Source organism: Anthonomus grandis, chromosome 10 (genome assembly GCF_022605725.1).
Source record: "Anthonomus grandis grandis chromosome 10, icAntGran1.3, whole genome shotgun sequence".
Classification (NCBI taxonomy): Eukaryota; Metazoa; Arthropoda; class Insecta; order Coleoptera; family Curculionidae; genus Anthonomus; species Anthonomus grandis.
This window is the reverse complement of record NC_065555.1, coordinates 22,278,659-22,541,877: the sequence shown is the minus strand read 5'-3', so window position 1 is coordinate 22,541,877 and position 263,219 is coordinate 22,278,659. Positions and strand designations below refer to the sequence as shown.

General features: G+C 32.9%; 2 protein-coding genes and 3 long non-coding RNA genes across 9 annotated transcripts; 2 read left to right on the top strand and 3 right to left on the bottom strand.

Annotated features, from left to right (window-relative positions):
- Nucleotides 1–7,395: 7,395 nt before the first annotated feature.
- LOC126740944 (vesicle transport protein SEC20) lies at nt 7,396–22,309 on the top strand. The gene is made up of 4 exons (XM_050447143.1): nt 7,396–7,721; nt 14,383–14,555; nt 14,642–14,846; nt 22,035–22,309. Exons 1-4 carry the CDS (start codon nt 7,641–7,643, stop codon nt 22,245–22,247), a joined length of 672 nt encoding a protein of 223 aa, XP_050303100.1. The 5' UTR covers nt 7,396–7,640; the 3' UTR covers nt 22,248–22,309.
- Nucleotides 22,310–52,923: 30,614 nt separating this feature from the next.
- LOC126740946 (uncharacterized) lies at nt 52,924–54,571 on the bottom strand. Its single transcript, XR_007662070.1, has 4 exons — nt 54,423–54,571; nt 54,052–54,263; nt 53,881–53,911; nt 52,924–53,066 (listed from the first exon to the last, which is right to left on the bottom strand). It is a non-coding gene; the product is annotated as an uncharacterized LOC126740946 (long non-coding RNA).
- Nucleotides 54,572–106,862: 52,291 nt separating this feature from the next.
- LOC126740945 (uncharacterized) lies at nt 106,863–115,396 on the bottom strand. Its single transcript, XR_007662069.1, has 2 exons — nt 114,905–115,396; nt 106,863–107,138 (listed from the first exon to the last, which is right to left on the bottom strand). It is a non-coding gene; the product is annotated as an uncharacterized LOC126740945 (long non-coding RNA).
- Nucleotides 115,397–135,435: 20,039 nt separating this feature from the next.
- Nucleotides 135,436–242,251, bottom strand: LOC126740854 (leucine-rich repeat flightless-interacting protein 2). Of its 5 annotated transcripts, none has more exons than XM_050447021.1 (8): nt 241,922–242,251; nt 229,941–230,027; nt 176,258–176,521; nt 168,663–168,772; nt 164,000–164,268; nt 163,784–163,936; nt 155,607–155,791; nt 135,436–135,908 (listed from the first exon to the last, which is right to left on the bottom strand). In XM_050447021.1, the coding sequence occupies exons 2-8, from the start codon at nt 230,022–230,024 to the stop codon at nt 135,798–135,800; spliced, it is 1,176 nt and encodes a 391-aa protein (XP_050302978.1). In that variant the 5' UTR covers nt 230,025–230,027; nt 241,922–242,251; the 3' UTR covers nt 135,436–135,797. The 5 variants fall into 5 exon arrangements, with proteins under 5 accessions (XP_050302978.1, XP_050302977.1, XP_050302976.1 ...); XM_050447020.1 differs by lacking the exons at nt 229,941–230,027; nt 241,922–242,251 and adding exons at nt 155,265–155,341; nt 184,874–185,253; XM_050447019.1 differs by lacking the exons at nt 229,941–230,027; nt 241,922–242,251 and adding an exon at nt 200,401–200,685.
- Nucleotides 242,252–247,656: 5,405 nt separating this feature from the next.
- On the top strand, nt 247,657–249,064 carry LOC126741182 (uncharacterized). Its single transcript, XR_007662133.1, has 2 exons — nt 247,657–248,101; nt 248,161–249,064. It is a non-coding gene; the product is annotated as an uncharacterized LOC126741182 (long non-coding RNA).
- Nucleotides 249,065–263,219: the final 14,155 nt, after the last annotated feature.

Below are 263,219 nucleotides of genomic sequence, written 5' to 3'. Positions count from 1 at the left end.
TAGCAGACTAATAATTTCTAAAGGCGATGGTAAAGTTTCTAACCTAATATTGATTGGCAAAAATATCTACGCCATACGTTTTTTCTCACCTGGATGACGTAACAAATGGGTATAATTTCGACTTTACCATTAAACAGTTTTCACCTTTTCTACTTCAAAAAATGTCCTCGGGTAATATTGACAGACACATGTTATCTGGAAAGAAAAATATTTCTAAATAAAAGACAACTGTATGATTTTATGCAAACAAAAATATATTATTTAATCATCTGGAAAAAAAACATGGCACTTTAGATATAGAGCGGGACGTTAAATTTTATATTTGACAAAGTTCTCTCAATCACTCCTTCTTTCTTCCTCACTTCCAGCTAACCTCACCTTAATGTGTCAAATGGGAACCAAATAGGCAAACAATTTTCCATCTGACTCTCCAAAAAAATTGATGCAAATTGAAACGATTTACCAGTAAACATGTAATAAGCAGCTCATTGAGAATATATTTTTTTTAATATGCATCTATTCTTTGCGAGAAAATAACTAATGCTATTTTGAAATTCTTCTCAAAATATTTTGCAGTATAATATTTGGCGTACATACATACAAGAACGTAGGTCATTAATATGTACCAGAATTGGTAGAGAAGTTTGATGAACCGGGATCTGTTTGCAATAAATAGTGTACTGAAGAAAGAGTTGTCAATGAAGCATGCCAACTTGACTTGAACAATTCGCAATGGCTCCAACATTATTTATCCCCAAAGTCGCAGAGTTAACTAATATTACAACAGGTTCTGTACACGAAATTTTAAAAAAAATATTTTTTTTTCTCTACAAAATTCAAATCCTTCAACAACTAGGAGCAGACGATTTTGATAGGAGAATTGAATTTTGAAAGATGTCCCAGCAAATTGGCGAGGACTTCCATTTAGTAAAGAACATCTGCTTCAGTGAAGAGTTAACTTTTTTTCTAAATGCACTGGTAAACCGGCATAACTGTAGATACTGGGATAATGAAAATCCATACCTTTTTCGAGAGGATCGTACTCAGTATTTTTAAAAAACTTATGTATGGGCAGGAAATTATGGTAACGAAATCTTTAAACGAGTCTTTTTTTTTGGAAGAAAATTTTACAGGAAAAATTTATTTGGACCTCCTTGAAAATACTATATATACTTTAATTGTCCATTTTTTGGAAAACGAAGCAGATGAAAATGATGTTGGGATAATAAACAAAAAATAATTTGGATTTACAACAAGATGGAGCTTCCTCGCACTACGCTTTGACAGTTTGAGAGTGGCTTTATTACTGTCTCGTAAATAACAGAGCACATTTTGAGCACTTAATAAAATAAATTCCGTGAACTGATTAAATTGTTTATTTTTTTAACACCTTTTTACATCCTTATTGTTTATAAGTATATAAGCTTAAATTTTTTATACATCGTTGGGTGGTAGATTGTATTCGTTTAAAAATGATGTTTCACACTTAGGATAGCCATTTGAAATACAAAAGTTTGAGGTGGATAAAATATCCAATATTCCCAGACATTTTAGCTCGCTATTCGCTGGTATGTAAGCCAACCGATTTAATAACCTGCTTTATTGTCATAAGAAATTTTACAAATTTTGTATACCAAGCTATTACAAAATCTTATTACAAGAAAATATTTTAAAAAAATTAGTAAGAAAAGCAAAAAAGTAAAAAGTTTAAATAAATAAATATTTAAAACTTTCGGATATTAATTAATAAAAAAAAATGGTTCACTGCATATAATACTCTATCGAGCAAGTAATAAAGCTTCTAAAGCCTTGCGAAATGTGGAAAAATATGATATGGATTTGATTTCAAGTGGAAGGTGATTTTTTTGCATTATATAGGATATAGCTTTTAACTAACTCTGACCGTGAAGTTGAAAGATGAAGATCATGTTCCTTATTTTCAAGTGGAAAATTGTGAGATGAGCTTTCGGGATCTATTGATATATGCTTGCAAATTAAGCAAATGAAGAAGGAAGAGTTAATATTTTATATTTTTTAAAGAATTCTTTTCAGGCAGTTCTACTACTTGTCTCGGTTGCTCTCATTTTGTAGTTTAAAAAGCCGCTCAAATTGAGTTACACAATACGTACGCCAAAATGGAAGCGACTTAAAAAAGGCCTAATATACTCATCTAGACATTGTCAAGTTTAATTTCTTGGAAACCAATCTAAGTGCAAAACATGCAGAGCTTAATTTTTTGTATAAGGCATCAATATGTAAGTCTACAATAAGTTCCAAACACAGAATAAACGACGTCTAAGCTGGTGTTATGAAGTACAAAAAGTTCCAACATATTTTTGTAAGACAAGATTTTTATTTTAGAAACGTTAAGGAACAGAAGATTAGAATCGCTCTACTATTTAATGGTGACCAAGTCATTTGATACGATTCTCTGTAGTGTCTTAATATCTGGGTTGCTCCCAGTAAAACTTGTATCGTCCGCAAATAGACAGATTTTACCGCTGATGTCTAGACTAGCGATATGATTTATAAACAGTAGAAACAAAATGGGGCCAAGACTGATCCTTGAGGCACCCCTCATTCTATCGCCTTGCCAGAAGACGTCGTTATATTAACCGTAACAAGCTGACTTCTGTCAATAAGATAGAGAGGTATTCTTCTAAGTCCGTAGTGCTCCAATTTGTTAATTAAGATATTACGATTTACACTGTCGAAAGCTTTAGACAAATCGCAGAAAATTATTGCTGTTGAGTGATCGTTGTTTAGGCAGGGCTATACGCTACTAAAAAGGGAAAATATAGCTTCGTTGGTGCATTAACTACTCAAGAATCCAAATTGATTAAAGTATTAAGTATTTTATATTTAAACAGAAATGATAGAAGCCTTTTTTTAATCAATCGTTCAATGATCTTGGATAACGTGGGAAGGAGTGCAATTAGACGATAGTTGGAAACTTGTTCCTTATCACCTCCTTTATGTAGGGAAATAATAATTGCTGTCCTCAGGCAGCTTGGAAAAGCTTTATTTTGAAATGACTTATTAATTAAATTCGTGAGATGATTTAAGGTGAATTCTGGCAGACTTGAAAACATTTTTAGGGTAAGCCTATGTGTTCCAGATGATGTTTTGTTTCTAATATAATTTATTGTACTGCGAAGCTCTGCTAATACTATGGGCATAAAAAAGAATCTGTATACATTTTTATTACGGAGGTGGATCATGGTGTTATGGTATTATATATAATTTTCGCAACCAGGTCGCTAGGAAGTCCCTCTGCATTAATAAAAGTTCGTGTGGCCTTCAAAACATGTACTTGAAAGTTGATCATGGAGGAAGGAAAGAAAGAGCCTGAGAGATTTTAAAATGGAAGGATCCCTCAGTCTAGCCAACAAGTAGCGACTATTTTCTGCAATAGATCTTTGGGACAACTTCACTATTGGAGGTGTCATCGGGTCCATAAATTGTCCATCATCATCCTTCGCATGTTTTTGTGCAAATTTTACAATTTCCCACGTATGGGACTTACTTGCAGCTTTAACCTTTCCTTATTAGAACCTATCCGCACAAATTTGGCCTCACCAGAATTTGTCGCCGATACTGTAATCTGATTATGTGACATCGACGGTGTTGCTTTATAGGGCGTTATATAGGGCGATTTAATTTTTGGCACTTTTAAATAGACTTGCTTAATATAACATAAATGCTTACAATGATGTGTCATACGATGGGGGTTCCCATTGTTAACATATTAAAATAAGGCAGCTGAAGGTGAAGAGGTAATGACAGAACTTTGTCAAATAAAACGTCCTCTGTATATCTAAATTGACATTTTTTTTAAGAAATTATTAAGGGTCGTTTGTTTTGAGATGCATATGAAAAGCACTGCATATAAATTTATTGAAGTGAACACTAAACAAACTAACAAACACGGCGATATTTACGATAAATCTCAAGAGTTCGATTTTAACAGTCGTGGTGTTCGCAACGCGACTTGGTTAGCTCCCTTTTGGCGGGAAAAGGTGTGGAAATCCCGACTGTGGGAATCGATTTCCACTGTGGATTCTTATGAACTGTGGATTCTTATGAATCCACAGTTCTTGAGCTGACGGAAGATACGAGGGGAATGGTATATGATAGTTATATTTAATTAGTGAAGTTTGTCCGAAATCTTGAGACTTTAGAGCTAAAAGAGACCGGTTATTCATAAAACCAGTAGTAGTCTGGAGAAGTAACTTCAGTACGACTGTGTCTCGAGACAAAGAGCCTCTCTCCATCTTCTATAGCGAGGGTGTGAGTACACATGTAAAAAAGAAGTAGCAAGTCTTTTGGAAAACTCCTCACATGACGATTTGTCGTCGAAGCAGGCAATGAAAAGGAGTTTTACAATAAAAGAATTTCGCCTTGGTGTAATACAAATCCCAATGAAGGGCGAAGAAATGGTCAGAATAGACCATCGGCCGACCATTGGTTGGTTAGAAATAGAAGAAGAAAAGCTAAAGGTAGCCTTTTTATCGCCGCGGCCAGTGCGACCGATGCGATTGCTGCGGCAATACGACCTGTCGTATGGGCACCCCTTTAATCTATTTATATAGGTCTCTTTTCAAAGCATCCGACTGCGACAAATGCGACAGATACGATCAACGGGGCAGTACGACCCGACTGCTCTAGGAGCAGTCCGGTCTTATTGTTCGTAGAGGACGCACGCATTTTGAAAGAACAAAACTATTTTGTGTTTCGAAATGGCCCCGTTTTCGAACGAAGATGATGAAAAATTAATTGAATATGTCGCTAAGAATCCACCAATTTATGATTGCAGTCTCTCTGCATATCGAGATAATATTTGAAAGGAATTGCAGCAGAAATAAACAAAACAGGTAGGTGTCATTTATATTTATTATGAATCAAGTATACGAGTATAATACAGTTCACTTTACTTTTTTCGATTTATTCTTTCGTCCTGCCATGATACTTGTCCTTGAGTTATGAAATATTCGCTAAACTTGTTTCTCATAAGAAAACCAGCTGCATTCGCAAATCCGCCCGCACGTGCTAATGGAATTAAATTTTCAGTCGGTAAATCTGCTTCGATATTTTTAGTGTAGTAAGGTTGATTACTCTTTTCTAGATAAGCATCTCGTAAAATGTTGTGGAGGCAATAAGCAACCATGACAATATTATCACATGTTTCAGGAACAACAGCTATTGGCGTATAAAATATTCTGAAGATCTGGCTTAGTAACGCGAATGAATTTTCTGTAACTCTTCTAGCGCGGCATAATCTGTAGTTAAATATGGCTTTAGGTCTACTTTGTTTAGCGTCATTCTTGCAAAATGGTTTCATAAGATACGTATCCAGCCCAAATGCCTCATCCGCGACTAAAACATTTGGAAGTACAATATTACTTTTAGGAAGTTTGTTGGCGTCCGGTACATTAAAGTTGCTAGAAGCGATTTTTTTTCCTATCGCACTTTTGTTAGTTATTCCACTATCTCCTTCCTTTCCATAGAAACCCACGTCTACAGCAATAAAATTGTAGTTTGCATCCACGATTGCTAATAGGACCAAAGAGAAATATTCTTTATAATTATGATACAAAGATCCGGTGTTTGCTGGGCATCTCAAACGGATATGCTTCCCATCCATGGCACCAAAACAATTCGGGAAGTCCTATTTTGTAAAAAAATCCGCTATAATGCGATTAAAATCCGTCACATGCGGTACAGGCATAAATAAAGGAAGTAAAACCTTTCAATATTTCTAATGTTAGTTTTACGAGTTTTCCGATGTGGCATGCGGAAATGCGGTAAGCAAATGCTAATGATTCAAAAGATTCTCCCGTAGCCAGAAACCTAAAAATAAAAACAAAAGCCTATTCTTATTATAGAAATTTTTTAAATGGTAAGTTTATAATTTTGATTACACTTTTGTTTCAGATGAAGAGTGCAAAAAACGATGGCGCAATATTAGATATAGCTACTTTCGGTACAAGCGAAAAAATAAGTTGCCGACAGGGTCATCAGCAGAACAAAAGGTACCTAAATGGATACTATTTAATCGTCTTTTATTTCTTGACAAAGTTTCGCGTGAGAGATTAAGTACTACTAATATAAATGAAGGCGAGACAGAAATGACAGATAACGTGGATGAGGTTGAACAAACAAATTCTCAGTTGTCATCGCAAAATGCTGAAAATGTGGGCATTTAGCTGCAGCAGCAACGACTCGCACAAGTTCAGCCGATGCAGTTTCCCTCTCAACTACAGGTACGCGTCGACTCAATCGCAAAAAAAGAAAGCCGGACTCAAGTAACGACGAGATTATAGAGCTACTAAAGAAAAAAGAGGAATAAAGACAATAAACTTTCTGAGGAATATTTCAACAGTCGCAAGCATCAACCGACGGTCCCCTTCATTCATTTTGTGAGCACATTAAATCGGTGATTGATTCATTGTCGCCTTCTCTACAGGTAGAAGTCAAAAGGGATATTTATAATACCGTCAGTAAGTACGAATTACTAGCAGTCCAAAATAAGTTACAGTATAACAATCATTACGATTATCTTGGATCAAGTAGCACGCATTCATCTACTAGCACTCGCATCCGTTTCCACGAGAGAGTCCTCTAACAGTACATACAGATAATATGTCAAATTCTAATCATTTTAACTCTCCACCGATGCAGTCCCCAGAAAGTTTTTTACCGCCCCAAACGGGCACCGATTGTCCGCAAGTAGCTGAAGATAAAGCTGATGATGAAATAGAATTTAAATCAGTACTTTTAAGGTTGTAAATTACAATAGCGTTTCGACTTAAATTGTAAAAACTTACCTTAATGTGATGAAAAGTTTTTTTTCTGGAGTTATGGATTTTCTTACAGTGCGAGGTTTTAAGTCCTCAATGGCCAAACTAAGTACGAAATTAAATTGGTCATAATTTAGTCTGCAGTATTTTCGAAATATCTCCTCGTCATTTTTTAAATGCCTTTCAATGAGAATATTGAACGAACCTTCACGAGTACGTGATTTATACAGTTCCTTAACGGGTTTTCTTTTTTTTTCAACAACAAGTGATGTAGAATTAAATCGTCATCATCTTCTTGCTCTTCCAGTAATAACTTGCAATACTTTAACGTAGAATTCATTGTAATATATTTATATAAACACCAAAAAAGTCGCAAACAAACTGATGCTTTTAAACAACTTTATGAGGTCGTGGCTGCGCAAAGTCGCAGTCGTGGAAAAGGTGGTACAGACTACAGATGCGACAGATCGCATTGGTCACCAGTCGCAGCAGCACCCTGTCGCTGCCGCAATCATTGAAAGGTCACCTGAAGATGTCAGTTTTCAGTCTTGACAGTTTATGTCAGGCTATGTGATGACGCTTACGAAAAACTTCACTTTTTGTTTACAAAAAAATCAAAATAAATCCTAGTTATATTTGTTGTAATTTTATAAATTTCTGAAAGAAACTACAGGGATTTAAAAACATTTTAAGTTTGTTAGCAAAAGTGACTTCTAGAGATTGTATTTGAGGAGTTCATTCGTGAAATTTAGAATTAGTCTTTAAAGACATTTAAAAATTATATAAGAAAAAGGCACTGCCAGTTCTAATTTTTTCAATAGGAAAATTAAATCTGCAACTATGAATTCTCTACAGTTTTTAGTTAAAGGTGTTAGACAAGAAATTACGGAAAATCACTTGCAACTTAAAGCTATTATTCAGGTTTGTATCTAGTTTATACCCATTCATACCCTTGATATCAGATTTAATAAAACATTTTTCACTTAAATGTTTGAAAAGAAACAGAAACACTAAAAATGGCATCTTGACTATATAATAAAACTTTAAGAAAAATATAACATACACAATATATTACCTTTTCTAGAATGTAAATTACAAGTTTTGAACATTATGATGACGTCAGTAACATAAAGATGTTCTGCTTTGTACTCTTGAAAACTAGGAAATTATTTACCTTTGGAAATGTTCTATAATGAGAAACATTCCTTGGTACTCACCTACCTGATATCTTTAAAACAGTTTATTCGACCAAAAACTACCCAGTATCTGAATCTTTATGCATCAATAATATTAATATTAGTAATTTCCATATAAATATTTCTACAATGTAAGATAAAATTTGCAGGTTAAATACTAATAAGAGTCCAGAGCCAGGTGGCATACCACCCTTCATACTTAAATCACTCAGTTTTGTTCTGTCTCATTCACTTTTGCTTAATGTATCAATAGGATTGGGTATTTTTCCTTATTTTTGGACAGGCTACTTAACTTCACAAAGTTAAGTAGTTTTTTCAAATTCACACAGATTCTCAAAGCTAGAATAAGAGTGATGTAACTAACTATGAACCAGTACGGAACCTAAATGTTATTCCAAACTATTTAAGAAAATTGTAACAGAACATCTTACATCATTACTAGGTCCCTCCATCATATCAGAGCAAACCAGCAGGCTTTCAGATCAGAAGATATGTTGACTACCTGGTGGATGTCTAGAATGTTCTTTTTTATTTTATTTTTTATCTCATCTATTAGTGTTAATAAGAAAAAATTACTCCTACACAAGTCAAAAAAAAGAGAAACAATACAATAAAACTTATTATTAATATAATAAAAAACAAATATTCACATATAGTTCACAGTATCTACACTGACTTCTCTAAGACATTCGACTGGGTAAATCAGGGGATACTCTTAAACAAGCTATCCTATATATAGCTATATACCTGTATACCTATCAAACAGATCTCAAATTTTAAAGGTTAATAAAATAAAGTATATCTTATGAGTTAAGTGTAACTTTAATACACACATTGATACTATAAGTTGTCTAGGGTTCTTGGCTCTGTGGTTTGCAAGTGTAGGGATTTCTCATTGGAGACCTGCAAGAGAGTTTATATCTCAATTGTTGTTTCTCTGCTTAATTATGGTTCAATGGTTTGGTCACCATTTTAGATGAACAGCCGCTTAGCCTTGGAACGGGTTCAGAACAAGTTTGTTAGATTTTGTCTGTTTAAGCTAAATATGAGAATTGCTGATAATCATATATATAACTATTTATTGGAGATGGTAAATCTAAAATCTTTAAAACAAAAAAGTTTAAATTTAGATCTCATTTTTATATTCAAGTTGTTAAATGGTCATATAAATTGCCCTGAACTTCTGAGGATGATTTTCTTTAATGTGCCAACTAGAAACCTAAGACACAATCATTTGATTTCCTTGCCTTTGCGTGGTATTTCACTCTCCAATTGAGAGGACCTTAAGATTGGAGGAATTTAACTCAGGTGATATTTTGGGCATTACCTTGTCTCAGTTTAGACATCAAATTAGGGAAATTATTTGAATCTTTTTGTTGATTTTTTTCAATTTTTTTATTTTTGATTTTATATTTTTTTGATATTATTGGTATTTTAATTTTTAATATTTGTGATATTAGCTTTTAGCTATTGTTCTTTTTTATATTTATTTATGGGTTGTAGTTAAGTTATCAGAGCCAAATCAGTGTCAATGACAATTAAATGGTTAATATGGTTGTTAATTCTGTTCAAATTTAATAGTTTATTATTGTGGTTAGGTTAAATGAATTATTATGTTGTATTATTCTTTTGTAATGGGATTGATCTCGTATAACAATAATATTAAAATAAAATAAATCGTAAAATTCTATCATTAACTAGCTTGTCAATGTGTAGAGCAAAAGTATTTTTTTTCTCGATAACCGCTAGAGATAGGTATAGGAAAGCACAGAATAAACGATCTCACAGAAGCGAAGGCTTGCGTCGGCTCCTTTGATATCCGTGAACCAGTTTTTTATAAGCCCAACTGACAGATGCACCCGGCGCAAATACACTGAGATATCTCGTAAAGTTGTAGTAAACGCATACACCGAACGAAGTGCTTTTATTTTTAAAATCGAAATGGTTATATTCATATAATACGGGAGCAAACTACAAAATTTAGTTACATTTCAAATAGGATTTTTTTGTTAAGGCTTATATTGGTCCTTGCTTTTTAGAATAATTATAATAATTATTATTTTTATAAAAATTGTTATTTGACAGTTTTGATACACGATAGAGGTGTAGGTTAGTATACTTTTAATTTGTTTTGGAATGGAATTTTTGTGTTTTTTTGTGGAAATTTTGATTTTGTTTTATTTATTTATTTTATTTATTTATTCATAATACGGGAAAACCCCATTAACTGTAAATTTTACAAAGCAATAATATTTACATAAACAACTTTCATAATCTAAACCTACTTAAAAAATTAATACTAAAGTAAAAAACACCTATACTACATATACTAGAAACAACCTTAATAATTTATATGCAAGAATGTAAATACAAAACTTTATGCACAATTATGAAGTAAGTGACCTCTTTAGATGCATTAAGGAACTTATGTTAAACACATCAATATTCGAATTGTTTAACAAATTCATATACCTATCCATAGGATTGTTAATTCCATAGGATGTTCTGTGGATTGGAATGTTAAAGGTTACATTATGGCGCAACCCGTGATGAGGAACATTAAATCGTATGCGACCCAACAGATCATTATAATGGTAAATAATATTTGCCTTTAGTAAGGCATTAGCTGAGAAAAAGTCTGCTATTTGTGTGATGTTAATATGTTAACAATATATATATACATATGTACATAGGTAGGTATTTTTAAATTAAATTTTAGCTGGAAGGTTTATACGCAGGTATGTTTTCTCGTATGTTTTAAACACAACACATTTAAGAGTAGATATCTTCCGCTTTTATATATTTATATATAAAAAGATATATGTATGTATTATTATATATATATATGTAGGTGCCACACACACGTCCATATTTTATAAAGGTATTATACGTTGTATAGTCGCCGTCCATTATGATAGTCTGGAACAAAATATAAGATTTTTAAGGGTTTTACTACTACTATATTATGCACTTGCATGGGTAAACCAGTCCATAAAAAGACAGATAATTGAAAATTAGAGTCATTATTCTTTATCACATAAAAATACTGTATACCTAAATCAACCTTAATATTTTTTATCTATGTACAATGTTATGTACCTGCACGTATGTACACATACATAGATACATATGGTTTAGGCATATACATATATGTTTATTAAATTAAATAATTTTTATTCTGTATTTATTTGCATGGCACGACAAATTAATTAGGGAATATTCTGAACTTTTCAAAGCTTTTAAACAACCATAATAATAATGAATAATACATAATAATGTAACTTTTGTATACCTACTTTAATGAAAATAAAAAACGGCAAATTACAAAATATTGCAAATATACACACTAACGCTCGTACTAATACACTAATTATGACCCGATACACCACGTGGGCGACGACAGTTGTACCCGTTAGAATGGGGGTAAATGGGAGGAGCCTGAACGAAAAACCGGTTCGGTAAAAACGGCTAGCCTTCGCTTCTGTGAGATCGTTTATTCTGTGAGGAAAGTATGAATATGAAACAGGGAATCAAAATATCTACAAATATATAGGGTGTTTTATTTAAAAAATTAAAGGGATGGTCATTTTTCGATATAAGCTGAAAATATTTTAGACTGATAGAGCATTATCTGTTACCACTGCTACCATAAGTTTCAGAAAAATGCTATGTTCCATCGATCGGTCGTCAATCACCATGTATGTTATTAAATTGCATAAGACCATTGTGAGAAAAAATCTCCAATGGTTTGCAGTATTTGGGAGGTACATTCAAAGGTTTAAAGTGTGTCTTTCTTTGCAATCCACTGTTAAGTAATTGAAATCCCCACAACTTAGCACTGGGTGGTTCTTCATTTTATGCAGATTTAAACCTAGTTTTTTTTCTTTTCAATAGATATGAGCTTATTCACTTGAGGTTGGTCCTCAGATATAATGCTCAAGTTTTTTTATCAAAATCATCACCAACTATACTAAAATATTGATCAATTTACATTATTAGAGACCATGTTGCTCTTCCAGTAAAGTATTAGCAATACATTTATAAAACTAAATCATGGTTTAGTTGTTCTTTATAGTTACCTGTATCAGTTCATAATAAACTAATATACAGTGTGATTCTTAATTGCCTCCTCCCTCTTATCTTTTAAATGCGTTTATATAAAAATTTGCAATTTGGCACACATCATTAGCAACCTAAATTCTACTTTTTGGTCCCTAGCTCATTTTGCAAAACTTCAAAATGGCTTCCCGCCGCCAATAAAATTATATAGAAAGGAGGGTCATGCGATTCATTGTTTGAAAGCTCCCACTGAATGCTCTATGGTTTTAGAATATCATATATAATATTCTAATAAGTCATTACTTCTACCCATAGCAAAATGACAATTTTTCAAAATCTTATTTTTCGCATTTTTATTGTGTTGTTTTTTGTAGAATTTGTATTTTTTGTCAATGTCAAAAAAACATCAAAAAACTTTACAAACCACAACATACCTACAAACAAATTACACCAGAACAGGTGTAATAAAGAAAATAAATAAGATTTTGAAAAATTTCCATTTTGCTATGGGTAGAAGAAATGACTAAATATTCTAAGACTATAACGCATTCAGTGGGAGCTTTCAAATGATTTATCGTATGGACCCTCTTTCTACGTAATTTTATTTTTCAAAATGGCGTCCCGCCGCCATTATATACAGTATCAGACAAAAAAAAAGCGACGATACAGTTTTTTTCTTTTATTAAAAAAGCAAAAACGCAAGAAGAATTAAAACACAATAAAACAAATACACTCATTAATAAACATATATTTATTACATAACATACCAAAATTCTTCCGTATAAACAAGATCATAAAAAGAAAAAGAGAAGTTAAATATTTCTATACGACAAAAATTAAGCGACACTTACAATAAAAATAAAAGAAAACATTATCAGATTGCGCCCTTAATATTTAGTCCACAAGCCTTTATTTGCGATTACCTGGCGGCACCTTTGAGGCATGGAAGAAATAAATTATCAATTATATCTTGATCAATATTTTTCCATATATTTTTAATTTCTTCATAAATGTACTCTTTGTTTTTATAGGTTTTACTTCTAAGTTGACAATCCACAATTTCCCACAGGTTTTCGATCGGGTTAAGATCGGGTGATTGGGCTGGCCATTTAAGAGTGGGTATTTTATTTTCATTAAACCATTCTTTTGTACATTTTGCTGTATGTTTTGGATCATTGTCGTGTTGGAAAACAAAACGTAGTGGCATATTTCATTCCGCATAAGGTAGCATGACATTTTCAAGGATATATTTATACTTAAACCTATCCATAATGCCCTCAATTTGGTAAATTGGTCCCATTTCATAGCCAGAGAAACAACCCCACACTAACACGTTGCCACCTCCATGTTTTACAGTACCTTGGACATACATTGGGTCAAGTCTTTTACCTGCAATACGACGAACATATTGAACACCATCACTTTTATACAAATTAAACTTTGACTCATCACTAAAAAGTATTTTTTTTCCATTGCTCTGGTGTCCAGTGAGCATGTTGTTCTGCAAACAGAAGACGTGCTTTAATATTCTTCTTACTAAGAAGCATTTTTTTGGCAGGTTTGCTTGCTTTTAAGCCTACTTCAATTAGTCTGCGCTGTATCGTTCGAGAGGAAACATTAAAGCCTTCAGCTTCAGCCAGAATTTGCTTTGCTGACAGAAGAGGATTTGCCTGGGAGATCCTTTTAATTTTTCTATCCAGTTTCTTTGAAGTTTTTCTCGGTCTTTCCCGTCTGTTTTCGGTTAACTACTTTTCCTCTAATTCGATAGTTCTGAATAGCCCTTGACACAGCAGATTTTGAAACCCTTAGTTCTTGTTTTATTACGTATTGTGGTGTTCCCATCTTATATGATGCAATAATTCTTTCTTTACGATCAATAGAAAAACTTTTACCACGAGGCATTTTTAATCAAATTATAGATTTGATACCGACCAAAACCGATGTTTATCTACTAATGGTATGAAAAATATCGATCAAATCGCTTTATTTTTGTCCATGAAAAAATGCATAAAAACATACAACAATTTACTAATCTCTTGCTATTCATCACAAGAGGCAAAGAATGTTTAAATACGATTAACAAAGGTATGTACTGATACTACAAAATTCTTCCTAATTATACGAGGTACAGTCACAAAGTTTTTTAGGAATATTATAGCATCACTTAATTTTTGTCCGATACTGTATGTGCTAAATTTCAAATTTTTATTTAAATGCATTCAAAAGATAAGAGGGGGGGAACAATTAACAGCCGCACTGTATAATAATAATAAGATGAATTTGTAAATAAATTAATAATATACAATTTTCATTTTATACATTTTTAGGATATAAATGCTTGTACCGGACCTCTCTCTGAATTACAAAATCTAAATAGTGCAGGGCGTTGCAAAATTTCCATTCTTCGAAAGTTAATAGACAAATTTGGAGATACGGTTAAAGAACATAGGGATCAAGAACTCCTTAAGGAGGTCATTTTAGAAAGAGAGCAACTGGCAAGGTATTTGAATCATTTTTTAAATTATTACATACAAGGCATATTTATTGTGAATTCAAATTATGTTTATCTTTTAATAAATGTTTTAGCTCAATGGATGCATTTAAAAAGGCGAACTTAAAGTCCATGTTAGCAATAGAAAAAATCTCAAAAGAGGATTTGTTAAACCATAGCAAGGAAAAAGACCTAAAACAAAGACTGAAGAGAGATAAAGAAAGTATGGTGAAAATGAGTTCTAATGTTACTGATCAACTGCTTGGGATTAGTAAACAATTAGCTGATACTACTAAACAGGTACCTTTTATGCAAATGTTGGTGAAATAATAAAGTTATAGATATTTAAGAGAAAAAAACTGTTGAAATGCTTCATATATTCAGGTGAACTTTGGAACAGATTATTTTGTTATTTAGCGTTCCTTGCTTACTTTCTTATGATCATTTTTACTATTACTTTTTGATAATTTTTCACATTTTTTATATGGAAAGTCTGAATTCTTTCCTTACATTCGAGAAGGTTGAAGGGATTATAGCTGCATACACAATTTGTTTAGATAGAATTGCCAAATGAAAGAGTTTTTTAAATTCACCGCCAATCTAATTGTCTAATTTATTTTGACCGCGACCAATAACGATTTGTAACGCGTGCATGCGTCAATGATGGCTTCGACAGGTGCGCGTTTCTCCTCCTGGAGAAACCTTGAACTCATATGCATCAAAATGTACAATTAAAATTTACATTGGGAATAACCACATATATAAGGAAAGTAAATTTGATTTAAAAAGATAAAATTGATTTATGTCGAAGCAAGTGTAAAATTGTCAACCGTCCTGCATTTCGAAGGACGACTTTCATTTGACGAGTATCCTGTTTCCTGCAATCATCCCTTACCATTATTTTCTTTAAGGATTGTAAAGTAACTAGAGAAAAAATGAAAACTCTAAGTCTCAGTCTCAAAATATCTTTTTATGTATTAATCAGGTAACATGTTTCGCTAATAAAGCATCATCAGACTTACAATAAAACCTTACACTAAAGCAAAATCAAATATTAAAAATTAGTTAAAATTACCTTATAGCTAGATAACCTGCTAAGTACTGACAAATAAAATTTAAATCTGAGAATACCCACATATTTTATAATAAAAACAATAACACGGCACAAAAATTCAACAAAAAATATAAAAAGGAAAAATCGTGACAGGTGTAGTATTTGAACCCACGCTCTAAAGTTGATCTCGGTGAAACACCAGACCGTTAACCACTCAGCCAGCCCTGCTTATGAATATTAGAGTCAGAGGCATATATGCGTATCGTGAGCAGAAACAAGAGGTTAGATAAGATTATTAAAGATAAGTCCTGGCTCAAAGGTGAAAACATCATTAACGCATGTCAAAATTGTATTATTTTTGGCTTTGGTGATTTCCATTTTCTCCAAGAGATCCAACTTTCTACCCTTAGGGCACTCGTGAACAATGGAAACATTTTCAGGGACGGAAAAACTATGACCCGTTGATAATAAATGGTTAGCAAATGCTGACTTAGTTTCTGTGGTGTCGGTGTCCCTGAACTTATTAACGAGGCTTAGGTGTTCCTGTACCCTTATGGATACTCTCCTTCCTGATTGTCCCACATAAACAGCAGGGCAATCCTTACAATTAGGACAATATACACCCGATTTAGATAGAGGGTCACTTATATCCAAAAGGATGGATATCGCCTTTAATAGTTGGGAGGGGGGTCATGTGAGGTTATTATTATTTGATGGGTTTTGCCGGTTTTGATTTTTACACGTTTCTGAAAGTGGAGAATTTAGAATTTGGCCTGTATTCGTCTAAATTTTTTGCCGTTTTTACTGTGAGGAAGTGTGTTTTTTTTATTTGTGTTTGTGGATTTGTTTTGATATTATACTTAAAGACTTTATAAGGTTAAAAACTTATTTACAAATAATTATGTTATTTTTTAAAAATTTTGTCACTGGTTCTGTAATACATAATGTCGGGCAATGTATGCCAATATTATGACTGTAGGCGAACTAGAAGAGAGAATCCTACGTTAAAGATGTTTAAATTTCCTTATAAAAATCCAAGTATTGGCGAACGTTGGATTTTAAATTGCGGTAAGTCCTAGAGTTCTATAAACATACTCAACCTTAACTGTGCCTTAGTAAGTAAGTACAGGGTGTTCCATTTAAGAGGAAAAACGGCATATTTTTTGACTTTCCCGGTATATTTAAAAAAATTGAAGATAGCCAATCGACGTATTACTCGGAGAATTTGAAAATCGTAATAAGGAAACAATTCCATAAAAAACAAAAAAGACTGACGACATTGTTTTCTTATTACGATTTTCAAATTCTCCGAGTTAAAATACGTCGATTGGCTATCTTCAATTTTGTAAATATACGGAAAAAGTAAAAAATATGCCGTTTTTCCTCTTAAATGGAACACCTTGTACCTAAAGTTCGTTTCGTGGGTCTTTAACTGTAGCTCCTAGAAGAGCCAGATATAAATACGTGTATTTTTACGCAAAGTTACAACTGAATACCTGTGAAATGAACATCACCTACAATCTATATTTATCTCAAGTTTTAATTGGGAACTATTCGGCAATGAAAATTACAGTTAACCAAAAGCTATAATTTTCTGACTTTTAGGTAAATGAAAAATGTGTAAGGTGGTAAAACTATGAGGTGGTGTACAAAGCTAATTTTTGAATACTGAAAATTAAATTTAAAGAATAAAAATATATAATACCGGTTTAAATAGTCAAATTCCAAAACAATAATTACTTTGAGATAAAACCTTAAAAATAGTACCATAACAAATAATAAAAGTTATTTATTAGAGTAAAATAGCCGTTTTAAAATTACTGCCTTCGTTAAAGCTCGTGTAGTAAACTTCATCATTTTACTCCCTATTAATCATTTTACTGCCTCATCCGTAAAAGTCAATAAAGTGAACTTTTTGAGTGAAGGCGAAAAATATATTATTTTATTTTATTATACTGAATCTTCTGATCTTGACAAACTTTAAAGTATACAAACTCAAAAATTAGAAGGATAAATTGTAACCTTAAATTGTAAAGCGAATCGTCAAATTTAGATCATCAGGTTGACAAAAAATATAAGTTACGCTTTTCTTTTTAAATAGGTAGGTATTATATGATACCGATTTTGGGGAAGTTTGAGGATGGGATCGTTGATATAAATATTTTTGATAGAATTTCTCTTTTGCGCGCCATCGTTTTTTTGTGCTCATGCAGTTTTGTATACTTAGTGTTGCCATTGCTAAGTGGGACACAGGAAATCCCATGTTATTTTTGATAGGGATTGGCTTTCCTCTTTAACTTAGAGAAAAAAGTATTAAAATTTATTAAAGAGCACTAAAATCTACAGCCTATAAAATAGCACAGCAATAAAATAGCACGTCACGCACAGACATTTTTTACTTATTTAAATAGCTTAAATCTCTACCACTTGTTACTTTGATAGTCAAAATACCTTTGACATATATATCAATTAACGCCGATTCTGTGAGCTTTATTAAGCTTTATAGCCAAAAATCTATATAAAAAATTATCTTTTTTTATTGCAATGTATTTACAGGTAACAACCAACATTTTTTTTATCTTGACTAGTGGACCGTCAAATAAGTTTGTCATTTTATACATGACTACTGTATTGGTGGTAAATACAGTAGTCATTTGGCTTTTTACTTTGAGCAGTACCTGTAAGTACAGCGTGACAAAAAACTCATCAAGATTTTTGGACATAACCTCTAAACAGACCAATTAAAAAAAATAAAAGTTATTTTGTTAGTAGAAGATTTTATTATTCTTTAATTAACTTAAATATTTTTTCTCTCTACAAAGAGAGTCAATATTTTCCTAGGTCCCTCTTGGCGATGCAACACCCGAAATAAAAATTAATCATCAAAGGTATCTTTATTATTTACCGATTTCAGGAAACGCAACGTTACTTTGTATGGATCTGGAAATCCTGAAAAATAAACACTTGTGTGAGCGACATTTTGCGGACAGCGCTTTTCGGACGGAAAAATGGCGTTATTTAAAAACAAATGCAATACCCTACGTATATTTCCCAACAGATGGACATTTAAAAGTACTATCACCAGAAAGAACCTATTCGGGGAAAAAACGGGCTTTACCTACAGACAGTCCAACCACGAAAATGTAACAAAAAAATTACATTTAGACGAAGGCGATCATAATACAAAAAAACTAGAGGAAATAATTAAACTTCCAAATCATACAATGACGCCAAGAAAATTAATGTTAAAAAAACAAATAAAAATTCTCGGAAGTAAATTAAAAAAAAATAAATTCCTTATGCGACTTTTACAGTTAAAACAAAAAAATAATAAATCTTTAATTTCAAAAGTAATGCCATTGTTAACATCTCTATCAGTAGTACCAAAAACATTTATTTTGATGCAATTAAATGGACAGTCTAGAAAAAAATGGCACAACAGGGAAAAAGAAGTGTCTGTGTCAATTTTTTTAAAATTTCCTGCGGCATATATGTTTTTGAGGCGTAAAGGTTTTATTTTACCGTCCGTTTCAACAATACGAAGATGGATGAGCGAAAATTTATTTAAAACAGATATTGACAACGGTTTAAAGTATCATCTTAAAAAAAAATGTGAGGGTATGACCAAAAATGAAAAAAAATGTGTGTTAGCTTTTGACGAGGTTAGCATTAAAAAACTAATTGAATACAACAAAAAGCTCGATCTCATTGAAGGATTTGAAGATTTAGGTGTCTTAGGGCGATCCTCAAAAAAAGCAACACATGCTCTCGTATTTTCGATTAAAGGCCTATATAAGAATTGGAAACTTCCGATATCCTATTATTTTTTAAACCATAACTTTAAGTTTTTTCATAAAAATAACATAGGTACTAGTAATGTTTCTTTGATTTTGTTATTTAAAATGTTTGTGAGAATTATTTTCTATTAAAACATATTAAAACATATTCCTCCACTTTGTTCCTAATTATCTTCAAATGTCAACTTTAAAGATTAAGGCCTTATCAATAATAATTCTGCGATGCGGTACAAAGACAAATCAATGCAAAAAATGCCAAAAATTAAGTCTTATAGATTTGGAATCGTTTTATTTTTCTAGGTACGTACATTTTTTTTTTTAAATTTTAGCGTTTGAAATAATAATGGAGAAATTTTAATATTAATGCGAACAAAACCAAAATGATGACTCAACAATTTTTCGCGATTTTTACAAATTTTTTCAATGCAATAATATGGTAGGTGTAATATTTTATGTAGTTTTACAGATGCACATAATGCAGGCAACAAAACGTTACTATATATTAAGGCCCAAGCAATTTTATCTCAGTGTATCTAAATAAATAAAGCAAGAAAACATAGTCTAGAAACTTGTGACTAAGTTACATCAATATTACATCATCGTTATAATACGTTAAATCAATATGTTAAGAATAAACTAAAAATTAATTAAAACATCAATTTTCCCAAAACTTAATTTTTGCGAATACCTCATTCTGCCTTTATACGGCGCGGCGCGGCGCGAGAGAATTATTCACTAACAGATAAAATTTAAAATGTTATCAGTAATGGCAACGTCGCTTCGATTCTTACACGGTTAGCGCATAAAATATTCTTATTTAAGGAAGCATTGATGTCTCCTTTTCGGTTCACAGCTTGCCATTTACGTGGGTTATCTATTCGTTAGTATAATTATCTTTGATGCAGGACAATCAAAGGGATTTGACACGGATATTGCTAAATTGCTAATGGAAGTTGTATATTCTGAATACAAACACAATGAGGTTCCAACTATAGAGATGGTTAAGGACACCTTATCGGCAAGGGACAAACATTTCTCAGTCTCCTTGCGGAGATATCTGATACAACTTGTATTTAAGTTAAGGATGGTGATAAAGGGCTGCTGTCATGGAAACTACTGGAATTGTCAGAGGACGTATAGAATATTTGGAAAAAATTATAAATTTTGAGAGGAAGAAAGATCTATATATTATTTAGATGAAACACGGTATGATACACATGACATGGCAAAAAAGGTTGGATTAATAGTTCTAACAAATGTGTCCTAAAAGATGTTCCACCAAACAGGGGTTCTCGGACGATCATTATTCATTGTGGTTCAAAAGAAGGTTGGGTGAAAGATGAACTGAAATTGTGTGGCAAAAAAATAAAAGAGTGCAATGTGGACTATTGTAAAAACATGCATGCAGATATATTTAAAACCTGGTTTGAGAAAACATTAATTCCAAATTTAAAGGAAAAGAGTGTGATTGTTATGGATAATGCATCATACCATTCAATGCTTTCTGAAACAATCCGAAACACATCTTCCCACAAAATGGGAAATTGAGACCATTTTATTTAAACATGAGCTCTATTTTTATGAATCTTATACAAAGAAACAATTATTGGAAGTTATAAATACCAAATCATGGGAAAAGCAGTATGTAGTAGATATCATAGCTAAAAAGTATGGTCATACTGTCCTTAGACTTCCTCCGAATCATTGTATATCTTGCTATCAACTATCCTGAATTTCTAACTTAATAAAAGTAAACTCTGTTAATCCAATTCAATCCCGAATAATAAAACTCTAAATACAAATAAATTTTAAGGCCGGACCTGTGCAACTTTCACGCTTGAGTGGCTGTGACTGAGGTCAGACGTCTAACAAAATAGTACGTGGGCGTATGTAGTCAAATTTTATGAAGCAAATGTATAAATTATTACAAAAATGTTTAAAACATTTATTTATTTAATGGAATGATTAAATATCGCTTAGAATATTACTTTAAGACTCTTTCCACATAAAATTTTGCGGTTTAAACATGCATGCCATGTGACAATACAAGCAACAGCGTCACACCGACTATTCGCGGCACATCAAAGAATCTAATAGATCTCTGACCTGGACTTTACCTTTATGTTTGACAATACTGAAAATTGTTATAATGAGAAGTTGGTTAGAACTATAAACGATGTTCAAATATATCCAATTACATGCTGGCACTTAAAACATATTTTTCTACTACCGTGCGTAAAGTGCTCACTTTAGACACTTCCCAGGGATAAATTTATTTTGTCGTGGTTTGTATGTTTGGTGTTAGATACTAAAGTAACTATTATTTTTTGTCCTCTATTCTAAACGTTTTTATCTAAAAAATGATTATAATGAGTTAGCAAACATACTCAAATGCATTTTAATTTTTTTGTTATCACTGGTTATTTGACTATTTAAAAATCGAGTAGGTATCTACCGGTGTATTTTATCATTCTACATATATTAAGACCCAGATACGAGAATTAATAGGTTCAGCTGCAGAACCTATTATTTATTCTTGACTACTAAATTTATGACAGGTATAATATTCAGTATATACTTGATTCCCGATATATCAGGGTATTTGATTAACAATTGCAATTTTATTTTTTTTTTCAGAGCGCCCAAACATTGGAAACATTAGCCATATCATCTCAAGCAGTATTCGGCACACAGGAAGAACTGAAAAACACTTCTGGAATAATCGGACAATCGGGAAAATTGCTAAAAAAATACGGTAGGCGCGAACTGACTGATAAAATTTTGACGTCATTCGCATTTGCATTCTTTATAGGTTGCGTGGTTTATATTGTACAAAAAAGACTGTTCTAGATTATTTGTTTGGTAATCGATTTTTTGTCCTTTTGTGGTCCATTATATTAAGTATTTTATTATTGGGTGATTGTTTTGTTGGTGCTAATTTTTTTTGTCCTTTATGATTATCAGTTAAGCATTTTAAAAATTCCTTAAAGTATTTAATGTTGTATGCTCTAATGCTCATTCCTTTTAGGTGTTTAGGTGTATATTAGGCAAATTAAACCATACAGAGTGAGCCACCAAAAAGCCCAGGTTTTAAAAAAAAGATTATTGGCCCAAATTTTTGACCAAAAGCCATTTTCAAATCTTCAACCACTCAGGCATCCTCTAATATATGTTCGAAAAAATGCAAAGAAACAAAATTACCAAAAAAACTATTTTATTAATCAAGTAACTGCTGACATATACTACCCCCTGCGTCATTCTGTCCGTACATTCTGGAGTATTTTCGGTGTCATATCGCTATTATATTAATAATTTGCCCTTGTAGGACTTGTAATGGCTACGATATAGGATGGTTATTACTCCACAAAAAATCGAATAGGGTAAAGTCGAGGGACCGAGGAGGCTATTCAATCATATCTCTTCGTCCTAATTAGCCTTGAAATTCTGACCTTTAATTACAGTTTCTGTATAATGTAGAGGCCATTCTCTATTATATTACTTCAACCTAGCTCAATAAAATTTTTGAGTAAATCCATTCGATTTTAATCGAATACATTAAATTTCTAGGAAGAAAAGAACGACCCAGATATAGAATTTACAAAATTATCTGCCCATTCTTTTAACTTTTGTGTATCTCGAGAAAACTGCTTAGTAACATTCCAGAAAAAAAATGAGTTTCCTTGAAACAGACAATTTTTTTAGGGTCATTATAGGCCACAAAGATTCTCGATTTCTCCACTTGTCAGTTATTGCCACTATTTCTGGAATTGATGACGGATCGCCGATCATTTTGTCAGCTTTTTCAGAGCCTAGTCGTTCTGCAGCTGTATCACCTAAGTGGACATTGTATTTAACCCTCTTGTTCTACCATTCACGCTCAGCAAATTTTACGTAAGAGTGGCTCTTCATAGGAAGGGCACTGCCCCGCAAGTGCACGGCCCTTGCAACAAAGGAGGCGTGCAAGGTCCTTAACTTAACTGGATTCTTGCAGTAAGTGGGCCGTGCAGATGTTATGGCTTGTCTCCACACTTGATCTAGCGGGATTACCCCAGCGAGTTTTTAGGAGCGCTCCACGATCCCTCTACCACGATTTGTCTATAAAAATCTAATGGTGGTATACTCGGTATGGCTCAAGAGCGTAGCATATCGTTTCAATAGTGGTACCAATAATTGAACTCTTTTAATCAAAACTCAGTCAAAAATGTTGCCAAGTGTAGGTAGCAACCTTATCGGTCGTGCATTCACATCTTTTTTGGGTAGCCAGAATATTATTAATATCTTCCAGCATTTCGGGAATTTTCGTTGAGCCATACATCCATTATATAGGTCTCCTAGTTTATTTTTTAGTTCCTCCCATAGAATCGCTTCCGTCGGTATTCTGTTTTTATATCTAGATATGATTCATCGGAACATTAACCAATGTTCAGTTACGCTGTAAAGAATTGTAGTTTAAAATAATACGTTTTGATTTGCGTGGTGAGTTTTACCACCCAGCTCGCTCGATAGGGTAATCCCGTTTTGACACGAACTAAAATGTATTCAACTCTGTATTTGGCTTCTCAATCGCATGTTTTTGGTATAAAGCTGCTGTGCCCTCAAGTACTTATGAGCCCAGTAGCCCTAATCTTGCATTATAATTCGCCCTGGTGTACAAGAAGGGGTCAAAAAAAGTCTTAATTATCCAGAAAATTCCTATTTATTGGCTACCAGTTTCGTGACTTGTCACATCATCAGGCAAAGGACTAAAGTAAAAAAAAGACATTACAACTTTAAAATATAATAGAAAATACAACGGTTTTCTGGCGATACAAATTATGTTAGGTACTTACAATTATAAAACGAGATTTGTCAACATTATAAAATTAAAACACATAGAAACAGAATGGACATTTATATTAGTGTACGTGGACAACACAAATATTTTTTTAAATTTAATATATCAACGGGCTTTGGCCCAATATTACAAAAAAATATAAGAATAATAATTGGATGATTTAACTAACCTAACCCAACATACAATTAAAGTTTAGAATATAAAGATTACCTATAACTTGGAACAATCAGTTCAGAGAAAAAAAAAGACAATACTTATAGTTAACACAAAGGAACAATTACCATCACAATTCACAACACCTTATAGTTCTAGTTTAAGACAGCATTATCAATTAATAAGATTTAATTACTTAATGAACCCTGTGCGCCCCTCAAAGCAATCAATTACATCAGAATACTGATTAGCCAGCCTAACAGTCCTTGCCAGAAAAGAATTGTGACCATAATTTGTGCGGTGTGTTTGGCTGTAAAAAGAAGTAACTTGCCTTGTTGACCTAGGTGGAACAGGAACAGGTGGAATAGGTCTTTACTATTTTATTAAGAAGTGCAGGACAAAAGCTTTGAGAGTAAAGGATGTTGTAAAATACTTTCAAATCTTTATGTTTACGACGAGTTTCAAGACTTCTCAAATTCAATGAGGCTTCCATTTGCTGATAGTCCAACTCATCCTGATAATTTATAGGTACTCCATTTTGCTTAAAGGCAATATATCTTAAGAATTTATGTTGTACACTTTCAATCTTATGAATATGATTATTATAGTATGGAGACCAAACACAGGAACTGAATTCTAGATGAGGACGCACAAGTGCACAATAGAGCAAACAAATAGATGAAATATTATAAAAGTCCCTTGAGCACCTCTTGATAAATCCAAGCATCTGCAGAGACCTGGTAACCGCCCCCGAAATGTGCGGAATATAACTTAAAGGGCTATCCAGTGTCACACCTAAATCCTTAATATGAGAGACAGATTTCAATATGGTGTTACCAACAAAATAGGAGTGGTTTACGGGGTCTCTATTTCTTTTAAAGGACATTGAGTAACACTTTCCAGCATTTAGATCCATACCATTTGTTGTACACCAATCAACAAGCCCATCCAAATCCGATTGGAGTCTGAAACAGTCCTCCAGAGATGAGACTCTAAGGAAGAATTTTAAATCATCTGCAAAAAGAAAAAAGAAGCTGTACTGAAAGCATGTTGATATATCATTAATGTAGAGGTTAAATAACAAAGGCCCTAAGTGGGATCCTTGTGGGACACCAGACAGCACCATAATCTCCCGAGACTCAAAGCCCAGAACTCTAACGAGCTGCGTTCGACCCACCAGGTAGGACTCAAGTCATTTCAGCAGTGGATCCCCAATCCCTGATCTTTTCAACTTAAAGATCAAAAGCCTGTGATTAACCCTGTCGAAAGCCTTGGAGAAGTCGGTATACAAAGAGTGCACTTGATACCCCCTCTCCAAGGACTCAGACAGAAAATCAGTAAAGGATAGAATATTCAGTTCCGTAGAACGTCCTGCAATAAAACCAAATTGTTCATCTAATAATTGGCCATGAAGAAAAGATGTAAGGACAACACAAACAAACTTCTCAAACAATTTAGGAATCGTACTAAGAATACTGATTGGTCTATAATTCTGAACCTGCGAGCTGTCTCCAGCTTTAGGGATAGGTGTGATAAAACTGGTCTTCCAGTAGTCTGGAAAAATACCGGAAGTTAAAGACAAGTTGAAAATAATAAATAGAGGTCTCGCCAATAAAAAACTACACTGCCTTAGAAAAACCGGTGGTAAACCATCAGGTCCAGGACCCTTAGTCACATCCAGTCTGGACAGTTCGGTGTAGATATCTGAAATTGATATTTTAAGACTAGAGAGTTGAAAATGGTTAGAAGTCAAATCTTGAGGAATAATGCACTGTTTGTCAGTGTACATTTCTGAAAAATATTCTGCAAATAAGTTCGCAATGCCCTCACCTGAAGAGCAGGTAGTACCATTGTAAGAAATCACACTGGGAATTGCAGATCTGCCCTTTCTGGAGCGCACAAACTTCCAAAAGTTTCTCAAGCTGCTATTCAGGGAAAGCTCTGTAGCATAAATATAATCATCATAACACTGTCTTTTTAAGGATTTACATCTAGCCCTAATATTACAAAACTTAACATAATCAGAGTTCAATTTTGTGTTCATATATTGGTTATGCAATTTTTTCTTTTCAACAATCATAGTTTTAAGTTCTGTTAAAAACCAAATCGGAAATTTTTTAGTTAAATATTTTTTCAAAGGAACATAGAGATCAATGCACAAATAAATTATTTCATAAAAAATATTAATCATTTCATTAACAGATCTGTTAAAGAATAAAACGTCCCAATTAAAGCTTGAAAGAAAGGTTGAAACCAAATTAAAATTAAAATCCACTGAGCTAAAGTCTCTATAAAAACCCTTCCCAATAATCTCACCACTCCTAGCCCGAGTCACTGCAAGAGTAAAAGATAAGGGTGGGTGGTACCTGTCAGGTATTACGATAGCTGCCTCAGCCAAGGAAATGTCTAGATTCTGGTCCTCACTGAAGATCAGCTCGAGCACACAGTTGGTTACATTTCTAATAGTATTGACCTGGTATAAGTTGTGATAAGAGCACATAACTGAGACGGCTTCAATGGCTTCCACTTTGTTGGGTGATGCAGGTTGCACAGCAGTGCCAACAGAACTGAGTCCTTCGACAGACCAGGCAGCATGAGTCAAGTTAAAATCACCAAGAATGCATAGCCTACAATGGGGAAGATCATCACATAGCTTGTCCAGAGATTCACTAAATGCAACATAACACTCTAGAGCTGCCCTGGGAGGAAAATATCCAGTGCCCACAATAACTTGTTGCTCCCCTGAGCCAACCAAGACAAACAGATGTTCCATATGAGGGTCAGACTCAAGCAATGAACTCCTGATAGTTTTATGGACACCTATAAGTACGCCACCACCTCTTGAGTAAACACTAGTCTCAGTAGATCTGTCCTTTCTATAAATATTGTAATCATATAAATGCAACTCGTTGTCAGAGAAGTTGTTGGTTAACCAGGTCTCATTCAATACAATTATACCATATTGGGAGTAAGAAGCATTCATCACGAGAGAGTCCAATTTGGTTCTGAGGCCCCTAACATTTTGAAAATAAACCAGAAAATCATCGGAAGATCCAGCTAATTTTTTGATGTAATTTTGGGTACACCATTAACATATTTAATGGTCAGATTTTGTTCACCATTTTGTTGTCGGGTCTTTAATTCATTTTTTAAATTGTTTAGGTATTGACGCTGTTGAGAGGTTAAATCATTGTCAATAAAAACCCTCAGAGACCTGTCCACATTTCTTCTGCTTCTCAAAACTCTTCGAACATCCTCAGCACTGTGTAAAGTGACTCTTACTGATCTAAAACCGTTTTTGTTTCTCTTGCCTATACGACTGACACTTTTCACCTGGGTCTCAGAACCTACTAAATTTGAAATAAGAGAATTAACAGTATTCTGGTCTTCTTGTACACCTTTTTCAGGAAAATTAAAAATCATTATATTGCATGATCTTTTCTGTCGTTCTGTCATTTCATTCAAAACATCACTACAAGGCTGAGACTGTTAAGAAATTCCAGGATGGATAGTTGATTGACCTCCCGTACCATCCTTGAGCAAATTAAGATCTGTTTTGATATGATCAAGGGCCAAATCAAAGTTATGCTTCATCTCCTTTAGGCTATCCTTGAGTACTCTAAACTCGTTAACAAGTTCAAGTACTACATGGATTTTGGTTTTCACCTCAGCTACCTCACTCTCCAAGGCAGAAACACGGGTAGAAAGATTAAAAACTTCTTTAAGCTTAGGTGTACATTCCTTACACATATATGGCATTACCCGATTAGATAATGTCAATGTTCTAATCTCGGTTGAGGTAACCTCAGAGCATTTTTTGCACATAACATTTTTGCAATAGTCGCATGGAAAGCCAAAGATATCCTGAGAGTTTTTTGGTTCCTTAAAGATACAACTTGTTTTGCACTTGAAACATGTGCCAGACATTTTGAGGTTAGAATAAACACACTAATCACACTCCAGGAAACACAAGAAATGCACTCAAAAACCAACTCTACTCAATTAGATAATCTTATTATCAGTCCATTTGAGCAGTATATAGCAATACATTTGGAAATAATACACAAAAAAATCCAATTTAATTGGGAGCAAAATGTAAACAAACAACACAGGTTAGTAGGTTTTTACTTCAAATCCTCAAATCAAAAATCTTCAAATATAGCAAAAAATGTTTGATCTTTTCCACTCTTTTTATACCCTAAACCTTTTAAGTAATTAAACTACTTTATTACAGTATTATTTAGGTTAAAGGCATTAAGATTGTGTAATATTATTCGGTAGCTGTCACTTGTAAAATATAATAAAAACTTTTTAAAAATTACGTCCACATTAATATAAACAAATAAAAAACCCAAGATCAACACTGTACTATACGTGTATGTAGGTGTATATAATTTTCAATGTTAAAATCGTAAAAAAACGGACGCCACATTAATTTATTCAAACAAACAATATCATTAACGACATCTTTCTATTTACAAACCAATCATCAATTCGTGTATATAGGTTACTTACAGTACTATATATCTCATAAATATAAATTGCCTAGACGCGCGATAGATGACTCTACGGCTGTAGATCGTTTATAAATAATTATTAGTCAAATAAAGTTTTAATTAGGTTATTTTCTCCCATGTGAACTTGTATATTTAAGGAATTGTGATGGTCTTTCTTAAGTGATCTTTGAATTTCTAAGTACTCTAAGTTGTTCAAAAGGCGATTATCCTGAAAACGATGATTTATTTTAAAATTACTATTAAAATCTGTACAGTGTCCAGTTTCAATTATATGTTTAGCAAAAAGAGATTTCGAATTGTATTTTCTGATACATCTATTATGCTCTGCAAATCTGATCTTAAAATTTCGTTTTGTTCTTCCAATGTAATAATGTCCACACTCACAGGAAAATTTATATACACCCTTGCACACTAAAATATCATATTTATCTTTATTATTTAAAAAGAGATTACCCAATGTCTTCTGAGATTTAAAAGCAACTTTGATATTGTGTGAAGTTAAAAGTTTTTGTATTTTATAGGAAACAGGGCCATTAAATGTAAGAGCAACGAATTCATATTCTCCTTAATATGAACTCTATTCAATTTAAATAAACCCTATTTACAAGAGAATAGTGTTCACACCCACGCAGTCGATAACACTTTGCTGGTAAAAGAAGTAATCATGACGCGACGCTAAAAACTAACGTAACGTTTTGACCGACCCTCCTCAGGAAGCCTAGTCAAAGTCCTCGGCAAAGTTTAGCTCTCTTACTAGACTGCCGATATGAGTCAGTTGAGTCTTGAGAATCCAAGCTACTCGCTTCGGTTCGAACTTGACAGAAGCGCTACTGTATTGATTATTCTTGCCGCATCTGCCGAGGCCACTTGCTGACAGGGAGTGCCAGGTGGTGATCTTGGGTAACTGAGACGCTTGAGCAGCTAAGCTTTCCCAATAGGTTTTTGTCAAGCCTTTTCCCGTGTTTTTTCTGATACTAAATTCCATGCATCGGCCGCCATGTAGGCGCAACCTTTTAATCATTCGATCCATTATTAAAATTTCTTCGCTGTCATCATCGGCAAGCAGTATGTGCCTTAACAACTCCTTTTTCTTGAGTAACAAGTTGTACATGCTAAGGGCGAAATAATACAATACAAAACGTAGTGTTAATGTAATTTTTACAAATTTCACAAAATTTCGTACTTCTCAAAGAGTACACAGAAAAACACATTACATAAAAAGGAACGCAAAAGACGTAGACTTATTTTCAAATGTTTAAAACAACGGAAAACTGGCATACATATTTAAAAACTGAGAAAGACGTTAACAATTCACATGGTAGACAATATAAAAGTAAATGCTAAAATGCTACACACTCTTTTCTACAACCTTTTAACTATTTTTATAATACTGTAGTCCATGGGATAGGTGATAGAGGTGACGTTGGTCGAAGACAAAGTACCCTAAGATGAGAATGCCCGCATTAAAGATTAGTGTTGGGGAAGTTTGTATTTCTCAATATGTTCCGCTTTAGGATAGAACAACAATAAACTCAATTTACAGCACACAAATATATGCAGTTCCTCTAACTTCTCATCAACAATTGCAAACCGATCTGGACACTATTTGGAAGTGGTGCAGTGAATAGGTACTTCTTAACTTTACAAGTGTGTAGTGTTATATTTAAGGAAAAATAATCCCTAGTTACCCTACCAACTAAATAACATTGAACTTAAAAAAGTGGAATCTTATTGTGATCTCGAAATAATACTAAGGATCTCTCTTGGTCCTAGCATATTGCCTCAGTTCTGAAACGTGCAAACTCTATGATGCAGGTCCCGTCCGGTGCGCGACAAAAATTTACTTGAATTGTTGCAGCGACGCACTACACGATCTATAACTTATACGTATGGTTTGCGTCTGCCGAGACCTACCTACAGCGAGAGACTTTCAAATGCAAACTTGCTAACTTTTGAACAACTTCGTGGTGTTTTAATTTTTACATTCAGAATCCTTTATAGTTATTTGGGCTGTGATCTAAACGAACTATTTGAAAGAAATCGGGATATTAGACTTCGCGGTCACACTTTGAAATTAAAAAAACAGATGGATAAAATAAAAACACGTCAAATATTTTTGCCAAATAGAGTGTTCGATGTTTGGAATTCGTTACCCGTAGATGTGATAACTGTTCTTTCTGTAAACTGTTTTAAGAATGGTCTGGACAAATTGGACATGTTTAGTATTTAAATTTGGAAGCTGACATTTAAAGATTTATTAAAATATATTGTAATGCCTACTTAGTTCGTAGAGTTATACGGAATGTAAATTCTTGGCTGTCATCTATTAAAATAATAATAATAACAGAATAGTCCTAGGGTTGGAACCTTTGGTGTGATGTTCAAATTACGAGAGAGTTTTACCACTAACCAAAACTTTATTTTTACTCCCGAATAAAACTGTAGTTTAGATGTAGTAAAGATGCTAACATCGTTAGCGAAATACGTGTCGAGAGTAAAAATAAAGAGTATTGGTTAGTGGTAAAACTGTCTCGTAATTTAATTTATAACCGAGAATGTCAAATTAAAATTAAATAGCGTGGAGATGGCAATGGCAGTCAGAACAGAAAGCAAATCGGGAAAACCCAAGTTAAGAAATGAGTGCCTCTATCTATCGGAGAAAAGATAAAACAGCTTCTGTAATATATCGCAAACTAACTTACCGCGCCATCTTTCTATCAAGCGAACAATCCCAAAACAACTCGACACGTTCCTTCCATTTAACTTTCATTTCTAAACGGGAGTTTTCTGTGCAACTAATCTGCAAATGTAACTGACGCGAATTTTATTTCCTTCCTTCTCTAACCTAACTGTCATATTCAAATCACACAGTGATGCCAAGTTAACTTAATTTCGTTGATATACGTAGAATAATTTCACAACATTAGACTTCATCTTTTAATATTTCAAGAAACTTTCTATTTGATTTTTAAATTTCGGGATGCCTCCACTGGTTAGGGGAATGAAGATATTGTAACTAGTTTTTGGGTCAAAAGTCACTGCGACTAACGTTTTCTTTATTTTTTCAAGAAAAGAAATTGCCTGGTAGTTATGACTCGCAACACATTTTTGGTGCGCCTTCCTGTATAATTATTGTGATATGGACTGTTTTATACATTAGTAAATACACGTATATAATGACGCAAGCACTATTGTTGTTTTATTACATCATTTCACGATAAATAATATTGGTGCATTAACGTAATGTTTTTACAAGAAAGCATATAATATTCAGTGTTCACGCTTGGATTCAATTACTACAAGCCCTTCCTGTAATAGTACAAATAATTTTTTATATCCTTTAATAGAAAGTAAACAGGTTATTTAATGTTTAATATTGGCTATTTAATGACACAATTTTGTTTATTATTAAAATTTTAATACATTATTTTGCATGCTGTTTTTTTTTCTTACATTGTATAATAATACATTTTGTGAAACAGATAATCGATTTATTAAATTAAAAAAAAATATTGGAAAGCTACATCCCAAGTTATCACAGTAAAAGTAATAAACATTTTAGGCTACACCTAAATATGACACTAAATTATTATTTTTATAGATGAATATTGTATTTAGCAAACAGGATTGCCCACTCTTCCAGGATATGGATAACTACTTATAGCATGGACTCTGCATATTTGTAGGTATTTTTTTCCTCCATCATGCGGTTTTTGTTCTTGTTGCTCATAACCGTAGCTTCTGCCATATGACCTAAAAAAATTTAACATATTATAGTTTTTTAATATTTAGTAGACGAACCACGGAAACTATCAGAAACAAAAAAAGGTGAAATGGGCAAATGCAAATTAGAGAATTGTATTTCTTATTTAAAATTAATTATAATTAAAAAAAAATTATGCGGGGCTTTTTTTTCTATTCCTAGGTTCGTAAAGCTTAGTTTTAGATTTTTCTTCTGGTTTCGGCCTATGTTAGACCTTCTTCATGGCCAATAGAAAAAATCATGGCTTTTCGTTAGATAGTATAGAGTAGAACATTGGTGTATTTTTTGATGATTCCATTAAGTGTCTAGTTTTTGAGGATATTGAAGTACTGGTCTGCAAGCAACAACATTAAATGAATAATACGTTTATAATAATACTATTATTCATTTAATCTTGCTGCTTGCACACCGTCTAAAGGAAAGAGCTTCTTACAAAAAAAAATAAACTACCCAAAACGAAAAAGGAGCCATTACTCCATAAGCTTATATTCCACGTAGTTTGTGTGAGAGGCTCGTAATAAAGCTGACCGGAATAAATCTACCCATTGCAGTTATTTGCTCGAGAAAGGAATCTAAAGGGATATTGTCGACGTTACGTCGCAGTTTTTTACCAATGTTTATAATATACAGATCGTGTTTTCGTTCGTTACTTATAGGAAACGGCATAGAGGCGAAATTTTGCAACGTCGCGCATGTACGAGTGCCTACGACAGAGCACCGCCCCGGCCGGCCCGAGGACGGGATTAGTAAACATCTGACTTTCGTGTGAGTTGCGTCGTTTGGCGACAAAATGTCCCAGAATATTGAAATCACGAAAATCTAGGCATTTTTAAAATATTTATTCTAAAGCGGGTTTTACAGACATGACAATGTGTAAAACCCGCATAGAATTATAATCTTAAAATATTTAATATGCTGTATTTTGCATAATGAAAATTAAACAAAAACTTAACCTATCGTAAAAGCTATTTCCCACCTCCAAAAGAGTTTCAGGTAAAATGGAATTGGCACCTTCGACAATTTTATTTCGCAGCTCCTCTAAATTTGTTGGCCTACTAAATTCATGCTTGTAAATGGTCTGCTTAAGGTAACCCCACAGATAAAAGTCATTTGGAGACAAATCTGGAGATCTAGGAGGCCATTTAATATCGCCAGTCCCACTAATAAGGCGGTTAGGAAAAATCTTTGTTAAAAATTCTTTTACCCTAGCCGCGTTATGAGCAGGACAGCCATCTTGCTGAAAATAAACCGATCACAGGTCTACATCAGGTAGGATTTGAATGGCAGGAAGAACTTGGTTTTGCAGCAACTCGAGGTACTTTTGGGCGTTTAAAGTGCCATCAATAAAAAATGGCCCTATAACATTGGCGCCCAAAATACCTGCCCAAACATTCAATTTTTGAGGATACTGGGTACGAAACTGAAAACTTCTGTGCTCGTTTTCGTGAGACCAATAATAACGAACAATGGAAGGATTGTGTTTGCCATGTAATGGAAAACAAGATTCATCAGCAAACAAAATATTTTTTAAGAAATATTCGTTTTCATTTGCCTTTTCCATCATGGTTTCACAAAATTCCATTCTTCGCCACTGGTCTTCAGGAAATATTTCCTGAGTTTTTGAATACTTGAAACATTTGTACCCATATTTTTTCTAGATACGTGCAACAGTTTTATTGCTCATTCCCAGTTCCTCTCCAACACTTCTAGTGGACCGTGTCGAATCAAGTTCTAGGGTACTGCAAACCATTTCTTCCCGCCGTTCTATATCTTGGACCACTTCAACAGGTGGTTCTTGACGTTTTGTGTGGCATTTTTTACAATCTTGAAGACAAAAAGATCAAAATTTGTAACCACATTTAAAACCGTTTTTGCACAAGGAATCGGTCTATTCTCAAATGTCACTGAAAACAAATATCTACATTGTACTGCCGAATTGCCTCCATAAAACCATTAAATTAGTTGAACTCTTTCGGAAGGGGTATAAACAGCCATAGTGAAAAAAACACGAAAATAACGCTCAAAAATTATTAATGCAACGTGCAGTAACACAGCAAAGTGAGGTCTGCTGACTCCCGGTTCAAAAAATAAAAACGAAAAATTCCACCGCCTGCAAGCCGCAACCAAGCGGTGTTGCCATTATTTTGGGTAATACGTAGCTCACGATAACACGATCTGTATATTTCTTAAACAGATTTTTTGGGAATGTAATATTGGGCAATTTGCATAAGAACGTTTGCTGTAAGTCAGTCAGAGAATTGTTTTCTTGCTGTTAAGACTTGTACGTTAATAAGTTTACTTTTTTTTTAAATGATAAAGTAGTTTATAATAAATTGAAGTTTATTATTTCACATTTGTAATTAAACAAAAATATTATTTTACAATTACAATGTATAGACTTTAGCTTTAATCGTATACTTCGAAACATTTTTTTTGTTGGTATTATAAAAAAAATTAAACATTTTAATGTGAAGAACTCCTTATCAGCGCCTATTAAAATTGCCTGTTTTTATCAGTCTTAGTTAAAATTTTACAGTGAAAACGTGAATATTGATGTGCTAGGTAGAAGAATACGCCGTAAAGTGTACCTAAACAAGGTTGTAATCGCTAGGGCCCTAACGTTAATTAAGGAAGGTTATTCCAGAAAAAGAGTCGCAGAAATTCTGAATATGAGACGGGCCGCTAAAACAGAACATGGACTCAGCATTTAATTTATGACATTTTGGAAGAGGGCCCTATCCTCAACGTCAAAGGACCACATCAGCTCGAGAAGACCGTTTATTAAGTTTGTAGGCGATTAGGGCACGAACCACTACTGCACGCCGCACGAGCGCTTCAAAATCAGTTAGCAACTACAACGGGAACTAGAATTTCTGATCAAACAGTACGTAATAGACTTAATCAGTCTCAGTTGCTCGCTAGGAGGCCGGTTAGAGTGCCTCGTTTAATAACAGAGCATCGAAGATGTCGAAGAATTTTTGCCGAACTGCGTCGTCATTGCATAATACCACAATGGAGTAATGTTTCGATGGACGAATTCGAGTATGGCGACGAACAGGTGCGCGGTATTTGGACTCGACTCAGCTGTGCAAGAATTTGTTCAGTTTGGTGGAGGGTCTATTGTGGCTGGTATATGTTTAAAATGGGCGCACCGACTTAGTGGTTATTGCAAACGGTTCCTTAACCTCATTACATTACTTAGAAGAAATTTTTACACCACAAGTGATTCCTTGCGGATAATATGATAGCAGATTTCATTTTACAACACGATAATGCTGAGCCACACGTAGCTAGAATAACAACAACCTTTTTAAATGTCCATAATATTGACGTTATGGAATGGCCGGCTAACAGTCCAGATCTCAATCCCATCGAACATCTGTGGGATTCATTGGGACGAAGATTATTGAAGCGGCAGCCTATACAAACCATCCACCAACTTGAAGAACTTCTTATTTAAGAATGAGAACAACTACCCCAGGAGTTGATCAGAAACTTGATCGAGATTATGCCCAGTCGTTGTGCTGAAGTTATCAGAGCCAGAGGACGACATACTTATTACTAAGAATAGTTTTAAGATACTGCCTTATTAAAAGATGGAAAAACTAAAATCATTATTTATTGACTTATTGAAATTTGAATTTGTTATTCCTAAATAACAGAACCGAGAACACAACCGATAGATTTAAGACATTTACAATTTTAACAGTAGTCTTTCACAAATAAAGGTGAAAATTATAACTTTTTCAAAAAACTATTACACAAAAAATTATTTTAATTTTTTCAAGTGACTCCTTTTTCATTTGACAGTTACAGGAACAATACTACTGGTTTCGCGAAGGCGTCTCTCAATAGCAGCAAATGTTTGATGATGATGAACACCTTATTTATTTTCGAACTAGAAAATTCTCACTCAAACACTTATCGTACCAAATCAAACAATGATTTTTTCTTCCGTGCATATGAGTGATAACGAAAATTCTTTACAATAAAATTATTTATTTTTTATTACTTTTCCACACATGCATACCAGACTTAAAAAAAATGATTTGCCACTAATTACTGACTGAATTTCATTACTAAAAGTAATAATAGTTGAATAGAAGTCCATATTTTGTAGGAAAATGTGTATATAAAGATTACAAAATGGGGAAGTCTTTATCTCCAAGAAAAATGCATGTAGGTAAATATATTATGCATTTCGGCTGTGTAAACAGCCATCATCAAATACAGAATATTACAAAAAACATATACGTTCACCAAATAAAACAAACTCGTTATCAGGAATAAAAACAACAATCAATTATTGTTGACAGCTATGGGACCTTGATGGACAAAATTGCTTCTAACTCAAAAAGTCCTTAAGATACAAGAAACGTTTTGATATGGAATTGATGGAAAATAAACGCCCTATTATGCCATTTTTAATTATTTCTCAAACTATTCATAATATTAGTGGTAATTTATTACGAAAATTGGCAAAAAAATTATGCTCCAACTAAAACTGCTTTAACTTCCTTAACCTTAGCACCTAACCTTGATATAAATCTAAAAACTGAGAAAACACTTATTTAATTTTTATTTTTACATATATCTGTGCATATGTAAGTGTTTTTATGTTTAAATTGTCTTCCTCGGTCCTTTTATTTTTATTTCTTCACTTTTTAACACACTAGTTTTTTATTGTTAACTATGAGTTTGTAGTTTCTCGAATCTTGCCTTCGTACTATGTATGTATCAAATATGCTAAATAAACAAATTCTTATTATTATTATTGTTATTAATATAGCGAATTGAAAATTTAAAAAATATCTTATTATTTATCAATCAAAACAACAATCAATTGTTGTTTTTATTCCCGATAACGGGTAATTTTTGTTTTATTTGGTGAACGAATATGTTTTTTGTAATGTTCTGTATCTGAAGGTGGCTGTTTACACAGCCGAAATGCATAATACATTCACCTAAGTGACCTACATGCATTTTTCTTGGAGATAAAGACTTTCCCATTTTGTAATTTTTAAAAGTAATAACTTAAAAAAATATATGTTGTTTTAAATTCCGGTGCAGCATTAAACACTAAAACACGAAATATCTTGGTAACAGTTAATTTTAGCGGGTTCTAACAAGAGTACCTTTTTTACACAAAAAAGTTATGGCCATTTTACACCGTCAACAGTGCAGCATGGAGCGCCCTCTATCGGCCACAGTAAAAAGATGTCCATTTTCGAGTTTCTCATACCATAAAACCCATCGGTACCTATTTTCAAAGTGGTATGTCGCAAAATGTTACGGCTTATTTTGACCTCAGGAATATGTCCTAGGATTTTGTACAGACCTTTTAGAGACACCCTGTATATCACATGTTATTTTATAAACGTTGCTTTTTACGACTCCCCTTAAAAAATAACTGAAAGATTAGGGGATTTTGAGGGCCCTAACACAGATGCATTCCTTCCTATCTGAAAATTAGGAAAATGTTGGTTTTTGAAGGCATACTAGAATAATTGCCAGCATTTTTTTGAAATTGTATTTTTTTGTATATTGTACTAAAGGTAGGAAGTAAGAAGGTACCATTAGTATTCTTAGTCTGGCAAAAAAGGATCTGCAGGACGTACGTGGATAAAGACCAAAAATCAAAATTAATAATTTCATCAGGCTAAAAAACAAAAAAAAACTACAAATGTTTCGCATCAAAAAAATTGCTTTAAACCCCAACCTTTATTATTATCTGCCTGTTCTTATTGAATAAAAAGAATGAACGTTTTTCATTAATTTGATCTCTTGGTAAGGATCATTCTCACTCTAAACAGAAGATATCTAACGCCTCAAGCACTATTATAATTTTAAATAGACCTAAAAGTAGCTTGTTTTATGACGAAAATGGATATAATGAACTTCCAGGACTGAAAACAAGGATTCAAAATTCTGATAGGAAAAACAACAATTCAAATTAATGTGGAGCTGTTTGGAACAAAATTTACGATAGCGCAATTATTTTTACTTTTTGCTCAAAATTTTTTTTAGGATTAATTTGATTTTTACTTATGTTTTATACTGAGTTTTATAATTATTTCATCAAATCAATCGTTTTTAAGTTATAAACTGGGAAAATGTCCCTATTGAAAGGAGATTCCTGTCGATTAAAAGAATGAAATACCCACGAAAAGGGGAAGAAAGAAGACTTCAGTTTTAGGTTAAAATTATGATATCAGAAACTTGCCTAACATATGACTTTCCTGATGCCGAAATAGAAGTCTCGATGGATGTGACCATGAGTTAGGTACAAATACTTTCCAGGTGCGTGAGGTGGATTTCAGCTAAAAATCGCAAAAGCAGTTGTGTGCACATAAATTTATTATTCCCTCTGTTACAGCTGATAATTATCAAGTTTACTTGGCATTCAGTATCAAAAATCAATCTTTTATTCCTGATTGTGTTTATATACCATCTTCATTATTTTGTCATGTTTATGTAGCACATTGTAATTCTGTAGACATTGTATTAATGAATATTCAGATAGTTAATTTGTTTTGACTTATTCTAGATGTGGTAATGATGATCTTGGCCTGACTGTTGATTATGAACATAATGACTCAGTATTTTAGTTTTCAAATTAAAAAAAATAAAAATAAGATGTTTGAAAATAGTGGAGTTTTTTTGGATCTGCCATTTACTAATTGAAATTTTCTTGATGTGAGACCTGCAAAAGAAACAATTTTTGAAAATCACACAGCTATAAGCTTTAACGTTTATTCTGAGGACTTTGGTTTTATTGTAAAGACTGGGGTAATAAATTATGAGCAATATATTTATGATTTCAAATTGTGATTTTTTTTTTCAATTAATAATTATTTGGCCAGCATAGATTGGGAAGTTTTGTTTAGTAATAAATAATAACTTTATGTTATGATTTAATATACACATTTATAGAACAATTTATCCCTCTAAAGAAATATAAAACTTGTATTACTTTTATATGTTACTACTTTTCCATTTTGGTTTTTTTTCTAGAATGTCGCACATTGGGACAAGGTATATGGGACTCCTGCCCAAAACTCAAAATTTTAATCCTGTATATTAAGAAGAATGTTGTTAATATTTTTAATCAATACACTTTTTTTATTTATTCTTATCACTAAAATATATTTACATGTTATTGTCTGGCAAGAGTCGGATATCGAATCCGAGCGTTTTAAGTAAAGCGAAAGTGAAGTGAATTTTGTTGATATATAATTACGCTAATTTTTAAATTAAGCTGAAATATGGTGAATGATAACCAAGGTATGTTTACGTACGTTTTTACACGTATAAGAATATCTGGACTTTTTGTCTATATTTAGGTAATATTTAAATTTTTGCATATTCCCCTTTTTGGACCTTTGACTTTATAAATGTGGATCCAAAAGTAACAGCGAGTTGCGCAATTTGAAGAAATTTTTAATTTTTTTTGTTATAGATATGCCTTGCTAAATTCAAATTAAGAGGCGAACTTTATTAGAACTTTTTGGAAAAAGCAAGTACAAAGCATTTGATAGCAAATTTGGAGAGGTGGTGAACTTTGTTGCTGCTGACACTTCCTGCCCAATTAACCACTTAAGAACGGCACTAAGAAACTTTAAAACCCAGCTGCAAATCAAATGGCTAAAAAAAAAAAGAAAGAAACAGAGCGGATAATACTAAATGAAACTGCGTGGCTCAAAGGGTTTTGTGAATTTACCAAGTTTTTACCTCCAAAAGGTGGAAGGCCATTGTTGTCATTTGATTTGTGCTCGGATTAATCAAAGCGTCGTAAAACTGCTTATTTGAGAGCAGATGTTTTGAGTTATGCTAAGCAAATGAAATTAAGAACTACTGGAAGGTCAAATGAGGCTGCAGTAATAAAAGGTTTCTGAAAACCCAGATTAAGCAAAAGACAAAAGACAACAAAAATTTCACCGAGAGAGGCAATGTCATTAATTATTGAGGTTATTAATTATAGTAAACTCTCCAGAAAACAGTACGAGTTAGTTAGAAGTTATGCACTAAAATTTTTCCATTACATAAACTGGTACAGGAAGAAAAACGCTCTTCGTATCCAAAAGACGTTCAGGTCACGAAATCGGTTTTTAAGTTGTTTGGTTGATTTGGTTCCGTTGCGGCTTACTCTTGAATAAGAAAATAAACGAATTACTTTATGGCAGAATCCGAAACCCTCATCACCGCGTTTTTGCAGACCCATAAGTCTTCAGTATCAAAAGGAAACTAAAGAGTTAGTTTTGTTTTTGTTTTTGTTGTTTGTAGTCAGGCTAAGAAAGAAGAAATAGATGCCCAGATTGAGAATTTGGTAGCCACAGAAATTTCATTGGATGGCAAATTATATTTGGTAGAACATATTTACGATGCCAATATTTACGATGGTTGATGGAAAATTGTGTAATTTACTTTCGGACACGAATTTCTCAAGGAGGTGCTACTTGTGCAATGCAACTTCACCACAGTTTAATGATTTGGAAAAAAAATTACAAAAACCTGTCAAACGCATTTGTATCATTTGGAATATCTGTTTTACATGCATGGATTTGAATGTTTGAATCTCTGTTGCATTTTTCATGTAAATTACCCGTTTCTTCTTGGAAAATAAAAAACGAATACAACAGAAATTTAAATGTTGCTCAAAATTTTTTTCAAAATATGACATTTCTGCGAATATAACCCATCTCGACCATGAGTTAATAAAAAGAATTTATATAATACAGGGTGTCCATTTATAAACTGACACATTTTAACTGCTTATAAGTCGAGAACGAAAAATGACAACAATGTGCGGTTTTCACAGAACTTCATCAATATTTTTAAAGTTTTTTTTGACAATGTTGCCAAGTTTCAAAATTTACCTGAAATAGGAGAAAAAAAATGATGATTTTCAAAGGCCGATTTCTCAAAAACTTTAAATGTAACACCCTGTACTTTTTAATTTCACATGAAAGCCTGTTAAATCCGAAAATGTATAAATTGTCTTAAATTCACTATTTTTTTTACAGATCCAATTTTAGTAAATGACACCTTTTTGAAAATTTTCCTACAAAATATACCTATTAAAAAACATTCTCGGTATTAAGTGACAACCATAACAATTGTAGCTTGTCAAGGAGGCTGTGAGTTGCACAATTTGTTTTGTGGGCTTCAACTACTGTCAAATCTTTTTAACGTCATTCGTTGGGCAGTCCCAATAATTTGATTTCTATATGTATTTTTGCATTTTTTTAAAGATTTTGAAAGGTTTAAATATGTTTACCACCCGGGAAAAGGCACGTTGCATGTTATTATTTAGTGAGTGCAAATCAGTTACGCAGACGAGAAAAAGATTTAGGCTGATTTTTGAAAGGGCTTCACCTTCACGCAATTCTATACTTCATTGGGTACGCCAATTTTCCCAGGAGGAAACAGTTAAAAGAAAAGTTAGAACAAACACCTAAATGCACAAGATAATCTCTTGGATGAAATTTTGCTGGTAAAAGAAGTGTTGTCCTTAAACAATAACCAAATATCTATTAGGAAGATAGCTCAAACGACAAATATGTCAAAAAATAAAATACATAAAATTCTAAAAATAATTAAGTTTAAACCCTACAAAATTCAAACTTTCCAAAAAATAGAAAATCGCGCCCTCGAAAAAATGATTTTTAATGTGCGAAACACCATTAGATCTTTTTAGAAATGAGCCGGATACCAATTTAATAATGTCTGATGAGGCAACATTTCACATCAGTGGTCGAGTAAATAAGCATAACTGCCGAATATGGGGAGATGAAAATCCTCGAGTGTATAACGAATTTGAAAGAGATTCTCCTAAGCTAAATGTTTGGTGTGCAGTATCGAAATCTAAAATTTATGGGCCATTTTTTTTTCAAGAAGCACAACATGTGTGGAAACAATTACACCGATATGTTGGAAACATTTTTTTATCCTCAACTTCAGCAGGATGGAATTTTAGACACGGTCTACTTCCAGCAAGACGGTGCACCATCACACTTCTCCAGGCTCGCAAGGGATTCCTTGAATATTACTTTTGACTTTTGGAAACAGATGGATATGGCGAGCAGGTTCAATCGAGTGGGCACTTTATTCTCCCGATCTAACCATTCCAGATTTTTGTATATGGGGATATGTAAAAGACCGCTACTACAATCCAACGCCAAGAAATTTGGATTAACTGCGCAACAACATAGTAAACATTTTCAACCAAATTACACCGCGAATGCTATAAAACGCCTTCGGCAACTTATTTCTTCGTCTACATTTGTGTTCCGAGTAAAATAGGGGTCATATTAAGCAGCTAATTTATTAGTTATAAATTAAAATTAATTTCTTCAATTGTTTGTTGTTAAAATTGTTGTGAATAGTCGTAATTTAATACATAGAATAAATACTTTTTATAGACATGGCAATAGCGCAAATTATTTAATTCTGATCATGCTAAAGCGATACATAGGCAATTACAAGAAAATGTTCATCAATCACCGAATATGTAATCTAGAAAAATGTTCAAAAAGTTGTCATTTACTTAAGATGGCTTTATAAAAAAAAGTAATGAATTTAAGACAATTTATACATTTTCGGAAACGGGATTTAATAGGCTTTCATGTGAAATTAAAAAGTACAGGGTGTTACATTTAAAATTTTTGAGAAATCGGCTTTTGAAAATCATCAATTTTTTTCCTCTTATTTCAGGTAAATTTTGAAACTTGGCAACACTGTCAAAAAAAACTTTAAAAATATTGATGAAGTTCTATGAAAACCGCACATTGTTGTCATTTTTCGTTTTCGACTTATAAGCAATTAAAATGTGTCAGTTTATAAATGGACACCCTGTATTACAAATTATCTCAAGTGGGCTAAAAATTAATGTAGACAAATTTCAAGAGTTTTGTTTAAATACTGCGAAGCTTTACGTTTATCTGTACTCCTGGATGCCAACGACTCCAACATTGCATAAAATTCTGGTTTATTGTCCCCAAATAGTGAGTGAAGCTCTTTTGCCTATTGGGATGCTAAGCCCGAGGCCCGTAACAAAGATTTTAAATCATTCAGAAAAGACTGTAGTAGGAAAAGTTCAAGAACTGATAATCTTACTGATATGCTTAAAGGGCTTTTTTTATCATCAGACCCTTTAATAAATCTCCTACAGAAATTATCCTTTACCCAAAAAAAAATTCTACCCAGAAGTTTTTGATATTCTGGAGGAACCAGAAGTTTAGTATAGTTTTGTTTTTATGTTTAGCTTTGAAATTTTTAATACATTTCTTGGGACAACTTGTTTTGTGATTTTTCCAAACCATTTCTTTTTATATCTATGGCTTCAAAATGGCATGAAAAACAAAAAAAAGTATTGTTTAATTTACCAAAAAAATTATTCAAAAACTATTCATAAAACATAAAATAAAACAACAATTTTACACCATCAGTAAATTTTGAGCACGGGATTCATATACCTTGCCCCACTGTGCGTCTATTGTTTAACATTTTTCGGCTACGGGATGATTAAGACGTTTTTAATTTATCTCTTAATTCATGTTGTTTTCCTGCCCTCTAAAAAAATTAAAACCTATTTTTTAATTTGCCAATAAAAGTGATTTGATCAACTATCGCCCTGTATGTTATCAGGGTTTCCAAAATTGTATTGTCTAGCTAGTAGTAAAATAAGTTGGACTGTTAAACTGTTTTTAATCTGGAACAATTTGGTTTTGTAGAGGGCAGATCTGCTGATGTGAATTTGGTTTTGTATGTAACACAATGCATTAGTTTGGAGAGAAAATCTCAAGTTAACTCGATCTATACAGATTATTGTAAAGCTTTTGATCAGGTCAATTATGCAGTTCTCTTAGAAAAACTAAAGGGCTTAGATGCTGTTAATCCTCTTCTTCAGTGGATTTGAGGTTTGGAGGGAGAAGTCAAGTGGCCACGATCATTATCTGATAATGAATCTGAAATATGTATACCATTAGAGGTACCACATACAAGATTCCCATTGTGACCCTGATTTTTTTGCCTTTTCTTAATCGATTTGGTGAAAAATCTAGAAACTGCAGTGTTCTAATATTGCGGATTGAGTCCTTAAATGATGCTTTTCTACGAGTATATTCAATAATTTTTTAAGTGGTTTGATAATTGCTGCATTTAAAAGATCCACTTTAGACCATCATAGAAATGAACATAATATACCATTTCACCATAATAACTACGGTGTGAATGAACCAACTACACGACTGGAGAGCGCTAGTGATCTGTATTAAGAAAAACATTTTGTAAGTTATTCTGCAATTGTAGTCTTATTAGCAATTTGTGACTGTGTTAAATGATTTATTTTGTTTACTGTGATTTTGATTTATATTGAATATTATATTGATTTATGATACTTTTTACAAAATTTTCATATAACTTATATTTTTAAAACTAGAATGTAAATGGATTCTGTTAATAAGTAAATAAATAAATCTGGGGACCGAGGTGGACGATAAAGACACCCCCCTATTTGATTCACCAGATACGATAAGCCAATGAAAATATTCAATAAAAATAATTTATAAAAAGATCAAAAAAATTATTTTATAAGTAAAGCTTTAAGTAACCGTCAATTGAACATTGTAACAGGTGTTATTCGACGTAGCATTCAAAGAACTCTAAAAGTTTAGAACTTCCATCCGTACAAAATACATCTTGTACAAGAACTAAATGAAGGCAATTTCGATCGACATGTGGATAGATTGATGTTTCATCAGGATAGCCTCACCACATTATGTATTATTTGTTTGACAAAGGTTTGATCAAACGTGTCCAGGACGATGGATTGGAAGAAGAGGCTTTCATGAATGGCTTACTGGATTACCAAATTTATTGCCTCTAGACTTTACTTTGAGGCTATTTAAATAATAGTAAAATCTATGAGGCTAAATTAGAAGATTTACAGAAAAGATTCGTAAGTTAGTATCTTCAAATTACGCCGGTATATAGTATGTAGTATAAGTATCTGCATTATTGTATGGATAATGGCATTTCCATACATATAATGCAGCAATTTCGGAAATTTCCAGTATTTAATAAGCTAATTCATACCTAAATAATTTTTTTGTTGGTATGAAGGTGATTTTGTAATTATTAAGTATCCCCCTCGTAAATAAAATCGACGGATCTAAGCGTTTTTTAAAAAAGCTAATGGATTTCCGTGAATGTCCGACTCTGTTTCGTTTTAGATGCGCCACCCTATATAAATACAAATACAGCAACTGCAAATTCATTTAATTTGTAGTTAGTTGAAATCTCCACACCTATTATATAAAAATTCATGTATACTGTTAAAATACTTTGAATTAAGATACTGTTTGAAAAAGTTAATGTGGGGTGTCAATTTATTATAAAACATGGGCCCATAAAAAGGCTTAATTCACGTTTTCATGTATTCTATGAAAATCAATGTATATATTATTTATTATTGTTTGTAGTTAAATGATCATGAACATCCTAAAAAGTTTCATAATTACCAAAATGTGTTCTTACATATAACAAAACAGACAAAAATCAATAGGGAAAAAACTATCAAAATGTTTACTTTAAAGGAAGAAAATACGTAATTTAGTTTATAGAGCAAAGCTTGAAGAATTCGGACTGCCCTTCTCTGAATGGAGAAGATTTGGCTTGCGTCAGTGGCATATTCCCAGATTAGAATTCCGTAAGATATTTTAGAATGGACACATGCAAAGTAAATTGATGAAGTCAAAACTGGAGAAACTGTTATAATTGAATTTCGAAGTGCAAAGACTGCAGAAACAATGTTTGGATATAAGAACTCTATCTGGGCACATTATACTAGCCCCTAATTCAGCTTTATCTTCAAAAATATTACTGGTTCATTAAGAAAGAAAGAAAATGTGCTATATTACGTAAGAATAATCTTGTGTACAAGCATCCTACAAGCTAAAAAAAACAAAACAAAAATACAATTTCAAAAATTGACAAAACAATGAACAAATTTAAACACAAGAAGACAAAACTTTTTGAACATACTTGAATTAAAGATAACTAAATAAAACAATCAATTACTAAATAAAGGTAAACTTGTTGACAAAACTAGAGAAGAAAAAAGGAAAAAAAAACTTTCCAACATGTCCAAGGTTAAAACCTATCATTAAAAAAGTCATCCAGGTTATAATATGCCTTAGCCAATAAAAGCGACTTTAATTCTCTTTTAAATTTCTTAACATCCGATATATGTCTAACACATTTACTTATGAAAATTAATGAGTTTTTGGTAAGGGAAGACGTAGGAATAGGTAGGGGAACATCATTTACACGACGAGTCAAATGGCCAGTGTCAGAGGGTAGTTTGAGGAATTTTGTGAATAAGAGCAGCTGTTTCTAACATAAAGAGTGAAAAAAGAGTTAGGATTTTTTCAGAGATGAAGAGGGATTTGCAAGAATCTCTTAAGAGCAATCATCAGCACGTGACTATGCTCGAAATGGATTTAACGCGCTTCATCGGGAAGGCGAGCATTTGGCAACTACGCATCGATAAAGGAAGCAGAAGGCTGTTCGTCTCATAGCAGACGGGTCAATGATACCCGAGGTTCGTCGGGAGGAACCGATTCGTGCATTTTTTAGTTTGCAAGTGGTTGGACTTTTTTGCGTTTACCTACATACAAGTCGCACGGGTATTTCGGTATTTCACGACGTATGATTCAGTAAAGAAAATAACATGTTTGTATCAGTTCAATCAAAATATCCTCATGTTCTTCTGGTAATACAGTTTATTCACTATTCAAATTAACGGATTTAATTTATTTATAAAAAATGCTTTTATATAGGAAGGTATTAGAACCACAAATTTAGGGAGCGAAGGAATGAAATATACAATTTTTTATAATTTTGTATCACTTTCAAATAGATGTACCTAAAACAGTTTTTAGTAATCAAGATAAAATTCTAAATTAAAATTACAAAATAAAGAAACACACAAAGAAATAAATTAAATATAACAAAAATCAATTATGTGAGAAAAAACACACACACACAACATGTATCTAAAATTAGAATTATTAAAGATTAACAATGTGTGTATCAACCGTAGTAACGCAATAATAAAAATCTAATAAAAAGGACAACACAAGGTATATTATATATACATATATATACACATATATTATAGATAGAGTTCTTGTCAAAGAGTCTTAAAAAAAATCGTATATCGTAAAAAAAAATATAAAATGTTAATGAACTTTTAAATATAAATATGCCCAAAAAAAAGTTCTTAGCAATTAGAATACAAAAAATAAATTATAGATACACGCGTGAGCTTCATCAAAGGGGCATAAAATAAACCCCATAGTTCAATTATTTAAAAAAAAAAGTGTGTCTCACTTTCAAATACAACATGCTATAACAACTTCAAATACATGTGCTATGTAAAGAGAAAATAATTAACAAAATAATATGTCTCAGAGACACATGTTTTTCTAGAATGAGGGTATGCAAAATCACTCATATTCTCCACCATGTAGATAATAATAATTTTGAATTCGTTACGTTAGATTACTTATTTTTGCTTTGTTTTTATGGATTTACCTACTTATAATGACGTAGGTACATATTTTAGAACAACCTGTATAAAATATAAGACAATATTGAATTAGTTATGAAAGTAAATATACAAAAATAAATATTATAATATAATAAAGTGGAAAATGAAAAACCAAACAAATGTAATATAAAAATTGTCATTTATAGTTTAAAATGGGATCTAAGTTCTATATGGGTTTCGAATTTCCATGCCTCTTTTATGCCTAGGATCTATAATTTCAGGCAGTAGACATTTAAAATAAAAAATCTTTAATTTTTCTATCATTTTTTCTTTCCAAAATGAATCTTCTCGCCAAATCTAAAACAATTAAATGATTTAATTTTCCAATTAAAAAATTATTAAGTAAATATCACTTACTTGTTCTACCAACATCCCTTTGGGTATCCAAATTACAAGATAGCAAAAGTCTCTTTTCGTTATGTGAAGCTGGCCTTGAATTTGGTAATAATAGTCATGATTTCTTTCGACTTTCATGTTACTGTATTCATCCACGCTTGCAAATTTAATTTTTTTTTACCAATAGCTTCTTTTCGGCTTATATTAGAAGCAGTAGAGGGACGTTTAATTTCAGCTAGTCCTCTTAAAACTACTAACCCATTAGGGCTAGCTGCTGATGCATAATATTCCTTGTCGATAAAAAGGCCGCACTTTTCGACTTTCATTCCAAATTCTTCCTCAAATTGCTTTATTGCAAAAGGCTCCTTTTCAGTGCCATATTTGATATGTTCATTTCCACGAAAGTCTGAAAAAAGCAACTGCCGAACTTTATTTTGACTATTTGTTTTGGGAAGCATTTTACAAATATTGTCAAATTTAGACTCTGTCAGTCTAATGCTTCTCTCTTGGCTCCATAGTGGATTTCCTCCTTGTCTTCTTGTATTTATTTCTATTTCATGAATTTCTTTTTCAGTCTTATCAAGGTCCTTAAGGAAGGCCATTTTCTTTTGCTCAAATATATCTGACTCCATATCAGGCTGCCCTACTTCTTCATCTTGTAGCCCATAATCCTTATCAGGTAATGTAACATGTTTATTTCTTTTTTAAAAAATATTTCGTCTCTTATTTTTATAATACAGCCTTTTCATTCTTAACCTCTCAATAAATTTTTTTAAAATACCAGATGTATTTTTTTGAAAATACAATTTGTGAAGCTGTTCATAATATTTTCCGTTCCCAACATTAAATTGTAATGCAGCAGCTTCACATCTTATTTGGTAGGAACCTTTTTTCGAAAAATTTATCCGTTTACCTCCAACAAACTTAGATACTACGGAATTGTAATGTTCAGCAATGTTGGTATCCATATTTCGTAATAAACTTGCAGCGTAATGAATAAGTCGATTGAAGCACACTTCTAAATCTTGTAATATTCCACAGCCTTTCATCTCTGGAATTAAATTTGCTTCCTCATCTTTTTTTTCATATTTAAAAGAACCAAGAGATGCACAATCACGATGTTCCCCAAACACATGAGACGGAATGTTTTTCAGATCTTTTGTAATATTTTGTAACTTATCAATAAACTTATTATTTTCTTTATTCCTATATATCACAGCCATTGTAGTAGCAGTCCTTAACCTTCAAAGATTATTTTAAATAGTCTTTCGAAGTAACGGCGAAACAGGACTATTGGTACTGTTACTTCTTTTTTTGTCTAAAACATTTAGAAACACCCTTTTTTGGCCTCCTACTTTTCCGTTTAGCATAATAAACTTTTGACTTTCCGTCTGTTCTTTTTCCCATTTTTTAAAAATAAACGTAAAAAACTCAATAGTACAAAGAAAAACACGTACAAAATTGGAACACCTTCGCAATAAAATACTTCTAACTGAACTTCCGATCAATAACTCTCAATATAAAAATTCAAAATTTCAATTTTACATAATATTGAAATACTATTGACCAGTAGCCGATACCGCCGTTTGCGCCAATCGGGCCGAAAAAGCATCGCGCGTTTCTTGATTTGATTCATGCTAGCCCGGCCGTGCGTTGTTGCCATATGATACTAAACTTATCGGCGGCTCGAGAAATTATAAGAAAAATGCCTGAATTTTGTATTTGCATTCTCACAGGTTTATTATTAATTTTTTTGAAATGGTTTTTTAATATAATGTTTCTAAAATCGATGTATCTAGAGACGTATGGAAAGATTTTTTTATTTATCTTTTTGATTTTTAAATAAAAAATCAAAATTTTAGAAATCAAAAAAACTGGCACCTATTAGCTCTTGACAAAAATATGTACATTTTATTAGTGAAAACCGCATTAAAAAATATTGTAAAATAAAAAAGTTATCCAGGAAACAGAAATTTATGGGTGAATAATCCTCTTAACTTAGCAGAACACAGGTATCTAACTTTTTTTTTGAATAACAAAGACAATGTTAAGTACCCCTTATTGGTTAAACCCCAAAAAGGCAAGCCATACCGAATATGAGATTCAATAAGTGAAAAGTACACTGAACGTGCAACCACCCCTCCTAGCTCTTGTTTTGCCATTCTTACTGCAAAACATCCAGAAGATAATTTCCCAGCTAAATGTAAAATATGATCTTCAAACCGAAGGCGACCATCAATGGTAATTCCTAGGAACTTGCAGCACTCTTTATTCTGCAAGAGGGAATTTTCGTCAAACATCAGTCCCTGAACATCGCACTTAAAGCCCATAATAGACGTCTTTCTTACATTAAACACAAGCCTGTTGGAAGCACACCACCCTGATAAAATCGGAAGGTCTTCAAGGATACAAGTCTTAATATAATCAGAATTTTTATGGCTCCATAGTATGGTGGTATCATCAGCAAACTGAACCACCTTGCCCTGCAGTTTCAATGAACTCAAGTCATCCACACACAGTAAAAATAACAGTGGTCCCTCCCAACACTGAACCCTGGGGAACGCCGCATTTTAGGGATCTAGAAGCAGACGAACGCCCAGACACTGTAATCTTCTGAGTACGATTTGATAGATAGGACTCAAGCCATCGCAACGCTACGCCCCTAAAACCATATTTATCGAGCTTAGATAACAGTATTCCATGATCCACACAGTCAAATGCTTTGGATAGATCATAAAACACTGCCGCCGATGACTCTCCAGAATTCAAGGACACATAGACGCTCTCCAAAAAGCTAAAAACAGCATTATGAGTCCCTTTACCGGCTTGAAATCCAAACTGATTCGCAGACCAAATGCCATTATGATGTAAAAAGGACAAAATTCTGCTTTTTGGAAGTTTTTCAACTATCTTAGAGAGGGTAGACAAAATAGAAATGGGACGGAAATTACAAGGCTTATCCAAATCTCCACCCTTATGAAGAGGGATAACCACTGCCTCTTTTAAATATGAAGGAAAAATGCCAATATGTAAAGAATTGTTTATGGCAGAAACTAAAGCATTTAAGGCTGAATCAGGCAAAAAGAGTAACAACCTCGAAGATATCCCATCAGCTCCAGATGATTTATGGTTTCTTAGGCGTTTGATTTCATTTTTTACTTCGGTAAGATCGACAGGATGAAAGAAAAATGAATGCTTAACCGACACTTGTTGAAGATAGTGTAAAGGATCAATGTTACTACGAATACCCTTGAGCAAGATATTAGGTATATCACAATAATAGTCGTTTAAAATGTCAGGTCTTAACTCCGGTTCAGATACTTTTCTATGGCAATGTCTAAAATCATTAATAATCGACCAACACTCTCTTTGCATATTTGATGATATGTTTAAGCGATCCCTATAATAATTAGATTTTGCTGCTTTAATTGTCTTTCTGTACAGACTACGGTATTTCTGATGATATACAAGGATATTTTCATTTGTGGTATATTTGCACAATTTAGTCAAAAAACGGAGGTTTTTAGCTGAAATTCTAAGGCCTCTTGTAACCCATGGTTTTCGTTTCTTAGTTTTAAGCCTCATTTTAGGAAAGCACTGATTGATCTTATTACACAGAACTTGAAAAAATAAAGTAAGTCGGATTTCTCCTGCTGAAAATTCTTCCCATATAATGAGATGAAGATGATATAGTATTATATGGCATTTTAGCAATAATAGCTTCATGGTCGGAAATACCAGATGGGAGTACTGTGCATAAAACGTCATCAAAATTTGTACAGAAATAGTCAATTGTAGTTGCAGATGAAGAAGTTATTCGTGTGGGAGAAAGAACGTGCATTTTCAAGTCGTAAGAATTTAAAATACTTAAAAGAGAAGTACGTGGCAAGGTTTCATCAGTGTAGTTGATATTAAAGTCACCAGCCAATATAACCTTAGAGTGTAGGGACAACTGGGATAAAAGAGAATCAAGTTTGTCCAGAAACATAGCAATATCTCCTGTAGGTGGCCTATAAACACAAAGAATATATAAATTAAAACGCTTACAAAAAGAAAGAGAGAATTCAAAAACATTCTCTAACAGAAGATTATCATACTTATCAATATTACAAAAAATCGTTTCAATTGTTTGTCTAGCCAAGATCATGGTTCCTCCATGTATAGATTGTTGACGACAAAAATTTGATATAGGAACATAATCAGATATTAAAAAACATTCACTAGGCCTCAACCAGTGCTCAGTTAGAAGTACAATATCAGGAAAATTACATTAAGACAATGCAAATATATATTACGAATAGGTATGTACATACAGATTTTGATTTTTTGTTTGAATTTTTGACACTTAACTAATTTGCTGTAAACCAATCCGCAACAATTATCTGTGTCTCCTTCACCCTTTCCCACAACTTATCCACAACCAAGTCTTTCCTTCCAACAAAAGTTGTATCATCTGCAAAAATAATAATATTAGCACTAGGATCGCTGCGTTCGAAATCATTAATATAGACCAAAAAAGCAATGGACAGTACTGATCTGAGGTCCATTAGGTAGGTATTAGTTCCCTGCTAGAAATTAAAAATTTATAAAATTTTAGCTTCATTGCACGACTAGTAAAGGATACCCTAGGTATCAAAATGCCGTCTTGAAGACGTCGTTTTTCGTACTTTTTGGTCTATATGACGAGACATTTTGACGTCCTTATGATCTTAAAGTGACGTATATTTGTCAGATCGAAAATGACGTCTTAAGATACGTCGCTGAGACGTCTTAAATAAAGGCTAAACGACGTCGATGAGACGTACTAAATAAATGCTTAAAGACGTCTTCAACGGAAAAAAAATGAAAAAGACGCCTGGAAGACGTTAAACATTTACATAGGACGGCGTTTAAAATGACATTTGAGGACTTCTTGAGTATAAAAAAAAACCGTTTTACTTAAATTCCAAATATATATTTATTTATTCATTTGTAAGTATACCAAATTAAAACATTCTTTGGTTAATTTTCTTGAGGTAACATTCATTACAAAAATACTGATAACTTTTAATCTTTATATACTTCGAGCGAACATTACCTCCTGAGTAGTAAATATGACATCTTTTTATAAACAATGTAGTTTTTTATATACACTTATATAAAAAAGCGTAACATAAATATAATAATACTAATACAAATGAATGCTTTTATTTCTTAACTTAAAATTCCAAACTGGCAAAAATCTAATTAAATTAAACCAAATAACAAAACGTGAAAAGGATGATTACCTTTAACAAATGGAGCTTATGAAGACTGCTGCTGCAAAAAGCCATAAGAGGTAAATTACTTTTGTTGCACAATATAGCCGCCCACCATGTGCATGAATACATGGCAGAAGCAAGTAAAACAGAAAAAAAATCCTGTTGATATTTAAACCATTAAAATATAAAATAATGTACCTTGATTTGATCCAATTTGGCCATTTTCTAAGATGGTAAGCATTTTCAATATCCAAAATGTGAAACAAATACCGAACACAAAAGGAAATACAACACCAAACAATTACAAAACCGGGTTGCCCGTAATACTGGTCTTAGGTCGGTAGCGATGGTGGGGCCAGCGCCATCTGTACCACCAATTGCATATCTTATTTTAGTCACGTGATTGATTACTGAAAGTGAGCCATTTTCGGGTTTTAATACACTATTACACTAAGCTGCCTTAGTAAACCTGGGTTCAATTCTCAATATTTTTGTTTTCTTCTTATTTTTTATACTTAAAAATCTTATTTTTTTTAATGAATGTAATAAAAAGAAAACACAATATTTACCTGTGGTAAAAGAAAGTCATTTTAAAGACCACAAAAAAGACGCCATTGTGTATGAAAGATATGATATAACCTGAAATGACCAATCAGGACGACATAAAGACGTCTTCCACTGAAGTCAAAGTGACGTTCTTAAAATGACATCGCCCGGACGCGTAATTACTATCTATACTATTGAGCCAGTTAGCTCTGTAAAAGAGTAGACTTAGTAATAGGGAAGAACGCAGTTTTAAGTATTTCTAACCATACTAGAGTGCAGCGCGAGCCAGCTCTGGGCCGTAGTATAGGTAGTAATTATAATACGCATGGTGGTGTACCCCTAAGTATACTCGACTACAGATCACGATTTATTTTTTTACGCGCGAAGACTTGCTGTGATTTATATTATTCTTTAGGTGCATATTTGGTGGCAGGATTGTACACATATTGTTTATCGGGGAATTTTTGTTTTTTGTCAGGGGGCCTTACCACTAGGCCAGACGGACTTGTGATAACATTTGCTGAAGCGCGTTTCAAATCATAAACATGTGCGTGATGTAATGAGTGACGTGTGGAATAAAATATTTTTCTTTGTTGCCATAGAAACAAGGCATTTTCAATAGTAATTTTTGACGTGGCGTCAAGTAATTTTTTTTTTCAAATATTTCTTTAACAAAATTGCAGCATTAAAAATTCCGAAACCGTGCTTCCGAAAACATTTTATTGATAAATAAGATGAGTTAATTATTATTTCAGATCAAATATGACAAATGAAATAAAACAAATATTCTGGACATATTTCAACGAAGGCATGACACCATCTTGTGCAAAATCGTACCATGAATTAATACTTCAAGAAACTGAAAATGAGGAAAAATTTGTGAAGGTTATTTCAAACCCTCAAATCAATCCTAATGAACGGCAAATTTATAACTTGCATGAAGAATGGCGGAAAGTTGCTTCCTATATTATGAATTGGGTGTCCTACAATTATTAACATCACAGGTTATAACGTTTTTATTTTTGTAGAGATAAAAATTTAAAAAAATGGGTTTTTAATAGTCATAGGACTACTACCCAAAATTGTTTTTAAAAAACTACTCTTGACAAATTCATTCCCTAAAAACCACACAACTTTTTTCAAATTGTTTGTAAATAATGGACATGTAAAAAGTGAGATTTAAAAAGCAGAAAGTGAAAGAAAATACATAATATAATCAATTGCTTTTTTTCAATATGTTTCATTTTAGGAAAATAAATTTTGGTGGACGAGCTAACCAAAGTATATTGACAATTATAAAAAAAAATTAAAAGCCTATGAAGATTTGGGAATAAAAGTCTATATAAATGAAGAACCATTGATAATTGTGTTACTGACCCCTATAATGGCCAGACCTCATGAGAGAGAATTTACAAGTGAAATGGTTTTTATTGCTAGTAGCGGTTTTTGCGATCAAATGAATTCCTGCGTGACCTTTGTCTTCGCTGCACATAAAATTGGGTCCATACCTTTAGCGTGCATAATACACACAGAACAAAGCGAAGCAAATTATACCATGATCTTTTCGTTACTGCAGAAAAATTTGGGTAATGCAGGCTTTGGTAAAAAAGGTTTTCCTGCCATAATCATGACTGATGATTCGTCTGCGAAGAGAAATGCTCTTCGCGCTGTATTTCCCAATTCCATACTGCTACTTTGCACTTTTCATTTTTGCCAAGCGTTCTGGCGTTGGTTTTGGGATAGCAATCATAAAATTGACAAAAATTATAGAAAAGAAATTATGAAATGTTTTAAAAAACTAATTTGCATCGAAGAATTTGAGTATGAGTATCACAGTTTCATAAACAATGACTTTATGAGAAAATACGAAAATCTTAAAAAGCACATAGATGATTTATATAAAAGGAAACATGAATGGGCATATGCTTTTAGAACGGATAAAATCACAAGCGGTAATAACACTAATAACTATTGTGAGGCGTCTATAAGGATCTTCAAGGATTTAGTATTACAAAGATGCAAAGCATTTAACGCTTGCGCATTAGTCGATTTTGTTTGTAAAGTTTTTGAAACTTATCACAGGAAACGACTTTTATCTTTTGCAAATTATAGGAAAAATAAAAATGATTTGGTTTACTCCAAATTGAAGCAGAAAGCGAAAGATCTTCTGGTCAAAAACATATCAAATAGTCAATATTTAGTTTCTTCAAGCTGCGATGATAAATTATTGGATACTGTCAGCGTTCATGAATGTTTTGGGATGTGTGATTGTCCGTCAGGCGTAGGCGGAAAATTTTGTAAACACATTTGCGCTGTGGCAGAAGTTTTTCATGTCTTAAGTTACTATAATATTCCAAAACTATCATCAGATGACCGGAAAGACTTAGCTAAATTGGCTATGGGAGAGGATATTGATACAACTTTTTTTGAGAACATGATGGAAACCTCTTTTACTGACAATGAAATATCATGTTTCACTCAAAGTAACAGTTTACATCATGAAATAGACGACCTTCCATCAAGTGCTATTGCTTTACAAACATCTTTAGTGATTGAATCTCAGAGTATCGATATGAAACGTGAAATTGCTATGCAAACGTGGAGTGATAATCTCCTGAATATTATTCAAATAATGAAAAGCGAAAATACCCCTGAAGCAACAAATATGATAATACGTTTAAACAAGTCATTGGAGAGGATTAAAACACCTGCAGAGGTAATGACTTTATTTTCAAAAATGAAGAACATTCGTCGACCAAAAACAATTAAAGTGCAACCTACTTCAATAAGTCGAAGGACTCAAAGACCAGGACTGACATCTGGATCTAGAAGAATACAAGCTGGGAGACCTGCTAAAAATGAAATTACTGTAAGAAAACGCAAACATGTTCGATCATTAAAGGATGCTATATCTAAAAATAGACAAAATGCAAAATCACATTAATATAAATATAGTTTAATGTAAAATACGGCCATAGGATGTCACGAAAGTATACCGATAAACTTTAAAATATGTTAAAGGATATACGTACTTAATATGTTTACTAAAAAAAAGTTTGCTTTAATTTCTTCCAACACACTTTCATTATTCAGAACTAGTGTGACATAAATATCATGCAATAAGTGTTAAATGTAAAGGCACCTTTAAAGTTTGTCGGTATGTTTTCGAGACACCCTGTACTTATATATTATATATATGATGTACAAATATAAATAAAGATTTTAAAATGTTTTAAGAATTGTTATTAAGTACATACACACAAAGACAGACCTATTATAAAAAACATTTATGTTTTTTATACATATTATGTTTAAATTTTTTTATATGCTTTTTATAATTATGTCTTTAAGTACACATGCCGCGTCTTGTCGCCTTGCAATAATTGGAAAAATAATAATCGGGATCTGTGATCGAGTATATTTAGGAGTATGAAAATAATACATAATTACACATTTACTATCTGTACTACAGCTCAGAGCTGGCTCGCGCTGCACTCTAGTATGGTTAGAAATCCTTAAAACTGCGTTCTTCGCTATTACTAAGTCTACTCTTTTACAGAGCTGACAGGCTCTGCACAATAGTATAGATAGTAATTACGCCGCCCGGACGTCATTTTACATTACAAAAAGTCTGTGGCCCTAATGCGACCTAAAAATGACGTCGCATAAGGTCATTTGACGTTATCTTGCTACCTGGGATACAGTAAGGCATTAGTGCTCAAATCACAAAAAGTGGCAGCTTTATATTTTCCATTTTTTAATCCATCATTAATTAGATCAATATACTAGTTCATAGCCATTTCTGTTACTTTTGAATCCAAAAATCCTTGTTTGCTAAAAAGATTATGTATTATACTCAAAATAGTTGGTGATTCTAACTTTTAATGCTTTTTCAGATATTTTCGAGAAAAAAAAGGATTAATAACTATAGACCTGTAGTTGGGGAAAATGGAATCTCTTAGACATATATTTAAAATTTTTGCTAGAGAATAAACAATGATGTTAATTACGTTTGTCTAGTTAAAACATTTACTCTAAAACAATCCCTATTTTTTTATTTTTAAATGAATTGATTATGTCACGCAATTCTATAAAAGTTATGTAACTGAAATACTAATAGATAGTTATAGATTTGATCGACTCTGTTGACTGGAGAGTCGGGTCAATACCCCCAATTCTTAATGTGTTGCTACTTTTAATAAAAACAGAGAATTTTTTTAAATAATTTCGGCGACTTTTTGAATGTTTAAATGTAGAGATATTTGAGATTATCCTAAAATTAAGACTCTTTATATCAATAGTATACTTTGGCTATATAATCAATACAGCAGACTTTCACTATGCTGTTTACTGACACACCGAGTTCTATCCTGTAGGATTTACAACTCAGGCAAGAATAATATTAATAATATCCCAATTGCGTCAAGTGGTGCTAAGAAATATATCTATATTGCTTTCTCTTCTTCTGGTTTGTTTCCCAACAATAAATTTTGCATTTTTTACGGTTACAAATGTAACATGTTGTTTATTAATCTTAATACTTTTCGGTGCGGCTCGGAAATAACACGGATAACAACATTTTGTTTCACTTTCTTAGATACGCTTAAACTTTATTGGTTTATGTAAGTGTAATAATAATAATGTCATGTTTTCACTTATTTCAAAGAAAACAACATAAAGAATAAATGGAAAAATAATAAATGAACGAAGAAAGACCTAATTTTGAATAGCGTTTTGAGTGTCCTCGTTCAACTGGCCAAAAACGCTACGGTATATACAGGAACCATAGAAAATTAGTTTATTCAAGCCATTTTCAAAATACAAGGTGTTGAAATCTATTTTTTTAAAAGTTCTTTCCTCTGTAATAAAAACGTTTTTAGCGATTTAATGACATTTTTAGGTTTTAATTGATTTTATTAGTTGGTAAGGCTCTTTGTGAACATGTGTGAAGCGCATATGTGTTAATTTTTATGTTATTTTAATTTTGTGGAAAAAAAGGGTACCTTACTGTTTTTTTTCAATTTTTTTTCGAAATATTCTATTAATTTTCAACAGAAAAGGGATGTTAAATTTTGGGCTCCGACGCACCATTTTCGTGTAAAGAATTAAAATCCATACAAGGGCCTGATTTTATTCCTCGAAATTTTTAGTTTCAGCCAAATTTTCACTGGTCCATAAATCACATTCCTATCCGTAAAATTAAAAAAGAAGAAAAAAAGGATGTGCACACTATCGTATTTTTACGATATGGCAAGAAATCATTTTTAGAAGATACCATACCCAAATGCAAATAATGGTGCCAAGGCGGTAACATAAGCAAAACAAAGTTGAGTGACAGTAATCGACCCAAACTCAAAAATAATTACCTGCCTTTAACTATTTGAAAATAATAAAATTCACACATTCAATCCTCGCAATAACCACGAGTGGAGCGATCAAAACTCCCATGATAAGCACATCAATAACGGTCATCAGCAGAAGTTTAACATTAAGGTTTGGGCATGTATTCTTAGCGACCAATGACTGTCCATCGCATTTTGCTTGTACTGTAAGGACTTTCTTAGACCAGTCCCCAATAACAGATAGATTAGTAGAGGTGGTTCAGTCCCTTGGCCAGCAAAATCCCCTGATTTGACAAGTCTAGATTTTTTTGTCTAGGGCGCCATGGAACAGCTGACATACCCACCATAGAGAACGTAGTTTCTATAGTTGTGGTGGCTACGAAATTTCTTTACTCGCGTGCAAGCATCTTGGGTCAACAGGTGCAGAAAATATGTAGAGATGCATGGAGAATACTTTGAGTATTTGGTTTAAAGTGTTAACAAATTGTTTATTGCTTTAAGGACCGGTATATGGATTTAATTTTTTTATACGAAAAGAGTGCGTTAGAGCGCAAAAATTCAAGGGCTCATTTTTATTGAAAATTAATAGTATTTCGAAACAAAATTCTTTTCCAAAAAAACAGTGGCGTACTTTATTCTTTCCAAAAAAATGTAACACACATGTGCTGCAAGTCCGTCCCTAGATAAGTAAAATCACCTGCACTTCCTCAAAAAGGGATCTTACCACTTATAATTTAAGACCTAAAAATGTCATTAAAATCGCTAAAAGCGTGTTTAATACTGAGGAAAAATTCAATTTTTGAAAGCGACGTACTTCTGACGATCAGTGTCCTATCTCAAACTACTTCTTTATGGTTCTTGTATATACTCTAGTATTTTTGATCACTTCAACGGGGACGCCCTATTATCAGTGAGATAAACTATTTTTAGAAATTGCACTGATTCTAGAGATTCTCCAGGTAGGTCGATAAGACAGAGATTGTATACATAGAAGCGTGAGAGGTTTTTATAATCTAAAGGCGTAGTCTTTTATTAGAAATGAAGAAATGGAATAAAAAGCAGGGAGTGGCGATATCATTGTATGAGATTACGGGGGTGTTATTAAAAGCCACGGTTTCAGGAAGGGTCTTGCAGATAATTTAGAATATAGATACGACCAGAATATATTCGGTTTGTTTTTTATAGTACCCAGCTTGCAGTGTCAATATCTTTCCTCCTTCTATTTTTGTTTATAAGTTGATTTGTCAAGACATTTTAAATAGATCTAAATAGCTGGATGACGTGTCATTAAAGGTTAAGGTCAATGGCCTTTTCTATTCTGCATAGAACCAAATCTAAAATTCAATTATTTTCATTCTTTATCAATTCATACTGCTTATTATTTAAAAATAATCTACTAGGAGATTACCTAGATACTAACAAAAATGAATTTCGTGAGAGGCTTTTGAAAAGCTTAGTTATAAACGTCTCCTAATATCCAATCTTTATGGGATAAATATAATCAAAAACTTGTTCCAGATCTTCGATGGTAATAGGCGAGGGAATATGCACTATAAAAATTAAAGTGATTTGTGTTGCAATAACATTTTACCAGCAGTAATGTCAATATGGCGTCACATTAAATTTATAACTTTGAGAGGAAAGATATAACTGCGTTTGAGTAATGAACGCCTCTCTATCGGAGATTTGTAACAATGCAAAACCCTATCACAACGAAAAACCTCAAAGTTATGTATAAATTCTCTGTTAATTACAGTGGGAATAAGGTAAGCCTGTATAATCGCACTATCCTTGCTTTACTTATGAGTACTGTAGTAAAAAACGTGATTTAATTTTGTTAAAATCCCACCCGCATTTTGATAAGCATTATTCCAATAAATTATGGGCATTTTATTTGAGATAGATGGACATTTTTCGATGAAGGGATTATTTTCAAATAATTGATATTCACACAAAATATAGGATCTGCATATCGTAAGAACATTTTTGTAGCCAAGACAGCTTAATTTCTCCCATGCAGCATGGCTGGTCTGCACAGTTCTGTTTCAGAAGTTTTGAGTATTAAGCTGTTTGCGCATAAAAAATATGTTACTTTTCATAGGACATATTTTAGAACATAAAGCTTTATTACAGAATTTTGAATCAGTGATGAAATACTTTCGAATTCAGAGCAGCTGTCAAAATCAACCAAACATTACCTACATGCATAGCAATTAGTATAAGTTTGTTTATCAACCTCTTGCTTGGCCCCAATTTAACGATATTATAAGGTTACATTTTTAAAAAGTAAACGTTTGCGTTCAAGCGGAAATGAAGAAAAATGTGTTGACTACTAAATTTGATAAGGCATGTAAAATCGTTAAAAGAAAATCAAATTTTTTCCACCTTATTTAATTGTTGATCGTTTATTATTGATATTATATTAATTTTTGATATTAAAATTTTTGCAAACAAAATTCATTAAAAAATTGTTTTTTTTAGTAAAAAAATTTATTTTGTTCTATATACTGTCCCAAAATGCATTTATCAGATACAACTTTGCTCAAAACAATATTCTTATTTCAAGAAGAATATTGTCTTCTTAAAATAACTAATTTTTTGTTTTAAATGAAATTTTATTAAAATTTATAAATTATATTTCAAATTTTATTTTTTTTATTTATTCATTTTATTGGTTTAATGTTTATTATAATGATTAAGTTCTTAAATATAAAATAAAAAACATATACTTATTTATTTAAAAATAATTAAGATCATAATACTTGGATAAAAAGTAAAAAAAAAGAATGAAGTACCTAAACATTTCACAAATATACCTTAACAATATACAGGGTGTTTTCAAGCTTGGATCATTTAATTTAACTGCTTGTTGGCCTCGTCAAAAGGAGTTGATATACCAAAAATCACCTATATAAAAGTTGCACAATATAAGAGATGGTAAAAGGTTGAAAATGTGAGAAATAAGAATATTGCTAAACAATTTTCTTTTATATTCTTGGCGAATACCGTGGAAATTCTTACCAAATAATGAACTAGTCGACATAATACTTACACAGCATGCAGGTTGTATGCGGAAAGATTTCCTTGAAGAATTTATCCGGCCCCACGTATGTTTGTAAATTTAGTTATTAGACTTCGTAACACAGGGTAAAAAAACAACAAAGCGGCCACGCTAGAAGAGCTGCCCAACCTAAAATTTACAAATTGAGGAAGACATTTTTTAACAGACGACCGAAAGTGAGTACTAGAGCCATGGCAGCTCAAGTTAAGGTTTCCTTTAACAAAGGGTGAAAGATAATACAAGAAGAACAGTATTATCCTTATCATTTGCAAGCATTACAACCTGAAGATCATCCTAGAAGAGTTGTATTTTGCCTGTAGCTTTTGAAACAGTTCGACAAAAAATTCGAAAAAGATTTTACAAAACTAATTTTGTGTACAGACGAGGCCACATTTACACGAGATGGAGTGCAAAATTTACACAACAATCATGTTTGGGCAGTACAAAATCCGCATGCTGCAAAAAGATCTAATTTTCAACATAGATTTTTATTAAATGTTTGTACTGCCCTGGTAAATGGCATGATTGTTGAATTCTACTTTTTTCCACCTTGACTGAAATTTATTTAGATTTTCTTTGACACAATCTGCCACAATGTTCTACATGATGGGGCTCTACTGCGTTACTTAGACAAAAAGCTTATAAACATCTAAATAATGAGTTTCCAAATAGATAAAAAGCGCAATGGACCAATTTCTTGGTCTCCTCGCTGCCCAGATTTAACGCCTTGCGATTTTCTTCTGTGGGGCTATTTGAAATTGTTGGTGTAACATGATGGAGAAGGAAATACTTCGGAAGAACTTCAAGAGCGCATTAAAAATGTTTGCGATTTATTCCGTGGACAACAGGAACATTTTATTTTCGTGAACACAAGTAACTTGCTCTTTCTGTAAACGGTACCGCCAGCTTGAACGAGCTGCAGTATTTTTCTTTTCTTGTTTTTTGAAATTTGAAATTTTTTTAATTTTCTTGAAATTATTGCCCAAATTGCAGGATTTAAGGAACTCTGTTTTCGGAAGGTTTGTCTCAGGAGATAATCTCGTAAGAAATAAAAATATAGAAATAAAAAGAAATACTTAGATCTAATGTTTTTTAAATGATTGATAATAGAAGTTATAAATTTTGCAGTACCAAAATTTGAACTTATCTATTATAAGTGTTGCTGTTGCTGAGTAACAGGATGAAAGATGGCAACGCCAACCAGTAGTTTTTCTGGTAGGCACACACTTCTATTTTTTTATAATACATGCATAGGCACTTTATGTGTACATATTTGATATAATAAATCAGATGCATCGTAACTCATGATTCTAAGCCCCCGGATAATAATTTTTAGTTCAATATTTACATTATCACAGATTTTATTTGAAAAATAAAAAAATTAAATAAGAACTTCAACACCCTGTATTTTGAAAACAAAGGCCTTGCGGACCGATATTCGTGTAGAATTTTATGTTTCTTTTTGGATCCTGAATTCGTACTTGAAATATTGACATTTCCTCATGAATCAGCTTGTACCGGGTGATTCAATAAGAATGTTCCTCGGCTATATCTCGGGAACCGTTCGTTGTATGACTTAAAGCTAGAAAGATTATCGGGTAAGTCGGCCATAAAGAATCGATGGAAAATATTTTCAAGTTCTAAACATGATCATCAGAGAGCGTAACTGCCATCTTAAATTTTAAAATAGCATTTTCTTTAAATTTTGCATAATAACTTAAATATTTTTTGTAAGAAAAAAATACAGTTATTTCAAAAATAAAGATGGTGGTGGGCGTTCAATTGTTTTTAAATTACCTGCTTTAACTTCTTAACGATTTGACCAGTTTTAACAAATATCGTTGAAAAGAGCATTCCTTGGGCAATAATAATCGGCCAAAATAAAATATAGTTAATTTAGTTAAAACCTTCTCCGCCAAAGACTAGTTTTAACACCATGACCCAAAATCTTAAAAAAATCGAATGGAATGATATGAGTTTTTCTTTATGAAAAAGTAGCCAAATCCTATCCAAAGAAGCCAGTGAAAACCGTTTTTCAAAATCCGGTTCCTAACCTCAAATATTAGAAAAATGAGATTAATGGATCTTTAAAGGCCAAGGATCGCTCAGTTAAGTTCCTAAAATTACTAAAAATGTAGCTGCAAAATAAATAAGAAGAGGAAATTGTGAGTCTAAAAAATATAAATCATTAAAAAATTTCATCAGATCATTCATGAGTCATTTATCCAATCGGAACATTCATGTTGCTCCAAAGGGATTAAACGCATCCTGAACTTATTAAGTCACTTCAATATGATAGGTATGATCGAGGGTGTATTATAGTTATGCTTACTGAAATCCCTTATTACTGAATTGTTTTTATGATATGGTCTGCGGCTCTACTTTTAAAATAGCTCCGTATCTTCATAAAGCCGATGAAAGGAAAAAGAAAGCTCCGTTATTTTGGATGCACATTTGCAGACGCTAATGACTTGAAAGAACAGTAGTCTCAATTTCAGCTCTTGTGATGTTGGGCTTGATGCAAAGACTATATCTTTAATATTTCTCCAGAAATAGAAATCAAGGAAGGTTAAATCGGGAGACCTAGCAATATTCATTAAGTTTTAATATGTGCGCAATTATAAATATAATTATTCCAAAAAGCTTAAACATTTAAAAGATTCTTGTGTTATTAAATATTTGCCCTGAAGGCCAAAGGGAATAGGCTGAGCCAATTGTTTGCATAGTGGTTTCAGAATTGATTAATATTAGGACAAAGTAGCAGTAGCTACTAATGATTTTATTTACCAGGAAAATGTGATTTTATTTAAAATTTTTTTTAAGGTTATTGATATGAGTGAGCTATTCTTACGTCACAAAGAAAAGTTTTATTGGTTTTTAAGATCAGAGGATGGTTGAGTAGGGATGATTTTGTGAGCTTATGTTTTACTGACTTTTTTTTGTCATTAGTGTGATTTAATTGAAACTTGGTTTTTAGGGTTTATTTAAGATAGAATTAATGATTTTTGACATAATCAGATTTTCTGAGGTTGTGTTTCTAGTAAATGTTATTAGTTAAATTGGTTGTCAATTGTTATCCTTGCTATTGAGATAATTTAACTATAACTCGTATTTAAAATAAATATAAGATACAACTTAATCATTTTTATCTAATTTTGATTTTAAAGTTGTATTTTGATTGAATTTGGATATAGTATACCTATTTGGGTTTTTAGACTTACTTTTAAACTAAAGATAAGAATTCCTAGATAGTAACTTAATGATAAATTTAGGATGCGTTCAATCCCTTTGTTCTGATGATATATATTATTTAATGATTTATTTTTTTTAGAGAGACAATTGCCTCTTTAACATCTTAAGGTGCATTCACAATCAATTCGTGGGTGGAGTAACACTTGGACACGTACGCTAAGTAGGTTGTAAGTAATAGGACCATTCACAATAAAATTCAACTTTAGCATGTGTGCTGAAGTAGGAAAAATTATTTGCAAGCTGCAAGCTTTTTATGTCGTGCCGAGTGCGTAATTATTACCTTTTTATTATTTTATATTTGTTTTCATGTAGTTTTGAGAATTATTCTGTTGTTTTGTTTCGTGAATAGTGAACTAAGTTTGACGCTAACAAAAAAAATTATGGATAAAGGATTAAATGCGTTATATTTGCTGCATATTACCTTGGCACTTTTGCTGTTAAAAGAAGAATAAATTTTCATGGATGCGGTGGTGAAAGTGCCAAAGCCACCTAATCGCCAGATCAGTCTTACTTATAAATAAAGGTACATGATTATAATCTAGGTAAAGATATTAATTTAATATTAAATTCAAAAATAACTTAAAAACATAATGAAACTCAACATACTTATAACGAAGAATAGATGATGACTGAAGATGAAATCCTAAAATGTAACAAAAAAGTTATCAAGGATATTTAGTATACTCGTAATAAATATAATAAAGTAGTCCATTTGCCTGAGAAATCTTTTAAATTTATGACATTTGTTTATAGTTCCTCCATTAAGACACCAGTATTTGGTGGATATCTATGTTTGCTCTAATATTTTTTATGTCAATTGAAACATCTAGCAGGACATTATCAATCTGCTCAATTGACTCTTTTGAAGAAACTTCCAGTTTTTGCTGTTTTTTTAGTAGTTAATTTTGGTTTCTCGCTTCTCTTTATATTATTTTCTTGATGAGGATTGACGATCTGAGTATCTGTCCTTAGACCTGGTACAAATTATGAAGGTATTATCAAGTTGTAAGTACAAATTCACTTGTAGTAAGCAAAGACCCTGCAACAGAAGCCCCACAGTTTTTTTTCTATTGGTATAAGGGACCTATATCCTATATCTGCCTCATCATAAAGAGGCCTACAATTCAAAACATATTGGAGCAAAAATTTTACATTAAATTCTACCTGCTGATTACGAAATTAAATTTTTATATTACGTAGACCGACAAATACAGGGTGTAACATAAGTGATGACTTTAATTTTAAGGGGTGATTCCTTGTCATATTTTAAGTAAAAAAGTTCGAGATGGCGGAATTAGTCCTACTCAGATTTTGTCCTACGGTCGATCGGAACGGTTCGGCTTTTCCTCGAAAATCCTGGGCTTGTATTTCGTTATAGAAGCAAGGATAGGAGGCATTTATATTTGACAACGTCGTATTTACGAATTTCGGCGGCTAAATAGCGACCGATGCGATGAATTGTCTGTGTCGCAACTGTTAATAGCTAGATGGCGCACGCGGGCGGCAACTCTATTATTAAGTTATATGGAAATATGGGGTATTCTGTATAGTGTATATGTTACGGTCAATGATGAAAATTCGTACATTAACGATAATGGCCGGGCAATAACGTAACGATCCAAGTAAAATAGGCAATATATGAGGTAAATTGAAGTTTTATGACCAATATTCTCGGTTTTCTTAAAATATTCAAAACCTGACCCAACCTTGGGCCAACCCAAGTCACCAGGACGTTGTGTAGCCAATTAATTTTGATAATGCTTAAATTGACGTCCAGTGGTTATCATTTGATAACACAAAGTTAGGGCGAGTTAGGTTGGCCCAAGGTTGAATCAGGTTTCGTATATTTAAAAAAAAAATAGAGCATATTGGTCATAAAACTTCGATTTTCCTCATATATTGTCTATTTTATTTGCGGCTATACGTTTTTGCCCGGCCATTATCGTTAATGTCCGAGTTTTCATCATTGACCGTAACATATATACACATAAATAAAGGGTGATTGACCTTTTGAACCTTTTTTTTCATTCCAAATAAAACGCATACAAATGGAATGGATGGCAAAATCCATTAAGATGACCTGCTTGACATTTACTTTTTATTTAAATGCTGGCCGTGACTACCTACTTTATACGCCAGTGTCCATTCGGAAGATCCATTTTTTGATCCCTTATTTTAGCATTATCTATCACAAGCATTGTTCTTTCTGGTCATAATAAAAGATTGCGCCCTCCACTTTATTTTTATGTGTGTATATTATAGTATACCTATATATTATTTAAAAATTATTTGATTCAGAGCAAAAAATTTTTACATTTTAATAAACGGTCACTAGACTTCCTCTACCTGTAATATACAGGGTGTTACTTAAAGGTATGTCATAATTTAAAAGGGACATTCCTGGACCGATTTTAAGTCGAAAAGTCCTAAAATGCTTAGTTTTTAAGATACAGGGTGTTAAAGTTTTTTTTTTTTCGTTTTTAATAAATTTTTTAAATACGGTTTAAAATATTGAACTGAATTTTGGCACAGGATATTATGGCATAAAAACACATTTTTTAGATGTTCACCTACTTTTTTTTTTAGCAACCAGTGGCGTAGCTAGGATGAATTTTTAATACAATTTTACAAAAAAAATACTACGCCATTGACTTACGAAAAAAATTATGATTTTATCTTAATTATCAATCAATTATAAACAAAAAATTTCTTCATGACTTTTGTCGTAAATCTTACCGTTTGGGTGTAATCATTAATTAAAAAAATGCATCTTTAAAAATTATGGAAATAAATCAAGTTAGCTTTGCTCTGTACCAAAATTCAGTTCAATATTTTAAACCGTATTTGAAAAATTTATTAAAAACGAAAAAAAAAAACTTTAACACCCTGTATCTTAAAAACTAATCATTTTAGGACCCATGTTGATATCAACTTTTTGACTTAAAATCAAGTGACCAAATCCTTCCATCTTTGCAACACACACACACACAACAATAAGTTCTAGGTTGAACGGGCCTTATTCGTTATTTCGTTGTAGTTGTTGTATGGTTGGTATCACATTCAATTTCACACAGTATCCCCCTCCCTGAACTGAATACTGAATTTCGGTCACATTGCTAAGAATATTTTAAAGTTCTGACAACACTGTTTTTAACCGTTCGGCCGGATTCGTAAACGTAGGACAAATTCCGAGTAGGACCAATTCCGATCCCCCAAAAGTTCATATAAACATATGTCCGAAAATGCTTCGTTTTCGAGATACAGGGTGTTAAACTTTTTTTTTAAATCGATTTTTTATTAATATCTCATAAACGCATTTACCGAATTTGTTGAAATCTTTACATTTTGTTAGTAACTTTATAAGGTACCTTTTGGAATTCTCACATCTGGCCTAGAAATGTCAGGGGCGTGCCCACGGGCTAAGTCGGATGATTTTTTTGTAAAAAAAATATCGCCCGGTACATTTTTTGTATGATATTTCTTTTAAATAAAGTATCTAAAAATGAAACTTTTTTGTCTCTTAAATTTTTTGCGTATAACATAGAATTTTTTGTTTCGTTTAGAAATAAATAATTAAAAATCATATCTCTTTGTAGAAAAAAATGCTTTAAAATTAACTGACAAATTACCAGCATATTTATTATTTAACAACTAAGAAAAAACCTTAAATAGTTTTTTTTGCAAAACGCATACTTGACCGAAAACAAAAATTAATAAGATGCTATTTTTGATGTTTAAATTTTAATGCAATGGCGTCGCAAATGGTTACCTATTTAAGATTTATTTGTTGTTTGTGTACGCCACCATTTTTTTGTGCGAGATATTTGTACAAATTTAAGCAATTAAAAATACGATCGCTTAATTTTTGTGAAAAAACTTTAGTTTCAAATATCATCAAAATCTTATTAAATCAAATGCTCAAAATGAGAACCACGACTGTCAATACAAGCACGCAATCTTTTTCCCATCGACTGGCACACACGTTCGAAAATTCCTGGTGTGTTGCGTATGACATTAGAAGAGTTTACAATCCGGTTTCTCAAATCGTTTTCATCCACAACTGGCGTCGCATAAACAAGCGATTTCAGATATCCCCAAAAGAAATAGTCCAGAGGATTCAGATCTGGAGATCGTGCTGGCCATAGCTGAGGTCCCCCCCCCGACCTATCCATTGCTGAGCAAAAGTATCATTTAGATAGTTTCGAGCGACAAGACTAAAATGAGCAGGTGCACCGTCATGCATAAACCACATGGTATTTCTTGTTGCTAGTGGTACGTCTTCTAATAAATTTGGCAATATTTCTTCTAAAAATTGTCTGTAAGTATCACCATTCAGCCTAGAAGGGGGAAAGTGCGATCCGATAAGATGATCACCGATAATTCCGGACCAAACATTCACGGAAAACTGCTGTTAAAATCCACCTTCTCCAATGGCATGGGGATTTTCAAAGTCCCAAAGATGGTTATTGTGGAAGTTTTTGATGGCTTCCCGTGAAAAACAGGCCTCATCTGTGAAAAGAATTTTAGCCGTAAAATTTGGATTCTGGGCAGCTTTTTGAAGAAACCACTGGCAAAACTCTAATCGTGCAGGAAAATCTGTTGGCAACAGTGCTTGCAGCTGAATGTGGAATGGATAAAGTAAATTTGTGTGCAAAACCCAACACTTTTTTGGCTGATGTTAAACTGTAACGATAATCTTCGCGTTCAATCCATCAACTATGACGGATCGTCTTCCACTGCTTGCAGAATTGCTTCCTCTAGTTGTGGCGTCATTATTACCCTCGGTCTACCAACGCGCTCAGCATGAGCATTGGCAGATCCAGTCTCACACAGACGGGAATGGAGTCTTATGAAAGTTCTTTCTGCTGGAATTGGTCTATCGGGAAAGCGTTCATGATAAATTCGACGGGCTTCTGCACCATTTCCATCTGCAAGGCCATAAATGAAATGCATTTGAGCTAATTCGGTCGATTCGGCGTTATTCATAGTTATCTGCACAGTAAAACACATTCAACTAACAGTACCCAGTACCTGGTAAATGTTAATGTAAGACATAGGAATGTTCTTATCAGAGAAATTTTTATACATACCTGCATAAATATGTAGTATTCCCAATAAAATCAATTTTGAAGCATTTTAGGTTTTTTTTTTTTTATAAAAGCCCGAGACGTGCTAAAATATGGTTTTTAAAATTTATTTCAAAACGAAGAAAAATTATACGAAAAAAAATTAAGAGACAAAAAAGTTTCATTTTTAGATGCTTTATTTTAAAAAAATATCATACTTCCAAAAAATGTACCGGGCAATATTTTTTTTACAAAAAAATCATCCGACTTAGCCCGTGGGCACGCCCCTAAAATTTCTAGGCCAGATGTGAGAATTCCAAAAGGTACCTTATAAAGTGACTAACAAAATGTAAAGATTTCAACAAATTCGGTAAATGCGTTTATGAGATATTAATAAAAAATCGACGTTTAAAAAAAGTTTAACAGCCTGTATCTCGAAAACGAAGCATTTCCGGACATATGTTTATATGAACTTTTTTACTTAAAAAATGACAAGGAATCACCCCTTAAAATTAAAGTCATCACTTATGTTACACCCTGTATATTAACAAAATAATAATAAAAATTAAAATCGGTGAACCATCGAAAAAATAACTATAGGTAATGTGCTATATGTTCAGACCTTAAATTAATAAATCTATTGTGAACGGCTGTTAGTATGCCGAATTTACACTTGACGTCGAACTTGGCTCGCGGATTGATTGTGAATGCACCTTTATTCATTTTGTAACTAAATTTTTAATAGTTTTCGAAAATTTAACGAGCAGTCCTTGGCTTCAAAGATCCATCTTGAGCTTCAAAGATCCATTAATCTCATTTTCCCAATATTTGAGGTTAGGAACGAGATTTTGAAAAACAGTTTCTACTGGCTTCTTGGGATGTTATTTGGCTACTTTTTCATAAAGAAAAAGTCATCATTTCATTTGAATTTTTTAGGATGTTGGGTCATGGTGTAAAAGCTAGCCTCCTGGTGGGGAAGGGCTCGATTAATTTAACTATATTTTGGTCGATTATTACTGCCCAAGGAATGCTCTTTTCAACGAAATCAAATTTCTTAAATTCGGTCCAATCGTTAAGAAGTTTAAAAAGGCTATTGGAAAAACAATTGAACGCCCACCATCTTTATTTTTATATATATATTATATTTTATTTTATATATTATTAATATATATATATATATATATATACATATATATATATATATATATATATATATATATATATATTATATTCGATATCAATTACAAATATTAACGTCATAATGTTTACAACAAAAAAACTGGAATAACGAGCACAGCTAACTTAATTTATTTGAAAAATTTGTCAAGAAGCAGTTTCTGTGAGCAAATAATTTAAATCACAGGCATATTATGTTTTTGATTAATTATATTGACAATCATCAACTACGCCATCGATTGGCGAATTAAAGTAATTAAACACCTACAATCTCAAACCGTGTATGTAAAATATATTAAAAATTAGAAAAAACTTTAACACTCTGGATTTTAAAAACCACGTATTTCAGATGTAAAGTTTATATGTTTATTAATTTTTGATTATATTAAAAGTGTTTATAAAAAATATATTATTAAATATAACGCCATTTACACGAGTTTATAGGCTTTATGTTCTCCAGAATTCTAAGCAGATAAAGCCAAAGAGTGCTTTAAAATAATATAACAAAAGATTAGGTAGCCATGAATGTAATATCACAAATATAACGGGACAAAAAAATGTGGTAATATACTCATTTCTCCGGATATAATAAAACATCATATAAGTGTAATAAAAACTCTAAAAATAACGTAACTAACCTTGGCCTATTATATGGTTGATAATTGTAACTGTAACCACCATAATAACCGCCAAACAGTTTGCCAAGAAACGGGGTAGGTTCAACACTTTCCATTAACACTACAAATATTAAAAATAAAACCGACAAGACTTTATAAGTCATATTTCGATATTGACAAAATTTATGAAATAGTACACTTCTTTTGACTATAATATTTAAAAGGCACTGCACTCATCTAGGTTTGCCACGCAAATAGTACTTCGGCTAGAGTGTCCTCCAATTTTATATGGCTTTTTTTAATATGTAAAAACGTCACACGGAATAATGAATGGATGAAAATAACGATATATACATTTAGATAGCCAATATTTAATATACAATTTACTTTTTTGTTTTTCTTGAACTAAGTTTAACTGCTTAAAATTCTTTACGGGATTTACGCAGCGCGCCGCGAAGTTAAGGTCAATATCATCGTTTAACGCACGGACGTGAGACAGTTGTTAAGCAAATTATACGCATGGCGAAGATATTAAACTAAAAATGAACTAAAACCTCCTCTGCTTTAAGTTTTGACTAGATTTTTTTTAAGGAGAATAGGATTGGTGCTATTTTGAATAAAATTATTAAATGGAAATACATACATCAAAATAGTCTAGGGGACCAAGATATTAAAAGACAATTAAATTAAAATTATTTTCCAAATTTTAATTTAATTGTCTTTTAATTGAAATTATTAAACTTGGAAACGCACACTGCGGGACATTAATCTGTCAAAAACATAAAAACACATCGTAGTATACTGGGGGATTTATAATGTACGACAATTTAAAGAGGTAAAAATTCGAAACAAAATTTAAAGAAACTATTTACTACTAATACTAACACAATAAAGAAGCCTAAAATCTTATTTTAGGGTCTGTGCCGTCGGCTTGACCCTAATGAGATTACCCTACTTCTTCTGATCGAGCACAAGTGTCATTTACCTCCCCTTTTTACCTATCCTACCCCTCTGCGGCATCCCCACCCCCTGCTAGTCCGCTCACCGGATCAACTGACTGAGTTCGCGTCTCTCTGATTAGTACGCTATTGATTTTGGTTGAGTACAAACGTGTCACAAAGTGTTTAACGGCATAGCCGTTCGAGATTTAATTTAAATCGTAGTGTCCTTTTTTTTTATAACCAAGGTAGGTTGATTAATTTTTTCCCTTTAGTTTAGTGATATATTTTTCTTTCCACCAAAACTTGCGGTATCAACCCTTTTTTGGTCAAGCCAAGAGGAGTCGTCGGCTCCAGCTTTTGGGACGACGGCTCCGGTTTTTTGGGACGACGGCTCCGGTTCTTGGGACGACGACTCTTGATTTTCTTGCGTCGGCTCGCCGAATCGGGCCGTAAGGCTCCGAGATTTGGGCTGTCGGCTCCGCAAATGGGGACCGTCGGCTCCTTAAGTTGGATGAATTATTTTTTTTTGAAATAATTCTTATTCTATTGCAGATGGTTTCGCAAACCTCGCTTCAATATATGTCAGATTTGTTTATGTTGGAAGACGAGGATCCGGAGGAAGATATGATCCTGCAGAGAATAAAGGATCTTGCTTCTACACATTTGCCCGAGGGATGGAAGAAATGGAAGGCTGCTAAGCTATCTAGGAAAGATATTTTGCCTGGCAAGACGGATCCCCAAGTTTTAAATAAGATAAGATTCGCTTTGCCAACCATTGGACTGGCAGAAGCTTTTGACCCTACAGCCGTAACCCTCTCAGAAAAAAGGTGTCGCGAGATAAAACTAAGGATGCTGGACTGGCCTTTCTGCATTGGCCTTATTGTTAGTCCCGCTGCGGTTGCAGCTAGAGTTCGTGGCTCTGCGGCTCATGCCGAATTAGTTTTAGCAGCTATAGCTGGTATTAGACCACTAATGCTTTCTCGGCGCGAGGCTTGTCTCCAAATGAAACCCAATTTGTCTGATGCTGAGAGTGATACCCAGTCCTTTAGTTCTCAAAAAAGAGGGCGGGAGTCGAGGTTGGACGCACTGGAAAGAAGCACTGGTGATATTCGCAATATGCTTGAAACTCTTTTGGAAAGGCGGGAGTTTTCGGATTCCCCTTTATCTATTCAAGGCCAGGTTTTTCCTTCAGATGAGGGGGAGGAGGAGGAGGAAGATGATGATTTGCCTTCATCAGTTATCTCCAAGTTGGATACATCGTCATGGAAAGCACCCCCTTTACAGTCAGTTGTAGGGGAAGACTGGAGTTTTGCTCCAAGCACAGTGGAGCAGGAGCCCTCGATACCGCCTCCAAAGCCAGAAATTGAAGCTCAGGGCATTCAATGCCAGCGCCTAGGATTACAGTCTTTTAATCGGATAAGATACTCTGAGGTTCAGAGAAAGCTCCAAGCTTTTCCTGTTTTCAGTGCGCTTAAGGTTAATTCTCAGATTAAACATTGGCGTATGGCCAGGACCATTTGGTTAGGGCGGATACCACTTTGGCTGCTATAACTCATGGCCTCCTTCTTCAAAGAGAGGCGTTTTCAGAAACGCTTAAAAGGCTAGTAGCAAAACATCCTTCCATAGCCCGGGATGTTCAGCAAGAATTTATGGAGCCTCAGTCTCAGTTTAGGTCTTTATCGGATGACCTTCTGCAATATACCTGTGGCAGACGTGCCGAGGTGATTAAACTGCGAAGAAGAGCCTTTAAGCCTCGCAGTGAAACTGCTTCTTCTTTATTGGTGGAGATCCCACCATCTTCAACCCATCTTTTTGAGGAGAATTCTCTGTCGGAACTAATAAAACGGCATGAGAATGTATTTCGGACTGTAAATCGTCCAGCACAACAAGTGAGGCATGCATCCTTTCCTGTCAGAAACTCGAGAATACAGTCCCACTCCACGGCAACGGGAAGTCAACATCAATATAATAGTGGCAGGTTTCAACCTGCAAGACGGACATTTCGAGGTTTCTCCGACCGCGACGGCTCATCACGTAAACGGGGTTTTACCTCCGACAGAGATGGTTCAAGAGGAAAGAACCCCGACAAAAAGCGACAGAGGAAGAAATGACTATTTAAAGGAGACTCTTTATGGGGGTCAGCTGAAGGATTTCTTTCCAAGGTGAATAGCCCAGGGCGCCCCGGAAAATATTCTTCAAATAATTTCCGGTCATTCAATACCGTTTATAAGAAGGCCTCCTTTGATCAGGTTATCAGCGACTTTGCCTTCGCGGGTCTGGAGCAAGAAATCAAGGACATGTTATATCAAAAGGTTCTGGAACCGTCAATGAACAAGTCCGGCTTTCTTTCCAAGATGTTTCCCGTCCTAAAAAGTAGCGGTGGTGTTCGTCCAGTTCTCAATCTCAAGCGGTTAAACGACTACTTATCGCCAAAGAAATTTCGACAAATAAGCCATCAAAAAGTTCCTCAGTTTATTCAAAAAAACGATTATCTGGCAAAGTTAGACCTAAGCCAGGCCTACTTCCATGTACCGGTGAAGCCGTCTCACAGGAGATTTCTGTCATTGGTGTACGGCCAAAAAGTTCTTCAAATGACCTGTCTCCCCTTTGGTCTGTCGACAGCCCCGCTAACATTTGCACGCATATCGAACTGGTTAGCAAGTCAGCTTCGAGAGCAGGGGTTAAGAATAATTGTCTACTTGGACGACTTTTTAATTGTTCATCAAAGCCGGGACGTTTTACGAACCCATGTCGACAAGGCAATTTTATTCATGCAAAACTTAGGTTGGGTGATAAATTTCGAAAAATCGGTTCTGGAGGTCGTCCCAGTATGCGAATTTCTGGGTTTGATCTGGGACACGAAAAACGGAAGTGTCTCATTACCGGAACGAAAGATACAATCGTTGAAGCAGGATCTCAGAAACATTTTAGCATCAAAAAAGTGGGATTGGAAAATTGCAAAGAGGACCTTGGGAAAAGTAAATTTTGCCAGAAATGCTATCCACCTAGGGAGGCTGGAACTCGAGAGGAATGCAGAGGGCGGTCCGTCTACTTCCTTATCAAAATCCAACAAAACAGTTCGCCATCCCTGCTACAGCGTTAATGGAAATTCAATGGTGGCTGCAGAGTCTTCATCAGTCCATTCCGATGTTCCCAAGAAATCCCGAAATTTTTATGACATCGGACGCGACATGGCTTGGGGCGCTCAAGTAGAAATTTTTATGGGGTCACTGGAACAGCCATCAGAAAGAATGGCATATAAATCTGAAAGAGCTTCACGCCGTGTTTCTGGCGATCAAAGCTTCCTCGCACAGTCTGTTGGGAAAGTCGCTCCTAATTCAGTCAGACAATCGATCTGTAGTTGCTTACATTCGCAACGAGCGGGGGGACGAAATCCGTATCGATGTTGAACGCCACCAGGAAACTTCTAGAGTTTGCCCACGAGCGACGGATAGTGATCACGACCTATTATCTCCCAGGTCCCTTGAACGATGTGGCCGACGCTCTCTCGAGAAATATGAGGTTAGCGGACTGGCATCTGTCTCACAGTGCCGTTCTAAAAATATTCAAAAGATTGGGCAAACCTCAGATCGACCTTTTTGCCTCGAGAAGCTCAAGGGTGGTAAAGAGATATGTCTCGAGGGATGTCAGAGATCGAGAGTATCACCTAGGATGGATATTTCCACCGCCGTCGTTGGTCCCACGAGTCCTCCATCATTTGAACACAGCGAAGGGATTTTACATAATGATAGTGCCGAGATGGGAGAAAGTATTTTGGAGATCAGACCTTCGGGCCCGCGCGGTGGCGCCTCCTTATCAAATCCGAAACCTGCATCATCACCTGTTGGATGCTCAGACGGGCCGACCGTTACCTCAGTCACGAAAAATTTCTTTGGAGGCCTGGAAGGCACGGGGTGGTTCGATATAACCAAAAACTGGGATCAAGATGATAGAAGACTTCTGGAGGGTTCATGGAGAGGATCGACTTTAAAAACTTACGCTTCCCCTTGGAAACAATGGCTTTTATGGTGCGATAAAAACGCTGTAACGCCTTCAAATCCTAATCCTGGGGAGTTAGCTAGATACCCGTCCTTTCTTCATAGGGTTAAAAAGCTCTCATCTGCCACAATTAAGGTGCATAAGTCGGTTATAGCTACGCTAGGAAACCCTTACGCCTCCATTTCACTTTCTTCTAGTCCTATTGTTAAACATATGGTCAAAGCAATAGAGCTCTCAAGACCACTTCTATCGAAGAAATCTATCTGGAACGTTGATTCCTTAATTTCCTGGATGAGACAGGAGAACACTAATAGTTTGAGCCTTTTTCGAGTTTCTCGCAGGCTGGCTCTTATTTTACTCCTGGCATCGGGTCGGCGTATCCATGACCTTACGTTACTTTCTATCGATCAGGAACATATGTCGATTGAAAATGAAGCTATATGTTTCTGGCCAAGGTTCGGTTCCAAGACGGACAGAGCTAATCATCGACAGTCTGGTTGGAAGCTTTTAAGAAATAAGGATTTAGAGTTTGACCCAATTTCCTGGACGGAAAGGTTATTATCTCTGGGAGCAGAGCGAAGAAGGGCTAGAACGAATCTTACTAGTCTATTTATGACAACAAGGGGTCGTGTAGGACCGGCTTCCAGATCGGTAATAGGTGGCTGGATTAGGACAGTTTTTAAAGCGGGAGGGATAAATTCATCTCCAGGAAGCTTTAGATCTGCTGTAGCTTCTGCAAGGCGAAGGAGGTGCATAGGAATGGTTCTTTCAAAAAGACTGAAATAATAAGTGATACCTTTGTGCCATTATAACTGCAGTTACCTGTTTATGTAGCTAGTTTTACTTTGTTTATTTAGCCTTTGTGCCATTACTGCCGTTACCTGTTTATGTAACTAGTTGTTTTTTTTGTATAACTTTGTGTTATATTTTTTCTTTTGTTCGCGTTCTTGACTTTTTTTTTAATTTCTAATAGAAATAAATTTCTGTTTAATGGTAAAAAGGAGAGTTGCCTCATTCCTTCCCCCAAATTTCACAGTACGCTATATATACAATAGTCGTCAGAAGCCAAATACTTCTCATTAGGGTCAAGCCGACGGCACAGACCCTAAAATATACAACGTTTTTCCCCCGAAGGGCAAAAAACGAATTATTTTAGGTCTTGCCTAGGCTTGACCCCCGTTAAGTTCTTGACGACTTAATCTTTACATGAGAAGGTACTAATCAGAGAGACGCGAACTCAGTCAGTTGATCCGGTGAGCGGACTAGCAGGGGGTGGGGATGCCGCAGAGGGGTAGGATAGGTAAAAAGGGGAGGTAAATGACACTTGTGCTCGATCAGAAGAAGTAGGGTAATCTCATTAGGGTCAAGCCTAGGCAAGACCTAAAATAATTCGTTTTTTACCCTTCGGGGGAAAAACGTTGTATATTTAAGACATTACAATTTTATTTTATGTGTTGTTTTAGTGACTTAGTTCAATTGTGTTAACTTTTAAGGGTTAATTTGGATGAGGGGTCAATTAAAATCCAAGCTCTTCAATACTTTTTTATTTTAATGCCATTGTTTCGGCCTTTTTCAGGGCGCTACAAAATTTGAAAAAAAAAACATTGTAAAAAATAATTATAGACAACTTAAAAACATTATTGTTATGTGACTATTTCAATTACTTAAATACGTCTTTAAAACACAAAGATGAAATCAACAATAAAATTCGAGAATTATATTTAAAATTAAAAATTAAATGGAAACATGCAAATATTCTTTCTATAATTAAAACCCATTTTATTAAAATCCAAGCTCTTCAAACCTTTTTTCTTTTAATGCCAACGTTTCGGTCTATATAAGGCATTTTTTAGCGCCCTGAGGATGCAAATATATTTTGCGAAACGTCGGCTATTTTGAGTTAATCTGGAATTTTATTTTACTTATCCCTAAACACAAAATCTTATCAGACAATTAAAAGTACCGGGCACTCATTTGGACGAATTTTTGACGTATGGAAATCTTTTTTGGTTAAAAAACAATTACTACCCAAATAGTTTGTTTTGGGTCATATAAACTCATTGATAACATTTATTTCTCCTTTACACCAAATCAGATGAAAAAAACCTGAAATGCACAAATGGTATTTTGTCCCAAAATGTACTTATTACCTAAAATATACAAAGAAAATATCCCACTTGGTCAGCTTTGGTAGTTCTGCGTTATATGTATCCTTTCAAAATATCTTTCTGTATTTGTTACAGTATGCATTTAATAAAGACCCATATTACACAAGGAACTCTTTTGAAATCGCCTCTGACCTCCAAAATGTTATTATTCCCTAAAGTTATATGCTAATTTCTTTACATTAGTTATTTCTCTATGTACAAACATTCCAATTGACCTTACCATATGAATTATTCAAAAAAAATAGTCAGACATTCAACCGCATTGTAATCTATTAAGAGAAAATTTTTTTCAACTTTGATGCAAAATTTAATAAACAGATTTTCGGTTTAGGTATGGGAGACTGTCTATCTTCAATATATGCAGATATAATCATGTCAGAACTACCAAAAAATATTTATTAGATCTTAATTTCGAAGTCTCATTTTTTAGAATACCTATACGTAGACGATATGATTAGTTGCGTTCCTATAAATGAAGGTCGAACAGTTATAAACAGTTGGTACTTAATTTAGTTGGTACCACAAAGTAAAGTTTTGTGAAGGATTACTCGTTGAATTAATAGGGGAAGTCTTTTCTCCACAAATAAAATGCTAATCCTCTAATTTAAGGAGTGATGCATTTCGGCAAGTGTTCTTGCCATCATCAGACTAGAGAGTTACTTAACACACAGACAAATCGTAAACAGTAACCCCTTATTTTCACAACAAAAATTTAAATAACATCAAAACCTTACTTCTAAAGAATAACTACCCTGTAAACTAATCAGTAGAATTTTAAAACAAGAAAAAACCAAAAAAGATTTTTTAAATTCCATACGTCAAAAAATTCTTCTGAAAGATTAGCCGTTTCGTTTAATAATCAACTTTTCAAAATTCGGATCACATGTGAAATTATAGTAAAACAAGTATACAGTAGACAAAAAACGGCAACACCCAAAGAACTACAAAATCTCTGACTGTCAAGATGTTCATATAAATAGAACAGGTCGTTATTTAAAAACTAGGATAACGGAATACGAACAAAGAAGCGTTAAACCTGAAATATTACTAAGGTCAAAAAACAAAACAGCTCTGTCAGAAGATGCTGACTTAGAACCACAGAAACTTAATTTTGAGAAGGTTAAGATAATTGGTATCTATATTACCTATGAGAAAAGATTAATTTCAGAAATGATAAACATCCGAAAAACCTAAGAACAATGTAAATAAAAAATAAGATACCGACAGCTTAAACACATCCTCCACAAATCTCATCAATCTAATAAGTTAGAAATTGTAATACAGAAATTCTTTAAATTAATAAAAGCATTCCAGAAATAGAACTTCTTTAATTTTTTTTTAAAACTCAAAATGTTTATATATTTTATTGAAAAACTTAATACTCCAATGTTCTGGACCACTTAACACCTCACCAAATTACCACTTACCAAAAAAGTGGTAAGTGAAAACTAATGTATGTTTGGACCTGGTATTATAATCGTGAACCTCTGCGTGAGTCGCATAACCCTGTCTATTTATGTGGACAAATTTTAAGTTTTAGTTTAAGAGAAGGGACAGTTAGTGTACTAAGAGTTCTTAAAGCTTCTCTATAGTTTAGAGCTGCCAAGATTCTGAGCAAAATAGCATAAGACAAGATAGGATGAAAAATTCCAAAGTATGCTGTTTTTATAGTGGGCTTGGAAGCACAGCTCGACAAGGACCGTAGAGCATATAAAGCATGTCCTGGCATGTCCTGGACATGTATGTCCCACCGCAGAACCCCATCCTGATGAACACCTAAGAATTTTACGCTTTGGTTCTAGTTAATAGTATCATCCATGTTAGTGAAAACATAATTTTATTCGACTTTCCCACGTTAAGAAGAACTTTCTTTACACAAAACCACTTCTCGACATTATTCTGCACTCGGTAGCTTCAGACAAAGTATTTTTTAGAGATTCTGTCGACACGGACACAGTGGTGTTATCTGCGAGCACTAGACTCGATATAGGGTAAGAAGAGAATAAGAAGAGAATAGGCCCCAAAACTGATCCTTAAGGAACACCGATGGTAAGCTCACAACATTCAGCGGACTCCCCAGCAACCTGACAACCTGCGTCCTATTCTCAAGGTATGACTGCAGAAATAACACACTACTATCAGAAAGGTTATACTTTTTACGTTTTTAAAGTAGTATGCAGTTAGTGACACAATAAAATACTTTGCTCAAATCTCAAAAAATAGCACCTGCATACTCCATATTGTTGAAAGAGTCTGATAGGTGGGATACAAGGTCCAGAATTGCCATTGTAGTGTTTTTGCCACTCCTAAACCCAAATTGAGAGTTGTTAAATAGGTTTTTACTTTCAAAGTAGTGAATTATCTTGCTAGATATACATTTCTCGAATAGAGATAATGGGCAATAGAGAGATGGACCTGTAGTTACCCGGTACATTGGAATCTCCCTTTTTTAAAGATGGGAAGAACTTACACAATTTTTAATTTATCTGGAAAAGCCTTTTATTTATTGATAAATGCACTTTATAATTTGAATACTGAGTCCAAAAATATCGGAGCTGTTTTTTTTTTTAATTTTTGGGGATTATATCTCGCGACCAACGACACCTTTACTAGTGTTGGACCTGGAAAATATACTTGCTAATTATTTAAATTCATTAATTTTCAAGTGTCCTGCTTCCTAATTGCTTAGTGTCCTAATTGCTCAGTGTTTGTCAGCTAGAAATGCTTCTATAAGGTCGACCTTGTTTTTAAGTGATTGGACATTAAGATGCCGGACCTTCAGTTTTTAAGACCCCCTCCTTGATTTTCTCGTTCACCATTGTTTGGCGCTGCAGGTTTAGAAAATGGTTGACCATTATTCCTGATGGCCACAATTCTGTGGCAAAGTATTTATCCAGAGCCAGACTGACAAGTTCTTTTTTTTTTAATTCATGCTCATCTCTCTGCCGCTTCAAAGAAAACTTTGTTGAAGCAGTTGAAGGGGTACTTGAAAGAGAAGAGGTCGGTCGGTTCGAATTGTTACAAGACCTTGGGGGTGGTGAACCAGCATGCTCATCGATTTGGCTGTTATCTTCCTGAAAATAATAAAAATAAGCTTGTTTATTATATTATTTTAGTTAACTTATCATACATATTTATTTTTGTAAATAAAAGTGTATCTAATTTATTTTATCTTTTTTCAGTTTCCATCTACAGAAGAAAGTTGGAAATCAGTTGCTCACGACTTTCAAACTTTATGGCAATTTAATAACTGCGTCGGAGCAATAGATGGGAAGCACATACACATAGTAAAACCTGCACATAGTGGATCATACTTTTACAACTATAAAGGAACATTCAGCATTGTGTTAATGGCAGTTGTAAATGCAAAGTATGAATTTATGATGGTTCACGCGGGGACCAACGGACGAGTTTCTGATGGAGGGGTTTTACACGACACAGCTTTTTACAAGAAACTTGTTAATAATATTGTATATATTGTTAATAACAATTTGAATCTACCAAATGCTACTGTATCCAGTAAAGCACATCATGTACTGCCTTATACATTTATTGGTGATCAAGCATTTCCTCTTATGGTAAATCTTATGAAGCCATATCCGGACGATCAGTGGCGCTACACAGCCATTCACAGTGAAACCAGTTGAGACTGTCGCATTGCAAGGCCCATGAAACCGTCGGAGTCGGTCTCAATGATACCGTCTCAACGATACATGATACTAGCTAGACCGCGACATTAAAAACGAGATTTGTCTCTGAGTCTTAGGTATCGCCTCAAGCGGCGAGGTAGGTCTCACCGTGTATGCCCCGCTTTAGGTTCTGGTCTTAAATTTCTGCTGATTCTTCCTCCATGGATTCTTCGATCCATCGTTTTTCCATTTGAGAATGGTGCGAGATATTGATATTTGGTAGATTTTTTGATTGTTTGCAGCGCCATCTGTTTGCAAATTTTCGAATTGTACAGAGTTTGGCTTCTAAGAGACTGCCTCTATAGTGTATGTAGCGCCATCCGTTCGGGATTGGCCAGACTATGCACATTTGACTTTCTGAGGAACCTTGGTGCTGCCATCTATTGGCAGTTTACTGCGGCTTCGATTGGAAGTGCCGCCTTCTTGGCGATGGTGTGAAACAGGTGATTTCACCTGTTTCACACCATCCTCTGACTCCTAGTGGGGGTGAGGGAGGGGTCAGGAGAGTTTGTTGTTGTGTACTCAATGTACTCAAAGTTGTGTGTTTCATAACCTTTAACTTTTTGCATGATTTTAGCTGATTTTCTAAAGCACTTACTTTAACCTTCCATACTAAGGTATTTTCCTGTAGGAGCCGATTTTTATCATCTAATTCCGCTACAAGCTTTTTGAAGTAAGATATTTCGATGTCTTTTGGAAATTCCGCGGCGTTGCCGCCACCGTTGTTGTGGATTGATGCACACATACACCTGTTTTTTTAATAGCTGCCTGCCTCAAACAGGAGGGATGAAATGCCTCACTGCACTTAAGATACTTTTTTGCAGTTTCTACCGTTTTTTACAATGAAAACACAATGATTTTATACTTTTTTCACTATTTTCGTTCTCAGACATAGAAAGCGACCGTCCAGATCTCGCCATCTTGGGCCTTGATCGTTGACTGAAAGAGTTTGAGAAGACGCGCAATCTTATGGGAACGATCGTGGCACGAAAAGTTCCCAACGAGAAGATGGCTGCACGGTCGAGGTTCCTATGAATTTTTAATGCAGCCCCTTGCCCATAACATTCTCTTAGTCAGGTGCAGTATTCGCAAGTAAATCGATACGAACTGAACAGAATCGACAATTTTCTTATAGTACGAACTTGCACGCGTGAGAGTGTGAAAGTTTTGTGGTTTTTTTATGCAGCATGATGTCGACAAAGGATAAAAAGTGTATTTGTGCTTATTTTGGATGTTTTAATAAAAGAAAAAACAAAAACAATGAACTAAGTTTTTTTTAATTCCCGGTTTCTAGGCCAGTGCTTTTAAACCAATGGGTAAATAACTGCGGAAATAAAGATATTTATTTATTGGACGCAGAATTCTTAAAAAATAGATTTATTTGTGAAAAGCATTTTGAAAAAAACTATATTTACGTGTCTGGTGGGCGAAGGAAGCTTCAAAAGGAGGCAGTTCCTACATTTTGGAAAGGTAAGAAATATAAATTTTTATCTATTTTAACTTGAGGTGACTACGTTATTGTGGAGCATAGCCAAATAATAACCGTTATTAGTACATATACCTATTATTTTACCTACAGCTCAACTTTACTAAAAGCTGTAAGTTTCTTACTTAATTTTAATCTACTTTTTCTTTCTCCCATTTTTATTAGTTAAAAAGCTTAACTAAAATATATTGTTATTTTAACGTAAAATTTTATTCATTTTTTAATATTTAGTAAGCATTAAAAAGTATTATATTAGTTTGGGTTGTAAATATAATAGAAAAAACATAAATTCTCGAAGTAAAAAAAAAAACAGAAATAGAAGAGGTCGTGTAAAAAAAAACAAATAGTTTTGTGTAAGGGGTTAAAAACGATTTTTATATAATATCAGATAAGGCTTATGGTTGATAAGAACTAAATATTTAAAAGTAATCAAAAATGAACTAGCGACTTGAGCACCGCTAGGGTAAGGATGGCAAAAGATTTTATTCAGAAGTTGTAAGATACTTTTGAAAAAGCAAAATTATATTGGATATTTTTTAAGAGCACCCTTTAAACTTTAAATTTTACCTACATAAAAAAAATTGTGCCGTTTTCTTTTTCCCTGAGACAGTAGTCTAAGTACTCGCATACCGCCATGGTGCAAATTTTTAAAAAAATTACGTTATTAAATTAATCTCTTAAAGTTATTAAAACTTTCTTGCATTTATTATCAGTTATACTCTATTTCAGAAGTGTATAGAGCAATAAACTGGGGAATTCCGTTCTGTTTGGCTACATTTCGTGGTAGTTCATAGGCGCAGGTACTTATAATATTTATGAATTTAATTTTCACGGATTAAATGCCTTTATTTTGAAAGAGATTAAATACTAAATAAATACTTTTAATCCTTTTGTATAGGTACCTATCTTTTAACGCTTTGTAACATGCAAAAATGGGGTCAGGTAATATATACAGACTATAAATACTTTTAAATCATATTTTAAACGTTAGTAGTCACTGCTACGCTGTAGTGTAATCACAATATTATTATCCCAATATTTAAAAAATGGAGGTATTCAGTCCAACGAAAAGATGTACTAAAAATTCTCCACTATCGCTGAGTGAAAAAGTTATTATTTTAAATGTACATGATTGCATAAAACACGATTACCCTAGTTTTACTGTGCAAGAAATTGTTGAAAAATGTTCTCGAATGAGTGGAATTGAAAAGTCCACCATTTTCAAATTGTTGCGGGAAAGAAAAGTAGCAGGTCAAGTGGAATCTCCCAAGCAAAAGCCAGGACGACCTACAAAAGTCCTTGATGAAAATGCTAAATGTATAATTCGAAGAAAAGTTCACTCTTTTTATTTTAAAAAGGAAATACCCACCCTAGACAAAATTTTAATGGAGCTTGGCCGAGATGACAGTATTCCGTTGATAAGTAGAAAACTTTTATGGAAAACTTTAAAAAATATGGATTTTGCCTGGGAAAAGCATAACCGCAAAGCACTTTTACTGGAGAGCGACGAAATTGTTTGTTGGAGACGACAATACTTGAGAAGTATCAAGCAGTACCGCAGGGAGCAAAAGAAAGTTTTTTATCTTGATGAGACGTGGATTAACGAAGGTTATATAGTCCAAAAAATGTGGTAAGACAAAAATATAACCAGTGCTCGCCAAGCTTTCATAGAAGGCCTGTCTACGGGTATTAAAGTACCTTCGGGAAAAGGAAAAAGACTTATAATCACACATATTGGAAGCGAAGAGGGATTTTTAAAAGAAGGTCTGCTAACCTTTGAGTCGACTCGCACAGGAGATTACCATGAAGACATGAACTCAGACGTTTTCGAGGACTATTTTGATGAAATGATAAAATTTCTTCCGGCTAATTCGGTGGTGGTTATGGATAACGCAAGCTATCATTCACGGCGAATAGAGAAGACGCCAACTTTAAGTTGGAGAAAGCAAGAAATTATCGATTGGCTGACTGCAAAAGGTATTGCGTTTGAAGCAAATTTGATAAAAAAAGAACTGCTGGCAATAGCAAACTTACACAAAACTCGTTTCATGAAATACGCCGTGGAAGATATAGCCGAAAAATATAATATAACTGTACTGCGCTTACCGCCATATCATTGCGAACTAAATCCTATAGAACTGATATGGGCGCAGGTAAAAGGATTTGTAGCAAGACAAAACACGACTTTTAAAATGAAAGATGTTAAGCTACTGTTTGATCAAGCCATTACGGTAGCGACACCAGAGAATTGGCGAAAAGCAGTTCAGCATGTAATTAAGCAAGAGGAAAAAATGTGGGATCTTGACAACCTCATCGATCAGACAGTCGATCCTTTAATTATAATGTCAAGAGGTGATGACAGTTCGTCAGATGACGAAGAAGACTACAATCTATTATAATTTAAAATTGTTATACACTGTTCAAAAAGTGCCAGATCCAAAAGTGACATTTTCAACTGTTTTACTCTACATATTATGTTCAATAAATTTGTGAAAAAAATATATTATTCAATATATATTTAAACAAAAGTAACTTTCTAAAATAAAATAGCATTTAAGTACATTAATTATAAGGTAAAAAACAAGTCCTAGTTGCACGCCTTTGGCGAACCGTTTTCAATGTTTATCAGTGGGTAACAATGGGCAAAACTCATAAATTGACCCAAAACCGGGTGGCACTACCTGCAATCAACGAAAAGAAAGAATTTTACATTGAAACTAATACCCAACTAAGGTAGTGGCATAAAATATTGGTGGATCACCAGGTAGCACTTTTGCATACCTAATGAGGTTTTATTGCTCTACACACTTCTGAAATAGAGTATATCACAGACTAAAGATCTACGATAAAGGATTTATCTAGTCTATGTTATTACTAACTAATTGAAATATAAAAATACCTACATTATATTGAATATTTTATTCACACGAATTCAAGTAAAAAAGGTGTAGGTAAATTTAATGTTTTAAAGGGTTAATTACTTACGTTGTGCGATTGTGGGCATTAATGTAAAAAAAGTTTAGTTATTTAATTTTTTTAATAATTTCCTTATTTCGAAATCCGTTAATATTTGTATTTATATGGTAAGGTTTTTTTTATTTAACCTGCTTAATTTTGTTTAAATTATTTTTTACATTAGTTACCCAAATGTGTGCCTACCTGGTTATTGGCCTGACGCCAGAAAAAGCCTCTCCTGTACTTCCCTTGTTCAATTCAATATCTATTATCTACAGAGGAAAAACAATAAAATATTTTGATATTCAAAATTTTATTTTAAATAACCCTAGAGGTTATTTTAAATAACCCTAGAGGTTATTTAAAATAACCCTAGAGGTTCCTTCAATGTCAAAGGCAATGAAGTTTTGCTGGCGCCTTATGGCTGTAGATACGCGACTACCTATTTAAAGTTTAAGTAATATATTATAGTAAATGATACTTATTTTATGCTAAATTAAAACATCCTTTATATATTTTTAGATTCAAATAAAGGCGATTATACCAAACTGAACCCGTCCACAAGTCAGTCTTCAGGCGATTGGTTTGATGAAGGCCCATCATGTTCAAAAATGGCTCAAAGAAGTATGAGCATCACTGGAGTTCACATTAAAGGTAAGGTTCTTGTAATTAATAGCTTATAGATCTACACTCATAAAGCTCATACCAATAAAGTTTTAGTGATTTTTTTACAATATTAAAATAATAGTATCATGATTCTAACGCATGAAACAAATGAAGCACCCTACCCTGATGATTTATGTTGATCTGAATAACTTTACTAAAACTTTATTTATTATAAATTAATTAATTTATTAAAGTAATATACCTACAAGAGTCCGTTCCAACACCCACTGCACATACTTAAGGGATTATTCAAATAAACACTGTATGTGTATATTTTTAATATTAACAAGATGCTTTTAATTTCAGAACCGAAACTAAAGACCTATACAAGAAAAAGAAATGTAGAGATGGATAACGAGGACGACAATATTAAAATCATTAACTATTCATGTGACAATTTATGGCCTCAGGAGCAATTAGGATTTATAGAAACTCCAATGGAAATAAACTGTGATACCCCATCATCCACTAAATCTGGTATCAAGAGGACATGCAGTCGTTTAAGGTTTAGGTTGCAAACCTATAGAAGGAATCTTAAGGCCATTAAAATGCAGAATTTGCGTCGAAAAAACAAAACGACCCATGCCTGTTTTACGAAATTATTTAACGATAAGCCTGCGAGTGTTAAAACTTATATAAAAATGCAACTTTTTAAAAAGGGTCATGTGTGGACAATTGCAGAGAAACATTTGACATTATCTCTATATTATAAATCACCCAGTTGTTATAAATTTATGAGAAACAATTTACACTTTTTTTTGCCATCAGTTCGGACAATTCAGTGTTCGTTAAAAGTTAATAATTTAAAAATAGGAATAGAAAATAGGTTACATAAAAAATTAGAAATTAAAGTCAAAAGTATGTCCAATCTAGAACGAGTGTGTGGCGTTCTTTTTGATGAAATAGTTTTAAGGTCAAAATTAGACTACAATAATTTTAATGATTTGATAGAATGAAATGAGGATCTGGGTCTTTTGGGTAGGAAAAATGAGTTTGCAACTACAGCGTTTTTTATATCAGGGGAATATGTCATAACTGGAAAATACCATTATGCTATTTTACTTCTAATGGATCAGTTAAAGGTGAGTTATTGGCCGAACTTATTAAATATGTTGTTCAGGGTTTAAACAAATTGTCACTTATTCCAGTATCATTAATATGTGATCACGGCAGCAATAATGCAAAGGCTTTAAAAACATTAGGTGCCTCAAAAAATTGCCCGTTTATTTACATTAATAATAAAAAACTGTTTACTATATTTGATGTTCCCCATCTTTTAAAGAGCCTTCGAAATAATTTTATGAACAAGAGAATATGTTTTTTGTTAATGGTCAAATGATATCATGGCTAGACATCTTAAAAACTTTTGAGATTGATCAAAAGAGTAATACTACCAGGACTCTAACAAAAATTACTTCAGCTCATTTGAATCCGAGTGCTTTTCAAAAAATGAGGGTTAAGTACGCAGCTCAAATTTTTTCACACTCAGTCGCCGCTTCAATCAAATCAGCTCATCAGTTAAAATTAATTAACAGTAAGTCAGCTATAAATACAGCAACTTTCATAGAAAATATAAATTTAATTTTTGATTCTTTAAATAGCAAAACCCTTCTAGATCCAAACTGCAATAGACGTCCGTTATCATATACTTCTCCTACTTCTTTAAACAACCTTAAAATGGCAATTAAATATTTTGAAACAATTAAAGTATATAACACAGATGGCATCAAAAAAAAAATATATTGCCTTAATGGATTTATTTGGTCCATAAAATCTATATTAGCCTTATTAGATTTTCTAAAAGATAATTTTAAATGTAAATTTCTGATAACTAACCACCTTAACCAAGATCCATTAGAAAATCTGTTCTCAGTCATAAGAAACAGGGGGGATATAATCCTAAGCCAAGCGTTAAGGAATTTAGAATTGCTTTACAATGTAACATCAACATTCGCTTGCAAAAAGCTCTTGAAACAGGAAGCTGTGAAGAGGATGAACAAGACAATTTTGGATATTGGTGAAATTAGCGAATTAGAGACCCCTGCCTGTTTAACACAGAATAATATTACTGGTCAGATATCTGCAGAAAGTAACTCTTCCCAAGAACCCTCCTTTCCTTAAAACTCATATATTAGAATGTGCAGAAAGTAATGTTACTCTAGAAATATGCTCAAATACATACGTTGCGGGATATTTTGCTAACACGCTTATTAAAAAAATTAGTTGTAATAATAATTGTGATGAGTTACTGCTAAAAGATCAAAGTGAACTCACAGATAAAAATGAGATATTTGTATTAAAGAAAAATTATTTAAATTCCGGTTCAATTATATTTTTAAAGAGACCATCAGATTTGTTTTTAGAACTCACTTGTATATTGATGAAAAAATTTACTAGTGTCTTTCATCAAATCAAAATTAATGCAGATATTTTCAAAACTATGTTTAAGCTGCTGTTAGACGAAATAGACATAAATAGGGTCAATCTATGTCCTGTTCATATTGAACATTTTATAAAACTTCTTATAAGAACGTTTTTATATAAGGAAATGAAATGGGACACAGAAAAGTTTTATAAAGAGATCGCCAGGAAAAAACAAGAAAAAGCATCTACGGAAAAGACAGCCAAGCCACACCGAAAAATTAGAATTTTGTCAAATACATAGGATAGCCCCTTGGTGCCTAGTTAAATAAATAAAAGCCAATATTTAAATGTAATTTGATTTAAATTACCATAAAGCTAATAAAATCTCTAGTCGATACCATTCCTTAAATGTTTATACATATTTATATTACGGCCACTCTGTAATATGTATTTTCTTTTTACGTGATCTTGTATGTAACTACTTTGGTACTAACTTTTTTTTCATGTTTATGTGCGTATATATATTATATTTGTATAGGTTTATGGCAATGTAACACTATTATAAATGGATTCTGTAAATAAATGGTGTTAAATATTTCGTATTTCGTTTTTTTTTTTCAATTCAAAAACTAGTTGATTAAAGTATAACATGTGATACAATAAATTACTTAGATTTTGGTAAAGAATTATATAAACTCAAATAATATAGAGGGTGTTCCGTTTAAAAAAAATATAAAATTTTTCTACCACGCCTTTTGTGAACACCCTGTATATGTCATAATAGTGTTAAAATGTAGCTTTTTGCACCCCCTGTACACACAAAAAAATTATATTTTTTTGCTTAAAAAATGTAACCTCAGGGGTGGAAGGGAGTACTAAATGGACACGATGTATATGTACGTGAACCATTAAACAAAAATTAATTTTGTAATTGCGAAATAAAAAAAAAATTCAGAAAATTTGTATTTTCTGCGTTAAAAAAAACTGGTAAAAAGCTAAAAAACATACTATTTATGTAATTAAATTAAGTCACATATTTAAAATTAACATTTGTAATTTCATTAATAAATAAACTCGAAATTCATTTTAACAAAAAGTAAGACTTCCCAAGACTCATGCCGCGCCGTAATATCCCTAAATTATTATAATATAACTCGACGATGTTAAACGCATCGATGTTATTTTTCTCCCTACTTAACTATTTCGCTATTTAGCCTTCAGAGAGGTCGGGGAGCCACCATGCAGTCTATGATATTGAGGGCAAGGGACAAGGCGACGTAAGGGGAACGAACATAACCCCGCGCCACGCATAAATGTATTCCTTTGCGTATCTTTCTGAACTCTTTCAATCAACGCCTTGATTTAATAGCATACACAAGTATTAACCCGGCCGCACATTGGGACGCAGGTGACCTAGGCGACGCAGGGCAGGGCGAGTTACACAGTTCAGGAAAAATACGTGTCAGGCAGTGTGAGCGCATATTTAAAAGCAGTTCTTCATTTCTTTTGATAAAATATTGGCGGGCGAGTGCGAATAGTAAACAATATTTGAAGATAGACAAAGCTTTTTTATCATGGCGTTGTTTTTGGATAGTTCCGAGTCAGAGTCGGACGCAGAATTTGAAGAAACAGTTCTATTGTACAACATGTCAAAAAGGAAAAAATCATTTTGGAAAAGCAACTATATGAAAAGAAGAAATACTCACGGAGAATTTGCACTATCATCCGAATTTTCGGAGCCTGTTTTTTCAAATTATTTCAGGTTAAACAGAGGTCAATTTGATGACGTACATAATATGATAGTAAACTATATTTATTCAGATAGTTGTAACGCCCAAAAACCAATAGGAACTAAAGAAAAACTAGCAATTTGCTTAAGGTAATATTTTTATTCATCTTAACGCATTGATAAGAAAATTAAAAATGTTCATTTAAATAATAATCAACATTCTATTCTCAAAAATTTTCATAAAAATGTCGAGCCTCACCGGTATTATTAATGGGTTGAAGAGGTGTTGTTGCAACAGGCAAATAAGAGGTGTGGGGTTGGGTGTGGCTGAGTGTAGTGGGTGAATGCACAGAACACAAATATATAAAATGTGAATGGCTGCTAGAAGTCGTAGGTATTCGAGGTTGAAGGAAGAGGTGTTGAAAGGGTCAAATAGGAGGTGGTCGTAAGAGAAGGTGGATGATTATTATAATTTTGATGTAAAAAAGTTTATTTTTTGAGTAGTTATTAGGCATCCTCAGCTATTAGAAGCGGCCTGCGCTTTCACGCAAAAAAATTACTATCAAATTTAACGAGATTTTGGGAACGGGTTATAATAATAATATATTTAATAAGAAATACTGGAAACTCATTTTATTTATTTTTTTATTTAAAAAGAAAATGCTGAAGATGCTTTTTAAGTGCCAAATTATTAGCAATTTTTTTTAAGTGGTCTGACAATTTAAAATGCTTTGTCAAGAAGTTATTGTGCAGCTCCTTAAATTTGAATGTTTTTTCTTAAAAGCGCTGGTCCTTTTTCAATGGCGATATTGAAGATGCCTCTTGTACTCAAAATGCTTGGATGTATATTTTTTTAAACATTACAGTTATAGAATGGGGGATCGAACAGTTGCTAAAATAGTAAATGAGGTATCTGATGCAATATGGACCAATCTCCAACCAGTGTATATGCCAAAACCAACTATTGATATGTGGCAAGCTATTTCATTGGATTTTGAGAAGAAGTGGCATTTTCCTCATTGCGTGGGAGCTGTGGACGGAAGACATATAGTGATTAAAAAACCACCAAGAACTGGCTCCTCATACTACAATTACAAACAAAATTGCTCCATTGTTTTGATGGCTACCGCTGATGCGAATTATAAATTTACTACGATTGATGTGAGGTCGATGGGGAGATTCAGTAATGGTAACATTTTCTCAAGCAGCCCACTTGGGAAGAAACTGATGAGACAAACTTTGGCTGAGACAAACTTTCCACAACCGACTTTATTTGGTACAGCTGAGGTGCCTTTAGCATACGTTTTTGTAAGTGATGAAGCTTTTCCGCTAGCAGAAAATATGATGCGCCCCTATCCGAGGCGGATTGTTACTGATAATCACGAAAATAAAATTTTTAACTACAGGCTGTCACGAGCCCGTCAATGTATTGAATATGCCTTCGGAATTCTCGCTTCTCGGTTTCGTGTGTTCAGAAGACCTTTTGAAATTAAAGTTGAAAGCGTTGTGAATATTACAAAAGCAGCTGACGCCCTGCACAATTATTTAAGAGGGTGTAAAGAAGCATGTAGCAACATGGACGGAACCGATGCTGAAATGCCTACAAATCAGCTACTTTCATTGCAAAACTGTAATACCCGAAGTTCATCAAATGCTTTTCTAATAAGACAAAAATTTACGCAATATTTTAATACTGAAGGACAAATACCTTGGCACGAAAAAAGTGTTTTACAAGGAAAATTTTAATATTAATCTGACGTAGCAATGTATTGTTTTGATATACCTACCTACTTATAATTTTGTAGCCAAACTTTGTCGACCCCTGTCTAACTTTAATTAATATACAGCTTTAATTAATATAACATATTTGTTTAACTTACCGCTTTTCAAATTAAGTTCTTTTTCTATATCTTTCCATAATTGATCCTTTAATTTTTCTTTTAAATAATTAGGATTGTTGGTATCATAAAGAATTGTATGCCTCCTCACCAATTCAATTAATTGTTCATTCATTTCGAATATAACCTCAAAAAAAGTACCGCTAACCAAAAACTATAAAGCACGTGGCACAGAAAACTGTGCCGGGAGACTGCGCTTAACACTTTAACAATTCAAACCCACAGTTTAAAATATTATTCATTTCATTTTGTTGCTTACACACCAACACTTCTATTTCCTTAAAAAACACGCCTCTATGTTCCACTCTATACTGTCTAACGAAAACCTTTAATTTTTCTATTGTAAGTACATTTAAATGTTCCCATTAATTTTAATTATAATTTTCAAATGTATTAGTTAATTATTATCTCTATGTTTTGAAAATGTATTTGAATAATTTAAATAGTTATTAAATGACGTAATAGTTTACTTACTTTGATTTATTTTAATATTGTTTTTGATAATTTTTTACCATGAATGTCTTTAACTTACTCTAATATTACTGTAATTATTATAATTATTATTATACTTACTGTAATTATAACTGTTTATAATTGTTTTAAACTATTTTTTTTCATTCGTAGTGCCCTGAAGAAGGCCTAATACAGGCTAAAACGTTGGCATTAAAGGAAAAAAATATTTAAACAGCTTGGAAAAGTAAACACAATTGAACTGGGTCACTAAAACAACATATTAAAGATTGTTGGTTTTTAGGAGTTAAAAGCATGTTTTAACATGTTTATTTTTCTTTTTTCTGGTGGTGAAGAGATGTGATAGAGGACTTATTTAAATTTTATTTTCTTCCGTTCATTAAAAAAGTAAATGAACATAACTGTCGTATGTTCATTAATTTTGTTTCCTTGTGAAGTAACTGACTTGAAAATAACCATTTTTTTTAAATAACTTTAATTATCCATTTTTGTATAGTATTTAGTTGTCTTAAAAGACAGTCCCATACCACACCTCAACCTACAAGGCCATAACTTAATTGAGACTGAAATATAAAATAGTACCACGTTTTAAATTGTTTATTGCTTCTGTGTTCTAGGTTGTGACTGTTCTAGGTTTCGCAATAACCAATTCTCTGATCTTTCTCCAAATTCCTTTATATGTGTATTCTCATTCCTATTCATTCTAAATACTGATTAATATGAATACCTAAATAATTTACGATGCTTGTCTCTGGAATATTCATTGATTGATTTACTTGTAAAAAGTCTAATTCTGGTAAGTTTTTTCGTATAAAGTTAAATTGACATATTTTGTTTTATCAACATTAAGTGATAATTTGTTTGCCTCAAAACCCTCCCTTTCTGCTGCAGTTTTTAGATTGTTCCTCCGAACGAACGTTCGAAGTTTTTCCTATAATAGATTATTACGGTGTCATCTGCGTAACTTATAATTTTTCCTATGATGGATAAATGTAAAAGACTGTTCATATAGATTATACAAAGGAGTGATTTCACCACTCTGTACTACTATTTGTACATCGGTTCTAATGTTTGTGATCTGTTTGAAAGGCAACTTTCAATCAATTTTTTTAGCAATACCGCGAATGCCACATTCTGCGATCGACAATGTCAAATGCTTTTGAAAAGTCTACAAAAATACTAAGTTAAATAAAAATCTTTGCTATTATTATGCTTCCTCTTATACTCGTTCTTCCTTTTTAATTAATTTATTTTTTTTTGCAGGGGGAGTTTTTTGATTCTAGCTGTTTTTTTTTAAGAATTCAATTGGTATCTTGTTCCTGAAGTGGATTCTGCGAACTTGTTTCCACTAAGTCGTTAAACACGAATGCCTCTGGTACCCTTCTCGTAGATATTTCGTTAACTAGCCTTATTGTTTTATTGGCTTAAAATCATTAAATTCATTGGGCTAAAATCAATAATCTTTTTTCTAAATTATTTCCGCGTATTTGTTCTTCTTCAAGATTAAATGAGACTAGTCGGGAAATTTTTTCTTTAAGGTCAGTATTTTCAGCTTTCAAATTGCTTATTTTTTTTCCAATTCTAAAGTCTTTAATTAAGTTTTGTCTTTTTAGTTCCGATTTTATGTGAATTATATCGGCTTGAAAAGTTTCGTTTTTTTGAGCAATCTTGGAATTTTGTGATTTTAAATTTTTCGACATTTCGAATAAATCATTATTTGTTCTTTGATTTTCCTATTCCCATAATAAATACAAACTCTGGCCGCGTTTGCCAATATAGTAGGTCTTCGTACCGTTCGTACCACAAGAGTCCCATTTAATGATAAAAATAACCGAATTTTCTCGACCGTTTTCATTGTTTTTCATGTTTAATACGTTTAGATAACTAAATGCATAAAACAATTTTTATTTCACTAGTTTTACTTTAAAAAGGCAATTTTAGAATGAGCGGTTGAATATCAGTATATACTCAATGACCACCATGCTACTGAATGATTACCATGCTATGGTCAATGTGGTTTTGCTGAATTTGTAGTCTGAAATTGCTCTTACATACAGTTCAGCAACATTTTCCATATCTGGAACACTATTTCCTGATTTAAAACTCACCTTTTTAACATATGCCAAACTTGCTCGATAGGATTTAGGTCAGACTTCTCAAATGAGTAAGACGCGTTGCGAGGGGTTCACAATACCCTCTGCCTTCTTGAATCAGGATGTAAAGGAAATGTTAATTCATGGGTAAAAAGAATGCATTCCCATTTATGCTCTTGCCAATTCTTATGTTCTTTGGCCCATGATCTTACGCGATTTCCACGACTTCTGGCATAAAGGTTCTTATCATGTTTTATGATTGTTTTACATTGATTGTTACTAGCAGTAAAATAAATTACATTACAAACAAAACATCATCTGGGACAGAAGGCTTACCCTGAAAATGTTTTCAAATCTGGCAGAATGAACCTTAAATCATCAAACGAATGTAATTAATAAGTCATTTCAAAATGGAGCTTTTCCTAGCTGCCTGGAAATGGTAAATATCATTTCGTTGTATAAAGAAGGTATAGACTAAATAGACCTTATTTTGAATTATCGTTCAATTGCACTCTTTACCACGTTATCCAATATCATTTAAAGACTGGTTAAAAGAAGGTTTCTTTCCTTTTTGTTAATATATAAAATATTTGCTTTTTATCAGTTAGGATTCTTGAGTAACAAACGCGACAACAATTATAGGTTTTCGCTTTTTAGTAGAGTATACTTCTGTCTAAATAAGGATCATTCGAGAGCAATAATTTTTTGTGATTCCTCTGAAGCTTCGACTGTGTCTATCATAATATCCTAACTTTTAAGTTGCAACACTATGGGTTTAGAGGAACACCCCTCGAATGGTTTAAGTCACACGCCTTCTTTTAAGCTAATAGAATATGGGGTATGTTATAAATGACATCGCTAGTCTGGGCATCAGCTGTAAAATTATTATCTGCAGACGATACTGGATTTCTTGTAGAATTAATAATAAACGGTTTTCTCCAGAGACGGCATTGGGAAGTCTAACAGCATACCAGAACTTGCACTGCCTTGCCTTTAAACTTGAAGATCACTACAACATACTGCGAATCATCCTTCAGTACAGATTATCGAGTCTGCATGCGATTTTGGAAATTGCCAGGCTTCTCAGATCCTCGGTAAGCAATTCTTTCTTTAGATAACACAAAGCGTCCCAAATGTCCTTATAGATTTGCTTCCGATGTGACACCTCTTTAGTAACCAAGTAGAAAATTTTTCTACCAGTCTCTTTATTGGTTAATGGTTTTATTCACTTGTTCCACAATGTCATCTGACTGCGCGTGTAATACAGTAGTTCTCGTTTTCTTGATTTTAAGCGTCTTACTAATGTTCTGGAACAAGGTGAATTCAAACTTTCGTCCTTTGTTTGAATGTAGCTCCAAAGGTACACCAAATCGGCAGAACCATTCTTTTATTAAGGCGCCGGCGATAGTAAAAGCTTCCTGATGGTAGAGAATATATGTCAACACATTTGCCGAAGTAGTCCATCACGATCATGATGTACTTATTCCCTGCTTCTGATTCGGGAAACGGGCCAGCAACTTCAATAGCAATCCTTTCAAAGAGATTTCCCACACTGTACTGACGCATCAAAGCCACACTTATAACGCATTTCCTGAACCAGCCCCTTACGTCTGCCTTGCTATTAACTGGAGCTAACCGGTACAGCTAAGCCACCCGTTGGCCAAAAAAAGTGATTAAACATCTACAAAGTTCTTCAATATCTCAAACCGTCTATGAAAAATAAAATAAAAATTAAAAATAAATTAAACTTAACTACTCTGAATCTTAAAAACCACGCATTTCGCGTGTAATTTATATGTTAAAATCTTTGATCTATTAATAATTTTGATATACAGTGCGGCTCTTAATTATCCCCCCCCCCTCTTATCTTTTAAATGCGTTTATATAAAAATTTGAAATTTGACAAACATCATTAAAAATCTAAATACTACTTTTTGGTCCCTAGGTCATTTTGCAAAACTTCAAAAAACGGAGTAGGTGTTGCAGTTCCCATTAACACTACGAATATTAAAGATAAAACCGACAAGACTTTGGAAGTCCTATTTCTGCATTAATAAATCCAATAAAATACTGCGTATGTTTTGTTATAAGTATTATATTAGTTAAAAGGCACTGCACTCCAGTGGCGAAGCGTGAACTTTTTTTTCGGGTAGACAAAAATAAAAATCGTTAATTAGAAAAAATGTGTATTCAATATTATTCACTTTAAAGAAATACAGAATGAAAGCGCATGAAATATTAACTCAAAGAGAAAAATTATGTAGTGATATAAAAAAGAAATAAATAATTACTACTAGCATAAAAAGATAGATAGATAAAAATAAATACTACTTACAAAAAAACACAACTAAAATACAATTGCCAATATCGAACAGTCGTTCATAAATAACCACTAAAAAAACCTTTTCTATACACCCAAAAATAAAAATACTAATTATTAAATTACTATAGCACGCGCCCCCACCAATTGCAGACAAAACTGAAGATGTATTGCGGCCGACCAGATCAAGCGTGTCCATAAACAATAACCCTCAACAGCATAATAAAATAGCTGGTCGACTTCGATAGACAAAAGCTCGAATGTCTTCCCCGCGAGTAAATTTTGCATACGAAATAGGTTGAATGCGGCCGGACCTCTGTAGCCTGCTTGATGCGTATTTGGTTCGATATGCTCCAAATTTCGGAAGACAAATATCAATGTGTCTTCCTGGGGCTCGTATATATTAATTATCAGTTAAAATTATAGCCCTGTATTTTTATCTTAACCGGTGCGGCAGGCGGGGCGCGCCTTCGGATCAATCATGCTTAGATACTATATAATAATAGTAAGGATGAAAACATCTTGTCGAACTTGCATTGTCTTATTTATTTAATGTAACACGACGTTTCGGTTGTGTCGTGTTATTTTTTTAAATTTAAATTTAACAATTACATGAAATAATTACGTCATAAATTAATGACAAATAACTGGATAATTTTGGGTAGACAGTGTCTACCTTGTCTACTCGTACGCTTCGCCACTGCTGCACTCATCTAGCGTCTACAGCGTCCCACAATTTTATATAATTTTTTTTCTTATATATAAAACCGTCGTAAAGAACAACAACACATTTAGATGGGCAGTTTTTAATATATAATTTACTTTTTTGTTTTTTTCGAACTTAGTTTCACTACTTAAAATTCTTCACGGGGTTAAGGCAGCGCGCGGACGTGAGACAGTTATTAAGTAAATTATACGCATGGCGAAGATAAACAAATTAAAATTAACTGAAACTTCCCCTCTTATAAATTTCGACTAGAAATATTATAATTTTTTGTTATATGATGTCAGAGAGGAATTAGCGGATTGGCGCCATCTTGAACAAATTTATGAAATGAAAACACATACTTACATTAAAATACACATACAGGTTGGTCGTAAAGTAAAGAATAATTACAATATCAGGCAATATACAATTATCAGGGCCTTAAATTTACAAAAAATATTAAGGCCTTAATTTTTCATTTTTTTAGATTCTGTGCTCAAGGCAAACACTTTTTTTCGTTTATTTTTTCAAACCTATAAAGGCTGATTTATATATTTGAAATTGTTGAAATGGCTGAATATATATATATATATATATATATATATAATAAATTCGAAAAAATAGTAAGTGGTTTGTTATAAAACGGGTATAAAATTATGTCGCGGCTGTGCTGCAATAGAATATTGTTATAATTGCCTCCGCTGATATTTGATTTTGATAAGTCCAAAAATTCCTACTGAACAATGAAATTTCATTATTAAGCGGAATTTTTTAGTCTATAAGTGAAGTTAACTATATATTCATAATTTTGCACCCAAATTTTTTTACGTCCAAAAATGCATACCTATTCAGCATCACTATCCATCTTTTCAGAACTGGATTCGGCATGAATTATAATTGGATTAATTCGCGGCAAGAAATTAATCCAATAAGTAAGTAATGTAGTATTCACCTTCTACACTTTTAATGTAAGATACACAGTTCTTCCGTTAATTGGTTTTGTCGATTTCAATGACCGTTCGTATATTGTTTAGCACAGGCGCGCTTAATTGCGGTGTTTGATTAATTTTGCGCAACTGTTTTTTAATTGTTCCCCAGATCATCTCAATAGGATTGAAAATACAATAGTATGGAGGGAATCGTAAAATGGAGTGGCCATACGATTCGAATAAGCTGTCTAGAAAATATTCGTTTTTGAACTTTTGCTCCTTTATTACTGCTAATAATATTTTTTTTGTGGCCTTTAAAGGGACTTGCATGTTTCTTCTCGCCATAAATTAAACTAAATTAACCTTTTTATTACTAATATTTATGCTCATTAATTCTTTTTGGAAATGGCCTACAGAAACCTGTAAAATTTATATTTTACAGTTTATCAAACTATCAATCAAACGTCAAATTATAAAAAAAGTATTGTGACTATTCGCGGATTAAGAACAAATTTTACACAGGGTGCAGACGAAAAATTAGAAAAGATAAGTATATTTTTTCATATTTTTAATTTAATTTAACTTACCTTGATAACAGTAGTAGATATAACTACCGAAACGGTGATTCAAATTAGTTATTTTTATTAAATAAGTAAGTTTTCTCATAGTTTTCAAGTTTAATTTTCATAATAAAGTTAGGTAGAATATTGAAAATAATACCCAAATAAGATTGACATAATACCCAATAAAATAAGTAACTCATTAATTTTAACGTCAATACTATTTAACCTTGAATTTTTATCTTAAAAAACAGTACTGTAATTTTTTTTTATTAAGCAAATATTAACGATATCTTTTAACGTATATTGTATTTAAAAATTGTAATTCAGGTTTAAAATATATTCAAGTCGAAAATGACACGTGTTAAGAAAATGCTCTCTTAAAATTTAGAAGAGGGAAGTGGCTATGTTGCTCGAAGGACAATACAAATCAATCATTACATTTATTGTAAACAAAACACAAAGGAGACCACCGTTCTCCCCTTTTTAAATACTGTTCGTCCTGTTTAGTGTTCTGTATAGTCTTAAGTGTGTCTAAATGTTAGGTGTAATTTTAATAATATCGAATGTGTTCCCACTATGGTGAACTTCTGGGCTTAACTGACAATTAGCACTGATGATGGCTCATACGCCGAAAGCGCTCTGCTAAGCTTTTAAAATAAAAATTGCTCTGAATACATATGGTTTGATTGATTTGTCTCTTAAAATTTTATCGGTAAAACGGTCATAAACTAACACGGTATAAAATTCCTAAAAATATTTACCACAACTATTCGATTTGTTATCACTAGTATCAAAAAACCGCCAAAATGACATTTTTATTCTTCAAAAGTTTAGACGAAAGTAAATAAAACAAAACAACAGTATATACCAAATAGATTAACAACAAGGACTACAGTAAATTATAAACGTGAAACCGATTTGAGGGTGAGCTAAGTCTGCACCATGCTAATTAAGACACACTGACAAAATTCAAAATTGTTATAATTGTTACCATTTACAGACCTATACATTATGGCACGCATCTTAAGAAAAGGTTGATTCTTCGAAACATTATTTCTAAGTACAAAAGGGGTGGTCCAATAGCGCCCTAACAAGAAATATAAATTTAAATATTTTTTATACACATTTTTAATCGGCACATTTTTAGGCTCAAAAATTCTTATCTCTTATATTTACCGAGATCCCAATAGTAAGCTAGGAATTTGTAACACGCCGTATAATATACAGTAGAGGAATAGGATGTTTTTGAAATAATCATAAAATCATTAGTGTTTGCTTTAGGGAAAATTAATTGGTAGACCAACATACACAAAGACATCGCATTTGATAATACCTGGATGGATTTTTAGTTGTAGATAAGAATATCAGGAATATGGTGACCGTTCCCATCGACGCATTTTTGAAGGCATTCTCGGAACCTATCTTTTTTTGTAACAAATCTCTATTGATTTCACTAATTTTTTGGCAGAATGCATCTTTCAATTCATCTAATGTACGAGGATTTTTCATAGACGCGGGAGGTACCCCCATAAAAAGAAATCACACATGGACATGTCCGGGGACCGAGTAGGCCATAAAACCTCACCGAATATTGAAATTAAATGGTTGGCAAACAAAGGACGAAGAACAGCCATGGAAGCCCTGATCACGGTCAATACGTCTTCTTTTTAACTCGGGGATAAAGGAGGTGTTTATCATATTAACGTAACGTTCAGACGTTACTGAAACGGTAACCCCATTTTCTTAAAAAAAATTAAAAAACCTATCGAGCCGAATCTCAATTGAATTGAAATGCTTTGAGCCAAGACACCGACAAGTTAATATTTTACTTATATTCCTTTATTTGAAGAAAAATGTAAAATAACAATAAGAAAACGTATAAAATAATTGCATTTCCTATTTTTAAGCGCGCGACTCTGTTTCACTGGCTAATCTTCCTGGCCCGTCCACAATTCAATCCCAGCAGCATCCAGAGAATCTCGTATATTCGTCTGTTTCACGTGATCCGCGCCGAGCTTGCCTATCTTTATCTGACAAATATTGTTTGTTGAATGCGCCAGGGTGCCGTGGAAAGACTCGAATCGACCGTAAATATATACGGGGATCGATCACTAAATATCGTAATATATTTTGCAGTTTATTTTAATGTGTATATTAGTATGTTGACTGTATTTTGTACATACTCATTTTTGGGGCTTGACCAAGAAACTTCACCTAAATTATAATATAGTTCCGTTATGAACCTAACATTGACAGATCATGACATTCAGGCTATACTGTTTCTTGTCTTTGATCAAATGATTAGAGACTACATGAAATCTATAGACATGAAGTTCTAAAGTCCGAAAGAAATACACAGGACAAATATCATGTCAGTGATTCATTTCCCAACAATATCCCACTTAAAAGTTAATGTCATATCAAAACCCAACATTTATAGGGTTCATATGATATTTCTCCTGGAGTCTTATAATATGTCATTTTATCAATATGGTAAATATAGGTTACTAACCTTGATCAAGATTATATTAAAACCAATCATGCGGAAGTAATTCATATTACTAACGCGCAGAACCTACTTTAAATTTCTGAATCATCATGCATGGCTATAATAGGAAAATGTGTTGTTATTGTTTTTCCTATACACAATATAGCAAAACAATAGTTTTTGGAATAATAAGGCTATATATTTATAGACATGTTTTAAAAAATGTCCTCATGTTAAGCGACCAAATAAACACAAGTCGATTGTAATTATATTCTAAGAACATTTCTTTATAGGACTAAGGATACTCTTCTTACATTTATAAAGGTTCTTAGATATCCTAGGCTAATTATAAAAATTCTAGGCTATCCTGTGGTGTATTTAAAAAGATTCCTAAACTTTTCCAGAAACATGCCTAAACATACATACAGTGCATTCCAAAAGTTATGTCTAAATTCATTTAAAATTCAGGGGCGTGTTCGGAAAAAAAACGCTTGGACCCGTCGATTTTTATTTCAAGTTGCGCATTTCTGTACGTAAATTTTGTATATACAGGGTTGCTCAAAATAAATTACGACCATCAACTTAATTTTTTAAAATGAAAACACCTTTTTTATTTCATTTTTGAATTTCGTGTGGAATTCTACGTATGTTTCATACGTATGCATCATGTCCTATACCTAACAGTTATCGAAAAGAAGACGACCAAACATTATTATTGAAGTTCACCTTATGAGTCACCTTATCTCTGAGAATTTTTATACGGAGCATAATTCCATTCGTTTGTGTTTTTTTATTGTTGGCTGGTGACCGTGTATTTTCATAGAAACTGTATGACAGTTGTCCGCCAAACAGATATTGTCAAGTGTGAAGTGAACGAGCAAAGTTGCGGTTTTCACAATGGTAAAGTTAATGGAACGAGAAAAAATAGAAATTCTGTGCATGGTTGGGTTTGGTGATAGGACATGTACTCAAAGAGAAGCTGCTCAATTATTCAATAAAATCCATCCTGATCCCTCTCCGATATGTCAAAAGGTGGTGAGTAGAATAGAGGCTAAATTTCGAGAATTCGGTCATTTAGAGATCCGCTGAGATGCCGAAATCTGGTCGTCCTACTCGAGATGAAAATGAACAACTTGACGTTTTGCTTTCTTTGGAAGAAAATCCATGCATTCCTCTGTCGCAGATTGGGGCAAATTTACACATGACGAAATTTTCCGGATAGTTAAATAGCACAAATATCACCCCTACAAAGTTTTCGAAATGAGTTTTGTGAACGCTTACAAAACATGTGCAATCTAAATAATAATTTAGTAACAAATATTATTTTTTCCGATGAAGCCACGTTTTGTTTGAATGGTAGTGTGAATAGACAAAATGGTCGATATTGGGAAACAGAAAATCCGCATTGGATGATGAAGGTAAACACCCAGTACCCTCAAAAACTAAATGTGTGGTGTGGAATAGTGCGCGGAAGAGTAATAGGTCCCTTTTTCTTTGAACAGACTTTAACAAGACAAATATATCTCGATTTTCTCCAATTTGAATTAGTTCCAGCATACTAGCTTTATTTCCAAATCCATTGGACCCAGACTGCTAGGTCGCCTGATCTAACACCAATGGACTTTTTTTTGTGGGGATACCTCAAGTCGAAGGTATTTGTTAATAGGCCAAATAATCTAGACGACTTGAAAGAGAAAATACGCAGAGAAGTGTGCGCCATAACTCCGCAAATGATTGAAAATGTGCAATGAGACTTTATTGATCGCCTTGGATATTTTCAAGCCGTGAATGGCAACCATTTTGAACATTTAACTTAATTTTTGTTCTTTTTTTATTTGTTACATGAATCGTCTTTTTTTCGATAACTGTTGACTTTAGGTATAGGACATGATGCATGAAACATACGTAGAATTCCATGCGAAATTCAAAGAAGAAATTTAAAAAAAAAGGTGCTTTCATTTGAAAAAATGAAGTTGATGGTCGTAATTTGTTTTTGAGCAACCCTGTATATACAAAATGCGCAACTTGAAATAAAAATCGACGGGTCCGAGCATTTTTTTTTCGAACACACCCCTGAATTTTAAATAAATTTAGATATAACTTTTGGGATGCACTGTATACATATAAAAGTAAAAATATATATATATATATATATATATATATATATATATATATATAAATATATTGAGGCTATTGTTGTTTTATTACATCTTTTCACGATAAATATTGGTGCATTAACGTCATGTTTACACAAGAAAGCATACCATATTCAGTGTTCACGCTTGGATTCAATTACCGCAAGTCCTTCCTGCGATTTTTTATGAGGTATACTACGTAATAGGACAATTTATTTCTTATCTCCTTTAATAGAAAGTAAACAGGTTATCTAATGTTTAATATTGACTATTTAAAGACACAATATTTCGCATGCTGGTTTTTTGTTTACCTATATTGTATAATAAGACGTTTTGTAGCACAGAGAAGCTCTTTAATAAATTTAGAAGATTTTATTCAAAAGCTACATTCTAAGTTATCACAGTAAAAGTAATAAACAATTAATTTTACACCTAAATATTATTTATAATTTGACACTAAATTATTATTTTTATAGATGAGTATTGTCTTTAACAAACAGGATTGCCAACTCTTCCGGGAAATGGCAAAGTACTAATAGCATGGATTCTGCATATTTGTCGGTATTTTTCGCCTCCATCATAAGGTTTTTGTTCTTGCTCATAGCCGTGGCTTCTGCCATATGACCTAAACAAATATCAAGTTATATTAAATTTCAGTTTAAGAATGCATATATTCAATGTGAGATTTTTTATGTTTAATATAGGGATATCGGAAACTACCAAATGAGAAAAGAAGTGGAGATTTTCTTATAGTTGCCTATGGATAAAAAAGCTAAAATATAAAATAGCGTCAAATAAGGAAATACAATTTTCAATTTAAAAACGATATGTAATATGCAGCAATAAAATCCTGTGAATCCTCTGAGAAATATTTCAACATATCGTCGTTTTGATCGTCGCCAGCCTTCACAAGTTGCCAAAATTCAAAAGACTATACGATTATTTGGAAATTTATGGTGTTTTTACCCAGATTAAAAATAACCCTAAAAGAGGAATAAATAAGCCGCAGTATAAATCGAAATTTCTGAATTTCTACAAGGGAAATAGCTGAAGAGTCTTCTTCTCAAATTACTGGGGTGAGGTGATTCGAACGATGTATCGGAAGTGTATAATAAAAACATTTTGAGGGAAAAATATATTTTATGTGTAAGAATTATATTCGTATTTCTCTCTCTTTGATGTGTCAATGTCATCATCAGATACAAGTGACTCTTTTAATTTGTTTAGCAGAGACACTTTAGCACTTGTAAAGTGCCGAAGTTGTCATGCTTAGTTACAAGCTGCATTTCTTTTCTTATTAGATTTAACGGGTCCCTTCCTACATCTGTGCATATCAAAAACGTTTCCATGCCTCCCATCCATCCCCGTCCATTCTTTTAGAGCTCTTTCATGCATATCCATTTCTCATCTTCCTCATTTGATCATTTTTAAATTTACACCATATAGGTATAAATTTTCGCAATTTACATTACAACTTTTAACAGTCGTTATTTTGCAATGGACCAATTTTCATTTCTAACCAAGCTACTGTTTGCAGGGAAAAAAGTCAGGTTGTATCTTTTATAAAAAACAAGGATTTATATTTATATAAAACGCATTTTTTTATTTTTTTTCCCTGTTCCTATTCCGAATTCAAAGAAGTAGATTACAGAGGTACTTACTCTGTAAGTATATATAGATATTTGATTGCGCAACTTGTTCCCTGTTTGTCCACCATGTATCATTAACGGTTTGCAATATCCCTGTGTACATTATTTCAAACTGAACATCCTGTATTTTAAAAAATTTTGATTACATTAAATTATTGAAATGCAAAAATCTCCAAGGCAGAAGCTCTTATATGTAGCTACTTTTATAATTTAATAATGGCTGAGAAATCATATTTATTGAAGTGATAACCTTTTAGTGTTTGAAGTTCTAAGGAAACTAGGATCAAATTTCTAATATCTATTTTTAATATTAAAAAAGTTCCCTAAATCATTTTTTTAAATATAACATAGTTCTTACAATTAGGGGGTAGAAGGGTGCCAGACTTAAAAGACTAAAAAATAAACAAGTGCATATTTTATTCTTAAAAGGCAAACTTTTGCAAAAATAAAGTGTGCCACTCTTGCTGCGCTCTTTGAAAAATTTCACCATCTATTTTATTTTGAAAAAACAGGAATTCTATTTAGAGAGCAATATTAAAAAAGAGGCTCTTAAATGAAATTAAATAAAGTACATAAATAAAAAACAGAACCTTGATAATCTAAGTATTGATTTTTCCAACTTAATTAGCAACATAAAAGAACTAAGAACACCTGCAGCATAAGATCCTATTTTCTCCTAGCAAGTGAGTGTCCAGGTATATTTATCCTATCAATTTATAACAACATCCAACTTATTAATGTTTTAGTGGAAGAATTTATAAGAAGATTAGTTGCTTGAAAGACAATTATCTGACAGTTATTGTGCCATTCATCCCCTAGATAATTAAAAAATTAAACACTCTAGACCACAAAAATCGACGACGATGTACGTTTCTCATATTATCAGTTGTAACCTTTTCGGTTTTAATTTGAAAAAGTTTAGAAGTTGTGTTAAATGATTTTTTTGTTTTTAGTTGTGATTTACACCTGAATAATCAAACTCGTCAAAAGAACTAATTTTGTGCAAATTACTTAAATTGGGCTTGAACTGATGGGCAGTTTGTTTGCTTGCAATATCTCTGCAATGATGCTATGATGCCAAGTACTTATGTAGAAGTGGCAAAAAAACAGTATTTAATATTATAAACTTTGTCACTTATTTTGAGAAGCACAAAAAAATACTACTGTTCCCCTTTAATTAAAATATGAAGTATTTTTTTAATAAAATATCATAAGATACTCTATAAAAAGTCAATATTCGAAGTTAAATGAATGTAGATAATGTATATTAGAGAAAAGGACAACAATATCGCAACGCCGCTCGATCGCATTGTTGATAACGACACAAGGCATCTTTACCAGTGACGTCGTCAAAACATATTGACATGATAAATATTTAATAATAATAAATTATGCTTTAAATATAAACAATATAATCGATTACGGTTAAGTCTTTATGCATTTTTTTAACGTATGTCATTAGAGTAAAGGTATCTATCTAATAACAAATATTTTCATGGAACTTAAATATGTTATAATTATTATAGATTTCTTAATAATTAATGTTTTAAAATACAAATTTTTAATAAGCCATTTTTCTGCCAAGACAAAAAAAAATATACTCAGTCCTGTTAATAAAACCATGGACAAACCTCCAGTTTTTTACATTTTATAGCTGATTAATAAATAAGTACATTCGAACAAGATTTTTTGTAAATTTAAAAATATGAAGATTCTTATATTTCACACACACTTCAGATTCAAGTATTTATTTCCCCTATTCTACGTTTATGATGACGGTTCTCCCTTGATATGATGTTATGACAGTATCGCCTTTTTTCCATGATGCGGTACAAACGGCACAAGTTTTTACTATCGTAGCAGTTCACAAAAACACTCAAATGAGACAAATGCCGAGTATAAACACAAGGCCAATTTGACAAGATGACATTTCGCGCAGCACTGAGCTTTTGCCTGCGGTGTTGCCATTAAAAATTTTTTTTAAGAACGGAAAAAATGTTTTTTTGTTATGAAGATGTTATTTTTATTCTTAGAATCTTAGAATACGTTATATCTACATCTATTTTATATATTTAATCCAAAATTCAACAGAAATAAATTAAATTAACATTATTATATCTTTTAGTATACAGTGCGAGTCTGTAACTTGGAATAAATTCAATAATAAATAAATGGGTGCATGTTCGGAAAAATGCTCGGACGCGTCAATTTAGATTGCAAGTTGCGCATTTTTTACAATAAAAAGTTTTTATACAGTGTGCCATCTAGGCGGGGCTAATACCAACTTTCTTATTTTAAATAGGATACCCTATATGTTATTATATTTTTGGATTTTCCACAAAGTTCTAAACATTTTGATGTATCATATGCCATACCTTTGTTCGAATGTTTTTAAGATACAGGGCGTTAAAGAAAACGTATTTCATAAACTTAAAGAGGGTTCTTTTAAATCTTTTTCTTTAATAGGTGTTCAAAATGTAAACCATTTACTATTTGGCAATGCCCTAAACGTACTACAAATTTATTTTGAACGTTTCATCCTTATTCTAGTTTTCAAATCTTCAATATTTGCCGGCTTTGGTCACATAAACTTTGAATTTCAAATATCCTTATAGGCAAAAATCCAGCGGAGTCAAATCGGGCGATCTTGGTGGTCATTCAAAAGGTCCTCTTCTGCCAATTCACCTGCCTGGAAAAATAGTATCCAGATAGTTTCGAACAGGTCTTGCAAAATAGGAAGGCGCACCATCATGCTGAAACTAGATGTTTCTATTCGGCATATCAGTTTCTATTGGATCAGGGAATAGAACAGCTAGCTTTGGAATTAGTTCTTCTTGTAAAAACTGTAAGTACCTTGCTCCATTTAAATTTTCTTCGAAGAAAAATGGGCCTATAACTTTCTGACCTAGAATTCCTGCCCAAACATTTACTTTTTCTCGGTGCTAAGTGGGGCCTTGCCTCATCCAACATGGATTTTCTTGTGCCCAATAAAATTATTATTCTGCATTAACTCCATAAATTGTTTACAAAATTAAATTCTGCATCCTCCTAATTGAGTTTCTGGAGAATTGTTAGTTTATAGGGATGAAATTTTTCTGCTTCAAAAACCCTTACTACTGAAGACTAGCTTACTTCCAATTCGCGCGCTACCTGCCTAGTAGAAACTTTAGGATTTTCTTCAATGGCTAATAACACATTAATTTTGGTGTCTTCATTAAGCGCAAATCGACGAGAACTAGTTATTGTACTTACGTGACAATTTTTCCGAAACTGTTTTCAATCTTGCTTATAGTACTTTGAGATATGGGTGGCAAAACTTCATTTTGGGTTCTTGTTCTATCTCCGTACCCAATCATCATTAAGATTTCAATCTTGTGCTTTTCACTTAGTATAGTAGTATGATTTTCACTTAATAGCCCATTTTGTAAAAAAATTAAAAGAAACTTAAATCTGATTATCCGACAGGAAAGCCATGTTTTGTAGCAATGTCAAAATATATAAAATGTCAAAATTATAAAAATGCCACATGTTTATAGGACATTTATAAAATACATTACGAAAAAAAAACTATTTACTGAAACGCATATTTTTTTTAATTTAAAACATTTTTAAAATAAAAAATCAAAACTTAAAAACAGGTTAATAAAGGTATGACATGTGATACATCAAAATGTTTGGAATTTTATGCAGAATCCAAAAATATAATAACATATAGGGTCTCCCATTTAAAATAAAAAAGTTGGTATTAGCCCCGCCTACATGGCACACCCTGAATAAAAAAAAATTATTGTAAAAAATGCGCAACTTACGTGTCCGAGCGTTTTTCCAAACACGCTCCCATTTAGTTATTATCGAATTTAATCCATGTTACAGACACACTGTATAGCTAAAAATTTCTTCTTTTGTGAAAATGTGTGTGACAACAGAAAATCGGTGAATATTTATAAAAAAAAAACACTCCCTTGGCCCTTGGCACATGTTGAACTCAAACAAAGTTGTTGTTTACCGATTCTAGTCTTTCAATATTCTAAGATGTAAAATGATGCTCTATCATACTCTAATGTTAAATATAAATCTACAACAGGTTTTCTGAAATGTTTGCATTCTATAAGGCGTAAACTAATCGACGCAAGTATAATAAACGATGTTATAATAGTAGTTGATGTTAGACCCAGATTTTTGCTTTCTCTGTAAATTATAGTTCTATTAAACCAATTTATAATTTAAGATTTTTCTAAACATATGGCAACTTTTTTGTCCAAAATACATAACAGAACACTTGGACGCATTAAGTTTTCAGTTATTTTGCTGCGCGTAGTGATATTAAAAGCCTTGTATTTTACAAATTATTACAACATATTCAATTCAATTCAATTTAATTCAAAACTTTTATTTGCCAATATCAAAAATTACAAAACAGTTGTACTTATGATGTAAGTGAAGTTAGCAAATAGGAATGCATCTCGATTATAAAAAACCGTTTCTCAAAAGTACCTCTGCAAGAGGCACTTTTAAGTGATACATCCTCAAAAAAAGCAACAAAAAAGGAAACAAAATAACAAGAATACTAAAAAAAAAAACCTTAAGTAAGAATATTTCTTCGATACTTTTTGATAGTGAGAGCTTGAAAAAAATTTAAAAAAATACAATTTATTTATATTTATGTAAACAGGGCAGGGGTAGGCAGCGACTGAATCAGGGAAGCGCAGGAGAGGAAACACATCCAATATATATGAATATAAATAATATGATAGAGGTATATCTTGTTAAATGCGAAACGAAAATGTAAGTGAAGACTTGACCCAGTACAGCTATATGAATATGACACAACCTGAATGAAAAGAGACTGGAAAAAGTCCTATTGACATTCATTTCAATACATATTTAATTATTAGGCATCATACTGTGACTGCATAAGCATATTTCTTATGTACTTCTTATACTTATAAAGAGAATAATCTTTAACACAATGAGGCAAATTGTTCCACAAATGATTTTGTTGATTTTTGAAAAGCTGCTGTTGTATGCTGAGGAACCCTAAATATATTAAACCGTCTGGTATTATGGTTGTGTTCATGCACATTGAAAAGTTTTCTTAGATATGGTGGGTTTCCCGACTTTAAAATTCTGTATATGAAAGAGTACATGTGATATTTGCGTCTATTTGACATTGAAAGAATAAAATGATTATTAAGATATGGGATATTAAGATATGACTTCTATAGCAAATATTAAAGGAGAAACGCATACAGGAATTTTGCACTTTTTGAATAGAAGATGACACTGCCGAAGTAATTGCATCATTGTAGATTACATCACCATAATCAAACAATGATAATATTAAAGAGTTGCACAAAAAATGCTTGGTTTGACTCGGTAAGTGACGCTTTAGATTATTTAAATATTTTAAGCGCATATAAGCAGTGGCAATTTTTTTGTTTATGTGGGCTGAAAAAGACAAAGTATTATCAAAAATAATACCCAAATTCTTTGCTTCATTAACCACCGGTACTACTGTAATATCAAAAACATATACCAGAAATATCCTTGATTATTTAATTTTAAATGGAATATCCCGTATAATTTTTGCTTATTCCGATAGAAAATGAAATTCTAACAACAATAATAGTCACAATGATTTTTATTGCATTTCTTTATAAAATTAGTTGCTATACATTTAGTTATACAGTGGAATGAAATATTTTCAAAAAGTGTTATATATCATTTTAAAGGGAAAAAAAGATGTGTTTAATTTAGCAAAAAAAACAAAATGGCCGCCATAAAAAAAGAAGAAGTTGAGGATGGAATCTCAGAACCGAAAAGTCGAAAATAAAAACTGAATTTAGTATGCGTTGTCCTTAAAAGTTGTCCTAATAATGTTTTTACAGATTTTAAAAATATGTTGAAATAAAAAAAAATACAGGCGTTTTTGAAAAATTTAACTTTTTGATTTTTTCCAAATATTTCAAAATCGGAAAAAGATAAAATTGTTCTAAAAGCGGCACTAAATTGGTAACTAAATGCCCTACAACTTTCCCTATTTAACCAATTTTCTATCTCTACACCCATATACATGTACACCCAATTTGGGCCACACTGTATATTTACATTAATTTGTTATAAAATTGTCATACCTGATTTACTTTTTTTTTCTGTGAAATTATTTTTTGACAGATTTTATTAAACTGGTGTTTCCATTAGGATGCCATTAAAAATTGATCAAAAACCAAAAATATATGTTTACTTATCTTTATTACTTAAAACACATAATCTAAATTATTTTTGATTCTTACATGATGCAAATCTAACAACTTTAAGTTATTTATAGCACTGTATTTTAAAATTAAAAAAAAACATTCTTTTTGACGTTGTATTCAAACGTTACAAGTTACCATTATTTCTAGAATATTATTTACTATCGAAATATATAAAAATTTATAGAATATTTCATTTAAAATTATATAATTATAGCAATTTCCCAATAGTTAGGCATCAACATTCTTATGATATTTAACTTATTGAATATTATTTTAATATATATATTTTAAGATATGTTTACTATTTTGATATTCGAAGAATATAAACCTTAGTACCCTAAGAGTGGATATCTTCAGAAATCTCCACATAATTTAAAAGTTTAGGTATCTAAATAATATATCCCGCCCTTCAGATATAAAGCACCAAAGCCGATAATAAAACACTTTGTATAGAATAACAAGAACTCAAAATTGACATAACTAACCTTGCCCTATTATATGGTTGATAATTGTAACCGTAACCACCATCATATCCGCCAAACAGTTTATCAAAAAACGGGGTAGGTGTTGCACTTCCTATTAACACTACGAATATTAAAAATACAATCGATAATACTTTGTAAGCCATATTTCGATATTGACAAATTATGAAATACTGCGTATCTTTTTTTGTAAAGATTATATTAGTTAAAAAACACTATACTCATCGAGATCTGCCACGCAAATAGTACTTCGGATACAGCGTCTTACAAATTTATATCGATTTTTTCTTATAATATACAAACGTCACAAAGAACAATGAGTGTATGAAAATAACCATATCTCCATTTAGATGACCAATTTTTAATATGTAATTTACTTTTTGTTTTTCTCGATCTTGGTTTATCTGCTTAAAATTCTTCACGGGGTTAAGACGGCGCGCGGCGAAGTTAAGGTCAATATCATCGTTTAGCGCGCGGACGTGATATAGTTATTAAGTAAATTATACGCGTGGCGAAGATATTAAACTGAAAATGTACTTCCCCTCTTTTAAGTTTTGACTAGAACATTTTTTAACAGAATAAGAGTGAACAAATAGGGGATTAAGACAATCTAGTACAAAATTATTAAATGGAAACTGGTGTTTTTTTGGAACAGCATTCCATGAAAATCAGAGCGGAAATTCCATGAAATTAAATTATTAATGGAAACAAATTATGTTCGTCTTTTTAAAAAACTACCAATCCATCATACAATAGAATGACCCAACTTCATACACTCAAGTTTGTTGGTTAAGAGTTTACTTTTACTCTTAGAATGCCTTGGAGGAGTCAGTATATACACTATCAACTTGTTGCTGAATCTTTAAAGCACGCACTTAACAGGTAAGCAAATAAAATCTCTTATAAATTAGGAATATTAGCTCTATGCAAAAAAGAAAGTAGAAAAGAAAGGACTTTGTTTTAAGTTTTTTTATCCTAACATTTATTTGATTGGGCCACGTTTCAATAGCCAATTTGTGACTTTTTCAAGCTAAAAAAGATAGCAGAATATGCATATCTAAGAAAATAACAAAAAAAAAAATTATACAGGTGGGAAATCAATAAATCGATAATTTTTTTTTTTTATGGTAAACACAAGCACAAGAGGAAAGTCCTATGTCACTCTTGGAGTGGTGCTTGCGCGAAGATATTTGTGGGCATTTATCTTGAATCGCTGTAGGTTGTATGCGTCGGGAAATATGTGAGGTGGAAGCCCGTTCCACAAAGAAGATGTTCTCCAGATGAATGATGAGTCCCGATACAGCGACGTCCTTGGGGTAGGCAGGTGGACTCGATGTTGATGAGCCGCAACTGCTAGGCGCGTCCTTCTTTCCCGAACAACCCTGGGTGGAATCAGGCCTGCCAGCTCAAAGGAGCACTTAACGTGATAATAATGGTAGAATAAACAGAGATCAGCCACCTTTCTCCTGTGCTCCAGACATTCCAGATTCTTTGTCAGATCTGGTTTGTCGAAAAGATGAATAGCTCTCTTCTGTATAGAATCCAGCAGGTTTAAACTATGCTTGGGTGCAGAGCTCCAGACATGCGAGCAATACTCGAGGGAAGGGCGTATTTGAGCCTTATAAAGAGTCAGCAGTTCTGGTGTATACAGTTTTTTCGGTTTGAAAAGCACTCCGAGTTTTTTTGGAAGCCGCCCTGGCGACCTCGGCAACATTAAGCATAGAGAGGGTCTTAAATGCAAAATATGCAAGGCACATGCATGCATTTCGTGGGTCCTGCTACTAGCCTCGTTGTTTTTCAGTACGTTAGTAATCGCATGTATGAAGCTTGTATGGTGAAAATCGGAATCGTATGTCGGCCATCTTGCTTGGCAAAATATCATTTGAGTTTGTTCTTGATTTCCCCCTTAAACTCCCCTTGGATTTTCTGTGACTGAAGGGGAATGTTCTGTGATTTCAGTGTATGCTGGAAGCGTGGGTTGGGATTGTTTTAAGGATGGTGTCTTTGTGTTCTATGGATCCTATTTTAAATCAATAACTTTTTTTCCTAAAAAGCTGTTATCAATTAATATTTGAATTGATTTGCAGCAATTCCAGGTGTCCGGTAAGAAAATTTGGTTTTATTTATTACCTTTATTTTTTTGTATCGTCAATTTTTAGTCTGTAATAAAATCAAATTCAGTTGGTTTCAATCAAGATGTTTCACCTTTCAGATATTTAATTTTTAACTTGATTGTTATAAATACATATTACAGAATATCTGGCCTCTTATTTACTTTCGACAATTAAAAAATTGATTAAAATTTTCATGTAAATATCCTTCATTTAAGATTATATAGCTATATTTTAAATGGTTCATATAAACATAGTAATAAAAGATTTTTCAATTTCGTTCAGTCTCCATTACAAGAAAAACATGGAGGGAGATATTCAATGTAAATGAAATTTCAATCTTTCCGCCCTAATTTGGCCACGCCTTTGGTCTATCATTTTGATTAGTCTAATTAGTTACATCAAACTGTCAAGTTAGTTACAATATTTTCCGTTGCAAAGCGAGAGGACGCTAGCAGATTTGTCAGAAGAATTTCGATCAGTTTGTATGCCACCACTTCTCTATATTCTTATTTGTGTTAGTAATCATCTGACCATCAGCTCTATTACTTGCGCTAAAATTTGGCAAAATATTAAGTGAAACTTTAGGCATTTCTAAAATAGTTTTCTTATGCAGGCTTTACATACATTATACATCCATTACATACAAAGTAGAACCTTTCATACACTATACAAAAATAAAATTAAAACTCAATAAAAATAAAAATAGTTAAAAATAAATTTTACAAAAAATAAATCTTTAAATAAAATGCTCGAACAATAACTTAACCTATCATAAAAGCTATTTCGTACTTCCAAAAGAGTATCTGGTGCAATAGAATTGGCACATTCAACAATTTTCTTTCAAAACTCTTCTAAATTTGATGGCCTACTAAATTTGTGCCTATAAATAGTCCCTTTAAGATAACCCTAAAAATTAAAGTCATTTGGGGACAAATCTGCCGATCTAGAAGGCCATTTAATACCGCCAGTCCTACTTCTAAAACGGTCAGAAAAAGTATTTGTTAAATAGCCTGATCCCAGGTCTAAATTAGGGAGGATTTGAATGAATTGAGGAAAAACTTGGTTTTGGCAATTTAAAGTATTTTTGGGCGTTTAAAGTACTATCAATAGTCGCCCAAAATACCAGCATAAACATCCAATTTTTGACGATACTAAGTACGGAATTGAAAACTTCTATACTGCTCATTTTTCCGACACCAATATCAAACAACGAAGGAATGTGTTTCTTCATATAATGGAAAAGAAGATTCATCTGAAAATAGAATATTTCGTAAAAAAAATTCATTTTCATTTGCTTTTTCCATCATGGTTCCACAAAATTCCATTCTTCGCCACTGGCCTTCGGAAAAAATCTCCCGAGTTTTGGAATATTTGTAACGTTTATATCCATATTTTTTTCGAATACTAGTAACAGCCTTATGGTTCATACCCTCTATTCCTCTCCAACAGTAGTACTTGATCGTGTTCAATCCACTTCTAGGCTACTATAAACTATTTCTTCCAGCGTGCTTGCTCCTGGTTGCTTCCGATAGAAGATTCTTGCACTTTATATGCTACAATAAAGTGTTATATGCTACAATTATGACAAACTCGATGACAAAGGGATGTGTCAAAATTCGAAACCTTATTTAAAATTATTTTTTCTCATCAGTCTATTTTTAAATGTAATTTGAAAAGAAATCTCTACAGTACTCTACTACAGAATTGCCTCTATAAAACCTTTTAATAATTTGAAGTCTCTCGGAAGAAGTAGAAACAGCCATAATGAGAAAAAGAAAACTACGCTTTAAAATTCAATAGAACATCGTGCAGTCGTATCAGTATTCCGTAAAAAATAAAAACAGCAAATACCTATCAGACGGCTGGTCATCAACGAGAGGAAGCGGTATTGCTATTATTTTGAATAATACGTAATCTTCAATTCCTCAACCTGTATACCCTAATAGTATTATCGTTATTATAAAATGTTCATTGAATTACTATCAAATGATGTCTAAGTCATTAAAATTAGTTCCACAAAGCACTTGTGAATCTTTATAATATAGTAGAATACTAAATTAATCTAGTTGACTTCCGCTCTACTTTCAGACCTGTGAAGAGGTGTTATAAATTTTTTCTCTAAAAATCTTTCAATATAAATTTATCAAAAGTTGAAAATATGATATGGCGGTGATCTCAATGAACAAATACAATATTTTAAGATTCGTGACGGTATTCCATCTAGACTAAAATAATATTAAGATAAAAATGCTTAAGTAGTAAATCATTATAAGGGTCTATGACTAAATGCTATTAAAACAAATTAACACCGGCATGGGACTTAGATTGATTCGTTTTTATACTTTTATGTGGAATAGAATAGAAGATGATTTTAAAATGAAGTTGAGGAGCATGAAAATGTGAGACATAATTATTATTTTGAGAATACTTCAGAATACCTCCATGGAGTGCCTAATATTATTTTAAATATACTGCTATTATAAATTACTAAATATAAATATACTATGCATCTAATGCATAAGTATATATTATACCCGAAGTCGCATGGAGCTGTAATGTGGAGCTTATAAAAACTGTACATCTTTTTTATAACGATTTAGATGAGCACGGATCTATAGACCTATATACAGGGTATTCCGTTGATCATGTTACAAACTTCTAGGGCAGATAGAAACCGTCAAAAGAAAAACAAAAGTTCATGTAAACATGGGTCCGGAAAAGCTTCCTCAGGGAGCTAGAGCTCTTTGAGAATAACCTTTAAAAACTAGTTTTTTTTAATAGCTCCACAACTACTTTAGCTACCGCAACCAATTTTGGGAGGTAAATTATTGTTAGTACGTTTATTCTTTTAAACCTACTAAATAGAAAAAATATTTACCAGGGGCTTTAGAATCAGGGGAGTATTTGGTAAATTTAGGCCCATTTCTTTAAGACTTTAATTTCTGCCCGTTTGGGCATTAGATTATGATGTTTCTATGTTTTTTACATAAAAAAGGTGCTCTTAGTAGAAAAAATTAGTAGAAAAGTAAAAGTCGGTAAATATCACCGTTTTTGTGGAAATTGACTAAAACCAAACTAAGATACAGCACCTGAATTAATTATTTTAATAATAATAATAATGCTTATTCATTGCCACTGTCAGTATTTTTTAAATTTGTCACTGTCAGTATTTTTTACATGATATTAATTCCCTTTTTATTACGGTTAAGTAATGGAAGATTACACTTTTGCTGAATACGCCGATATGCTTTTAATTTATGGGGAAGTTCGATGTAATGGTAGAGCTGCTTCTCGACTATATGAAGAGCGGTTTCCCGAAAGGCGAATCCCAGCTCACACGCTTTTTGAAAGGGTCAATCAACGGCTCAGGGAGACTGGCTCCGTTAAAATAAAACGCCAAGATAATGGCGCGCAAAGGAACATCCGAATCCCGGATTTTGAGGAAGAAGTGCTTCAGCGATTTGAAGATAACCCATCAGTAAGTACTCCAGCATTAGCTGATGCGATGCATGTAAATCATGTTAGGGTATGGAACGTTGTTAAGGAACAGCTTCTTCGGCCCTACCACCTGAAAAAGGTGCAATTATTAGGACCCAATGATTTTATGCCCCGCGTGAATTTTTGCCAGTGGTTTCTTGACCGGTGTACAGAAGAACCTCAATTCCAAAATATGTCCTTTTTACTGACGAGGCTTTATATATAAAAGAAGGCATTTTTAATTCTAAGAATAATCATGTGTGGAGTGAGGAAAATCCTTAAGGTATTCATTTTAGGAGCTATCAACATAAGTTTTCGGTCAATATGTGGGCCGGCATTGTTGGAGAATAAGCGTTCAATTGGTCCAATTATGTTGCCTCCTCGTTTAACGGGAAATATTTATTTAAATTTTTTAAGAAATGTACTGCCAGAACTATTAGATGATCTGCCTCTAAATATACGACAGAACTTATGGCTACAACACGATGGAGCGCCAGCTCATTTTTCACTTACTGTCCGCGAGTTTATAAATGAACATTTTGGAAGGCGCTGGATTGGCCACGGAGGCCCTGTCACCTGGCCAGCGCGCTCACCAGATTTGACACCCTTAGATTTTTTTCTTTGGGGGCATATGAAAAGTCTCGTATATGAAACTCCAGTCGAGTCAGAAGAAGACCTGGTGGCCAGAATTTCCGCAGCTGCTGAAGTATTTTTGTAATACCAATCTTTAATAAAATTTGTTTACGTTTCTAAAATTGTTAATTTGTTGGTTTTTTATTACACTTAATCATTTAAACATTTTATGCCTTAAGGTAATTAAAGTGACAGTTAATTAATTTGAGTACCAATTTAATAAAGTGGCTACCTTAACTTTTTTTAAACTTTTATTTTTGATTTACGTTTTTTTTCAATTGTTTATTAATAATAATAGGTAATTTATTTTTGTATGAAAACATCTTGTCGGACTTGCATTGTCTTATTTATTTAATGTAACACGACGTTTCGGTTGGTAAGTATCTCCAACCGTTATCAAGTGTAAACTGTTTACACTTGATAACGGTTGGAGATAAATTCGACCGACCAACCGAAACGTCGTGTTACATTAAATAAATAAGACAATGCAAGTCCGACAAGATGTTTTCACTGTACCATTGTCTACCACCTTCAATAACAGGTTATTTTTGTATCTCATAACTTGCTTTTCATCAATTTTCACAAAAACGGTGATATTTACCATTTACCGACTTTTACTAAGAGCACCTTTTTTATGTAAAAAGCATAGGAACATCATAAGCTAATGCCCAAACGGGCAGAAATTAAAGTCTTAAAGAAATGGGCCTAAATTTACCAAATACCCCCCTGATTCTGAAGCCCCTGGTAAATATTTTTCTTATTTAGTAGGTTCAAAAGAATAAACGTACTTACGTAACAATAATTTACCTCTCAAAATTGGTTGCGGTAGCTAAATTAGTTCCGGAGCTATTAAAAAAAAAACTAGTTTTTAAAGGTTATTTTCAAAGAGCTCTAGCTCCCTGAGGAAGCTTTTCCGGACCCATGTTTATATGAACTTTTGTTTTTCTTTTGACGTTTTCTATCTACCCTAGAAGTTTGTAACATGAACAACGGAACACCCTGTATATTAAGATATTAAATGCATAATTTGCAAGTCATAAGTCATCTGATCAAAACAACATAGGCTGGCATGACGTGAACTGCAAAAAAATTATAGTCTGGTTTTGAATTATGCACGAACTGGTATGATATGGCGGACAACCACCAGTGCCGCACACAGAAATTTGAAAATTAGGACTGCCATTGGGCGTTTTTAGACTTTTTGTGTGCCTGCTTTTGTATTTGACAGCTATATTATTTATCATCTTTTTTATTAAGACTGACTTTTTAGATGAGCAAATCTATAGTAATATTAAATGATCTTGGTGAGGTGCATAATTTACCAGTCATACATCATTTGATTTGTCCGGTTCAAATTTGTTGTTCAAAAATTATTACGCCTAAAATTTTACCTCCAATAAGCACCAACAAAAGTTACAAAAAAAATCTCTCTTGAAAATTGCCTGCTGTTAACTGTAAATATTCATGACAGCAGTATCTTTAATTATTTTAATAGAAATAATAAGTCTCAGTTTGTATGTATTATTAGTAGTTTGTCTCGTAGTCGTAGCTGCCCAAAATACTGGCTTTGTTTATTGGCTTTTTGGTGATCATGTTCATAAAGGTTTTGATGTAATGATCTTTGAGTGATTCCGATATTTACATTTTTATTATTTTATTCTCTCTGTACTGATCAAAAACTTAGGCCAGTTTCTGTAGCTACTTGTCTAATATATGCCTTAAAATCATGTTCTGCATAGACTAAACCATCAAGTTACCCTTTTACAATTACTGTATATAACAAATGTTTTGTTATCTTCATTCGGCTCATTACACATTTTCAGCTCCAATTTGGGAAAAAAAACCAGTAAAAACAAAAAAGAAATCTTTAATTCGATGTAATTTGGTTTGATACGCGTGATGTTAATCGTTAATGTTGTTAACTTCAAATAATGGCCGTAAGTTGTATCTACTGCAGTTTTGTATTTTTCATACCTTTTAATTTGTTACCCTCGCCATAAATAAAAATCAGAAGAACGAATATATGGAGACCGTTGACCAGGCTTGGATAATTTTCATTTAACTGGTTCCGAACCAGAACGAGATGGTGCTTCTACAAGTGAATCCACTGAATCTGGTTTCCACATTTTAATTATGTGCGATGAATATTTATTAAATAGCTTTTTAAAAATTGACGAAAATGACAACACATATTTTATCCAATAATATTATAAAATAGATTATTGCTCATTTTGCATTATTCTTGTTCAAACATATTAACATTTCAAATTCAATTTGAAAAGAGCGCCCTTAGTGTATAGAGAATTTCCGGCACCCTGATACTCTAGTACATACTCTAGTATAAATAAAATGGTAACTCAGCTCTAGTAAATGCATTTTTGTTTATTAACCAAGTTTTTATGTCAAAATTTTGATTATAGTATCCGAGTATTTGCAGACCATCAATTACAGAAAAGGGTCTTTTTACATTTTATCATTTGGTAATAATTTCAGATGACAATAGAGATGTAAACATAAAAATAATCCCTGCTACACTATTTCATACTAAAATTTAAGCTTATGAGTATGGCTATCCCGAAAGGAAGAGTAATATGTTTATATGATTATCTTGGAGACATAAGAGAAATACTTGAATTTGTGCCCTGATTGATATTCAGTTTTTGTTTCTAATAATTTTTTATATCTGATAAAATGTATAAAGACTACAGGAAACTCCAGAGAAATTAAATTCTAAAATCCAAAAGAAAGGTTTAGAACAAATATGTCAATGACTCTAATAATAAACATGCTCATATGTCGAGTATAGTGAATAACAACCAACTTATGTAATAAATACGTCGAGCGTATTAATCTATTTTTGCAGTGTGAGTTTGATTTTTGCCAAAATAAATCAGAAGAGTTTACCATCAAACTTTTCGCAGAAGAATTTGAGTGTCAGTTTTCCACTTAAAAGTTAATGTCCTAGCAAAAAATCCCTACTAACCACAGGGTTAGGGAAGCCCCAAGCCATGTAATAATTTTAAAAAAAGGTTAATACAGGTTACTAACCTTGACGAAAATTATATGTAACCAACCATGCGGAAGTAATTCATATTACAAACGCGCAGGACATTCTTTACATCTATGAATCATTTCTGGCTGAAGTAAGATTGTTAACTTTTATTGTCTTTTCTCTAATAAGAATGGTTTTAAAATGATAATGCTATATATATTATCTATAAATATGTCTAATATTATATATTATCTATAATAATGTCTAGAAAATCCATTAATAATGTAAAAAAATGTACCAGCGTTTTGGGTGTAATACTATTGCAAACGTTTTTAGAATAGATAGATAGATACATAGACATTTATTAAATCCAAAAAAATTATTACATAGTCCAAAAATAATATAATAATACATACAAATCCCACCTAGAATATGGATCCAGTCATAAATATATGAATAGAAAAAATTATAAAAAATATAGGCACATAATTATATAGGTACCCTTAGTGTCTTATTTATGTCCCCATCCTCAAAAAATTCATTGAGATTATAGTAAGCTCTTTCTCCTACATATGCTGTGAGTTTTCTAATAATTTTATGTGAAGGTAGTTTTATTAGGGTTAAAGGAAATCTATTCCATATTTTTAAAATATTATGCACACATGGGCATATTGCCGGTAAGTTACTTATTGGTATAAATTATTACATATAGGACTGGTAAGACAAGAAACCAAGGCATTAGGAGTAAATGGAGCAGGGAGGACTTAAAGTTAAAGCTGTGCAGGAAGGTCAAATGTCTCGCCAAGGTGCTTCAAAGGCATTTTCAATACCAAGAAGAAATCTGTCTCGGTATGTTGATTAAAACCAAATTAATAAAGCAGTAATGGGACGGAGAGTACTAACTGTAAATCAGGAAAGTGAACTGGTGTGTTTTTAATTTTTGTACCGTACATTGATGGATTTTTAAAACGAAATCCTGAAATAAGGCAAAGAAAAGCGCTTGTATGAATCCGGCCCGTTCCCAGAACTAAACAGATTCACCATTAAAGACCATTTTAAAAAATTGAAAAAAAAAAGCCTTTTCGAACTGGATCTTATAGAAAGCCCAGGAAAAAATGATTTGTCGAAATTTTTTCTTTGAAAATTTAATGTCGATGAAAAAGGCTGTAGGCCAAGCTTACATTATCAGCAAAGTGTGGTGGCAAAAAAAGGAGCGAAAAGTGTACACCTCGTAGCTCCAGAGCACGGCGAAAACGTTACAATTGTTTCTTGTGGTATTGCTTCCGGTAATTACATTCCGCCTACAATTCTGTTTAAGAATAGATACAATTCTGTTTAGAACGAAACCTGAATGGAAAGACACCTTACCCCCAGGATCACTAGTTCTTACAAAAGGTAGTATGAACATTAGCACATTTTGCACCTGGAATAAGCATTTAGCTAAGTATAAACCAACAAAATGTCTTTTAATTTTTGAAGGTGCTAAATGCCACTTGGCATTATTAAAAATGATATCAAGATGTTGCTTTACGATTCAGGCAGAGTGAGCAGGAGCTCCGTCGTGTTGCAGCCACATTTCTCGCCGTGTTGCTACAGATACGTCTTCAAGTATATCGTTCAAGTTATGCTGCAAGAAATGTAAATAATTTTTGCCGTTAAGTCTGCCTGGTAGCTCGAATGGTCCAATTAATTTGCCTTCAATGATCCCTGCCCATAGATTGACTGAAAACTGATGCTGAAAATGATCATTTCTCACTATATTAGGATTAGCATAGTCCTAATAATGCAAATTGAGTATATTAAATATCCCTGTTCTTTTAAAACTGCTTTCGTCACTCCACAAAATGTTTTTAAAAACTTAGAGTCTTCTCTATTACGCTGCAGCATTTCCCGACAAAACTGAATCCTTTTTTCATAATCAGTGGGCAGAAGTGCTTGAACACGTTGCACATGATAAGGATATAACAGATTTCTTTGTAAGACTCGATGAACTGTGGATTTGGGAAGTCCCGAACGTCTTGCTATGCGACGAACACTTGTTGTTGGATTCTCTGTTGCGAATTTCACAATATCATCTTCATCGTTATCAATTCTAGGTCTTCCTACTCTCCGTGGCTGACCAGGAATGATGCCTTCCAAGTAACTCTGATGCACATTTATGAAAACTCTATGGTCAGGATAGCGATTTCGACTGGGAAAGCGTCTTTCATATTTTCAGGCAGCAGCTCGAGCATTTCCATCACAAAGCCCATAAACATAGTGCATTTCTACATATTCGTGGGAACTATAAGCCATTTGTGAAGGTTTACTTGTAATAGTAGCAAAGGAGTTAAAACACGAAAAACTCCGAAAATAGAAACAGCAAACAGTCTGAGTATAAGAAATAAAGCCTAATTTGTTGAAAAACCAGAAAGAAACTAACTACATTCGCGACAGGGAAACGGTATGTTGATTTTAAAAATTATTTGAAAAAGAATGTTTAGTTTTCTTATCATAAATATTTGACCGTAAAGAATCTGCATAAATAAAGCAACTTTTTCTGATAGCTGTTAATTTTTGGTCGAACACGTGCTTTGTAGCAGCATCAACTCAAACGCAAAAATGTGTATGTAAAACTTAAACACATTGGGAAATTATCATTTTCTAAGTAGTGACAGAAGCAATTGTTTTGCATGCAATTATTAATTATGAAAAAGTACACTATTTAAGGCAACATTCATAACAAATACGTGAGGATATTCTTTTTATAAGTTCTTTACATAATCCATGACACTATTTTTATAAAAAACAGAAAAACGTTAATAACTTTTAAACCATCAACAATCGAATAATAGTATATGGGGTTTTTTTATTGCTACTGACCTCCTCTATCGCCTCCTTTCGTTTGGATGTCTACTTTTGGGACACCCTGTATAATTATAATTGGAGTTTAATTTATATATCTATTTAATTTAAGCCGGTCTCTTTATATTTTTTGAGTTTGAAAAAACAAGTAAATATCTGATGCAGGCGTTTTGAGTCAAATTATGTTTACCCTTCCAGGGACGATAGGGAAGCAACCTGTAAAATCTTAAATGGTGCGAGGGAGTAATATATATTTTAAAAATATATACAAATTAGTCAACAAAAATGGATTTATTATTTAAGATGTCAAGAGTTGCATAATAGTAAAATAAAAGTATCACTTAACAACCTTTTTAAGATTTGCTATTACCTGTTTTTTGCTATTTTTCAAATTTTTCGTACTAAACCGTACTAAGGGTGGGATATTTTTAAATAAACACTAAATTGTTGTGTTTCATTGCTTCTAATAATGACCTTTATTTAAAGTTGATTTATCGAAATATTGTTTTTGTTTGCATTCTAAATGAAAATACAAAATTAAGATAGTGATTGTAAAGCAAGGTCGACTATATTTTCAAAACATGACCTTAACATATCACACTAAAGTCTAGGACATTAGATTTGTTTTCTCAATATACAAAAAAACAAATCTGGTAAATTAGTAAATATTTATTTCTTCAAGTACCTTTTACCAATTGAGTAGTATACAAAACATCACATATTTTATATTATTTACAAAAAACCTACAGTAAACATTTCCTCACATTGGCATAAAATATAATTTATCAAAAGAATATGAGCAATTTCGTTTTATTTTTGAGGATTCTTTTATACCAATCTAAAAAAAGCTTACGGATTACATTCACTGTTTTTATCGCACCCATTCCGTTAAAACGTTATAAAACAAATTACTAAGTTTAAGTGGCACTATTATCTTCATTCAAATTTAAAATTAAACCTGCGAAACACTAAAAGTATATTTAGAAAATCCTGAAAAGGGTACGAAATAGTTGCAATTCCTTACAAATACTATATAAAAAAAACTCTAAAAAATTAGTGACTTTAATCATGTTTTTTTTTAATTGTAAATAGGAAATTTCAAAGCATTTTCAAATTTGCAAAACACAAGTTTTTGTTTCTAGAAGTTATTAAGTAAGCATATTACAATAATTGATTTAATATTTTTACCAGTTTTGCAATTTATGAGCACTTTATAACCAAAATAAATTCAATTTGCAATTCACTATGGTGTAAAATGCTTAACACGTTGATGGACAATACTGCTGTAACAGTAATTCATAATTGTCATAGTACACCCACTGTCATAGCCGTAATCTAAAACTTGTATATAAGCGCACATCTGCTATAGTAGTTATATTTTTGATCTAAATACAACAACTTCAACTACTGCTGAGTCACAGTTCGTGGAAATTGGTGAAAAATTGGTTCCTTTCTATTGAAAAAAGAATTCGACAGCTTCAAGATTTTTAAATCCGCTGAAAAATTCCAAGTCAAGATAACTTAGGGAATTATCGTTATGTAATATTGTGATTCAGAAGTTAGACCTATTAATTTTGAGGCATAGCAAAATAGTCAATTGGTTTGACTGTAGATGTATTTGGCGAGCACATTTTTATTGGTACGATTTCTTAGAGGGTAAAGGATTTTTTTAAATCGGTTTCTTCTTGCAAATAATTGTTCATAGCTTAAGTTTTTTTGTTTGAAGAGATTGTGTAATACAAAGAATAAAAATAAATATAACAGTTCATCAAAAGTCACTAAAAAGTTTTTACTTTTTTAAATCTGATTGGGCAATACTTTTGCGCCACATGAACAAAATACTGCTGTTCCATTGTCAAAATCATCTTGAAAACCTGCAAATATTTTTGGTAATCAATTTGACGACGGAAACAGAAATAGCATTGACTGTGCTTAGTCAGATTTCGGTAAGGTAAAACTAACTTTTTTAAGTATACAAAAAAATTGCAGAAATCTTCTAACATAATAAAAAAATACAACTGTGTCTTCTTGATTGTAGAAAACGTCCGATTCATACATTATCATTGTCCATGAATTGTTATGAATATTTTCCACCAACATTAAGAAATATCTGTTTTAGGCAATTGCAAACAATACAATCATGTTAATTATTGAATTTATAAATTTGCAATAAAATTACTTTTTTTTTTAAATTATTTCATAAAAGATTGTAAATAAATTTTAAGAAATTATCGAAAAATCATGCCACTATACCAGTAAATCCATTAAAACCGGAGGACCAGTTTAAGAATAAAGGGCTTTTGTGTAAAAAGCAATTAATAACTTTGGTGTAATTTTTTTTTGTCGAATTCATGGTGAAAAAAGAAAGCAATTCATTAATATCAAGATAAAAATAAGGATAACAAAACCTTTATGACCAAATGTCCAAGGAGCAGCAGATATTTTTTGCGGTGTTTTATAAGATCACGCAAATTAGTGTGCTGTACTTTGAATTTTATTTAATTGATCCTAATTATCAACCCAAATTTAGCGATATCAGCAGAAGTTCGGAGAGCAAATAATAAGTATAAACCAATGATGAATCTGTTTGCATACAAAAATAATAACTGTAGGCAACTTAACACTGAATGTTATTTCTAAGTCAGCTTTTCAGTCACGTGGTTTATTGCGAGCCATCTAAAGGGTAAGTATAGCATAAATCATTGTGACGAAAATGTTGACTAGAATATTCTGAATGTCTATTTCCATTATAAGATATAATATCGATAAATAATATAACTCGAAACTAAGACTTGCGTACAACAGTGGCATGTGATTGATTAAATGCCTTGATAAAGTAATCATCTAAGTGATAATTAGAACTTTATCAATGTGTGTAATTTGTAGTACAATCAATAGTGGTCTATGGAAAAATCCTAAAAACGAAAATGTGTATACCCCACTTGACGTTTTATGGAGAACTCTGAATATGATTTTCTGGCTAAACCGTAAGTTATTTAGAACAATTTACAGAATAAAAATTAAGATAATATACAATTTGTTTACGGTAGCTGTACAATCAACGGGGACAAAATTAGAAAAAACGACTTAAAAACTAATTATTTTGATAATCTTGAAGCCCTACAGCTTCACTCTCGAAATGTAAATTATAGAGATTTTAATAATCTTCAATGTTTTTTATACGACATTCGGTTAAGAAATCAAATTAAGAATTCCCCAAAAAACGTCAAGGGGTGTGATGTACCCGACAAAAAAAACTAACCGACTTTTTTGAATGCCAGATTGACAAGTATTGTCTTATATTGGTATGGTTATTCCAAAATTCTACGAATTTCACTCTTACACAATAATCCGTATTTTTTAGTATTTCCAATCGATTGGTAGATAAAGGAACGTACTCCCAATAATTAGCGTAATAAAAATCATACCTGATAAATACGCATGAGTCCTGAAAGGAACTAAATACCAGAGCTAGTTCGTTTTAATACTCAATTTTTAACAAACGCGCGAGGTTGCGTGTTTACCACATTTTGTTGCTATTCCAGTCTGATGCTCTAGATAATTTGTGTTTTTAATGAAGCGTAAAAAGCATCAGCGGCAGCCAGATAATTGGAAGTATAATGTCAGAAAGATTAAAGAGCGAAGAATATAAAACTGCAAAAGGAAATATAGTTTCAAAAAAGACAATTGTGTCGCCTATATCGTCCAATTAAAAATAATTAATTATTTTCAGATTTAAAATGGCTTGCTACAGTTTATATTGGCCAACAAACGAATTGTTAAAGGCCGTTATTAGCCTGGATTAAAAAAACTAACAGGGCCTTTATTTACAGCGGCTTCTATATGTTTCTAAATTAACATAGAAGAGGAAAAATAGAGAAACGTAAGGCCGGTTTTGATTTTTTTGCCTTCGCGGTAGCGATCGAGTTGCAATATGATGCGAAGCATTTATGAATTTGCATGTTATTACCCGAAAATGTGTTTATCGTATCACAACCTTACTTACGCAGGGGATAACTCCCAAAAGATAAAAGATGGTTTATTTTATATCTCATTCTATCTCTACAGATCATCTATATTGTGAGCAAAATAGAATTACATTGGTGCGAGATATCAGAATAATGTACAACCTGACCTAAGAACCCCTATTTTTTCTCAGTCTGTAAAGCTAACCGTAGAAGGTGACCTTCAAGTTCATAAAAGGCGAAGTGAAAAGAATCTTTTCAAGTCTAATGAGAGTATGCGGGCTTGTATTTGATTTTATGCAAAACTTGCCATTGCCCCATATTTCCCTTTAAGAAATTTTTTATATGAGGCAAATATGGCTGTGTACATGTATGCTTTTTATATCACAAATTTAAGACAACAATCTCACAATTCGGCAACAACAGCGCTTTCGATGATGAAGCCATATCTCTATTGTCATAACATTTTAAATGTAAATCAGCAACGGGTCACAACTAAAGCAATATGTTAATTCATTGAGCAAATGATAAATTTTCGATGAAAATAAAGGCAAAAACAGTTTTTGTTAAATTATTTTTTATATTGTTGTATTCTTTTATACATTGTATTTTGAATATTGTTGTGCTGAATTAATGATGCCACGAGATATGGCAATTTTAAAAGACGTAAAGCAGAGTTGTGAATGCTTTTACGGGAGTTAAAAAACAAGCCGAAATATCAAGACAGTTTGAGATGCCCAGATCCAGTATAGTTCGGCTAGTTTAGGGAATAAATAGACCAGCAAGGCTTGCATTTACACATAGCCATTTACACTGGAAAGTAGACGGGAAAAAATTCTTTTTAGTGACGAAACGCGATCGATATATGAATTTTCATGGAATGAAACATGTGCAAGCAATAAATAGCAGGTTTAATCTTAAATCGATTTATTTATAGGAATACAATGGAAAATGTCATGCTGCCTTATGCAGAGTGGGAAATGCCACTGCGTTTTACGTTCCAGCAGGATAATGAGCCAAAAAATTCTTCGCGAATTGTTTAAGTGGTTTCGGGAAAACAGCGTTCGAGTTTTAGATTGGCCGGCATCATTTCCCGATCTCAACCCAATTAAGACCTTGTGGTATGACGTAGAACGTTCGAATACAAATGTTTTTGAATAAATAATGATTGATAGATTTCAAGATTGGAAAAATCTTCCGGAAAATGTTATTCAAAAATTGCCTCAATTCCGCGACGTTGCTAGCAAGTAATAAATAATAATGGATATTCTATTAACTATTTAAATAATACGTTTAGTAAATATACATTTATTCGTCGAAACGAAAAAAAAAACTTTTTTGCCCTACTTTTCCGCTAAAAAGGGCGCAATAAGGTATACGAGGTCTGGCTATTAAATAACGAGACTGCGTGCCTAGAGGGCGCCCTAGACGGGTGGGAAAAAAAACGAGTAGTGCGTTGGGTATTTACATAGATATCTTGTCTATGCACGTACCAAAACACGTTTTTGTCACTTTGTCACTATTATAGTATTCGTGCAGTAGCGGTTTGAAACGAACGTTTTTTTCTCGTGCCGAAAACCATGTGTGACGAAAAACAACAGCAGCGCATCAATCTTAAATTTCTCGTTAAATTGAAAAAAACTCCGACTGAGTGCTATAAATTGTTGCAAGAGGCCTATGGGGAAAATTCTCTCTCTCGTGCGCGTATTTTTGAGTGGTGTAAGCGCTTTAGTGAGGGCCGAGAGAGCACTGAAGATGACCAGCGCTCAGGTCGCCCTGTCACTGTTTCAACTCCGGAAACAGTGACCAAAAGTAACCAAATTGTGCGTGCAGATCGTCGAATGAGCACTCGGATGATTGCCGAGGCTGAAAACGCCGATAAAGAAACGGTTAGAAAAAGTTTACACGGGGAATTACACATGACAAAAGTTTGTGCGAAGTTGGTGCCAAAAAAACCTGACTCCTGACCAAAAGTCGTCGTGCGTCAACAGGTCTGCTCAGATTTCCTTGAAAGGTTAGAAGAAGATCCCGGACTGATGAAAAACATTATTACTTGCGACGAAACGTGGATTTTTCAATACGATATTGAAACCAAGCGGCAATCGATGCATTGGAAGACGCCTGAATCGCCCAGAATAAAAAAAGCAAGGATGTCCAAATCAAAATTCAAGACAATGTTGATCGTTTTTTCCGACATTAACGGTATCGTGATGACTAAATGGGTTCCAGAGGGTCAGACTGTCAACCAGACTTACTGTTTGTAAGTTTTGGCAACACTGCGAGAACGAGGTCGTAAGAAACGGCCCGAGGAGACAACTCGTGGATTTTGCACCAGGACAACGCACCTGCCCATAACGCGCTATCTGTGAAGCAGTATTTGGCCGGTAAGCGCACTACAGTGCTCGAACACGCGCCGTATTCGCCAGATTTGGCCCCGTGCGACTATTTTTTGTTTCCGAAGATAAAATCTGCTTTGAAAGGGACCCGATTTTGGTCGATGGAAGCGGTAAAGCAAACAACGGCAGAGCTCCTAAAGGCCCTCACCAAAGAAGACTTCCAGCACTGCTTCGATCAATGGAAAAAACGTATGGAAAGATGTGTGGCGAGGGGAGGGGAGTATATTGAAGGGGAGCATTTGAATGTATAATAATTTTTATAATAAAACCCTTTTTCGTAACCAGTCTCGTTATTTAATAGCCAGACCTCGTACAGCTTCCTCTTAGACAGCTTCCTCTTAGACTTCATTAGAGTGTGTTTCAGAAGCAACAAAATATTGCTTTTATTTTCTCATACCTACAATGGTCAAAATAAAAATCACACCTTCATTCGTTTTTGCTTGGGTTTGGTTGAGTCAGGAGAATTTGAGAATATTATCCAAAGATATCCTTTTGATAATAAGAGATCATTCATTTCTAATTGTAAAAGTAATTCATACGGAAGATATCAAGGTATTTAATAAGTGCTGGCCAATGCTGTAGAAAAAATCGGTGCCTTAAAAAAATCATACGGCATAAACGTTTCCCGTCAATAAAAGCAAACTTTTGCACCAGCCTCATTCATGCAGTTCAAATATTTCCAAAATGGTGGAAGTTTATAAAGGTATTAAAAAGACACACGTTTCAGTTAAAACAACAAGGCATTTAACACATTTGATGATTTGCGGATACTGTAGGAAAAGTGCCAATTAATAAGCATGAAGTTGATGGTGTCAGAAATTTATTAAAATATATTCCCGAAAAAAATATAAGCATATTTATGAAGTATGGAAGAATATCTATGGAAACAAATTAGTTCAATAATATTAATGTAATATAGTATCAATAAAAGTTGATTAAAACTAATAATTTGTTTAGTGACAAAAAACTAAACATTTGATTTTAAAAGAATCTAATTCCAAGCACATTTTTTTAAAATATATCTTGTTTAAAAACAGAAATATTAATACTATGATTGTTAAAAGTACTGCGATATAAGTTGCTTTTAGTCCACCGTAACGTTTTTATTAAATTTACAAATTTAGTTTACGTCCAGTTTCTTAAATTTTTGGAGTTAATTCCTACTAATAATTACCGATTAAATTTTGATAGAACAATAAAAGGTTTATTATTTGTATCTACAATAACAGCAACATTGATAATAGAAATTTTAATGAAAAATTAAGAGGATCCTGTCAACTTAATCTTCTCCAATATTCTCTTTGTTCTGTTGTTCTTTGATGTTACACTAAATACTCCAAAGCGTCAGAAGTGATAATTTTAAGTTTAAGTTAGTATTATTAAATTCTAATTAAACTCAATAATAACGAAAAAACATAATAATTAATTATTATTTTATTGTACTGTAGTAGATTATTAAGTATTAAGAGAGCTATAGCTAACTTAGGAATTTTTAAAATTTTAAAGTTTCACACAATTTACCTTTTTTACTGTTTATATTATTAACCTAAATTTGTTTCTTTTTAAAATGAATCTAAAGATTTGAATATAATTTTCTCAGCATAGAATATTTGCATTTCATAAAATACTGTAATTCAGGATTCTACTAAATCTGGTGTGCCATATTACATTTAAAACTTAAAATATGGATGTTTTTGATAGATTATGCCAAATGTCTTAATGCTCTAGCAGTGCAGTATATCAAAATTTATACCACTAGCAATATACCTCAAGTGAAAGTATCGTTTCATAATTTTAAAAAATTAGACATAATTTTTTTAAGACTTATACTGTTCATCAACGTGTTAAAAAATTTCTTTGAAAACAATTTAGAGTAGATGTTTTTTAATTTTAAGTTAATATTTTTTTCCACTAATACCTGTTTTGTAACGCTACGGACATTTTCACCTTTCTCTCTTACAAAAGCATGAATTTGTAAATGTAAATATTTAAAGTTCTTTAAATATGGCCTAAGGGTAAGTGTGAAAATGTCGTTTTATTGATTAAATTATTATATGTATAGTTTACAATATGTACAAAATGATGATTGGAATAATAATTAGAGCCTAAAAACTAAATAAATACAAATTTATTTTATTGTTGGTAAACTTACATAACAAAACGATTACGGACAGCACAACTTCTTTCGTAAACAATATTATTTCGTGGTTAATTTATATGCTTTATAAAATGTTACTAAATTCAAGCCAATAAAGCCTTTAAGAAAAACGTTTTTTTTGTGCATTTTTGCCATAAAAATTTTAAGTTAAAATTTTACGCGCCCACATCTATAGGTTTCTAAATGTATAGCAGCAAAACATGTAGACCAAATATTAACAATACATAAGTAGAATAAGAACTTATGAATTCACATAGATCAATTAAAAAGTAAAAAAAAATAAGAATTTAAAAATGGGTTTTAAATTGTCTGTCATGTCAAAGTTCTTTAAGAAGCGTCGATTTGGCATTTTTTAATTTATCCAATCGTTTGAGCAGGTGGGTATTTGAGGTTTCAAGCTCGTCCGCTCTACTCTGTGCCTCCCTCGCCTGAAAAGAAACAATACTAATTAGTTTTTATTAATATTAATTGATTAATTAAATATTGTTTATAAAATATTAATAGGCTTAATCCATAGCGTTTTAAAAAGAACATAACATAAAAAAAATTAGTTTGGTCTATTTTCACTCAATAACTATTCAGCATACATGAATTAGTAGACAAAAGGGCAATGTTTTACAGAGGAATAATAAATATTCACGATTTGGGTTTGTATGGGGTTGTCGTTCTCCAAAATAAAAATGTATTTGGGTACAAATGAATAGTGGTTACATAAGTAATTTTAAACGAAAAATGATGATAAAATGTAAAATTAAAGAACAACCTATCTAAATATTTGTTCGAATTGAGCACCGTTAAGAACCTGACAATAACCAAGGTAATTTAAAAATTCTTTTTGAACGTTGTCAATTACATCTGGCGTAATATTTCGAATTTCCTGGCGTATTTGTTCGTCTAAACTCGCTGGTTTAGTGACATACACTTTACTTTTTAAGTATCCCCATAAAAAGTAATCAAGGTGAGTTAAATTGGCGATCTGTGTGGCCATTCAATGAACCTTCGTCTACCTATCCAACGATTCGGAAAAAAATTTGGAAAAATGAGGGTTTTCGGTCGCCCAGTATCGACAATGGGCTTGGAAAATTAAAAAATATATATATATATATTTTCCCAAAAATAAATACAACAGATGTTTATAAGAACAATGACGTTTATTTCAAGTTGTTAGGGTAAGTATTTGCAAAGTTATAAGGCTGCTAGTCTGGGGTTTTTTATACCTCCCGAGATTCCGTCCCAATTACGCGCTACGTCATAGACGCCGACGCGACGCGACGTTGTATTATAGAGCGCTCGCTAGCCAGCCAGCAACAGCCTAGTGCCCGGACGTTATTTTGACAGGGTGGTTTTGTTTGTTGGCATTTTGACTTTTAACTTTTATTATTGACGTATTTTGCTTGTTGACTAATTACAATGGAGCAGGGATTTGTTCGTGGTCAGTCAGACAACTTACCCATTATATATACGTAAATATTTTAAAACTATAAATTCTATTCAAAAATTATTAAAAATAAACTTTTACTTTGACACCCTGTGTTTCAAAAACTAAGCATTTTTCTTAGATAAGGAAAATGAGTGGACCTGTAATCACGCACCTGAAACGAGCTGCTTGCCACCAAATCTGCAAAAATGTCATCTGGCAATTATTTTTCCTACAAAATTTAAATCAAAACCCTGAACATCCCACTTTGATGTAATATCCAAAAAGTATAGATTTCACCAAAAATTTTACTTAAAAAAAACCAAGAATCTCTTAAAATACACTTCGTTAACATTGTAAATATAGGCTAATACCAGTCCAACCATCTTTCTTGTCTAAGGCGTTTTTCGACATAGAACATATGTACATATGAACTGATTAAAATATAATACAATATTTATAGCAGGTATGTGGAGCAGACATTTTGAAAAACACAAACAACAGCAAAAACAGGCATAATAATATTAACAAAGCAGCGTGCGCGGTCGACTTGCTAGCGTCGGTCGTCACGTCCACTTGGGCGCCTGTGACGTATCATCCCGGCCGCGCTGGTAAGGAAAAAATTAAACATGGCGTATTTATTCGAACTTTGAAAATTAATTGTGAAGTAACTATAAATGCTAGAGAACTGAAATAAATTGCTAAATTTAAGTTGGAACCTGCTCTTTTTTACTAAAAAATAATCGAATTGTCGTTTCCAAGCTCATTCCGTCTGTTCACATGGCCGTTTAGAGTAAACGTTGCTTCGTCAGAAAATATCCGTTTTACAAAATTATTGTTATCATTACATAACTTCTGCATTTGCTCACAAAATTCATTTCGGCAATCAAAATCATCTTCCGATAGGTCTTGAAGTAAGAATATTTTATAAGGGTGGAACTTTGCTTTTTTCAATACTTTATGCACAGTACATCGCGATAAATTATTGGATTGTGGCTTTGAGATTATCTTGGACCGTTAACAGAACGTTAAGCTTCTCTTCTTCAGTTATTGAACTCCGACCAGCTTTTTGAGTATCCGGAACATGCCCGAATTCATGAAACTTTGCTTCAACTCTGCTTACCATGCTTTGGCTAATAGGCGACCGAAGAATGTGTTGCGTTAAACAACTGAACCATCTCTTTATGAGTACACGACAAATTACTGAAACTAATCATGCACAACCATTTGATTCTTTCACGTTTTGGTTAATTTTCTGATATTTCATACAATAACAATAGGTAATAAAGTGTAGTTACTAATAAAACGCAGGATGACACTGCTTTCGCCTCTCAAAAATAATAAAAACCACTTGCAAATGTGAAAATACTTCAAATAGTTGCACCAAAATACATTCACTTTTTGACACTGACAACAACAACTAAAAAACCAAGATACCAACATTTAATTTTAATAGGTTTTTCTTTCATTTTACATTTTATCATCATTTTTCGTTCAAAATTGCTTTTGTAACCGCAATTCATTTGTATCATAGTTTTTGTAAAAAAATGCGTACTTTCTGATTCTGCATTAAAAAATGCTGGTTACAATTTAAAAAAAATATTGATGACGTCATATCTTTTTTTTAAGTCACCCTGTATATTTAATTTCCACGTAGAAGAACCTAATTAAAAAATAATATCTTCAAAGCAAACAAAAATTATTACCATCTTAAAACAGCTTTTAAAAAATTTGGAATGGCAACACCGCAAGCAACAACCGCCGATGTCATGTTGTCAAACGGCTTTGTGTTTATATACATTCGGCATTTGGTAAGTTCTGTGTTTTTTCTTTAGTTTTTAGTTGAAACAGGAAAAAAGGTCTAATTTGAGTGTTTTTGTTAACTTTTGCCGTTTGTGCCGCACCATAAGGAAAAGGCGATTTAAGCCGGTCTTTTCACAAGTAAATACCGATACTATCATAACATCATATCAAGGGAGAACCGTCATCATAAACGTAGAATAGGGGATCATAGGAAAAAACCTAAATAAAACTTATCAGGAAATCTATAATAATTATAAAATATTTAATTTCCATAAAAATGATTTTTATTAGAAAGGTACCTTTACTCTAATGAAGTACGTTAAAAAAACGCATAAAGAGTTCATTAACGGTAATATTGTTTATAATTTAAAGCATATTCTATTATTAATAAAAATTTACCATGTAAATATTTTTTGACGACGTCACTGGTAAAGATTCCTTTCCTTCACTGGGATTCTAAAATTACGATTCGACACGATTACTCGATATGACTGATTCTAAATAAAATTTTCAATCGTGAGTGTCTTGCGGATTGCCTAGCTTAACGATTTGTTGACGACACGCTTGGGTATATCGTATGCACCAGACGATATAGCATCTTCCTTATTTAATACGTGCATAATGTGTCAGCATCCTTTTTTAAACGTATTTGTTTCATTGATTGTTTACCAATCATTTACCAGTGATTTTCATTAGTATATCAAGAAACTTTCTTAAACACAACAAATAATAGATCTAATTCGACCCTATTTTCCACAACCTTCTGTTAATAATAGAGACAGAGGAAGTAGTTACCATTGAAATGGGCAGTTTTAGTATGTCAAGATTTTATGCCACAGATTGTTACCAAAGAAGCATCGGACAAGCTTTTAAATTTGGAATTAGCGAAACTACTGCAAGTCGTTGGATTCATAAAATTACTGAAATTATTGACAATCACCTTGCTGACCGATTCATTAATTTTCCAAATATAAGAGATGAGAGACAAATTATTAATAAATTAACATTTATGAAGATATAGAATTTCCTTGGTGTTATAGGTCCTATTGATTGCACCCATGTTGCCATATTAAAACCAAAAGTGGATAAACACAACAAGTTTTTGTGATTTTCCATGAATTCAATTATAAGTTCCCAATGGGTAGTGGTGGTTTTAAACAACATTGTTTTATTTTAAAGAAATTACATAGATATATATTTAAATAAAAAAAACACGGAGGCAAAAAAAATTAACATTCTTAGTGTTTATCAATAGAAAAAACAATTGACGTTTCCATCTATCAAATATTAGGGAAAATAACAAATATGTACCAAGAAATCTAAATCAAATCGAATAAAACGAGTTTAGTCGACGATTGAAATTTAGAATGGGGGATCGGAATTGGTCCTACTCGGAATTTGTCCTACGTTTCCGAATCCGGCCGAACGGTTAAAAACAGTGTTGTCAGAACTCTAAAATATTCTTAGCAATGTGACCGAAATTCAGTATTCAGTTCAGGGAGGGGGATACTGTGTGAAATTGAATGTGATACCAACCCATACAACAACTACAACGAATAAGGCCGTTCAACCTAGAACTTATTGTTGTGTGTGTGTGTGTTGCAAAGATGGAAGGATTTGGTAATCAAAGATTTTTTGATCAAGAATTTATTAATGAAGCCAGAAGGTATGAAACTTTTAATAAAATTTAAATTTAAAATTAAATCAGTTTTATACTTATACAAATTATTATAAAATAGACAATATAATTATGAGGAAAATCGAAGTTTTATGACCAATATACTCTTTTTTTTTTAAATATACGAAACCTGATCCAATCTAACTCGCCCTAACTTTGTCTAATCAAATGATAACGACTGGACATGAATTTAGGCATTATTAAAATTAATTGGCTACACAACGTTCTGGTGACTTGGGTTGGCCCAAGGTTGGGTTAGGTTTTGAATATTTTATGAAAATAGAGAATATTGGTCATGAAACTTCGATTTACCTCATATATTGGCTATTTTACTTGGATCGTTACGTTATTGCCCGGCCATTATCGTTAATGTGCGAATTTTTATCATTGACCGTAACATATACACTATACAGAATACCCCATATTTCCATATAACTTAATAATACAGTTGCCGCCCGCGTGCGCCATCTAGCTATTAACAGTTGCGACACAGACAATCCATCGCATCGGTCGCTATTTAGCTGCCGAAATTCGTAAATACGGCGTTGTCAAATATAAATACTCCTATCCTTGCTTCTATATCGAAATACAAACCCAGGATTTTTGAGGAAAAGCCGAACCGTTCCGATCGACCGTAGGACAAAATCTGAGTAGGACTAATTCCGCCTTCTCTTTAGAATCACCCTGCTCGTCACGACTGAGTCGCGATCGAATTCGAAGTCGTGATCGTACCGAGATCGAGTCGTGATTTTAGAATCCCAGCCCTTGTGTCGGTGGAATCAACAATGCGATCGAGCGGCGTTGCGATTGTTGTTTTTTTTTCTAATATACGTTATCTGAATTCATTTAACTTTGAATATTGACTTTTTATAGATTCATATTGTATTAAAGAGGTACAGTAAGACTGTTTTGTGCCTGTTAAATTTGTATGATATTATAAAGTGTTTTTTTGCCATTTTTTTTTGTTGCAAGCAAACTAACTGGCCCTAGTTTAGTTCCACGACATGCTAATTCTAGCCTTTGAATGTTCTAAGATTTCAGAAAGCTCGGCTGCGAGACAAAATGTTAATTTGAGACACAGTGTGCTCAAATTCAATTCAGTTATATGAATGACCAAAACATTATACATATAGTTCTAACAGTTTTTTTATCCCGCATTTTGTTCTTTTGATATCGTCCGTCACTCCGTCCCGATGGACCACGATGGTCGTGGGAGGTCTTTCCCTGTTTCTCTTATCAGCTCTTGGTCTCCACTCGAGCAGCCTTTTTGTCCATCGTTCATCTGCCAGGCAGGCCTCATGTATAGCCCAGTTCCACTTGAGCTTAGCCCCAGGTGCATCCGTCACTCCTGTTCTCCCCCATAAGTTCATTTCTAACGTACTCATGAAGTGGCATACTGAGCATCGATCTTTCTAACTTGGGTGTCTTATTCTAAGCAACTTAGCAAATGTAACTGTCAGAGTTAGTTTCGGCGCCATAGGTCATAAAATGCACGGATTAAAAACCTTTCGTTTTAGACAAATTGGAAGATTACTTTTAAACACATTACTGCCATATGCCCAAGAGAGCGAATATCTTCTTTTTAATTCTCATGATTGGTAGTCCCTCGAGATTCGTATTTCATGACCAAGATATGTGTACCTACCCGCCAACTCCACATCACACTCAGCAATAGCAATAATTCCACTAGGGATAAGATTCGTCATAAATTTAGTTTTGGATATATTAACTTGCACATATTTGCTAAAGATCTTCTAGCATTTTCCTGATATCTTGTAAGTTGTCAGACGACAAAGCTATAGCATCTGCGAAGCGCAGGTTTGTTAGGCTTAAGCCATCTATATTTAAACCTTTTCCGCTCCCTTAAAGCATCCCTAAGGTGTATTCTAGAACGGTGATAAACAGTTTGGGCGACATAGTCACCCTATCGCACTCTTCTACCGATTCTTATGGGGTTGGTTGGTTTGTTTCCAGTTTTACTATCATGGTAGCATTTTTATATATACAGGGTATGTCTCTACAAGGTGGGGTCAAAATAAGCCGATTTAAAGTAACTTACCTTAGTCCAAAGTTGCTTCGTTTCTTAGTTAAAGGGTGTTCAATTTAAAAAAGTAAAAAACGATTTTATTTAATTTTTTTAACATTTTGCGACATACCACTTTGAAAATTGGTACCTAGGGGTTTTTTGGTATGAGAAGCTCGAAAATTTGCATCTTTTTACTAAGGCCGATAGAGGGCGCTCCATACTGCACTGTTGATGGTGTAAAATGGCCATAACTTTTTTGCAAGGTACTATTATTATTATTAGAACCAGCTAAAATTAACCGTTACCAAGACATTTCGTGTTGTTTGTCTTAATGGTCCCTCCTCCTTCTCTTATCTTTTAAATACGTTTATGTAAAAATTTGAAATTTGGCAAACAACATTAGCAACCTAAATACTACTTTTTGGTTCCTAGCTCAATTTGGAAAACTTCAAAATGGCGGCGGGACATCATTTTGAAAAATAAAATTAAATAGAAAGGAGGGTCATGCGATACATCGTTTGAAAGTTCCCACTGAATGCTTTATGGTCCCAGAATATTAAGTCATACCATTTTGCTATGGGTAGAAGTAACCCATAGCAAAAAATAACAAAAAATACAAACTCTACAAACAATGGCGTCTCGCCACCATTTTGAAGTTTTGCAAAATGAGCTAGGGACCAAAAAGTAGTATTTGGGTCGCTAATAATGTGTGCGAAATTTCAAATTTTTATATAAATGCATTCAAAAGATAAGAGGAGGGACAATTAAGAGACGCACTGTATAATATAATTTTACCCTTTTATATCTATGAACGCTTATTATTTTTATATAAAACTCCATATATTTGTGCAATTTTGCAATCTCCATGCAATTTTAATTTATTTTTAATTAAGACCTTTGTTTTTGTTGTTTTCTTGTAGTGTAGTATTTTCATTTTAAAGGGAATCAGGCTGAATATTATTCGATAAGCCGACGATACTATGGTGATAGCAGATAGCTTGGAAGCACTGAAAGCCTAACGGACGATATGACACAGTACAGTCAACAATTTGGTCTTATTATCAACTTAAAGAAAATTAAACAAATGATCATCAGCAAAAGAGATATGAATGGCGATATATTTCGAAGGAACTCGAATTGAATGTGTTTAGCAATATTTCTATCTTAAATGTATCACAGATGAACAATGGAACAGTGCACAAGAAATAAAATGTCGTAGAGGAAAAGCAAGGACGGTATTTCACAAAATAAGTGCCATGTTCAAAAGTCACATAGTCATCTCTTAAAACGAAAGTAAGTCACTTAATAACTTTGCTATGACTTTTTTGTTTTATTGTATTGCTTAGAATCTTGGACATTCACAGTAGCCACCACTAAGAATCTGGAAGCATTTGAGATATGGCTGTATACAATACTGTATCTAGCTCACATTATAAACGTAGAAGTGCTAAGTAGAATGAAAAAAGATCTAGAAGTCATGTACAACATTAAAAAAAAACTAGAATGCCTTATGAGGAATTAAAATCGATACTCCCTACTGCAAGCTATAATACAAGGAAAGGTATTGGGTAAAAGAACGACTGGACGAAGAATATCATGGTTGCGGAACATTTTTGCGATCAACGTTATATTATTAATTGTTAAAATAAGAAGGTGTAGTAAAAAATGATTATATGACAATTACACATTTTTAATTATTCTTTAAATTATTCAAGCAAAACAAATGATTAGATAAAATTAAAAATAAAACTTATGCAAGAGAGAAATCAATAAAAGGGTTTTTTTATATATTTAATCTATTAAAAGGTGTTCACTTTGTAGGACTAGAAACTATGATTTTATTCATCAATTTATATCAAAGGGCAGATATACCTCCGACATGTGGAATTAAATATGTTAATCTCGGCACAAAAATCACGTAAGAACTAGAAAAAATTACGTTTAATCTTCCTAGAAATATTAAGTTTGCTGCTTTCAACGGTTTCTTCCATAAATTACTTAATATTGCACTTTCCATAAATAATCAGAAAAAAACATATATACACGCAATAACAGATATCCTGTAAGGAATAATAAAAAAGATATATGACGAACGTTCCAATAAAAAACGCAATAAATCATTACTTGTTTACAAAATTTATTGCTCCCGTCTGACTTGTAATGTTTTTTACGTGGGACAAAGCGGAAAAAGAATTGATGTAATAGTGAGAACACGTAAGATTAATTAATAAAAATACTTTGATGACTAATACCGGTTTTACTTTCGCTAATTATATACAGGGGTGTTTCCTAACTATGGTACGTTATGATTCAGTAGGTTAACAAAAAAAAGTTATTTCGTTTCTGAAATATAGGGGCTGAAATATAGAAGCTTAAAAAAACTATATTTGGAAGTATAATAAATTTCCTTAGTACGATTTGCTTGAAATTTGGTGAAGTTATTTAAACTACTAAGGCACTGTTTCGTCAATATTATGAAGCTGCTAATTTCGATAAGCAGGGTACTTTTCTTTTGGGACTAATTTAAGCTATAAACGTAGGTCGCCACGGCACGTATAATATGCCAGACAATGTCGTCGCCAAAGTATGATTACTTATACTGTTCCTAATGGTAGTGGACAACATGCTCAGGTTTGTCGAAAAACTTTTTCTGACATATTTGCACTGAGTCATAAAAGAGTGCAAGTACTTGTCGAAAAAAAGAAAATGGGACATACTACGTACACAAATCAACGTGGTAAGGGAACGAAAATTAGAAAGTATTTTCGTCAGCATGTCAGGGATCATATTCATAGCTTTCCTCGCGAGGAAAATTTCTACAGCCGAAATAAGTCAATCAAAGAATTTCTAAGTCCAGATTTAAATCTAAATCGTATGTTTTTGGCGTACAATGCAAAATATCCACTGACAATCAACCGTTACTTAAGTATTACTCAATGGTATTTAAGAAGGATTTTCAAAATCTTAGATTCGGAAGGCCTAGGTCAGATACATGTTCGAAGTGTGATCTTTATCAAAATAAGATTAAATCAATTTCATTTTCCGATCCAGAAAGAAAACAAGTTACGCAAAAACTGGAATTGCATCATCGTAAAGCGGAAAATGCAAGAGTCACAATGAACACCGACATTGCTAAATCACAAATAGAAAGTGATGACAATACTATTTCGATTGATTTTGAACAAGTGCTTTTTATTCCGACACTAACACATTCTGACATGTTTTACAGTCGGCAGTTGTCCTGTTTTAACCTCGGAATTCATTTGTCAGATACAGATGATGCATTTATGTGCCTCTGGGTTGAGTCACTTACTGGGAGAGGTGGAAATGAAATAGCGTCTGGTCTGCTAAAAGTAATTTTGCACTCAAATTTTCCTAAAAGAAAAAATTTGGTCATGTGGAGTGACAATTGCATAAGACAAAACAAAAACAAGATTATTTTAATGTTGATGATTTACCTAGTTTCTAAGGGTATCTACGAAAAGGTTGAGCAAAAATTTCTGATAAGTGGCCATTCATATCTCACTTGTGATACAGATTTTGCACAAATAGAAAAGAGAAAACGCGTTGTAAAAAACTACACTCTCGAAAATATAGAAAAGATGATAAGAGAGGCACGTCACCAAAGACCTTTTAATGTACTACGTATGGAAAAAAAAACGATTTTAAAGATTTTCAGAGCATGGCAGGCGAATATCTAAATACGACTAAACTACAAATTTCACAAATAGCCTGGATTAGAATTGAACAGGGGCAAGAAACGTTGGTTAAAACCAAAAAGACCTTCTCTCAGCTCGAGGAATGGACCACTTGTAATGTTCTAAAGAAGGGAAAAAGGTCGACTGAAATTCCGGTAGCATTGGTTCCAGACCTCTACTGCAGAAACCGTATTTCAGCCGAGAAGCTGAAAAACTTAAAAGATATGATGGACTATATTCCTGTTAAATATGTTCAGTTTTATGATAATATCATAGAAAAAAAAAATCGAATTAAAAGGCTCCTTTGGACATAGACCCTTTTGACAGTGTATTATAGTTGGCAATTAGAACCTTCTAGTGGATTTTGTGTTATATGATTAGTTTTTCTCAATGATAGTTTTTGTTTTGTGTATAACAATATAACACGTTTATTGATTCTTGTTTAATTTGCCTAATAAAACTATTTCAATACAAATTCAAAGTTTTTTTAATGTTATATATATTTTTTTATCAATATCTCAGTTTCATTTTTTTGGCACTTAGACCTTTTGAATTTCCACTCTTCAATTTGTCGCAGTCCTTATTTAGTAGCTTTACAAAATTTCGCTTTTTTAAAAAAAACCTTTCGTTTTTGAATTTTGTTTAACACGATATTATTGGCAGGAGGTCGTGCTTGGTTCAAGTTAAGTGAACTTGACATTTTTTGGATTTTTTACCCTTTGTATAGGGGATTTGATTGGAGCATTGCCAATTAAAATATCGGCCTTTAGTTTGGACTTGGTTTAGGAGTTGTATTTCGCCCCAAAGGGGATTTGAAAAAGCCTTATGCGAGTACAATGCACATCAAACCTAATCTCAAGTAGAATCTGAGTTACTTATTTTGTTGGGTATTACGTCACTTTTATAGTAAAAATCAGTTTAGAAAATACTAGCTCATACGGTCAAATATTGAGTTAAAAAAAGGCAAACAAGGGATTAAAAAAAGAGAAGTATATATTATTTTATATTTTTTAATTTAATTTAATTCTAGTTACCTTGATAACGGTAGTAGATATAACTACCGAAACGTTGGTTCAAATTAGGTATTTGTATTAAATAAGTAGGTTTTCATTCTTTTCAATTTCAATATTCAAAATAAAATTAGGTAGGATCTGGGAAAGAAGAAACGAGCTTAGAGATTGACAGATAAAACCTCAACTCCTTGGTATATAGTTCATATATTTTCTTCTAAATACATGAATAAGCCTATATTCTCCGTCTTTTCAATATTTGAGCATGTGAGATAGAATTTTCTAAATTGATTTTTACTATAAAAGTGACGTAATACCCAACAAAATAATTAGAAGAATAATTTAGTAAACCAAATTTTCCCTAAATAGCGCTGGAAACCTCTCGAGAGACTGTGGAATTTTGGAGGATTTGAACTTTTATCGTTTGATGACCGAAGCTTACCTAGAGGCGCTACCACATCTAGACAACAGTAAGTACTCAGTAGTATAATCAAAACAATTTGATTAAATATACTATTAATTCGACTTAACTTATTCTCCTACACCTTTTTTTACTTGCTCATTATAATAAATAGGATCAACCTTTCTATTCTAATAATAGTATTTATTAATTCGAGAAGGGGTTTTATGAGGTCTTCAATTCACAAGACGGCCGACTTTCCTAGAACTGCGAGAAATGTTTGGAAAATGGAGAATGGTGGAGACGCTACAAAAAAACTTGGTAACTACTATCAAACAAAGGATTATAAGTAACATCAAAACAATACTAACACCTGAAATTCCAGCATTGAGCTACTCTCAAGTTTTAAAAAATAAGACTCAGTCAGTAAGCCATTATAATTAAGCCAAACCGAGTTCAATCGGTGGATCAACCTAAATAAGATTTATTAGCTAACATAGACCCTAGCAAATCTGATTTATCTCTTGTCAAAGTACAGCCTGCTACTGATGGTGGCATTCTGATAGGTTGTAAGTATCTTGAGGACGATAACAAATTTTAGATCCTGAAGAAATAAAGAACTCAAGGTCCTTAGTCCTCAAATTCGTATGGTTGGTTTCTCTAAGAATTGGATGAAAATTCCCTTTTGATCTGTGGTGACGAAATTAAATTCTGATGTTGCAGCTTGTTTGATGGAGTCGACGTAAGAATATATGTTTTCAGTGTAGTGATTTTAACCACTCCTCTAGGTATTGTAATAAAAAATTTTCTTATCCTAAATGTGGCGGTAAACATGCCCTCGCTGACTGCAAATCTTCTACTTTTTCTTGTTTAACTTGTATAAAATTAAATAATGGGCAATATCGCAATAGGACAGATACCAACCATGCTTCTTGGTACGCTTACAAGTGTACAGCTTACAGAAACGTATACTCGTGCCTTCGCATAGGTATTTTGGAACAGTAGCAACTAATTTAATTTTTCGATTTTTAATTCCTCATCTACCGAGAATACACGTCTTCAAGATCTTCAATTAAATAACGAATCTAGATGTATATTAATTTACTATCAAAATGTGGGTCCTTTGCGCGCAAAAAGAGCCGGCTAAATGATACTAATGAGTTTATGGCTAGCAAATATGTTCTTTACAGAACTGATAGCATGGTGTCTCTAGGAGTGAGGGGATTCTTTTGGCTGTCAACAAAAACATAAGATCGCAAAAATGTGCAATAATTCGAAACCAAATCTTTATTTCAGCACATATTTACATTCTAGTTATTAAATAATTTTTTAAACATTTTTCTATATATTTCGCTATTGTTTACATTCCTCCTTCTATTAGTTCTCAAGATATAGAAAACATATTTAAAGTATTGCTTAGATTTTATTGAAGGTAAAAAAGTGTTTATTTTAGGGTACTTTAATATCCTTTTTTATTTACGCTATTTGGACTCTTATAAAGTTGACTTAACATAATCAGGTAAAAAACGAATATAATAATATTTTGAATTTGATTTTATTTGTAATTTGATAAATATGTATAATTGTAACTGTGAGAGGACTATTGTTTTTTTTTTAAAGATGAGGTTTCACATCACCCAGCTTTACCCAATACACTTAAAAAAATCGAGAAATATTGTGGATGATTCAATAAAGTTTGATCTGGAAAATAAATGTAACTTAATTTGCAGATATGAATTTATTATACAATCTAGTGGTTGTTACTGATTGGTCTTTAATGAATGCGCAATTGATTCTGTCTGTAATTGGTTTTATAGCAAACTGTATAAAACAAAAATGATTGTTCAGATTGTAAAGGCATCCCACCAGAACTATTCGTCTTATCTTCCGGGTGCTAGAATTAATACCATGACAACTTCTCCACTATACAAAAAATGTGTGATGCTTGCAACAATAAGAACGTTAATTATTTTTATATCTCGCTAAATACAATTAAAAAATATTTAAAATAAAACGGATTTTTTTTGTTTTGTTAGCTATGATTTATTAATTCATTTAGTTTTATTAAAACTTTATTAAATGTTTTCAAAAATATTTTAAATAATACCTTTTAATTTTTTCATGTTTCGTTAAATATAAGTTTATTTATTTATTTTGTTACAAATTTATAAGTGGGATTTAATTTAACTACAGAACCTAGATATTTAAAGAAAGGCTTGCTTACAGATATTTATTACCTACTGTTAATGTTATATTATCTGTACTTCAATACGAATTTTTTTGAATGTTTTTTCTATACTGGGCTTTAGCCTGTATAGATTGGATTAAAAGCAAATATTTAAATACTTTGATCAATTATCGCCTTTTTTCTCCCTACTCTAAATAAGTCTGCTATTTTAGTGAGAAATAAGGTACAAATTAATACTTAATACGATTTCTGCACTGTAGACTCAATACTTACACATTCCTTATTCCAAAGAAAATTCTTGTAACATAGTTAAGCACAATAATATGGCGATATCAATTGTATCAATGGTTTTCCTGGTATTTAGCAATATTTAACACTCCTGACAAATTTATTATTCATCCGTAATTACCTCGATGTTTAGGAGGAATGTGGGGCCTGGCCTCATCTTACAAAATCTTACGCAGGGAGGAGAGGAGGTGATTAAGAAAAAATCTTACGTAAGAAAAAAATTCCAATACTTAACTACAAAATTGTAAAAATCGAACAAATTTATATTTTTATTTTAACAAATTTTAATTAATTGTTAAAATAATTATTTGATTACATAGGTAAATTGTTCGTTTAACCAGCAAAAATTACCTCGGTTAAAAATATTTGATTTGATAAATAATATTTGATCTCCGATTTAAGCGCTCCTTGATGATGAAGATATACATATATATTGAATTTGTGGAGGAATATGAAAAAGCAGAAAGATTCTCTAAGTCAGAAGTACCTATTATTCCGTCCGTTGTTCAATGGATGGAAAGATGAAAAACTAAAAATGTTTGAATGTCAGTGACGAACGCTTTATCTTTTTTCAATTCATTGAAAGGTCCTTTCGTGAGATAAATTAATTTCTTCTATTTAAATAATTTTCGTATTATATTCGTATTTCGTTTTATATTATCTTATATTACGAAAGCTTTAATTGTTTTGACTGCAAAATTTTAATAACAAGTATAGCCTAGCTACATATGGATTATGTAACGTTAAAACGACATCGAAGTTGGTATTAGCATGAATGTTAGTGCAAATATTAGAACTATAATTTAAAATGTACACAGTTTTCTTTCTGCATTATGTCAATAATTAATTTATCGGGAAATATATTGATAATTTTTCTACATTTGTCATTTCGCTGAAAAATTTTCATGTTACATAGAGATAAATTGGTTAAAGAACGTCTTTTGTAATTTATGGCCCCTTAAATAGTACGAACGTGTTAAAAAGTTTCCATATATTTTCCAGCTTCTGTATATTATATACCTATCAGCTGATAGATAACATATTTTTTAAATTTTAGAATAGGCCTCTTTGATTTATACAAAAAAACTACTATACCTTAAGTAAATGATATGCATTTAAACATTTGCACTTGAACTTTAATAAAATAACGAAAAATATCGTTAAAAATTTGAGTAATTTTCTTAAAACCGTGAAAAAGTCCATTTTGTTCTTCTTGGCAATAAATGTGCGCAGGACTTGTGTTTTATTAAATTTATTTTCCTTTTTAAATTAGCTGCTGTTTAGTGACCTTATACTTAATAACATAGTGATGTGGAGAAGTGGCTTAAATAGCTTATTAGTGACTCTATACACTTCCTAGTACTATTATTTTTTTATTAAGTTGGTTTTCTTAAACCATATATTTGAGTTTTAAAGTGGCCTCCCGGACCGGATTACCAGATCTTAATTTGAATAAAAATTCTTAGATAATAAAATTCCATCAAAAAATACTAGGGCGATCCTCTAAGTACTTAGCCAGCCGCTCGATGGCGCCACATCAGAAAGAGAAATTTATTATCATGCAGTGCATGCTCGTAAACAACTACTGCCAAAATTTCAACCCCATTAGTATCGTAGTTTTGTTTTAACTGCGTGTAGAAATGGACGTGTCCGCGAATTTTATAAAAATTGAAAATAGGCAATATCAGATAATGTATACATTGGTATAGTTTATTTATTCTTACTTGAAGGAGCCAAATATTAAGCGACCGCAAAAAAATATATTGAACTCTGCCGCCGTCAGATGCGTGCCATGCCGTTGTCATAAAGCGGCTGGATAATATAATAAAAAAATCTTAATATTTTCAATTCAGTTTTTTTTTATAATAGTTTTACTCACAAAATTAACTTTGAATGCTTTGATCTGATTTAAAATTGATACTATTAAAATGTATTATTGTAAAGCTTACATGGATTATGGTTTTAACGTTACACAATATTTAAGGTTTTTTTTTGATGGTATGTGGCATTTAACCATGCAGAGCCAGTTACAATTTTTATATTTTATTTGATTTGCCATTATTACGTATCGCATATTTTTTACTACTCTGATTATTGATTTAAAAATATTCTCGATCCTTTATGCAAATTATGCTTTTTTTTTTTAATGTTATCTTATTTTTAATATCTAATTTATAAGACGGTACTTAGCTACATTATTATCCTATCCTAAAACATTTAAGACAGTGAGACACACTTCATGCCGCTGGGGTCTGTCAGGGCGACTTAATACAATATAAGGGATATTGACCACGGAAACATAAAGGCATGAGACTTTGAACTAGGATAACTATTCTAATTAAAAATCTAAACTAAACACTAAGTCTTACATTTCTAAGCAAGGTAATTAGATAATTAAATATTTTTGCATTTTCTAGTGCCAATAGATGCATAATATTATATGGACTAGCCACTTTACATTCCAGACGTAAATTGACCACTAGCATCTCGATTTCTTGAGTATATTTTTTGTAGGGAACACACTGTACATTATTAGTTATTCTAATATTTGTTGAATGTTTAGGCAATAGCTTAAGTGGAACATTGCTACCACAGCAATATTGAATGCATGTAACGATTATTATAAACAAACACGAATTAATTAATAGATGACAACCAAACTAAACAGTGTGTTTTAATAACCTACTTTACATGGTGACCCTGCCAGATTCATACATTCTGCTGCATTCAAAAAATATGTGATTTTGGTCACCTGTAACATTACAATTTGTGCACAGATCAGTAGGTAATACTTTAATTTTGTTGAGGTGTGCTGGGTAGCAAGCATGTCCTAATTTCATACGAATTATAGTTAATTTACAATAACTTGTTGGAGATTCTTTGCAAATATTTTCCCAAATATCATTCCACTTAACATTTGTATTTTTCCTAATTATTGCGTTTATATTAGTGAGACAAGGAAGATCAGGTATGTAGTTGTCAACAGCAATACTTTTTGGTTAACAAATCTACCAGCTCATTACCTTTAATACCAGTATGAGCGTTAATCCATAGAAATGTTACTTTTTTGTTAAAAAAGGATAAGCGACGTATAACTTTTTTATTTTCCCATATTATGGGGTTAACTTTATAAGACCAAACATACCTCCTTTCAATGCCTTGAAGAACAGACATGGAGTCCGATAGTAAACAGTCACATTCTATAAATAACATTGAAAATAAGCATGCGAAAAGTTTCAGTAGTTTTATTTTAAATATACAGTCTCTAAGAAATAAAATGGACGAGCTTCATCTTTTACTTGATTTATGTGATTTTCCTGATATTATATTACTAACTGAGCACTGGTTAAAGCCTAACGAATGTTTCTTAATATCTGATTATATTCCTATATCAATTTTTTGTCGGCAACACTCCATACATGGAGGAACAGCTATTTTAGTTAAACAAACAATTGAAGCTTTTTTCTGTAAAATTAATAAGTATGATAGTTTTCTGTTGGAGAAGGTTTTTGAATTCTCCCTCTGTTTTTGTAGCGATTTAATTTATATGTTCTTTGTGTTTATAGACCACCCACAGGAGATATTGGTATGTTCCTGGACAAACTTGATTCTCTATTATCCCAATTGCCTCTACACTCCATAGTTATATTGGCTGGTGACTTTAATATTAACTTCACTGATGTAAGGTTGCTATCATATTATACATCCCTTTTAAGTATATTGGAATCTTATGACTTAAAGATGCATGTTCTTTCACCCACACGTATAACATCCTCATCTGCAACTACTATTGATTATTTGTGTACAAATTTAAATGATGTGTCATGTAGAGTACTCTCATCTGGTATTTCTGACCATGAAGCCATTCTCGCTAGGATTCCATGCAACACTGTATTTCCTTCATCTCATTATATAGGAAGAATTTTCAATAGAGCAAATTTTAATGCTTTTTCTTCTACTACAGCTTTGGTTAATTGGGATGCAGTTGAAATGGCTCCTGACCCGTTTACTTTGTTATTTTATGTGCTATGTGACAAGATCAATCAGTGTTTTCCTAAAAAGAGGCTTAAAATGAAAAATAGAAAACCATGGGTCACAGCAGGCCTCAGAACTTCAGCTAAAAACCTCCGTTTTTTGGCTAAGTTGTGCAAGTTTACAACTAATGCAAACATTATTCTTTATCATCAGAAATATCGTAGTCTATACAGAAAGACGATAAAAACAGCAAAGGTTAAATATTATAGTGACCACTTGAATATGTCCTCAAATAGGCAGAGAGAATGTTGGTCAATTATAAATGACTTCAGGCATTCTCACAAGAAAGTTTCAGAACCAGAAGTAAGGCCAAATAGTTTAAATGATATTACTGTAATATTCCTCATTTATTGCTCAAGGATGTGAATACTAATATTGATCCTTTGCATTATATTCAACAAGTGTCAGTTCAAAATTCTTTTTTCTTTTATCCTGTTAGTTAGAGATAGACAGTTAGACGTTAGAGATGCAATTAAAAGCTTAAAAATCCATAAATCAGCTGGAGCTGTATCTCTAGTATACAGAGCTAAAAGGAAACTATGTTGTTAAATAAATCGCCACAAAATGTTCGTTTTTCTTTTTTAAGCTAAGTACTTATCGGATAACAACTGCTGTATAATTATACAAAATAGAAGTTTAAAAGCTTATTGATGTTTTTTTTTATTTATTAGTTTTAAATCTAACTAATCAAGCTTTGTCCCTTTTAAAATAAAATATTATGTTTAAGTTGATGTCCGATGCTCCGAAACTCAAGAAGTATAGATTTTTCCGAACAATTATATTTACTCCTCATATTTCGACGATTTTTTTTTTACGAATTCAGTGACAAGAACTTCGTCTTCGAAATTTTGCCTTGGGAATGTTATGTATGTGTAACACAGGAAATAAATGATACTAACGAACATTTATCGGTTATTAACTTTTGCCGAGGTAAATGGCTCTAATAAATAAGTGTAATAATTTATGTGTCCTTTCATAGCCTATTTTTTAATCCACATCCGAAAGAACTATCAGAACGTTGCATTATTTTATAATTTATTAAACTGACATTAACATAATTTTAAGTTTATTTTTAGGCTTTTGTAGATACCAGAAAACCATGAAAGGTTACATTTATAAAAACAAAAGTGACACAGACAAAAAAGCACTCAAACCACATTAATTGACCTTACTGAGTGTACATAAAAGACAGGACTTTAAAACAAAAAATCCAAACCAATAATTGTGTTAGTATTATTTACCATTATTGCATTATATAAAGCACAATTTAGTAACTACTGTACTCGGAAGAAATGTCGGTTAGAGAGTTTTCAGAATCCTGTAAAAAAAAACATGAAAGTCATCACGGCTGGCAACACTATTTTAGGTATTTTAGTTATTTTTTAATATAAAAGTCGAGTGTCTAAAGTAGATTTAAGAGGTTCCAAAAATTAAGGCTTTGAAAAGGCAACAAGCAAGTTATAAGGATGCAACTTATGAAACCTTATAAAAATATGATGACTCTATACATCATATTTTCACTTCCAGTGCAGTTGCATCGAAGTATTAGTAAATAATTATAGTGATATATGTCAATTGCTTACCTCTCGTTGCAGTTTCCTCTTTTCGGCTTTTAAGGCTTCCTCAGACTGCTCAGAGATCTCTGCGGCCGTTTTATACCGGATAACCTGCGTCTCCAGCCTAGCCACGGTCGCTTGTAGCGTCGCCACGTCTTGCTCAGCTTTTTGAGCGCGAAATTTGTAGTCTGCCAATTGTTTACTAGCTTCCCCTAAAAATAAATTGAACTTATGGATGTATTATTAAATTTGATTGTTTACGGTCCAAACCAATCGGTAGATTGTTATGTTTAGGGATTAAAAAAAATAATCTAAACACACAAAATCCTGCAACCAAAAAGTCGTGTTATTAATCTTGAAAAACTCTTGAACTATTATAAATGGATTAACTAAGCGGTTAAAAAATATTATAGTATCTTATAATACGCTAGACCAGTGTTACTCAAACTTTTTTCGTGTCGGAACCCTTTTAAAAAACTAAATTTTTAACGGAACCCTAAACTCTAAACTAAATGCAAAAGCAGTTATATGTGAATTATTTATTAATAATCATACAAAAAAAGATAGATACAGTAAGTAGTGAGTTAGTAAGCAAATGGTAACACTAAGTTCATTTAATGCGAGGCATGTAATTGTTTTTTATTCCTCATCAACTGGGTAATGTCAGGCTTGATAGAAGAAAGTTGAATTCTCATGTCTGGTTCGGCATCCAGTCTATTGCGGTATTTTGTTTTTGTAGCTGTATATGGTGAAAGTCCCGTTTCACACAAATACTTTGTTGGGAACGGCAGAAGAACATTCAAAGCTTTTATGGCAAGTTGTGGATATTCATCACGAACCCTGCACCAAAAATCATTTAGTGAAATTGTTTTGAAAAATGATTCCATGCTAGTATCCGATGTCATTTCTAGAAATGATTCATAGATCTGATTTGACATATTTTCAGGCTTCTGCAATTTAGATGAAAAAGGGTTTTGAATCCATGAGTTTATTTTCAGTTTTGTATTCTGTTCTTCTGGAAGATTCAAGAGTCCCTTGCAGATCATTGAGATATTGCACCAATTCAACAAATATTTCATTTTAAAATATTTTTGTATCACTAAGACTATGGTGACTAAGGAACTCACTTAGCAATGAAAAGCTTTCGATTTATCTCTTACCAAAACAAGTAATCCAAAAATCTAATTTTCTTTTAGAGGCAGTTATTTTGTTGTTAGCATTGAAAACTGTTGTCTGTTTTCCTTGTAGTGACAGGTTTAATTCGTTAAGTTTTCCAAACATTTCTGTTAAAAATGCTAGTCTAAATAACCAGCTTTTATCGGACAAACGGTCTTTTAAGTTAAAAGGAACATCTGTAAGAAAAGCTTCTAATTCTGTTCTTAGTTCAAAAAGCCTTGTCAAAGTTTTACCCCGAGACAACCATCTCACTTCAGTATGGAGCAATAGTGTTTTATGATCGCTACCATAATCTTCACATACTATTGAGAACAATCGGGATTGTAGTGGACGTGACTTGACAAAATTAATTATTTTTACTGACTCATCAAGAATCAGTTTTAGATTTGGTGGCATTTTCTTTCACCGCGAGTGATTGTCTATGCAGGATGCAGTGGCTGGAACTAGAATTTGGCGCTTTCATTTTTATTCGTGATATTGCTCCTGCTGTTCTACCTGTCATTGCCTTGGCTCCCTCGGTACAAATATCAATGCAATCATTCCAATCGAGTTGGTCTTCAAAAACTATGTTAATCGTGTTAAAAATTTCTTCTCCGGTTGTGTTAGTAGGCAGCGATGAGGACATAAGCAAGCCTTCTTCGAGTGAATGTTTATATGGATATCGCACAATTACTAGCAAGATGGCCAGTCCAGCAACATCAGTCGACTCATCCATTTGCAAGACGAATTTGTTATTTTAAAGCCGTGGAATCAGTTCTTGTTTTATGTTTGCTCCGATATCCCCAATTCGGCGCGTAACTGTATCGTTCAAAAGCGGCACTGTAGAAAGATGCTTTACAGATTTTTCGTCGAGCATACATTTTGTTATGTCTACCACACATGGTTTTATTAGCTTTTCAGCGATAGTGTGCGCTTCTCCTGCTTGGGCAATGCGGCAACTAACCAAATACGATGTCTCCGTGGGCTTTTCATTCACAGTCGTCATAGTTTTTTGGCTTCTTAATAATTGTTCTTTTTTACGTAGAACAAATTCTTTACTTTTGTTTTTGAATTCGGGATATACAGTCTCTAAATGTCGGCGCATCTTACCAGGTACCATCGAACTATTAGGAAGGAGTTTTCTGCACAACATACAAAGAGGTGAGCCGTTGGAATCAACAAATCCGAGATTAATGTATGATTCGTCATACTTGAACTTGAAACATAAAGCTAGAACTTGACGCTGTCATATCACCTTGATTTGAATTTGACGCATCATCCAAGCGAACCACATTTTTTGCAACACCTTTAAGCCAGCGCTCCATTCTTCTTTAACACTAATTTGATTTGGTCAATTTTACGACAAATAGTATCTCTTGACGCACGAAATACAAGATTTTACAACCACTGCGAACAACAACAAGACAAGCGAACATAAAATACTGAGCGCGGTGTGAGTAAATTTTGCGGTACGTTGCTTGATTAATAAATTCTCCTTTATATTATACCAGCAACCATCGAATCATCTCGAATTCCACGGAAACTTCGGAGAGCCAGACGATTTTTTCCGAAATACGCGTCGACGCACGAGCACGAGAAACAGCGCGACGAACCGAGGTCATTCGATTGCTTATAGTCCGGGGGCGAATGGTGGCGTACGAGTAACGCTGTAACATTTCGAGGTGATAGGTCGGGCATTTACTTAATAATACGTATATTAAATTTTCGTATATGTACCAGTAACACCTATAAGTAGGCGTTTCGTTTTGGTGGTTTATTTTTATCTTAGGTAACTTTATTCTTATAGGGTCCACTTTAATACATGCATTCATTTATTATGACTGGGTGTTTCGCGGAGCACACTTTGAGTAACGCTGCGCTAGACCATAAAAGAAAAAGTGTCTTAGATGTGTTGCAATACCTTAAAAATAGTTTATTCTTCAAAAATAAAAGGCAAACCAATAACTTTTTCTATAAATAAGTTATATTACTTAAAAAGTTTAAATTCGTAAAAGTCGCACAAAAAGCCGCGGTAAACTAGCCAGTGACGGCAACCTATTAGTTTACCGATATTTCTGCACCAAGCATGCACGCTCGGTAATGGTGCCGTTTCCACGACAAAGGAAAATAAATGCTAGAATCAGATTATTTTTTATAAACTAGAAGGTACCTTTAAAAATAAATTAAAAAATAATTAAAAAGATGTACTGATATTTTCAAAAATGTAATATATTTTATGTAAATAACAGATTCATACAACATAATACATATATGGTACAAAAGTTTAAAACCACACAATAAGCTAAAAAACGAGATAATAATACAGGGCAAGTCGGAATGAACGCACGAAACTCCACGTGAAAATAATTTAAAAAAATACATATGTTCTGTGATTTTCATTTGTTGTCAAAATACAACGTGCCCAAGATATGGAGGGCCAGGGATCTCGGTGATGCTATGAGAGATAGAAGCCATGAGGAAAGTTGGTTAAATGGGAAGAATTTAACGGTTTTGGGTGCTCAATAATATGCCACTTTGACATTCCGAGTAGTTTCAGAAATATAAAAAAAAAACTATTTTCGATAAAAAAAATTTCTGCTGAATTTATTACAAGTTTCGTCTTCGGGCCACCGTCCTCAACTTTTTTTAAAGTTCTTTTAATTATAAATTTAATGGTATATCACAAGTTCAATCATCAGTCACAGTAGTTCAATCCTGTTTTAGACCTTTTTTCAATATTTTAGATGCCTTAGAAGAAAGTAGACTTTGAAAACAAAATGGTAGTCATAGGATGCTTGAGGTTTGACATTGATTTATGAATTATTTCAGTGTACACTTTACATATTTCAATTTATTTTGTAAAAATGTTTTTGAATTAAGAAAAATTTTATATGCTAGCTTATTACATTTAAGTTATCAAAATTGTTATAACGCAGAGCAGATGTATTCATCCGTATAAATACAGACTTTGTCAAGGACTTAGACCAGGTGATGCAGAGAGGAGTCGGACATTTTGCGAGTGGTACACAAGAAAAGAAGAATTTTAGGCCCTTTCATTTCCTACCACAATTTGAATTCTGAGCGTTACCTGGAACTACTGCAAAACGATTTAAAGGAAGCTTTAGATAATTTCCCTCTTGCAGAAATTCAAAACCATTGGTTTCAACAGACAAATGCCAGAGTAGTTACGGAATATCTATCAACTAGTTTTCCAAGAAGACATATCAGCACATATTCCAGAACACTATGGCCAGCACGTTCTCTCGACATTAGTCCCTTAGATTTCTTTTTTTGGGGGTATGTTGAAAATTAAGTAGGAGAATTTTGAAACCAAAGAAGAACTTCGAAGTGTTGTTGGCGAGGCTTTTGAGAACATAATATCAAATAATGTAGTGGAATCCATGATAAGAAGGTGCTATTTATGCTAGAAAATAAAGGAAATCTTTTTGAACAGCTACTACCGACGTAGATTCTTTTATTTTGTACTTTTTCATTAGCCAATAAAAACAGTTGTTTATTGTTATTGTTTGTACTCATGTTATGTATTATTATTGTTTGTTAACGTTGTTGAATTAATTTATTAGCCAGCATTAAATTACATACTGAGTAGTCCATAGATTCTTTTTTTTCTCAATAATATTATTATTCTAAATATTTTAGCCACAAAAACATGATTTAACCACAACTCCTGATACACCGTTCAATTCGGAATTAAAAGCACTTTTAACATGTAATATTAAAAAACCAGGTCTGTATTTGAAAAAAAAAATTGATGATGAAAACAAAACGTCGAATCTTTAATTTTTATAACGGCATCTTAAAGAGGAAAAAAGTGGCCATGAAAAAGTGTAATTTATTTTCAAAAATCTTTTGTAATAAACTCAGATTTTGGTTTTTTTTCGGATATTTCCGAAACTACTGAATTTTTTAGATTTCAAAGCGGCATGTTATTGAGCATCCAAAGCCCCTAAATTCTTCCCATTTAATCAACTTTCTAACTCTCATGGTTACGGAGATCCCTGTACAGGGTGTCCCAAATTCGAGCCTCACCATTGGGATCTCGAAACTAGAAGAGATACGAGGTCGGTTAAATTGAGGTAAAGTTGCGCAATTTGGTGCTCATTAAAACGCCCTTTTGAAATTTTAAAAATTCCGAATACTTCCGAAGATATTTGGAAAAAACCGAATATTCGCGATTTCATTTTTATTTTTTTACGACTCTATTTGAATAGATATGTTACGGCTAAAACACGAATATTAGATAATACTAGAATAACCTGGATAAAACCCGAACTACTCAAGCAAAGTGGATAAAGTTCAAAATATTGTTGTATTTTAGCTTTATCCGGTTAATACTAGTATTTCCCAATGTTTCTTGGATGACACTGAATGATGCAATATGTAGGTACTTCAGTTCCAAATAGCGCAAGAAAATTAGTGACTTAGAAGTATCTTCGCATTTTAAGACGCGATTTAATAAAATGCTTCTTGAATTCATGTCACATAAAGACTTATATACATCTTGTATAAATTCTATGCAGTATAGTGAGTTTTTGGAGTCTGTAAAAGTGGCGAAGGAAGCGAAATGTAAATCGGCTTTACAGTATCGTCGATTGAAAAGATTTGACGTTTGTGTAGTTGTTGGAGTTGAAAGACTTATTGCTCCTATTGCGGAGAGTGAAACAAATATAAGGTATTTTGTCACATCCGAAGATATTTTTGATATTCTACATGAGACTCATGTTAAAAGAAGTAAATAAAAAGTATAAAAATATAACGCAGGAAATAATCATGATATACCTCAAACTGAGTAGCATGTCAAAAGAAACAGAAATCTATTAAAAAGGGTCTTATTGTCAAGCCCATGATTTTTTCAGAAATGAATGATTTTGTCAAGGGGTCTTGATATTCTACCAAGACCTCTTGACAAAATTCGTCCAAATTAGGCCTTTACAGTGAAAGACGGCTGAAGAAGTTGCAAAAAATTTGCTAGATATTTTTTGTATATTTGGGGCACCGTCCATTTTACAGTCAAATAACGGTAAGTAGTTTGAGTCATTTCTATACGGGTAGTTTGGTAATTAATAATTGTTCTATTTATCTAATATACTTTCAACATTGCGATGTTGCCACTTATATAAAAGAGCATTAGTCATTTTGATTTTAGTCACTTTCCTTTTTTACTATATTTCGTATAAGATGTATAAGGGTGAGGTCTTTTACTATAGTAAGCAAATTAAAAAAAAAAACCTTTATGTATCGTTCTAAATAAATTCACTGATCATCAGTCACGCTAAATGTTATTTTCTTTAATTAGGTCGGGAATTTGCTAAGGGCATTATTGAATAGTAAGAATTAGTTGTAGTAATAAGCCTAGACACAGTCAATCTCAAGGAAGTGTGGAGCGAGTGAACCAGGACGTCCAAAATATGCTTATGTCTTGGATGAGTGACCAAAAAAGTACTAAGTTTTGTTCAAATAATGAAAAATCAGGTATATCATGAAGGAATTAAACTTTCACGCAGTTCACTTAAGTTGAACTTAAGTCTTCCTCGCTACCTCAAAAGGTAAAACGTTAATATTGGAATACATAATATTAAATATATTTGTATAATTATCAAAATTTATTTGGGAAAATTAAATATATTTTCAAGTCGATTTGAGTCAAATATTTTAGCCTAAAATATTTTTATCTTCCCAGCCTACCAGTGAGAGAGGGTATTAAAATTGTCAAAAAAAAATTTTTTTTGAGATAACGCCGACAATATGGATTTTTTTTAGCGAGTGATATCCACAAACCATAAGAATAATGTCGAATAATCATATTAATAGTATAAATAGATACGACATAATTACAGGTAACATTACGCCAGTGACAAAGCTAGTTGCTGTTCGGCTAATCGTTCAATTAATTTTAAGATTTTAATATAAGAAAATTGTGTGTATCTTTTAGTAAATAATAAAAGTTTTTTAAAAGGAAATTCGCCGGCTTGTGTACATCATTAGCGTATTTTGACGTAAAACGGAATATTGTTGATAAGGACAGGTAATAATTATAGTATTATTTTACCTACATTTGAATTGTACCGTTTTATCCAATGGTCACTGGATAGATCTAGAATTATCCGGATAAGACACGAAGTCATTAAAGTTATTCGCGTTTTAGCTAAATTGGATAAAACGCAATCTAACCAGCTAAAACTAGGTTTATTCAAATTCGGGTTCTAACCGTAACAGATATAACAAAAAAATTAAAAAGATGTTTGAATGTTTCATTACTCTCTAGAAGAATTTTATCTTCTAGAGAATAATGACGATATGTCTAAAATTAAAAGATAAAAAAAAATTAAAACTACAATAACTATACCATGTTATTATATTGCATTAGGGTTTAACGTAAGGTGGTATATTATATAAAAATTATTTGTTTAAATACATAATAAAAGTGTTGAGCATTATTATAGCAAATTATTTGCCTAATTATAATAATTAAGCAAATAACTTGAATCGAATTGAATAAGGCCTCTATAGAATACAGCGATTTCTGTCTTACCATATTGGTTCCATATATTGATGAAGCAATATCTTGAAAAACATTTTTCAGTATAATAATGCATATGTCAAGCCTAAATCCACATTTAGCGACGGTTGTTAAGAGATTAACGAAAGTTAAAGGAAAGGATAATAACTTTAAAGTTTTTCAGTAGCCTCCGTAGTCAACAGTTGTTAATCACAAAATAAGGAATGTCACAACTTCAACTCTGGTCACAACTTCAAACTGCTTCTTGTAATAAAAGAGAAATATGGTTATAGAAAGGTTTATATGCAAAAATAAATTACCTCTATTTTGCGAGGACGAGTGGAATTTTAAGTTACTATATTTTTGCCCAACCAATTATTTGAAAAAAATGAACTTTTACAGAAAAAACATAACGCGGATAAAATTTCGAAAGGCTCCAACAATGAAAAGGAATACGAGAAATCCATTAAAAAAAAGGCGATAAAATGGAATTAGTCATGGTGGCGTCAAAAGAATCTAGTCTACTTACGTTGTAGGTCATCGGGGTCATAATCAGAAGGTCCGTTCAGCAAACTACTAGATTTCCTTCTTCTACTTCTCTCTTCCTCCAGTTCTAACTTTAAACTGCTAATTTCATCTTCTAACTCCCCTTTCTCTTTCGCTAAATGCGCTAATCGTACATCTAAAATAAAAAAACACCACTTAGAGCAACAAACACGACCGCAAGAAAAACGTTAATTTTTACCTAAGCTACCGTCTCCACCTTCTAATAACCTGGCGTTCTCGGCTTGAACTAAAGCTTTTTTAGGGGGTTCCCCGTTTTCCCCCGGATCCCCACATACTATTACCAATCCTTTTTCTTCTATTAACCTATCTCGTTCTTCCAGCTCTAGTTTATAGAGCCGCAGGTCATCTTTGAGCTGCTGGCATAATCTTTTTAATTGTTCATGTTCCCTGCATTTATCTCGATGCTCTCTTTTTAGTTGAGAGTTTTCTTCCTCTAATTCTTCAAGCCTATAATAGAAATCGTTGGATCAAAACATTGGCAAGGTTTAATTTTTTTTCTGCTATAGTGCCTAAAGTACTAACTTTTCACTTTACAGAGTTACGCACTTTACGAAGTTTACTAGTTTAACCTTTACGTAAGCGCGTGGCGCATTATTACATGATTATAATATTGGTTAATGCACACAGTAATCTTAATGATTAAATAAAATAAAAATTGAAAATAGAAATTGCTATAAAAAAAATTATCATCAAGTGTAAGTTCACACATTAAGTGAATATAATTTGAATATTCACTTAATGTGTGTGTCCAAAGATTCATAGACTAAAATTATAACCGAAAATAGTAATATTTAGTGTTTTTATAACGAGTTTAACAAAAAGTCAAAATCATGGTCAGCAACTGTAAACAAGCCCTGTATACAAGCCCTGTAACTGTGAATGAGATAGATTCAAAACATTCTGGTTAACAAGAAAATTATTAAATATTCATTTATTAAAAATATCAAGCGATTTATTAAAATAAAAATGTGATTTTCTTCAGAGGCCCTGAGGACTTGAAATCCTGGGAACTTTGTTTGCCTTTGGTTAGGGACACTGCGTTATTGAAAAGCCCGCAACCCGTAATGCACCGAGCGAATGCGTCATATTCCGATGCTGCCAACATAAGGAAAACCAAATTAAATCCGAGAAAATAAGCAAATAATTTTGCCTGTATTGGAGCTGTAAAGATTTACAGTTGAAAGAATTTGTCAATTTTCCTTAAAGAGGCTTTGATATAATTTGGAAACGAAAAAACGCAGTCTGCCTCCGAACTAGCATTGAAGGTTCTTGCCGGTTTTCTGATCTACGTTCTACTGAAATTTAGGCGCCTATCTTTTTTTTTCTCGGTCGCATTAGAGTGCTTCAGGTTTTTAATAGCTCCGAGTCCCCTGATTGGTTAAAGCAAAAGCACGGGCCACGCCCTCCCAGAACGAATGTTTTTGAATCCATGCAAATAGGTCGGACGCAGGAGTGAACGGTGACTGAGTTTGATCACTTTATTGCTTTTTATGTTTTAGGAAGAGAAAATGCATAAAAAATAATAATAATAATAATGGGTAGTAGGAAGAACCAAACATGATAGCCTGTGTCCCGGAGAGACGTCCTTCAACCAGTTCCGAGGAGTAGCTTAATCGCCGGATTGATGTTGATTAGTTTGTTAAGTTCTTACATCATCTGCATCATGCGTTCTATTTTCTTTTTTAAGACACTATCCGGCAAACTAAGCAGATATGGGATGTTGTTGTTTTCAATAGGCAGACCTGCTTGCATATCCGACGCGCATGGGGTGTCCGCCAAAGGGTCCGTAATAATATTCTGAATTGCTCTCCTTGCATTTATAGCAACGAGGCTTCGCGGTGCAATTACTCATATTACCCAAACTCTTGACAGCGATGACACTGTCTGATTTAACATCTATCGTCTATTGTAGATGTTTCTGGGCTCTCGACACGCACCCTGATGTTTGGAAGCGTGGCGATTTTCTAAATATCTTCCTGGTCTTCGGGGGCCAGGAATCTTATCAGGTCAGTTTTACTTTTTCTCACGGGACATGTGCTGAACCACCGGATCTCCTCTGGTTCAAAGCCCATCGATTCTACTTCCTCCCTAATTTCATCTATTTTAAAGTTGCGATCGGAACCCTGAAAGGATTAAATTCAATTTCTTGTCTTCCTCAAAGAAAAAGAAATAAAACTCCATCGCCCTTTTCCTGAGGACTTTGGTTAAATTTCTGTGACCTTGCGGGATCTACCTAAGTACCACTGAAGGAAGATTTAGAATTTTTGGCACGACGCTCTTTTCTTCGCCCACAAGGAAGAGGTTATTTAGCGGCATTTATAGAGAATTTTTTTATTATGATTTGAAAGGTTATCTTTTATTTTATTTGTAGCTAGGGATGAAATAGTTAATAGCTGAATTGTCTCTTCAGCTCTTTGGTAGCGTGGAATTCAGAGCTAGCTGGTTCGAAGGGCAGCCATCTCTTGCCCTGTGGGAGCAAGACAGAACCACTCTCTGTTCTGGTTTGTTTGTATTTGGAGCTTGTCTCTGCAGCACCTCCAGCTAGGCTGATAATTTTTTTATTATGATTGATCAAACTCTTCTTGGTCCGATCCGCTTGCCTCAATCCTACAGACATAGATCAAAGATTTAGCTTTTTAACTCCAATTTTCACTTGCTTCTTATTAAGCCTCTACGATGTTAAGCTTTTCCACCAATTGCTTGTTACTTTTTTTAACTCAGAATACTCGATTTCCAACTTTTTTTAGTAAGGGTAATACCCTCTCTTTTTTTCCTTGGTTTATGAGATACTTATCACACGTGTCCATTTCTCTGGCTCTTCCCTTTCTCTGCCCCTACAGACGACAATAGGCGAATCGATATTAGGATTCACCAGTGGTTATAGTAAATATTAAAACTTAATGATAAAGGTAAGAAAACTATTGTTATTAAGCACAGTGCATGTTACTTCTACAACTGCTAACTGGTAACTTTATCACATAAAACTTATGTGATAAAGTTAAAGATTCAATAAAATACGGGTGACATGTTTCGCCTAATGAATTAAACATCTCACTTCAAGAGAAAGTAAAAAATAATACTTCAAAAATAAACTAAATTCAAAATTAAAAACATTATCTGAACGGTCGAAGATAACACACACATACTCTTAACATGAACTATAGGATAATACTGGGAATAAAATCGCATAACCACAATAACATACTTTTTATAAAAAAAAACTAAACATAAACATTGCAATAAAAAAAATAAAAATCGATCATGTAGTTTAAACCAGAGACTTCTACTAGTACATCTGCTTATTATAGGCGAGCATTGCGCCGTTCCGCAATCGAGCCCTGATATTTAAATTCAGAAGTAAGGTTCTTACAATCAAATAAGAAACTACCCTTCTTAGATTTGTTTCTTTCAAGAAACTCCAACAAAATCTGTTTTAAAGTAATTTTTAACACAAATTTACTTCATTATTATAATTATTATGTAATAAAAATTATATTGAATAAAATTTTAGATGCTTAAGCTACTTTATTGGCATTTCTGAACTAGCCAAATTTTTATACTTTTCTTTTAACATAGCTTTTAAGACAAATAATTTACTAAAAAAGAACATAGTGAAGCCTTAAAATAAACCAGTCCATCTCTCTAAAATGTATGTTGCCTGCAATGTGCAAATTCTCTTGTTTATGTAGGACAGTCAGGACCAAGAGTGTCCACTAGGGTACCAGAACACCTTGGCCTTGTGAATAAATTTAAAGACACAACTGTAACAAAAATCAAGACTGCTTTTGCTATGCAACTTCTGCGTTTTTCAGTTCATCGTATTTCGGTTTCTGAAAATGTGTCAGTTATAGTGCCACAAGAGTAGAAAGCTAAACCTTCTTGAAAAAATGAAAAACACTAAAGTCTTAAAAGCCCCATTCAAACATGCGTAAATGATGTTTTCACCTTCCAATCAGGACTCATCTTTAATAATCTTACTTATCTCATTCTTTTTCACTTTCTTTCTTTTACTCAAACTTTACTAAAGGTCTATGGTTTTGCAATGTTATTGGTTAATCTTTTTATAATACGTTGTGGTTAGGTGATTTTACTCTCAATGTTATCGTATAGTTCATGTAGATAATATAATGTGTGTGATAGTCTTTGAGCATTTAGGTAAGGTCTTTAATTTATATTTAAGTTTATCTTGCAGAATGGTGTAATAGATCTAATGCAAAATTTATTACCGAAATATTCTACCAGAATTTTAATTAATACTTAACTTTATTATATAAGTTTTAAGACAGAGACTTTTCGTTTTATGCGGGAATGCATTTACGCACGAACTGGGGCGTTTGTTCCTAAATATAGTAAGATAAAGAGCAAAATAATTTATAAGCTGACTATCGATGGTTACTCAGAGTCGTTCCCAGGGTATCTGCCAACCAAACCCTCGTCCTCCCCAATTTATTAATAAAAAAGTCGAATAAAGCAAATTATATGTTGTAATTGATAATCAAGGAGCACCAAACAAATATTAGTAGTTATTATTCAGATCCTTAGGTTGGTTCACTTGTTTCAATTTAGTAATACTAGTTTTACATAATTGAAGCTGATACATTAAAGTGGAATCTTTGTTTGTAACAATATTTAATTCATTCCAAAATCTCGCTCTTTTCAAATAAATATTGAGTCTCAGGAAAATTGTAGTTTTTAGTGGTTATTTAACTAGTGCATTATCTATAAGCTGTAAGTCACTGTTTGTAACTATTTTTAATTTATACCATTACATCACAAACATTGCGTCATAATTAATTAACTGAACTCTTGCCGCCTTACAAATATGTCTACTTGTTTCTTACCTATCTTTAAGTAGTTCTAATTGATAAGACTGAGCTGCTTTGTCATTGTCTAACTGGGCATTAGCTATCATAGCTTTCCTAAATCTATCCTCGACGTCTTTAAGTTCTGCCTGAAAATTAAGATGACTTAATATCACGTTGGTTTGCATTTTTGTTTTGAATAGAAAATAATTTATTTAAGGAAAGAGCATAATCAAAAAATTACGTGCGAAGCGCTACTATTACTACTCAGTTTTAAAATAGTATTCTGGGATCATTGATCAAATAGTTAAAAGTTGGAGTGCTGACAAGAATCCTGGTAACTCATTTATTGTTTAAGCCTGACGAAAAAAATAGTAACCATAAGTTTGATATACAGGTCGTTTAAAAAGCTTTAATTTATTATTGTTGTTGGATGATTATGTTTTGAATCTATTTAGTAATATTGGATTATGTTTGAAAATTTGCAAATTGCTCTAAAAGTGATTTTATAACATAAATGTAATAGATCTCATCAGATGCTTTGTAACCTATTCACTTCATTTAATTTTAACATTTTGCTTGTCCGATTTTATTGCGACTTCTGCACACATTTGCAATCAATGCAGCTTTGACCAGAAGGCCGTATTGGACGTTCTCTTTAACAGTGATAAAACTTATAAAAAGAAAATAAAACAGATTTTATACTAGAGCAAATGTCTTCAAATTTTCATTACTTTGCCAACAATCAAAATTTATTGATGTTCTTGTTTCTACTAAACCGTTGCGTAAGATTAAAAAAATGAACTAGAAATCCCTGGCAGATCAAAGAACTACTAAATTCTGCTAAAAATATAAGTTCTCTTCATTACATAAGTAAATATTTTTCAATTATTATAATAAATACCGCAAAATTTGAATAGGAACTCATTGCAAAACAGACCTTTAATGTTAGGAGAAATAGGTCTTTCCATAAATCAAGAGAATTATGGAAATTTGTAAATGATCCAAGGGGTAGAAATAATGTTCTCACTCCAATCAATTTGGATCCTGAAGTTCTCAACACTTACTGTGATATTGTTATACTTAACACTAGCATCCAAGGTTCACAAAGGAACGATCCCTGTCGGCATTTAAGCCATGTTGTTGTGGCTTGTTGAGTTTTTCTAATTAAACTTTTAAATGTATAAAAAAAAAATTAAACATAAGCTCTAAAAAAACAGTATACCAGAACACTTAGCAAACGTTGAAACTATTAATACGCATTTTTTAAATTCAGTACCCAATCTTGCGGAAAATGTTGAACGATTACAATTTTATAACCAAAATAATTATCTACCAAGATTTATTTTTCATCCAATAAATGATATTCAAGTATTTAAGATTATATCGCAGATTAAAACTACAGCCACTGGAGTAGACGGTATAAATATAGTCTTTAAAATTATGCATTCCATTTATCCTTCCCTACATAAGAAAGCACTTGTTATACCACTACCAAAAAGTAGTTCTATTGAAAATATTATGCAACTGCGTCCTATCAGTCAGTATTTTACCTATAACTTTCAGTATTTTACCTACAGCTTTCTAAAACTTTAGAAAGGGTACTTTACAATCAACTAGGTGAATATTTTTCCTTAAAAAAAGTAATCCCTTTGACTGAGCAGTACGGCTCTCTTGAGTATCACAGATGATATTTTAGATAAGTGGGATAAAAGAAAGCTTACTTTACTAGTTCTTTTGGATTTTGGCAAGTCGTTTGACACCCTAAGTCATAACATTTTATTAGGTATTTTACGTTATATTAAAGATAGAAGTCAGGCAGTTTCCTACAATTCAAATTTATCCAGTTTTCAATCTGTTACGAGCGGTGTCCCGCAGGGTTCATACTTGGTCCACTCTTATTTAACTTATATGTATCTAAGCTCCCTGAAGCCTTTCTATCTTGTAAGCATAATTTATACGTCAACGATACTCAAATATACTCGTATTTGTCTTTCTTTCCAAGCGAAAGTAATCAGGCCGTGGCAGCACAATTTTGACTTAAATGAATTCTCTAACAAAGCAAAAAATCACAACCTTATAATTAATCCTACACAATCTTTAGCTATGCTTTTTGGAAAATCTAACGATAAAGTTAACTTTTTAAATAATTTTAATAAGTCAATTAAATTAGGAAATAACATCTTAGAAATTAAAGCAGTTACGAAGAATTTAGGTCTTTATACGGGTCATGAACTTCGCTTTATTGATCATGTTAAGCAGTCCCTACAAAAAGCATATTTCAAATTAAATTACTTTATCAACAACGGCATATTTTCAATAGAAAACTTAAAATTCTGTTATGCGACTCCTTAATATTATCACATTTAACTAACTGTGATATTGTTTACGGACCCTGTATAACTGCAGCTGTATCGAGCCGAATACAGAAATTACAAAATTCATGTTTTTGCTTAATATGGTATTCGCAAATATGAACATATTAGTCAGGCTTTTAACCAATCAGGGTGGTTGTTTATGAGCAAGAGAAGATATTTATATATCGTGTGTTTATATCACAATGTTTTATTACTTAAATCTTCGCCATACTTATAAAATAAAATTGGATTTCGAACGGTTATCCATACTATAAACATAAGGTTTACGGGTAAGCTAATAATTTCAGTGCATTTTACTTCCCTGTTCGAACGAACCTTTTCATATTTAATTGCGAAACGTCTAAATGATTTTCCCGCAGTTGTACTTTGCTATGTCTCCAGTTAATATCAAAAAATATGTAATTAACAAATTACGGGTCAGGTGTATCGACATTTGAAAGAGTTTATAAATAGCAATCTTCTTCTTTCTTTTTATTTGTATACTGAAGAATTATAAAATGATATATAAAAATCAATTAAATCAAAAGGTTTTTTAGTATTTACTTTCGTAGTCTTCAATTTAGGTATTAGAGTTAAGTTAAGGTTAGTTGGACAGTTGTTAGATTTAGAACCTCGCTTTTTTGAATATTCACTTTTACTGTTTTTTTTATTTTGATTTGTCAATCTGCAATCTGAAATGTGAATGTACGAATAGTCCTTATTATTATTATTATTAATGAGAATATGTATTTGGATAATGAGTCAATCATAATGCCAACTTTTAAAGAGTTCTTAGGTTTGTCAATAGCCAAATCCCCCAAATTTAAAATCCATTTCAAATGTATTAAAATACCGTCTGGTTACCCTTACAGTTATTTCTAATAACTGGAACTACCCAAATGCTAGAAGTACATACTACATACATTCGTTTCACTTCTATACTTTATTTCAAATAGGTAGAAAGTAATAAGATGTAAATTTCCGAGAGTTTTGTGGTCAGCCATGGGCGTAGGTAAACTTAGTACCTAATAAATAAATAAAGCGAGAAAAAAGGGCAAGGTTCGAATGCTACAGGTAGGTGCGATTTTTAAATGTAACACAGATTACCATAATATTTAAAATACTAATTTGGCAGACAATGTAAACTTTATTGTGCTTTTGTGATGTAAATAAATAAATAGGGCTAGTAATAAAAGCACAGAGTATAAATATTACTTCAAAAGTGTTAAACTTGGTAGTAGTGTTAAGTTTGCTGTTACACGGTAGTGTTATAATATATAACATAAACATATAACAACAATATAACACAGTATATAAAAATACAAAAAGTTAAAAACGGATCAGACGTTTATTCCGACGCAAAGAAGTTCTAATAATAGACCTACGTAGCTCTGTCAGTCAATGAAAAAGGCATAGTTTTAAATGTGCACGATTGTTTAAAACACGACCACCTTTTTGCTGTAGACGAAGTTGTTCAGGAATGTTTCCGAATGACTGGAATAGGAAAATATACTGGTTTAGGAAAATCATTTATAGACTATTGCGGCAAGAAAGGTAGGACAAGTAGAACCTCCAAAGCATAGTACAGAAAAAGCAGTCAGAATCCTTGATGAAGACAATAAATGTGCTGTTAGAAGAAAGATTCACTCTTTTTATTTTAAAAAAGATATACCAACCTCCAACAAAATTTTAATAGAGCTTGGCCAAGACGGTAGTATTCCATTGATGAGTAAAAAAGTATTAAGGATCACTTTAAAAGATATGGATTTTGCATGGGAATACTGGAAACCGATGAATTATTTATTGAAGAAGAAAGTTCAATGAAGCAGTAGCGCAGGGAGCAAACGAAATTTTTCAAAACCTAAACCTAACTTAACGAAGGATATATTGATCAAAAAATATGGTAAGATAAAAAGATAGCCAGTACCCGACAAGCACGCATGGAAGACCTGTCAACGGGCATTTAAGTGCCATCGGGAAAAAGAAAAAAACCCATAATTACAAATATTGGAAATGAAGACGTTTTTGTAAAAGAAGTTTTGAGTCGTACCTAATGGCAGATTATCACGAGGATATGAATGCAGATGTTTTTGAGGATTATTTTGGAGCAATGATAACATTTCTTTCAACTGATTCGGTGGTGGTCTTGGACAACGCTAGCTACCATTCACGGCGCATAGAGACCCTCGTGATATACTGGAAAGACAAGAAATTATGGATTGGATAACTGACAAGAATATTGGCTTTGAACCCAACATGACAAAAAAAGAGTTACTAGCCATAGCAAATATTCACAAATCCTTAAAATAGTATTGAAACCTAAAATACTTTGACCAAGCCATTAAGGAAGTGACTCTAGAAAACTGGCGAAAAGCAGTCGAGTATGTCATTAAAGAGGCGAAAATGTAGGATCTGGACCACTTGATTGATGATCAAGATTATAATTTTTTATAACTTAATTATGTATTATTTATATCTAATATTTATATTTTATAAAATTAATTATGTTATTTTATTTATGTTTAATTTATATTAGAGTACCCCCCCTGCACGCCTTTCTCATACCAAGTTCAGTGTTTATCCGATGGATAACAATAGAAAAAGCTCATACGCCAACCCAAAATCGGGCAGACCCAGGTGGTATTATCTGCACTCCGTAAAAAGAATTAATTTCGCAATTCCAACCGGGTCACCCTGTACCTCTTTTGCATACTTATAAGTTTTTATTACTCTCTACCTATTTGAAATAGACTATAGATACATTTCTTTATTATTGGACTTGTTTTAAGTTCATATTGTGATCTTGTTAATTCAATATTTCTATTGCAAAAAGGGGCCATTAGACACTTATTTGGGGCCAAGCCCACTAATTCTTTGTTCTCTATTCCTGAGCATTTTAAAATTATAACGCAGTGTTTCACAGAAGTTTCATAATACTTTTATATTCGTGAAATAGTTTGTTTGGTTTTCAAAAAGTTTAAACATGAACTATTTTTTTTAATCAGTGTAAAATGCTTCAAGCTAATCTTCTAAAATTGTTTATCCCCTAGTCAGAACTTATCCGACGATCTGTAGAGAACCTGATATATGAAGGTAAAAAAGAATCGCAATACGTCCCTTATATCCCCATAATTCGTTCCTAAAGGCTTATTTCAGATAATCTAACAGTAGTACTCCCTGTGACCAATGTTCATCGTGTACAAAGAAATTGGAACGAAGAATGAAATATAATGGTATGTTCAGAACAATGTCAATTTAGTTTGTGAGCCACGATGTGCGAAGGAGGTTTAGGAGGAAAGAATTGTCTATTTAACGAGAAACAGCCCTTAACCGCCCAATGTTGGTTTGGAGTGGAGTCAGCCTAGTTAGTAAAATTCTTTTAGTATTCTGTAAGGACAATTGAATACATTAACGAAATTCTAGCTTTGCTATAATGTTCATAACATTATAGAAAGGTAAGAAGGCTTCTGAACTCTTCATTGAACTTACAGTTTTAAAGATCAAGAAATTTAATCAACCACAGAAGTAGTGGGAATTTATTTTGACGACAATCTTTCGAGATAGTTTCCCAAAGCGTATTCTGAAAAAAATTCTTTGGAGAGATTAAATTTTCTTTTAGAAAGTTAATGCTGAAACCGGCATCTACTCAAAATCCCCCAGTTTGAAATCCTGTTCATTAAGTTTTTGTTTGTAAGTAGAATTCCATTCTTGAAGTGGAGCGGCTATAATATAGCTGAAAGTGTGGAGAAAAGTCTTCCCGTCCTTTCTAACCCGCTATATTCCTTAGGTTTTATTTGGGTTTTACATGGGTACAGGGAGTACTAATATTAATAATAAATAATTAGGGTACTTAGATCCTACCCACCTAATTTTACTTTGAGTTGAGACAGATATTTCTAATGAGGTGTAATTTCTGGAGTGTGTAATCCAACGGAAATTGCAGTGTGAATATTACGCGTACAGCGTCATTGCATCATTAAAGTGGCTAAGATTCTTAAGAGTCTGTAATCTCGTATAGGAAAATATCAATGGCAATTTAAGACCTTAATGAAACTTTATTTTATTATTAATGCTTGTAAATTCTTTCTTCCAATTTTAAATTTAAAAATAAAAAACATTTAAAAAGATCAGAATTAAAGATCAACAATCCCTTCTCCTCACTCTTGTCTCATTGAAACGTACATTTCTACTAATTTTTATTACATTTTACAACAGTTTATTGATTCTGGTTTTTAACTGACTTTTATTCTGGTAGAAAGAAGTCAACATTTCTATTCATATAGATAACTAATAAATACTTGAAATTTACATTGAAAATTATTTTTTTAAAAGGCAAGTACAGCTTGGTTGAACTAAATCTGGCTTTGGGGAGAGTGTCTCATGTCTATGTTGAGTGAAGATTAAGGAGAGAAAGAGTAAGACATACTGGTAAGAACTATCTTTTTCTTATTTGCTTAAAGTCATTTTATTATTGTTATACCTGAGTGGTTTGCATTATTTGGTTTGATTTAATATTCGGGGTGATTGGATCCATAATATGGATCTTTTTCATATGCTATTTCTTAAATTAATCCGCCTCTGATGAATTAAATATAATCGCTCTCTCGTATTATAATTTTTCTTACATTACTATTGTCTCTACTGCATTAAGACTCTCGTCCATTTAGAGTTTTTTGTGGCTATGTGTCCTGCGCATTTCCATTTTAGTTGTTCTAACTTTTTCCCTTTTTATATACAACTTTTTCTCAATTGTTATTTATTTTATGGTACATTAAGTTACGAGATAGTATTTTCTAAATTCATATTAACTGTAATAGTAAAGTAATATCCAACAAAATAAGTAACTTATTATGTTTTCGTCACAACAATATAGATTTTCCTTTAATCCTTCCTTACTTAAATCAAAGGTATAAGCCTAATTGTTTAGATATTTAGAAAAAGTGCATATTAAACTATCTCATAGTGAAAATGGTATAACAGAGGGTATAAGATAGTATTTTCTAAATTGATATTTAGCGTAATAGTGATGAACAAAATAAGTAACATAGGTTTTACTTAAATCAGAAATGTCAACATAGTTTCTCTCAGCAAGATTTTATTGAACCTTTTCAAAGACCAAAGACCAAAGACCAAACCACCTTTTCAAAGACCATAGTTAAAGAACATTACATAATTCATGTATGGGAATATGTATTATTTTGTAGGTATACTAAATTAGAAAATTTTGCAAACTTTTTAACAATATTTTAGAAATTAGTTTAATAAATACCTACTCACCCTCAGATCCCTTAAACTTCCTCCTCCCCCTGACCCATCTTCGAGCGAGTCCTCGGAGTTTCTTCGGCTGGCAGGCCGATGCCTCACAGTAGAAGTGGGTTTAGGCCGCACTCCCCAAACGGGATCTGCCCCTGCCGATACCATCATGTCAAATTGTCGATCTGCGTTTTCTTCTTGTTCGCGTTGAATGCGCTCCAGTTCGCGCATGCGAATCTCCCGCGCCTCCGCTCTGGCTTGGCGTTTTGCTTTTAGCCTTGCCTCCGCCTGAAAGCAAAACAAAAACAATTTTTGATTTTTAAAATCAGTAGCTGTCATTTAAATGTTTTAAGGTTCGTTTTATATGTTTGAGTTAACATTGACATACATTTTATGCATGAAATATCATATTGCTTTTGGAGGAGACATTTTTGGATAAAATGTTATATTTAATTCTATATTATTATGTATTATAGTATAGATATACACGACTTTACATCAGTATCATTCATTTTGTTCAGTCATTGAAATGAAAACAACAAATTGTATGTATTTGGAAACAATACATATTGTTGCAATAAATTTGGTTCTAACTACGGCACTGGCGGTCCAATCTTCGCTTCTGACATTTCGAGCAGGTTTTGTGCCGAAGGGAGGATTTGAGTAATTACGTATTGTAACAAGGAATACAAAGTTATTAGCCAAAAACGAATGTTTCAGAGTGTTTTTCCTACTAGATATTAGATAATAATGTTGTTATTATTTTACTTGTATGTATTATGTTATTACTAGTATCAGAATCATCTTCTTTATCTCATATTAATTCAGGATTGTAATAAATGGTCCATATACTATATTAAAATACCTAAAATACTATATTAAATTACCAATATATAGTTGGGAATTGAAAGAATTCAATTTGCTTTTAATCATGATACCATTTGGTATTTGTACTACGCTACTAGTGGCACTAGTATAGTAGTGCCAATACCAAAACTGACCAAACCGAATGTTCCCGTAGAGCTCAGACCAATTAATTTATTACCAACATTAGACAACATTTTAGAAATAATTGTGTGTGAACAAATAAGATCTTACTTTGATGAAAATGGCTTACTTTTCGAGGGACATTCATGTGAGTCTGCTATTCAGTATGTATAACTACAGCCCGGAGAGAAGATATGAATCAAGAAAAAGTTGTACTTAGTGCATTTGTGGATTTAAAACTATCGATAGAGCATTTTAATAAATAAGTTAAAAACTTATTATTAGTTATTAAATTGCTAGTTTACTTGAAAACCAAGATCAGAGGGCGAGAGTGTTCAAAAAACTTCAATAATCATTATTTTATGAGACCTTTTTAAATGATTTCTCAAGAAACATGAAATCATCGTCAAACATTAAGGTATTTACTCGATTAGTAGATAAATATTTTTAAGGATTATAATTACATCTTGAAAATTGTATATTCATATTTAACTAGCCAAGTGCTAAATAAACAACATTTCATATTCATATATTTATCTGTAATACTAGCAATCTATAAATTGGTAAAAATCAAAACCAAAGCATGGCTGCAAAATCGCTTGTTTTCACTGCTTTAAAGCTAGGATGTTCCCGACATTCACTTTACAGGAAGTGAATGTCGGGAATAGGACAGCTATATCCTGATTCTATCTTTACCTTTCTTCACTTTACTCTAAAGTATACTTGCACATTCGAATTAAGGCCTATTTTTTAAAATTGTTGGCATCTTGGTGCTGAGGGGCGAAATGATTTTATTTTCTTCGGGATGGATTGGAGAGGGTTCAGGGAAAAAAAGACCTGATCAGAGACAAAACCTGGTTTTTGTCCCTGCTCCAGGAGAAAATCAAACGTTCAGTCCCCCGACGGACCTATTTTATACACATGAGGGTTGCTGGACCAAGTTAGATTACAATTGGCTTCTCCCTACCGCACACGTCCCCACGGTGTATTTTGTGAACAACTTCCGCATAAACTTATGATCCAATTTAAGCCACCTCTCGCTAGACTTCCTGCAGTTTGCACATGCGTAGGTGTACGAAGATGTTAGGAACTGCTATATGGTTTTGATTTTCAGGTTGTCGTGCAGATCAATATTGCGGAGATAAAGGTAATTAATCTTACTGTTTTGTTTTGAAAAGAAGCGTCCTGAAGTAGGTTGACGATCCATACAGTAGTTTAACCCATTCAGGACGTGCGCCGTACAAGTACGTTTAGCATTTTCCAGTTTGCAGGCCGTTAGTATTTTTTGTTTGTATGAAAATTTTCGAAGCATATATAAAAACAAAGAACAATATTACGATTTTTGCACGCAAAAAGCCAAATTCCTAAGAAATAATGCGATTCATTCCCGCGTCTGGCCAGAGCAAGTAACTATTGATTTCGACGTACATCCCGAGGGTTAAGCCTGAAAATTTGCTTATTTCACAGCATTTTTGTTATCCAGAGAGAACTTACTTTCTTATTTAAAAATGTATATAGTGTGAGTAGTCCCATTACATAAGATGAATTGTTTTTTTGTATGATGATGATTATAATTATTTCTTGTGTCTAGGAACAAGCCAAGAGACTATATTTTATTCATCCAGGGAATCGTACTCCTCCCGACCGGACCCTAAATTTGGGATGGCTCGGTTTATTATTTTTTTTTTTTTGGAGAATAATTTTCCTACCGTTTTACTTTCATTTATTTTAATTTTCCACCTGCTTGTCCAGAGTACCAACCAGTTTATCTAAGCGTGATTGAATATATGCTACTATTTGTTCGTTGTATTTGCATGATTGATTGCTGCAACGTGAGCCAACTGAGAGAGCAGTGAATAATGAGAGAATCTCTGCCTGAAAGATGTTAAAAGAGCAATGTTGCTATAAGAGGGTCTCCAGGCTCTACTTGACGTTTCAGTTCATTGGAAATATGACATTGTTGAACATAATTTTTGTCAGAATATTTTGTAATTTGTGTTGTTTACAGTAACTTGAAAATTAATCTCGGGCGAAAAATAGAAATAACTCGCGAACTTTTTCGAGTAAATAATTTTCATAACTTTCGACGGGGGGTCCATTAAAGTTAAAGGGACGTCTAAAAACGATTTTTTTGAAAATTTTTACATAGAATGTTGAAAAGTCAGAATGAAGTAAAAAAATGCAAAATTTTAAAAATCATAAAGGATTTTCTACTTACGTATAATTTAAAATTACACCCGGCTTATCTACACTCTATTTGCGACTAGCTATTAGGTTGATCATTATATATGCTATTAATTGAAATTTAAAGCCTACTGTAACTTAAAAGGATTTACATCACTTCTTTAGATCATAAACACAAATTTCCACACCCAAATCAGGAATATCAAATATGTAAATACGGATTAATTCATAAATAAAAAAGACTGTCAAATGTCACTTACGTCAACAAATATTATTTTATTATTTATTGGGTAAGTTAACTATACTAGTACGATTATCGTAATTTTCTGTCGTGTTTCATTATAGGTAATTATTTGTTTATTTATATAATTATTATATCAGGGGCTACCGCCCCGTGTGGGACTGTGTGGTTGGCGCCCATATGGAGTATGAAATTGCAAAAAGGGATTGAAACCTTGGGTTGGCGCTAAATAGTGGGTTAGGTAGTCGTTTGAGCCCTACTTAGGGGATGGGATAATAGTTAGGAAATGGGAATTACAGGCTTTGTATACACATCCACACGGGGCGCCAGCATCGTGTGGGTGTGCTTGTATATGCGTGTGTACATACAAGCGTACGCCCCATGTGCCCAATATCTTTGACATGCGTGAGGTAGCCCTGTTAATCATTAGATTTGGATGATCGTTCTTATGGTTGCGCTTAGTTATTTATATCAATATTTTATTAATAAAGATATTTATTGTTTTGACTATAAGTTAATTTACATTAAACCTCATCGTTATTATTTACCTAATAATAATTAAATATCTTAATTATGTTTTTTTTTTAATTTATACTTATAATATATTAAATTACATAAAATATCAAATAATTTAAATAAATAATACCTATTTTTTAACACCTGTAAACGTGTTTTGTTTATGTAATGTAAAATCTAACTATATTATGCCTTTATTATCTAAAATTAAGTCCAACTAAAAAGTGTTCCAGACAAAACCAAAAAATACTCCTGGAGACATAGTGAAGCCACTCCTATTTTTGTCAATAAGGTTGTTGGTTTATTTTTCGTGTGTTTAAATTACAAAATATATAATTCTAGGGATACAAAGCGATAAAAAATCCTATAAATTTACAATTTTAGCCTCCAAAAAGTTCCAAAATTGCCCCAATATACAGGGTGAGTTTTTTAAAGTGTTACAATGCGATATGTCAAAAACGGCTGCAAATTTTTTTTTGACATTTTGGTGACATTTCAAGTATACCGGGGGGCACTTTTTGTGATATTTTTGACATTTGTCAAAAATACTACTATTCCTACTTTTTAACTATTTATCGTCTATGTATTATGCCTAAGGAGCTGTTCGAAGTGACCGCCTTCGACTTCCAAACACTTTCTTATCCTTTCTTGACATGAGTTTCGTACCCGCTGTAACATTGCTGGTGTCACTAATGAACAAGGAAAACGAATCCTGTTCTTCATGTCCTCTGGAGTTGTAGGTGCACTACCCATTACTTTGTCTTTTATAAATCCCTATTAAAAAAAAGTCAAGGGGGGGTCAAATCTGGCGAACGAGCAGGCCAGTTGACAGGACCACCTCGACCAATCCACCTGTTTTCAAAAATCTCATTTAAATAAGTACGGGCCTGTATGGCATAATGGGGTGGAGCTCCGTCCTGCTGAAACCATACGTTAGGATTTAAATTTTGGTTTAGTAGACGAGGTAACTGATTTCTTAAAAAATCTGTGTAGACCTGTCCATTTAAATGACCTTGGAAAAAATGAGGACCAATAACTCTATCCTCGAAAATACCACACCATACGTTCACAGACCAGGGATGTTGATTTGGTACAGTTCTCATCCAGTGAGGATTATTTGCTGCCCAGTAATGCATGTTGTGCCTGTTTACCTTTTAGAAAAACAAACAACCAAAACTTGAATATGTTCTAATTTAAATAAGTTAAATCTTACCTGCCCGCAATTATTAAAAGAAGCCTCATCAGAAAAAATAACGTTTCTCTAAAAATGGTTATTTTCACGCATTTTTGTTGAAATCCAAGTGCAAAAATTAATGAAACTTGTACCGGTGCAGAATTGTTATAATTGATGATTGACTAATTCCAGCATCTAAAGCAAGCCGCCTGGTACTGATTTGAGGATCAATAGCTACTGCTCCTAATGCAGCAACTGCCTTATTTTCATCTGTTTGCGTTTTAATCCGATTTCGTCGTTTACTTTTTAGACTACCAGTCATACGACTTCTGGTCTCCAGTCTCTTAAAGGCCATATGAGATTTTGGAATATCCGGAAACCTCTCGTCCCACACTACTGCAGCCTCCCTATAATTTTTTCTGCACTCCCCCAAAATTAACAACATATCTACTTCTACACTGAAATTCGCTTTCATTTTTTTCTTTTTAAACACAATTTACTTGTTAATAACACGTCAAAATTTTTATGTGACACTGCTTGTTATGCTGCCATGGAAATCCTACTGTTACTAGGATTTTCATTTCCATTCATACTAGTAAAATAAACAGTAGGATTTCCATGGCAACCGGCTGTTATTATGGTAAAATATTCGAATTATTTTTAAATTTAATCAAAACAATTTTTGATCATAATTCCGTAACCAGCAGAGCAATTTAAAAAAAATTTTGTAAACAGACTTCATATTTTATGTAGATTCGTATTTAAGAATAAAAAACACGTCATTCCATTTAAAATAAGGAAGTGACCATCCCCCCCTCTTAGGGGGGTGAAGGGACAAATGTCAAAAATATCACAAAAAGTGCCCCCCGGTATACTTGAAATGTCACCAAAATGTCAAAAAAAAATTTGCCGCCGTTTTTGACATATCGCATTGTAACACTTTAAAAAACTCACCCTGTATATATTTTTTAATTATAGCAAAATCAAGAGCTGAAAAACCTTGTGCAAGCCGGCAATAATTACGTTTTTAACGTATGTAGAAAAATCTTCATAATTTGCAAAGTTTTGTATTTTTTCCAATCATCCTCACTTTTTTATGAATATTTTGCCCACACTCAACATTCTATGTAAAAATCGGTTTTTAGACGTCACCTTACTTTACTGGACTCTTGACGTAGATTATTAAGGCAAGAATATATCGACAAACTTAATTCTTTATATATCGAGAAAGCACCATCCTACAGCACTGTAAAAAACTGGTATAAAGAATTTAATCATGGCCGACGTTCCCTCCAGAACGAACGAAAAGTGGCTGAATACTTGTCAGATGTGCCAAGAGGATCATAGAGTGGAGGCCTAGATCTGACGCATGCAAAAGCAGGGGACGACAGCACCGCAACTAAATCGTCCGAGGATATTAAACGGATCCACACAAATTGGAAACAAGAAGCACAAAGTAGGAGAATGTGGAAACAATCAAGGGAGGCTTATGTCCAGCAGTGCACAAATATGGACTGATTGATGATGATATTTAAAAGAATTATAAAGTAAGAAAGATTTAACGAAGCCTTTCGTTATTAACTTCAATTCAATATTTATGTAGAGACAAAAAAGTTCTATTTCTAACTTTATTTAAAACAACTGTAAATGTTACTACAGAATGTTGGTATTTTAGGAAAAACTTGCTCAGGATGCACACATCTGGAATTTCATGTAAATCCTAAAAAGGCTATAAAACACACTGGAAATCGACTAATAAACAAGACAAAAACTAATCAAATAATCGTTAAGGGGGTTTTAACACCCCCTTAACGATTTTGAAAAATTATTCATTGATGACCTAAAAAATACGAATGGGCGACGATTTTTTTTTATTTCGATAATATCGACTAAAAAGTAAACATATTAATGGAAAATCTTCTGACTTACATGCACCTTATTTTCAAACGTCAGTTGAAGATTTCATCGCAGAAGTCGGGTTTATCTACTTTACTAATTAAAAATAGTTAGGACTGATATTTAAAGGACTGATAAAACATGACATTGACAGAAACGAGCTCACGAGTCGATACAATCCTAAGCTCCTGAGTGTATTCGAAATTAATATACCTCAGGTAAATTATTATATTTAAGAGGCAGTAGAAAAAATGATTAATTAAAAGTAAGTAATTCAATCAAAATTGCAGAATTTTCAAATACCGAAAAGTATGATTAAAGGTTATTTATTGCTAACATTATTGAGCATATAAAACAGTATTTTCTAAACTTACTTTTTTACCTATTTAAACATTGACTCTTATTGAATAAGTAACCTTATAAGATGTAAAAAAAAAATACGGTGATTGAGCAATTTACGACCTAACGATTTTTTGATATGTTTGGGAAGCTTACCTTTAATCCATCAAATTAAAACAAAAAAATTTTCGGATGAGCCATTTTTGAACAAAAAAAAACAAAAATTTATGTTGTATGTGGACCACGATTTTCCTATGTTTCTATTTACTTATGGCCACAAATATTAAAAATATACTATAGTATTATCGCCGACTAATCACTTATATTGATCTAAAATATTTTAACTTTATTTCTATATTAAATAAAAAAATATAACGATTGAAATTACAACACTTTTTTAAAGTTGTTTACCAAAGTGCCTCCTTTAATTTAGGAATCTTGACGTTTATAATTAATTGTCAAATTATTGACATTTGACACACAACCTATGCAGGCGAATCAAATTAATGAGTACAGCGTTGCCGATTTTTAGGTTCTTTTGTTAGGTCTTATTCCTTATATTATTTTATTAAATTAAGGTGCCAGGTCAGAAAGTTTATTTTGTTTAAAGTTTTATTTCCATGTCGATTTTCTATACAAGTACTTTACGGTAACTTATGTCTCTCTGTTCGTTGAGTGTTGGCTGGGTTGGTTTAGGTTGTATTGGTTTGAGTTAAACACATACCAGCCTTTAGACCGTTAAATTTTATATATCAAATGAGGGATCCTTACCAATTAATTAAAAAAAACTTTTAATAAAAAAAAATGTATATATGTAAACAGCTAGTGCAAGTAGAGTAATTATATCAATATTTTTATATTAGTAATAAAAAACATTGAACAATAGGAAATTAACTTACAATTTGTTAGTTTTTCCAATAATTGCAAGAAGTTCCAAGTAAAAACCGGAATTTATTACTGCCGACTTTTACCTAAACTTTATGGACTTTTGTTAAGTACGACAACACTGCCATATATCCTAGTGAAAAAATTGACATATTGAAGAGTTTTCGCATAGCAATGTTTTAAAAATAATGTCATTTAGTAAGAAGTTTTTTCGATTTTTTAGTGCAAGATATGGTTCATCCAAATTTTTTTTTTGCTTTAAAATGTTCTATAGAGCGTATCCTTTCTACTAAACATTTTTTTGCAAAATCATTGGGTCTTAAATTGCTCAAGCACCATATTTTATTTACAATCAGAATATAATATAATTTTTGTTAAGAAACTACTCTCATCAATAATTTTTCTCTTATTTACTTACATCCTCACTTGAAGCTTCCATAAAACTATTAATAACATCACTGTCATCAATAAAACTGCTATTATTTATATTGCTCACAGACCAGTTGCAGCTGTAATAAGCTGTATCATCCACAAAATTCGTTTCAACTTCAATCGTATCTTTATTCTTCGTGATATTGTTATTAGATTCCTGGGCAATATCACAGTTGCAGTTATCACCGGTATCCATTTGTTCCGTTTCACCATCACACACAGACATTTTTAAAGAAACCCTTTTAATCAATTTTATAATAGTACGTGACAAAGGAATTAAATATATCTTATCGATGTGTCAGAATTTTAAGATTTTTGATAAGGTAAATACAATTTCTCATCTAGGTAACAATCGCGCATTCGCTATAATATGTATTTATATCAACGAACTAAAACGCGCTAAGTATTAAAATCCCACTTAAAAATGCAATTTCGGTAAAAAGAAAAAAACACGAAAGCCGGTACCCAAATAACTGAGAATGTAGTGTAGTCACATACTAAAAATAGGTATTTCGTTGGAACCCGAATAAAACCCGCCTATAATAAAATATATAATGATCACGTTTACGCCGCGATATTGAATGATTTCAGAAAATCCGCGGAGGGTACTCGGAATACTCAAGTAAATAAAATTAACATATCAGTAATATGTCAATATAGTATAAGTATGATATTATTACTGATATGTTAATTTTATTTACTTATTATTTTTATTAACGTCTTTTATATTATAGACGTCAATCTAAAGTTCACAGATCACATTACAAGTTGTCTTAAGAAAGGATTTTCAATGCTAAAAAAAATTTACAAGCATAGATCTTATTTGTCAAAAGAAACAAAAAAAATTTTATGACTCATTCATTCTATCCTATTTTAATTATGCAGATACAGTATATGGACCATTTTTAGACTGCGCTAACTCTGCAAGAATTGAAAAATTACAGAACCGTGCATAAGGTTTATTTGTGGAATTAGACGAAGGGAAAGGGTATCACATACTTTAGCTGATAAATGGCTTAATATGTTAAATCGCCGAGAGTTGCACTCAATATGTTTTTTTTACAAAATAATGAAATTTAAAGCACCACCATATCTCTATAATAAGCTCAGATATCTTCAAAATATAAATATTCGCAGACATACCCTTTGTCTATAACTTTACATAAAAAAGAAACAATTTATGTTATTTCCTGTTAATACTGACATCTCTGGTAAATCTGGAGCCCTGGTTCTGCTCTCTTTTGTGTCAGCATTCCGTGTTTGTATCTGGCGCGCGTTTGGAAATATAAATTTTTATATGTTAATTTTTTTTTTTACTATAAGAATCCACAACAGAAATATAGTCAATATACCTGTCCCCCTCGTTCCTCCTCTCCTGCCTCCTATTAGTAAATAATAAGTAAGCTAGGATAATTTAGATTTTTTTTCGGTTAGTTATGGATGTAAGGTATGCATGCTATTCGTACAGTTTATAATGCGGTTCGCGATTTTTTTTTCTAAATTATAAGTGGAATATCCAAGGTCCTAGCAGCTCCTTCTTCTGAGGGTAGCTAAAACATGACCTTTATTTCCTCTTTACAGTTACATGCTGAATTAATACACTCTAGATAGATTTTTTTTCTTTGTATTTATATTGTCAACTTATTTATATCTATGAGTGAGCATATGTAATATCTTATGAGGAAATATAAACTGTCAATTATTATTATTATTATATTCATTACATTATAGATTTAAAGTAACGCGTCCGTTCTATAAAAATAAATTTAATTTTTAATGTATTTATTCTCCAAAACGAAACGAAGTAAATCTACTTAGTTGATTTTTATATTTCGATAGGTCACCTAAAGTTTCGTATTCTTAATCGCCTACAAAAAATTTAAAAAATGTTAATGTTTTGATTTGGATGAACTAGTACGTTATTAGGTAACTATTATTACAGCATATTTGACAAAAATAGAAAAATATTATTATTTTATTTTGTTGAGTATGTATTATTACTAAGTATGTATTAATTAATGAACAAAAGCAAAATAGAAATAGTATTAATCATAAAATCCTTTTTAAAATTGATTTTCGAAAAAAGCACAATAAGGAAAATAGACAATAGTCCTCCCTAGGAAGAAATGATAGCTTAGACTTTTTGCTTCAATTTGTTGCGTAGAAGCAACATCTTACAGTCGATAGTTTCTCCAAAAAAGGTGGTCAAAAATTTCACCCATGGAATAGGAAATCCCATGTAAATTTTAAGGGGGTCAATTATTGGCTTCCCTGTACATTTTACAGAAAAAATGTAAGATAACTTTTTGAAGAGACCAATCTGGCAAACCCTCGTGCAAAGTTTAAAAAAATTTTAATAAGCGAATCTTCAATTATTCAATTAAATGTAATTGCAAAATTACCAAATTTTCGGTTCAGGTAAAACCATACACCAGCTACCAGCAAACAATTTGTTATAAGGCTTTGTCAAATCTGACGTACAGCCGAATACAAGAAATGTTTTTTTTTTCGTTTTATCAATAAACTGAAAACATTTCAGATTTTGCTCTATAAGTATTTCCCGCATACTACTTAATTATGGCTATTTTTTCGTCGATTGAATAATTCATACTTGTTTTCAAATATCGACTGGCATTGATTTATTGACACTTTTCCTCACGTCAGTAACAATATTCATTTTACTGGTGCCCGTTTGGTTTTCAAAATTTGCTAATTTGGCAATTACATTTAATTGAATAATTCAAGATTCGCTTATTAACATTTTTTGAAACTTTGTATAAGGGTTTTTCAGATTGGTTTCTTCAAAAAGTTATCTTACTTTTTTTCTATATAATGTACAGGGAAGCCAATAATTGACCCCCTTAAAATTTACATGGGTTTTCCTATGTTCCGCTCGGCAACGCACCACCCGGTATATATCAATGTACGCGTCTTTTTGAGAGCTATAACTTTGCTATTTGAACAAAATTCGTGGGATTTTTTCCAAGAAAGTTATCGATTTAAAACCAATTTTTCAAAACTTCACCCCCTTTTTACATCCTCTAAATCAACTCGGATGAATTCGGCTCTGTGGAAGAAAAGGTAGCTTTGATTTTTCTGAACAATTTAACTCATGGAGTCAAAGTTGTAAGTGCAAAGGGGTAGCGCCAATCCAAGACCATCCCCAATCATCCCCTAAAAAAAACCCCCTCGGAATTTTTGTTAGCGTTTTTGGTTTTTGCACTCTCTCAACCCATACAACTTAATGTCAAAATTTCATACTCTATCTAATTTTTGCATCCATTCTCATACAGCACGACTGTACTAAAATCCCATTATAGATAATTTGCCTAACAATAAATCTACACTAACTAAATCAAAATCCTTTCTCAAGTCAACAAAGATTGTTCCCACTATTTGTTTTTTATCTAGAGCCTTTGAGATATAATCGATAAAATATAACATTTGTTTTTTTTTATTAATTTTTGTAAAGTATAAAAAACAAACACGCTCAGTATTGAAATCGGCCTATAGTTTTTCATGCTTAGCTTATTTCCTGCTTTAAAAATTGGCGTTATTTTACTTATTGCTCATTGGTTTGGGAAAATAACACAGTTAGTTATATATAATAGTTAAACACACTAAAATTGAAAGATAGTATACTTGTTTGTATCCTTTACAATAATTACATGTCCGGTCATGATCGGGGAGCAGAATTTTAAAATGTCTTGTATTATTTCTCATATTTCCTATTAATTGGATCAAGAAGGCAATGCTAATCGAGCTATTGTTGTATTTTTTCTCTGCTATAAAATTTTGATTTAGTTTGTTAATTTTAATTTCTAGATCTTTAACTATTGATCCATCAATTTAAGAAAAACAATTGTTTCAGCAGTTAACTGTATATCCAATTTATTGCTCACAATCTCATTATCAATCAGCAGGGAATCAATTGCTACATTTTCTCTTTTATTTCTTAAAAGACTTAATACATGTTCATTATTTTTTATCATTGTTACCACCTAAATTCCATTTTGTTTTTAAAAGAAGCGACTTTTAAAGATTTAATTTTATTATTTATATGATTTTTTATAGCTTTAAACTCAAAGGCTGCACAGGCATTTTGCGTTTGGTTCCTTTTTTATATAAATAATATCGCTTTTTTCAAATTATATCAAAAACCCTTGATTTATCCAAGTGTTATTTGAACGAATTCTTTATTTTTTATAACTCCAACTTAATTTTACAATTAGGTCTCGAAAGGTTGCTACATTTAAGCTTCAAATTTTAGGCCTAACTAAATTTATAAACTTGGTATAATCTATACACTTGATATAATTATTTACCTTCAGCTAGTGCGCTTGTATAATAAAATGTTATATCTACTACTAATAACTTATAATCAAACAGTTATTTATTACTAATAACTTATAATCAGACACTTATAACAGCGTTTTCTCTAATAAGTTTAGTTGTAAACACAGTCACTGAGAACATGGTCTATAAGCGATTTCGACACGTTTGGTATTCACTGTCTAAGTGATTAATTTTTGCTGACTGCTATTATGTCTTTGTAGTCTCTGATTAGCGGTGAATTGTCGAACAGGTTGATATCCATGTCTCTCTCCAAGTAATCCAGACCGTCGGATTTATTAAGAGAGAAGTTTATATACCGCACTTAATTTTAGATTTTCTGCGATAAATCTCAATATCCAGTTTACTGGCTCAGAGATGAGCCATATCATCAACTTTATTATTATTTGATCATCAACTTTATGCCCCCATTTTCACAAATAACCTTAATTATGTTGCCCTTGTTATGATCCTTTGCTAACCGAAATGCTGTGCATTTGCTTTCATTTGGGACTCCTGAATAAGCAAATTATTCTGTCAAAACTTTTCGTCATTTTCGTTTAATTTAAGTTTAACCTTGCTTAATCTCTCCTGTAATTTTTCATTTATGTTAATTTGTTTTATATATTTCGAGAACAAGTACTCTAATCTAGCCATGACATCAGCGAGGGATACTGTTTTGTGTGCTTGAATGGATGGGTGCATCTTTTGAGCTGCTGCACAAATTACAAAGCCAATCATCGTTTGATTTACCTAATTTAATGTATGTTTTTATTAGATATAGCCAAACATTCCCTATAACACACCCTAGAGGGTGTCACAGCATAAGATGCTGATCTTTAAGGGTGTTAATCCTTAGGTGATTTTAAGAAGAAAAGTTCAAATGGGTGTTAAAATTTGAAGAAAAAAATCGCTTTTTCATCATACTTTTATTAACTTCGTAAATATGTTTATGAAATTTAGCACACACCCTCTGAGTATCAACAGCCATTTTTTATGTAGGTTTTTTTAAAGTAACCAGTGGCGTCTGTACAAGATCAAAGACTACATATTTAAAAAATATATTGTATGCCACTGATTTTTCGCACAATAAAACCTATTTTTATAATCTCCATTAATTTTAGGGAAATTTTGATTTCTTGACTTTTCTTCGTCCGACATCCGTTTACCGCGGAAAAAAATAAAAACATTTTTATGCATGGTCAATTTATTAGAAAAAAAATATTTATTCTATAAACATAATATGTAAAAACATAAACATATGTACCGGGTGTCCAAATAAGAAAGGACGCCGGCTGTATCTCGAAAACTATTCATCGCACAGCGCTAAAAAAAAATTTCTCAAGAAAAGTGGCCAAAAAAAAAATGGCTGGAAAATATTTACAAGTTCCTAAGACTACCACAAGAGGACGTAACTGCACTGTAATTTCAAAAAATTCAAATTTCGTCTAAAATAGCCAGTTTTAGGTACCATTTTGAAAACATCAGAATAATCTTCATTAATTTTGCCTTAATTTGGCTAAAGAATTTTCTTCATATCTCCAATGAGAAGGGTGGGGAAAGATCATAAATAATGCAACTTTTTAATCGCCCTGTACTCAGATTCTTTATTAAAAGTAATTCAAGTGGGTACTCGTTTAAAAGGAAATTCAAAGGGCTTTCAAAATATGCACCTGTCAATGTCACTTTGTTTTCAGTGAAGTCGTCAGAGGGCGTTGTTTAACAGAGACTGGGTTTTTAGAGATTTTCTCTAAAAATTTAAATGCAATGATATGATTTTTTCACTGCGGTTTCGAAGACTTAAAACATACTAACAAATCAGTGAAAACCGCGTTTCGATATCTCCACTTGTTTTCGAGTAATTTTAAAATAACCTATTTTTCAAATTTTAAGTATAAGTACCTATTATTAATTTAACAAATGATTCAGAATTAGCAGGAATTGACAGATTAGATAAGTCGGAATAAGTTTGTCTCAGCGTTTTTACATATATTGAGTCGCATTAATATACAGGGTGATTCACGGTAGATGGCCTATTAGACGTTTTAGGCGAATGGCAACGCAGATTAATCTGAAAAAAAAAACGTTACAAAAATTAAACTCCCCCGACTTGATAACAGTTTATTTCAAATGCAATCAGAACTCAACGGACACCTCTAGAATAATCTATATGATATGCGGTATCCAGAACAGAGACATTATACGAAAAGGATATTTGCAAGATTAGCTACTCGGTTAGCAGAAAATGGCAGTATCCGTTTACCTCTTATTCAATCTTCAAAATCCTTCTGACTAAACAATTATAACAAATAGCGCAAATTAATACTAAATATAAAATAAAACATATAACTAACTCAATTTCTTTCAAGATGTTCAAAGTGTCCACCATCGTTACTAATAAAGTCGCGTTCCACTTCGGCAACTGATATGCTTGTTACCGCATTTCTGATCCTGGCTATCATATCATCTCGTGTTGTAGGTCTGGTTTGGTAAACGATATCCTTTAGTCTGCCCCACAAATAAAAATCTAGGCAAGTCAGATCAGGAGATCGCGGGGGCCAAGGAAATATACTTCCTCGACCAATCCACCTATGAGGAAACCTTAAATTTAAAAAATTTCTCACATTTATCGCAAAATGCGCGGGACTTGTACGGGTTTGAATTGGGATGTCTTCAAGCAGTACAGGCAAGTGATCTTGTAAAAAATCTAAATAGGTGTGTCCATTGAGGACCTCTTCAAAAATGTATGGACCAATAATTCTTCTCCCTATTATCCCACACCAGACATTAACAGACCACCGACCCTGATACTGCACTTCTCTCATCCAGTGGGGATTTGTGGGATAGTGCATATTGTGTAAATTTACACTACCAACAGTGGTGAAAGTTCCCTTGTCTGTCCATAGAATGTTTGAGACAAACTGGGGATCTTCTTCCATCATATTGCTAAACCAGTTACAATAATCAAATCGTCTATCAAAATCGGTTCCTGTTAATTCATGATGCAGCACCGTATGATATGGATGCAACCTAAAATAACATTCAAATTAGGTAAAAAATAAAAATAATATATATTTTTTAATATTCGATTCTAGTAATAGTCAAATTTAATTATCAACTTTTTAACAAACCTGTGGTCTCTTAAAATGTTATGCACAGTTGATTTCGTAATGCCCAAATCCAATGAAATTTGCCTTATTCCTATGTGATGGTATAATCCAATATAAGCAAGCACATTAACAATATTTTCTTCAGATCGTCCAGAGCGACGTCTTCTGTTAAGAGGTAAATGGATACTGCCATTTTCTCGCAACCGAGTAGCTAATCTTGCAAATGTCCTTTTCGTATAATGTCTCTATTCTGGATACCGCATAGCATATATTCGAGAGGCAACCGTTAAGTTATGATTGCATTCGAAATAAACTGCTAGCATATTATAGGCTACTTCATTTGGAATTTTCATTTTTAATCTTATTAATTTTTAGTAAAAAAACACTTACACATAAGAAATAACTTAAAACTGACAACTGTCAATTTAGGTAACTTTAAATGACATCTTCCAATCCTTTGTTTCTGTTTATATTTCCATAGGCCTCTTGATATAATAGTAATATTCAAATAGAATTAATAAATAATGCTCTAATAAATCATATTCGGAGATTCTCGATTGCCAATTATATTTTCAAGTGGAAATATGATTATGAGCTTTCAAATAATTTTCAGTAATTTTTGATAATATTTTGTCACAAAGACCGCCCTAATATTGCTAATAATATTTAAAATTTGAAAAATAGGTTATTTTAAAATTACTCGAAAACAAATGGAGATATCGAAACGCGGTTTTCACTGGTTTGTTAGTATGTTTTAAGTCTTCGAAACCGCAGTGAAAAAATCATATCATTGCATTTAACTTTTTAGAGAAAATCTCTAAAAACCCAGTCTCTGTTAAACAACGCCCTCTGACGACTTCATTGAAAACAAAGTGACATTGACAGATGCATATTTTGAAAGCCCTTTGAATTTCATTTTAAACGAGTACCCACTTGAATTACTTTTAATAAAGAATCTGACTACAGGGCGATTAAAAAGTTGCATTATTTATGATCTTCCCCCACCCTTCTCATTGGAGATATGAAGAAAATTCTTTAGCCAAATTAAGGCAAAATTAATGAAGATTATTCTGATGTTTTCAAAATGGTACCTAATACTGGCTATTTTAGACGAAATTTGAATTTTTTGAAATTACTGTGCAGTTACGCCCTCTTGTGATAGTCTTAGGAACTTGTAAATATTTTCCAGCCATTTTTTTGGCCACTTTTCTTAAGAATTTTTTTTTTCAGCGCTGTGCGATGAATAGTTTCCGAGATACAGCCGGCGTCCTTTCTTATTTAGACACCCGGTATACATTATATTACCATTAGAGTATAAGAACTCTAATTTAACTAACTAATTCTAGAAGTCTAGCGATATTTTAATATTTAATAGTTTAAAAAAATTTCATATAGGGTCTCCTAAATTTGTTTCTAAGAGTGACAACTTATAACACTCCGTAGCTCACAAGTTAAGGAGTTTAGGACCTAGCTTTATTTGAACTTTTCTTCTTAAAATTACCTAAGGATAAATCAAAATAAATAAAATAAAATAATAACATAAAAAAAATAAAAATGAGGCGCGCTACAACGGGATTGCGCTTGCAGAATAACCTATATTGCAGTAGTTTTTTAGTAAAATAAAGCGAAATTTTAGTATAATCCAATGTACACAGACACAGTACCACTTCTAAATCGCTACTTGTACACTTTTGATTTCTAATCTTCTATTAAATTTAACAAAACACATTTTTTTCACGCAATAAACACCGATTCATTATGAAGAATCTGGGAGTAATTTGATAGCCATAAATTTTCTAAAGACCTAGGGTGGGTGATATACATTTTTAAATTTATAAGACGACAAGTCGTCGTTCTATGTGGGTTCTGTTTGCAAATAATACACCTACTTATGTAGTTTTTTTCTTTTTCTTTATGCTGTGATATTTCAAACAACGTAACACGACATCACTTTATTCGTGTGATGTCGCTTTTGTTCTGTAGTGGTAAAGAAGCAGTTTTTTTTTAATATCCTATAAGTTTTATTTATATGCAAGTTTGTATGTAGGTCTCAAATCAAATCTAAATAAACATAAAAAATAATTGTCCATATATGCATAAGTATAGTAAGCAACTAAAGAGCTGGCCATGAGGCAAATTAGGAAGACATCACGATTATAAAACCGATACACAGACACGAACAACTCTTAGAAGTCACTAATGTTGGCGTATCTGTGTGATGCCACCCTTCTAAACACTAAAAACATATTCTTATTCCATAAACACTAGTTCATTTATAAAAAAAATTAAATTAAAATTAAACAAAAATATTGACTGTGGAGCGCAAAGCACGGCGAAAGAACCCCCGGGAAAGAAAATCGACTACAAATCTTAAGAATTTGCCTTGATAAAGACGATAAATAAAACGTCGGTCAATTTTTCAATTCAGAGATTTTTCTGGATTGTTATAAATAAAATTCCAACCATTGATTGACTTTTCATTAAAAAAAGTCTTAGGGAAATGGACTTAAATCCACCTTATTTTTTGAATCTGAATACCAAAGTATCACGTTGATGATACTTTGGTACTACATGAACAGGATACTCTTCAGCATTTTCTCAGCTATCTGAATTATATTCATCCAATATCCGGTAACAATTAAAATTAAACAGAACAATAGTCTTCCTTTCTTGGACATCATTATCAGTCGATAACCAGACCTAAAGTTGCATCACAAAAAATGCCTTTTACAGGTAAACGAATTACCTGGTTAAAAAACGCTCGGACATCTCATTATCTTTTATTTTTTTGGATGTTTTCAGATTTTTGAAAAATATACAGGGTGCGTCAAGAAGACTGAGCAGCTCTTAACTTTTTTATTTTAAATAGAACACCCCATTTATTAATCCATTTTTGGATTCTATGATAAATTTCAAACATATTTTAATTCGTTTATCTGTAAAAGATATTTTTCCAGACTTTCTGGACACACTATGTAGGAAGAACAGTGTATAAGAAACCTACGCACACAGGCCGAAATCTTAGCGCATAACCATCGACGACGCAGACATTTACATAAATAATGTGACAGACCAATCTCACAAATTCTTTAGAGTTACAAGATCAAAACTCGATTTTCTAGAGCATCCAAATTATCAGACTACCCAAGATCAAACAAAGATAAAATATCTTCAGAAACTCCAGGGGCACAATTCTTGACGGCGATTGAATAAAACGATTAATAGAGCATCCCTGGGGATCGATCCCTAACTCATCTCTACTCCCTCGCGTCACATCGTAAAGTTTGTATTCTCGACAGAAAAGGAGAGAGCAAATTTCAAGGGAAAGCATAACCGTGTTGCCAAATATTCAACCAATTATAGAAGGGTATTTTTGACATTTCAGGTTGTGGGGGAGCTTGTTTTTAGTACTAGTTTTTTTAGTTTTATGGGCTGCCGGTTTTTTTGCTGCTTAGTGTTTTCGTTTAAGGCTGTTTATTTTTATATACCGAGTTCGTCCTCCGTTGAGTCCAGATCTAAAGTTATCTCTACAATCCACTCCGTCAAACCAAAAGGAAGGAAGGACTCAAGCAGGCCCCCAGGACGAGGACGACGGGTTCCAACCCGTTGTCAGCAGGAAGAAGAGGTGAAAGACCTTAGACCCGAAGACGGTCCCGAGGAAGACACCAGCCATCACGCAACCCGACCAGGATCCCTCCACCTCCAGGGCTGGGTTCAGGAGCACTCCACCTTAGCCCAGACCCGAGCCTGTTCCTTTAACTCCCAGAACCAAGATCCCTCCCATCGTAATCAGGAAGAAGGAGAAATTCGAGGAAAACGTCGCCGCCCTAAAGGAGTACAACATGCCCATGTCGTCAATACTCGTGACGGCATAAAGATCCACCCGCAGACCATCAAGGACTACAGAGTTACCCAGGACTATCTGAACTCTTCAAAAGTGCCATTCCTCTCATTCTCCCTTCCTGAGGAGAGAAGACTATACATCGTCCTCCGAGGACCTTTCGAGCACTGGGGCCGTATTTTTGAAACCATACAAGAATCTTCGAATGCGAACAAAATCGAGCGGCGAAATTCGCACACGAATTGAAAAGTTCATTTCTTTGAACAGCATTCGAAATTCCATTCGCATACGAACATGAAATGTAGTGGCAACGTAGCAAAGTCGAGTGCTATTGGAGGCCATGTCAAACGGGATGAAGACGATAAAGATTTTTTAACCTAACCTAAAATTTTAGTTTAAAAACATCAGGGAATTTTTAAGCTTTATTCATGGCGTTTCTTGGGTTTTTCGAATTGACTTTTTTTTAAGATGGATCCAAAAAAAATAAAAAATATTGCGGTTTTGTGTCGAGTGAGCAAAAGAAAGAACTAATTTCAGTTATGGAAGAGCACCCGGAATTAAAATCGGGCAAATTCACCCAAGATTTTTCAGCAAAAACTGCACAAGCCTTGTGGATAAAGGTAGCAGACAGATTACACACTCTCTGGAGCACATAAAGAGCACATCAATTTCATCACAATAGGCTTGCTTAATCTATACAGGGTGTCCCAGCGAAAACGAAACAGAGGTATTTTTGGTATGAAAAAAAATTTTTTTTACAAAAATCTCGAACACGTCGCTTTTATTTTCGAGGGGGACAACTTTTCCTTACCAAGGCACCCTCATACCAGTAACCCTCTTCGAGGGGGTGGGATCACCCCTAAAATCTTAAATAGAAAGAGGGGTCGTGTGATACCTTATGTTAAAGGTCTTTTAATTCTGAATATAACTGCCAAATTTGAAGTGGCTAAAATTTTTTATCCGGATATGACAGCTTGTCAAAATTGTAGAAACAGCGAAAATGAAAAAGGTATTTTGAACTCTGTTTTGGATAATATTTTTAAAAGAATAAGGAAGTCCTAATTTCAAAGGGGTCACTTATTAATTAAGAGGCCACCCTAATACCTGGAACCCTTTACGAGGGGTTGAAAGCACCCCTTAAATCTTAAATAGAAAAAGGGGTCGTGTCATTCCTTATTTTGAAGGCCTTTTTACTCTGAATTTAAATGGTGACTTCTGAGTGACTGATGGATATCTTGTGGATATAAAAATAGTAAGAAATATCTTTACTGCCAGTAAAAGTGGAGAGATAAGAAATACCTACCCTTTTCCTTTTGTGTCTTTTAAATAAAACAAGTTTATTTAAATTACGTCAATTTATTAAATGTTCAAATTGTGCCCCGCCTACTTCCATGCAGGAATACAGGTTTTGCTCAAAACGATGCCTGACGTTTTGTAGAACTTCAGGTGTTATCATCTGACACTCATTTATAATTCTCTGGCGTAAGTCTTCTAGGGTGTCTGATTGGGTAGCGTAAACTTTTGTTTTTAAATGCCCCCATAAAAAAAATCTAATGGGGTTAAATCGGGTGACCTAGCTGGCCATTCCATAAAAGGTCCTCTCCTTCCAATCCAACGATCAGGAAATATCTCATCAAGATATTGCCTCACACCAGCAGCATAATGTGGAGGCGCTCCGTCTTGTTGGAAAACGACTTGATCATCATCAGAATGATTTCCGCCTTCCATTATTTCTACTATTCTTGGATATACGGCATTTTCCAAGAGATCTCTGTACATTTCTCCATTCAAATTTCCGGGCAGAAAAAACGGACCAACAATGGAGCCGCCCAAGATTCCCGCCGAAACATTTAACTTCTCAGGGAACTGGGTATGAACTTCACGAAACTGGCCCGGATTTGCATTTGATCAGTAGCGGCAGTTATGATGATTTACGTTGTCATTAAGAAAAAAAGTACATTCATCTGAAAAGCAAATGTTGTAAATAAGACGCGGATTAACAGTTATCATATCACTAAGCGATTCACAAAATTGCACTGTCAAAATCGTCCTCATTCAGTTCTTGCACCAGATGAATTTTGTAAGCATGGAATTTATTATGCTTAATATCCTATGAACACTACTTTTGCTTACTCCTGTACTCATCGCCAATTTTCTGACACTTATTCCTGGCTCGGCATGAAGTTGACCTAGGACAGTTATTTGCATTGCTTCATTGACAACAACAGCATTTTGAACCTCACGCTTTTTATTTAAGACACTGCCAGATTCCCTAAATTTAGCAACTATTTCTAGAACGTATTTTCTGTTGACTCGTTTTTCTGGATGAAGGTCATTAAATTCTTGTACCGTTCTATTGGCACAATTGTTATGCCGAAAGAAAAACTTTATCATCTCAACCCTCTCTGCAGTAGAATAAACCATTGCTAACAGTGTTTCAACACGTAAAAGACTGGGTAATAATTTAAAACTATTTAAATAAATGCTGCTTTATGAAAAAAGTTTCAATGATATTTAGCAAGCTAAATAAATTCTTCAGATACTTGTGTTTGCATTTTATTTGGTATTTTGTTTTTATTTATGATATGCTAATAAGGTGTAATAACAATAATATTAACAATACTAATAAATTTTTAATCATGTTTTAATGATCCAATAAAAAAAATTGTAAGAAAGGGTTTCAGGCATAAAGATTTATTAAAAGCATTTTTTCCAGAATTTTATTTGGCTTTCATATCCAGAAGAAATCCATCAGTCACTCAGAAGTCACCATTTAAATTTAAAGTAAAAAAGCTTTCAACATAAGGTATAACACGATCCCTCTTTCTGTTTAAGATTTAAGGAGTGCTTTCAACCCCTCGTAAAGGATTCCAGGTATTAGGTGGCCTCTTAATTAATAAGTGACCCCTTCGAAAATAGGATTTCCTTGTTCTTTTAAAAATATTATCCAAAGAAGAGTCCATAATACCTTTTTCATTTTCGCTGTTTCCGCAATTTTGACAAGCTGTTTTATCCAGAGAAATAATTTTAGCCACTTCAAATTTGGCAGTTATATTCAGAATTAAAAGACCTTTAAAATAAGGTATCATACGACCCCTCTTTCCATTTAGGATTTTAGGGGTGATTCCACCCCCTCGAAGGGGGTTGCTGGTATGAGGGTGCCTTGGTAAGGAAAAGTTGTCCCCTCAAAAATAAAATCGACGTGTCCGAGATTTTTGAAAAAACATTTTTTTTTCATACCGAAAATAGCTCTGTTTCGTTTTCGCTGGGACACCCTGTATGATTTATTGAATTGAGCATCTGAATACGTTTCAAATGGGTCAAGAAATGAAGAGTACATCCTGTTCCTTCTATCTGCCAGAGTTTCAGTCTCTTCTAGTGCATCGACTATATATACATCGTATACATAAGTTAGTAGTTTTCATCTTTTAAGACTGTGATTATCTGAGTGATGATAATGATAAAAAGGGGTCACTTTGTGGAAGATTATTTCTCGAAATTCTCCAATTCATTAGCATCTTCTTGGTTTTGCTCAACAATATCTCACACCAAGATTGCGTTTAAGTTCATCTTGGTAGCAAATTAGAAAAGCAGAAATACGGTAAAAAAGAACTACTTTAAATAACCGCAATCAAAAACAAAATAAATAATATACATTCATAAACACCACCACCCCATAAAATAATAAGAACAAAACAAAATTTACCAATATGACACATGACATACAAAGTGAAATTAGTGCGCTTGCGTTACATGCGATACCTAAATCGTTCCCCGCAAAAAAAAACAGTAGAAGAAATTGTGATCTCTAGGGAGCAACCTTTTTATCGATTTTCAGTAGAGCGAAGTTCAATAATACGGATTTTGTGTTTTTAATAGAGCCACGCCCCCTTTCTATTACTAGCCGTTGTACTCCCTGGTTTTCAAGAATTGGGGCCCAGGTGTCATCCCCAAGAATTGAGAAACATTAACCATCGGCGAATCCAGAAATAATTTATTAAAAAAAAACTCTGTATACTTCATAAGGGTTTTTTTCTATAAGCCGCAAGGTAAATATCTAATTCGTTCTAAGGTCTCTGCCTAAAAAATATCAACACAAATAAAAACTATTTATCAACAACAAAAAATTAATTTTACACTTTAATCGCATTTTATTCTGTAACAATGAATGCTAGAATCAGGTTTACTGACTAACGTCTATTATAACTATTATTTACAATGCATACTCACATTTTTCCTAGCAGCAGCCACATCAGTCACAAGCAAAACCCCACCTACTTCCACCGTATCACTAATAGTCTCCAAACAGTCCTCTAACGAAGGACTACGTTTCACTCCGTTAAAACACATGAAGTTCGGCTTGACTGCGTCAATTTCGAGCATTTCCTTAGTCATTTCGCGAAAGTTTTCTATCGGCGCCTTACCGCAAAAACTGACACCCAAAATTATCATCTTATACAGCCTCGTTCGGTGTTATTCAAATAACAAACCGCAATGATGTAATCCACACTTACTTAGAGATTACACATCCTATAAAATAAATATGGTTTTTGCTTAATAAAACTTGGTTTTGCATAAACAATACCCTGGAGTATCAAGATTTTTTTTAATAAATAAATAAAATATTTTAATTGAAGTTATTGGTTTTGGTTATTTATAGGAGATCTCAGCCATGCTCCAAACTGAAGGTCATAGAATACTTTAAGAGTATTTCTGAAAGAAAAATTCATATATGGCTAATTCCTCATTGTAATTCTTTCGTTCCTCATTGTAATTCTTCGTAGATTTATTTAAATACATTTTCTTTATTGATTGGCATATACCCCTATCTTGAGTTCAGATAAAAAATCTTAACAAGAAATTTTAGACAGGACTACCTTCAACGTAACTTAAAAGCAGACTAGTTACTTCTAGAAATTTTCTCTTTTTTAAATTTTTTCATGCGGAGAATCTTGGCTTCGGACAGGTATATGAGTCTCCACTCACAGAGGCTTTGATAGATACAGTTGTTGCTCTCTATCAGCCTCTGAAATTTCGTCTTTAATATGGCATCCTAGATTTAAATGCAAAAGCAATTTAAATGCTAGCGATATGCCTGATGTATCTTTTAGTAAGAGGATTCTGCAAATTCTTAGATTCTTCGCTACACCGTTCGCTATCTTCGATGAGCTTCTTGGAAAAACCGTTCCGTTGTACATCCCTGCTAATGTTTTCTCTTAGAACATTAAAAGGCTAGAATTAGTAAACAACAATTTTGTTTGAGTTCAACATATGCACAGGAGTGTTTGGTTTATAAACATATTCATGTTGAAGATAGAACTAGACTAAGACTTGCAGTAATTAGGACAAAGTTAAAGATACAAATTAAGAAAAATATTTACAATAAATGCCCGAAATGTTTCACCATCTTTAAAGCCTGTATAAGTTTTAATACCCTGGAACATCAAATAAAATTTCTCTGGTGACTTAGATATACTGGCAGATTATTTCAAAATTATGATAGACCAGGTGTTGAATTCGTTCACTCCATTCTTGTTTATTGGTATACTATATTTCATGTAGTTAAGAAAAAATTAAGACGGTTCAGATCTGGGGACCCCGCTGGTCACGAGGTTCCGCCATCCCCTTCGATCCAGCTTCTTTTTAAAGGTATTTGTTTAAATTATTGGACTTAGCAGGAAAAATCTGGTGGAGCGCCATCTAACTAAAACCACATATTTCTGTGCAAGTTTAAAGGACTTTCTCCAACAAAGTTTTGCCAATCTAATCTTCCAAGTAGCTCAAATGGGGCAATTATTGTTTCATTTAGTAAACCAGCCCAATAATTATTCCAACCTGAGGATGAAAACGGATCATTAGTTCTGATTCGTGTATTTTCTATTCGCCATTAAATATTCCTGTGCACCTTAAAAATCACCCGTGCACAACATCGAATTTAAAGTATTTGGAACTCCTGTTCCTGTACGCATTTCTTTACTTTATGATAAGAGTCTTGTAGTAGAAGAGCTTGTACACACTATGTCAGTATTAAGTGAGATTTAAGATCTTTAATTTGCTCCGTTTGAATCAAAAAAATTGCGGTATCATTTGCCAATCAAACCTGTATAGAAAATGGTTAAAATTTTCAAAAATCCTTGTTTGTACTTTCAGTTAATATCTTAATTATCCGGACGTTATTGAATCTCTCTTAGGAAATCAATCCATCTCGATGTTATAATTTTTTTTGGTAATCAAGAAATGTAAAGTTATGAGCAAAATATCTGTATACTTTACAACACTTAACTGCCTTAATTGCATCAATATTATGATGCAATTTTGCATCAACATAAGGCCAAAATATATAGATATTTTGATCATAACATTATATTTCTTGATTTCCTGAAAAAAAATATAACATCGAGATGGATTTATTTCCTGAGAGAGTCAATAACGTCCGGATAGTTAGGAATCCTATAATAACTTTATACTACTATATAATAACTTTATACTACTTTATACCTTTATAACTTAGGATATTAACTGAAAGTACAAACAAGAGGGTTTTTGAAAACAACATTTAAAGAATTCGTGACTTTGCTAGCCCTGAACTAAAATTACTCGAAAAAGATGTCTAATCGGACTCGCATCTACTTTTTATAAGAATTAACCTTCCCTTACTCCTCTATTACCTTCTTCAGTTTGGACCGTGACTTATGAGATACCATTTATACATATGAGGTTTGACAATAAAATTCCCGAAAAAATATTACCGCCTAAAGAAGTTTAAGTTGAGTTATGGATACAATTTTATTGTCACACCCTGGATTATTTTAATAATATTCTTGACAGTTCTTTGCTAAATGCAGACTTCTTTGCTAAAATCTAAAATTAGCTAAGGCTAGTGTGTCATCTAAGATTTATTACTTCATACGCGATAATAAATGAACTATCTGTGATACCTTGAGCTCTACTAGTGGTGAATGGTTTGACGAGATGTTATTAAAATAGTTTTTTGACGTGAAAAAGGCAACCAACACTTTTCCAAGTAGTATTCTTAAAAAAATCTTAATTTTTTACCCTTAGCAACGGTGTTTTTTTCACCCTTCAATTGTCGAAAATACCGAATTTGGTCTCTTCTTTTATCATTTAAATCATCATAGTAATAATCTTTTATCATAGTAAAACAATTATAGTTTTTTAAAATACGTCGGCTTTTTCAAAAGGCATATATAGTAAGTATGTACAGACATTGTAGTACCATCCCTTAGAAAATCTTCATTTTTCGCCCCTAGCAACGGCGTTTTTTTACTCTTCAATTGTCGAATTTGGTCTCTTGTTTTATCATAGTACAATAATTATAGTTATTTAAAATACGTCGGCTTTTTCAAATGGCATATATAGCAAGTATCTATAGATATTATATTATCATCCCTAAAAAAATTTCGTCCATAACAACGGTGTTTTTTTGCTTTTTAAATATTAAACCTCGTATATCGATTTTAAAATAATTTTTTTCCGATTAAATTGTACATAATTTTTTTGCGTTGAAAAAATGCATTTAATGGAAGTTATAATGCACGTAATTTTTTTACTCTGTGTTGAGTAAACTATCAATTTTCATAAGCGCCGCTTCGACATCGCACGCGTCCTTGTGGGTCGGCAACCGCCGTACAGTGTTTTGTACAATGGACAGAATTCAAAATTTAAAGTACAGATTTTTTTAAAGTTTTATAGCGTTACGTTTAGGGAAATACCTATAAAGGACAATAAAAGTATTTTTTATTTTTTTTATTGTAGAATGGCCTTTTATTCGGTTAAACAAATACACAAATTACAACTCATAACTTAATTAATTTAATAGGTCTCACCATAATCAAGTCACGTCATAATCTCTACTTGTCAATCTCTTCTGCCAACCTAACAAAACGTAATAACTGTCAACACATATGACGTTATATCTAAAGGCGCGAAATTCAAATTTTAAAATTAAATACTACATTATTTATACAGTGCTTTCATTTCAAAACAATCCACGCTTAATAACTTTCTTAAAAAAAAAAAACACGTCAAATTAGATATACATAGGGACGTTTAATTATGCATTTACTGAAGTTCTGTCAATCACCTCCTCACCTCCAGCTAACCTCACTTTAATATGTCAAATGGAAACCCCCATCGTGTGATACATCATAGTAAGGAGCGTAAAATTCTCTATTCAACGGTACAAAAAAAAATGAAATCGGTAAATGTGTAAGCAAATAGTTAGCGAAAATGTCTAGAAATAATGAATATTTTATTTACGCCAAACTTTGGTATGTCAAATGGCTACCCCATGGTGTGATACATTATTTTAAAGGGCATTCATAATGCTATCAATGCTTGTAAAAAAAAAATTGATTGACCAAGAAGCAATTAAAGTGCAAATCGGTAGGGTAGAAAAACAATTTAATTAGTTTAACAAATTTATTTTATTAAATGTTCAAAATGCGCGCCGTTGTTAGCAAGACAATAAAAAAGCCTATTTTCAAACTCCTTACGAACATTGGCAAGGGTCTGCCCGCTAATTTCTCTGCATTCTTGAAATATTCTATTTTTTAAATTCTCAATACTCTCAGGTGGGGTTTTATAAACTTTGCTTTTTAAGTAGCCCCAAAGAAAAAAGTCTAGTAAGGTTAGGTCCGGAGACCGCGCAGGCCATTCGATTGCACCACGTCTGCCAATCCACTTTTCTCGAAAATTTTCATCAAGCCACTCTCGAACCAAAGTGTAGTGCGCGGGAGCTCCATCCTCTGAAAATGTATATTATTTTCATTCAATAATATAGAACCATGTTGATCTACTTGATTTTCCATAGATTGGATGATGGAAGGGTATATTGCATTTTCTAAAAGGTTTAAATGAATTTCGCCAGTCAAATTTTCTTCCAAAAAAAATGGCCCGATTATTTCATTCCCATAAATTCCTGCCCAAACATTAATTTTTTGGGGATACTGGGTATGGCCTTCCCGAAAAACATGCGGATTTTCATTATCCCAGTATCTACAGTTATGTCTGTTCACCAGGCCATTTAAAAAAAAGGTCGATTCGTCACTGAAGCAAATGTTCTTCAATAAATGGGGATCGTCGTCAATTCTCTGGCACATCACTTCACAAAATTGAATTCTCCTATCAAAATCACCTTTTCCGAGTTCATGAAGAATGTGAATTTTATAAGGAAAGAACTTATTTTTTTTTTAAACTTTATGTACGGAACCAGTGGAAATATTTGTTAGTTTTGCGGCCTTTGGTATAGACAAAGTTGGATCCATAGCAAATTGTCCTAGTACTTCAACTTGGCATGCTTCATCGACAACTCTATTTTCATATTTTTTCTTCCCGTCTCTTCAAATTTTCGTATCAATTCTAATACGTATTTATGGCTCACGTTTTTATCTTGATACCTTTCATTAAATGCTCTCGCGGTTCTGCGAGCACACCGATCTTGAGCTCCATAAAGGAAAATTATTTCTATTCTTTCGGCTAGCGTATACACCATTTTATTAACTCACTGTTTTAACTAAAATTGAAAAATTGCACGCGTCAAACTGACAGTTTTAACAATAATAAACCGCCTGCTTTTTAAACGCCTTAAAAATGTAAGGTATTGCAGTGTTTTTTTGTACCTATTAGGTAGGTTTCGCAAAAAATAATAAGTGAAATAAATACACATACAAAGTTATAAGACTGCAAAGATTTTTGCAAAAAATTTGAAGACACTCTTTTACATTTTAACTTCTAAATTGCTTGTATTTTTTTTTGATGATCTATTATAAAAAATGTAAGAATTTTAAAATGATGTAGGTACCACACTAAAAGTATTTATTTAAAATACCAAAGTTTGGCGTAAATAAAATATTCATTATTTCTAGACATTTTCGCTAACTATTTGCTTACACATTTACCGATTTCATTTTTTTTGGTACCGTGGAATAGAGAATTTTACGCTGCTTACTATGATGTATCACACGATGGGGGTTTCCATTTGACATATTAAAGTGAGGTTGGCTTAAGAAAGTTATTAAGGGTGGATCGTTTTGAAATGAAAGCACTGTATATTCCATAAGAAAAAAATACAAAAAAAAAGAAAAATATTTTTGTTTATATGAAGGCTTTTAGTTTTGAATAATTTTTTTAATTATTACTAAATGTTCTGTTAAGGTAATTTTTTTTTAGTTATTAGTTGAACTATAAACAAAATTTTAAAATATAAATAAAAATTTAATTAGCGGCAGTATGGAAACAAAAATTATAAAAACTGGCAATTTTTTTTATCTAAGGATTAAAAAAAAACTGTGAAAAACTGTTTTGTAATTTTTTTCTTATACTCTTCAAAATGTTTACAATCGAAAGGTATATATCGCATTTTGCGAAAATTTACGTTTTTTTTTTTAAATTTTTCCAAAACTTTATTAATTGCAAATAGAATTATTTAAATAAATGGTGTTATTATGGTAGCTAGCAAAAAAGTCTTGGCCTGCTTTTCTCCCAACCTAATGAAAACAATAAAAGTTACTATGTTTTGAAGAATTTATGCCTTCAAGATTTGGTATAATATTATTATTTAATGTAATTAAATTTAATACAGGATGAATTAAGAATTATACATATACAGGGCCATTTACGAGATACGACACGGAATATTAAGGCTAAACTACAGGGTAAAAAAAAATTAGGAATATAAGAGGCGTTCCAGAATATCTTTTAAAATTAGTTTCTTGATAATTCCAGGTAAATTTACAACGTTTTTCGGTATTCACGGAAATATAAGTAGCACACGATACATATTCTTTGCTTGCGGCCCGTTTCATTTTTTTTCCACAATACGGCTCGCGTTGCACGTTGATAAAATTGCGCGCCAAATAATAGGAATAGGAATTAATTTTCTTCATTTTGTAAGTTATTTTTTATATTTTATAAGAGTGAGTAAACAATTGGTGTAGTAAAGATGGATGATGATTTTTCAGTAAGATATACAAATCAGTTTGTAAATTCTCTACTCAATTCAACTAAAGACAACGAAGACGAAGGTGGTCTCAATTTCCAGCCTGTCTAATCCCCTTGAAATTGGTTTAAACTATTCTGGGCTGACTTATCAAGCTGAGTCTGAACCAGAAATCGAGGAAACTTTAATATTAAAACGCCTTCTGCAAAGTTGGGGCTTTGAAAATTTATTCGAAATCTTAAAATGTAAGTAATTTTTCCATTATTACCAATTTCATTTTTAAAGTATATCCACTTATTCCTTGTGCAATACTTATGGATCCACATTAACCTCCACACAAAAAAAAAACCTATATTAAAATCATTACATTTGCTGCCCAACAAACAAGTGTTTTCTTAATTTTCCAGTAACTAGGTTAATACATTTTCCACTTTTGTATTCGTATATTGTTATAGTTTCTTGCTATGAATTAATGAATATTTAACATTTAAATTTTGCGATAGATTATTAAATAAAATCCGCTTAAATGATGAGCCAGAATTAGTATAAATCTAAGCATATCACTAAATCTACTTTAAAAGAAATGCCCTATTATGAAAGAATACAAAATTTGGATTTATTTAACGATGCAATCGTAACCTCAGAATCGTTAATTTTTCTTAGGGAAGTAAAATATAAAAATACGCTGTATAAAGTCAATTTTTTAGTTTTTTTACTTTCAAAGTCATTAAAATTGTATGAGATTGTTCATATAGCTGTGGAAATTAAAGAAAATTTAAAAAAATTGTTATCTTATTTGTGTTGAGCATAAAATTAGTAAAATCGACAATCACTTTCAATCTTATAAAGTATTAAATAAAACCAACAATTTTTTTATATTTTCAACACAGCTTCATGAATTTCACTACGCTCCTATTCACGTATATAAATCACCAAATGGTTTTGAATATATAAGACCAAAATATTATTAAAAGCTTATAATTGATAATTGGTTATAAAAATAATGTAACAGATATAAAACAAAATTGGTATAATCATCAAAGGTGTAAAAGCAAAAAAAAATTAAATTTTTTATTTTTTTAAATTGCCTTTAAGTATATTTTAAATAAAGATAATTTTAAAAATATTTTTAAAGTTGACCAAATAATTTTAAGTTATTTATGGATTAATTTTAAGACATTTTGGATAAATAAATTTTGGATAAAAATCTTGTGTTTTATTAAACCCAACCAAAATAATTAATATCTGACTAAAATTGTCGCTAAAAATTATTATTAATTTTATAATCGTTAATGGTCATGCATGTACAATAAAAAAACAAATGTTATGAGAACCAATTTCTTCATATTAAAGGATTAAACCCTTTCGTTTTGATTTTTCTGTTAAACTTAAATGAAAGTCAAAATTGAAGTTTAACCAGGGTGTTTCAGTGTATACATTATACATTTTCACGGCCGATGAAAAGACTGACCTTTAAACAGGTATTTGAAATCCCACAGTAAAGCATTAATAATGAAAAATTATACAAATGCTATTAATAAAGCCAAACCAAAAAATTTAAATAAATATTTAAAAAAAATATCGCTATACCACCTAATTGTATTAACTAAAAAAAAGTACGGCAAACAAAAATAAATAGTCATTCAGCTAAAAAAAATTGGTAGAGAACGAACATAATCGTAAGTATACCTCGTTTTTTTTGTTGCCTAAATGAACATATTGATATCGGACAAATATTTTGTTTATACAAACAAAATAATAGTGATATAACAAAAAAATTGTTAAAGTACGAAAAGAGATGTCAATACACCTTCCAAATTGTTGCTGCAACAAAAATTTTGTTAAACGACTATTATTTAGTTAATTCGCTAAGACCATGTTAAAATCAACGAAAAAAATTGTAGCAGAACAAAATCAATTTTAACCGTTAAAATTTGGTTAATATAACTATGAAGGTAGTTTGACGCATTTTCATATGCTCTTTTTGGTTGATTTTACTTATGCTTTTTGTTGAGTGTAGTAGCAATAAATCGCAAATAATTTAATTTTGAAAAAGCTTAAAGTTGCGAAGACTAAGGCAAAAACGACGCAATATAAAATTCTGATTTACAAAATTACCAAAATTGATTCTGCATCCACCACTGTTAAAGCACATGGCAGTCAGAGACGTTTCCAGATTAAATAAGTTAAACTAACTCCTACAGAAACCAATACCCATACCCTCCCAATTTTTTTTTTTACAATTTTCGAACGCGTAAACTTCTCAGACACTTTTCACTTCTCTATATAGGCTAAGACTAATGTAGTATAGCGTCTAGAAATGCAGACAGACAAAATCGATATAGAAAACACAGAAGTTCACAAGGTGCAGTAACCTCTACGGAAAAGTCGCGATCGTGACTCCAGCGGCTGTTGCTGCTGGACGAGACGAAGACGGTGTCGTCTTGGCCCGAGAGGTAGAAACGAGAATATACTCGTATGTACACACGGCACATGCATGCGAATGATTTACGGAAATCTAAAAATGGGACCCCAGCCGCGAATAAGGGCACTTTATTACACCGCGAGACAATTCTAAAATAGATTTCGGGGAACCCTCGACAAGATTTCATATTTTACGGTCGAAGACGGAAGTGGCCGAATAAAATGAACATAAGTTATTAATTTCAATGTATAGATACATTTGAGCCCTTAAAAAGAGTTTCATCAAATAAGTTTCTCATTTGGTTCCCAAATGAATCTTTAATTGAATCGGTGAGTGGAAGAAGGGTCTATAAGTGCAAAAATACACATTTTCCAGGAAATAAAAAAAAATTAATTATTTCAATTAGGAAGGAGAATTTTGTGATAGTGTTCACAGGTGACTTGTTTATTAATTAACTCGAAGTTGTTTTATAGAAAAATAACATTTACAACGACATTGAAAACTGGTCTTTTTGGCAAAAATATTTAATGATTTTGGACCCTTCTTCCACTCAATAGATGTTTTCGAAACATTTTATTTTTTATTTATTATTTTATTTTGTTTTTTTGCATTCTAAGAAATATAAGGGATAATAAAAGAGTTAGTACAATAAAGGTGAACTCAATAAATTTTATTCAGTAGTTTCAGAAGTAGTAACATTCCATGAAATAATATGGTAATAGAATGCTAAATCTTCACCACTAACGTATTGTAGAACTTTCTTTAAGTCCTGGATTTTTTTGTCATTAATAGGTACTGCTTCGGAATAGGCTTTGTCATTTGGAAACTCCGGCGTTACGTTTGGTTTAACCAGTTTAAAACTGGAGGAAAATGCACCGCCAATGAAGTCAGAAACTGTTACATGACCTGAAGTTATAGCATCAAACGTAAATTCACAATATTTTGAAACACTGAATACATTGTTATTTCTCTTTTCGATAGGCTTACAGCTTTTTTTGTAATACTGTGGCCACCAGTTTTTGTAGTCAATAATATCGTGGTACGAGATCCTTTTAAACTCAAATGGCTTGGTGATTCTACTTCTTAAAATCATGCTTTCGTATTCTTCTGGAAGATAAACCCTGACGTGCTTTTTGACTAACCTCTTTAATGTACCAAAATCGCGGTCAAAAGGAAGGAAAGAGTGTCCTCGAATAGGGAAATAGTGATAAATTTTTGAAAAACTTCCAGTTTCCTGAAGAGCCAGCAAAAATCGAACCATAGTATTATTTCGGTTTTGTCCAGGACAACCGTCTGAAAAAATATGCAATTCTTAAACCTCTGCTGGTATGTGGTTTTGTATATAATCATGTACAAAAGTACACACTTCATTTGGCGACTTTTTAGTCTGGCCCTCGTGATAGGTATAAAAGTATCCACTGGAGTCCATTAGATTATGGATCTCAAATAAGTATACCCATAACTGCCTATAGTAAAAAATTGCCTGTACTGGAATATTTGGAAGTGGTAGATTTTGCATGTAGTCAAAAGTAAAACCGGCCACTTGGGGGTTATCTTGACATAATTTTTGAACGTCTTGCAACTTATTATAAATTTTTTTTGCACGCCTTTTGTGAACCATTAACTCAGCGGCTGCCACTCGTTTAGCATTATCATTTAGATTGGGATTTCTGAGTTTAGTGTCTAGTTCTTCACCAATAGAACAGACATCAACTTGGAGTCATCCGAAGTGAAGTTGAAAGTTTTCTTTCAAATATTTTAAGTAATATTCATATTTTACCTTATTTCCTAATTCTGGATACTTTTTAAGAAATAGGGAATGCATTGCCTTTACTGTGAGTGTTTCATCTAAGTAAAAAATAGTTTTTGAACTCTAATGTGCTTGTTTTTTGGGAAATGAGTCTATGTGATATTTAATCTTGATAAGTATATTCAGAGGTAATACATGACGTCTTGTATTATGTTTTCCTCTCATGTCACAAGGAGTTTTTCTCGTTGCGAGTAATTGGCTTAATCGTTGAACTTGGTGATGAGATAGCGCATAAAGACTCTGATAAATGCTTTTTTACAAATAACGACCCTTTCATTCTCACTATTCAATGCGAAAAAGGAGAATGTATTACTTTTTTTTAAAAGATTACCTTCGGTGGGTTTATGTTTTTTGCAAGGTTTTACTTCTATAAGACCTATTAGGAATGTATCTTGCTCATTCTTAGGTTGACCAGCATATAACTTGGCAATAATATCGTTTTTAAATTCTTCGGAAAACTTCTCCGTGCACTTCAGCTTACATCTGAAAAGAAACGTATACATGTTAAGTACAGTTAGGTAAGTATAGAGAGAGACATCTAAATAGAGTTCTATAGCGAGTAAGTATTTTATGACATAAAGAAAAAAAATAATAAACTATACTTACGTGTACTTACACACACGGGGCCAGGTTTCTTAGCCTCTTTAATGCTACCCGATGTACTACTGATGTAAGATTCACCTGCCAGACGTGCATGTTTATGTTTTGTGGCCTTTTATCAACATTCCTTGATCTTTTTCTGCCTTGCGGTTGATTACTCTCGTCGCCTCTATCACTCTCATTTTCACTATTACCGCTATCCATTTTGATTTCCAAAAATTAAATATTATTTTCTTCGTTTTTCAGACCCGGTAACAGTTCGATAACAAATGAATAATAATCTCTAAAAACGACAACAACAAACAGCTGACAGTCGCACACAAATTGTACACTGAGTGCTGAGTGTGCTCCATGTGCTATGGACCGTTCTTCCGCTCAGTCTGTTTATTGAATTTTGGACCGTTTTTGAGCTCATTCGATGGAAGGAGGTCGTTTAATAAAGATGGCTATCTCACTTTGAAATGTCAATTTTGGTCACTTGGACTCTTTTTCCACTCACCGATGCAATTATATAGGGTGATTCAAATTGAGCTTCCACATTAAAAATATTAAAAAAAAAAAGAAGAAATTGAAAATTATAGAAAAAAATTTATTTTCCCCTTGAAGGTAGTTAATTACAATTATGTATGAAAGATGACATCATGTAAATGACCGCCGCGGCTCATGTGGCATGACGTAATCCGTTTGGAGAAATTTTCGACTACTCTGTGGCACAAATCAGGACCTATGTTGGTAATTTCGCGTCTAATCTCTTGTTTCAGCTCCGCAATGGTGTTCGGGTTATTCTTGTAGACTTTGCTCATAAGATACCCCCATAGAAAATAATCTAAGGGAGTTAAATCACAGGATCGCGGCGGCCACTTGATATCACCGTTACGTAAAATAACGCGACCTGGAAACTTGCCGCGCAGTACTTGGATCGTTTCTCCTGATGTGTGACAGGTGGCACCGTCCTGTTGAAACCAGAGATCTTCGATGTCCATATCTTCCAACTGTTCCCAGAAAAATTCTGTTATGATGTTCCGATAGCGAACGCCATTAACCGTAACAGCGTTCTCCGCATGATCCTCGACGAAAAATGGACCAATTACGCCTCCGGACCAAAAGGCACACCAAACAGTCACCTTTTGAGGATGCATTTTCACTTCAACAATCTGTCTTGGATTTTCTAATCCCCAAATACGGCAATTGTGAGTATTTACGAAGCCCCCAAGGTGAAAATGTGCCTCATCGCTAAAGATTATTTTCATTGGAAAATTTGCCCCTTGTTCTCTTATCCATTCGGCAAATACACGGCGCTGTTGATGGTCCCTAGGCTTCAATTCCTGCGTTATTTGGACTCTGTATGGGTGTAACTGCAAATCTTTTCTTAAAATCCGCTGTGTAGTAGAATATGTAAGGTCCAGTTGCTGCGATCGATGACGAATCGATGTTCTTGGATTTTCGTTCACACTTTCGGCAACAATAGCAATATTGTGTTCCGACCGACCTCTACGAGCATGCCTAGGAGTTTTGATGTTAGCGACGGATCCAGTTTGCTCGAATTTTTGTACCAAATTCCAAATTGTCTTCTCACAAGGCCGATTTTGTTCGCCAAAAAATTCACGTAAAGCACGAAATGTATTTTTCCTTGATCGGCCGTTTTCATAATAGGCTTGGATAATTTTAACACGTTGTTCGGTCGTATATTGCTCCATGACTGTTTTGTTTATATTTTGACGTTAGAAATGTCACGTTGCCGTTGACAAATTCAGTAGCGTTTCAAAAAAAAAAATATTGTAATGTGGAAACTCAATTTGAATCACCCTTTAGAAACGAAAATGATAAACAAGCGCTATGTTAACTCATATATATTTAAGTTAGGTTAACGTTTTTTGGACGCATTAAAAATATTTTTGCAAAAAAGGTGCTGCGAAGGTCTTTCGCTCACTTGAAGATCTTATTTCTCTGTTGCAATGTGGACTTATTTAATGCATCTGCAAGATTTAGGAAAAAGTTTCCCGATTTTTTTTCCTTGGTCTTGCCACTACCAAATCAAATAAAAATAGAGTATCTGTTCTAATTGTAAGAAGAAATTTGTTTATTACGTAAAAAAAACTAAGTGTCTTAGACGGTTGCTCGTACTTTGGCGTCTATAAAGTAAACACTCGCGTCGCGGCGTCGTCATGGCGGACTGTACGAATGTCGACTACGATACAAATTCTTGCTGTTTTACAGTGTACAAGTTGTAACCGATTCAGTTTCGGAGGCTAGAAGCGAAATTGTAAACAACCTGAGCGTTTAAGAAAGAGAAGTAGAACTGAAGAATGTGTAATTGAACAAAATCATAAACAATACATTGGATCTACTAGTCAAAACCACATCGGAATTAAATGGTAAAATTCATTATATAATTCAGGAAAATTTAAATTAACTAACTAAACAAAACTGCAAAAACTTAAGACTGTGATAAGTTAATAGAAGTAAACGAAATACAATCAGGAGTATCTTATGCATCTGTTACTAAAGCCAAGGGTACTGATAAAATAGTGGTTGTAAAGCAAAAGGGAGCACACTAATGTGGAATTAAAAAACACTCCAAAGCAAAATCAATCCAACTGAAATAGGAGCTGGAGTATCAAAGGGGAGGTCTACGAAAAATGGTGGATTAATATTGGAGTGTGGAGATGAAAAAGAAATCTCAAAAAAATTGACTGGATAGTCAGAAATACAAAACAAACTTGGTGAAGAATATGAAGTAGAAAGACCAAAATTGCGTCAACATAGAATAAAAGAGGTGGAAGTTCATGAAAATGATTACAACACCGAAGACAATGAAACTATTAAAAAAATAATTAAACAAAATTAGTTAAATCCAAATAATAAAGATTTTAAGTTGAAAATTTTGAGAAAAACGAAACTGATGAATGAAAATGAAAATTTAACATAATCTTTTAAGTGAACTCACAAACATATCATGCACTAATGCTAAATCAAAAAATGAATATAGGTTGGAGCCGTTGCATAGTTTATACTGATTATGGAATAGTTAAGTGTTGCAAATATGGGCCTCAACAAAAAGAGTGTAAAGAAAAAAATGTTTGTGCTAAATGTGGTGGTGAGAATGAAGTTGTCATATTAACATGAGTAAATGCAACAACTGTGTATTGTCTAATAGCAAATATGGATTGAAACTTAATATTGATCACACTGCATGGGAGGTAAATAATTCTGCAACGTATAAAAAAATAGAACAAATGCAGCGTAACAGATTTCTGAAATAGCAACTAGACAATGATACAGAGTTAATGTCAACAGCCGTTTATTTTAATACTTGTCAGGGTTTAATAAATAATAAAGAAAATATTGAAATATTGGTTAGTGATTGGAGGCCAAAAATATTGTTATTGTCTGAAACTCATGTCTATGCCGAGATAGATCGTGCTGAAATAAACATTGATGGTTATCAGTAGGAGCAGTATACCACAACAAACAATAGAACTGGTGGGGTGATAACAAATAGCAGGTACGAAACGATATCAAATATAAGATATGTGATACAGAGTGTGTTCAAAACTATGTCTGGTTATTGTCCCTAGAAGTCGTCCTAAGCGGGTTGAAATATCTCTTTACCGTTCTTTATCACCCACAGACTGAAAATGCAGAGTTTTTCGATTATTTTTCTGGCTATTTGGATCGGATATCTAATTTTGAAGGAGTCATTGTTATAGTTGGTGAATTTAACTATGACGTTTTGAAAAGCTCGTTTCCATACAAGAATTATAACTATATACCTAAGACATTAAAAGTAAAAGATAATTTTTCTTTCAGTTAATAAGTGTATAATGGTTTATAGTTTCCATTAAGTATTAAAAAAAACAAACATTTGTTTGAGCACTAATGGGTTAAAACATAGTGGTATGGGGTGTGTTTCACACTATGAGATAGGATAATATACAGTGGTTTTTTTAGAAAGCACGATGAACCGATTAATGCGTTTTGATATCCTAAAAAAAAGAATGCTTCCTCAGGAAAATTTGCCTTTAACATCGATATTTCAGCCGAATAATGGTTCGAAATACAAATGCAGGTCTTATAAGAATTTTTTGTCAGAAAATATTAAAGACTTGGCCTCTCGTGCCTGCCAAATTCTCATGTCAAGCCTCAAGGAATTATCGATCGGCCTGTAAAACAAAATCACATTAGTGGTAGATCTGATACAAAAATTGACACCATCCTAGAATTCTATTGGAGAGGATACCATATTAGACTCAACGCCATAACGATACCGTAAAATCATAGGAGATACTCTTCTTAATATGTTTTTTTTTCCTTAGAAATAAGTATTGAACTGTTTTCTGTTAAAAAACACACTACTTATTACCAACTGACGAGTGAGTAGTCAAATCAGCGTTAAGATTGTTATTGTTGTTTTCTACTAAGGCAATAATACATCAATATTCCTGTAGATTTAAACATATTATAATATAATTTTCTTACTTAATAATTTTTATTCTGCTCGCACCCTATATATTCTGTAGCAGCCAAGAAAATAATATCATGGCATGTAAATCTAAGTCGGTTCATTCCAACGAAAATAGTTATAAAAGTCTTATTAATGAAGTCTTATGTCTGGAGTTAAATAAATATATTTGGAAGTAGATAGCTTCTTTAAGGATTACAGATCGTTTACTGGTTAAGATGACTTATACGTGATTTTTTTTTCATTTTCCCATATCTTCAAAAGTAATGAATATTCAAAAAGTTCATCAATGATTACGTTAAGATATTTGAGATTTTACCTTAGAACATTGAATGCCTAGAATAAGCCTAACTGCAAACCATAGGCGAGATAGTTTGAGTTCACCATCTGTCAGACAATGATGTCAAATCGACTTTCCAATTTTTCATTCAATATATAATTTTCTTAAGCCACTACTTTTTTAATGTGTTGTATTTTGTAACAAGTAAAAAGTGTACTCTTTAAAAGAGTTTTCGTTTATTTGCTGACTAATAATATATACTTTGAGAGTAATCAACAAATTTTTCAAAATACAAAAAGATTCCTGAAAAAAAAGTTAAAGAAAAAAAAGCAACTTGGCAATGTAGAATACCTTTATGTTTACAATGCACGTTTCCGATGTTGCCCTATTGCGCTGTTTTTTTAGATATTTTTTCATATCTGTGAAGCTAGCGCCTGATTGATATCCAGCAACCAAAATCTAGAACGCAGCAGCCAGCATTTGTCGTTCGTCAGCAACTTATTTATAGTCCGCGCCCGCTGTAAACTAAGTGCTATAAACCTCTACAAACTAAAGTTTTTTTTATAAAAATTACTTAAAAAGTCGAGTGTTAAAGAAATGAAAAAGGCTCCCAAAGGATATGAATTATTTTTTTTCTATAATAAATATCTAAACACATTTGAGATGGCTGCAAACCTCTACAAACAAAAGTTTTTTGGTAAAAAATTATTGAATTGTTAGATGTTAAAAAATATAAAGGGATATGTAACTCCTGACGTCTATAAGGAAAAGTTTTATCCATATTCTTTGGCAGCTATAGCAATTTATATACTACCATATCTTATTCAATAATTTTTAATCAAAAAACTTTCGTTTGTAGAGGTTTGCAACTATCTCAAATCCGTTTAGATATTTATTATATATTACAGAAAAAAGTTTAACTCAAATCCTTCGGAAGTTAACCTTTTAATTAATTTCTTTAGTTTGTCGCGGTTTATACCCATAAATACCTATAAACCGATTTAGTTATCCATTGTTAATATCTAGACAAAAAATTATTTAAACTCCTCTGGAATTGCAGTAAATACGGGCATTATATTGAATAAATAATGGGTGCCGACTATAAATATGTTGCTGGCAAACAACATATGCTGCGTTCTCGATTTTGGTTGCTGGATATCGACCAGACACTACATTTTTGCACAAACTAATTTTGCGGCATTTAAGGTTCGAATATATAGGGTGATTTTCAACCTATGCGCATAAACTTGGGAAATGATAGCTGATGAGTAATAATGAGTAATAAAGAAAAAAAAATATAGTAAAATATTTTTAGTTTTGGAAATATCCATATTTTTGTAAATAAAAAACGTGTATTTTTTAACGTGTTTAATTTAAACTAATGTAAAGCAACTGTTCGAATTGTTTCCATTATTTTCGATACAGACTTGAGCTCGTCGAATCCATGAAGAGATTCACGGGCACGGGCCAAACCAGGCTGTAGGCGAATTCCGTCATTCGCAGCGTTTATGCGATGTCGCAGCTCTTGCTCAGTATCAACTTCGTTCACATACACCATTGTTTTCATATGACCCCACAAATAAAAGTCTAATGGATTAAGGTCAGGCGAGCGAGGGGAGGAGCGATTTTATTTTAATTCATTTCAAAAATGCTGACTTAAGACTTAAAATTTAAGTCATTTTTTAAATTATTTGTGACTTAAATACTTTTGTCTAAAATAGAAAAAACTTAAGTCAGTAATAAAAGACTTAAATCAGGAGTTATGACTTAAGTCACCGAGAAACGATTTAAGTCATCTAATAAAGGATTTAAGTCATATAAAAATGATTTAAGTTAAAAAAAAAAGATTTAAGTTTATAAAAGACTTAACAAGGTAAACCATTTAATTTATTTGGAAAAGATTTAAGTTTAAAAAAAAAAGATTTAAGTCAGTAGTAGTATTCATCGCGTAGCGGAAGATCAATCCTACTTCAGTGCCGAGTGTGCCGACGACCAACGCTCTCATGCTCGTCAACTGAAATCGAAAATCGACTTCCGACTAGTCGACTCCAATTTTGTTGCAGTCGTATAATCTTGCGTGTGCGTACTACTAGGCATTTTTGTTGGGGGAATCACAGACCTCGTATTGTATCGTGACAGACAGACAGTATTGTGTTGTGCTATTGTTTTCTGCCAGATTAGTAATATATTAGACGTGTCCCTGGGCAAAAAAACACTTTTTGTGATTTGTGAAGTGAACTTTTTGGATTGTGTTTGTTTATTAATCCAAACAGGTAAGGAATAATATAATTATAATGTTTCCGTTTGTTTTTTATAATTTGAGGGAGGGATACTCAGTAGACAATAGGGTTAAGGTAAGTATTATGAACCCACACAATTTACAGTATGTTTGTATTATTTGGCATAATTATTAAAGATTAGATGGTTCTAAACTTATTTAACTATGAAAGGGTAGTTTTATTTTATAATAATGAAGTAAAAACTTAGTTAAAAACTCCTATAAATTCCATTACTGTGAAGGTAGATATTATCAGAAAACTTACGTTTATTTAGTATTTCCTGGGTGGATATTGATAACTGAACACTTTGAAATTGAACTAAAACCAAAAAATACGTTTTTCTGCAAAAACATGTAAAAAACAGTTTTAAATGCCGCGAACCGCACTGAAATGTCACTTTTAATGTATTCTATAAAGCACAGACTATCGATTAAAATTTGAAAAATCCTGAAATTTGTGGGTTCATAATCCTTACCAGACCCGACAATAGATATCACTGACACTGACTGAACTAGAACACATGACATGACTAAATCAAGTAATCACCGAAAAATAGTTTTGATCGTATTTAATTTCCTAAATGTTTTACACGGCACACGCCTGTTTAAAATTTCGAAATCTGTATTTTTAAGTTTAACAATAACTCAATTTTATTAAATAGAACGTTATCGGGAACAAATACTTTTTAAACGCACTTTCTACTTCCAATATTTTGATACAATAATTTTTTAAATCGGTTGATAAATAAGCCCATAAGAAGAAAAAACTTATCAAGTAAATACGTTATAATAAAATTGAATCAATAAAAATAGCATAGAAGAGTCACTGTCACTATAGAATAGGTTATACTGATTTTCGTGTTTATTTACAGAATGTCCAAGGAAGAGTTAAAGTTGGATGACGAAATGCTCTTAGATACTGAGAGTGACGATCTAGAAACTCTAGAAGATCCTTTCGCTCCAAGCGAAGATGAGAGAGATCCTAACTATGACCCAGCTACTGAGGCCAGGAACAATTTTAAAACCAAAATAGAGGATTATTTTAACGTAAAGTCATTGGTAAAGCCACAAAATAAAATAAAAAACTATATCAAACCAAGTGACCCAAGATCTGTAATGGAAATTGATGAAGCTTCCGTATCAACTTCTAGTTCATGCTGTCCCCAAGAAGATGAAGATAATGAAGAAACATCAAATGAATCAGCATTATTTGATGGCAAATTTTTTTAAATTGTTAGCCGAAGTAATAACTTTAATATTGCTGCAATATGTCAAATTTGTAAAGGCACGAAATCCATTAAAGGAAAAACAACAGTAACAACAAATTTTATAAGGCATTTAAAGGTTAAGCACGCCACAGCGTTTAATGACTATACTAAATACAAAAGAGTTAAAAAACAAAATCTAAAATCAAAATATAAAAAGGATGATAAACTCTCAGAGTCTGAGCAGGTTCAGAAGCCATTTAAGAGCAACAAGCAGCTAGATATTAGATATAGTATAGCTCACGCAGGTGCCATTACGCAAGATGAATTCGACCAGCGGCTTCTTAAATTTGTTATTAATACCATGAGCTCCGTTTCAGTCCTTAGCAATCCCAATTTTATTCAGATATTTGATGGATTTAATTTGAGAGTTATGTCCAGAACAACAGCTGTAAAAAAAATAACGTCGCTAAGTACTAACTTTTTTAGTAACGTTAAATCTTTGCTACAAGATGTGCCATTTGTATGTACCACAGCTGATATCTGGTCATCCAAGAAAAGAAGCTTTTTGGGAGTGACATGTCATTGGATCGATAACCAAACACTTCAACGAAAATCAATCGCATTAGCATGCAGACGCTTTAGTGGAACACACTCATTTGACAAAATTGCAGAGATGTTAGATGATATTAACAATTTTTTTGGCTTGTCTGAAACAAAAATTATAGGAACGGTAACTGATAATGGTTTCAACTTCATTAAAGCTTTCAAGGAATTCGGAATAAATCTGCACGGGGATATTATCTTGCAAACAGTCCAAAACGAAGAGCAAGAGTGTGACGATGACGAAGAAATGATATCACAGGCTTCAAAGTTAAACGAAGATGAAGATGAATTGATATTGCCTACATCAATTACCTCTGAATATGATGATCAAAGTAACAGCCATTTCATTTTACCCAATCATTTCCGTTGTGTGACCCATACGATAAATTTAATAGCTACAACAGATATAATTAAAACAATAAACAAAAGTCATTCTCTACGTAGTAAGCACACGACCATAATGAATAAGTGTTCCTTATTATGGAATAAGTGTGGCCGCCCAAAGTCTGCAGAGATTGTTAAAGAAACATTGGGTCATTACCTTAGCTATCCAGGGGTCACTAGATGGAATTCCTATTATGATGCACTAGCCCAAATTTTAAAGGAAAAAGATAAATTTAATGTTTTGTTTGAAAAATTAGATTTAAAATCACAGGTTCTTAAAGAATCTGATCTGGAATATATTGAAGAGTACATTAAAATTCTTCAGCCTTTAGCATATGCTATCGACATATTGCAAGGCGATCAAAATACCTACTTTGGTAGCGTTTTCCCAACAATCGGAAGCCTGTATGTTAAATTTCATAGAATGAAGACTCAAAGTTTTAAATACTTAAATTTAGTAGTAGAGAGCTGTTTAAACTCTTTAACAGTGCGGTTTGCAAGCTATTTTTCTTTAACAAAATTGTCACGGTTTGCTTTAGTTGCCACTATTACTCATCCGAAATTTAAGTTGCGTTGGTTAAGTGCTTTTAAAGATACTGGGTTGGCCCTAAGTACAACTGAGTTGAAAAATATAGTCATTCGGGCAGTATCTGATTCTGAACTTAAGTCTATTAAGAAAAAATCAGAACTAAATGCGGTGAAATGTTCCGAAAATACGTTCGAAACTGATTTTTTTGAGTTTAGCGACACAAGTGATTCCTTAAATCTAGCCACAGCCAATTCTTTAAATGAATTTGAATTGCAGTATTTGCAATACTTGCAAGATTCTGAAAATAATATTGAAATGTTAAATAAATATCCATGCATTTAGCGGGCTTTTATTAAATTCAACGCTGTTTTGCCATCTTCGGCACCCGTCGAAAGATTGTTTTCGTTTGCAACATTCATCAATTCTCCTAGGCGGCATGCACTCTCTGATTTAAATTTTGAAAACCTAGTATTATTGAAAGCCAATAAAATATAACGCATTTTACTTTCTACTACATTATACGCACATGACATACAGGGGGTCGATTTTTGATTTGGGACCAGAGAGCGTCCCCGGGAGAGATAAATACATCCTATTGGTCGAAATGGCTAATAGTTCAGGAGAACTGTCCCTTTTGACACTAAAGACAGTCTTTTTGAGAGAGGTTCGTTCTTCTGGGTTTGGGTAGGTTCTCTTCCCTGATTAGGTTCTCTTCCCAGGAGGGTCCCTGCTCCCAAGTCAAGAAGACGCACGGGCCACTTTTTACTAGACATGAATGGTCCATTTGATAGCTTAATTAAAAACATTGCTTAGTGTCCAAATTTAAAAAAATACTTTCTGACAAGTGACAAATGTATGTATTATGTATATATTTAAAAAAAGTTGTTTAAGTTGGTTTAATGTTCCCTGTAAATTTAGGTACTTGTTTTATTTTCCTACTTGAATGTATGTTCCTTAGGTTCAGCTGTGTTTAACTTTAATATAAACCTTTTTTAAAGTTCTAATATAGTGGTTTTATTTCCTCAGGGTGCCGGGTGGTATCTATAATATAACTTAATAATATTGTACGAACGAAACATTAAAACAAAAAACTTGCTTTCAGGTTCAGCCAGCTTGAAAAGTGCATTTTACTTACATATATGTTACTTGTCAAAAAAAGTCAATGTTACTTGCCTACAGTACTCACTAGTGCAGCCCATACCTATCCTATAATGTTGACCAATTTAATTGTGATCACCCATTGTGAACTTATAAAGTTAGATAAAAGTGATCTTCTAGTTGCATTTCTGCCACATATTAGCCAGTAAGTAAGTACCAGTGTACCAGTAATAAAATAATATTAAAATGTACGAAATATAAATTCTTGAATATAATTTTTGTTATATTCGCTTGAGAATTTTGATTTATATCATTCCTTTTTTTGACATTATATATCAATGACTTAACTCGTACCGCATAATGATTTAAATCAAAATTTAAGACTTAAGTAAAAAAATCGACTTAAATCATATCATATTAATTGATTGATTTAAATCTTTTATGACTTAACTGACCGCATAATGATTAAAATCAAAATTAAAGACTTAAGTCATAAATTTGACTTAAATCATGCTATTTTGACTTAAGTCTTTAGTAAAATGACTTGACTTAAAAGAAAACGATTTAAGTCAAGACTTAAGATTTAAATCATTTGAATGTTGAACTCGATTTGACTTAAAACTGAAATCATTTTGATTTTGGATGTGACTTAAAACTTAAGACTTAAGTCTATTTAAATTTGACTTGTTGCAACTCTGAACCAAAACCATGTCGACAAGTTCTTCGTTTGTAAAAATGTGCGCCATTACATTTGACGCTTTTAATTTCTTCGTGTGAAAATAACGATCGAAAACGATCACAGCCACCAACAAACTAAGTACTGCTAAAGATTCCAAACAACAAATTCCAAACACTATGACTTGTTTACTATCAGTTATTAATAAACAAAATAAGTTCGTCTGATTCACGTTCTGTTGACATTTGTTTAACTTTATTTCGGAAACCAAAAATATTTTACTACATTTTTTTCTCATTATTTACAAGTTTATGCGCATAGGTTGAAAATCACCCTGTATTTCTGGGCAAATGCGTTGCCCCTGTGTGTGGAAATTTGTTGATTTAAAAAATCCAAATTAAAAATATTAATTATTATTAGTGTTTAGTATAAATATAGTATAAAATAGTTTTGGTTATTAAGCGAATTTCACTCTTTCTTTTGCTTTATAATAAAGAATGCAACTCAGTTTCTGCTAAATATAATAATTTATTATATCACTTTATTTTCTTCTCTTAAAATTAAGTAATCACTGGCAACATGGAATATTAAGCAAATACATCAGCAAAATATCCCCTCTGCGCCCTGTGAAGATGTTGCGCTCAATCCAAAGCAGCCAACGTTTATTCTAGTGTATATAATGTTCTAAGGATTTTACCTAAGCATCAGATTGTAAATTAATTTTAATTTATCATTCTATGTGAAGTAATATAGATTTATAAGGGAACACTACCATCACAGCAGTTGCGGATGTTCGAGAATAATCTTGAGGTGTTTAAAAGAGTTCTGTACTCCCATTCCTCTTGTTACGATTTCTCCAAGACCTTCGTTTGTGTTGAGCACAGTATTTTGATGCATAAGCTCAAGTAGGGGGTTTGACCACAATAGCAAAATATTTTTCTAACTTTTTAATTTAAAGCATAAATTTTTCCAACCCAAATGCGAAATCCCCGACCCGATATGTATTTCGATTCTCTGTTGCGCACACACTACAATAATTAGATACCAGGGTATCCCATATTGTAGCACAGGATCTCACGTTAAGTATGAGAATGAGCAGGATATGTTTAGATTTATGCTATTTTAGATATATGCTATTTTATTTGTTAATTAGTTTAACATGTTTGTTTACAGCCGCTTTTCGCCGGCCGAAATACACATCTGAGCTATGCGGTTTCTACAAATACCAACCCAAGAGGTTCATGGTTGGATAATGTAGCGCTAAAATTAAATACATCGAGCAAGTCAAAAAATTTGATTTATTTTACAGTTTATACGAATTCACTTGAATCAATATAAAAACTTAAATTCCGCGAAAAAGATGGCATACAATAACGGTATTATATTAAACTAAATTTGGAAATTTTATTTGTCCTGCACCCGCAAAAATTCCAAGTTTTCAGTATCAGCTAGGAACGTAAATAAGAATAATTTAATTCATTGATATTTTAGCTTGTTGCAAATTTGAGATGTTGAATTTGAAAGACCAAGTGACATCGCATACAAAATTACTAAGACAAAGTTTTAAGGGCAATTAAGTGTTTAAATTGGATTACAAATATACGTTTTAAATAGGTTTCGAATATTTTCAGCAGCTTGGTTTGGTCTTTCAATACAACCTGGTCCAATATTTCTTGTGTGACAGTGACGTGAATGTGACATTCAAATTACGATACTCAATTTACCACGAACTGGATAGTTTTAATCTTCTCCCGAAGATGCGTCGTTGGCGAAAAACATGTCAAGAGTAAAAATAATGAGTTTTGGTTCGTGGTAAAACTGTCTCGTAATTTTAGGTTCTTCAAGGTGATGCTGAATGCCTTCTTGTTCAATAATAATATTATGTAGTAAGCAGATACATTTAGCAATGTTATCAGCTATCTGCTCTGATCAATTTGACCATTTGAACGCGGTACCATTTAACGTTGCATTATCTACAACCCCTATTACTAAAAATCGTAGAAAGCGATCAACAAAAAAAGATAAGGATATAGGCCAAGCTTTATTGCAGGTGGAACAACAGAAGTTACAACTGTTGGAACAAAAAAAAACTTAAAAAAAAATAATGAAAATGCTGCAGATCTGGATTTTTTTAAAAGTTTGTTGCCCCATGTAAGGACGCAATCGTCTTATAATAAGCTGGAACACACAATGCGGGTAATGAAATTAACCAAAGAATTCGTCCAACCATTTGAAAATACTTGAAACTTTGTCTCTTCTACGATATGTACATCTACAGGCATTTGCTTCTGGGGCTCTTTATTCTCCAAAAACGAGCGATTAGATTTATGTGTGGGTTAAATCGTTTTCAATCTTGCAAACCATTTTTTCAGTCTCAAAAAATATTAACACTGCCATCCTTGTTTATTCTAAAAACTTGTTGTTTGATACACTCTAGATTTAATTCAGTCATAGCTGGTAATAACCCTAATTTTATGAGAAGTTCTCATATTGTACCCTTGCCTATACCGCAATCGACATTAACAAAGAATTTCTTAATTTATTCCAGTTTAAAATTTTTTAACCATTTGCCTTCTGCGATTTGAAAAATTAAAGGCAAGAATATATTTGCAGGGGAATTAAAGCGCTTGGTGCTGGGGAAGGCTTCCTACAGATTGTCAGAGTATTTAGAGGATAATTTTGAGCTTTGACTTAAATTTTTAATATTTTATTATACAGGGTGTCTCACGACGAATAGACGCGATCGATATCTCGGAAACTAATTTTTCAAAAATTTTGAAAATTTGGCAACATAGCACAGTCGATAGGGGCTACACAACTAAAATATTTTGACAGTTATGACGTTTCCGGTTATACCGGAAGTAGGTGTCAACTTCGTTATTTTAAATGGAACACTCTGTATATTTTTACATTTTTGGCTTTTATGTGAAATTCTAAGTATATTTTGTGTATAATGTCCTATACCTAAGTGTAACCGTTTTTGACATATTTTTAATTTCATGTGAAAAACTATGTTTATAAGCCCTAACATAATTACCGATTACTCCCTTTTAGTAGCCTTTATTTATTGGTTAGTTTTGGTTTTATTTTAGAGGAAGGACCACTTTAAAAGACTATTATAATATTTGGCTAAAAAAAAGATACAGGGGGGTCAAAAACTAGCATTAAAAATTAAAATGAAAAAATCATTAAAAGTCAATTTTTTTAAATGGAAACCCCCTATTTTTATAATTTTTTCATAAAGATAATTAAAAATAAGGTTAACTTTGTATAAGGTTATCTAGTCCAAAAATTGATAGTTTCCGAAATATTGGCACTTTAAATTTGGCCTAATATTAAAAGCCGTATAGTAACACGGCTCAAGGATTGTTGATTAGTTGAGCATGACGGTTGTCATAGTAACCGCTAGAAGCGGCAGTAACTTTTTTTAGTCAAATATTAAAATAGTCTTTTAAAGTGTTCCTTCCTCTAAAATAAAACCAAAACTAACCAATAAATAAAGGCTACTAAAAGGGAGTAATCGGTAATTATGTTAGGGCTTATAAACATAGTTTTTCACATGAAATTAAAAATATGTCAAAAACGGTTACACTTAGGTATAAGACATTATACACAAAATATACTTAGAATTTCACGTAAAAGCCAAAAATGTAAAAATATATAGGGTGTTCCATTTAAAATAACGAAGTGGACACCTACTTCCGGTATAACCGGAAACGTCACAACTGTCAAAATATTTTAGTTGTGTAGCCCCCATCGACTGTGCCATGTTGCCAAATTTTCAAAATTTTTGAAGTTAGTTTCCGAGATATCGATCGCGTCTATTCGTCGTGAGACACCCTGTATATATTTATTTTAAATCATGTATTTTTTATAAAATTTTGTGCTTTTGTTTTATTTAGGGTAGTTTTTATTTAGTATGTGCTCTGTTTATAACAATGTTATTGGTTGAAACAATAAAGCTTTCTTCAACATCATCACATCATCATCAGCCAACGTCGACATCTTGCACGTCGCATCGCTGTAGTGGATACGCCTAGCTCAGTTCTGCCTTCATTATTTGTGCTGCTACGTTAATTTTTTGGATAAGGTGTTTCGATTTAGGATTTCAAACAGGGTATTGAAAGGAGAGGGGTCAAATCGGGATATCTAGCTGGCCACAATATCGATCCGTTTCGGCCTATCCATCCATTACGAAAATGATTGTTAAGAAAATCTCTTACAGTTATCCGATAATGGGCGGGATGGCATCGTTTTGGTATATGATTTGATCTCATATCCAGAGGCACTTCATCCAAAATATCAGGCACGTTATTTCTCAAAAATTCTAGATAATTTTCACCATTTTAAATGTCTGGCAAAAAATACGGACCGATTAAAACTCTGTATATTACACCTGCCAACACATTTACATTAAATTTTCGTTGGAATGAAATTTATTTCTTCATATGAGGATTTTCGTCTGTCTTATAATGTAGGTTGTGAAAATTTATAATCATTTCGCGAGGAAAATTGGATGCATTCGTCCACAAAATTCTCCGTAAAAATGTGTTATCTACTATGCATTTTAAATGATTCGACAGAAAGTCATTCTTCGAACAGGGTCACCTTCCTCGAGTTCACCTTGCACTGGGGTATAATGGAACGGGTGCATTTTCTCAGAATGCAGAACTGTCCGCACTTTTCATGGATACGTGCAGTTGTTGCGCTATTTTTCTAGTGCTAGTGGTGGGATTGCATTTAAAATTTGCAGATCCACTTCAGCTGGATGTTGCTGGTTGTTCGCTCTAGGCTTCGCATGATTTAAATTACCAGTTTCGGTTAATCTACGGTAGGTATTAGCGAGGACGGTCACATGAGAGACTCTTCTTTGAGGTAACCTTTCAGCATAAAATCTCCGAGCTCCGCTTTACCGTACATAAATACTATATCAACATATTCAGCATTCGAAAAAATCAAATTCTAAAAGGTAAGTTTGTCCGTCGCAAGGCAAAGGGCAAAACAAACCTACTAAAGAGCAACATCAACAACACTGACTGAATACTGAACCACATCTTTCAACTGGTCTCAGTACAAGAGAATCCGCATTTTCTGTTAGAATGTGATATAACAATAAAAAAATCAAGGATAAAGGAAGTTTTTAAAAATATTTACCGATTATCTTATTTTCACACAGTTAGTTATTCGCGTATAAACTCGAAGTTAGATACTTCGGAAAGTCGTTTTGTACATTCAACTGAGTCACATTTTTTTTAATCATATGTAGAATTCAGTACGTGTTTTATATCATTGAAACACACATTCAAATTTACAATAAAAAAATAATTAATCACATAAAATAATTAACAAAAGTTTTATTACGACTTTTACGGATCCATCACCAAATTTGGTAAAATTCGGAACAATGATGATATCTCGAATAACACTTGGTATAACACTATATATAGGGTTAAATGTGTTTAAAATTATCTGACCTATCACTATCTTTCTTATATACGTCGGTGAACCAAACACCCTATATATTAAGTACCACCCACATGTTTAATGCAATTTTTAGTTGGTTTGTGTAAAAGTACTTTTTGGCTTTAATAAATAAATTAATATATGCAAAAACTTTTTTCACAAAAGACAAATGAAATTCCGAATCTCGAAAGGACAGTTTAACACTTTATGGTTCAAATAGGTTCAACGGACACTATCTCTTAGGAATATGTTGCATCCAAGAGAACAAAAGGATCATTCCTTTACATCCACACCTACCATCTTTTCATCCATTATAAGTACATTATACAAATATGTTATAAGTATACCCCATAGAAAAGAAATCTAACACTACGGTCTCGTTGGTGCAGACGTCGCGGCGACGGGCAACGCGACGCGCTGCATTTCCAACGGAGAAAAAAACCTAAATCTAGGACGTATGTCATTTAATATCGTACGGAAGTTCAAAAATACCCGTTAAACTTCCGAATCTTGTATCCGCTTTACGAGTCTCACTTTATGGGGAAAGTGTGTGTAATTACCATATGCGGTGAAAAAAATTATTAATGAAAATCGACGAATTCCGTTCTTACAAGACATACTTATATTATATATTTATAACAAAGTTGAAAATTCAGTTTGTTTATTAAAACCGGTTTTTCGCCTTATTGGTGTGTATACACACATTATTTTAATGCAATTGAAATTCCAATAATTTTAAAAGATTATATATGGTGCTATTATTAACATTTATGAATAACCTTCATTTCATAAGTTGTTGGCACTAGCTTGTATAATATAATACATGCATGTTTAATATACATATATGGAGTTAAACTATGTACTTATCTTACTTACAACTATTTACCTAGAATATTATAAAACCCAATGTTTCTTTACCAAAAAAAAAATGTTTTCTTACTCTTCTGATGGATTAAAAAATACATAAAAACATAGCCTCTGCCAACAAACTTACCTCTTTAGCTATCTGATCGAGGGCCTGGTCCTCTGCAGATGACTTAGCAGCAACCCTCCTTCTCCCCCCACCCGCTCCTTCCATGATCTGAAACCAGAGAGTTCTAATAAAGCTCTATATTATTTGTGTATAAAACCATCTTCTAAAAGTTTCATTTTTGACTTTATAAGTCAGCTACCTCAATATAAGATAATTTAAATATTGTAACACAGATTTTAAAATGTAATAGCTTTGATAATAGTCCATTTTTGTCAAGATACTTAACCATTGGAAATTATTGGAAAATCCAAAAAAATATTATTTATATTCCTATGAAATGAGTTGTTTTTTTGATTTATTTATTTATAACTGTCTCTAAAACAAGGAATATCACTGATACCAGAGCCTAGGTTTTACAGAATTTAGATAAATAGACAAAAATTAATATTAAATTATAAACGAAAAACAGTTTTTTGTTAACTACTAATTTTAAATAAAATTTTCAGTTATGACAAAGTTGTTTTATTGTTCTTGCTTCCACTACGGTCTTATATGACTTAAAATAAAACTATAAAAAATAAGGTGAAAGTCTTGATTTATTATTTAAACTATCCCTAATTTTTTTATTGCGCCAATTATAGGAACTATCTTTTCAAAAATTGACTTTACATGATTATTTCAACTAAGATTAATTGGTAAGTTTAATCCTAAATATTTATACTGTTATACTTCTTTAAATCCTACATTATTGAGGGACAAATTCATATAACTTTGTTGTTTCATAATTATATAAAGTTTCATGTGTATTTGCCGTTTTTTTTAAGTTTTTCAAGTTGTTTTAAATTAGTTGCAGATAGCACTAGTACTGTCTCATGAACAAATACAAAATATCTCACTTTTACTATTGTAAAGCTCTAATGATGGACCCTTGAGCCACACTTTTTATTATTTCTTGAAATATTTATTTAAGTTTTTTGCAGTGCCTCAGAATCCCATTTTTTCCAGTTTCACCTAAACAATAGTAATATATTTAAATGTGAGTTTGTGTTGTTCTCTTCTGATATATATTTAAATGTGCCATGTGAAAGGATTTTTGTAGGTCAATAATTATTGTTACGATATATCTATTTTTACTCAGTTCCCCTGACACATGCTCCAGTAAATCGGATGTTGCTCCCAAAGTGCTGCTATTTTTTTTTTAGATCTGTATTGGTATGGGTCAAATTTATAGTTTTTTTAATAAAATTTATCATGTGATTTTTAATTAATTTTTCTGTAATTTTTGAAAATGTCATCAAAATTAAAACTGGCCTATAATTATTAAGTTCTTTTAAAGCATCTTTTTGTGTATGGCTGATACATATTTTAGCACATTTTAAGTTGTCTGGAAACAAACCACTCTCCAAAGTTGTTCGACGTGTGGTTGTTGAATATAATTGGCCGAAATAGTTGGCCAATTAATACAAATACCGTAAAATGATCCCGTCGCCTAACCTTGATCTAATGCAGGATAGGAAGCCCAAGCAGAACCTGATTGATGTGTTTTCCTCATATAACTTTGAACCATTAATACATTCCCCAACAAGATACTGCAACACAACGGCTGATTGATAACTTTTTTATAAACTTTGATATAGATTTAAGTACGAAAATTTACAATGCTGGATTATCAGATCATGAATGTATTGAACAGACCCTTTTTGTTATTGGGGATTGTGAGAATGGCGATGGAAAGGCGACGGTATTTAGATCTTTTTCACCAGAAAATGCGGAATATTTCTCCTCCTTACTACCTGGAATGACATTCTTCGCCATACCAGCACAAATGACATGTTTACATCATTTTTTGATATCTTTATCCATTACTTTAACTCTTAAAAAAAAAAAAACAAAAAAAATTAATAAAAAATACCAAAAAAAAGGTGTATTAATGAGAAGGTATTGTGGCTTTCTGAACAAATAAATGATGTTCATTGGTTTAAAAAAATGCAAATAATGCTGAAATAAACAAAATATATATTGAAAAAAGAAAGGAGTATAAGGCACAAATCCTAAATAATAAGAAATTTTTTTATGACTCTCAAATCAAAAATTCTGAAAATAAAAGCAAATGTGTATGGATTATTTTAAAAAAAGAAAGTGGCAAAGCTAATAAATCATCCTCATTCATCATTGGAAATAAACATAAGTGGCCAACAACTCATTGACACTAATGGGCTATGTGAGTTGTTTAATGGACACTTTTGTGATCTTCCATGCAACAGAGATACCATGCAACATTTTAAAGAAAGTCGCTCCCGCAATTTATCTATCAATCTGTATATTAATTAATCAGTCTTTTCAAGAAGGAATATTTTGATCTATACTAAAAAAACTAGGGTTGTGCTCATATATAAAAAAGGAGATAGAAATAATATATATACCAGTAGCTGCTCCATCGGTATTTTCCAAGATCTTTGAAAGAGAGAATATATTTTGACTTAAGTAATGCCTTCAATATGATGGATCATAATCGTCTTATCAAAGTTCTGATTTCTGCAGGAATAAAGGGCAAAGAAATTAATTGGATTAAGTCATTTCTGAGCCACAGGCCCCAGTTACTTGAAATTAAGGGTGACAAGAACAATATTGTTGTTGGTAACTTGTACAAAGTATGCTGTTTTGCCTCCGAACACGAACATCTCTTTCAAAAAAATTGTGATGTAAATATTAACAGTAATAAGACAATTCAAATAAGCTTAATCTGTTTGGTTTTAACTGTCCATATTGCTAGCAGGTTTTTCAAGTCTGTGTTTTTCTGTCTGTGGTGGTGTATTTAGTGTTAAGTGGTGTGTCTTTTACTTTTTATTTTACTGAGCTCTAACTATTTTAATTTTAAACTTTTTAACTTAATCTTAATTCTAGTGCTATTCTTAAATCGACGACCTAATATTACTTATGTAATCAAAAGAGCCATAAATGAATTTGAAAACCTCTACCGAGACTCATCAGGTCATCTTACCCTGATCAACAGCGAGCCGCCCTTGGCGTAGGAATATTCAGAGTTGTCACAACTAGGGTAAATGTGCAGTATTAAGCCTGCCGGAACATCCCCCTTTTTAAACAAATATAAAAAATTTATACAACATATAAAATGCCTAAAAAAAAAAAAAAATGCAAGAGAAAAATGTTACAAACAAAATCTTTATAAAACAAAATATATGCATGTAGACAAAGGTAGCAGAGATAAAGGGACACATAAAGGTATGTTCAAAATTAAAATTAACAGATTAAAAGCTTAGCATCTACTACACAACATCCTCAGCCTTAAAAAAGTCTTCAATCGAATAAAAGGCTTTTAGAAGCAAATATGACTTCAGTTTACAACGAAACTGGCGCAAAGACTGAACACTTCTTAATTCCACGCTAATGTGATTATAAATCATTAAACCGCGATATATAAATGAATCTTTGATAGATGTAAAATGAGGAATAGGAAGGGGAATATTATTAATCTGTCTGGTAGGATAACTGTGATGTCGGATTGTTACATGGGAGATGATTAAACATTTTGAGAGATGTAATTTCCGGACCATCCTGTACCTGCGACAACCAGGTAAAAGGGATGTATAATTTATCTGCATTTCGAGTTTTATAAAAATTAAGATCTCCAAATCTCATGTAGTTTGAAAGATTTTTATGTACTTGACATGCGCACTCCAATATATAGATGTTAATTATAGTCAGGATTTTTTCTTTTTTAAAAGTATCACGGCAAGTTTTTCTGAAGGAAAGTCTAAACATCGTACGTACAATGCGCTTTTGATTTATTAGCACTCTCCCAATACTGGAGGAATTACCCCAAGCTAATAAGGCATAGGATAGAGTGAAACGCACTGAGGCATAATAAAAGCTTTTAAGCGTATATGCATCCACATAGTCTCGAAGTTGCAAGATGGCATAATTGCTGTGGGACAATCTATTGCACACAGATTCCACCTGAGGATCCCACAATAGATGTCTATCAATTACAATTCCCAAGAACTTAGTGGAGTGTTGTTGGATGAGGCTACTTGATGACTGCTCTCTAAGGAGTAAGCTCCGGTCCTGAATAGCTCGAATCGGAGTGAAAACAATGAAATTGGTTTTCAAACTATTCAAACAAAGACCATTTTTCTGGCACCACCCCGCAATATCAGCTATACACTTGGTGGCTTTTGAGTGGATAGACTGAGAGGCAGTAGCCAAGACAACTGCTGATGTATCGTCGGCAAAAAGTGTTATGTAGCTGTCATTAACCAGGAGAGGCAAGTCATTAATAAAAAGTAAAAATAAAATGGGCCCAAGAACACTACCCTGTGGAACCCTAGTGACGACAGTTGCCCAATCAGATATGGTCACCTGACCACTAACTCTCAATCTAACAGCCTGGGTTCTACCTGTCAAATATGATTCAAGCCATTTATAAGCCGTACCTCTTATACCATAATGAAAGATCTTATTTAATAGTAAAGCATGATTAATGGTATCAAATGCTTTAGTAAGATCAAAAAAGATCTTTGGATGTTCCCTCCCTTTAGAAAACTGGCTTGTGTCACTAGTTTTATTAAAAAATTTTGGTAAAATAGGCAAAGTAGAATGAATTTTTCTGTTAAACAATAACTCTGCCACAGAGAAACCATTTTCCAGAGGGGTAGACCTATAAGCTAACAAAGATATAAGCAAATCACCTTTTCTTATAAGATTTTTAGCAACTTTAACTGCAGCTTCGATACATCCATTAGATTGCAGATATTTGGAACTGCTTCTTATACGCACAAAGTCAAAACTTTTAGCAACATTTTTAAATTCGGTTTGAAACTTGGGTCCATTGTCTGAATGTATTATTTCTGGTAAACCATATTTAGCAAATAACTCTTTCAACTTGGTGATTATTATATTCTCGATCATTAATTGAAGTTTGATAGCCGTGGTGATATAAGAAATGCGCCGAAGTCGGGAATACGTCGTAAAATTACTCCTCGAATGGACAAAACTGTTTTAAGGATCTCAAAACTTGATCCTAGAAAAACCTCCACACAAATTAGAAACAAAATCTCTCGGAGCAATTTGGTGTTAATTTGACAAGTAGAAGCGTAAGAAACCGTTTACTTGAGAGTTACTGTTAAAGATCTACTTCTCTTTTTATTATATCAATTTTATTGTATATGTCAAGGGAGTTACAAGCAAGAACTAGCTGTAGGCCATATTTTAAAAAACTGGTGGTTTTAACTGCTCCATCTTTGTATTTTTTGGCATTGGTCATGTTTTTCAAAAAGCAGCCAGATCTTTTTCAGAGAAATGATCAAAACTATTCAGAGGAAATGTCAATGATTACGAGGGGTCGTAGTGACTTACACATTCCTCTACATCATTCAGCTTTTTTTGAAAGAGGGCAAAGTTCAGGGTGGTAAAAGCCTACCGCTCTTTGCTACAGTGCATTAGAAAAATAATCAGTGTTATTACAAATGCTTAGGAAGAAAACGTTGAAATTCCTTCAAGAAAAATATCTCTATAATTTTAATGTGATAGATATTATGGTATGTGAATGCATTGGTATTAGTACTATTAGTTGTATTTTTTCTTTTATTATGTTATTTATATATAGATAAATAATTTTTTTTTATTAACTGTTAAGTGTCTGGTTGATAAATCTTAACTGTGTGTTTGTATTTTATCTTTTTTAACATATTTTAAATTTTATTACTCAATTTTAATTATGTTAAGTGTGAAAGTAAGGCTTAGACTATTGGCAAAGATGAACAATAGTTACTACTGAAAGACATTTAAATGCTACTTACATATAGATAAAACGAAATATATAAGAATAAATAAAAACACACAGACCAAAATTGAGATTTCAGATATTATTTACTACTATAAAATACATTTCATACTAAAATTTCCTTATTATTTTAAATTGAGTTGTGGGAAAATCTTGTATGTTTTATGGCAATTTGTTGTAAAATTTAATTGCCCAATACCCTGGTCTAGTCTGACACCTCCTTAGCCTCCAATAGGCCGGAACAAGCTCACACCTGTGTCTAGTGTTATGATGGTGCACACCTCTATGGGTTTCAAAGTGCTCCCCATGCCTTTTAACAAACATAAAGTTCTCAAGGATATACAATGAAGGTACAGTAAGAGTTCCCAGAGTCCCATAGGCCAATCTACAGTCATCCCTAAACACAAGACTTGCAAGAATTCTTACAGCCTTACATTGCAAACCAAATACCCTCTACATTCCTGCCAAATGCCCTCAGAACAAGATAGCATATGTCAGATGAGAGTGAAAAATGGCATAATAGGCTGTTCTTAAGACGTCATGTGAAACTCTCGATGCTAGGTATCTATAGGTTCTTTGACAGGTTTTTACTCAGAAAGTCAATATGTTGAACCCACTGAAGCTTGGGGTCCAGGTGTACCCCTAGAAACTTTACACTTGTCACATCCGCGTTTTCATCCTGGTGTCTCATGAGCAGCAACCTATTGGCACAGAACCACTCTTTGGTGTCCGACTGTGCAAACCTGGAACCCCTAAGAGAGTCTGCAAGTGTATCAACTACAAAGGAGTCCATGGTGTCATCGGTGAAGAGTGTGTATGTAGCATTTGATTCAATGCTTGCAAGGTCATCAATATAAATTAGAAATATTATGGGTCCAAGGACAAAGCTTGGGGTCCAGGTGTACCCCTAGGAACTTCACACTAGTCACATCCTCATTTTCAGCCTAGGTGTCTCTAAGAGCAAAAACAGCCCTGCTGGTCTTTGTCTCATTGAGCAGCAGCCTGTTGGCACAGAACCACTGTTTGGTTCCTGATTGTGCAGACCTGGAACCCCTAAGAGAGTCCACAAGTGTGTCAGTTACAAAGGAGACTGTGGTGTCATTGGCAAAGAGTGTGTATGTAGCATTTGATTCAATGCTTCCAAGGTAATTGAAACATTGAGTTATCAAGTGTGTAAGAGGGCTTATCATATTTTTTGTCACCCTAATAATGCCAACATTCAAGCCATATACATCACAACTTTTTTTGTTTTTTAAGCTGGCTATGATGTCCTGGGTCTGGTTGCATGATACCTTGAGTTAGTTGAGTCACTTCTGAGATAAGGTATCCAGTTTTTTGGTTTTGCAATGTTTGTATGTCTTGCAGTTGCTTTTTGTTTTTCAGAAGCAGGATGTAAGATTTGTATGTGGGGCAGGTTTTGGAGACCACTAAAAGCCAATTTTTATTTGAGAATGGATGCTAACATTGACCCCTATTTTTATTTTATTAACTTCAGATTGGTTTGTAAAAAGTACAGTGGGGTTAATGAGTCTCAAACAAATGTAGATACAATAAGATTTAAATCTAGTAACTTGTCTATGCATCCCCAAGAGTGCTCTTACAACATTCAATTGTCTAAGAGGTAATAAAAATATACAATCAATTGCCTCTAAAATATAAGAATATTAGTAATGATAAGAGGTTTAGTAAGTTAGTTAAGAAATGTTCATTAAGCAAAACATAAGCATAGCTTAGATGAATTTTATGAGGACTAGAGACAACTGTGATGAAATAATTGTTTTGTTGTCTATGGCATGTATGTATTATATTGAATACAACAACTATGTTTTACAATTATTAATGTTAATATTTGTTTGTCTTTACAATTAAAATTAAATTGTAAAGACAAACAAATATAAGAGCTCCTAAAAATATCCTAAAAATTCTGATATTTTATAGGTTATTAAGTAACCCATTATATCCCTTCAATGGTCAGTCAATTAGGTTGTTCATTTCTATATTAGTTCTACTATGACATAATACATATAAATTAATGTATTTTGTTATAGTAGAACCAATATGTAGGGTCTTGTCGACTTTAAGTATTTCCGATTTTGCAATATTTTAAAATTTGAGCATAAAGTACTTTGAAAAGAATAGATTAAGAGAAAAAAGTGTGCGGATTATTCACATAAACTCTACTCTCTAAACTCTAAAAAAATAATATTAAATTATGTCAAAAAAGAGGTCTACTCTACTCTATTTGATGATCAAAATTCGTTGCTATTGATAATTACATTGTCAAACCTTTGACATATGATCCCGCAGTTGCCAAATTGTGTATTATATGTAATAATACACAATTATATGATATATTGAATGGCATATTTGCCGCACACATTCCTCTTAAGCAGCAACGTAAAAGAAGATTTCCAAATTATTATTCTCGAGAATTGATTAGGAACATTTATAGGAAAGAAAAGGCTTTCAAGGACTTTAAAATGTACAATTCTCCATTCTTTCAAAATAAATTCCATTCTCTTAGACGCCTTATCAAACTACAAATACGCAATGAATATAAGTTGTATATATCAAACACTGAAAGGAATATTTCTTTGGACCCATCTAGCTTTTGGAATTTTATTGGTTCTAAGAAGGCTGGCACCAGGATTCCTGGTATGATCAGGCTACCCGATGACGTGGTAATTAAAGACCCACAAGACATAGTTGATGCTTTTGCACTGTTCTTTGGTGAGGCATTTATACAATCAAATTTCATTAACCATTCGTCGACGTCTGATAATGTGCCCCACTTTGACATTGCCAACGTTGATGCTTCCCAGATTATTTTGGCCAGTAAAAAACTCAAAAATAAGTTAACATCTGGTGTAGACGGTGTGCCTAGCTTCTTGGTTAAAGATTGCATTGGTGTCCTGGCAGATCCGCTGACCTACATTTTCAACTTAATACTGTCAACAGAACAAATCCCTGAAATTTGGAAGACTGCCAAAATAATACCTATTTTAAAAGCTGGGGACTCTGATTTAATTGTGAACTACAGGCCAATCTCATTACTCTGTAACTTCTCAAAACTTTTCGAAATTATCCTGAATCGGTCGCTATTTAGTCACGCAAAAGAACTCATCTCTGTAGACCAGCATGGATTTTTTAGCGGGCGATCTTGTGTTACTAACTTATCCTGTCTGTCTAGTCACATCTGTGAATCACTTGATGTTAATACTCAAGTCGATGTTATTTATACCGACTTCCAAAAAGCCTTTGATTGGATAGATCACTATATTTTGCTGCATAAATTAACTCAGTATGGTTTTTCAGGGAGATTATTTAATTTATTTCATTCCTACTTGATTGGTAGATCTCAATATGTCGAATATGAGGGCTTTAAATCGAAACTTTTTAACGTAACGTCGGGTGTGCCACAGGGCTCGAACCTGGGTCCGCTCCTGTTTAGTTTTTTTATAAATGACTTGATTGAGTCACTCACTTGTCATAGGCTGGCTTTTGCCGATGATTTGAAGCTATATTTAAATGTATATGGTTTGGAGGATTGTGTTTTTCTTCAGAACTGTCTAAATACATTGGAGGTATGGTGCGCTGTTAACAGGTTAGGCTTGAATGCGGCTAAGTGTAGTGTGGTCAGTTACTCTAGATCAAAAACACCCTTAAATTTTAATTACTTTATTAATGATACTATTTTGAGTAGATTAGAGCAAATTACTGATCTTGGTATAACCTTTGACTCTGAATTTACATTCGTTCCACACTTCAATAACATAGTCAAGTCAGCCCTGAGAAGGCTTGGGTTCATAATTAGAAGTTCTCAGAGTTTTACTTTGGAGTCTACATTAAAACTGCTTTTCTGCTGCTTTGTGAGATCAAAACTGGAGTTTGGCTGCATTATATGGAACCCGCTCTATCAGAATCATGTTGGTCTCCTTGAATCTGTTCAGCGTAGATTTGCTAAGTTTTTGGCCTTCAGGCAGGATGGCATATATCCGGTAAGAGGGTTTGATCATCGGCAACTATTGGAACGCTTCAATCTACATCCATTACAACTCAGAAGAATGATCTTCTCTGTAAAATTCCTGCATGGGTTACTGAATGGATTCATTGATAGTCCTGTACTTCTTTCCGGTGTACGTTTCATGGTGCCTAGGCTTAATGCTAGACATCCCCTAACATTCTTTCTGCCAAGGCCTCATACTAACATCCTGTTGAAATCGCCACTATATACAATATGCGCTATATTTAATCGGATCTGTCACATGTGCGATATAAATTTCTCTCCGGTTCATGTGATTGTCGATATCTTGGTGGATCATTACTCTTGGGATTAAGACCCATGTGTTTAAGTTATAGTTAGTAGGTATATTGCAGTTAATTTAATTTAATTTAATTTTGTTGAATATGTGATTATCTTGTTAAACTTTTATAATTGGGTTTTTATATCATATTAATAGTTATTTGTTCTAATTCTTTGGATAACTTTTGAGAATGTGACTTTACTTTACTCTTTTTCTTTTCTTTTCATTCTTTTAGGTTCGTTTGTGTGTTTTTTTTTTTTAACTATATTTTTCATTGTTTTGCAACTGTTTCCTGTTATTGGGCAAGTTGCCTGTTGGAAATAAAGGCTTATTATTATTATTATTATAAGAAACAAGCACATCTAAAAAGCATATCTTATATAAGAGAAAACATGAAAATGAAAGACATGTAAATCTATCTGCCAAAATGATAGCAGTGTTTTTACACTATAATAGTGAATGGCTTTCACTTTTACACACATTTGTACACAAGCAAAAAATTCATTTCCTTATGCAAAGGTTCGTAGCCTTCATATTTTCTAACATTTTGAGATTCTATTCATATGAAAAAATATAGAAATGACTCGTAAATGTCAAACACATGGGGGGTGTGTGCCATGTGCTCCCATGTGCTCAACATCCTAATTGAAAACAATTTATCCCAATCCAACCCAACCCATCTCATCCCAACGCAACCCAACACACAGGCGGCTTACACCCCCAGTGTGCTAACGCAACCCAAAATCAACCCAATGCAATTCAACCGAGTCCAAAACACTAAAAACATTCATATAGAAGAAATAAAAAATTCTTTAATCAAAGAACATCTATGGCAATGCTGTCACCTTGTGGCGTTATGTCAAACGTCAATAAAAAAGAATAATGAAGGAAGGTAGAAGGGAATTTTGTTTTTGTTATTTATATGAAAAATAAATATTCTTTAGACTTAATTTTAAATAGAATATGCCTATATTTCATATTATTTTTATTTAGGATCGAAATCTAACAAGTACCAAAACAATAAATAATACATTGTGGTGTCTTCGGTATGTTTTTTTACACGAAAATAAAGGGACAATTACAAGAAAAGGTAAAATAATTTTTTTTTATGTTATATAAACAATTTCATCTTTTTGGTCATGTTTTATGTATAATTTCATTTAAATTAAATAATTTTTCCAAAACTACAAAATTCTTAGTTGCAAAAAAATAAAAAAGTAAAACTGGCACAGTTGAAATCTGAACCCAGGCCGACCGGCTCATAGTTCACTCTCATTACCATTAAGCCATGCAGCGAATGTTCGAAAACGAGTTTATATCATATGTAGGTACACATTGTCATGATTTTTTTTTGTTTTTATTATTTTATTAAAGAAAATGTTATTCATCCTCCAATTTTTTTTGCTTAAAATAGTCCAAAGAAGATTAGCTTACTATTTCATATTCAAAAATGTTAAAATTTGGAGATACCTAAAGTCAACTAGAACCCAATATGTATAACTTATGGATTTTATACATTAATTTACATTGTTGAAGAAAAGATTTTCAGGAAAGTTGCTAAACTAGATGTTTTGCATACTGTGTATAGGTAACATAGTTGAATTAAACACATTTTAGGGTTTATTACTTGATTGATTATTTATCTATCACTTATGAGCTCAAATGTATTCATTCATACATTACCTCTTGGATTCAATTGTAAAAAGAAAGGTGCAAACCTTTCTTTTTACAATTGTAAAAAATAAAAATAAGGTATATTGGATTGTCCATACTATGATGTGTAACTGCATACAATTTTCATTTCATAACAAATTGGTAATTTAATAGCACTTGCAGGTGTCAAGCCAAGATGTTAAGACTGTTGGCTGGGTGCCAGAAACCACCTTAGAACTTACTTGTATCTACAAGAGCACATTTGCAAATATTCCCTGTGCCTTTTCCAGTGTTTCAAGCATTTTTGCAAAGATGATTCAACAAAATCGATGGTCAAGGTGTTCTGCCAAAGGGTGTTGACGAATTCTTATTGACTTTTTCACCAGAAAAAATAGAAAAAACGGCACAACCACGCACTATTAACTAATTCTAGCTACGGACTACAGCTTTATTTTCAAATTCGGATTGTTTTTGTATTGGAATTCATTATTTATTTGGAGAAAATTTCACATGTGTAAAACGGGGACATTCCCTTTTAGGATCGCGACCGGGGGTAGCATTGCCAACATAATGTCGCAAAAATTGCTAAAAAAAATGTCACTGTCAAAAGTCAATGTCAATTGTTTTTTCTTCTTCTTCCCATAAGGCACGTTTATATGCGAATGACAAACTAATAAATACAAACTTATAAGCGATAATAATTGCGCCTACGTTCCTTGCTTCGCAAAAGTCCACACCTGACTAGACGATTCAAAGGTCTTCGAAAAATCTTTTAAAAGAAGACTTATTGCGTTTTTAGATTATTTTGCTATACTGTATGTCATCAGTTTGGATTCAGGTCTGTACTCTCTACATCAGATGCTATAATGTCTCTTTATACAAATATATTGAAAAATGTTGAATTGAAGTTAAAATCTGTTGGCATCTTTTTTGATCTTACTAAAGCATTTGATACCATTAATCATGCTTTACTATTAAATAAGATCTTTCATTACGGTATAAGAGGTCCGGCTTATAAATGGCTTGAATCATATTTGACAGGTAGAACCCAGGCTGTTAGATTGAAAGTTAGTGGTCAGGTGACCATATCTGATTGGGCAACTGTCGTCACTCGGGTTCCACAGGGTAGTGTTAGAAAGAAAGAAAGAAAATGTGCTATATTACGTAAGATAACAAAATCTTGTGTACAAGCATCCTAAAAACTAATAAATTCCAAATTTACTTTAAATTTCAAATTTCAAACAAACATAACATCTAAAACACTTTACCATAACATTTACACATATTACCAAAATTAATCATAACAAAACAGATTGAGAAAAAAAAAGCATCTTTTTGATAAATTTCATTAAAAAATAAGTAAAGCTGTCAATAAAACAGAATTTAGAAGAAGTAAATTAAATTATTTAACAGGAAACAAAACTAAAACACTAAAATGATGTCAGAGCACAGGTTAAAAGGTATCATTGAAAAAATCGTCAAGGCTATAATGTGCCCTGGATAATAAAAGTGATTTTAATTCCTTTTTGAATCTCTTAACTTCTAAAATTTGTCTGATACATAGAGGAACATGGTTGTAAATTTTTTTGCTAAGGTATATAAGTGAGTTCTTGGTGAGGGAGGATGTAGGGATTGGTAAGGGAAAATCGTTAACCTGGCGAGTCATATGACCAGTGTTAGAGGGAGGTTTAGGACATTTATGAATAAGAGTAGCTGTTCCTAAGATAAAAAGAGAAAAAAGAGTTAGGATTTTTTGGGATATAAAGAGAGGTTTACAAGAATCTCTTAACCCAGCGGAACATAGGTATCTAACTGCCTTTTTTTGAATCACAAAAATTATGTTTAATGATCCCTTGTTGCTTAAACCCCAAAAAGGCAAGCCATAACGAAGGTGGGACTCAATAAGAGAAAAGTACACTGAACGTGCAACTACCCCTCCCAGCTCATGCCTCGCCATTCTTACTGCAAAGCATCCAGAGGATAATTTTGATGCAAGATTTAGGATATGATCTTCGAAGCGAAGGCGACCATCAATGGTAATACCAAGGAACTTACAGCTTTCTTTGTTTTGCAAGGGGGAGTTTTCACTAAACATAAGGCCCTGAACGTCACACTTAAATCCCATAATAAAGGTTTTGCCCACATTAAATGCAAGCCTGTTTGCAGCACACCACTCCGATAAAATCTTAAGATCCTTAAAAACCTGGGCTCTGACATTATCAGAATCTCTATGATTCCATAAAATGGTGGTATCATCAGCAAACTGAACCACTTTGCCCTGCAGTTTTAATGAACCCAAATCATTTACATAGAGCAAAAATAATAGTGGTCCTAAAACTGAACCCTGAGGTACTCCAGTTTTAAGGGATCTGGAATCGGATAAACATCCAGATACTGTAACTCTTTGGGTACGATTAGATAGATAGGATTCCAGCCATTGCAATGCCACACCTCTAAAGCCATAATTATTGAGCTTAGACAGCAGTATTCCATGATCTACACAATCAAATGCCTTGGATAAATCGCAAAACACTGCCGCCGCGGACTCTCCAGAATTTAAGGACACATAGACACTCTCCAAAAAGCCGAAAACAGCGTCATGAGTGCCTTTTCCCGTTTGAAATCCAAACTGATTTGCAGATAAAATGCAATTATGTTGCAAAAAAGATAAAATTCTGATTTTTGCAAGTTTTTCAACTATCTTGGAGAGGGTAGATAATATAGAAATTGGACGGAAATTACAAGGCTCACTCACATCTCCACCCTTATAAAGAGGGATAACCACTGCCTCCTTCAAACATGCTGGAAAGATGCCATTATGAAAGGAATTGTTTATGGCAGAAGCTAAGGCATTCAATGCTGAGTCAGGCAAAAGGAGTAGTAATTTTGATGATATTCCATCAGCTCCAGCTGATTTATGGTTTTTTAAGCTTTTAATTGCATCTCTAACATCAGTAAGGCTAACAGGATAAAAGAAAAAAGAATTTTGAACTGACACTTGTTGAATATAATGCAAAGGATCAATATTAGTATTCACATCCTTGAGCAATAAATGAGGAATATTACAGTAATAATCATTTAAACTATTTGGTCTTACTGCTGGTTCTGAAACTTTCTTGTGAGAATGCCTGAAGTCATTTATAATTGACCAACATTCTCTCTGCCTATTTGAGGACATATTCAAGCGGTCACTATAATATTTAACCTTAGCTGCTTTTATCGTCTTTCTATATAGACTACGATATTTCTGATGATTAAGAATAATGTTTGCATTAGTTGTAAACTTGCACAGCTTAGCCAAAAAACGGAGGTTTTTAGCTGAAGTTCTGAGGCCTGCTGTGACCCATGGTTTTCTATTTTTCATTTTAAGCCTCTTTTTAGGAAAACACTGATTGATCTTGTCACATAGCACATGAAATAACAAAGTAAACGAGTCAGGAGCCATTTCAACTGCATTCCAATTAACCAAAGCTGCAGTAGAAGAAAAAGCATTAAAATTTGCTCTGCTGAAAATTCTTCCTATATAATTAGATGAAGGAAATACAGTGTTGCATGGAATCCTAGCGAGAATGGCTTCATGGTCAGAAATACCAGATGAGAGTACTCTACATGACACATCATTTAAATTTGTACACAAATAATCAATAGTAGTTGCAGATGAGGATGTTATACGTGTGGGTGAAAGAACATGCATCTTCAAGTCATAAGATTCCAATATACTTAAAAGGGATGTATGATATGATGGCAAGCTTACATCAGTGAAGTTAATATTAAAGTCACCAGCCAATATAACTATGGAGTGTAGAGACAATTGGGATAATAGAGAATCAAGTTTGTCCAGGAACATACCAATATCTCCTGTGGGTGGTCTATAAACACAAAGAACATATAAATTAAATCGCTTACAAAAACAAAGGGAGAATTCAAAAACCTTCTCCAACAGAAAGCTATCATACTTATTAATTTTACAGAAAAAAGCTTCAATTGTTTGTTTAACTAAAATAGCTGTTCCTCCATGTATGGAGTGTTGCCGACAAAAAATTGATATAGGAATATAATCAGATATTAAGAAACATTCGTTAAGCTTTAACCAGTGCTCAGTTAGTAATACAATATCAGGAAAATCACATGAATCAAGTAGAAGATGAAGTTCGTCCATTTTATTTCTTAGAGACTGTATATTTAAAATAAAACTACTGAAACTTTTCACATGCTTATTTTCAATGTTATTAATAGAATGTGAGTGAGCTTCATCTTCTGTGTAATTTATCTATAAAAAAAAAATCCCTATCACAGTCAGTATCTAGAAGTCCAGATTGATTACTTGGTTTTATTGTGGACACATTTTTTGATGAAATGCTACTTTTGAAATGTTTTAAAATATGGGTATACAGTAATAATGCCAAATCTGATCCAAAGTTGCTGGCATGATTAGACTCTAAAATTCTATTTAGATTAATATTATTGGCGTGAAATATTCTATAGAGAGCCTTATTGCTATTATAAATTACATTATGGTTTGGATACATGTAAGGGCTTGTCATCACTAAACTATTGCTGTGTAAATGTATAAATTTTTTTTAAATATCGAATGATGAGCAAATACCATTTAACATTAAAATCAACATATCATTTTCTGTAAATTCCTTAACCATAGATGATGCAGTATAAATCAGTTCATTGTTTGTACTTCCTGGCTTCAGGAAACACTGGACTTTGTAGTTAGCTTTAAACTTCAGACGCAATTTCTTCAGGAATACTCTACTACAGTTCTTGAGCTCATTTTGTTTTTACTTTTTATTAATTACTTGCCTCTCCTGGTTAATGATAGCGACATAACACTTTTTGCCAACGATACATCGGCAGTTGTCTCGGGTACTGACTATCAGTCTATCCACTCAAAAGCCACCAAGTGTATAGCTGATATTGCAGGATGGTGCCAGAAAAATGGTCTTTGTTTAAATAGTTTGAAAACCAATTTGATTGATTTCACTCCGATTCGAGCTATTCAGGACCAGAGCTTACTCCTTAGAGAGGAGTCATCAAGTAGCATCATCCAACAACTTTCATATCTTGTAATTTTATACTATTTTTATTAGCATTGTAGTTTTTTATTGACAATTCCTATACGTTGTTATGATGTCGATGGAAATAAACGATTTGATTTTAATTTGATTTGAGTAATGCATCAATCACTTTAAAATATCCTTAATTAAAATATGCCTTCATTATTTGAAATTACGGAAATTTATGGCTTAAAATAACTCGTATCAGAGAAAACCAACAAGATTGCTTACTTCCCTCCCTGATCGATTTGGTTTTTTTTAATATTGACCTCAATGTCCTCATTGAGGACTGTGGAGTTAAAGATGTTGAAATATCAGATTACTCTCTAATTTTTTATTTTCTAATTTTTTATTACTTAAGTTCCAAAGCATTAGTTTTACATATAAAAACCTTAAAGGTTTTTTATATGGAAACCACAATTTTTTAATGCAGAATCTAAACGAATTAATTTTTTTTACAAAGGATATGGTATAAAGGAATAGTAATTACATAAGCAATTTTGACTGAAAAATGATGATAAAATGTAAAATAAAAGAAACACCTATCTAAATTAAATGTTGATATTTTGGTTGTTTTTTAGTTGTTGTTGTTGTTATTGGTTGTCGTTGTCAATGTCAAAAAGTGAATGTATTATGGGGCAACAATTTGAAGTATTTTTACATTTGCAAGTGGTGTTTATTTTTTTCTCAGAGTTGAAGCAAATTTTAGTGAATTCAGGCATGTTCGGAATACACAAAAAGCTGGTCGGCGTTCAATACCTGAAGAAGACAAGCTTAACGTTGTGTTAACGGTCTAAGATATTTCCAAAGCCACAATCACAGGCACAGCTTCTATAGCTATTTATGTGTCAAGGGCATTGCAAGGACGATAATGCCCGGAAGATGGAAATAGTAGCCCGAGGGCCTTTGGCCCGAGGGCTAGGTTTCCGCCTGATGGGCATTAGAGTCTAACAATGCCCGTGGTGCATACAATACTTTATGTTTTACCTAAAAATTGATTTTTATGAACAAAAATAATTTTAATATTAATTAAAAAATAGGGTCTACCTGTACAGGTAGGTATACGTACATACCTACCTACAGAAATTTATCAAGTGACTTGCAGTGATTATTTAAGTTTGACTTTGATGTTTCTGTCAGTTAGTCAGTTGGCATTTTTTGTTTAAATATTTGCTTAAAATGGAAGAAATTCCACAAAATATAAGAGAAAAGGCCATAAAAGCGACCGAAAATCTTTTGCCAGTTAAATCAAGGCAACAGTATGATCGGGAGTATGGCATATTTGGTATTTGGAAAGATGCCAATGCAATTGTTCAAATACCCGAAACCGTTCTAATGGCATATTTTCAGGAACTGGTAAGTTATTGATTTTATTTTAATAGGTACATATGTTTAACAAATTTCAATATTTTTAGTCGGAAAAATACAGTCCGAACTCTCTCTGGACCAAGTATTCTACCCTAAGGTCTACGTTAATGGTCTATAAAAATATAGACATCTCGCAATACCATCGTCTCATATCTTTTTTAAAAGTTAAGTCGAAAGGATATGTCCCGAAGAAGTCTAAAGTTTTGGAAGGAGAACAAATAATAAAATTTATTAAGAAGGCTCCTGATGATATCTACTTGGTACACAAAGTCATATTGGTAATGGGTGTTTTTAGAGGTTTAAGATAAGATGAGTTTGGTCAAAATGACCATTGATGATATTGAAGTTAGAGGAACCATCTTGGTTATAAAGGTACCAGAAACTAAAACTTCAACTTCAAGTTTTACTATCATTGAAGAAGATTTAGGCGCTTTAGATTTATTTAAAAAGTACGCAGCATTAAGACCAGCTGGAATAAAGAAGGGAAGATTCTTTTTTACTAATAGAAAGAGTCGCTGTACAGTACAACCTGTTGGAAAAAATACCATAGGAAGCGTCCCAACATTGATCGCAAAATTTTTAAAACTAGATAATGCAGAAGCTTATACCGGCCACTGTTTGCTTCGCACATCGTCAACTTTACTTGTTGAGGCAGGTGCTTCGTTTGAAATGCTAAAACAACATGGGAAATGGAAAAGCTCTTCAGTAGCTGAAGGATATATAGAAGAAAGTATTTCATCCAAAAATAAAGTAGCCAAAATGATTGCCAATTCAGTTAATTCCGAGGTTAATTCCGTATCGACTATTGAAAATTCTTTAATGGACAATTTACAAACTATACAAAATACCATCACAAAAAACACCGACCATTCTATAGTGGGCTCAGCTACATTTTCCGGGACATTTCAAAATTGTAATTTTTATTTTGGAAATAAAGTTAATTTTTTAGTATTTAAAGAAACATTATTTTTTGTATAAAATGGATGTTTATTCTTTATTATGAGAGAAATAAAATTGGATAAGCAATAAAATTTCCGGACATTATCATAATGCCCGCTTATAATGCCCTAGGTATTATGGCAGGTATTATTGATACCATAACATATTCCGTTTCTAAGGTATTATAAATCAATAATAGATAGGTAAAACATAAATATTAATTTATCGCGATCTACTGTGTATAGTGTAAGTATTGAAAAAAGCAAAGTTCCATCCTTATAAAATATTCTTACTTCAAGAGCTATCGGAAGATGATTTTGATCGCTGAAATGAATTATTTTATGAGCAAATGCAGAAATTATGTAATGATAACAATAATTTTGTAAAACAGATAATATTTTCTGAAGATGTAACATTTACTCTAAACGGCCATGTGAACAGACAGAATTGTCGATTCTGGGCGACCGAAAACCCTCATTGGTTCACAGAATGTCATACACAACACCCTCGAAAAGTCAATGTATGGTGCGGTATATGTATACAATGTGTGGAAGGAAGAGATTTAGAACCTTTCTTTTTTGATGATACTCTCACTGGTGAGAGGTATTTGGACTTTCTTCAGAATGATCTTATCCCCGCTCTGATAACTTTGTATCCGGATTTGGAAGAACCCGACATGCACCAACGTGATCTTTTTTTTCAGCAAGATGGAGCCCCGCCACACTATGCTTTAACCATTCGCAATTATCTTGATGAAGTTTTTCTAAATCGTTGGATAGGTAGACGAGGGTTTATTGAATGGCCACCCAGATCGCCAGATTTAACTCCCCTCGATTACTTTTTATAGGGGTACTTAAAAAGTAAAGTGTATGTCACTAAACCAGTGAGTTGAGAAGATTTAAAAAAACAAAAACGCGAGGAAATTAGAAATATTACTCTAAAGGTCATTGACAACGTCCAGAAAGAATTTTTAAATCGCCTTGGTCAGATTGCTCAATTGACAATTCAAACATTTAATTAAGATAGGTATTTCTTTAACTTGACATTTTATCATAATTTTTGGTTCAAAATTGGTTATGTATCCACTATTCACTTGTACTATATCCTTTGTAAAAAATGCGTTATTTCTGATTCTGCATTAAAAAATGGTGGTTTCCATTTAAGAAATATATTGATGACGTCATATCTTTTTTAAATCACCCTGTATATTTAATTTCCACGTAGAAAAACCCTAAACCAAATGTTAAAATCGACGGGTTCGGGCATTTTTTTCATTTTTATTGAATTTATCCGCTACCTTACGGATGGACTGTATAAATGACATATAATTTTTCTGCATTAGAGAAACAATTATATTTTTTATTTGTTGGTACTAGAGAATTTTGGAGGTTTTATTTTATATATTTTTATTTTATTTTTTTTAATCTACATTTCGCCTAATACTTGTTCTATTTTTAATGCAAGAAGAAAAAACTATATAGGATAATATAATTTAAATAGAATTATAGATTTTTTGTACTTTTTGTTCTGTTTAGAAAATTAGACAAATTAATTATTTTTAAACCTATTTATTATTGAACTAATTATTTATTTATTGTAGTTTTTGGTATACAGACAGAACATGTCCAAAACTATTATTACTATATTACAATTTATACTGTATTATAAATTGACATTGTTAATTATAAATAATAATAATAATAAAAAAAAAAAATAATAATAATAATAATAATAATAATAATAATAAATCGTCTTTATTTTAGGCTCTGCAAAGCTAAAGTCAAGGCAGCTAAAGCTGTTAACTTAATAGAGTATGTATAAATAATATCAGTACAAATAGAGCAGTTACGTAGTAAAAAAATAAAGAAAAATTTACAACACTTTAAAAACCAAGATTATCAATATAATTAACCGGATACATAGGGGGCCGCCATTTGTATGGTCTTCCAACAAACTTAATAAATATACAACTGTATACCTGGACTGCTAATGCATATGGCCCCTATACCCAAAAACGACCACTGCCTGGGGTCCGCCATTTTTATAGTGGTAGTGTCTTTTGATGTTGGTCACCGTAAGTTCGTGGGTCTAATCTCTTCTTCTTCCCCTTCTTTTACAGCTGGTCAGTTGTTTTTGGCAATTAATTCTGTTTGTTTTGAATTAGAACAGCTGAGGTTATTCATTTTTTCTTTCTGTTTACAAATCGAAATTTCAATATATTGTTTTGTATTGGGTGCAAGTTAGTTTTTTTTTATATTTTTTAAAATTTATACATATGTGACAGGAAAAACACATGCAATGCAGCTATATTCTCGCGAAAGAAGACCATAGTGGTGCGCGATATTTATCCATGTTTTTGAAACACATGTTTTATTTCTATGCACTATCTAGACCCAGACTAAGTTTCAATATGTAAGTGTTTATTTATTTAATTTTGATTAAGTCAGTCTTCGATGTAGGAAAACACCGATGTTTTTAAGGCATTGATGGTCAACATCCATGTTTCATCGCGATTTCCCAGCACTAGATAATACAAATGGCGACCATGGTCATTAGACAATCGGCGCAAGTCTTGGCCCATTCTACCCTTTCTCTATTTCTATGGATTTAATATAACCGATTTTAGACGAATAATCAAAGCGTTTTGGTTTTTACCAATTTCCGATTAGTATTTACCAAAACGTTTAGGTGCTGTTGGTTTTTAAAAAGTGGCGTCATCAATCTAAGGACGAGAAGGACGAGAAGCTGAGCTATTTGCCACCATATGCGGGCTTACGCAGCTTGTGGAGGAACCTACCAGAATCCCCGATCGAGACGGCGAGTTCGCGAGTCTCCTAGATCTGGTCTTGGTCTCAGACCCTGATATATACACAGTATCAGTACAAGCCAATCAACAAGCAGTGGTTCAACCTGAGTTGCAAAAAGGCAGTAAACACTAAAAACGCAGCATATCGCAAATGGCGTCAACATCCTTCCACCGAAAATCGGAAGAACTTTTTAACCTCCAGAAATAGCTGCAAGCGAATTATTGATGAATGCAAAGAGAGTTACAACAACAGGATCAAAAACAAACTGCTAAACTGCCCAAATGGAACAAGATCTTTCTAGTCGGTATCGAAAGCCGTTAGTCAAGGATTTGCTAAGTCGGCCTTGCCACCCCTAACAGCAGATGATGGTTCTATCGCGGTAACAGCAAGGGAAAAAGCCAACTTAATGGGTAAACTCTTCGCGTCCAATTCTACTCTGCACTCGCAAGGCAAAACACCGCCATATTTGCCAAGGGTGAATTCATCGATGGGAGAAATTTCGTTTCCCCAACGAATTATAAATAAAATTCTTAAAAACGTAGACACCAACAAAGCTTCTGGACCCGATAGAATTTCAGCCCTAGTACTAAAACGTTGTGCAGACGAATTGACTCCTCCCTTATGAGGACTGTTCACGGCATCGTATAAGCAGGGCTCATTTCCAACAAGCTGGAAAACTGCTCGAGTGCAAGCTGTACCCAAAAAGGGTAAGAAGACGATGCCCTCCAATTACCGCCCGATTGCACTAGTTCCAGTAATATCGAAGATTATGGAGAAACCAGTCAACCAACAACTGTTAAGATATCTGGAATCATCTGGACTCAGCGATCATCAATACGGCTTCCGAAAGCTTAGATCCACCGGCGATCTTCTGGCTTACGTCACACACTTGTGGACGGAGGCCATGGAGAAGCACGGCGAGTCCCGCTCAGTCGCTCTTGACATTTCCAAGGCATTTGACAGAGTGTGGCATGAGGGACTACTAACCAAGCTCTCCTCAATCGGCATACAAAACTCATTATTGAATTGGATCAAAAGTTTTCTTGAACAACGAACAATCCAAGTAGCCGTCGATAGACACCTCTCCGACAAATTTAACATTAACGCTGGAGTCCCTCAAGGATGTATTCTATCCCCCACCCTTTTCTTGATATATATCAACGATTTGCTAGGAACCACTGTCAATCCAATCTACAGCTTTGCGGACGATAGCACACTTATTTCCACATTTAAGTCCGCCAAACCAACGACAGCCGCAACTTCTCAGAATCTTAGCAGCAACAAGTAGCTTCAACCAACAACGATATTAGAGCAATCTTGGAGTGGGGCGATAACAATCTGGTCAATTTTAACGCTAAAAAAACGCAGGCTGCAGTATTTACGATGAAGACTCACCTTGGTGGCCCGGAGCTGGTTATGGCAGGCAAAACATTGTCATTGAAATCATCTTTACATCTTCTAGGAGTCGAAGTCACCAACAGTGTGTCCAGGCATGACCACGTTGCCGAGATCGCCAGGGCAGCTTCCAAAAAACTCGGAGTGCTTTTCAAAACGAAAAAACTGTATACACCAGAACAGCTGCTGACTCTTTATAAGGCTCAAATACGCCCTTCCCTCGAGTATTGCTCGCATGTCTGGAGCTCTGCACCCAAGCATAGTTTAAAGCTGCTAGATTCTATACAGAAGAGAGCTATTCGTCTTATCAATTCAGAACTGACAAATAGTCTGGATAGTCTGGAGCACATGAGAAAGGTGGCTGATCTCTGTTTATTCTACCGTTATTATCACGGTAAGTGTTCCTCTGAGCTGGCAGGCCTGATTACACCCAGGGCTGTTCCGGCAAGAAGAACGCGTCTAGCAGTTGCGGCTCATCAACATCGAGTCCACCTGCCTACCCCAAGGACGTCGCTGTATCGGGACTCATTCATCTGGAGAGCATCTTCTTTGTGGAACGGGCTTCCACCTTACATATTTCCCGACGCATACAACCTGCAGCGATTCAAGATAAATGCCCACAAATATCTTCGCGCAAGCACCACTCCAAGCGTGACATAGGACTTTCCTCTTGTGCTTGTGTTTATCATAAAAAAAAAATGTACTGTCAAAGTTGTCACCAACATTAGCGGTAAATACCCAACTGCCTAATAGTTTTTCATTTTTGTTTAAATGGTTATTTAAAATGCCAAAACATTAAAAAAAATAATAATAAAGTCTGAATTTATATACGTTGTACTCCATTAGCCGAAGTTTTGTTGAAGGCACTTTATTAAAAGGGATATATTCCTCCTTCAAAGCAAGAATTATTTCTTACGTTTCGGACCAAAGTGACTGCCACAAATATAATATTTATTTTTAATTTTAATGATAATCAAGTTAATGTAACAAAAAATGCTTCCAAAGCAACAAAGCATAGATCCTAAATAATGTCCAAATAAACGAAATTAAAAATTATAGAAACTACAAACAAAAGAAGTAAATACAAGAGATTAGGAAATATCATTATTTATAATGGAATATTATGTAATAAATGAGAATGCAGTACACAAAATAATGTTGTTTCTGTTTATTATTTACTATTTATAATCAATAAAGACTGGTTAAACCAAAACGTTTACACGCAAATAAGTTGTGAGGTCAATGTAGTTGTTTGGCGTGTAAAAACCCCAGAACACAAATATATAGTAGGTAAAAACCAAGAATAACTGCGGTAATCACCAATAAATTGTATTTATCTGCCTAAAATCGGTTTATGTTGCTGGTAGTATTTTTTTTTATTACAATAATCTTTTTAGACTAATATATAGTTTATATATTATATTGTAAGTTTTAATGTTTTGCTGTTTTTATAATTGTATCACAACTTTATTTTAGACAAACTAAGCTTTATTTGATTTGATAAATAAATAAAATTCTTAAGTAACAGCGGGTGCAGACCACGAACTTATAAATATACCTGGACTGCCAATTCAATGAAAAGTAAATGACCACTACTAGGGGGCCGCCATTTTGCGTGATTGTGTCCTTTCGATGTTGGTCAATCTGACAAATTTTAGTTGTGCCAACTTTAGGGAAACAAAACAAATTAAGTTTTTGAGAGGTTATGTTTACAAAAATACTAAATAGAAAGTTACATATAGGTAAGAATTTAAGATAGTTGCGTTAGATCTGTCATTTTTCTAGTACTTCTTTAAGAATTTCGTTAAAATTTATGAAAGAAAGTAATCCTCACCTAAAATGAGACAAAGTTTCAATAAACTTGGAATAGATGCATGCACTTTAAAATATTTGTTTTATTATTCTGATAATCTTGAATCTTATAAATGCTAATACCATGAAAATCATAAAATTCAGTTAAATTTTTCCTTGTATTTACTTAACTAATTCATTTAAAAACACATATTTTTTATATTTTTACTATTACGAGTTTTACTTTTCTTCCATGTACAGTGTTTCTACATTAATAGGTACAACCATCTATAAAAATCAAAATATAGATGATTTTACGAGGGTTTGTAATTATAAAAGGTTTATATAATAAAAATATATTATTCTATCAACAACTCAATATAATATTCTATTATAAACAACACAGACGGACAATTCACAATAATTCGGTTTTGAGAAACTGAACCAAATACCTTTAATCGGCTAAAAGTTCGTTGTAGTGAACCGATGCCAGAGTTTTCTGGAAAAGGTTTCATCAAGTGTTCGCTCAATGCAAACGCTCCATCTCCGAGAAAAACGTATGGGATGTGACGTTGTTTTCCAGGAAGCAAGCTATCAGAGGGTAAATTTATTGTGTTTGTGATAATTTTTCCCAAAGGACACTATTTCCAAGTACTCTCTCATCGCTGATTCTTCCTTGAGCCCCGATATCAGCAAATATAAAGCGATAATTGCTGTCAACTAGCGCTAGGACCACAATACTATACGTCCCTTTATAATTATAATATGTAGAGCTACTTTTGCTTGGACAGAGCGCTATAATATGTTTGACATCAAGACAACCAACATAATGTGAAAATTTTTGTTGGTTGACGCCCTCTTCTATAGCTAACCATTCTCCGTATTCTTCGGTTTCTGAAAAAAAGTCTTACTTTAAAACTAATCTATAATTTCTATATCAGTATTAGAGTCAAACTACGTCAACTGGACCCTGATATTTAGAGAATTTTGATAGAAAAGTTTGTTTTGAGTACACTGTTTAAGAAAAAAATCGATATCTTCGAAATGGAATGGCTGAACAAACTTTTTTTTACAGATTATCAAATGTATGTGTTTTGCGCTTAATCTGACAGTAATATTTTGTATTTACAGCGTGAACAACGCAACAAAAATTGCTATAGTTTAGAAAAAATTATTAGTAAACATGATTGTTTAAACAAATACAGGGTAAATTAACAACCTATCGATGAAATAAACATTTTTGTATAACCAAACAAAATTTCATTCAAGTATCTATAGTAGTTTATAAGAGAATAATTTTAAATAATATCTTGCAAAAAAATTCAATTGTTGATGAAATAAACAAAAAGCAGGATATGAAAAAACATTCTGAGCAATCATTATGTGTCAGATCTAGAAATGCATCAATTTTCAAAATCTATCTTGATGGAAATTTCAGGGCCCAGTTGACGTGGTTTGACTCTATAAAAATAAGTAAAATTATTTCTATAAATTTATTGTTTCAGACACCATGCCGCTTGAAAATAACGAAATTATCCCAGAGTGTGATGACATAACTCAGCATAGCGATGAAAACGAGACATTCAACGGACAAAGCAGAACGATGATGAGTGCCGCGACCAGAACAGAGTGCAAAATAAGCAGACTAACAATAAGAAAAGGTCCAGAATGCCTACCTCCCAGCAAGTATAGCGTCCGCGTCGCGATGAAAAGGATATTCAGCGGAATATCAAAGACACGGTATGCAATATGAACAGTTTGTTATTGAACAGGAAATCGAATGATGAATGCGAGCAGTACGCGCAGCTAATGGCTACATGATTACGGGAATATTCGACCCTAGAACTTTTCCAGAATATGCATAAAATTGATGGACTTCTCTTACAAAATCCCCCTCAACAATTGTTATACAACACAAATTCCGCATGTGCACCATCACCGGCATATTCCTTATCCTCCAACTCCTCAGTTTATATAGATCTTCCACTTATCAAAGCTCGTGATCGTCCTTCATCTTCTAACACTTACGTTTCTTAATCACAACAATCTCCTGTAGAAATCTCTATTCACTCACGTCTCGCAACCACAACAATCTCATGTAGAGGTGTGTATTCCAAATCGTCCCTCTTCCCATAATTCTACATACATCAGTGAGTCATCTCCGATAACTAATACTACTTTGCCATCACCACAACGTCTCATTGTTCTTTCCCAACAAGTAATGCAGCCATCTACTTCTCAAAACACTTTAGATGCAGCTTATGAATCTGCTATGAGTAACGAAGATTTTGTGTAATAAATAATATTATTATATACGTTTAAAGGGCAGAATGGCATGTGAATGTAGAAATAATGAAAAACTCAATAAACAAAAAGATCACTACAAACTATGTGTTTACTTTTATTAATTACCTGAATTTGATCTTTCAAAATTGTATTGATAGCAATGCAGACTTCAGGCACAATTATTAAGATGGTTGAACTTGAAATTTTAATAAAATAGTGAAGGCTTCTTTAAACTATCTCCTGTTGCTAAAATAAAAGTTACGGCTAAGCGTACTTTGCTGGTATAGCTACTCTTAATCTAATATTTTACAAAGGTTCGACTTTCCTTAATAGATACTCAAAATCAGCAGGTGACATTCTACAAAAATTGCTGAACTCTCCAGACTCCTCACTGAGCATTTCTTGGAACATATTTTCCATACTTTGTCTGTAAGAAATAAATATATCAAAACAATATCGTACCGATAGTAATAAATGCGTAAATAATAACACAGGATACTTACAGGGTTCTATTGCGGTGGATTGATAACATCCACCATCTTCTTGGCCTCGTGTTTTTTTCCTTGTTTTTTGTGACTTCTTCACAAAACAGTAAAAACTTACTAGGAAAAGGGTTGATGCCGCTAAAATTTCAACATCGTCCATTGTGAAATATCTAATTAGCTCTGGGCAGCACGAAAATGAACTAAACGCAGCGTGAGAGTATGAATACAAAGTTCGTTCGCGTTGATCGCGCGAGCTACGAGGCGAAGTACGATACGAGGTACAAGCCGAGAGGGTAAATGAGCTGAATGCTGAATGTGCGAGATAAAAATTGCCTGTCAAAAATCCGCGAAATTCGCCTTACTCAGAATGAAGCTTTAGACCTCTTTCACACGGTCAGGGAGTTTGTCCGTCCAAGTTTCGTCCCGTCACCCGGAATAGTAGAAATACATAGCTTAACATAATGTTCTTTCACACTTTCCGAGCACGGGTGAATCGCCGTCCGGGCACACAAAAGCCCGGATATACCCGCTAGAGCTCAGAGCGCAGGAGCTCGGACGGGCAAACGCCCGTACTATGCTCTAGCAGACCATAGTGCGTAATGAATGCGTTTACATGATCTGGGTGTTTAATTGTCCGATTGGTCTATACCTGTCTGCAGGTCAGTACCGTGTAGGCTGTAGTGAAAACTGTGTGTTTACTTTGTATTGTAGCTACGAGTATTTAACCATGTCAAAAGAAGTAGAAGAAATAGATTCTGAAATCCTGATTAGTTAAGTTCAGAATAAACCAGAAATTTGGGACAAAGCTGCTGAGGATTACAAAAATCGCAATAAAAAAACTGAGGCATGGAGTAGTATTTGCGCCCAGTTGAAAGAAAATGTTGAAACTTTAAGTGACGGAGAAAGAAAAGAGTTTGGTAAGTTTACAATTATTTTATTACTTGCCTCTTATTTTTTATGAACATTGAACTAAACATACGCTAAGGTTGGAAAATAGTATTTATAATAAAACAAGTCATCTAAATTTTTGACAATTGCCATGGTACTTTGCCTACTTCAGTTAGAAAATAGTCACTTAGGACATTTCTAATATCATTAGCCGCCCTTCCACCTTGCATATTTGGTTGTGCTGGCAAATCATTCATACCCAAAACTGTCATGGTATCCTCAAAGTTATAGCCATCTCTTTCACTCACGAAATTGTGAAGCACTACACAAGCTTTCACAATACTAACGGCAAAATCTGTATTAACATTCAAAGGTCGATGCAAAATTCTCCATTTGTTTGTCAGTATACCAAACGAACACTCAACATATCTCCTGGCTCGGCGATAATTGAATATTCTTTTTTTCTGTGAAAGTTTTTTTCCTCCAAAAGGCCGTAGTAAATTAGTATTTAATCCGAAAGCTTCGTCTTCTATAAGAAAATAAGGTATATTTGGACCTTCAGAACCAGGTAAAGGCTTTGCAGGTGGCAATTCCAAGGTCTTTTCTTATATACTCTTCCACAAAGTACATACTTTAAAAATACTTGAATCACACTCACTTCCATATGCGCCTACATCAACATAAATGAATCGATAGTTCGAGTCGGCGACTGCCATCAACACAACTGAGAAATAGGACTTATAGTTATAGTATAACGAACCACTAAACTTGGGTTTTACAATTCTAATATGTTTTCCGTCTATCGCACCAATGCAGTGGAAAATATTTGCTCGTTTTTCGAATCCAGTTGCAACTGACTCACAGAGTTCTTTCGTAAGTTTAGGAATAAATTCTTGTACTAAAGATCAGAGAATGTTACAGACCTCCCGAACAATTTTTGTACTTGTAGAAATTTCCAGTCGATAGCTATAATACAGATCTGTGAAGCTACATCCACTAGCCAGGTACCTGAAATTGAAAAAAAATCAAATAAAAATTAAAAATTCTATACTATTGTAGATTTTTTGTTACAGGTCAAATGGTTGTTAAAAGGTGGAATAATATCAGAGACCAGTGGCTTAAATGGAAAAACCGAGACAAAAACTCAAAAAAATCAGGAGCTGCTTCATCAAAACTGAGAAAGTATGTGTATCACGAACAACTAAATTTTCTCGAGAAGGGCTTATATCACCGGTCAACTGAGTCTAACATGGCCTATAAGCAGACATATGAGGCAGGTCAGCAGGAAACAGAAGAACTCCAATCAGCAGATCGAGGGATGGAGACTCCAGATGCAACCCACCAAATTTCGCAAAATCAACATCAACAGCTACAGATTTATACTCTCCCATACTCTCAACAACAAACACAACAATACCCCTGCAACAATCCATTGCAGAACTCTCAGCAGTATCAGTCTTCTGGCCTTTCATACACTTTACTGCTACCCAGTGTCTCCGATCAACATCAAACGATTCCATCAAGTAACAATTCTACTAACGTAATATCTTCACCTTACCTGTCTCTTGATTCTAATGACACACAATCTACGAGTAATTATAACGATTTGTCATCCCCTTTCTCACAGAATTCAGATAATGACTTTTGATTTTTTGAAGTGGAAATATATGTATTCTTTCATTAAAATAGAATATTAACCTAAAATGTATACTTTGTTTTTTATTTATTTTATAGAAACTTACCTTAATGTAACAGCCAACATTTGTTCATGCAGTTCCTCATATTTGTATCTTGTTTTTGTACCTCGGGCTGCACACGTTGCAACAACTCATAAAAAGAAGTTAATAGAGATGATGGTTTGGAACAGGAACTTTTTTTTCGAAACAGGTTTTTACTTGGAACAGGTTGGAACAGTTATTGCCCAATATGTTTTCCTGTTCCGACGAAACAGTTTTATTAAAGCAATATCGTTATGTAGCTATAAGCCGAGGAGTTCCTTGCAATTAAAACTGTTTCGTTGGAACAGGAAAACATATCGGGTTACACTGTCACCTGTAACGATTGGCGATGGCGAGTTGAGTGGAGCAGTGTGGTGCGATCAGTGCGGCAGCGGCGTACTAGGCGTCGCAGTCAATAGACGGGACTCGTGGATTGGATATGGATATATAGATAAAGCTTTCTTTTTTTTCATCAGCGGTGCCGTCCTTTAACGGCCATCAAAATACAGTGGATAACGTAATGAAAAATGGCGCCATACAACCTTATAAGGAAAGTGTTTTCCAAGAGAGCGGTCGGTGGTGAAGACCGTTTGCTTACTTTATACTCTTTTTTTTTCTTGATATAGGCCACCCCCGTTTTTTGACTCTCGTTAAAGGCCGGTATGGTATACCAGTAATGCACGAGCGACGTGGCCGGTGCTAAATATTTTTCTAAAAATATTACAAAAAAAACAAACTATGTATTTATTAAAAACACATTTTATTATATTAAAATCTGAAAATAGAGTAGATCAAAAACATAAATTAAAAACTCTTAGTTGGTAGTAATAAAATCTTGGTCCATAATTTCGTAATCCTACAAATATCGAGACAAATATAAATAGAAAATAATAAAAACATAAATTTTTTATAATTTTAAAACTACTGACTAAATTTGTAACATGATTTTCACGAAATAACAACAAAATTCTACAACAAAACTTAGGATCTAATAACTTTTTTTAAGAAAACCCAAAATATAAAATAACTAAATACCTACAATATCAATGTAACAAAATATCTAAAAAGAATTGTTAGCATTTAAAAATAACAAATATTTTAAATTTTTTGAACTAAGTCTTGTTCGGCGCTCGTTTAAAATATTTCCAGCTTTCGAAAATAAGCGTTCACGCGGCACAGAGGTAGCTAACGCACAACATCTAGCACGTACCAAACGACTCAAATATGGATAATTATGTTTGTTTTGTCTCCACCAGTTCAATGGATTTTCATAACCCCCAACTTTTGACAACATCCATTAAACCTTTTGATAAATTTAATCCTGTATGTTTTTGTTCAAATACGTCGCAATCCAAAAGAATCGAGCGCATCTGAAAATTTTCATCAATATAATGGCCTGTTATTGCTACAAAGCTTTCATTGTTTGTGGACGTCCAGGCGTCTGTAGTAATGCATACATTTAATATTTTTTGTACCGCCTCTCTAGTCTTATTTAAACAACTTTCATATAAGGCTGGAATGAGAGAATTGGAAATCGTCTGCCTATTCGGAAGCTTATATGAAGGATTTAGGGAATGTACAAATGTTCTAAAGCTCACATCCTCTACTACCCTGAATGGTTGAAAATCCAAAGTGAATAACAATAGCAAGTCCGAATCAATGGATTTTTTTGTTTTCGAGGATATCTTTTTATTTGAAAAAGATGTTATTTTTTCTTGTTGCAGAATTCTAGGTTTCTTTGTAAGGGGCTGCTCAGGCTCGTTCTTGTCTGTATCTGCATAAGAAGAAATGACTATATAGAGAAAAAAATTTCAATATCTATATGTATACAAATATTCCACGATCATAACCTTACTTAAATAAAATTTGTAAATATATTTTAGGTTACATTTTGTTAGTTGAGTAATTACAATATTTCGTCACGTTAGGTGATTTGTCACAAAAAAATATCCGGTGATAACCCAACGACCGACGCCCTTACATAAAATACTTAATCAAAGCTGACTCAAAGTTTTTAAACAAATATTTGTGGTATTAAAATATAAACAAAAAAATATTTTACTTGACCTTACTTTTCCCCAAAAAAAATCAATTTAACTTAAACCAACACAATGTTTTCTTTTACTTATTATATTAAAATATTACAAAAAAAAACAATAAAAATATTAGAATTCCCATAGGCAACCCAAAAAACGGTTCACGGGTAAAATAAAATTATACGATAGTCATACCTAATAGAAAATACCATACAGAAAATACATGCATGTACCCACTACCCAATACATACCTTCTGAAGAAGTGCTTCGTTGTTGTGAGGTCTGTGAATTAGCACCATTGCTGGCAACAGTGTCAAGATCTCTAACGTATTCCCTATTTTCAATTTCGTTTGTTAATGCCGCCGCCGCCGCCGCCGTTGACGCTGATCTTTGTGGAATATTCACAAGTGGGTGTCTTCTTTCAATATGTTTTTTTAAGTTCGTTATGGAAGATTTATACGACATTTGTAACTGACACATATTACACCTTGCATTGGTTTCATCAATTATTTTAAAAAAGTCCCAAACTGGGCTACTTTTGTTTCGCATTGATAAACTTTTCATTAAAGAACTCATAATAAAAGAAAAACAAATAACACAATATTATCTACAATTTTAAATTCTACTCTTTACTCTCGACTCGATGGTTTCGACACGAAGATAATATGTAAACAAAAACAAAGCCAATGCGTGTACGGGAAGGTAACCCAGACCCGGAACAACGAGCCGTAATCGCAGGCCCGAGCAATGCAATGAGATGA

Excerpts from the sequence above, each read along its gene's own strand:
- LOC126740854 (XM_050447018.1), bottom strand. The coding sequence starts at position 185,113 with ATGTCTGTGTGTGATGGTGAAACGGAACAAATGGATACCGGTGATAAC. Across the intron at positions 176,522-184,873 it reads TGGAAGCTTCAAGTGAGGAT|GCGGAGGCAAGGCTAAAAGC; the intron begins GTAAGTAAATAA and ends TTTTGCTTTCAG. Across the intron at positions 164,269-168,662 it reads TTAGAACTACTTAAAGATAG|GCTTGAAGAATTAGAGGAAG; the intron begins GTAAGAAACAAG and ends TTTCTATTATAG.
- LOC126740944 (XM_050447143.1), top strand. The coding sequence starts at position 7,641 with ATGAATTCTCTACAGTTTTTAGTTAAAGGTGTTAGACAAGAAATTACG. Across the intron at positions 7,722-14,382 it reads AACTTAAAGCTATTATTCAG|GATATAAATGCTTGTACCGG; the intron begins GTTTGTATCTAG and ends ATACATTTTTAG. Across the intron at positions 14,556-14,641 it reads GAAAGAGAGCAACTGGCAAG|CTCAATGGATGCATTTAAAA; the intron begins GTATTTGAATCA and ends TAAATGTTTTAG.